General features: G+C 37.1%; 1 protein-coding gene across 4 annotated transcripts; it reads left to right on the top strand.

The window, feature by feature from the left end:
- Window positions 1-92,630: 92,630 nt before the first annotated feature.
- On the top strand, window positions 92,631-223,005 carry RFX7 (regulatory factor X7). Of its 4 annotated transcripts, none has more exons than XM_087427583.1 (10): window positions 92,631-93,206; window positions 93,359-93,521; window positions 146,311-146,344; window positions 180,355-180,437; window positions 181,867-181,989; window positions 209,953-210,073; window positions 211,404-211,484; window positions 212,145-212,352; window positions 215,373-215,668; window positions 216,874-223,005. In XM_087427583.1, the coding sequence occupies exons 2-10, from the start codon at window positions 93,361-93,363 to the stop codon at window positions 220,144-220,146; spliced, it is 4,380 nt and encodes a 1,459-aa protein (XP_087283709.1). In that variant the 5' UTR covers window positions 92,631-93,206; window positions 93,359-93,360; the 3' UTR covers window positions 220,147-223,005. The 4 variants fall into 4 exon arrangements, with proteins under 4 accessions (XP_087283709.1, XP_087283704.1, XP_087283713.1 ...); XM_087427578.1 differs by having other exon boundaries at window positions 93,356-93,521; XM_087427587.1 differs by lacking the exons at window positions 92,631-93,206; window positions 93,359-93,521 and adding an exon at window positions 93,648-93,741.
- The last annotated feature ends 65,353 nt before the right edge of the window (window positions 223,006-288,358 follow it).

Below are 288,358 nucleotides of genomic sequence, written 5' to 3'. Positions count from 1 at the left end.
AAGCAGTTCATTACTTATACAGCAATGCGTTGCTTAACGACAGGGATGCATTCTGAGAAATGTGTCTTTAGGTGATTTCGTCATTGTGCGAACATTATAGAGTGTACTCACACAAACCTAGATGGGATAGCCCAGGCTATATAGTACTAATTTTACGGGAACACTGTCATATATGCAGTCTGTCATTGACCAAAATGTCATTATGCAGTGCATGACTGTAATGCTAAGCATGACAGGAAGACTTGAGGGCATGTCTGCCATGCTAGGGAGCCTGGTCTTAGTTTTTATGTGAAGGTTGTGAAGCCAGAAAGTGACATAGTAAGATCTGTATTTATGTAGATCACTCAGGCTACTCAGTGAAAGATGAATTTGAAAGGGCAAGACTAGAGGCAGGAAACTCAAGCAATTGTGGTGATCCAAGAGAGATTTTAAGGAAAGTACATCAAGAGAACCTGATCTAGACAAGCAATAGAACAGAAGTTTGAGGAACATAGTTGAAAAATATCTTGGAAGTAAAATCTGTATGAATTAGAGCTTGTGAATGAAGTAGAAAAATTATCACTTGGAGCATTAAAAAAAAATGTGACGGGGCGCTGGCCTGGTGGGGCAAGCAGTTAAGTGCACACGCTCTGCTTCGGCTGCCCGGGGCTTGCAGGTTCGGATCCCGGGTGCACACCGATGCACCGCTTGTCAAGCCATGCTGTGGCGGCATCCCATATAAAGTAGAGGAAGATGGGCACGGATGTTAGCTCAGGGCCAATCTTCCTCAAGAAAAAAGGGGAGGATTGGCATCAGATGTTAGCTCAGGGCTAGTCCTCCTCACACACACACACAAAAAAATGTGAGGGAGTTCTCTCTCAGTATAGACCAATTTACCTCCTAAATTTATGGTAACATTGTACTGGGCACTAATTCATGTTGCCTGTCTCATTCATAGCTCCTACTTATGGCTCAGAGCTCCTGTTTAATACCAGGTGTTTATGCTCCCTCATCCCCTTGACAACAGCTTTTTTTTTTTTTCTCATTTTAATCACTTTTTTTTTTAGGATTATCCATTGTTTTTTATTTTTATTTTGATATCATACTAGTGTATAACATTGTGAGATTCCAGTTGTACATTATTATTTGTCAGTCACCACATAAATGCACCCCTTCACCTCTTGTGCCCACCCCCACCTCCCTTCCCCCTGGTAACCACCAAACTCTTCTCTCTGTCCGTGTGTTAGTTCATATTCCACATATGAGTGAAGTCATACAGTGTTTGTCTTTCTCTGTCGGGCTTATTTCACTTAACATAATATCCTCCAGGTCCATCCATGTTGTTGCAAATGGGATGATTTTGTCTTTTTTTATGGCTGAGCAGTACTCCACTGTATATATATACCACATCTTCTTTATCCAGTCATCTGTCGATGGACATTTGGGTTGGTTCCACTTCTTGGCTATAGTGAATAATGCTGCAATGAACATACGGGTGCATAAGCCTCTTTGGATTGTTGATTTCAAGTTCTTTGGATAAATACCTAGAAGTGGGATGGATAGCTGGATCATAAGGTATTTCTATTTTTAATTTTTTTAGGTATCTCCATACTGTTTTCCATAGAGGCTGCACCAGTTTGCATTCCCACCAGCAGTGACTGAGGGTTCCCTTTTCTCCACATCCTCTCCAACATTTGTCATTTTTTGTCTTGGTCATTATAGCCATTCTAACGGGTGTAAGGTGATATCTTAGTGTACTTTTGATTTGCATTTACCTGATGATTAGTGATGTTGAACATATTTTCATATGCCTATTGGCCATCTGTATATCTTCCTTGGAAAAAGGTCTGCTCATACCCTCTGCCCATTTTTTGATCGGGTTATTTGTTTTTTTGTTGTTCAGTTGTGTGAGTTCTTTATATATTATGGAGATTAACCCCTTGTCGGATATATGATTTGCAAATATTTTCTCCCAGCTGGTGGGTTGTCTTTTCATGTTGATCCTAGTTTCCGGCAACAGCTATTTTGACTAGGCTACATGGTAAGAAGAGGGATTGGACAGTCAACACGTAAACCTACCAAGATCCTATGATGTAGACAGTACCAAAAGATAACTGAGCCAATCAGATTTTCTCTCTCAGGAATTGGAACTGAGAAATCTCAAAAGAATAATAGGTTATTTAATAGTGGAAGCCAACGCTGAAACTTCATGTCAAAGAGAGAGGCTAGAGGTCTTGTGAAAGTCCAAGACGTGAAGAAGAAACGTGAAAAGAAACAGAGACAGTAGCTCCAGAGAGAGGCAAAATGAATAAACTGAATATGCCAGAGCTCCATTGGTTTCTGTGCCTGGCATGTACTAGGGACTCAATAAACATTGCCTTGTTGGATGGAGGAATAAATAAATGAACAAATTAACAAATGAGGATGATTTTCCAGTGCCAGTTTCTGTAAAGCAAAGTTTCTTACAGCCTTGTTTTCTACTTCCTAAGAAATCCCTATGCTCCTTATTGTCCCATTTCCATTCACGTATTACACTCAACTCCACTGCATCACATTTCATGAAATCCCTTGAACGTCTGTATTCCTCTCAAACAAAAAAGCTGAGCTAAATGATTGCCAACTTTGTTGCAATGTTTTTCAGTATCTCCAGTCTCCAAAAAGTCAGAAACTCTCAGTATGTACCCATACCAGTGATGGATACATTTTTGGAATCTGAAAATCAAACAGCCTCTACAAGTATTAATAGCGTTGTAGCTTGAGGACCTCACACAGTTTTGATTACTCAAATTTTGGAGGCTATACCCTTTCCAGAATTACTCTTTTCCTGCTGAAAGCATCTGTGTTCTCTGTAGGAATCTAGTCATCGAAGGCTTCTTTGGGTAGCTATCCAGGCTGCTACTTTTTCATACTTTTCCTAGACCAGGTGCTTTGCTTGGATCATAGCCAAGGTGGAGTGAGTAATGATGATAGTAACCAATCATCATTACAGAGAGACTTCCTGTACTCCAGATCTGACAATTTGCCACATTTATTTCAGAATAACCCAGCAAAGCGTCTGAGCCAGTAGCATAGACCTCTAGCACAGAGACTCCAAAGTATAGTGGAAAAGTATTCTCCTTTTGCACCATTGAGTTGGATGGAGATATAAAAGTCTTTTCTTTAAAAAACTTTTAAAAACTTTAAAAAAGAAGTGAGATGTATTCTCACTTTTCCTACTTCAAATTTCATACTGCTGCTTGAAGAAGGAAATTAGATAGATGAAGAAGGAAACAGAGGTTATTAACCTGTCACTGGAAAGGTGTATTAAAGGATGGGAAAACAGAACAAATTTGTCAGTTCCTTAAATAACCAGATGAAATAATTATATCTAATTGTTTCTGAATTATCTAGCTATGACACACACTCAAATCCTGTATTTCTGAATTTTTCTTTCTTCCTTTTGGTTTTATGAGGCACAGGATCTGAATTTCATATCCCCCTTCAACAAACATTATCTCCACTACCATGCCACCAAGCTATGTTGAACAGACTGTAAATAAATTATACAATTAGCACTTGCTTAAGTGCCAGAAAATGAAAGTAAATATAGCAATGGACTAAAGAAAACTACTCATCTAAAGAAAATCTACTAAATTCTATTTATATGCTTTTACACAACTTGTCTACCAGGTGTTCCCAAGCCACTAACCTGGAAAAGAGCAATCAAAAAGAACAATCCACAGTGGGAATAAAATCAACTACTTCTCTCTCTGTCCCCAGCAGCTAGAATCCCAGTTCTTCTACCTCCTACTGTCCAGTAATTTCTGTCCCTAACAGACCGTTTGCAGGAGTACCTCACAAACTCTCCATGACATAAGAGATGCCTGCCCAAACTCGTAATCCCCTCCTTTTTTTTTTTCAAATTCTTTCATTTTGAGATAATTTTAGATTCACATGCAGTTGTAAGAAATGATACAGAACGATCCCACGTACACTTTACCCAGTTTACCCCAATGGCAATGTCTTGCAAAACTATAATACAATATCACAACCAGGATATTAACACTGATACAGTCAAGATATAGAACATTTCCATTACCACAAGGATCCCTCATGTTGCCCTTTTATAGGCACGCTTTCCTAGCACTCCAACCTCTCCTAAACCTCTGGCAACAACTAATCTATTCTCCGTTTCTATACTTTTCTCATTCCAAGAATGCTATATAAATGGAATCATATAAAATGTAACCTTTTGAGATTGGCCTTTTTTCACTCAACATAATTCTCTGGAGATTTATCCAGGCTGTTGCATGTTTCATTCCTTTTTATTACTGAGTAGTATTCCCAGTATGGGTGTATCATAGTTTGTTTAACCTTTTACTCATAGAAGGACATCAAGGTTGTTTTCAGTTTGGGACTATTACAAAAAAAGGCTGCTATAAATATTCTCATATAGGTTTTTATGTAAACATGAGCCTTCATTTCTCTGGGCTAAATGCCCAGGAGTGGAATTGCTGTGTTGCATGGTAGTTACATGTTCAGTTTATTAAGAAACTGCCAGACTGTTTTTCAGTGACTGTACTATTTTACTTTGCCACCAGCAATATATGACGGATCCAGATTCTCCAACATTTTCATCAACATTTGATGTTGTCACTATATTTATTTTAGCCATTCTGATAACTATATAGTGATATCTCATTATGGTATTAATTTACATTTCCCCAATGGCTAATGATGTTGAACATCTTTTCATGTGCTTATTTGCCACCTGTATATCTTCTTTGGTGATATGTCTCTTCAAGTTCTTTTGCCTACTTTTTAACTGAATTGTTTGCTTTATCTTCACCGTTGAGTTTTAGAAATTCATTACGTAGTCTAGACACTAGTCCTTTATCAAATATGTGGTTTACAAATATTTTCTACCACTTCGTCTTTTCCTTCTCTTGACAGGGTCTTTCATGAAGCAAAAGTTTTTAATTTTGAAGAAGTCTAGTTTATCAATTTTTCCTTTTATACATCATGTTTTTGCTGTCAAGTCTAACTCTTTGCCTAACCCTATATTCTGAAGATTTTGTCCTCTGTTTTTTCTAAAAGTTTTATACTTTTACACTGAAATTTGTGATCCATATTGAATTATTTTTGCATGTGGTGTGAAACTTAGGTCAAGGTTCATTTCTTTAACCTATGGATGTCCAACTGCTCCAGCACCATTTGTTGAAAAGGCTATCTTTCCTCCATCAAACTCCTTTTGCACCTTTGTCAAAAATCAGCTGGACATATTTTTGTGGGTTTCTTTCTGGGTCCTCTGTTCTGTTGCACTGATTGTCTGTCCCTCTAGCAATACCACACAATCTTGATTGCCGTAACTATATGTCTTGAAATCAAGTAGACTGATTCCTCTCATTTTATTCTTCTTTTAAAAATTGTTTTAGCTACCTTAGTTCTTTTGCCTTCCATGAAAATTTGTAGAATAATATTACCTTATATCTACAAAAACTGATGCTGGGATTGTGATAGGATTTGTGTTTAACCTGTATCACAATTTGGGAAGAATTAACATCATTACTATGTTGACTCTTCCAAACCATGATCATAGTATGCTTTTCCATTGTTTAGATCATCTTGGACTTCTTTCATCAGTTTTGTGTAGTTTTCAGCATACAAGTTCTATACATAGTTCATTAAATTTACATCTAAGTATTTTTTTAGAGATTGTAAATAGTATTGTATTTTTATTCTGTAGCCCACATGTTCATGGCTAGTATATAGAAATACAATTTACTTTGTATTTTTTCTTATATTGTGTGACCTTGATAATCTCACTTATTAGTTCTAGAATTTTTTTTGTAGAATCCTTAGAATTTTCTGGGTAGACAAACATATTATCTGGAAATAGGGAGAGTTTTATTTTTTCCTTTAAGATTTCTATGGCTTTTATTTCCTTTACTTGTCTTATTGAACTGTATAGAACTTCCAGTGTTATGGTGAAAAAGAGCTGTGACTGTGGACGTTCTCACCTTGTTCCCAATCTTAGTGGGGGAAACATTTAGTCTTTTACCATTAAGTATAATGTTAGCTGTAGGGTATTTGTAGATGCTCTTTATCAAGTTGAGGATGTTCTACTCTTTTCCTATTTTTCTGAGAGTTTGATCATGAATGTGTGTTAAATTCTGTCAAATGCTTTTTCTGTATCAATGGATATGATCATGTGACTTTTCTTCTTGAGCCTGTTAATATGGTAGATTACTACATTGATTTTCAAATACTGAACCAACCTTGCATCTCTGGAATAAATCTCACTTGTTCACAGTGTATCATTCTTTTAATATATTGTTGAATTCTATTTGCTAATATTTTGCTAAGGATTTTTGCATCTGTATTCATGAGGAATATTGGTCTGTAGTTTTCTTTTTTTGTATTGCCTTTATCTGGTTTTGGAGTCAGGGTAATATTGGCTTCATAAAGTGAACTGCAATGTGTTCCCCTCTCTTCTATTTTCTGGAAGAGATAGGGAGAATTAATGTTAATTCTTCTTTAAACATTTGGTAGATTTCTCCACTGAAATCTTCTTGCCCTGGGGATTTCTTTTTTGGGAGTTTTAAAATCATAAATTCTTTTTTTTTTTTTTTTTGTGAGGAAGATCAGCCCTGAGCTAACATCTGATGCCAATCCTCCTCTTTTTGCTGAGGAAGACTGGCCCTGGGCTAACATCTGTGCCTATCTTCCTCCACTTTATATGGGACACCGCCACAGCATAGCCTGACAAGCCGTGCATCGGTGCGCCCCCAGGATCTGAACCCGGGCTGCCAGCAGTGGAGCGTGAGCGCTTAACTGCTACGACACAGGGCCAGCCCCTATAAATTCATTTTTAAGAATAGTTATAGAGTTATTCAAATCATTTATTTAGTTTGTGTTTTGGGGGGAAAGTGGCCTATGTCACCTATGTTGTCAAATTCATCCATATAGAGTTGTTCATACTATTTCTTATTATCCTTTGATATTTGCAGGTTCTGTAGTGATCTCCCCTGTTTCACTCCTGATAATGGCAATTTGTGTCTTTCTCTCCTTTTTTCTTTGTAAGTCTTTCTAGAGGTCTCTCAATTTTATTGGTCTTTTCAAAGAATCAGCTTTTTGTTTAATTGATTTTTCTCTATTGTTTTTCCGTTTTCAATTTCATTAATTTATGCTCTTATCTCTATTATTTCTTTCCTCTGGTTTTATTTTGCTCTTTCTTTTCTAGGTTACTGAGGTGGGAGATTAGATAATTGATTTGAGACTTTTCCTTTTTTATGTATGCATTTAGTTGCTATAAATTTCCCTCTCAGCACTGCTTTAGTTTCATCCTATAAATTTTGACATGTATTTTCATTTTCATTCAGTTTAGTGTATTTTTTTAAATTCCCCTCAAGACTCTCTGTTTCACCTATGGATTATTTAGAAGTGTGTTGTTTAGTTCCCAAATGTTTGAAGATATTCCTGTTATCTTTTTATTATTGATTTCTAGGTTGAATCCATTTTGGTCAGTGGACACACTCTGTATGATTTCAGTTCTATTAAAATTTTTTTAAGTTTATTTCATGGCCCAAGATATGATCTATCTTGGTGAATGATACACGTGCACTTGAAAAGTATGTGTATTCTGATGTCATTGGGTGAAGTGTTCTAAAAATGTTTTTAGATCCTATTTGTTGATGGTATTTTTGAATTCTTCCATATCCTTGCTGATTTTCTGTCTAGTTGTTCTATCAGTTGTTGAGAGAGGGGTTTCAAGTCTCCAACTATAATTGTAGATTTGTCTATTTCTCCTATCAATTTTTGCTTCACATATTTTATAGCTCTGTTGTTTTGTGCTTGCACATTTGGGATTGCTATGCTTCCTAGTGGATTGACCCTTTTACCAACCTGCCTGTATTGTTATATTCAAAGTGACTTTCTTGTAGACAGCGTATAGCTGGGTCATGTTTTCAATGAAACCTACTAGTATCTGTCCTTTAATTGGCATATTTAGATCATTTTTATTTACTCTAATAACTGATTTATTAGGGATTACCTCTGCCATTTCATTTTTTTTCTGTTGGTTCTGTTTTTAAAATTTCTCTATTTTCTTTTCCCTATCTTCCTGTGGGTTACTTGAACATTTTTTTAGAATTCCATTTTGATTTTTCTATAGTGATTTTGAGTGTATCTCCTTAGCATTTTTTAGTGGTTGCTCTAGGTATTACATTACGTATACATAATCACACTCTACTAGTATCATCACTTACCAGTTCAAGTAGAGTATAGAAACCTTAGCTATCTTTACATCCTTTCCCCTCTCCTGCATAGAATACAATTGTCTTAATATCTCATTTGCATACATTGAGAACCACATCAGACAGTGTTACAATTTTTGCTTCAAGTGTCAAACATTTAAGAAAACTCAGGAGAAGAAGGAAGGCCTATTGTATTTACCCATCATTTTGCTTACCATGTTCTTCCTTCCTGCTGTTTCAAGGTTCCTTCTTTAATTGTTTCTTTATTGTTTAAAAAATTTCCTTTAGCTATTCTTTTATGATATGTCTCCTGGCAACAAATTCTGTTATGAAGGTTTTCTTCATTTGAGAATGTCTTGATTTCCCCTTAATTTTTGAAGGATATTTTTGCTGGAGATAAGATTCAAGTTGACAGATCTTTTTTTGCAGTACTGGAAAAATATTATGGCACTTCCTTCTGTCCTCCATGGTTTCTCATGAGAAATCTACTGTAATTCTAATTGTTTTTCTCCTAGAGATAAGATATTGTTTTTCTCTGGCTGCTTTCAAAATATTTTTTTCTTTTTAGTTTTCAGAAATTCAATTAATATGAGAGGATTTCTTTGTATTTGTTCTTTCTTGCTATGTTGCCCCTTTCCTGATCCTTTGGCTAAGAGAGGAGACTTTTTGTTGGGGTTTTCTTCTTCTGTTCTTGCTGGCATTTCAGATTTCTGGCTTCTTCAGCTCAAAGTCTGGAATATATGATACAAAAAAAAAAAAATTACAAAGAAAACAAAAAACAAGGAACTCACCATCATGTCATACCTAGCTGGTCTGCCTTCTTCTATCCACCTTTCAAAGTCTCCTTATGTTTGTTTTATATATAATTTCCAGAGGTTTTAGTTGCATTTAGTGGAAGGAATAGGGAAAAGTACATGTACTGCATCTACCTGTAAGTGGAAATCTATATCCTCTCCTTTTTAATGGAAAAATCAAGATAAAAATAAATCTTGATGGTCAGTGCTAAAAGCTTGGGTGCATGAGGGGTAGTCTCTCCTACCTCTATATGCATTGCAAACACCCTAGAGAAAAATGTATAGTTGGGTCATAAAACACATCCCAAATGAGTTATCAATCAATACGGTCAATATGAGGAATACTGGGACCAAAGTAGGAGAGAAATGGGTTGGAGAACCTGAGACCCTAGACAGCAAATCAGAGTAGCAAATAGAGAGTAGGATGGTTTCATTTTGGTGATGGAAGAGGGGCTTTTAGGAGCTTCAAGTGCTCCTTGCATGGATAGGCTAGATTCACTTAAAAGATTTGGAAAGGAATAAATACTAGTCTGGGCTCCAGGAAGCACCATTCACAATCCTGCCCTGGTGTGTCTCTGTCAAGAGCCAGACACACAACTTAGTCTAGTCGCTGTTCAATTCTGGCAAACTTATACAACTCACTTCCCTAAAGAATGAAGTCAGATTCCCTGAATCACACTTGAGCTGCATCTCCCTGCTCCTCTCACCTCTCCCAGGCATCTTCTTCCAACTTCAATTCAAAAGTTGACTTTCACTTGGACCCCTTCTTTTGAATTGAGCCCTCTCTACATTTGTTTTTCTAGAGAAACTTTGAGTATTTATTAGTATCTATTGGATCTCAAGATACAGAAAACTCTATGAGAGGGTAAGCAAGCAATGTTAATGTTAGGCACCCTTAAATTTGTATTTGGCACTGCCATGCATCCTGATTCACACTTATGGTGGGCACTCCACTCTGCCTAATTGACCAGTTGCCCCTGGGTTAACAAGGTTAACCAGGTTCACCCAGTGGCCTTTACATATTATGAATCAGAAAGACGAGGCCCAGAAGCCAGCCACAGACATCCAACGATGACTGCAACAACATGCTCTCCAGCTGAATGCCTTTAGAGCAGCACTTCTGCCTCCAAGTTGTTCCTTGCTCCAAAGCTATTACTGGCTTATCCATTCTCTTTTCTGGGTCTGATTCCTTCATAATATCACCATAATCTGGGTCACGTTATCTCAACCTTTGCCTCATCTTGGCAATTGCTTTGTTCAATTTTTACTACTACTCACAACCAAGCAGCTCTTGCTCTGGAAAACCTCCACTGAAAAAATGGGACTTGGCTGACACATATGCTGTCATTTCCTGCTTAACAAGCCAGGAAACATTTTCCCACTGAACCTAGGATGCAGGCTCAGAATCCTTCTCAACACAGTCCTCCAGGCACACATTACAAGTTGATTGGCATTGCAATTCCTGCCCTTTTACCCTGCCCTGTTATGGCTATAGCCTTCTACCCCCAATTGTGTCATAGAAAACTACCCTATCCATTGATGTCTATGCTTCTAAAATATCTACTCTTTTCACTATTCACTCCTTTCCCACACTCAACTTATATTTATTCGGTGGGGATCTCTTACTATGGGAGGAAATCCAAAAAGCTCTCCTAGGAGTATCTGCATTTACAAGATTACCACTGATGTGAGGAAGAAAGTAAAGAATTCAAATATAGAGATAAGTAACTAAGTAAATCAATAAACAAACAAATAAACAAGATGGAGATATTTTCTCTAAACCATACTAGGCTGCTCTCTACTCTACTTACTGAGTAGATTGAGTTGGAGTAATTGAAAATATCAGGTATTGTGGATGGGGTCAAGGTGTTATTTTGGACAGGAACAAATAGTTATGCTAATGAAGAATGATCTGTCTTTCCTCTATCTGCATTGCATGTTCCAAGTGTATTCTTAATTTAAAAAAAAAGAAACAAACAAAAATTTTCTTACTAGGCTTCGTATACACTATATGATAGGAACAAATGTTTACTTATTGTATTAGTCAGTTCAGGCTGAATAATAGTCCACTGTATGGATATACCACCATATGTTTATCCATTCATCAGCTAGTGGAAATTTGGATTGTTTCTAATTTGGGGCTATTATAAATGATGCCGCTATGACCATTCGTGTACAAGTTTTTGTGTGAACATATGTTTTCAACTCTCTTGAGTATATACCTACGAATGGAATTACTGCGTCATAAGGCAACTCTATGTTTAACCATCTGAAGAACTGTCCAAATGTTTTCCAAAGTGATTGCACCAGCTTACATTCCCACCAGCAATGTATGAGGGTTCCAGTTTCTCCACATCATCGCCAATATTTCTTATTATCTTTTTGTTTATAGCCATCCTAGTATGTGTGAAGTGGTATGTCAGTGTGGCTTTTTTTTTTTTCCTGAGGAAGATTCGCCCTGAGCTAACATCTGTTGCTAATATTCCTCTTTTTTTGTATGTGAGCCGCTGCCACAGCATGGCCACCAATGAGTGGTGTAAGTCTGTGCCCAGGAACTGAACGCAGGCTGCTGAAATGAAAAGTGCCAAACTTAACCACTAGGCCACCAGGGCAGTCCCTGTCAGTGTGGTTTTGATTTGCATTTCCCTGATGGCTAATGATGTTGAGCATCTTTTTATGTGCTTATTGGCTATTTGTATATTTTCTTTGGAGAAATATCTGTTCAGATCCTTTGCCCATTTTTAAAATTGGGTCATTTATCTTGAGTTGTAGGTGTTCTTTCTATGTTCTAGATACAAGTTCCTTATCAGATATATGATTTACAACAATTTTCTCCCATTCTGTGAGTTGTCTTTTCACTTTTTTGATGGTAAGATGTGTTTCTAAGGTAACTGTCCAGTTCATCCAAATTGTTATTTATTATTTAATACGTTGAAATCTATCAGCACAAAGTTTTTCATACTATCCTCTTATTATTTTTTAAATTAATATAGGATCCATAATGAAGTCTTCTCTTTCTGCCTCATGTTGGTAATTTTTACCATCTCTCTTTTTTTATTTGATTAGTCCTGCTAAGGGTTTATCAATTTTATTAATCTTTTCAAAGAATCAACTTTCAGTGTTTTTGATTTTTCTCTATAGTATATTTGTCTTTTATGGATTTCTGCTCTTCACTTTATTATTTCCTTTTTTATCTATTTTCTTTAGGTTTGACTTGATAGTTTCTTGGAAGCTTAGAAAATTGATATGTCGCCTTTGTTCTTTTCTGATATACGCATTTAAGGCTGTGAATTTCCTCTAGGCATTGCTTTAGCTGCATCCAACAATTTGATAACTCATAGATTCAATATCAGTTTAAATATTTTCTAATTTCTGTGACAGTTTCTTCTTTGATCCATGAATTATTTAAAATTAGTTTTATAAATCTCTTTGCTTTGTTTTTCTGATAACTCCTTTTCTCTCCTTTCTCCTGCTATGTTGGCATTCTATTTTCCTTGCTCCAATAGCCTCTTGGAAAGGCAAGTTGGAGCATTATATGTCATCTGGAACATTGCAAGGTAAATTTTTACCTTTAGAAAAAGCTTAAAATCATTTTTCTGGGGTACTGTGTTTAATTTGTCTCCTTCTATCTGGCTGATAATGTTTGGAGTTAGGTAACTTGGGAGTTTACTCCAGAAGGAATGCATGCATCCTACTAACTGTTGGGAAATAACAGCTGAGAGATTCCATTATTTTTCTCTTTTCAGGAGCTACCATTTTGGGTGCAGCTGCAGGAAGTTTCTTGACCAGTATCTGTAAGAAAGCCACATTTGTCCATGTGGATTGTATTTCAGTCCAGTGTAACTTCTTGCTTATTTTCCTGTATAGAGGCATTTTAAAAAGTATTATACTGTCTGTTTAGGAATTCATCTCACTGAGCCAGTGTTTAGGTGTGTTTATTTCTGCCACCCCCAACCACAATACCAACTTTTCTACTGCACACAGAGCTTCTCTTTTCCTTCTTTTTAATTAAATACTAAATTCTCTGAACCATATTTTCTTTTACTTCTTTTCTTGACCACAGATAGGTAGATAGAAGGTTGTTGTTGCAAGTAAAACAGATGACCATAGAAAGGGAAGTTCTTCTTAATTTTTGATTTTTTAAAACCAGCTATCATGAGATTTCATTTTCTAAAATGAACAGAGGTAGCCATGTGGCTCATTTGTTTACTGATAGTGTGACCTTTTCCACTTAATCTCTTTGAGCCTTATTTTTCTAAACTGAAAAATAGGGATAACAATACTTCCTATTTTGTAAGATTATTGTGAAATGTGAGAGCAATAATATGAAGCATTAGGAGAATTTGTTGCACATATTAGTTATTATTTTTATGGAACCACAAGAGAAGTGACAACCAATAATAGCATCAAGTGAAGAGGAAGTGGTGATATTTTGGTACTGGGTTGAAATTTCATGTTTGAACTTTCAAAATTCCAGACTCTGTGCTTCATCACTCAGATTAGCATAACATTGAATCTATGTCAATGTAATAGAAAATCTCACTTGTCAAAAAAAACCATGATTGATGAGAAAAGTTGGATGCAATAACGTATGATAAATTGGGAAGATCAATATGAACTCATAACTTTTTAAAAAAGAACTATCTTTTCCATCTCTATCTCTAAAATTATCAGCATTTTTGTCCACCACCAACTCTCATATACACCTAGAATTAACATTGAAGATCTCCTATTGAAGTCAATATTTTTGTATTTATAATTATCTTTTTTATACTTTATATTAATTTTTTTCTTTTGCATATTCTTATCCACTCATGACCTTTCACAGACTCATCTTTTCCATCAATTCTTTACACAATAAGAATTATTAATATTGTCATTTTGCTGCTCAAATATCGTAGTTTGACCAATGGGAATATTTAAGGAGCTACAGATTTTTTGTTTTAGTACTACTCTCCAATAAAATTAACCAGGAAATTTTGGAGGAAAGGAAACAGTAGGAAGGGTATGAGACCACTTATTTAAAAAAAGGTTTTCCAGATGTCTAGTCATTGCTTAAAGTACAAAAGGGACATCCCAGGTGCATGTGGTAGTGGTGGAGGTGCTAATAAATGACTGATACAGGAGTCTAAAAGCCTGGCCCCCTTGCCTCAAGTTGGGAAAACTCTCAGCGTGATTTATTTTCCAGAGGGCCCATTCACATTGTTCAGGCAAAAGTCACACTTAGGCTGAGACCACATCATTGCATGTTCTTTCCCTTTCCCTATCCTGCTTTCTTCTATGACTTTTAGTTTTTTTATGAAGTGCACTCCTTCAACACAATCACCTGCACCTGAATCCCTGTCTCAGATTCTGCTTCAAGAAAACCCTACCCACGACACATGGCTGTCAGGAATGGGATATGAGGCAGACTCTAAGGATGGTATTCAGGAATTGGATCACCTGCTGGCCAGCTGCCAATGAGGACCCCATCACTGTTGGTAGATGGAGTATTGATAGTTCCTGGTATGCTGAAGCAGTAAAATTATTAAGGCTTTCCAATTGTGGCTAACTGGAATGGGATCTCAAAGGGAATGCACTGCCTTGTGCAATATCTCTGGCATTTGAGAGGTATGGGGGAAGTGGTAATTATAAGGATTGCGGAATTGCATAGTTGTTGCTGACCATCAATGCTTTGAAGTGAAAAAAATAATATGCTAAAGACGATCACTCATCAATTCAAAGCAAAGTGTGAATACAAAAGATCCTACTAAGTAACACTTAAAGAAGTCCTCACTGGCTCAGGACCTAATCTTAAGAGTAGCAGAATTTTAGAACATATTGCATTCTCAACACTAGAAAATGTCCTATGCCGAAGTAAGGGCCCTGAGAGGGAAAGAATGAGACCCTGAGACTTGGGTGAAGGATTCTGGGTAGATCCAGCTCAGAACTTTGAACTCCTAGTATATCTGAACCCTCTGAACTTGCAGAAATGTCTTACTCATTTTTGTTAGAGGATACGTGCTGCTTTGCTTGAAAAATATGCAGACATTTAAAATAGGCAGATGGCTTACAAGACAATGCTTGCCCTTCTCAGGATCTGCCACCAGCTCCTGTCCTGGCAACGAGACCAGTAACTAGGGTCAAATCTCAGAATAATTGGGGAGTGTCAGGTCTGCTAAGGCAGGAGAGATATGAGCTACAAATAAGCTGTAGCATCTCAATAACATGCAGCAGCAAGAATCAAGAATAGGATCATATGCAAGGAAATAGATCCCAAAGATACTGAATATAAACCAGGATAAGGGAGAGTTTGTTGATATAGAGGCACTCTCCCACGACATTGGGTTTAATACCCTGGCAAGAATCTTGACATCCTGTTTTAATAAGTTGCTGGGGTGGCTCTTAGAAGCTTGGAAAAAGCAAATGCCTATGTTAAATGAGATGGAAAATTCAACAGCTAATTATATTCCTTGGTATGGCCCTGAGGGCATTCCATTTACCAAGGCAATAAGAAATGCAGTGGTGAGGAAGGGTAGCAGCAGCATAGAGATGCTCAGTACTAGCACCTGTCCTCTATAAGAAGGGGCTTACAGTAAGAAATTCTATAACAGAACTAGACTCCCAATGGCAATGGTATGATGCTGGAATAAGAGAGGCCAGGTGGCAGCACCTAACTGTCAGAAGCAAGGTGAGTGTAATTATTTTCTTGGGCAGCAAGGATAGAATGTCAGTCAAGGAAGCCTGACCCACAGTGATCTTGGAGATGGCTAATATAACATGATATGTCCAGGATCATGATAGATAGGGATCCAACAAGGATATTGCTTAATATATACAATCAATCAGTGATATGTATTACTAGATGAGCAAAATATTGAGGTCAGCTGCCCCAGTGGGAAGATATAATCCCTTGCCTAGTTTCCAGACCTGAGGCAGTTCTCAGACTCAGAACCTGTCAATTAAGAGAGATGCCAGGCCCCTTGACACTGTTATCCAATAGCAAATGTATACCAAGTGATTTCCCCAGTCCTTGCACAAAAAGACTTTTCTCAGGTAATTACAAACTGAAGAAAGGGAATACATAGAAGTTTTTGAGGGATGTTGGATACAAGGTCTGAGTGAACACTGAGTTGAATATCCAATGGCCCAAAGTGTCATCATGACACCTCTGTTAGAATAAGGAAGGAGGTCAGTAATGAATGGAGTCTTGGCCCAAGTCAAACTCATAGTGAATCCATTAGTTCCAAAAATAAAAGTATAAAATGACCTAGTAGCTATTTCCCTGATACCTTAATACATAATTGGAGTGGACATACTCAACCATGAGCAGAACCCTCACATTGGTTTCTTGACCTCTGAAAGAAGAGCTATTATAATAGAAAAGGCCAAGTTAAAAGACTTGAAATTGCCCTCTCCATCTTTAGAAGACTGTAAAATCAAAAATAATACTTCCTCTAGGGGGAATCGCAGAGATTAGTACCATCCTCAAAGCCCTGAGTATACAGGCTTGGTGGTACCCATCATATCCCTATGTAATTGTCCAGCCTGGCGTCTAAAATACAGGGTGGATAATATCTCAAACTTAACTAAGTAGTAAGCCTGTTTGTAGCTACTGTTTTATATCTTTTTTATAGCAGATTAACACAGCCCCTGATAAGAGGTATGGGGCTATTAGTCTGGCAAATGTGCTGTTTTCAATATCTAGCAGGCAAGAAGAACATAAGCAGTTTGCCTTTACATGGTAGGAACAACAGTACACATTAATGGTCTTGCCTTAGAGCTAAGTTTACTCTCCTACACTCTGTTATAATATAGTGGAAAATACCTGGGCCTCTAGACATCCCACAGAATATCAAATTATTCTATGACATTAGAGGTATCAAGTTAGTTGGGCTGAATGAGTAAGAAATGGGCAAGTACTCCATACACTTTGGTAAGACACATGCACTCCTGAATATAGGAGACAAACCCTATGAAAATTCAGACCTACCCCATGTCAGTGAAATTTTTAGGAGTCCAGTGACCTGGGGCTTGCTTAAGACATCCCCTCTAAATTAAATATTGACATCTATTTCAGGCGTGGGTTTAATTTTCCTGCCCAAAGTGCCTCAGCCAACACCACTATACAGGGGATCCCTGTCTCAGACTAAGTGAGTGATTTTACACATGAGGTATGGTGGTGGATCTGTGACCTAGGATTCGCTGGTCCTATCACATACTGCATCACACAAAACCTACAGGCCTGATAGAGAGGTAGAATGGACTTTTGAAAGCCCAGCATCATATGTGGATGGGCACTATCCTTCAGGATAGGGTTGACACCTTAAGTCAATAACCACTGTATGGTGATATTTTCTGAACAGGGGAACCCAAGATTGCGGAAGTAGGAGTAATTTTTCTCAATAGCACTCCAAGTGCTTCTTGTTGCTCCAACTTCATGTTCTGCAGGCCTACAGCCTCTAGTTTGCATAGGGGAAATGCTTCCAAAAAGAGACACAGTAATAAGAGCCTCAATAAACTTTAAGCTATGGCTACCATCTGGTCGTTTCAGATTCCTTATGCCAAGAGGCTAACAGGCAAGGAAGAGAGTCCTTTTACTGGCAGGGTAATTGATTTGGAGGAGGTAGGGCTGCTGCTACACAATCATGGAAAGGAAGACTATTTAACACTTAACTGATCCACTAGAATGTCTCTTTATAACTCCTCTAACAAGTTTTGATGGCAAATGGACAAATGTAGCACCCACAGCCTAAGACAGACATGGTAACTAGGGGCTCAGAGCCCTCAAACATGAGAGTCTGGATAGCCTCACCAGACAAGCCACCTAGCCCAGCAGAAGGGCTAGCTGAATGATAAGAAGATATACCATGTGTGGAAGAGGAGAGAGATGATGAGTATCAGGATCAAATGCAATGTCAGGATTTGAAATTTTTCCCAATAACTTTCTTGTAAATTTCTCCAGGAAAAAAGAGTAACCAGAATCCAGGATAAGCTCTCTCCAGAGGAGGTCAATTTATGCTTCTCAGAATGTTTCTGAGACTACTCCCCTTTAAACCTCTTGCATGCAAATCTCCATCTCAGTCTGTTTCCCTGGAAACCTAACCTAAGACAATATCGCACCCATTGAACAAGTTGAAATCACGTGGATATTATGCACAATTTAGCACTGCTATAAACTAACAAATGGCAAGTACTCTGAGGAGAAAAGAAAGTTCTCCAACTATACAACTGCACATGGGAGGCCATGATGACTCTGGAATGGTAGTGCTAAGATAAAATCTAAATCAATCTTCATAAACGTAAAGAAATGGTTCCTAAGTTGCGTGGTGTTAAATGAAACACATGAAGTTGAATCTCTGTAATGTAAATGGCTGTTTAGTATTTTGAATTCAAACTTATCTGTATTAAGTAATATTTCTAAATTGCAAAGCAAGTATGAATCATTGGCATTTGAATACACAGTACTCTTTCGCACACTGTTTATATCTTTTAAGCATTATGATAATAAACCTATAGTCAAGTGGCAACTGAACCAAGTATAGATTTATTGTTCAATGAGACTAGAATAAAGCATCTCCCTTAAGAATAGCAAAAATTATGGATAGATGATCCAGACAGAAAATCACTAAGAAAACATTGGCTTTAAATGACACATTAGACTAGATGGACTTAACAGATATATACAGAACATTCCATCCAAAAACTTCACAGTACACATTCAAGTGTACATGGAACATTCTCCAGGATATATCACATGTTAGGTCACAAAACAAGTCTCAATAAATTTAAGAAGATTTAAATCATATTAAGCATCTTTTCCAACTACAATGCTATGAAACTAGAAATAAACTACAAGAAAAAAGCTGAAAAATTCACAAATATGTGGAAGCTAAACAACATGCTACTGAACAACTATGGGATCAATGAAGAAATCAAAGGAGAAATCAAAAAATACCTGGAGACAAATGAAAATGAAAACACAACATACCAAGACCTATGGGATGCAGCAAAAGTGGTACTAAGAGCGAATTTTATAGCGATACAAGCCTACTTCAAGAAACAAGAAAAATTTCAAATAAACAATCTAACTCTACACCTAAAGGAACTAGAAAAAGAAGAACAAACAAAACCCAAAGTTAGGAGAAGGAAGGAAATAATAAAGATCAGAATGGAACTAAATAAAATAGAGACCAAAACAACAATAGAAAAGATCAATGAAACTAAGATCTGGTTCTTTGAAAAGAGAAATAAAATTAATAAACCTTCAGCCAGACTCATCAAGAAAAAGAGAGGACCTAAATAATAAAATCAGAAATGAAATGGGAGAAGTTAACAATGATACCACAGAAATACAAAGACTCATAAAAGACTACTATGAATAAAATTATATGCCAATAAATTGGACAACCTAGAAAAAATGGATAAATTCCTAAAAACATACAATCACCCAAGACTGAACCAGGAAGAAATAGAAAAGCCAACCAGATCAGTCACTAGTAATGAAATTGAATCAGTAATAAAAAAACAAAAACTCTCAACAAAGAAAAGTCCAGGACCAGACAACTTCACAGGTGAATTCTACCAACAGTTTAAATAAGAGTTAATACCTATTCTTCTTAAACTATTCCAAAAAATTGAAGAAGAAGGAATGCTTTGAAACTCATTCTATGAGGCTAGCATTACCCTGACACCAAAACCAGACAAAGACACTACAAAAAAAGAAAATTACAGGCCAATATCCCTGATGAATAGAGATGCAAAGGTCCGCAACAAAATATTAGCAAAGGGAATTCAACAATACGTTAAAAGGATCAGACACCATAATCAAGTGGGATTTATTCCAGGGATGCAAGGATGGTCCAACATCCACAAATCAATCAACATGATATACTACATTAACAAAACTAAGGATAAAAATAACACGATATTCTCAATAGATGCAGAAAAAGCATTTGACAAAATCCAACATCCATTTATGATAAAAATTTTCAACCAAGTGGGTATAGAAGCAACATACCTCAACATAACAAAAGCCATATATGACAAACCCACAACTATCATCTTACTCAATGGTGAAAAGCTGAAATCTTTTCCTCTAAGATCAGGAACAAGAAAAGGATGCCTATTCTTACTACTTTGATTCAGCATAATATTGGAAGTCCTAGCCTCAGCAATAAGACAAGAAAAAGAAATAAAAGGCATCCAAATTAAAAAGGAAGAAGTAAAACTGTCACTATTTGCAGATGAACTGATACTATATAAAGAAAACCCTAGAGACTCCACCAAAAAACTATTAGGACTACTAAATGAATTCAGTAAAGTTGCAGGATACAAAATTAATATACAAAAATCTGTTGCATTTCTATACAGTAATAATGAACTACCAGAGAGAGAAATTAAGAAAACAATCCCATTTATGATTGCATCAAAAAAATAAAATACCTAGGAATAAATTTAACAAAAGAAGTGAAAGACCTGTACTCTGAAAACTATAAAACACTGATGAAAGAAATTGAAGATAACACAAACAAATGGAAAGATATAATGTGCTCATAGATTAGAAGAAATAATATTATTAAAATGTCCATTCTACCCAAAGCAATTTACAGATTCAATGCAATCCCTATCAAAATACCTATGGCATTTTTTCACAGAACCATAACAAATAATCCTAAAATTTATATGAAACCACAAAAGACCCAAATGGCAAAAACAATCTTGAGAAAGAAGAACAAAGCTGGAGGTATCATGCTCCTTGATTTCAAACTATACTACAAGACTATGAGAATCAAAACAGTGTAATACTAGCACAAAAACAGACACATAGATCAATGAAACAGAATAGAGAGCCCAGAAATAAACTCACATATATATGGTCAGTTAATCTACAACAAACGAGTCAAGAATATACAATGGAGAAGAGACAGTCTCTTCAATAAATGGTGTTGGGAAAACTGGACAGCTACATGAAAAAGAATGAAACTAGACCACTTCCTTTCACCATATACAAAAATAAACTCAAAATGGATTAAAGACTTAAATGTAAGAACTGAAACATAAAACCCCCAGAAGAAAACATAGGCAGTAACTTCTTTGACATTGGTCTTAGCAATATTTTTTTGGATATGTCTCCTCAGACAAGGGGAACAAAAGCAAAAATAAACAAGTGGGACTACATCAAACTAAAAAGCTTTTGCATAGCAAAGGAAACCAGCAACAAAATGAAAAGGCAACCTACTAAATGAGAAAAGATATTTGCAAACAATATATCCTATAAGGGGTTGCTATCCAAAATATCTAAAGAGCTCGTACAACTCAATATCAAAAAAACAAACGATCTGATTAAAAAATGGACAGAGAATATGAAGAGACATTTTTCCAAAGAAGACATACAGATGGTCAACAGGCACGTGAAAAGATGCTCAACATCACTAATCATCAGGGAAATGCAAGTCAAAACCACGAGATATCATCTCACACCTTAAAATGACTATTATCAAAAATACAAGAAATAATAAGTATTGGTGAGGAGGTGGAGAAAAGGAAACACTTGTGCACTCTTGGTGGGAATGTAAATTGATACAGCTGCTATAAAAAACATTATGGATGTTCCTCAAAATGTTAAAAATAGAACTACCATATGATCCAGCAATTCCATTTCTGAGTATTTGTCCAAAGGAACTCTAATTCAAACTCTAATTCAAAAAGATATGCACTCCAATGTTCATTTCAGCATTATTTACAATAGCCAGGATATAGGAGCAACCTAAACTTTCATCAATGGATGAATGGATAAAGAAGATATAGTATGTATACAATGGAATATTAGTCATAAAAAAAGAATAAAACTTTGTCATTCGCAACAATAAGGATGGACCTAAAGGGTATTATGCTAAGTGAAATAACTCAGAGAAAGACAGAAAATGCCATACTATTTCACTTATATGTGGAATCTAAAAAACAAAACAAATGAGTAAACGTAACAAAACAGAAACAGACTCATAGATACAGAGAACAAACTAGCGGTTGCCAGAGGAGACGGAGGTGAGAGGATGGGCAAAATAGGTTAAGGGGATTAAGATGTTAAAAACTTCCAGTTATAGAAGAAATATGTCACAGGAATGCAATGTTACAGCTTAGGGAACATAGTCAATAATGTAATAATATTGTAGGGTGACAGAAGATAACCAGACAGCGTGGTGATCATTCCGTAATGTGTAAAAACATCAAAGCACTGTGTTGTACACCTGAAACTAATATAATATTGTATGTCGATTTTACTTCAATTAAAAAAATGAATAGCAAAAGCCTGGAACCAATCTAATTGTTCAACCAGGGAATTAATTAAATAAATTATGGTATACTATATCATCATTAGTGATGATCTGAGTAGATTCATATTTATTGACATAGAAAGATATAATATATGGTAGTACTGTCAAAGCAGGTTGCAAATTAATACTGTAGAACAACTTTATTTTTATGATAATTTATATTCAGGTAAATATACATACAGAAAAAATTCTGAATGGAAGTACATCAAAATGTTAATCATTAATAGTTATAATTATCATTATTTTGCTTATTGTCCCAGATGCTGTCAGTGTGCCACAAAGTACTCCAGCCAACATCTAATGGCTTCCTCTGTGCCTGAGAGCTTTTTATTCCAGAACTGTGGAAGACAGCTTGCCTGTGAGCAGGCTGAAAATGCTGAGGTAGTAGCTCACCCCTGAGTTGGCATAATTCTGAGACATTTATTTTGTAGAATTTTCCAGGGTTTCTCCATGAGATTTCTCTCTAGTTGCCCACTGTGATAGCTGGCTTAATAACACACCCTTCACTGGCTGGATTCTCTTCCTATTGTTACTATTACTATTATTACTTCCCCCTAAGATATTCTGCATTTCCCAAATTATATGCTTATACTCAAATCTCTGTTTTGTCTGTTTCTGGGCATACTCAAACTAAGATATTTATCTGTAATTGTCAAATAGCTCGATAAAAACTCAGTTTTTGTTAAAAGTTTAAAAAACATTTTATATCAGATGTTTTATAAGTCAGATGTGTAAAAACATTTATAATCAGAAGAAAAGTTGAGTTCATTGTGTTCTTCAATACAGATATTTGTCTATAAGTTTTTGTTTTAAAGCTGTGATGGGGGCATGATAACTACTTTCAAATATCTAAAGGGCTGACAAGCAAAAGAAAAATTGGACACATTCATCATGACACAAAAGAAACCATAGAAAAGGAGGCTAGTGTGTGGAAGTCACAAGGAGAGGTATTTCTACTCAAATAATAACTTTCTAGCAGTTAAAGTTGCCCAAAATTGGAATAAACTATCTCTTGGAAAAGACATTTCAGTCAGTGACAAGTGACAGTGCACAAGCAGAGGCTGAATGAGCCCTTGACAGGGACAGTTGGACTCAAGGATCTTTAACATCCCTTTCAACTTGGAGAATCTCTAATTCTTGAGTCTAATTCATCAAATTATGTGGCTATCAGAGAACCACTTATACTTTCTTACTAATGATACTTGGAGTGTTGTATTATTTGGGATATGTTTATTCCTGGACCTTCAGACCTGAGCGAAGGGATCATTGTAGCACCTTATGCAAATGGTAAGTGCATATTCACAAAACAGAGAGGTGGAAAAAATTTAGGACTCTGGATAATCACAAATTTGGGTCCAAAAAATGTCGATGTAAAAATTGCTATTATTAACACTGGCTATAATCAAACCATGAAATAGGTCTTTTTTTATACAATTTTCCAGCATTTGTAATATCTTATGGATAAGCCAGAGACCATCAAGAAGTGATGAGTCTGGACAAATAGGAAAATTCATTATACATCCTTAAAACAAAAAGAAACACACTTTTTCCTTGACCTACATTATGAAAGAGTGCAGAAATGGGAAGAGCCAATGTGTAAGACTGTTGGATCCCCCAATTTTGCTAATGAGTAACTTCCTAGTGTGATTAAAGGAGATTAGAAAATACTGAATCATAGAAGTGGGAAAATGGGTAAGTAGGGAGCTGTAAGAATGGCTGAAAGCAATGGAGGTGTTTTGCTAGCACGTTTGGAATCCTAAGTCTTCCGTCCTATCATCCCCATAAGTCATATTAGACTTTCTAGATCATGTATCTCACATGTTTTGGTTTGGAAAATATGGCTCCATTAATGTGGCAACGAGACTCCTGGGTCATAAGACCCACAACCCTGTCCCTCTTTCACCGCTAACTAGCTTGTGCATTAACCTTGAGAACGTAACTTGATCTTTCTGAGCCTTAATTTCTCCATATGTAACATGCAGAAGCAGACTATATGATTTTAAATTCCCTTTCAGCATTAACATTCTGTATTTCTACCAGGATGGTACTCAGTGCTACATTGAAGGAGAGAGCACATATTTATCTACCAAAGAACCAAAGGCCTTGGAAAGCAGGTTGTCTTACCTGATGTATTTCCAAATTGACTTAAGCCAGTTTAATTATTCCTGATTATTAGGCTCCATTGGAAGCTTCCAATAGTTAGAGGTAGGAGAGGGCTATCAGTCTCTTCCCCCACAATCTATTATGTGGATTTTATGATGCACTCAAGTTCTATGTCAAATTCTGCTACACTTACACATTTTTATTAGTAAGCAGGAATTAAAACAGTCACACAACCTGCAGTGCGAGCTAGCTAAAGCTCCAGCTTTCTTCTCTTTTAAGAACTTGAGCAAGGAACTTTCATGAAAGATTCCCTCAAGGCAGATGCGACATGATTGAGCTAATTATCTAGCCAAAGTCAGGCCACAAAATCCTTCTTATGTGGCTGTACACAGGATGAATTGGAAGTCTAAGCATAGAGTACCATTCCAAAGCATAGCGACTAATGGGTTCACCAGATTCTCATACTCTGTCCCTGTTCATGCAACTGGAGAAGGGCCAGTACAATATTCCCAGCCAATCCACATCTCCTCAATGCTGCTTATTTTACCGATGAAAAATAATCTCTAAGACTTATTATGCTAATTAACAAACGCTCTGTGTTGACTAAAGATATTAGGAATGCTGTCTGTGGAATGTAAGCTTTCTTTCTTTCTTTTTTTTTTTTGCACACGACTGATGCATGTATACCCAACCCAACTCAATGTTAATTAGCCTGCCTGGGGTGTAGATTAAAATTGCACACAGATATATCACACTGTCCATAATAAGCTATTCTAAAGTAAATTACAGTATATAACAATACGATGCAAAGATTTCCAGTAAGGACTACTCTCCAAAAAGACCTGAAGTTGTACCATTCATAATTTATTTTGGTTAGATAGTGCCCTGTGACATTGTTTTTTTTCCCATCCTTCTCCCCATCCTCTCTTTACCATTCTTCTTACTGTCTTCTTACCATCCTTCACACCCTCTTCTCCGTACCATGTGATATTCTTTTGTAATATGATTGTGTATTGGATTAAGATATCAACACTTTAGTGTGAATTAGGTCATATTATTTTGGCCCCTTTGTTCATCCCTCAGACACGTCTTGGCTGTAGATTAATTAAACCATCTGCCTTCTTCATTCATATACCTGGGTTTCTGAACATTGCTAGAGAAAATCATACAGTTGAGTGCTTTGGAGCCATGAAAAATTCTTAGTCTCCATCTTCAGCTAGGCTTCAAGTTTCCTGGCAGCATTTTTACATGTACTACAATGTCTATTTAAGGCCCAAAAGAATAAGGTATACTAAGATAATATTAAGTATATCATTGCAGCGATGAGCCAGAGATGGGGTTCTGGCCGGGCAACAGAATAAACCTTTCCCTCTCACCCACTTCTTCCACACTAAAACCCTTCCATGCTACCACCATTACTGCACAGCTGTAATGGCTTTCTTATTTCCATACTTGGACCTGAATGTCTATTCTCCATATAGCAATCAGAGTAAACTTTTAAAGATGAAAATCAGACCAGATAATTCCTCTGCTTACTCTCAATGGCTTCCTGCCATACTTAAACTAAAACTACTTCTTATTAAGGCCTATCAGACTCCACATGATCTGGCTGCTCCCCACCTCTTGCCTCCTCCTCTCTATCCATACTGGCACTCTTGCTGATCCCCAAAACTAAAGCATGTACCCACCCCTTTTGCACTTGTTGTTCCCTCTGAATAGAACACTCTTCCTTAGAGTTTGACATGGTTCACTCCCTCATTTCATTCAGGACTCTGTTCCTATGTCACCTTCCTCTACTTCCACATCTATGCTCTTTCTTACACCATTAGCCCAAACGTAGAGAAATATCAGTACTCAAGGTTCTATTTACTACTGTATAAGGGTATTTTCAATGCTGCAAATTACATACTTCCAAGTTCTATTCCTACTGTGTCACTGGACCTACAACACTCCTACACATCGAAAGATAGATATATCTTTGTATCCATCATAAAGATGTAAACTTGATAAAGCAACAGTCTAGAAAGGCAAGGGGGCATGAGAGAGAGACTGTTTATCTGGTTTTGCCCATTTAGGCACTGGATTATTTTACTTTTAAAATTTTAATTTATTTTAAAATTTACATACTGTAAAATTCACTTTTTGTGATGTACACTTCTACAAATTTTGACATATACGGCTAGAGTCATGTATCCACCCCAACAATCAAAATATAAAGCAGTTCTATCACTCCCCAAAATGCCCTCGTGCAGCTTTTTTGTGGTCAACCTCTTCTCCCACCCACCCCCAATGCCCACAACCACTTATCTATTCTCCATCCCTATAGTTTTTATGCCCTAGAATTTTGACTGCAATCATTATTCAAGGTCCAGCTAGTCCTGATATCTGCTGGAGTTATTCAGTACTTGATAGCAAAATAATTGGTTGATCATGACTGAAAGAGTCTGAACTTAACTATGGATGTATTTAATAAAGTATACATGAGCTTTTGTGGAAATGTGATATAGATTCTCAGGGCAAAACCTTAGCTAGGATGGTTAGAAGAATAATTTCTGTCCTGACCTGGCTTAGCTCAGACTCTTCCGCTCCTATTTTGTCAGGATTCTGCTAATTCCCTTCCTAACATCTGTTCCTGCCCCTCATACAGTTACTTCTCTATGTAGTGCTCTTAATCCCAGCTACAATATTTTTCTCTTTAAATTTACAAATGTCCAAAGTTTCTTTTAAGCATGGAATCACTGTCACTGAATTGCTGATGGTGACTCTCTGATGATTTCCACAAAATGCCAGCTACCTATTCAGTTCCTGCAGCTCCCTGTCTCTCACCATCTGAGTCCTGCACTCTGACTCTGTGCTTCCTGGCTCAGGCAGCAGTTACTTCTTCACTTGAATATACTATGCTCTGCCCTTGGCTCTCTGGTTTGCCACATCTGTGTTTTGAGTGTGCCCTGGGACAGGAGGACTTAAATGCTAATGTCCAACTTCCAGCCTGGTTACTGCAGCCCTGGTGTTCTTGTTTAACTGTTTCACACCCCGTAATCATTCACACCCACTGGGAACTCTGACCCATGAGTTACATAGTGGGATTGAGTTTCCCAGAAGTAGAAATAACAAGAAAGCTCACAGGTTAGTTCCTGTGCGTGCTGCAGCTGCAGCATCAACACCAGGGGTTAACATATCTGGTAGCCTATCACCACAAAGTAGCTTCAACAACCACTGATGAGTCACAAATCTGCTTAGGCTTTATCTCGAGCATATTAGACGGGCTACACTGGGTTCTAGCTCTGAATTCACCCTGGAGGCCTCTTCATTTCCTAGTTCCAGCTACTCCTTCTCACAAGACCACTGAGGGAGACATATGCCCAAGCAACAAGGGCGAAGGAAAACAAAGCAGCACTTTAGTCTTAGACTAGTGGGACCACATGGCCTGGTTTGCCAGGACAGTGCTGGATGTCCAGGTGTAATTATTGATAGCACTTTTTTACTCTCAATGTGTACCAATTTTGATTACAAATTATATAGCTATCCTAATTATACACAGCATATATACACAACATAAAACTTTCCCCATCCCCACAGCTCTGGAGAGAATATGGAGCCATTAGAAATTAGACAGACAAGGAAAGGCATGTAGGGTCAAAGAAAGAGACCAAAGTCATTCCCAGTATTCAAGTAAAATTGGCAGCCAAAATTTTGTAATGCCTCTCAGAGTGGAAACCACACACCTATAAAGGGAGTTCTTAGGGTAGAATCTGAGTTTTCACAAATACAGAGACTAACAACAAATATTAAGTTCCCTGAAGAGAAACTAGACAGTGGCATCCCAAAAAAGAAGTGTGGTCAAGCAGGAGGGAGATGCAGGAAAGCCATGCAGATTGGACCAAAACAGGGGCCAATGCCTTAGCCAAAAGTGGCTGAAGGAGGAACTGAAAGATAATATCAGAACTAATTATAGCCTTATCTTGGGCTCCATGGATGGACTTTGGGGTCTATGTCACGTGTGAATTATAACTAAAATTCCTTGAGTACACAAAATTTTCTGGAAGGTATAGCTATAATTTTCATCAGATTCTCAAAAAGGTCCAAAAAAGTTAAGAACCTTTGCTTTATGATGTTTTCAGTCCTGGTTTATATTAAAAGATACATTAAAAGGTTTGTGGGGGCTGGCCCAGTGGCACAAGCAGTTAAGCGTGAGCGCTCTGCTGCGGTGGCCCGGGGTTCACTGGTTCGGATACCGGGCACACACCGATGCACCACTTGTCAAGCCATGCTGTGGCGGCATCCCATATAAGGTGGAGGAAGATGGGCATGGATGTTAGCCCAGGGCCAGTCTTCCTCAGCAAAAAGAGGAGGATTAGCAGATGTTAGCTCAGGGCCAATCTTCCTTGCAAAAAAAAAAAAGGTTTGTGGTTAGTGCCATTGAGTCAATTCTGACTCAGAGCAACCCTGTGTGTGACCAGGGCTGGCATATTAAAAGATAGTTCTTATTCCAGTGTGTGGGTTTAGTCATTCTCAACACATCCACTACTAGTTTCACAAAATCTTGAGTTAAGTGAGCCTTAACTGGGCTAGGTGGGCCCTACTTGAGTTTTACAATAACGATTCCAATACCCAGAGTGGAGAAAATCAGATAAACAGCATTGTTAACAAAATGCACTCTTGACACAGCTTGTTTCTGTTGAGGCGTGCTGCACATTACAGAAGCCCTTGGTAATTCTGTACTTCTTAGGATAACATAGAGACAATTTTGCAGTTGCACCACCATGTAAGTAAAACACCATTTGGGATAAAGATGAGAGAGATGGGTCACATACAAGTAAATAAACTGGTTCTGCAATACCATTTGAGGACACTTTTGTTCCTTTTGACTTTTGGTTCAGTTTATTCTTTCTGCATATTGCGTTTATGTACCAGGTAAGCTAGGATGTCATTGGTTTATATGGTTCTTACGTGTAATAATATACCAAGCTGTAGTCAGCTCTACCTCTGTACAGTAAACCCCATACTTGTTCCTACCATTAAGTATCTGGATGCCCTTGTGAAAATCCTTTAACTTCTCTGGGCTTGAGGTTCCTTATCTCAAGACGTGAACGAGAGCATTGGATATCATTAGATGTTATCAAAGGTTCCTTCCAGCTGTGTGATTTTATGGCATTGTATTTCTAGGAAGGCATCTGTGTTTATCATTCTTAAGTTTATGCAACAAACTCCTGAGGAGGAGAGGCACTTTATGTCCATTCACGATAATACCTAAGACAAAAAGTAAATAAAAGATAAAACATTGATTGAGCACTTCAGGCAGCTGGGGAGAGGGCCTCTCAGGGAAGTTTTCCTTCTACCAACTCTTCTCCCTCCTCCTGGAAAAGACTGATTGGTCAGATTCCAGGAGTCTGTTTGGACCACCTGCCATAGTGGACAAGACCACTGTGTACTAAACAGGGGCAGCATGAATTCTTTCTTCCTTCTTATATCTACAGCGCTTGTCTTTTGTATCATCTTTCCCATCAAACAAAAACAAATGAAAAACTAAGCCGAGTTCTACTTCTCAGTGGGACGAGTCCTGGCCTTCCTGCCCTCTTCCCTCTCCTGGGCACTGAAATTCTTCTTGTAGGTCTCCTGTTCTTCTGGCCTTCCTCTTTCCGGAACATGAAAAGGTCCTAATATTAAGAAGTAGGACACATGCCTCTATCAAGAGTACCAGAACGTGGCATGTGGCAGGGGGAGGGTAATGCGAGTTTAGAGGCCTGAGTAGGGTTCCTGTATAATATCTGGCAACCTTACCCTAGTTATATACAACATGTTATATACGACATTCCCCTGAGCCAATAGAATCTCTTCCTGATTACAGTCTGAATTGAAAATGGGTCATCCTATTGGGCAAAATTATGAGGCTTTCATATCATCCCCAGCCCTAGGCCAGCAATAGCCATTTATAAACATTACTATTTAATCACATGTGAGCTGTTTTTATTTTGACAGTTGTGATGACCCAGAAGAATAACTACCCCCTTTACTTAATGTCTCTTGTAATATCTTAGGTGATGTCACTGGAAGTTCAAAATCCAATATATTTCACTCTGGAAATATAAAATCTGTTGTATTTCACTCCAGAAAAATGACTTTTGGTATATGTCACGCCACACAACATCCAGATCCTAATAAAACCATTGTTCTGCCTTCAATGCTATGACCTTTGTCTTTGTGAGTTAGTACAGAAGTCGAATTCTTCTTTCTAATGACTTAGGCTGGACTGCAGCAATTTTCTGTTCTTATGCAACACAGTAACTATTTAAATACTTAGACATATTGCTTACTATCTGAATTCTTATTGCTAAGGACCCAGAGCTTTGTACCAGCTCTTCTCTTGCTTCTATAAAAACTCTTATGAAGCCCATACCAATCAAGGCACCAACTACATTAAAAACTGCTACAGTTTTATGTGTGTTAGCTTGGGAATCTCCCCATCTACTCTGAAAGTCTGTCCAACATTAGCTTCCTTTGGGCTCCACCTCATTCAGTCTCAGGCCTTGCTGGCTTTCATTATCTAGCTCCACCGGACATGTAACCAGTTTCTAGCCATTTACCTTATCTCTTTTAAAACCTGGATACAGGTGATTGCCTTCAAAGCCAAAGGGCAAGGAAGCTCATTGATGCAGTCCATATAGGTCAGCATTCTGGGGGAAAAAACAGGGTAGAGAAGGGTGGAGAAGAGGGATAAAAAGAAGAAATTCAACACAACGGCAAACTGAATGTCAGGTATTTTGCTCTTCTCTGAGTTTTTCCTTCACTCCTTCCTAACTCTGAAGCATTGTTCTTTCACCAAGCAAACAGATCCCCAGCAACCTCATTCTATGGGTCCTTCAGCCATGTTCAGACAGGTTGAACTCCTAAGGTGAACACAGCTGAGGATGCCAAGATGGGACCCTACCTCACAAAACAGCAGTACCCAAACGTGTCTTTCTCTAAGCATAAGAATTCTTGGCTCTCATTGTGAATGAATTCTCTATTCCTTACACTCTTCACTGTGAAGAAAATAATCAATATATATCCAGATGCCAACAAATTGCCATGGTAGTTCCCAGTCTTCAGTCTTATGGGTTTTTTGAATGGCACATATTTTCAATGTGGTCTTTCTTTGGTTTATTCAAGGGCTATGTACAAGCCATCATGTTAAGTTTTAGAGGTTGTTATAGATTGAATTTTTGTGTGCTCCCAAAATATATTGAAGCCCTACCCCTCAGTGTAACTGTATTTGGAGATAGGGCCTATAAGAAGGTAATCAAGGTTAAATGAGTTCATACAGGTGGGGCCCAGATCTGATAGGATTAGTGTCCTTATAATAAGAAACACCAGAGAGCTTACTTCTCTCTGTGTGCACAGAAGAAAGGCCATATGAGAAGGTAGCCATCTGTAAGCCAGGAGGAGAGCTCTCACCAGAAACTGAATCAGCCAGAACCTTGATCTTGGGCCCCCCTGTTGATCGCAGCATTTTTCACAATGGCCAAGACATGGAAACAACCTAATTGCTCATCAACAGATGAGTGGATAAAGAAAATGTGATAAATATATGTGCAATGGAATACTATTCAGCCATAAAAAAGAAGGAAGTCATGCCATTTGTGACAACATGGATGAAGCTGGAGGACATTATGAAAATTGTCTCCAGTGAAATAAGCCAGACAGAAAAAGACAAATACTTTATGATCTCACTTACATGTGGAATATAAAAAAGTTGAACTCGTAGAACCAGAGAGTAGAACAGTAGTTGCTAAGGGCAACCACTGTTGTGTGGGAAATGGGGAGATGTTGGTAGAAACTTTCAGTTATAAGATAAATAAGTTCTGGGATCCATTGTACACCATGGTGACTATAATTAATAATACTGTATTGTATAACTGAAATCTGCTAAGAGAGTAGATATTAAGTGTTCTCACCACACACACACACACAGTACCTATGAGAAAAAACCAGCAGAGTACACAATCTTCTCAAGTGCATCTGGAATATCCTCAAGGAAAAATCATATGTTGGGCCATAAAACAAGCCTCAATAAATTTACAAGGATTGGAATCATATAAAATATGTTCTCCAACAACAATGGAATAAAATTAGAAATCAATAACAGAAGGAAATTTGGAAAATTCTCAGATAACTGGAAATTAAACAACACACTCCTAAATAACCAATTGGTTAAAAAATAAATCACAAGGGAAATTAGAAAACACTTTGAGATGAATGAAAATGAAAACACAACATACTAAAACTTATGTAACACAACTAAAATGTGCTTAGAGGGAAATTTTTAGCTGTAAGCACCTGTATTAAAAGAGAAGAAAGATGTCAAATCAATAGCCTAAACTTTTGTCTTAATAAACTAAAAACAGAAGAGTAAACTAAATCCAAAGCAAGCAGAAAGAAGAAAATAATAAAGACTAGCGTGGAAATAAATAAAGTGAAAAATAGAAAAACAATAGAGAAAATCAACAAAACTAGAAGTTAGTTCTTTGAAAAGATCAACAAAATTGACAATTCTTTAGCTAGACTGATAAAGGAAAAGAGAGAAGACTTAAATTATTAATATTAGGAATAAAGAGGGGCTATCTACTATCTTACAAAAATTAAAAGGACTATAAAAGAATGAACAATTGTTTGCCAACAAATATGATAGCCTAGATGAAATGAATGCATTCCTACAAAGACAAACTACCAAAACTGACTCAAGAAGAAATAGAACATCTGAATGAAACCATAATATGTAAAGATATTGAATTAGGAAAAAAAAAAAAACCACTCAGGCCCAGGTGCTCACCAATGAATTCTACTCAATTTTTTTTACCACAGTTTTTATGTATTCATTTATTTATTTATTTACTTTTATTGAGGTAACATTAGTTTATAACATTATATAAATTTCAGGTGTATATCATTATATTTTGATTTCTGTGAAGACTACATCATGTACACCACCCAAAGACTAATTACCATCCATCACCATAATTAATAATTAATCAGAGATTAGATTAATAATCTAATCTCTATATGTGTTTGTTGTTGTTATTGTTGTTGTTTTTTATCTTCCACATATAAGTGAAATCATACTGTACTTGGCTTTCTCCTTGGCTTTCTCCACCTGACTTATTTCTCTTAGCTTAATACCCTCAAGGTCCATCCATGTTGTCAAAAATGGCAAGATTTCATCTTTTTTAATGGTTGAGTAGTATTCCATTGTATGTATATACCATATCTACTTTATCCATTCATCTGTTGATGGGCATTTAGGTCGTTTTCAAGTCTTGGCTATTGTGAAAAATGCTGCAATGAATATAGGGGTGCATATATATTTTCAAATTAGTGCTTTCATGTTGTTTGGATAAATACCCAGAAGTGGAATAGCTGGATCATATGGTAGTTCTATTCTTAATTTTTTGAGGAATCTTCATAGTGGTTTCCACAGTGGCTGCACCAGTTTACATTCCCCAGCAGTGCACGAGGGTTCCCTTTTCTCCACATCCTCTCCAACACTTATTTCTTGTCTTTTTAACAATAGCCATTCTGATGAGTTGATATCTCATTGTAGTTTTGATTTTCATTTCCCTAATAATTAGTGATGCTGAATATCTTTTCATGTGCTTGTTGGACATCTGTATATCTTCTTTGGAAAAATGTCTGCTCATATCCTCCGCCCATTTTCTAATTGGGTTGTTTGTTTGTTGTTGAGTTGTATGAGTTCTCTATATATTTTGGATATTAACCCCTTATCAGATACACAATTTGCAAATATCATCCTCCAATTATTCTTTGTCTTTTTGATGGTTTCCTTTGTTGTGCAGAAGCTTTTTAATCTGATGTAGTCCCATTTGTTTATTTTTTCTTTTGTTTCCTTGCCTGGAGAACATGATATTCAAAAAGATACTGCTAAGACTGATGTCAAAGAGTGTACTGCCTATGTTTTCTTCTAGGATTTTGTGGTTTCAGGTCTTACATTCAAGTCTTTAACCCATTTTGAGTTAACGGCCTTCTTTCATTCTTTTGCACGTCGCTGTCCCGTTTTCCCAACACCGTTTACTGAAGAAACTATCCTTTCCCCATTGAGTATTCTTGACTCCCTTGTCAAATATTAGTTGACTGTATGTGCATTGGTTTATTTCTGGGCTCTCAATTCTGTTCCATTGATTTCTGTGTCTGTTTTTGTGCCAGTACTATGCTGCTTTTTTTTTTTTAATTTTTATTTATTTATTTATTTATTTTTCCCCCAAAGCCCCGGTAGATAGTTGTATGTCATAGCTGCACATCCTTCTAGTTGCTGCATATGGGATGCAGCCCCAGCATGGCCGGAGAATCGGTACGTCAGTGCGCGCCTGGGATCTGAACCCCGGGCCGCCAGCAGCAGAGCACGTGCACTCAACTGCTAAGCCACGGAGCCAGCCCTATGCTGCTTTGATTACTATAGCTTTATAGTATATTTTGAAATCAGGGAGTGTGATACCTCCAGCTTTGTTCTTTTTTCTCAGGATTCCTTTGGCTATTTGGGGTCTTTTGTTGTTCCCTACAAATTTTAGGATTCTTTGTTATATTTCTGTGAAAAATGTCATTGGAACTTTGATAGGGATTGCACTGAATCTGTAGATTGCTTTAGGAAGTATGGACATTTTAATTATGTTAATTTTTCCAAACCATGTGCACAGAATATCTTTCCATTTCTTTGCATCTTCTTCAATTTGTTTCAACAATGTTTTATAGTTTTCAGTGTATAGGTCTTTCACCTCTTTGGTTAAATTTATCCCTAGGTATTTATTATTTTTCTTGTGATTGTAAGTGGGATTGTATTTTTGATTTCTCCTTCTGCTATTTAATTGCTAGCGTATAGAAACACAACTGATTTTTATATGTTGATTTTGTATCCTACAACTTTACTGTATTTGTTTATTATTTCTAATAGTTTTTTGGTGGATTCTTTAGGGCTTTCTATATATAAAATCAAGTCATCAGCAAATAGTGAGAGCTTTACTTCTTCCTTTCTAATTTGGATCCCTTTTATTTCTTTTTCTTGCCTGATTGCTCTGGCTAGGACTTCCAATACTATGTTAAATAAGAGTGGCAAAAGTGGACATCCTTGTGTTCCTCATTGTTAATGTGGTGTATCACATTGATTGCTTTGTGGATGTTGAACCATCCTTGCATCCCTGGAATAAATTCCACTTGATAATGGTGTATGATCCTCTACTCAACTTTTGAAGAAGAATTAATACCAATCCTTTTCAAATTCTTTCATAAAAATAGAAGAGGAGAGAACACTTCCCAACTCATTCTGAGACCAGGGTTATTTATATCAAAATCAGACAAAGACACAAGAGAAGAAAACTATTGACCAATATTCTTTATGAATATAGATGTTAAAACCCTCAACAAAATACTAGCAAACCAAATTCATCAATATGTTAAAAGGATTATTCACCACGACCAAGTGGGATTTGTCCTAGGAATGCAAAGTCAGATTCACATCTGAAAATTAACTAATGTAATATCAACAGAACAAAAAACAAAAACCACATGGTCATCTCAATAGACATAGAAAAAAATTTGACAAATTCCAACACCCTTTCTTAATAAAAACACCTGATAAATTTGGAATAGAAAGAAATTTCTTCAACCTGATAAAGGCCATCCATTAAAAACCCACAGCTAACATCATACTTAATGGTGAAAGACTGAATGCTTTTCTCCTAACAGAAATGAGAATATGATGTCTGCTCTGACCACTTTACTTCGACATTGTACTGGACGTTCTAGCCAGGGCAAGTAGTCAAGAGAAAGAAATAAAAGGCATTCAAATTGGAAAAGAAGAAATAAAACTGTCTCTATTTTCAGATGACATGATCTTATACATAGAAAATCCTAAGGAATACACACAATATACTATTTGAACTAAGAAAAGAATTCAGCAAAGTTGCAGAACACAAGATCAACATATAAAAATAAATTATATATATTTCTATACACTAGCAATGAACAATCTGAAATTGGAATTAAGAAAGCAATTCCTTTTACAATAGCATCAAAAAGAATAAAATACTTAGGAATAAATTTAACAAAAGAGCAAGACTTGTACAATGAAAACTACAAAACATTATTGAAAGAAATTAAAGAAGACCTAAATAAATGGAGAGACATCCCACATTCGTGGATCAGAAGACTTAATATTGTTAAGATGGAAATACTCCCCAAAATAATCTACAAATTCAACACAATTGCTATCAATATCCCAGCTAGTTTTTTCACAGAAATTGACAAGCTGATCCTAAAATTCATATGGAAATACAAGGAATCCTGAATAGCCAAAACAATCTTGAGAAAGAATAAAGTTGAAGAACTCATACTTCCCAATTTCAAAACTTACTACAAAGCTACACTAATGAAGACAATATAGTAGTGGCATAAAGATAGACATATAGATCCATGGCATATAATTAAGAGTCCAGAAAAACAACGCCCTTCTATTTATGATCAATTGATTTTTGACAAGGGTGCAATATAATTCAATGGGAAAAGGATAATCATTTCAACAAATTGTGCCAGGACCACTGGATATCCACGTGCAAAAGAATAAGTTGGATCCCTCCCTCACACAATATACCAAAACTAATTCAAAATGGATTATAGACTTAAATATAAGAGTTAAAACTATTAAAAGAAAGCTTAGAAGTAAGTCTGCATGACCTTGGACTAGGCAATGATTTCTTAGTTAAGATACCAAAAGCATAAGCAACAACAACAAAAATAGATAAACTGGACATGATCAAAATTAAAAACTTTTGTGCTTCAAAGGATACCATTAAGAAAGTGAAAAAACAACTCACAGAATGGGAGAAAATATTTGCAGATCATGAATTTGATAAATCCTAGTATCCAGACTATATAAAGAACTCTTACAACTCAAGAATAAAAAGACAAATAAGTTAATTAAAGAATGGGCAAAGGATTTGAAAGGACATTTCTCCAAAGACAAATGGTCAATGAGAACATGAAAAGATGCTTAACACCATTAGTCGTCAGCAAATGCAAATCAAAACCACAATAAGATACCATTTCACACCCACTAGAATGGCTATAAACAAAAAGATGAACAATAACAAGTACTGGCAAGGATATGAAGAAATTGGAACCCTCATACACTGCTGGTAAAATATAAAATGGCACAGCCACTTTGGAAAAGAGTTTCGCAATTCCTCAAAAGTTAAACACAGAGTTATCGTATGGTCCAGTATTTTCATTCCTAGATATATACTGAAGAGAACTGAAAACTTATGTCCATGGAAAAACTTGTACACAAATGTTCATGGTAGCATTATTCATAATAGCTAAATAGTGGAAACAACCCAATTGCCCATCAACTAATGAATCGATAAACAGAATGTGATATATTCCTACAATCTATTATTTCTAGGTTATAAAAATAAATGAAGTACTGATACACACTGCAATGTGGATGAACACTGGAAACTTTAGGCTAAGTTAAACAAGCCAGACACAAAAGGCTACATATTATTGCATTTATATAAAATGTCTAGAATAGGCAAATCCATAGAGACAGAAAGTAGATGAGTGGCTTCCCAGGGGCTGGGGGAGGGGAGAATGGGGAGTGTATGCTATTGAGTATGAAGTTTCTTTTTGATGTGATGAAAATGTTTTAAAATTAGATAATGATGATGATGGCACAACTCTACAAATACAGTAAAAACCACTGAATAGTACATTTAAAAGCATGAATTTTATGGTATGTCATTTATATCTCAATAAAGCTGTTATTTTTTAAATGTCTGGAATACAGTAGGCATTTAATAAATGTTGGTTTATTCCCATCAGCCTAAATTCAGAAAATAGAGCTGAGGCTATTTCCTGCCCAGGGTTTAACAACTTTTCTTCCCTTCAGCCCTGGCAGCAGTCAGGCAGGATGGCCTGAGGGTTGCCAGTGAGGGAAATTGGAAACATCTGTCCAGATTGTTGGGCCAGGGAGAAGAGCTATGGTAAAGAATGGGGAATCCAACATTAGGGAACAGATGCAGATTCTCTCACTAGAAGCCATTCCAGACAATAAACTTGGGAGAAGGGTGGAGAATAAAAGTAGAGACAAGAGATCAATGCCTTGTGATCTGGAGGCACCTTAATCTAATTACCACTCTTTACATCCCCCTCTCTCAGTTTCTTTTGGCTGCCAGCTTGATTTCTTGTAGAGCTAGGGCAGGTATCCCACTGCTTATACTCATGGCTGATCTAGTAATTTTTCTGCCAAGAAACTATATATTTTTTCCTGTTTTATTGACATATAACATTGTATTAGTTTTAGGTGTTCAACCCAATGATTTGATATATGTATATTGCTAAATGATCACCACAATAAGTTTAGTTAACATCCATCACCTCACACAGTTACAATTTTTTCTCTTGTGATGAGAACCTACCACCTCTGGGTATCTCAAATCCATCTCTATTCCAACTAGTCATTTGTGATTTCTTCCACACCCTAAGGTATCTGGGGGTCCACTTTTGGCCTCCTTCTACTGAGGCTTCCTCTTGGGCAGGAACTAAGACAATCCTAGGCTGACTTTCTCCTGCATTATCCACCCAAATCTGGTCCTTGTGTAACATCAAAACTCTTTGGCTGTAACAGACTCTGAAAGCACAGCTACTTCCCAAACCACAGCCATTGGCCACTTCCTCTAAGCTCTCATCTTTTAGATATTTCAGGCATAATTCTGACACCAGTTTTCTGCATCCTCCAAGCTGCAGGGAACCCATATGAAGCTCTTTAAAGTTTCCCTAAGTTCCTCTCTCTTGCCTTGAGGTGAAGGGGAAGCACCAATACCCACATGCCCTTCTCGCCATGTATGGTATAATCATACTCATAAATTTACATAAACTTATATGTGCATATATTTAAATTTTTAGATAAAAAAATAAATAAGATAAGGCATTTAAAGACCCAAGCACAATGCCAGGTAGTTAGTAAGTACTAAATGAATGTTAGCTGTTATTGCTAAATATTACTTTTCCTGTGAGGCCATCTATATGATTGTTAAGAAATGGAGAAAAAGAAACAGAGTCATCTTTTAAAAGCCTAGCTAGCTACACACCAGTAAATCAATCCACTTTATGGAAATAAATATAGTTAGAACTATTAAGGACTATCTCTTGTGTCGTACTTTTACAACAAAGATGGTATGACTTAGTTAAGTGAGATCAATGTATCTGCAGAAGCAAAGAAACTTACCAAAACATGAACCACCATGAAAGAAAAACTAAACATACGTGGTCCAGCCTGATAAAAATGGTTAGGATTAAAAAACAAAAAACAGAGTGGCACAATCCATAGAGCAATTTTGGTGCCATCTGTAAATACTTTTTCGTAAACGTGGTGGAATATAAATGGAATAAATTACGATAGCATTAATTGTTCCTTGCAGATCACACAATCAACATGGCAGAGGCAATTTGGTGGGGCATTAAAAGGGCTGCAAAGATCAGAATTGCTGTGTTCTTGTTACTTGGGGCATCCAGATCTAACCAGAGATATTCATGCACTCAGTATTCATGCCTTCATTCATTTAAAAAATATGCACCTCCTATGTGTAAAGTGTTCTCCTAGAGCCTGTGATGGATATAAAGAACTATGACACAGTAATTGGCCTTAAGACATGTACAGTCTAGTGAGAGAAGGTAAACAAAGCATGCTCTTTCGATTTAGAAATTTTGTGGAAAACTAAGGTAGCTAGGTAGAGTGTTAGCTACTTATCATTAGGAAAAACATTTGCTGTTACTGTCAAATTCTATATGTTTTCAATTTCAGGGTGTCTATTTTCAAGTTTGTTGCTCTTGGATAATAGATCAAAGACGCATATGGTAAAAAATTATTCAAATGATACAAAAGAGTATTTGTTTTTAAATATGTATATATGTATTTCTTACATAGCAGGACTCAAGAAATGCACTAATTTTCAAAGACACTAGTTTTTCCTTCATCAACTTATTATTTCATTTCCCTCTCCAATTTACCTCTAACCCCATGGCATGCAATATGCAGAATTTAATAGGTGTCTTCTAAGCCAGCATAATGCTTGGCCAGATGTCATTCCTGTGCTCTTTACAGAATTTCTGCAGTATTTTCTCTAAATGTTTTTTTTATGATATAATCTGTCTTCCTGTTTTGTTTTCTCCATTTCTTTCTATTATTTTTTTAAACTTAATCAGATAACCCAATAGGGATCTAAAAATCCTTATTTCAGCAGCTTCTAATCTGCTGCTGAATTCTTCCCAGACCCACGGTTTAACATCTGTCTTCAATATTCTAAGCTACCAAAGAGGAATGGAGCTCAGCTTAACTTGCTTCTTTTAATCTGTGAAGGCAACTGAAAAAAAAAAAAAAAAAAGTAGAATAATTGAACTCATCAGCTTCCTGACTTGAGACCTTATAATATAGCTTCATTATTTTGACATGAATTCACTAGATATCAGATTCGCTCATATTCAAATTTAAGGGCAAAAGCATCCCAAAGACAAAGATAAATTACTTTTGGATTACTCAGCCTCTGCTTCTCCATACACACAATTGAGCTGACATTATATTTTACACAGTGAAAAGTGATACCTTTGGCTAGCAATTACCTTTTTATATAACTTGTAGATATTGTAGCCCAAAGAGATAGAGTACGGACTTGTTAATAATTCTTTTTAATGTTACATTTAAACTAACTTTAAAACTGGGTCATAATGAGTGATTCTTGAAAAATCCCCAGCTAATTTTAATGCCCTAGCTTTAAATAATGCTGAAACAATGGTTTCACCTTGAAAATTTGACAATCAAATTGATACTAATTAAAGCAACGTGTGCAATTTTCCTAGGGCTCTAAAACAAAATGGAGTTTGCAACTTAGTAACAAACTAGAATGACTGTCACAAAATTAGATAATTAGAAGATTTTAAAAGAAGCGCACATGTAATACAGTGGAGACCAGGTAGCTCTACAAGGTATTATGTGGAATGTAATTTATGTAAAGTTTTAAAAAGATAATAATACCTGAGTGCATTTAGCAGTGCTGACGCTGTGTGAGCTTGACCCTGAGGTATACTGGGGCCTGAAACCCGGATGCGATAGGAGGAGGAACACATCTAGGTACAGGGTTGAGTCATGGAGCAGCAAGCTAGTGTTCAAATGGCAAATTCACCAGTATTCAGACTGGCATTAAAATTTGGTCCACTCCAGTGGGCAAGAGTATGGAGAGTAGAAAATAATGAAGGCTGGAGAGGCAGCAGTTTGGCACTTCAGGAGAAGTCTAACAAAGCCTTGGGTTTATGGAGCATAGGATTCAGCCCCTCAAGAGCAGGCTGTTAGGGTCCTGTTCACTTGGATTTGGTTCAGGCTCTTGTTCCAAAGGGGAGCTTGGATTCTGAGCAGTTAGCTGAGGCAGAAATTCAGTCAAATGGCCTGGGATAACATAGAGGAATGAGCAGAGGCTCTGGTGTTGGGGCAAAGGAGAAGCCAGGGCTCTCCACAGGCACACAAAAGAAAAACACAAAACTGCTTAAAGCAGTAAGACTAACTCCATACTCCAATGGCTCTGGTTTGAATCTGATAAAATATTGCCTGTTAGGCACAAAGATAAAAGCAAGGGCTGAAAGATGGCCAGGAAGCTGGAGATGCTGAATGTCAGGTTGAGGGGACCAGTGCCTTTAAAGGAGCAAGGCCAGCAAAGGCAGAAACTGATCAAAACCCAGTCCTCAAGAAGTTATTTATGATGTAGAAAGAATGGAACACCCAAAAATGAATGATTTGTACCTGGATACATTCAACAAAGGGTGCTGCTGAACTGGTACATCCAGTTAGGACACCAGAGTGGTGCCTCCTTAAATATACTTGGTGAGTTAATTTTTTTAAAGCCCAAGTGTTACGGGAGCTAATAGTAATAGCTACATTTACAGAGCGCCTCTGTTGGGCCTTGGCTTTTCGTAAATGGCTGCCATACTACATCTATTCACAAAGAAGTTTCATTATAAAGGAACATTTATAATTAACATCTAACATAAATTAGAAACTCAATTTCCAGAGACAAAAATAGTATAGGAATTGTAATATGTAAATATGTGCATCAGATAAAGAAGGCTGCACCACTAAGAAACCACTGATTTCCAAGCAAAATAATATCAGCTGTGTCGATAAACAAAAAGCATACCTTGGGCATCTGAAGGGAGAAGGAAGGTAAAGGTTAGAAATGAGAGGGGAGTGTCTCTCCTTGATGCAGGAAAGGGAAGAAAGGAAAAGAAGTAGCATCAGCAATAATCTGAAGGGAGAAGCAGACTTTTGTCAGGACAGGGAAGAATCCAGGTCCTAGAAAATGCTGGTGAAAATTAAACATCTTCTTTTTGTCAGTCTATCTCACCAACTCGCCTCCCTCCCAACTCCAGTCAAATGTACTGGCAGGCTGCACTCTACTCACCTGGCCCTAGTGATGGTTCCAGAGGCGGAGATGAGACCCGAGCCATGCATGAGAGTTTAGCCAACTGTACAGTTAGGAGGAGCAGTGTCCACACAAGACTGCCTTCACTTACAACACCAACTGTAAATTCAGGGGGAGGGGGTCCAAAACCACGCTCAGTTTTGATAATTTGCTAGAAGGACTCAGAAAACACTGAAAGCTGCTGTGCCTACAGTTATTGGTTATTAAAGGGATTAAAATCAGCCAAGGGAAGAGACGTATAGGGCAGAGTCCAAGAGGGTTCCAATTGCAGAGCTCCTGGTTGTCCTCTCTGCATGGAGTCATGGACAGTGTTAACTCCTTCTGGCCATGATGTATGACATTATGCATGGACAGCCAGCGAATGGTGTGTAGAGTTTTTATTGGGGCTTCATTACATACTACCTCTATGGCTGACCTTTAGTCTCCAGCCCCTCTTGGAGGTTGGGCTGATATCTTCAGTCTCCAGTCCCTTCTGGAGGCAAAACTGATACTGTGTGGGTCAAAGTCCCCAGGCAAAGATACTCCAATCAGGCAGGACATTCCAAGTGCCTAGAGATCACCTCTGGGTAGTTGAGGGCAAAGGCCAGACCCATCGTTGGGTAAGGTTCTTTACTATATATCAGGCCAATCAGAATTCTTCCCCAGGAATTTTCTTTTTGGAAATAGAGAAGAGACTGTCTTAGTTGGGACCCCTAGAAGCAGAGCTTGAGATAGGATTCTTATGTAAGTGATATACTGAAGGACTCTTCTCAGGAGAAAGCTATCAGGATGTGAAGGAAGCATAATAATACAGGGGAGGATGCTAAGCAAAGAAATGGTTTCAGCTGAAGTCTAGCCATCCCCTGATCCCACAGGAAGCTTTTGAGCATGATTGATTGCACCTCAGAATTGACCTATCTTGAGAAGGGGCTTTGTACTCCCATATCAGTCAGCCATTGGCTGTGGCCCACCACTGGGGCAGGGGGTTGGGATGACATTATTTCCTAGGCATTTCTGGATGAGGCAGCAACTAGTGGCCCAAGGCAATTCTCCAGAGTTGGGTGCAGCTGTGAGCCAATATCAGCCACAGTGGCAGCAGCTCAAGGATGGATACACTGATCTGGAAAAGGGGATATGGGTGGGCTATCAATAGCATTTACTATGGTCCACACCTTGCACTGCTCAGATCAGCTTGCCTGTCACAGTGAGTTCACTCCACCAAGTCACAGCTTCTCCAGGATTCTGGTTGCTCACAATTTTTGGAGAAAGTTACACAAAGAGGTGTAATGGGAAAGACTTCAGACCCCTGCTGCTGCATTTGATACAAGGCCAGAGACTCATCATCTCCCTCCTCTACCACTCATTCTAGATTTCTTGCCTCACTGGCAAGCATTTCCACTAGTCTAGGTTTCCTGGTGGAGGAACTGAGACTCTCATTGAGAACAGAGCTGAGGCCTTTCTCAGGCTGTGTTTGCTATTTTTGCCTATTTACAATTAAAATCAGGCAGGGGAATACTAAGAGATGCCACAGTGGATCACCTGAATACCAAACTCATTTCTCCCTGCTCCTTTATATAGCAACAGTCTTACATCTTCATAATGATGAAGGTCAATTACTCCTGCCAGTGTGGTAATTACTTTTCTTTGTCTACCAGCTCCTGTAAAGGGAGAAGGAGCCCAAATTGACCAGGAAGCAGCTATAGCTTTAAGTTTAGAGGTACTCTATGTTCTTTGGTGGAAGGACCCCACCCCCCTGGAAATACAGACCTCTCAACCCACAGATCCTAACGCTGCAAAGACAGGAAGACAAATTCTCCAAGGGGGTCATTGGGAGTGATGCCTTGTGGGGATACTTCTATTTCTACCCCTTAGTTCCTGAACCTATGTATTCTAACTACTGGAGACATCGCACCATAAAATAATCATCAGTTTAAGATGGATACAGCCTTTTGAAGAATAGTGCCACTTTCTCACAGAGGAGTCATCACCAAGCTAGCACCTCAGCTGAAGCTTCAAGGAGCCATTCCACCACATTATCAGGCTGACAGCCTCTGAGTTGCACTGTATGTGGTGGGACCAGCGGATTCCACAGTCATAAGCAAATTGCCTCATCTCCTTTGCCATAAAGTGAGTCATTTGTTCTAAGGAGATATTATGCAGGATCTCAAGTTAGTAAATCACACACTCTGTGAGACCTCAAAAAGTGGAGTTAGATTAGGCTCTGTGAACAAAAAAGACATACCCATACCCAGAGCAATCACAGTTAGAATGAATCTTTGCTCTTTCAAAGGTGGACATTATCTCATGTAACCAACTTGCCACCAAAAGCTTACAAGAAGACCAAATGGTCTCCTCAAGGAAGTGTAAATGCTCCTTATAACCATCCCAAGCAAAAACAAGCATCGTTGGCCCTTCAGCCCCGTACCACACATACGGTCATGACCGAGGCCAATAATATCCCTCTTCTCCTGCGCAGATTTCAACATTTCTGACCCAGAAGATCTTTCATATATGTATTTAGAAAAGTGTCTCAATCTACCTTACTATCTGTATAAATGAAGAATTCTAAACTTATCTAAAGCATCTAGGTGCATTAAGACCATTTCTTTACCTATCAGAGGCTTCTATTCTCTTTCTACTTTGTTAGTTCTACCTTTGAATGCTGTTTGCCAGATAAAATGGAAGGAAAATAGGAGTCACAGAGTCCTGTCTTTTCTAGTAAACATTGCTAAACCTGTCTAAAACAGCTGAAGTGCACCTTTTCAGTTCTTTTAGTCCAAGAACTGAAATGTCTTAAAAGAAAGGGGGAAAGGGGCATTTTTCTTATCTTTAGCATTTCTTATCCATTGGAACTCCAGCCTTACAGTCTTAAGGATTCATGCCATATTTTGCTGTTTGTCTTTTAATTATGTTCTACTCCCTCTATTTTTTTTAGATCATTTAAAAGCCTGAGCTTATCACAAAGCTCCCTAAATAGCTAATTTTGTTTATTTATATGCTGGTTATCTCACTTTCCCAATGAAATAATTAATGATTGCATAGTGATAATTTCATATTTATAAGAATTTCTTTTATATTTGGAACCATATTCCTTTATAGATATTCTAGCCCTAGTACCATAACTCATTTTTCTGTATTTAAAGTAAAATGAATTTCTGACTGACAATTCCATTTTCAGTTCCAAAGCCAGAAGAACCAGAGAGGATATGGTCTCTTTCTTCAGAGATTCCAATCTCACATTATCCTCAGCTCTTTGTTAGTCAGGTATAAGTTCATAGTTGTATTTCCCACACTTGTATTATCCACCTTATTAGAGAAGAATCTCTCCTCAGGGCTGGCGTGTATCTTCAGAAATCTCTTTCTTTTCATTAGATTCCACAAAAAAGTCCAAACTCAAGTTATTTTAACCACTATTATTAATTTGATTTGGTGGGTTTTTTAATACTTTTCACATAAAATCATTTCAGAAATCTTGTCCTCTTTAAAATTGAATAATATTTTCTAAGGATAGGTTCTTTGTTCCAGGAGTTTTGCAACATTCTCTAATCAAATGCTAAAAAATTCCAGCCCGATCTAAATGCCCTGGAAGTTCAGAGGAGGGACAAAGTGGGAAGAGCAACAGCTTTGTAATTAAATAATGGATAGATGATGGCCTATCCATGCTTGAGATGGAATGAGGAGATGTATTTCAAAAAAACAACAACTGGAAAAACTCAACATGTGTTCAGAGGATGAGTGAACTAGTTTATCTGGAGGGTTTGGAGAATGAGACACTAGAGTTAAATCTGGAATGGAAATGTGGAGGATTTGCGTGCCAAGCTAAGAATTAGGACACTATTCTGGAGTTCAACAGAAGTCCTAGATGGTGTTTAGGAAGTGAATTGATATTATCAAAATTTATTTTAGGAAGATGTGTGATGGCATTAAGCAGAACTATTAGGAGAACTAATGACAGTAAAGAAATTTTGAAGTAATTCAAGTATGAGAGTATAAGGCCTCATACTGATGGTAGCAAAAATGGAAATAGTAGATAGATGGGAAACCCATTTCAAAACATAGGGCTTGTTTGGTTGTTCCTAAAAAATTAACCATAGAATTAGCATATGACCCAGCAATTCTATTCCGAGGTATATACTCAAAAGAATTGAAAGCAATTGTTCAAACAAAAACTTGTACACACATGTTCATAGTAGCATTACTCATAATGACCAAAAAGCAGAACCAAGTTAATGTTCAGATGATGAATGGATAAACAAAATGTGATACATTTATATGATGGAATATTATCTGGAAAATGAAAGTAATGAAGTACTGATACATGCTACAACATGGATGAACCTTGAAGACATTATGCTAAGTAAAATAAGCCATAAACTAAAGGACCAGTATTGTATAATTCAATTTATTTGAAATATCCAGATTAGGCAAATCCATAGAGACAGAAAGCAAATCAGTGGTTACCAGGGACTGGTAATAAATAATAATTTATTATTTATTGGTAATACTGGTAATTGGTAATACCAATAAATATTTGTTATTTATTGGTAAAACTGGTAATAAATAATAAATAGTCACTAATGGGTACAGGGTTTCTTTTCAGGATGATGAAAATGTTCTGGAACTAGATAGTGATAAGGGTTGCACACTACTGTGAATGTACTTATTGCCACTGAATTGTGCATTTTAAAATGTGAAAATGGTAAATTTTACGTTATGTGTATTTTACCACACACACACACAAAACCCAAAAAACAAAAAAACACATGGCTTGCTAACTGATTGGAAATGTTAGGTAGAAGGGGTGAGCCAGGCTATTATCATTTAAATTAAGGTTAATTGGGATACTGATGGCATCATTAATTTAAAGGAGGAAATTAATTAGGGAGCCTATTTAGGGGGAAACTATGTGGCAGGCCCCACCCTATATGGCAAGAGGGGACGTCGTGAGGGCCAACATTAGGTTTTCTTTAGCTGGCTTATTTAATGTGGGTGGTTAATCCTTGTACCCAATAGTATAAAATGAAGTGGAGCTGATGCCTATTGGTAATCATGAAGGTGGAGACTTTCACTTAAGTGCTTTAGATACTGCCTCACCCACTGTGAAGGACATACTGTCCAGATCCCCTTTCAAGGAAGGAGTTTTTGCTCCAGCTGCCAGAAGTGCTGTCAGCAGGCAGCCTTTAGCTGTCAGCACTTATGGGTTCTGTCTCAGCTACAGACAGTGCCTAGCCTAAGGTCATACCCTTCCTGGGCAGCACATAGCCAATGACTCATTAACAGGGGGGTATCAAGGTCCTGCCATTTAGACCCAACACAGGAAAACTATGACGGGCTATTTTAGCTGCAGAGCTCCTCCGTGGGTTCCGGCAAGGCTGTCGTTTCGTCCTGCACAATAGCTCAACTTCTCCATCTGCCAAATCCCACTTCTTTCCTCTCCCTTCCATGGGTATTGATCACAGTGGCACTCCCTAATAAACATCCTGCACCCTAAACTCCAATTCAGTGTGATCTCCAGAAAGTCCAACCTGCAACAGTTGGTGCCAGGAGTGGTCTCAGAAAACAGATAAGATGGGGATTCAGAGCCAGTTCATTCATTACCCTCCTGGTAAAGAAGATGCCATCACTGATGGTAAATGAAGCACAGACAGCCTCTGGCTGCAGGGAGCTGTGTGACTGTTCAAATTTCCACTAGAGGTGAACTAGGATGGCATATCAGTGAAAAGAAATACCCTCACTGGTTTGATGTATTATTTGAGAAATATGGATACAACGGTATCTACAAGGAGAATGGACTGCCATAGCTGATGCTAAACTGGATTGATGCTCTAGAAAAAGATAAGGAAAGGCTGAGAGCAATTAATAGGCAATTGAAAGTCAAGTGGAAAACCAGGGGGCCCCTTAGCAGCATATAAAGTGGCTCTTTCCTGCAGCAGGAGGGCAGAGAAAACTTAGGACCAGACCCAGAACTTAACTGTCAGTGTAGATACTTTCAAAAAAAGTGCAACTTTCAAACAAGACAGGTCTGCTATACTAAGGTTAAGACCCTGTTTGAGAAAGAATTGGACCTTAACACTTGGAGTTGGGACATTTGAGCTGATACCTTTGAAAATCTTGAATTCTCAGATTTCCCTGAAAGCTCTGAGCATGCAGAAGCAGCCCAACCCTCCCTATTCAGAGCTGCCATTCCCCTCTTGCTTTAAGAAAGTGCAGATTTCTCTCCCCTGCAAGGCAATATGTGCCCCTCTAAGACTCTGTGAGGTAGGTAGTTGAGGGATGATTCTGATGGGGGTCTTGGCATAACCCAGCTGGGGACATGTTGAGCCTAATAAGGACAGAAAGGAGAGGAAAGACCCAGCCAGCATATGCTGGAAAGAGCTGGGGAAGTATGCCTGGGACTATATTCTAGAGTGCTTGATCAAGGGGATTAAAACAAAAGATTGGAAAAGGGGTTATTTATTAAATCCCAAGATACAGGATTTAACGCCTATAGCTAGGATCTCAAGAGAGAGTGCGAACTTACTAATTGGATAGCACCTAGAAGCATGGAAAAAATGATGGCCCATAATAAAAGTCAACATGCCAGAATTCCTGTGGCAGATGGAAAACAGGATTGAAAGGCACAAGAAAATGAGCATGCTAGAGTAGATATACTGTATCAAACAAACAAAATCTCTCTAAATGGTTATGTTCCATGTGAAGACCTGAAGGATATACAGTTTACCAAGACCATAAGGGATGTGCTGGTGACAGGAAGACAAGCATCACTGAAAACTTCAGTGTTAGTTCTCTTTAGTGTGCCAGGGCAGATGATAGAAGAGATGATGTAGTACCAGGCTCACTCATGGCAATAGGGATGATAAGACACTAAAAAGATGGAGGCCAGGACTTAATTATCAGAATCCTGGTTGATGTAGTTATTGTAATGAGCGGCAAGTCAGACTGGCAACCAAGAGGAGCTGACCCACAGAGAGTTATGGAAATGGTTAGTAGAATGCAGCACCCCTAGGAGCAAAACAGATGGACAAAACCAAAATCACTACTCAACTCGTACCATCAGAAGAAATTAAGGATGGCTAATTAGGTGGCTGCCAGCAGTTGTCCCAACAAAACTTCATGATCTTATGCCCAGTTTTCAAAATTGAACCAGTTTTTTGGACCCGTAGGATGCCAGCTTCTCAGAAGGAAAAGTCTTGTAACAGCAGAGCAAATGTACATGGTAAAATTTTTCCCCAGTGGGACCTATGGTCATGTACTCAGATACGTATGTACTGGGAAGAGGGGACTGTCCAAATATGTCAGAGACTGTTGGATATCACTTTAAGACAAATACAGCACCCTGAAGAATTGTGCCCCTTTCTCACATGGGAGTCATGTCAAAAAACAGCAGAGGTGCCAGCTAAGGATGACAGATATCTAGACTGAGACAAGCTGCCATTGCAGGGACTGTAGTTCATCTTATCAAGATTCTAAGATTCCTCTTCTAAGTTTTCTCCAATAAGAGAGGCTGACCAGAATCCTAGAGGGCTTCTTTCTGAACACATTTTAAGATGTAGATTTGAGCAGTGCAGAGGGTATACAGTGATGGACATGAAATTGTGATGCGCAGTTCAAAGAAGGACTTGCTGCCCAATCACTAGCTTTTTTGGACCCAGCTCTTAGCTCTTTCCAAGATTGCCTCAGCTGCAGAGGTCCCTCACCCAAGGTCACACCCCTTCCTAATGGCATGCATCCAATGACTGATTGACTCTCAGATAAAAGGCCCCACCATTTCCACCCAAAATAAGACAACTCTGACAAGTCAATTTAGCTCCAGAGCACTCCCTGGCATTGGCAAAAGCTGTCATCAGGCCTGCATTGCAGCTTGACTTTTCCCTCTGCACCAACCTGCTTCCTTTCTTTCTCCTACAGGTATTGATCCCAAGGGTATTCTGTAATAAGTATCTTATACTCTAAACTCTAACTTGGAGTCTCCTGCCTGGAAGAACCCAACCTGCAGCACCTACTTTCCACAAATCAAATAGAAGAGTATAGGTATTTTACTGAGATGGTGGTAAAGTGATTGGTAGTGGTAGGAAATGGGGCATTAGATCCTCGGTCTTTGAAATTTGCTTTCTTTTCCATATGGGGCTTTCCTCTCTAGACCTCCAGATGGTAGTTTGAAGCTCCCATTCTCTCCCTCACTTTGAAAAGTTCCCTATCTTTAACTGACTCTATTTCCATCTGTACATTCTGCAGTGTCTGCTGCCCCATTTCCTTGAGGTCTGCCACCTGTCCCTACAGAACTCACCAACTCCTAACCCCTTCTTGGAACCTGATGCACATCTACTGCATGTACAAAATCTACCTGATCCCACCTCTGCATCACCCTCATGGGACTTGGGGGACAAAGGGAACCAATGGAAACATAAAGTTCATGCTGTCCATTGTGCCATGAGTAACAAGTCCTTTGTCTCTAACCCGGGAGTCTTGTGTCTTCTGCCAGCACCCTGAAACCATGTCAAGCTAACTTTTAGCTTACAAGTAGGGTTCAATCTCATATCTTTCATTGCTCTTGACAGTTTTGTCCCCTCTGAAGTGGAGAAAAGAATAGGAGTGGGAAGTTTCCACTCTAGCTGTGGCCAAGATTCTTCTAAGTAATCATTATCAAGCCTCCACACCTTGAAGTTTAATTTTCTTTAACACAATCTCTCTACGCAAAAGATTCATATCTCTCCTGTTGGCATAATTTTGGTTTTATTTACTGCAAACCTAGGCCTTGTGTTAGAAGAATATAATAACCTCCTTGACCTCGCTAAATTACAAAGCATTCTGACATTAAGTTACAATAAAGGACACTCTGCTCAAAACTCTGCTTTTCTCTAACTCTGGGTTTCTCCCCTGACTATAGCAAGGAGGGTGTAGAGGTAATTATCTCAGCTGGCTCTGCCTCAATGGAAATGTTAGTGGTATGGTAATAAATACACCGAAGTTGAGGTAATAGTGCAATACCCAACTGGAAATTTCCAGTAGGCACTTGAATGGAACTTGGGAAAAATGTCAGAACTAGAGATAAAGATGTAGTAATTTGAATGTCAGTCACAAGCTTGGCTAAAATATACCACTTATTTTCTTTTTCTCCATTTCAACTTACTTTCTGATCCTGACTTACTGTCTGACTCCATTCCACTGGGCTGACGCGAAAATTGATCTCAGCCATTCTTGGGGATGCCCTTCCCCCCAAGTTGTACTGTAATTTCAGGGTCTTATACAGTTACCACTGGGAATCCATCATCCTACCTCCAATTCTAGAAGCTCTCTGCTGCTTTTGTGCCAAATTAGTGCCTGGGAATCTTTTTTAGATCACCTATGTTCCATCTGACTGCCATTTCTCTCTGGCTGCTTTCTTTCTCTCTGCTGTCTCCCTGGTGGCACTAGCTGAAAGCAGTACCCCAATGTCTAAGCTCTGGACCCCTCAGACTACCTTTTCAACTCCTACCCTCAGTCCAAGAGAATATTATTTTATTCTCAGGTAGATCATTGTTCTTTCATGTTTCTTCTGAGACATGCCATTTATGCCTGGGAGTTTTACTCTTTCTTCCTTTTAACTTTTCCTGAGAGCTTACACTTTTGGAATGCAAAAGCCAAGGAGACTTGTGGGCTATTTCTGCTTTTCATTCTGCTGCATACCTCCTTTGAGGCAATGATCACAGAGCTACATGCTTGAATCGGAGGTACGCAGAGGGAAAATACAGAGATGAAAACTGCATAGATTCATATCTCAAAATAGCTTCCAGCCACACAGATATGATCATGAGCTGACTAAGGGTGAAGCCATGAAAATTAATGAAATATTTTTTATTCTATTACATCAAAATCCATTGGTCTATCTTGCACTTTAAATCACACTTCTGCCATTAAATTTGTCAAATGGTTTCAAACTGTGGTGAATTCATTTTCTTCTGAACTCACAGAAATAATTGTCACTATATTCATTTTTTGGTAATTATCATGTACTGTCCTGTGACTTACCTTGCTCTTCAAATAGCCTGAGGTTTTGCCCATCATTTTTTTAAATTGCAAAACTAATACATGTTCATTATAAAGAATTTGTTTGGGGACTTAATTTTGTGTCATGGCAGGTAAGTATTTGAACTAATGTTCTTACTGAAAACACAAAAAATGCTGACTAAAATGTACATGTTTTAATTTAGAACACTGAAGAACTGACAAGATCATAAAGAACTATCAGGCCAAAATCCAAGGGAAAGCTGAAATCCGGAGAGAGAAGTCACAACGCCAAAGCCACTTTTAGCCTGAGGGTTTTTGTCATTCCTGGAAAACTTGAATTTGGCTTTGGTAGACTTGCAGGGTAGTGGGGACAGATGTCAAATCCCAAGCTGGTGGTGAGTCTAGGACAAGATTTACCCAAATTAAACTGAGGCCCTATACTCTCAGGGTACAGATAAAATAAGTAAATCTGCTCTAATTCCCACTTCCAGGGGACTACAAAGAACATTGCTTTGGTGCTAAAAAGAAAAAGAAAAGAAGAATAAAGGATTAAAACCTTCTCTGAGAATTTGTGGCTCTACAGTGTTGCCTTCCACAGATGTGTAGCCTGGATTTATATCACCTAGTAGTCCAGAAAACCTCAAGCCATGAACTTGTTTTGAGGTAATTATGGACTGGGGCCTGGCAGAAGCAAACACATATACTCTCTGGAGAAGGTACTGTGGTGGGCTGAATAATGCCCCCTCCCCCCAAAACAAAAGGTGTCCATATTCTAATCCCTGGCCTCTGTGAATATGTTACCTTACTTGGCAAAAGGGACATTACAGATGTGCTTAAGTTAAGAATCTTGAGATGGGACATTATCCTGGATTATTCCAGATGGGCCCAATGTAATCACAAAGGTCCTTATAAATAGGAGGCAGGAGGATCAGAGTCAGAAGTAGGAGATGTGATGATAGAAGCAGAGGCTGAAGTGATTCAAAGAAAGGGCCATGAGCCAAAGAACGCAGGTGGGCTCTAGAAGCTAAAAAAGGCAAGGAAATGGATTCTTCCCTAGAGTCCCCAGAAGGAATGCAGCCCTGCTGACACCTGAGTTTAGACTTCAGAACTGTAAGAGAATAAGATGTATAGTTTAAGCCATTAAATTTGTGGTTATTTGTTACAGCAGCAATAGGAAATTTATATAGGTGCCTTCATTATAGGCCTCAAAGAATCCCCACCAATAATTTTCAAGAACAATGAGCCACACACAGTCAAAATACCAAGCATAGAAAATGCAAAGTACAATGAATGAGAACCAGCAGAAACAACTGGATAGATGCACAAAGTATTCAAATATAAGAATTATTGGACATAAAAACCTTTTATGCCTACTATGTTCAAAGAAATGAAAGATAATTTGAAATTTTCTATAGAGAATAGGTATAAAACTGACCCAAAATGACCAATTAGAAACCTCCATGAACAAAAAATAAAATATATAATAACCACAATTAGAAATGTAATGGATGTGTTTATCAACAGATTATAGTCAGCTGAAGAAAGAAGAAATGACTCAAAAAATAAGTCAGAAGAAATTATCCAGAATACAGCATATAAAGTACAAAAGAAATGTTAAAAACATGAGGATAGAGTGACAGGGTCTAATACACATTAATCAGAATTCCAGAAGGAAAGGAAAGAGAGAATGGACAAAGGCAATATTTTAAAAGATCATGGCTAAGAATTTTCCAGAACCGATGAAAGACAACAATCCACAGATTCAAATAAAATAAATAAGATAAGTAAAAAGAAATCACAGTCTAGGTACATCATAGTGAAAATGCAAAACACCAAAGATAGAGTCTTAAAGGAAGCCAGATGTAAAAGATCACCTTCAAAAGAGGAACTATTACACTTATGACTTATTTTTCAATAGTAACAGTGGGAGCCAGAAGACAGTAGAATATTTTCAACTGTTCTTAAAGGAAATAATTGTCAACCTAGAATTCTATATACCAAGAGAAAAAAAATTGTTTTTTTGGCTTCCCAACTCTTTTTTTTTTTTTTGCCTTGAGGAAGATTAGCCCTGAGCTAACATCTGTGCCAATCCTCCTCCACTTTATGTGTGGGTCACCGCCACATCATGGCTGATGAGTGGTGTAGGTCTGTGCCGGGGATCTGAACCTGCAAACCTGGGCTGCCAAAGCAGAGTGCATGGAACTCAACCACTGCTCTATGGGGCCAGCCGCACCAACTTTTTATATATATGTATATGTATTTTTCAATTATTCTGAGGTTACACTGACTTATAACATTGTGTAAATTTTAGGCATACGTTATTGAATCTCAGTTTCTGTGTAGACTGCATCATTTGACCACCAATAGTCTAGTTTTTATCTGTCACCATATATATGTGTCCCTTTACTCCTTTCACTCTCCCCCCACCCCATTCCCCTCTGGTAACCACCAATCTCTTCTCCTTATCTATGTGTTTGTTTGTTTATCTTCCACATATGAGTGAAATAATACAGTATTTGTCTTTCTCAAAAAAACATTTTTGAGACTGAAGGCAAATTCTAAAGGACGCACTTCAGGCAAAAGGAAAGTAATCTCAAATAGAAGATCTGAAATACAAGAAGAAATAAAGAACTAAAAAGGTGTACATACATGGGTAAATCTAGATGACAAATGACTTCATAAAAAAAGAAATGTCTTGTGAGATAAAAGAAAATTACAACATAGAATTTTTAAAGTCACAACATATAAATGGATATGGGGAAATGAAGTTACTGTGTTCTAAGAAACTTGCATTGTGCTGGAGGAGAGTAAAAGTATGGATTAACTTTACACTTTGATAAGTTAGGTAGAAATTTTAAAATTTCTAGTGTCACCATTAAGAGAAGAGAAGCCTAACATATAACTTCCAAACTGGAAAAGATGTAATATAAAAAGCTATTTTTAAGCAGTCAAAAAGAAGGTAAGAAAGGATAGAAAAAGAAACAGAAAAGGTGAGAAGTAGAAATCACAGGATGAGATGAACAATTTAAACCCAAATATGTCAGGAATTTCCGGACATAGACTTAATGCTCTAAGAAAAAGACATAGCTTCAGGCTGGGTAAACACAATATAACTATATGATGTTTGTAGGAAACACATCTAAAACAATAAGATTCAAATAAAAGAATGGAAAAAGATATACCATTCAAATACTACATTCCTCCCTAAAAAACTAGTGTAGCTGTTGCTATATTAATATCAAACAAATAAATGCAAATACAGAAAGCATTATTAGATATAAAGAAGATCATTTTATAATGAAAAAGGTATAGTTGGCCAGGAAGATATAAGTATTTTAAATTTGTATAATCCTAATAATATAGTCTCAAAATGTTTAAAGCAAAATTTGGCCAAATTCACAAACATAGTGGGACATATCACCTCTCTGAATGATTTATAGAACAGGCAGACGAAAAATCAGCATACAGAAGACTTGAATAAAATTAACAAAATTGACCTAAATAAAAGATTACTGTAAAACACACACATTTTTTTCATGCACACATGAAACATTATAAAAAATTGGGCTATAAAGCAAGTCTCAACAAATCTAACATGATCAAAATCATGTAAAGAATTTTTTAAATTAATAGACTTTATTCTTTTGAGCAGTTCTAGGTTTACAGAAAAATCGAGCGTAAAGTACAGAAACTTCCCATATGTCCCCTCAACCTCCTCTCTCCCCACCCAGTTTCTGCTATTATTAACACTTTTTTTTTTTTGAGTTAACACATCCATCACTTCACACAGTTGCCTTTTTTTCTTTTTTTGATGGTGAGAATATTTAAGATCTACTTCCTTAGCAACTTTCAAGAATACAATACAGTATTTTGAACTATAGTAACCATACTATATATTAGATTCCTAGAACTTATTCATCTTATAACTGAAAGTTTGTACCGTTTAACTAACATCTCCCTCTTTCCCCCATCCCCCAGCCCCTGGTAACCACCAATCTGCTCTCCTTTTCTAGAAATTCAACTTTTTTAGATTCTACGTATAAGTGAGATCCTACAGTATTTATCTTTCTCTGTCCAACTTACTTCACTTAGCATAATCCACTCAATATTGTCACAAATGGCAGGATTTACTACTTTTTTATGGCTGAATAATAATCCATTGTATATGTGCGTATATACATACATACATATATACATACATACATATATACATATATATATATAAAACGTTTTCTTTATCCATTCCTCTGTCAACAGACACTTAGGTTGTTTCTATGTCTTGACTATTGTGAATAATGCTGAAATGAACACGGGAGTGAAGACATCTCTGAAATAGTGATTTCGTTTGCTTTGGATGAACACCCAGAAGTCAGATTATTGGATCATATGGTAGTTATGTTTTTAATGTTTTGAGGAATCTTCATGGCTCTACCAATTTACATTCCCATCAACAGTGCACAAGGGTTCCCTTTTCTCCATATCCTTCCCAGAACTTGTTCTCTCTTGGGGGTTTTGGATAATGGCCATCCTAGCAGATGTGAGGTGGTTTTGATTTGCATTTCCCTGATGATTACTGATGCTGAGCACCTTTAGCCATTTGTATGTCTATTCAGGTCCTTTGCCCATTTTTTAAATGGGATTATTTGGTTTTTTGCTTTTGAGTTATATGGGTTCCTTATATATTTTGGATATATGGTTTGCAAATGTTTTCTCCCATTCTATAGGTTTCCTTTTCATTTTGTTGATTGTTTCTTTTGCTGTACATAAGCTTTTTAGTTTAGTGTAGTCCCACTTGTTTATTTTTTATTTTGTGGCCTATGCTTTTGGTGTCATATCCAAAAAATCATTGCCAAGACCAACATCAAGGAGCTTTTTCACTATTTTTTCCCCAAGTGTTTTATGGTTTCAGATCTTACATTAAAGTCTTTAGTCCATTTTGAGTTAATTTTTGTGAGTGGTGTAAGATTGGGGTCCAATTTCATTCCTCTGCATGTGAATGTCCTGTTTTCCAAAACCATTTATTGAAAAGGCTAACCATTTCCCATTGAATATTCTTGGCTCCCTTGTCAAATATTAGTTGACCGTATATGCATGAGTCTGTTTCTGGGCTCTTGATTCTGTTCCATTGGTCTGTGTGTCTGTTTTTACACCAGTACCATACTGTTTAGATTACTATAGCTTTGTAATATAGTTTGAAATCAGGACATGTGATGCCTCCAACTTTGCTCTTCTTTCTCAAGATTGCTTTGGCTATTTGGGGTCTTTTGTGGTTTCATATGAATTTTAGGATTGTGTTTTTCTATTTCTGTGAAAATATGCCATTGGAATTTTGATAGGGATTGTATTGAATCTGTAGATTTCTCTGAGTAATAGAGACATTTTTAACAGTATTAATTCTTCCAATTTATGTACACTGGATGTCTTTCCATTTATGTATATCTTCAATTTCTTTCATCAATGTCTTATATCTATCTGTGTTCAAATCTTCCACCTTCTTAGTTAAATTTATTCCTAAGTATTTTATTGTTTTTGATGCTATTGTAAATGGGATTATTGTCTTTATTGCTTTTTCAAATAGTTTGTTGTTGGTGTATAGAAACACAATTGATTTTTGTATGTTGATTTTTTTTTATCCTCAACTTTACTGAATTTGTTGATTAGATCTGACAGTTTTTTGATGGCATCGTTAGGGTTTTCTATATGCAAGATTATATCATCTGCAAACAGAGACAATTTCACTTCTTCCTTTCTGAATTGGATGCTTTATTTCTTTTTCTTGTCTAATTGCTCTATGACTTCCAGTACTATGTCGAATAGGAGTGGTGACAGTGAGCATCCTTGTCTTGTTCCTGATCTTAGAGGAAAAGCCTTCAAACTTTCCCCATTGAGTATGAAGTTAGCTGTGGGCTTGCCAGATACGGCATTTATTATGTAAAGGTTTATTCATTCTATACCCAATTTATTAAGAGTTTTTTCATGAAAGGATGTTGAATTCTGTCAAATTCTTCTTCTGTATCTATTGAGATGATCATATGATTTTTATCCTTCATTTTATTACTGTGATATATCACATTTATTGATTTGTGTATGTTGAACCATTCTTGCATCACAGGGAAAAATCCCACTTGATCATGGTGTGTGATCCTTTTAATGTGCTGCTGAATTCAGTTTGCTAGTATTTTTTTTAGAATTTATGCATCTATATTCATCAGGTATATTGGCCTGTAATTTTCTTTTCTTGTAGTGTCCTTATCTGGCTTTGGTATCAGGGTAATGCTGGCCTTGTAAAATAAGGTAGGGAATGTTCCCTCCTCTTCAATATTTTGGAAGAGTTTAAGGACTGGCATTAATTCTTCTTTAACTGTTTCATAGAACTCACCAGTGAAGCCGTCTGCTCCTGGATTTTCTTTGTTGAAAGACTTTTTATTACTGATTTAGTCTCCTTACTCATTATTGATCTGTTCAGATTTTCTATTTCATCATGATTCAGTCTTGGTAGGTTGTGTTTCTAAGAATTTATCTATTTCTTCTAGGTTAATTTTTTTGATGTATATTGTTCATGATAGTCTCTTATGATCCTTTATATTTCTGTGGTATCAGTTGTTACATCTCTTTCATTTCTTTTTTTTTTTTTAAAGATTTTATTTATTTATTTTTCCCCCCAAAGCCCCAGTAGATAGTTGTGTGTCATAGCTGCACATCCTTCTAGTTGCTGTATGTGGGACGCGGCCTCAGCATGGCCGGAGAAGCGGCGCGTCGGTGGGAGCCCGGGATCCGAACCCGGGTCGCCAGCAGTGGAGCGCGCTCACTTAACCACTAAGCCACGGGGCCGGCCCGCTTTCATTTCTGATTTTTATTTATTTGAGTTCTTTCTCTTTTTTTCCTTAGTCAGTCTAGTTAAAGGTTTGTCAATTCTGTTTATCCTTTCCAAAAACCAACTCTTAGTTTTATTGATCTTTTCTGTTGTTTTTCTGTTCTCTGTGTCATTTATTTCTGCTCTAATCTTTATTATTTCCTTCTTTCTGCTAATTTTGGGCTTAGTTTGTTCTTCTTTTTCTAGTTCCTTGGGGTTTAATGTTAGGTTGTTTATGTGAGATTTTTCTTTTTTCTTAATTATGAATATAGGCATTAATAGTTATAAACTTCCACCATAGAACTGCTTTTGCTGCATCCCACAGTTTTGCTATGCTGTGTTTCCATTTTTATTTGTCTCAGATTTTTGATTTCCCTTTTTATTCTTGGAGAATGTTCTCTTGTCACAAAAAAATTAAGCCAGAAGTTGATAACAAAAATTAGTTAGAGCAGGGAGGCCAAATGGGGGTGTTGCTTAAGACCTGTGAAAGAAGATCAGAACTTGAAAAAATCAAGCCAGTAGCAGTGAGGATGGAGGAAAAAAATGGAAATATGTAATCAGAAAGTGAAATAACTATAAGAATGTTGACTTAGGATATATAGTGTACGGTGGGACCATCAAGTAGGACTGGCATATTGGTAGAGAAGTATGTTTAGGGAGAAAATGGGTTTGATTTACCTGCAGGACCAATCAACAATTGTCCATAAGTCAGTTGGAAATATGTATCTTGAATTCAGAGGAGATGTAAGGCCTAGAGTTATTAGAGTCATTAATGTATGAAGTCATGGATGTGACTTCCTGGATGTATAAAGTCATGGATATAAAAAGCAAGAAAGAGGCCAAGGACTGAACTCTGGAACCCCCCAAAATTTTTCCATGTTTTTATCATTCTTTTCTATTTTTAATATTTCTTAATAGGAAAGAAATATACCAATTAAATAAAATTTTATTTTAAATTAAATTATTTTAAATTAAAATAAAATTTAGGAAAAAAGATAAGTAGAACTTTGTGGGGAGTATGAGCATTTAAATTTTTTATTTTGTTATATTTTTTCATTTAAAAAGGAAAACATTATCTTTAGAGAAAATTAGACAAACAAAACATCACCCACAGTCTCTCACTCAAACATAGCCATTATTATACTCCATTGTATTTTCTTCCCATCTTTTTTCCATATATTTTTATTTAATACAATAATAATCATCCAATAAATATAATTTTATCTTCCTTCTTTCTACTTAATATTGTAGTACATAGGCATTTTTACATTCTATCCACATACACTAGAATATAGTATTCCGTCTACATGATGCCATAACTTAGCCATTCTTTTATTGCTGGACACCATTTTAAATAATATTTAGAAGAAATTTTTATGCATAAAGTTTTTTTTCATACTTAGGATTATTTCCTCAGGATAGATTCAAGAAGTATAATTACTAGGACAAAAAGATAAACATTTTTAGGCCTTTAACACATATTGTCAAAATGCTTTCTAAAATATTTGTACCAATTTACGTTTCCATTAGCAATTAATGTATATACCTTACTAATATTAGAAATTGTACTATCAATCTTTAAAAATTTGTTAAACTTACGGGTGCAAAATGTAATTTTAATTTGTATTTTTCTGATTACTAGTAAGGTTGAATATTCCCCATGTTTACTGAAGACATATTTCCTCTTTTATGAATTCATTTTCTTTGTATATCAATTGAAGTATTAGTATTTTACCAAATTTGTACCAGCATTATCAAATTAATTGTGATTTTTTCTCCAGGTTTATGTTTGTCTCTTAATTTTAGTTGTGGCTTTCCTTTGGGGATAAATAGAAATTTTAAATGTTCACATAGTTAAATATTTCCTTATTTTTTTCAATTGCTTTTTAACTGTCTTCTTTCAAAAGTCTGATAAACAGTCACTTCTATTTTTTTCCTGTTTTGATGTGTTTTTATATATTTAACTCAAACCGTCTGGAATTTATTCTGATGTTTGATGTGAGGTGAGAATCTACGTGAATTTTTTTTTCCAAATTGCTAAACAATTGCTCCAACGTAATTTATCAAATAACTCTTTTTCCCATTGATTAGCGATATATCCTTTATCTATATTGATTTCATATTACATTCAACTTTATTTCTGGGATATCTTGTGTTGCTGATGGCCTCTTCTTGCTCCAGTATTTAAAGGTGTTTATAATTGTATGTTATAATATGCTTTAATACTAGTAGGACCAATACTTATCAGATGGTTTTCAAAGATATTTTTGTTGTTTTCTTCCAGAAATATTTTCAGTAAGGATTATTTGCTGATTGTCTGTTTTTTAAATACTGATATTAAGAACTTTAAAAAATTATAACAGTATAACATGGTCATAGAAATAATGCAAATGATATTGAAGGGTATAAAACCCCCCTTGTCCCCTTCAAACTCTCATTTCTGATCCTTGGGGTCCACTGTTAACATTTTTTTGTATTGTTCCAGAAATTGTCCATGTATATATTTATAAGAACACACATAAAGGGACAGCCCTGTGGCGTACTGGTTAAGTTTGTCACACTCTGCTTCAGTGGCCCAGGTTCACAGGTTCAGATCCTGGGCACGGACCTACACCACTCATCAGCCATGCTGTGGCAGTGATCCACATATAAAGTGGAGGAAGATTGGCACAGATGTTAACTCAGGGCTAATATTCCTCAAGCAAAAAAAAAAAAAATTTTAAACAAAGAACATTTATAATGTCTATTCCCCCACCCCCAATTTTTACATAAACTGGTTCACACTACACATTCAGTTCTCAAACTTGTTTTTTCCCTTCACTTTTCATAATAGTAGTACATTTCTTATCCAGAAAGAACTTTAAAATAACTTGTGAAGTTCCAAAATATTCCATTGAAGTTTTTGTCTGGAATTGCATCAAATCCTACACACACTAACAGACATATTGAACTTCCCTCACTTCTTCAGCCATCAAGTGCTTCCTCTTGCCCCTAAGTCTTGCTTAGGAATTTCCCTTAGATAGGAACAATACCCTCATCTGCTTCAGTCCCTTTTTCCCCTCTTCATCTCGGTAACTCGTAACCACTCTTCATGTGTTAGCTTGTGATATTTTCTCCCGCAAACCTTCCTCTATGCATTTTTCTTGTATCCAGTGCTTTTATAAAATCACATTAATTCTAATGGTTTTTGGAAATTCTAATGAAATTTCTTGATGTCTAATAATAAAATTTGTAAGTAATGAGAGTTTATATATTTCTGGTTCATCTTTATTGCACTAACCAGAACTTCCAATGTGATATTAAGTAACAATAGTGATGGTGGACACCCTAATATTGTGTCTACTTTTAACAGATATGCCTTTTCTGTTTTAGTTTAAAATATGCTATCTACTAGTGGTTTGTAATATGTATTCTCTACCATGTTAAGGAAGTGACTATCTAGTCCTATTATTTTAAAGAATATGAATGATTTTTATTTTATTAAACGCCCTTTTGGCATCTGTTGAGATGATTGTGATTTTTTGTATGACTTATTTATATAATATATACAGAAAAAGCTTCCTAATGTTGAATCTTGATTGCTTTCCTAGGATAAAATCCCTTTGGTTCCAGTCAATTAAAAATACACATTGTTGCTTTCTCTTTCTCACATTTTGTTTAGCATTGTTTGCACCTATATTAATAAGAAGGGTTAGTAGTATCTTCTTATGATTTGAGAGAAGTATCTTAGAGTGAGAGAAAAATCAACGTTTAAAGGTAGGTAGTCTCTACTTAGAAATGAAAAACAATTGATATTCTGATATATAAAAACAGTATCCTGTGATTTTGATTAGCATGACCCCATATCATCTCATAATTCCTGGATGAATCAAATTCCTCAACCCATAGTTCTTAGGAGTGGATACTGTTTTGGGGCAGAGGTATAAAGTATAATACCCATCAGAACTAACTGTAAGCAGTCAGCCACACCAATTCTCATTACAAGTTCCTAGGTCAAAGACCTTATTTTCAAAGTGCAAAAATATTACAAAATTACTTCATTATATGGATACCATAGATTTCTTTTGCTTTTCAGTTATTTGGACTGTCTGAGGGTTTCAACCTATATGCTAACGTCTGTTAACCAATATCTTTTTGGGAATTTTCTTTTCACTTGCCTTAAAAGGATTCTATTTTTCCCTTTCGCATTCTGTGACACAAATATCTTTTAAGGCATACGAAGCACTTATGAGCTCTTATATTCAGAAATACCAGCACCTTTATAACGCTGAAGGTAATACGCAAGTAACTCATGTCATTCAACCTCTTCAATGCAAGGTTTCTATCACACGCACAATAACTTTCTTACCAATCATTGAAAAAAAAATCCCTGGAGTACCTCTGAATTTGAAAGAAAGAATCTTGAACTCATTAACTCCCTCTGAAGCTATAAAGGCCAACTTTGCTTTGGCTTCTGGTTTAATTCATTTACTGATACCCCAACACAAATCTTTGGTTGAAATTACTTTAGCAGATCTATACCAGGGATTAGTTATTCATTTGGCTTTGCAATAACATTGGTTTTTCTAATTAATGCTCACTCTTAGGCATAAAATCTGGGTTGAGAACTTAAATGATTCAGCGAGGGACTGACAGATGTAGAAATCATTCCCAGCTCCAATGATTCTGTTATGTCCCTCTTCAGATAACTTTCTTCAGGACATCAATTCTCTGAAAATTAAAATTATCCTGATGGAGTTACATTCTTGTGTATCTTTCTTGTAGATGAAATTTCTTTTTCTTATAAATCTGTTGGAAAATGGCTAGAATAGGCATAACCTTGCCTTTATTTGTAGCAACCACATTCATACATTATTTAACTTAGCTTGTGTAATTTATTCCTTATGCACAGAAATTACATCTATCATTACCCCTCCAAACTTTGCCTTTGGGTGGAATGTTCAGAAGAGAGGAGGAGGGTTATCCCCCTGGTAAAATTATTCCTGCATAGGAACATATATATTTTTCAACAAGAAAATATTTTAACAAGTTTAACAATAAACTAAATAGTGAGAGTGTAACAATAAAATAAATAACATCCTTCCTTTCCCTAATTCCAAAGGCACTTCCCACAAGGCCAGCTAAAGTGGTTAGCAAGGATCCTAGAGGAAAAAATGTCTCCAAATTATCTCTCTGTCCTTACAGTCATACCACATCTTTTGCTTTTCTGTACACAAACTTAACATTTCTGAGAATTTTGCTTCATGTTAATATAATTCTGTTAAGAAAAATGATCTGATATTTGGAAATAAGGCAAAAGGATGAGTGCATACCTTTTTTTTAATTTTAATTTTTATTCATTTATTTTTTTAATTGTGGTAACATTGGTTTATAACGTAGAAATTTTAAGTGTACATCATTATACTTCTATTTCTGCATAGATTACATCATGTTCTGATGTTCACCACCCAAATACTAATTACAATCCATTGCCACACGCATGTGCCTAATCATCCCTTTCGCCCTCGTCCCTCCCCCTTTCCCCTCTAGTAACCACCAATCCAATCTCTGTCTCTATGTGTTTGTTTGTTGTTTTTATCTTCTACTTATGAGTGAGAGCATACTGTATTTGACCTTCTCCCTCTGACTTATTTCGCTTAGCATAATACCCTCAATGTCCATCCATGTTGTCACAAATGGCTGGATTTCATCGTTTATTATGGCTGAGGAGTATTCTATTGTGTATATATACCACGTCTTCTTCATCCATTCATCCCTTGATAGGCACTTAGGTTGCTTCCAAGTCTTGGCTATGCGTAAAGATACATGCACCCCTGTGTTCACTGCAGCATTATTCACAATAGCCAAGACTTGGAAGTGCATACCTTTTTAGTGTCACCCAAAGCGCTAATGGCTCTGTCCAAGGATTATTTAACTAAGTAGGGAATTTTACTTTTGCTTGACTTACTTTTTACTCTTTTTTTTTTTTTAATTTTTATTTATTTATTTTTCCCCCAAAGCCCCAGTAGACAGTATGTCATAGCTGCACATCCCTCCAGTTGCTGTATGTGGGACACGGCCTCAGCATGGCCGGAGAAGTGGTGCGTCAGCGCGCGCCCAGGATCCCAACCAGGCCGCCAGCAGCGGAGCGCGCGCACTTAACTGCTAAGCCATGGGGCTGGCCCCGACTTACTTTTTACTCTTGATTAGGGACTAGATTTTGTAAAATTAGGTTTTAATTTTAGATTTCTCTGTGGAAGTAAAGGTAACCCCAACTGTTATGTTTCTCTTGCCCTGTAGGATATTAACTAGTTTGTATCTGTTAGCAAATTCATTTCAGCTTCCCTTTCACTGGATAACAATATATCTTGAGTTCCTCAAATTCTCCCTTGCTTCAGCTTTACCATTGCATGGTTCCCCTCAAGAATGAGTTAAAAAATCCTTGACGCATGGTCACTATAATATTTGCATAAGAAACAAGTCTTAATTTTTTAAAAATTATACATTGACAATTCTTATGTTTAACACATGGTTCACTTTTGAGGCCACAGCCTCCTATGTGTTATTCTCCTCTCAAGCTCTTCTCAACAAAATATGAAGGCAGGTGGTTATAAATACTGTAAAACATGAGAAAACTATAAACCCCTGAGGCATATTTCTGAATGCAAACATCAATTAAGGCATTTTTTAAAAGTTCCTTTCACTGATAAGTACATGCATAGAGATTTTTCCTTAAATTAAAAAAAAATTATACAAGTTATGGGTAGAACTTAATAGCTTTCACTAGGCCAATATTCCAAGTGCAACAATTAGGAAAAAATGGATAAATGACAAAAGTCGCACTTTTAAAGACATCAGAATGAAGTGGAAGCAAAAAACACTGCATAATATTCCAGAGAGGGGAGAAACCTCTCTAATAAACTTATGCTGGCAAGTAATTTTCTTCCCTGGAGGAATTGGCTAATTCTGTGCTTGGATTAAGTATTGGACTTGGGGCAGGTAGAGGAACTAAAGTGGGTGAAAGAAAAACCAGTGGATCTTTTGGTGGTAGCAGCTGGTGGCATGACAGATTAGAAATTTGAGGAGCCCATACAAATACTAGTCAAGATGTCCATACTTCCTAAAGCCATCTATAGATTCAATGCAATTCCTATCAAAGTTCCAACAACATTTTTCACAGAAATAGAACAAAGAATCCTAAAACTTATTTGGAAAAACAAAAGACCCCGAATAAGTAAAGGAATCCTGAGAAAAAAGAACAAAGCTGGAGGTATCACACTCCCTGATTTCAAAATATACTACAAAGATATGGTAACCAAAACAGCATGGTACTGGCACAAAAACAGACACACAGATCAATGGAATAGAATCGAAAGCCCAGAAATAAACCCACACATCTATGGACAGCTAATCTTTGACAAAGGAGCCAAGAACATACAATGGAGAAAAGAAAGTCTCTTCAACAAATGGTGTTGGGAAAACTGGACAGCCACATGCAAAAAAATGAAAGTAGACCCTTACCTTACACCATACACAAAAATTAACTCCAAATGGATTAAAGACTTGAATGTAAGACCGGAAACTATGAAACTTCTAGAAGAAAACATAGGCAGTACGTTCTTCGACATCCGTCTTAGCAACATATTTTCAAGCACCATGTCTGACCGGGCAAGAGAAACAATAGAAAAAATAAACAAATGGGACTACATCAAACTAAAAAGCTTCTGCACAGCAAAGGAAACCATCAACAAAACGAAAAGACAACCTAACAATTGGAAGAAGATATTTGCAAACCATACATCTGATAAGGGCTTAATTTCCAAAATATACAAAGAACTGATGCATCTCAACAACAAAAAAACTAACAACCCAATTAAAAAATGGGCAAAAGACCTGAACAGACATTTCTCCAAAGAAGATATACAGATGGCCAACAGGCACATGAAAAGATGTTCAAAATCATTAAGTATCAGGGAAATGCAAATCAAAACTACAATGAGATATCACCTCACGCCCGTCAGAATGGCTATAATTAAAAAGACAGGAAACAGCATGTGTGGGAGAGGATGTGGAGAGAAGGACACTCTCATACACTGCTGGTGGGAGTGCAAACTGGTGTAGCCACTATGGAAAACAGTATGGAGATTCCTCAAAAAATTAAGGATAGAACTACCATATGATCCAGCTATTCCACTGCTGGGTATTTATCCAAAGAACTTGAAAACACCAATGCATAAAGATACATGCACCCCTGTGTTCATTGCAGCGTTATTCACAATAGCCAAGACTTGGAAGCAACCTAAGTGCCCATCAAGGGACGAATGGATAAAGAAGATGTCGTATATATACACAATGGAATACTACTCAGCCATAAGAAACGATGAAATCCAGCCATTTGTGACAACATGGATGGACATTGAGGGTGTTATGCAGAGTGAAATAGGTCAGAGGGAGAAGGTCAAATACCGTATGATTTCCTTCATTAAGTAGTAGATAACAACAACAATAAACAAACACATAGAGACAGAGATTGGATTGGTGGTTACCAGAGGGGAAGCGGGGAGGGAGGAGGGTGAAAGGGATAATTCGGCACAAGGTGTGTGGTGATGGGTTGTAATTGGTATTTGAGTGGTGAACATGATGTAATCTATGCAGAAATAGAAGTATAATGATGTACACCTGAAATTTATACAATGTTATAAACCAATGTTACTGCAATAAACAAAAAATAAAAAAATAAAAAAATAATTAAAAAAATAAAATAAAATAAGAAAAAACAAATACTAGTCAAAAGAAAGCTGGAGTGGCAATATTAACACCAGAAAACTGGACTTCAGAACAGGAATATTTCTTGGGATAAAAAGGAAAATTATATAATAAAGGGATCAATTCACCAAGAATGCACAAAAAATGCTAAGTGCACATGCACCTAACAAAAGATCTTCAGAATACAGGAAGCAAAACCTGGCAGAACTGAAAAAATATAGACAAATCCAAAATTATGGTTGGCGATTTCAACATTTTTCTCCCTATAATCAATAAAACAATAAGACCAAAAATCAATAAGAACAACTGAACAACATTATAAATCAACTTGACAATTAATATTCATAGAACGTTCCACCCACCACAGCAGATTAGTCATCCTTTTCAAGAAAATATGAAACATTAACCAAGATAGATGATATCCTGGGCCATAAAACAAACAACAACACATTTAAAAGAATTAAAGTCATACAAAGTATGTTTTCTGGTCATAACAGAATTAAAGTACAAAGAAAGATTTCTGAAAAATCTTCTATTTGGAAGTTTAAGAAAAAACTTCTAAGTAACCAATGAGTCGAAGAAGATCTTGCAAAGAAAATTAGAAAATATTTGGAATTGAATAAAAATGAAAATATAACATATCAAAACTACTGAGATGCAGATAAAGCTGCCCTTAGAGGGAAATTTTTAGTATTAATGCTTTTACAGATCTTCCTTGACTTACAATGGGGTTATGCACTGATAAACCCATCGTAAGTTGAAAATATCATAAGTCAAAAATGCATTTAATACACCTAACCTACCAAACATCATGGCTTAGCCTAGCCTACCTTAAATGTGCTCAGAACACTTATACTAGCCTACAGTTGGGCAAAACCATCTAACACAAAAACCTACTTTATAATAAATTGTTGAATATCTCATGTAATTTATTGAATACTATACTGAAAGTGAAAGACAGAAATGTTGTATGGGTATAGAATGGTTATAAGTGTATCAGTTGTTTACCCTTGTGATCACATGGCTGACAGGGAGCGGTGGCTTGCTGCCGCTGCCCAGCATTATCAGAGAGTATCATACTACATATCACTATCCTGGGAAAAGATCAAAATTCAAAATTCAAAGTATGATTTCTACTAACTGCATATCACTTTTGCACCATGGTAAAGTTGAAAAATTGTTAAGTCGAACCATTGTTAAGTCGGGGACCATCTGTACTAGAAAATTGGAAAAGTCTCAAATCAATGATCTAAGCTTTTATCTTAAGAAAGAAAATTTATATGAAAAAGCAAAGGAGCTAGTAAAACAAAAACAAAATTGGAAAGAAGAACAAAGTTGGAGAACTCTTCTTACATAATTTCAAGATTTACTACAAATAATCAAATAATGAAGACTGTATGATATTGGTGAAAGGTAGACACTTAGATCAATGGAACCATGTAGTCCAAAAATAGACCCTCATATACACAGCCAATTTGTTTTCCACAAAATTGCAAAAGCAATTCAATAAAGAAAGGATCAGTCATCTTTTCAACAAATAATATGAAAAAGTTAGATATCCACTTGAAAAACAAAACAAAACCTCAACCCATAACACAGACTGTACACAAAAAAATTAAGTCGAATTATAGAGATATAAAAAATCTAAAGCTATACAACTATTACAATAAAATACAGGATAAAGTCTCTGTGTCCTTAGGTCATGCAAATATGGGAGATTTCTTAGTGAATACTTACATGAACCATAAAAGAATTAATTAAAAATTTTTTCCATCAAAACTAAAAACTACAGCTCTTCAAAAGACCATGATAAGAAAATAAAAAGATAAGTACAAACTGGGAGAAAATATTTGAAAAACACATATCAGTTAAAGGTCTCATGTCCCGAATATATAAAGAATTCCAGAAACTCATTAAGAAGATAACAAACAATACAGGAAAAAGAAGTTGGTGAAAGATTTGATTGAGCAGATATTTTATCAAAAAAGACATATGGAGCGCCAGCCCCGTGGCTTAGCGGTTAAGTGCGCACACTCCGCTACTGGCGGCCCGGGTTCGGATCCCGGGTGCTCACCTATGCACCCCTTCTCCGGCCATGCTGTGGCCGCATCCCACATACAGCAACTAGAAGGATGTGCAACTATGACATACAACTATCTACTGGGGCTTTGGGGAAAAAAAAGGAGGAGGATTGGCAATAGAAGTTAGCTCAGAGCCAGTCTTCCTCAGCAAAAAGAGGAGGATTAGCATGGATGTTAGCTCAGGGCTGATCTTCCTCACAAAATAAAAAAAAGACATATGGATGACAAATAAGCACATAAAAAGATGTTTTACATCAGTAATCATTAGGAAAATTCAAATTAAAACCTCATCAAGATTCCACTACATACCTATTAGAATGGCAAACAAAACCTCGACAATACCAAGGGCTGATGAAGATGTGGAATCTTATTCATTATTGGTAGGAATTTAAAAAATGTATGACTACTTTGGAAATGAGTTTTCAGTTTTTAACTTGTCAATTTAAACGTGTACTTATCATATGACACAGCAATCCAGCTCCTAGAAATTTACCAAGTAAAAGAAAACATGTTCATACAAAAACCTGCACATGAATGTTCACAGCAACTCTATTCAAAATCGCCAAAAACTGGTAACAAGTTAAATGCATTATTCATAATAGTCAAAAAGTGGAAAAAATCAAATGTCTTTCAATTGGTAAATGGATAAACAAACTGGCATATTCATGCAATGAAACACTACTCACCAATAAAAAAGAACAAAGAACTTATACAACAACATAAATGAATCTGAAAGGCATAATGCTAAATAATAGAAGCCAAACTCAAAATGCTATACACTATATGATTCCACTTATATGACATTCTATAACAGGCAAAACTATAGGGACAGAAAAGAAGTCAGTGGTTGCCAGGGTCTAAGGGTATGGCGAAGGGTTGGCTGCAAAGGGGCACAAGCAAATTTTTGGGAATGATGGATCTGCAACATATCTTGATTGTGATGGTGGTTACAAAACTTTATTCATTTGTCAAAACCCATAGAACTACATAGTCAAAATGGTGAATTTTACTATACAGAAATTATACCTCAATAAACCTGAAATTAAGAAAAACTAATAAAGGAAGTAATACAGAATAATAAAATAATCCTAAAAAAAGTAAGAAAGAAGGAGAAAAGAAAGAACAGAGGAGAGAAATAAAAATAACGTTAAGCAAGATGGTAACCTTACAGTCAATTATATAGGAAGTAATTATATGAGGTGCAAATGGACTAACATTCCAATTAAAAGGCAAACATTTTCAGACTGGATTTAAAAAACAACTCAACTGTGTGCTGTTATGCTTTAAACATAAGTAAACAGATTGAAAGCAAAAGAATGGAAAGATATATCATGAAAATAGTAGCCTAAAGAAAGCTTGTGTAGTTATATCAATATCAGTCAAGGTAAAAGTTAAGGCAAGAAGTGTACTAGAGATAAAGCGTGGCATTTCCTAAAGATAAAAGGGTCAATTCACAGGAAGACAGCAATCCTAAATGTTTACGTCCATCATAACGCAGTTTCAAGTGGTGTCTGCAAATATTATTAGAAGTAATGGAGAAATAAACAAACCCCAATCATAGTTTAATCTCCCATCTCTGGTGTGTTAGACTACAAAAAACAACTAGATAACAAAAATCATAAATTACACAGAATATTTGAATCAAATTATTAACAAATTTGACCTACTGGATATGTGTATATAGGACACTACGCCAAGCAATTGAGAATACACATTCTTTTCACATACACATAAAATATTTACCAAAATATACTATGCATAAAACATGTCTGAACAAACTTCAAAAAATTCAAAATCACATAGGGCATGTTCTCAGGCCATGGTGGAATGCAACCAGAAATCAAATAATAGAAAGATAACTAGAAAACCTGAAAATGTTTGGAAATTAACTAACGCTCTTCTAAATAACCCCGTAGTCAAGAAAGCACAGTGAAAATTAGTTATTGAAAATGCAACACACCAAAATTTATAGGATGTAGCTAAAGCAGTGTGTGCTGGTTATTATTCCCTTTGAGTTCCAAATTCTGCCTATTTGCTCGTTTTGTGAAAATAGGTTTGGGCCCTGTAAATATTTTTCCTTGCCAGCTGGGACTCTGTCATTAGAGGGCACTGGAAATATGTTGCAGGAGGAAAAAGTTTTTGCTTCCTGGCTCTCGTGTGCTTGCTGGGCAAGCTTCTCCAGGACGCATTGCTTTCCCCAGCACTAGGCACCCAGTGGCCAGCAGCTTCCCCTGCCACCTCCCTCAGGCCATTTTGTAGCAAAGAATCTCCAGTGAGGCATCTCCCTGTGAAGGGTTTTCCCTCGAACCTCAGAGGGTCGATTTCCAGCAGGTTGCAGAGGGTGGATTTCCAGCACATTTTAGCAGGATAGACCCACTGCAACTTCTCTGCCCTCCATTGAGCCACAGCGGTGCCTTCTACAGCAAAGTCTGGATCTCAGGCCTGGGCGGGCCTCTTTCTTGGGTGTGCTATCTCAGCTCTGGGAGTACCGGCTAACGCTTAGAGCTACTATTCCTATATTCTCTAGAATCCTCTTTACTTCTTGCTAACCAATCCCTTATTACTGCAATCCCTTGGTATGGTTAATAATTCTTTATGTAAAACTTTTTCTGTCCATGTTACTGTGTGATTTCTCTGTCCTGATTAGATCTTATTGATTCACAGCGCTTAAAGGAAATTGGCTTTAAACACGTATATAAGAAAAGACAAAAATTAAAAATCAATTTCTAAGTTACCATCTCAAGAAGTTTGAAAAGAATAGAAAATAGAAGAAAATTAATAAAAATGAAAATAGAAATTGATAAAAGAGAAAGCTGACATAAAATGGAAAAAAATCAACAGAGTCAAAGTTTGTTCTTTTAGAATATCAATAAATTTGATAAACTCTTAGCAAAACCAACCAAGAAAAAGAGAGAAAGTGTAAATTACTAATATCAGAAAGAAAGGGGGAAATCACTGCAGATCCTACAGACATGAAAAGATAACACAGGGTTATTATGAACAGGTTTATACAAATAAATTTAACAAACTAAACAAAATGGATAATTTTCTTTAAAATCACAAGTTATCTAAATTGACACAGGAAAAATAGAAAAATCTGAATAGTTGTTAAATATGTTAAATCTATAATTAAAAGCCTATCCCCAAAGAAAATTTCAAATCTAGATGTCTTTACTGGTGAACTCTCCCAAACATTTAAGAAAGAAATAATACCAATCTTACACAACCTCGTTTAAGGAATAAAGAGAGAACATTGCTTCCTAACTCATTTTATGAGGCCAGCATAAACCCGATACAAAAATATGACAAGGAAATTACAAGAGGAGAAAATTTACAGAACAATACTTCTTATTAACAGATACCCAAATTAGAACACAAGATTAGAAAATCAAATCCAGAGAATATATAAAAAGGATACTATGTCATGACCAAATTGGCTTATTCTATGAATAAAAATGGTTTAAATTTTGAAAGTTAATCAATATAATTCACCTTATTAACATAATGAAAGTGAAAGTCATATGATTACCTCAACAGATGCAAAAAGGCATCCAATTAAATTAACCACTAGTTCATGATAAAAACTCTCAGTAAACTAGGAATAGAAGAGAACTTCTTTAATATGATTAAGATTATACACAAAACGCCTACTGCTAGCATATTTAATGGTGAAATGTTGAGTGCTTCCTCCCTGAGTTCAGCAAAAACTCAAATGCATTTGTCTTCATTACTTCTATTAATCACTGCACTGTTGGTCCTGATTAGTGCAACAAGGCACGAAATAAGAATTATGAGGTGTAAATATTGGAAAAGAATAAGTAAAACTGTTATTCCAAGTGACATGGTTGTAAATATAGAAAAACTCAAAAGAATACACACACTATTAGAATTAATAGGTGAATTTAGCTAGGCCACTAGATACAAAGTCAATTTATAAAAACCTGTTGTACTTCTATGTATTTGCAAAATCAATTAGTAAATAAAATTTTAGAAACAATACTATTAACAATAGCTTTGGAAACCTCAGATATCTAGGAATAAGTCTGATGAAAGAATGCAAGATCACTAAACTGAAAACTATAAAACATTGCAGAGAAAAATTAAAGACGACCAAACCAAGCCAGCCCTGATGGCCTTGTGGTTAAAGTTCAGCGCTTCAGCGGCCCGGGTTCATTTCCTGGTTGCAGAACCAAACCACCCATCTGTCAGTAGCCATGCTGTGGCGGCAGCTCACATAGAAGAACTAGAAGGACGTACAACTAGGATGTACAACCATGCAATGGGGTTTTGGGGAGGGAAAAAAAAAGAGGATGATGGGCAACAGATGTTAGCTCAGGGCAAATCTTTCAAGAAAAATAAAGAAAACCTAAACAAATAGATATACTTAAGCCATGCATGTACCATGTTCATGGATTTGGAGACTCAAATTGTAAGGATGTCAATTCTTCCAAAATTAATTTATTGATTCAATGCAATATCAATCAAGATCCCAACAGGTTTTTCTGTGGAAAGCTACTAGGGAATTCTAAAATGTATATGGAAATGCAAAAAAATTATAATAACCAAGAAAACAGGAAGAAGAAATGGTTGGAGGACTTACAATTTCAGATAATCAAGAATGAGTAAAAAGCTGCAATATTTAAGACAGTGTGGTATTCATGCAATGATAGATAAATAGATTAGTGGAACAGGAGAGTCCAGAAATAGGCCCACACATGCCTACTGTAACCTGATGTACAACAAAGGTGTTACTGCAACTTTGTGGTAAATATTTTTTTTCAATAAATGATGCAATTGGATAATTCATATGGAACAAACAGGCTTTAGCCCTATTTTACACCATTTACAAAAATTAATTCCAATGGGTTATAGACCTAATATAAAAGGAAATCAGCAATTTTCTAGAACAGGGGTTGGTAAATTTTTTCCAGATAGTCAATGTTTTCAAATTTGTGGGCCACATGGACTCTGTTGCAACTACTCAGCTGTTGTAGCACAAAAGCAGCCATAGACAATACATAAATGAATGCGAATGGCTGTGTGCCAATAAAAATTTATTTACAGAAACAGGTGGCAGACCACATAGGCCATAGTTCGCTGACCCCTGTTGTAGAAGATAACATACAATAATTTCATGACCTTGGGGTAGGCAATGATTTCTTAAATAAGATCCCTAAAAACAAACCATAAAAAAAAATAAAGTTCTGAAATTCTATTTATCAAAAAACCTGATTAAGAGAGTGAAACAGCAAGACACAGCCTAATCAAAAAACCTGATTAAGAGAGTGAAACAGCAAGACAGAGCCTAAGAGAAGATGTTTGCAATATATATACATATGTATCTATGTATGTATATATACACATATCATACATATAGCATATATATCCAACAAATAACTCATCCACAATATCTAAAGAATGCCAACAAATTAATAAGAAAAAGATAATAAACAGCTCAAACAAAATGAGCAAAATACTTGAGTAGGCATTTTACAAAAGAGAACATAGATATGAACATAAGTATATGAAAAGATGTTCCACATGATCAGTTATCAGGGAAATGCAAATAAAAATAAAACCATAACGATATGTTGGTACACACACGTCAGAATGGCTAAACTGAAAAAGACTGACAATAGAAAGTGGTAGCCAGGATACGGAGCAACTAGAACAGGCACTTTCATACATTACTAAGGAGAGTATAAATCAGCACAACCACTTTGAATCAGTGGGGTCTACTAAAGCCTCTCCTATGACCCAGCAGTTCCAATACTGGGTATACAAGAGAAACACTTGAATATGTCACACAAAAGGCATGTACAAGGCTGTTCGTAGCAGTTTTCTTCATAATAGCCGCAAACTGGAAATAACACAAATGTCTATCAAAGCAGAATGGATAAACAAATTGTGGTATATTCATACAGTGGAATACTACAAGCAATAAAAAAGAACTGATAACATGGATGAGTATAGCAGACATGATACTAAACAAAAAAAAGCCAGATGCAAAACTAGAACAAGCTGTATGATTCTATTTCTGTGAATTACATGGACAGACAAAATAATCTATGGTGATTAAAGTAAAGATAGTTATTACTTCTGGTGGTGGGTACAGGGGAGGAGCACAGTGGAGAATCCTAGGGAGCAGAAATGTTTTACATCTTGATCTGGGTAGTGATTACAGGAGTAACACATACGTAAAAATTCACTGGGAAGTATACTTATAATTTGTGCATGTTAATCTCAGTATGTTAAAACTCAAAAAATGTTTTAAAAATCATAGTTTACATGAATATATTTTCACTGAAAGATTCAAACAACGCTGAAATATATAGAGTAAAACATTAATCCTGCCTTCATTTCTTGCCTCCCATTTCTGCTGCCCTCTCTAGAGAAGACCGTTGTGAGCTTACTTTCAAATTGTTTTTTATACATCTTGCAGCTCTATGTCTAAGGCAGATTGGCCTCACATTTTTTTTTTTTTATAATTTTATTTATTTTTTTCCCCCAAAGCCCCAGTAGATAGTTGTACATCATAGCTGCACATCCTTCTAGTTTCTGTATGTGGGACGCGGCCTCAGCATGGCCAGAGAAGCAGTGCGTCGGTGCGCGCCTGGGATCCGAACCCTGGCTGCCAGCAGCGGAGCGCGCACACTTAACCGCCAAGCCACGGGGCCGGCCCACATTTTTTTTTTTTGGAGGTATAATTGACATACAACATTATATTAGTTTCAGGTGTAAAACATAATTACTCTATATTTGTATATATTGTGAAATGATCACCACAATAAGTCTAGTTAACATCTGTCACCATACATAGTTACAGAATTTTTTCTTCTTGTGATGAGAACTTTTAAGATCTACTCTCTTAGGGCTTTCCAATACACAATACAGTATTTTTTTTTTTTGAGGAAGATTGGCCCTGAGCTAATATCTGCTGCCAATCTTCCTCTCTTTCTTTTTTCTCCCCAAAGCCCCAGTATATAGTTGTATATCCTAGTTGTAGGTCCTTCTAGTTCTTCTATGTGGGACACCGCCTCAGCATGGCTTGATGAGCCATGAGTAGGTCTGCACCCAGGATCCAAAGCGGCAAACCCCGAGTTGCAGAAGTGGAACGTGCGAACTTAAGGACTGCGCCACTGGGCTGGCCCCCAGAACTATTAATTATAGTCGCCATGCTCTACATTACATCCCTATAACTTATTTTATAACCAGAAGTTTGTACCTTTTGACTCCCTTCACCCATTTTGCCCTCCCCCTAACCCCAGTCTGTGGCAACCGCCAATCTGTTCTCTGTATCTGTGAACTTAATTTTGCTTTTTTTTAGATTCCACATAAGTGAGACCATATAGTATTTATCTTTCTCTGTCTTATTTCATTTAGCATAATGCCCTCAAGTTCCCTCCATGTTGTTGCAAATGGCAAGATTTCGTTCTTTTTTATGAATGAATGATATTCCATTGCATAGGTATACTACATTTTCTTTATCTGTTCATCCATCAATGGACACTTAGGTTGTTTCCATGTCTTGGCTATTGTAAATTATGCTGCAATGAACACGATGGGGGCACATATCTTTTCGAGTTAGTGTTTTTGTTTTCTTTGGATAAATACCCAGAAGTGGAATTGCTAGATCATGTGGCAGTTCTATTTTTAATTTTTCAAGGAGCCTCCATACTGTTTCCCATAGTGGCTACACCAATTTACATTCCCACCAACAGTGCACAAGGGTTCCCTTTTCTCCATATCCTTGCCAACACTTGTTCTTTCTTGTCTTTTTGATAATAGCCATTCTAACAGGTGTGAGGTGAGTGGCCTCATTTTTAACAGCTTCGTAATGTTCCATAGTATCAATGTAACATAATTAATTCAATTATTTCCCTACTAGTGGATATTTAGATTATTCCTAATTTTTCACTATTTGAAATAACGCTGCAACAAATATCCTTGAATTTTCTTTGTGCACACAAACAAATATTCTGTTGTGCATTATGAACAATTAATTTCTTTGGGCTAAAATTGTAGAAACAAAATTGCTGAGTAAAGAAAACTGTAGAGTAAAAATGTTGGTAAATTTTGCCAAATTACTGTCTAAGAAAGCCTTTCAAATTACATTCTGGCCAACTGTATGTGAAAACATCTGATTCCTAATTTTATAAACACTAGATACTATCAATCTTTTAAAATTGTGCCAGTTATAAGGGCAAAAAAATGCAATTCACTGTTATTTTAAGTTATATTTCTATTCATCATTTGTATTTCTTCTTATTGAAGTGATTATTTATATCCTTTGCACATCTTTCTATTAGGTTGTTTATATTTTTCTTGTTGATTTTTTGGTCTTTATTACATATAATAAAATGTAACATATTTTAAAATATATGTTGAAAATATTTTCTCTTGGCTTGCCACCTTTAAATTTGTTTTTCTTATCACATGACATTGGGTAGGACTCTGAAAACAATATTGAAAAAACTTCAATGGGAGAGCCTCTAATACTTCATCATTAGATATGATGCTTGTGTATACAGATATCTTTCATTAATTTAGAGAAGTTTCTTTCACTGGCTTGCTAAAGTGGTTTTCTTTCTAATCAAAAATGGTGCCAAATTGTATTAAATGCTTTTTTTGCATCTCTTAAGATAATTATATAATTTTTATTTAATTTGAATATAATGATTCACATTACTATATTCTGAATTTTGAATCAGCCTTGAATACATTGGATAAATCCTACTTAGTTATAACATTTTTAAAAATACACTTCTGGATTCGTTTTGCTAATACTTAACTTAGGATTTCTGTACCTGTGTTCATAAACAAGTGTATGCTTTCCTTGTGCATTTTTAACATCCAGGCCATGTCAGCCCAAATGTAAATGAATTAGAAAATTTCGTATTTTTCCCATACTTTGGGCTAATTAATTAATAGAACATGCGCATTATTTGTTCCTTACTTGTAGAACCATCTGTGTTTGGTGACTTTTTATAAGAAAGAGAGCTGTCAGTGGCTGGTCCGGTGGCATAGTGGTTAAGTTCACATGCTCCCCTTTGGCAGCCCAGGGTTCACAGCTTCAGATCCCAGGCGCTGACCTACATACTGCTCATCAAGCCAGGCTGTGGTGGCATCCCATATACAAAATAGAGGAAGATGGGCACAGATGCTAGCTCAGGGCTGATCTTCCTCAGCAAAAAGTGGAAGATGATTGGCAATGGATGTTAGCTCAGGGCCAATCTTTCTCACCAAAAAAAAACAAAAAAAGGAAAGAGAGCTTTGACTATCTTTTCAATGACCTCAGTGTTCTTTGTTGTTGTTTGTTCTTTTAAGGTGAGTACCTTGTCTTAGATAATTTGGTGATTTATATTTTCTAGAAATCATTTTAATCTAAATTTTTCTAATTTATCAGCTTAAATTTAGTATTTATCTCAGACTTTTTAGAATCTACTCCATGCCTATTGTTATGTCCTCTCCTCATTTCTAATGTTGATAATTCTCTCTCTCTCTTTTTTTTTTTCACTTTGATCAGACATTCTAGACTTTTGACATTTTTGGTTCTTTTCAAAGAATCAGCTTTCAGTTTTATTCAAATTTACTCTCTATTTCATTCATTTCTGTTTTTTCCTTTAGTAATACTTTCCTTATATATTTTTTATTTTTCTTCCACTAGCTCCTTGAGCTGCATGCATGCTTTACTTCTAGTCAATCTTCTTGTTTTCTAATGTACGCATTCAAGGCTATACATTTTCTCATCTCATTGTCCTTCTTGCTGTAGCAGTTAAATATCCTGACTCTGCACCATATTATCTAGGTTCAAATCCCAACTCTGTCATTTATGGACTGTGTGCCCTTGGGCAGGTTATTTAACAGAGCCTTGTGTTTCAGTTGCTCATCTGTGAAATGAGATGATAATGGAATCAACCTCTTAGGATTATCATGATAACAAACGAGACAATCCATATAGGCCACTTAGCACAATGCTGGTTGTATAGTAATGTTTAATAAGTTTTAGGTATTGTTATTTCTAAATAATTGATAACTTCATTTTAAATTTCTTTTTACTAAAGTTATTCAAAGTTAAAGTTATTTGCAGCAGTGGTATTTTTATTTCCAAGTTTATAAAAAGTATACCCCTTTGTTTATTAATTTCAAATTTAATTGAAGTGTGATCAAAGAATGTGACTTGAAGGATTTCTTATCTGGGAATTTATTAACATTTTCTTTGTGTTTTAGCAGCTAGTTAATGTTGCATGTGTGTTTGAAGACATTGTGTGTTCATCATTTACTGCATACAAAGCCCTTTATACCTATTCAATCAAGTTTCTTTACTGTGTTATTCAAATCCTCTCTATCCTTACTTTTTCTCTCCTTGATCTGTCAATTTCTGAGATATGTGTTGAAGTCTTCCAAAATGGAATACACAGACTGTGTATTTTTTATTCCTACTTGTATTTCTATCAGTTTTTACTTTAAGCATTATATTATAAACATGACTTTTGATATTATATTGTTAGGTTTGTAAAGTCTCATTATTAATACAGCTTCCTATGGAATTGTATCTTTTGTTAACATGAATGTTCTTTATCTTGTCAAAGCTTCACATTAAATTCTTTTTCGTCTAACATTAATGTTACCACACTTATCTATTTTTAGTATTTGCCTGATATATCTTTGTAGACGCTGTATTTTCAATCTTCTTTTTAGATGTATTTCTTCTAAATAGCTTATAACTAGATATGTTGCCGTCGTCGTAGTTTTACCAAATTTGAGATTCTCTGTCTTTGTTGAAGAAATTGTATCCATCTGTCATGTATTGTGACTATCGATGGTTTGGCTTTTTTCCTGCCATCTGATTGTGTGTGTATGTGTGTTTTATCATGCTTTTAGAACTTCCCTCTTATCTCTCCATCATGCCTTTTCTCTGACATCTTTATGTTGCAATCATCTAGAACAGGGTTTGGCCTTCAGGCCAAATCTGTCCTGCTGCCTGTTTTGTAAGTAAAGCTTTATTGGAACACAGTCACGCCCATTCGATTACATATTATCTATGGCTGCTTTTACGTCACAGCAGCAGAGCTGAGTAGTTGCCATAGAGACTGTATGGATCACAAAGCCAAAAAAGTCTACTCTCTGGCCTTTTACAGAAAAAGTTTGCCAACTTCTAATCTAGATTTTAATTTTATGTTATTAATTTTTAAACATATGCCATATTTATATAGCTACAAGTTAACTAGTTTCTTTCCACTGTTTCTTGAAATCTTCGTCTTTCTTGGATTCATTATTTATTTTGTTAAAGTTCATCCTATAGTCATCCTTTAAAGGATATTCTATTGGTGATTCACATCTGTAGAGTTTTTTTATTTTGAAAATCATGTTTTTAATCTAAGATCAGTTTGCTTCATTTTCATGGATGTAATAACATCCTCAATCTCTTTGAGGATAATTGTTATATTCATAATACTTATAATAATTATATTTACTTTTACTTATAATTTACTTAAATTATATTTTTCTTAAAATTATAAGATAAAATTTATAAAATAAATTTATACTTATCTTTTGATTTTATTTATTAACTCTCTTTCCGCAGGTATTATTTCAGAATTTACTGTGTTTGGTGCCTCTACAAACTTGTATTACTCTAGTACTTTATAAATAAGAATCCCGGTTAGTGTTCTACTTCTGCTTAACGTGGGTTCGCTCTGGTGATTATAGGGGAAGGGAAGGACATATGTTCATGCTGAGCAGAGTGTTTATTTTCAGAATGAGTCTCCCTATCACTCCTGGAGTCCACTGCCACTGTTCTGTTCCTTGGCTCCCAGGACCCACGGGCTCACTGCTTTAATCTGTGGACAATTATAAGCAGGAAAAGGGAAGGGGATCAGTAGTCCAGCTGCTCCAAATGCAGCATCTCCATTCATCACTCTGGTCATTACCTTAGCACCCTATTCACTGAATCTGTTCTCTCTGAGCTGGGAGCTCCCCCGATATTGCTTCTACACCCTTAGCAGTCTTGAGCTTAGAGGTATTTAAGGTTCAGTTGCTCTAGTTTGTCTTTCCAAAGTCTGATACCATCTCCTAAAAATTTCTGATACATTGGTGGCATCTTTTTGTCCCCAGTCCTGTTACCAATTATTCCCCTCCCTCTTCCCCTCCCCCTCATCTCTCAACCTTTTCTGTCATTTCGTAAGATTTGGTAGAGGTAAGTTTCCTTCAGGTTGACAGCTTGATTTAATCTTCATACACAGGATTTTTAAATTAACTCTTTCAAAACACCATTAAATGTAATTTATTATTTGTAGGTGGTAATTTATGGTCTTACCATGTTTATTTCAAAACATTTAAAAAGATACTCAGAGTATCTGTGACAGAAAGAAAATTGAAGCCCTACTCCAACAGCATCTCTGAGGGGATTCGAAATGATAAAATGACTTTCACCAACGATAGTGGAAAGGAGTTTCTAGCCTTGAGTCACCTGCCTTTAAAAATAGATGGGCTAGGGGCCGCCCCCATGGCTTAGTGGTTAAATGCGTGCGCTCCGCTACTGGCGGCCCATGCTCGCATCCCGGGCGCACACCAATGCACCGCTTCTCTGGCCATGCTGAGGCCACGTCCCACATACAGCAACTGGAAGGATGTGCAACTATGACATATAACTATCCACTGGGGCTTTGGGGGGAAAAAAAAAGGAGGAGGATTGGCAATAGATATTAGCTCAGAGCTGGTCTTTCTCAGCAAAAAAAAAAAAAAAAAAAATAGATGGGCTAGTCTATTCAACTAACAAGAGCTCTTTCGTGGGGGTAGGAGACACTGGTTGCTGCAGAGCTGTAATCATTTAGCAACTTCTTCTACCTGATAACAAACTTGACACATTAGTCAGCAATCAGTGACGTTTGTGACATTTTTGGTCAGAAAAATTTGGCTAACAAGGTCATCCTGTTTGGAGATTCTACCCACATCCTGCCACACCTCAATCCCTGCCTGCCAAGTAGCCTGTTCAGAGTGCATCATGAGCTAACTTCAATAGTTTTTAATACTGATTTAAGGGAACTCTTCCTAGAGTAGCTAGAAAGCATAAACCCTGACACCCCCCCCCCCCCCATATTACCTGGGCTTTTAAGTCCCAGAAAAGAATAGCTGGCCTCATTGGGCTTTCTTAGGAACCTCAGAAGGAATGGATATGTGTGAAATTCCAATGAATACTCTGAGATTTCTCAACTGATTATTATCACCTCCCCCTCTTTCTCTCTTTTCAGTCCTGGGGTTTGCTGTCAGACACCTCTGTACACTCCCAGAATTCTCTGAGACAGCATTTGAGGAATCTCTAAATTTTCTTTGCTTGGTGTAGGCAAAAACTTTCTTCCTGGCCATCAATGGTAACTATCTCACTATCTGCTGTGCCCCCATTTCAGCCTGGCAGGGTTTGAATGTCCTTCCATGCTCTGATCCAGGAGTCTCCTGCAGCAGCTGCCTCACGTGCAGCGTGGTTTGGGGTGACTACAACCTGGCCTTTATCAGATTTTAAAGTAGCGGCACATGGTCCTGAGGCTGCTGGCACTTTTGATTTTCAGGGCTCCTGTCACTGTCAGGGCCCTTATCCTCTACCATCATCCTATTCCTTCCCTTCCCGTCTCCACCTCCTCAGGAATAAAAAGGAAAGGAAATTCACATTATTTGGCTCTTACTACATGTAAAGCATTGTGCTGGGTATTTTCATAAATATTTTTCATCAACCCCTTAGCATAACTGTGTGAGGGAGTTGTTATTATCCCCATTTTTACCAGTTAGGAAACTGAGGCTCAGAGAGGTGAAGGACTTACCTGAGATGACAAAAGGGCAAGTGGTAGGGCTGGGATTTGGATCTTGAACTCGAAGCTCTGAAGCCCAGGGGCTCTCCCAGAGAGTGAGCCTAAAGCCTGGCCCGCCCAAGACTGTGGATCTGAATTCAGATGAGAAACTGGAGGCTGAAGGCAGAACATAGCTGACTCTCCTACCTAAAAGGAACAGGGCTGGCCAAAGTACCTTTAAAACTGGAGAATCATAGCACCAGATGTCAAGCTGAACAGACAAAATTTGCTGCTTGGGAAATTTTTGTGGAGTCACGGAGATATGAATTTTAAGTATGAAATAACCAAGTTCTCAGCTCCTGCACGATTATTATGGATAAGCTATTGGGTTTTCTTATTTGCTCATTCTGCCTTTTCTGGCATTCTGCTTTTTTTTTTCTTGGCCTAAACAAAAGGAGCTCTCTCTAATTCAATAACTCAATTCAACTAACATTTACATTTTGTTTGGCTATTTTATGGTAGGGACTATGCTATATGTTGGAGATATAGAGAAGAATAAAAACCTGATATAGCTCACAGTACTAGGAGCCAGGGGTGGTGAAAGTAGATACAAGAAATCGACAAGTGAACCTACAATTACCATATAATGAGATAGTGTCTCTGACATAAGGCTGTGCAAGGGACTATGGGACCGCAGAAAAGAGACAGCTAACTCAACCAGGATGGGAGTGGGATGGGGAATGGATAAGGGAAGACTTCCGAGAGGATGCAATTCTTGACATGTGATTGAGCCCATCAGATGCTCAGGACCATAACTATATGTGTAAGACTCTTTTGGAGGAAGAGAGGTTCACACCAAAGTAAGGGAGCAATGGAAACTTTCTCCTGGGGGTCTGAGGAAATAAATCAGTTGCTAGAATTGCACTGGAACCTAAAGGAACTTTTAGTTTCCCAGCTCTCTTCAAGTCTCTGTGAGGTCACTTGTATGTCTGTTCCTGGGTTTCTGGGTGGTTATTCTGGATTTCCCAAGGCCTGGACAATAATCTGTTCTTCCTCATTTGTGCCGCCTACTCTGGAGCTCCATCAGAAAATCTACTCAGTTCCTATCAACCCCTGGGCTGATTGTTGCTACTATCTCTAAGCAACTATTTTATCTTCTGGAAGCCTTTCAGCTTGTCTTCTCAGTTTCTGCTTACTTATTGCCTCTACTGATTACTGTTGAATAATGGTTTCTGAAGTCAGCCTTCTTTTGTGTGTCTTTCAGCTACTGTTTTGCTGCCACTGCCGAACCTTCTCTCCTTATTACATTCATATTTTCCAAGAAAGGAATCAATTTGTTAATGAATTAATTACTAACCTCTTTCTTAGGCAAGTCTCTTCTACTCAGCCAAACCATGAGTCCCTATCTAGCCAGGGGAGCGATTGCCCTTGTGTTGGATGCTGAGTCCTGTTCCAACAAGAGGCCCAGGGTTACAAATGACAAGGATGGAGGCTTACATCAATAGATCCCTTTATAAGGCAGCTAGAGAAGGCAGCCTTCGAAGGGGGCCATGGATATGGCAGACAACCTGAGGTTTGGCTGACTGAGGAGAATGATGCTACAGACACAATAGAGACACTCTAAATGGAAAAAAACAAAAACATAAAAACCATACTAACATCAAACACAATACTCCCTTGGCATAACTTCAGGTGATGGTAGGAGAAAAAAAAGGATGAAGAAAAATAGAAAGTTCCTGGGAATAAGTATATTTATATACAAGAAAGAGCACAGAAAATAAATATATCCAAGGAAAGGAGACAGGGTGATCTACTTCATAGGAAATGATCTTCCCTGAGGTCCATAAGAAAAAGTCCAAAGATTTCTTTCTCTTCTCAATACAGGAGCGATGACACAAAGAATGTAGTGAATGTTATGGTTAGTTTTATGTGTTAACTTGGCTAGGCTAATGTACCCAGTTATTCAATTAAACACTAATCTAGGTATTGCTGTAAAGGTATTCTGTAAATGTGGTTAACTTCTGCCATCAGTTGACTTTAAGTAAAGGAGATTATCCTCGATAATCTGTTCCTCTGACTGGTCTCCACTCGTTCTTCCACCTTTATAAACTCCTTCCCTTTCCTTACTCGCTAGCTCTGTCCCGAATCCTCCATGAAGCCACTACTACTTTAGCTCCTTGTGCTCTTTTCTTTCTCTAAACTCCCTCAGTAATTGTTAGTTATGCCATTCGCTGTGATTCCTAATCTTACATACCTCACGTAACACTGTTATGTACACAGTATCCACCACCAGTAGGTATAAATTTGAGTATGCAAGAAATGTCACATTTCTTTATTTTGTTTAAATCAAATTTAATTCACCCCAGACTTAAGTGATCCCAGCCTTAATTCTGCTGGAGTAGAAGGAAATCCAATCCTAGTTATTACTAGGTCTCCCTCCCTAGGAGTGCACTAGACTGGAAGATTTATGTTGAGCCTAGAAAATAGTGGAAGAGGAGCTTTGACATCCTCATTTTTCAAGGGTATATGGTCCCTAGAAGCCAGGCAACTCCTCTGCTCATGGAGCAAGAGTGGCAGGGGGATCAGCCTCCCTAGGGTCATCATGCATCCATCCGAGGTTTGGATATCTCTAGGGCTGCTTCTAGGAAGCAAAGCTCGTGTCCCCACTACCAGAACCCTGACCTTTGACTCCTTTCCAGTTTGGGGGAATTTTTTCTTTTTCTACAATTCCACCTGCTCACAACCCCTCCTTCCTTCTCTCTCTTTCTTTCCCTTGCTGTCCAGATGCCCTCACCTTTGTAAGCCCCTAGCAAAATCTCCTCAAGGAGCAGGAACCTAGAAGGCAGATTCCTGGGCACAACTCCAGGGATAACATTGACAGTGCATTCTAAGGAGTTGTGGTCCAGCAGGCTTCATTTACAATGTCAATGCTGCCCCCTGAATTTGTCTAACAGAGAATTCGTGTCAGACAACTTTCTGCCTAGGAATACACAACTCCCTTGAAGCCTGTTTGGAATGGAGGGGAGGGAAAATATAAGAAGAACATAAACCAAATTAATAGCTTAATAAATTATCCTGTCACACACTTATTTTTTTGTTTGTCCTCTGTCTTTTTACTTCACTTTTAAAAATATGTGTGGGCTGACACATCTAGTGTTTCAATTAGATTATGAACTTGAAGATTAGAACAATACTGTATTTACCACTTATTTTTAAATCTTTCTGAGATTCCAGCATAATGATTTGTACATAATAGGTACTTAAAGGTGCCTTGAAATGAACTGAGAAATGATAGAGTTTGTGGGTTACTGATGAGGCTTCACCAGTTCAGACTGCACCAGCGCTGACTTCCTCATTGTAGGATTGGCTCTAGTATCTTTTTGTTGTCACTTTTAGGGTTAGGTAAATATGCTTTTTCTTTACCGGCTTCTGTTCACAACTGCTGCTGGCCTGAGTTTCCAAGATATCAAATTTCTACTTGGGATCTTTCCGGCCCCATGTAAGAGTAAACACTCCCTTTAAAATTCAGACAGATATTAACTTGAACCTTCTTTAATACAAAGAGAATTGCAGGTTACAACATAAACATGCATATGGTAACAACAGTGGAAAATTTCTAAGTGAAATCAAAGCAGTACCTGGCATTCATTTTCATAATACCTTCACTTGAAGAGCCAAGTACATTATGAGAACTTTATCCCATTAATCCTTAGAGATAAGTAAAGGGACTTGAAAGAATGGCTTGTATAGATAGAGTCACATAGCCAGGTAGTGACAGTGTTGGTAACAGCCTGCTGCCTTGCCCAATATTTGAATACTTAGGTTATTTTGCCTTAACAAACCATTGTTTCAATGACATAACGGAATATTCGTGCTCTAATGGGAGAATTCACATGTTCACACCATACGTTAGTAAGTATGGCATTGAGAAGATATATACAGATTTGCCAATATGTACTTGGTTTTGAACCCTCCAACCTCCCTCTTCTGTAATCTTGCTTCTTCTTTATTGCCCCCCTCCCCACGCCCCCCACCTCCTTCCCTCTAATGCTGTGAAAAGACTGAACACTCAATTATCTTGCAGCATTGGAACTTAATATGTCAGCTCCTCTAGGACTACATGCATTTTGAAAGACAACAGCTTAGCCCAAAGAAATTAACCATCACTTTCTGATATGGAGAAAGATTTTTTGGAAATGGAAAGCCTTCCTTCCCTGTTCTGTTAAATAATAACATGTAGGTGATTACTTACTCTACTTTCAGCTCCTAGAGGGCAAAGTTTGCAACGGAAGAAGGCAGAGAAAGTAATGATGAAAGGAAAAGAGGATGAGGGAATACTTTGTTTTTATTTTTAAGGGGGGAAAAAAGGAGAATAGGATAGAACCTTATCTTTTCCATATCTGTAAACCACCGTAATTTGTGGAAATAAAACGTACCCTCTAAGCACTTAACCAATATTTACCACTGATGAAACCTATTTTAGGCCTCATCTTTTGTCCAAACAGTCATAACTAATAACATAGAGTAACATTTTGTAAAACGGGCTTGTGTCTCCCTCCCCTTCCTTTCCCTTCGCTATATACTCCATTAAGGATCTGAGCACAGAGCTAACACTGGGCTATGCATTCTTCTCTCACCCTATGTGCCCTTTCATGGCCTCACACCAATGCTCATGCTGTTCCTTAACCTAAAATCCTCTTCCCTCACTGCTCTGCCTACTGAAATTCTATTCATTCAATGAAACTCAATTTAAATGCTAGCCAAGAGGCTTTCTCCAAACAGCTCTTTTACCCTGAGCAGAACCAATCCCTCCCTCCACTATGTCTCCATAGCATTAGTAGACATGATTCTATTTTAGAACTCATCATCTTGTATAATTAATATACATTAATATGTGTCTCTGCTCCCCAGAATGTAAACTACTTCAAGCTGGGACCAGGTCTTTCTTTCTTCCTTCCTTCCGTCCTTCCTTTATTTATTTATTTATATTTTCTGTGCCCAATACTATTATGTATCAGGCATGATAAATATATGATAAATGTATATGCTACAGTCTGGACAGCATAAAAAGTTTACAGTTTTGTAAAGGAGACAAGGTTTACAGACATAAGAAAGCAAGATGGTATAATGTACTGGGCTAAGAAATTTAAGGTTAGGTAACTACTGAATTCAAAAAATATTTACTAAACACCTAGGAGTAAGGAATTGTGTCCCAGGACCATCGGATAAATAAAACATAGTCACTACCTTAGACGTGCTCATGATCCGCCTTGTAGATTGTCTTTAAATGCGTATAGCACTTCCATGGTTTAGATATCACTTTACCTGTTGTTCCTTCAACAACTCTGTGAGGTAGCTCATTATCTTCATTTTTATAGAGATGGAAACAGAGGGTTGGAATTCCCAGGTCTTCCGGTTCCAAGACCAGTCTTTCTTCCCCACTACATCAGTGTTTCTCAAAATTTTCTACTGGAGTACACTTTCACGGGGAGAATAGACTTATACTCCTCAGGTTTGGGAAATATCAGCTCAAAATCTAGTGTGTTTTATCTTAAAAATTCATGTTTAGTTTAATGTTTTCCACTACTTCTCACTAAATTAAACTGAAGTTCTGAGAAAATGAGCCACATTGATTCTGGGTTCTTAGTACCAGGTTTCATAACAGAGGGTACACATGCAATTTGGGAAGCACATGGCTACACTGCAGCCTTTACTCAGGGTGTCCGGGTTTGACTTGAGTCCCCACCCAAGATTTTGGGTAAGTTCATCAGGTTTCTTTTAGGTTTCTAGTGACATAATTTTATTCACAGCCCTCTCTGACGACTGTAATAAAAGACACACTCTACTCCCAGATGTTCAGTGAGCAGTGGTGGCTGATCCTTTCTTCCTTGCAAGGATGTCTCATTCCGGCAATAAGGTCTCTTCAGTCTGAGACTATCTGCCACCGCTCTCACTGCTGGTTGAACCTACGAGTTCCAGATGTCTCCTCCAATCGCCTGTTGGTCTTCGAAGGCCCCAAAGGCTCAACAATGCCCTCTCTCAGCACCGCCTCTAGAGGGCAGCTCAGGGTTGCAGCTCTGCTGAGCCCTCTAGTGGCTACTGGGGTAACATGGCTGCTCTTGTATGGAACCTATAAAAAACTCCGAAAAGTTGCACTCGGGAAGCCAGGCTGTGTGACACCCGGTAGCGAAATTTTTAAGAAACGTCTTGGTTCTCAGCTTCCTTTTCTTAAGGACTTTGGCAGGTCTCTGATACATTACCTTTCTTGGATGAATCTCCACTCCCTAGGATCTCCCCTTCCCAGGGTGTGACACGTGGAGCTATCATTCTTTCTTGGCAAGGTAAAAAATTAGAACCTGGAGGACTTGGCAACTTTCCCCAATGCCTTTACTTCCTCCATCTTCCCCATGGATAAAGAGCTTATACATACATTCAAGATTTTTTAGTATTTCCTCATTTTCAGCATGGCTTGCAGGCTCTGAAATTAGACTTCCAGGATTCAAATCCTGGCTCCCTCATGTACTAATTGGGTAACTTTAGGAATGTTATTTAACCTCTCTAAGCTTCTGTTTCATCTGTAAAATAGGGAGAATAATAGTACCTACATTATACAATTTGGGGAGGAACAACTATGATAATGTATGGAAAGTGCTATGGAAAGTGTTCAACAAACATTAGCTCTTTTTATTCTTCAAAGCTTCTATTTAGTGCACACCATGTCTATTAATTTGGTACAGAAAAATACTGTCTATACATAGGACAGACACAAGGGTAAATATGCAAAATGAATTCATAAACAACCTATATTTTCCTAAAGTGGCTAAGCTAATAGTGACCTTAGATTCTAGAAAAGGGGGCTAGTTTGTGTGATACAATCAGTGCAATGGGTGTTCAGAGCACAAAGGAATGCACGAGGCCGGGCATCCTCATGGAGGAGCTTCTGTTTTGCACACAGGTGCCCTTCCTCCCGCCCTCGCCCCCTCCCCCCACCATGTGCAAGCGTTCAGGGTGACTCTGGGAGTGGATTCTGTGGGCCAAGCCTGAGGGCACAGTGGTCAAAACCAAGCGAGTTCCTGGCCAAGGCAGGGAACTGAGCACTCCAAAGGCCAGCAAGCCCAAGCCAATCAGATTCCCCACTCACGAGGAGTCTGAAAGGTGGCAGAGCCTCACGGCCCAAAGTCCAAGTACAGCAGGCAAGTGGCCAGGGAGTCGGACAGGTAGAAACCTGATAGAAACTGTCAGAAAAGTTAAAGCCGAAGAGCTCCTAACACCCACAGGCCCAGAGAAAGGTCAGTGTGAGCTGAGCAGCTGTTCCATCTGGTGCCAGAGGCCTTGGCTGTTGTCTTCTACACCCAGGCAACTTAGGCCTCCCTGATCAGCCCCACCTAGAAAAGCCAATTCTTCTGCTCTTAAAGGGGACTTGCTTGTTTGTGGCAGGGAGTCTTACTTTTAGTGAGCAAAGCTATGTCTTAAGTAAGCATGGGGGGAGGGGGCAAAGAGTGCGTCCTGGGCTTCAACTGGCTCCAAAGGAAGGAGCTTGTGGCTGGAGCCTGAGCCTCCACGTTGAGAGAACCACACGCGTTTCTTTCAGAGGCAGGCAGGGGCCTTGGCTGCCAGGGACCCTGACAAGCCGCGACTTGAGCTGTGCCTTAGAGCCTGGGTTGGCTTGAGAGCGGTATAGAAGAGGGAGGGCATTCCTGGAAAGGGGGTGGGGTGGGGAGGTGAGGGGAACAGCATGAGCAAATGCACGAAGGAAGAATGAATCTGCTGCGCGTTGAGAATGGCATGGAGACTTCACTGATTGGAGCCGGGAGTTCTTGCAGGGGATGGAGGCAGCTATGATTGGATAGCTAAAGTGGGGCCAGATTTGGAGGGCTTTGAATGCCCGACTGAGGAGCACTCAACCCAGCTCCTGACTTGCAATTTCCGTTCAAGACTGAATTACCTAAAGGGTGGTTAATTCCAACGGGTGTTCTTCTTTGGGGGCTTCTGAAAAGTCTGCTTATCCTCTTACCTGCTTCAGTTCTCTTCATTTACCCAGGGAGAAAGTAATCCTCACTTGTCGAGGGGAGGGGGAATAATGTTGATTAATCTCACTTTCCTTGCATTGAAGATGCAAAAAAAAAAAAATCCCATTTCCACGCCAGATATTAAATTTGGTTTCTCCTCCTCCTCCTCCTCCTCACGCAAGTTCTCTTTCTCTCGCCAGCACCTCCCCCACGTTTTCCTGCTCTGCTCCACCAGCTGGGCCAGTCCCCTGCTCAGCCCTGGCGGCGCGCGTTCCGCGTCCGGCTGGCCCGCGCCCGCCCTCCGCACCCGTGCGCCCCCCTCCCGGCCCCCCGCGCCCGCGCCGGTAACCCTCACACACGGGTCCACGCCCCCCCCCCCCGGCCGAGCGGTAGGTGTTTTGCCGTCTGCGCCGGGCCGCAGTGCGGCTGCGCGCACTGGGCTGCCTCCGGGGCTGGCAGGGCAGCGGTGGCCGCGGCGGCGGCGGCGGCGGCGTGGGGAGTGGCGTGGAGCCGAGCCTGGGGCTGCAGCAGCGCGGGGGCCCCCGGAGTAGAAAGCCCCGGGGGCAAGAAAGGAAGGCCGGGCCGCGAAGTCCCTGAGCAACCGTACTCCCTGGATTTGGGGGGGAGCCTTCCCCTCGCACCTCGTCTTCAGACGCCCCCTCCTCACCCCCCAGCCCCGGCCGCTGACGGGAGGAGGCGGCGACGGCGGCGGGGGGCTGAGGGGCGCCGCCATGCCTCTCCCGCGGTGAAGCGCCCCGGCCGTGAGGAGCCGCTCGGTTTCCCCGGTGATGTCCCCCAGGCGGCAGGCGAAAGCGACTCACTCGAGCCCTGGGGTAAAGGCCTAGCTTATCCAGCTTCCTTCCTCCTCCTCCTCCTCCTCTTCCCCTCCCCCCCTCCTCTCCCCCTTCGTCCTCCCCTCCCCGGCTCTTCCCTCACCCTTCCCCGCGCCCCCATCTTCCCTCCCTCCCTCCCACCCCTCCAGCAGCGATGGCAGAGGAACAACAACAGCCGCCACCACAGCAGCCTGATGCCCATCAGCAGCTTCCCCCCAGCGCCCCCAACTCGGGGGTGGCTCTGCCAGCCCTTGTGCCTGGGCTGCCAGGGACAGAGGCCAGCGCGCTGCAACACGAGATCAAGAACTCCATCTGGTAAGAGGATCCTCCATCGCTGGGGTAAAAAAGCCCAGGCACATTTCTGCTGCAAAGGGGGTGGGGGCGGCGGGCGGGGGAGCGGAGGAGGAGGCTGATGCATTCATTGAATGTGGGTATCGAGAGTCGGGCGCATATTTGTAGGACCTCTGGAGGTGCGCGGAATTCGCATCAGCCCCTGGTCTCCATGCTAAAACATGCTTTTACCCCCTCCTCAACTGTGAGTGCAGATAAACAAGATATTTGTGTTTTTCACTTATGTGCAAGAGGAATACGGGTCGAAATTAAGTCATATTGCATGATGGTGGCATGAATTTGGGACTGAGGAATGTGAAATGTGTTTACTCCTTTTTGCAGTCATACAGGGAGGAAGAAGTGTATTGTGAATTTTCACCAAACAGACACTGTGCGTAAGAATATTAATATGCAGCACAAAACCTAATGTGTCTCTTCCTTTCACTTGGTTTAGCTGCTGTTTCTGGATGTTTTTGCCTTTATTCTGAGATCGAATTTCTCTTCCGGGGAGTTTATTCTTTGCATTGATTGTGAAGAAAGGGTTTCTTTAGTATAAGATATTTTATTTTAAGGTGATAGTTTACACTGTAAAATGACTTTTTAATTTAAAAAGATATCTTTAATTTAAAGTAAATGTCTTGCCATTTCGTGTGTCTTTTTTTTAGAAACCATAGATGAAATATCTTTTGCTATTCCTGTACTTTCTTGTATGAGAATTTCCAATATTTCAGCATTAGATTAAACTCTGAAAGACTGGTGGCAGTCTTTTAATAATTAAATACACTGAGTTAAGTCTATCCTCTGTTAGAACCGTTCCAAATATTCTTTGAACATGAACTTGCATTATTTTTGTAGGAGTCTTCATTAAGTGACATTTTTAAAAAAGTGTAGTGCTCTTTTAAAAATGGAAAGCAATATTTGGAATTTGGTCTAAGAGACTGCTTTTAATAGAAGTTTAAAAATAGAATTAAATGTGGTGTAAAAAAAGCTCTGATTTTAAAAATGAAATCTTTTATGTCTGTCATTGAATATGACTACTAGAATAGCAAAACACCTTACTTTTATATTACAATTTAAAAATAAATGTATCGAGGGGCCGGCCCTGTGGCTTGGTGGTTAAGTGCGCGCGCTGCGATGCTGGTGGCCCGGGTTCGGATCCCGGGTGCGCATTGAGGCACCACTTCTCCGTTCATCCTGAGGCCGAGTCCCGCATACAGCAACTAGAAGGATGTGCAGCTACGACATACAACTATCCACTAGGGCTTTGGGGGGAAAAAAATAAAATAAATAAAATCTTTAAAAAAAAAAAAAAAAAAAAAAAAATAAATGTATCGTAAAACAACTGGCATTGCAGTATAATATTTACACATTTAAAAACAGTGACAATTTTTAAATACAAAATTAAGGTTTGTTATATAGTAATTTTCATTATTTTCTTGGCGTACATCCATATTGTCATGATGCTAATATGAAGTAGGGCAGTGCAGGCTTTAATAGTTTCTTACTACATAGTAGTTGGCAGCTGAGTGTTTTAATTTTAAAATGAAGTTTAAATATTTTAAAGGAGAATTTTTTTGGCTTTGACAGTGGTTATGTTGTGGCAGCTTGACTAGGTCAGATAAATAGGATTGTCCTGTGTGTGTGGGGGGGGGAGGGAGGGAGGGAGGGAGAGCGTGAGGGAGAGAGAGAAAGAGAAGGCTTTATTTTTTGATGGATACCCTCACCCCTTTTGTAAAGCTGTAATTTAAAGGAAGAGATGGTTCATCTCCAGCTTGCCATCAAGGTTTCCAGAAACCCGGAGTGGGTTTTTTCCCCTATTAACTTGATGTAACTTAGTGTCTCTGAAACCATCATTAAATTGAATTAAGCACCTTGGTTTTTACATTCAGGTAAGGTTCATTCCAAGTTAAAGGGCTAAAATCTTTTAAGAAAGGCAAATTGAGAAAGTTGAATTAGTGATGTATTTATTACGAATTTATTATGAGAACAGTAGGGGAAAGGAACCTTCACTTTGTATGTTAAAAATAAGAGTAAGTTGTATAGCCAACTGTCTCAAGTGTTTGAATAATAATGGTTGTGGAGTGTTTTTTTTGGTAAATCATGTGATTTAATTATTCTTTCATTGATAATTTATATTTACACATCCATTACAACTTAACTGCGCTGACTTGAATGTGAGAAAAACTTATCCTGAAGTAGAGTGCACTTCAGTTTTTGGTACTTGCTCTAAAAAATAATGGGCAACAAACACCTTAATCCCCAAATGTACAATTTTATATCTTTATTTTAAAATTGTAATGGCACACTTACTAGCATTTAATTTTCAACCTTAGAAATCCTATTTGCAGAAATGATTTCTTCATATTATATTTAAAACTTTAGAATAAACAACACTAGTGGGGATATTTAATATATAGTTTCATATCCCCTGCTCCACAAGACTGGATTTATATTATTCATCAAGTGACTGTATGAAATAAAGACATTAAAAAATGAAAGCTCCTTCACTACCATCTCCTCCTAAGAAGTAACGTGTATATATATGTTAAAATCATTTTTAATACAAAAAATTGCAATTCTTTAGATATCTCATTTCACATTTTTTGAGGCAGCAATATCTTTTTACCAATTATTTTATCACCTGATAATGTTCTGAGAGATTATCAGTTTTGTACTACTTCCTATATCAACCTTTGGTATCATTACTAATGAGAATTAAAATTATATTAAACAGAAGTGTGGCATTTAAAAATTATCAAATGGGTTTTGCATTTAGGTTGACCATAGTGTCTAAATTATTGGACTTGCAGATCTCAAACAAGTTTGTACTTGTCCTTCTATTCTACAAATGTAAATACAGTATGTGATGTAGGCCTTTAGCTGAACAATGAGTTATTTATTATCTCAGTTCATAATTTATTCTGTTTATTAAGCTAAAATGCTGTTTGATAAAAGTATGTTCATGGTAATTTCAAGCATTAAATTAGTCTTTGAAAAAAGATTTAAATGTTCAAAGTTGAAATCATGGTACTTAATGAGATCAGAAACTATATTTCTTAAGAATTGGAAATATAATGTATTTTTAAGATAGTTCTAGAAAATAAAGATACTGCTAACTTGATAGCGTTGTAATATTTGTGTAATATATTTATGAGTGTCTTCACCTTAAGTTCAAGTTAACAAGCCTGCACCTTTCTTGACCTTCCTCATTCCCACTCCATAGACACATGTCTGAATCACTTCACACTACTCACTTGAAAGGAGATTTATTTGCAGAGATGTGTTTTAATACTGAATATGCTGTAAGAATGTTATTTATATTGTCTAAAAAATAGACCTCTAATATAAACTTTGCATCAAAAAAAAGCAAACTAGTAACCTATGTCTTTTTTCTAAATGGAGTCTCATACTCAAACCTGAAAAAAAAGCCACAACCTAACCTCACTGCAAACTCCTTTAACTTACATTGCACCCCTCTTTGGTTACCTAAAAAAAGAATACCAAAGCAAGTTTTTCCTTCCTCTTACCTCCCAGTGTCTTCATAGTTTAAAAAAACAAAAATGAAAATTTGTATGTAACTTAGACAAAAAATTTACATGCTTTTCTTTTCCTTTGTAAAGCAGTTTTACCTGAAACCCTGATAGAATAAAATTGCTCTGGAAAAAATAGGATAGAAAAATTACATTTAAGATTTCTTTGGCCTGTTTGTGATTAGTTATGTTTAAGAATAATCATGCCTACGTGGGTGGGAGTGATTAACAATTAGGCTGTCACATAGACAACAAACCTTTACCTGGAAATTCAAAAGAAACTCTGTTTTATTGTAGAAGATGTTCTAATACTGTATTTACTCAATAAATTCAGGGATTCTTAAAAGAATTAATCAATTGTTATTTTTATTTATGTAACTTTTTATTGGCAAGTAAGATCTTATAAATCATTTCTTACAACAGTCCTATAAGACATGTCCTTGTTGTACCCACTTTATGGAAACAGATAAATTGAATGACAGGGAAACTATCAGATTCCTCTGATTCATTATCAGACCCTGGGAGCAGTGCTGGAGCCACAGTTCCTTGACTTGATATAATCCTGTAAGTCATACAGACTTCTGAATCTGGTACATTTTAGACTTAGAATTATAATCAAGTAGAATTAGATACGTGGGCCATTTTGGATGTTTTCTCAATTCTTATTTAAACCCAAGTTGAGCAATTATTTTAACTTTCTTATTTCTTAGTTACAATGAGCAAAGTATGGTGATCCATAACATTTACGTAGTGATGTCGTATTAGTCCTGATTTCTGTCCCCTATCCTAGAACTCAGTAGTTCAGTTTTGTCCTTGGTTCCGGGTCAGGCAGTTTATTAGCTCTGTCTGAGAAATAGTTATTGGTCTTTCAACTGTAGTGGGAAACATTTACTATAAAGCTCATAACTTTGGAGTTTACTTTAACCATAAGCCCATGATCTTCATTTTGCTTTAATGTTAGAGAGTGACTAGTACATTAGCTGGCTTTTGTACATTTTTGGTTGCTTGGTTGATGTGCTACCTGCCCTAAGTTCAGTCTGTCTTCTGTACCAAACACCCCGAAGACTTAGGGTGCTATTTGCTTGTGTATATTGAGGCCAGCTGTGATGGTTGCATCGCAACACTAACTTCTGATTCTGGAAAGAAGGCAATTCCTTGCTCTCTATAATTAGAAACTGATGAAATCGTCTTCTCTATTGACTAGAGAGGCAAGTTAAGCAATTTCAAGCCCCTCGACTTTCCCGCCTTGTGTAGCCTAGGTAATGGATATGTGTGTATAAATAATTGACCAATTTGCTCTCTCCGTTGAGAGGTGTCTTGGATGGTGTTATGTGCAGAACTGATTTGGTTTCTATGTTACTATAAGTTTTTGGTATTATTGGGGGAAATGAGCTTCACAGTGCTAGAAAAGACAGAAGTGACTTATTTTTTATGAAAGATGTGCTTTGAATAAAAACATATCAAATCAAATCACCTTTTATATTAGAAAAATGTTACACGCTAAAATTGTACAAATGAACATAATTAAAATGAGCATTGTCATTTACTCAAATTTGAACACTTTAAGCAAGAACAGTGTGTAAGTTGTCACCTGGGTACCTGTTATATACAAAGTACTAAGGTAGAGACTGGCATTTGAGGAATGCCCATTCACTTGTAATATTAACCTAAGCAAAAATGTGCAATAAAACTTCTCTTTTATTTAGTTAGGGAACCAGGGAAAGAGGTGACAAGTGCCAAGGTGTTAATTATGGGAAAAGTAGACCTTAGTTTGCTTGTCTATAAGATGAAAAGTTTATACTAGATGACCTTGCAACTTCCTTTAGGTTAAATTTCTATGACTCTATTACTAAATTAATATTGGCAGCAATAATAAAGCATACCTTGATCACAGTGAAAGACTAACAGAATTAACTAATCACAGGCAATTACAACATTTTCAGTGGACGATTATTAGAATTTGTCAATGTTCCTTTGGGTGTTACCCCAGGAGGGCTATCTGAAGGTGTTATTCACTTACTGTTACCTTGTGCAAGAGTTCTGTTATGTGAGTGAGATTCCATCTGCAAATATTTATTGAGCATATATTACATTTAAAATATTCTAAGAGCTGTTGATTATGCAAAATATGTAAGGCTATGCAGTAATCCCTGCTATTGGAGAGTTTACTAGTTGAGAGATTGCAGTAGGGGGGCTATTTGTGTGCTTGTTTATAAATAGGTGCTCAATACTTGTAAGCACTTCATATAGAAACTTTTTCCTGTAGTAATAGTGTTTTAAGGCAGTAGTGAATGTTATATTGTAAATTTGGTTATGTAATTAAGAAAGGTGTGTATTCTTTTCAGAATAATTTAGTGTAGTGTTGCACTTCACAACTTTTTGTCTTCATCTAGGCTAGACATTTTAATGCGTAATTGTGACAGGGTGTTAAGAACAAGACAGTAAGATGGTTACTCCATATCGCTGACCAAACCAGACCACTGCTATCCAGACCACTCTGCCTCCTTTTCCACCAGTCTCCCTATATTTAGTTGCTTTCTCTTCTGCTGTCTTGAGGGTTCTTTGCATTCAGGTTCAAGATGAGTAGCATGGACCAATAGGAAGAAGAATCTTCCTGCCCTGGGCAGGATAATGAATAAGAAACAGTAAGCTCTGAGGCTTTAATGTACTTGACTTGAGATTAAGACAGTTAACACTTAACCTTAATCCACAAGAATAAATACTTTAAAACATGATTTAATTTTTCTTTCTTGAGACTTTTTTTTTTTCCATTTCATTGACTCTATACCTCCTATTTGCAAGAGGAAATAGAAAACAATGAGGTTTGGTTAATTATGCACAATACCTCTATCAGGCATCTATTACAGTAGCTCCTATATATATTACAAAAAAAAAATTGTGTGAGAGGAGAGGTTTTATATACCTCATATCTTAGAACAAACTGAAAACATACAGATGTTCCTTGCTATTTGAATTTCTATTTGGTTTTTGAATTCAGAGAGTGAGAGGTCAGAGTGACAGATTCCAATCTGTTATGTCTTGGAATTTCACACACATATGGTGTGAAATACCATCTCCTCTAAATAGCCTTATCTAAAAAAAATTTACGTGAACCCATTTGTAGTCTGAGTTGGAATAGCAAGGGTTCAGATAGCAAAGGGTACACTCATTCCAGCACAGGATTAGCAAATTGATTTGAACTTGCTTGCTAAGTCTGATTGATTAGTGATGCCTACCAAGGACATGGGGATAGGAAGTGATGGTACATATGCCCCATAATTACCTCCCCTTTTCTTTCTGAAATCTGTAAGTTTTAGAATTTGAGCTCTATTGTCGGTAAAGCATCAGAACTATTGGTTATCTTGGAGGGTATGAGTCCATAGGGCTATGGTATTGCCATTTATGATGCCTACTTTTAAGATACAGATCAAGCATGGAGAGCACTTGGGTTTGTGTTTTTCTTTCTCTACTTGTATTCTTGTTATTTTTCTGTGGCTTTCCTACTTTGATCACCTTGTACCAAGTAGCTACAAGATGAGAACAGGAGATTACTGTATTGAGTGGCTGCTTCAGTTTGCACTATCCGTAACCCTTTTTCTTTGCTTTCATTATCTTGTTTCTCTGCTTATGCCTGTGCTGGTCACTTTACCTGCTACCTTAAAAACCTTTCTCTTTTCTTTTTTTGCTGATGTAAGTGTCTAGCGTTAAGATCCAACTCATGTGCCTTTGCTTCCATGAAACTCTTCCCAACTCCCAGGGAACAATGATCTGAGTTGTGTAAATTAGTTTTTTTCAGTAATTTAGACTGGCCTTACCTGAGATGAGTTTGTTTTAGTGAATTTTTACTGAATTTAAAGGAAGCATTCTCATTTTCTAATATGTAAAGTTCTTAGGAATTCAGAGGCTGAATATACCTGAAACAAAGGAATCACTGCATAATAAGTAAGTTACAATATGACGATAAAATATCATTTGTATATGGGGTATTCAAGAAGTTGCCATTGTTTTTGCAGTATATATGAAATTTAAAAAATTTAATTGGATAAGAGTGTCATTTCTTTGACATATTGCTTGGAGTAAAGTTGGTGCTTCTGGGAGCCTGGGAACGTGTATTTGAACAAGATGCTTCAGTTAATGTCACTGAATCACTTCCCTGCTTTGATTGCAGTCATTAGATCTATTCATTGTCTGTGTATATAAGCAATCTGTGATCTAAAATTTATCTGTCAGGTTATTAAATGCATGAACCCTTTTTCTGAAGCAGGAGACGCTAGCAAGCAATGTTTGGCCAAATTCTGTATATACAAGTTTCAAAGAAGTGAGGAGGTCAAAGACTAATTCTGATTTTACAGAATCAAGTGGTCAAGGAAAATCGAATTCGGTACACATTTATTTTAATGTCTACTACATACAGGCATAGGAGGATTAAAAAGTAATAAGACACTATGTCTACCTTTAAAACATTCATTCACTGCTTGTGTGGTAGTTGTATGCATCGTCAATTGAATTTAACAAAACTAAGATTTTGTTAAGTGCAGTGATGGTGTAATCAATGGTGTAAACAAATATAGAATTAGATGAGAGAGGGGTTCAGTGAGGACATACTGTTTTTGTTGGCACAATTCAGGATGGTGGCCTTAAAAAAATCAAGGGTTGGGCTGTTGATCCAAATATGTTTAACAGTACACTTACTAGGAAATCTTTATTCCCACTAGCAGGGAATTCAGAGTTGTTGATGACAGAAAGCCTTGCCAGTAATGAGAATAATTAAAGGAAAATAGCTTAGAACAAAATTTGCCTGACTGAGGAGTTGGGTTTCCACCAATCACAATTCTCTCATCTAAATTTTAATGTACAAAGGTAGAAGAAATAATATAAAGTAATAATAGAGAAGAAAAGGATCTGGGGCTGCTGGGGCAGAGGACCAGGAACTGCACCAATAGCAGTCTTGAAAGAGGACTGTGTACCCTGAATTGACTCTCAGTGAATGTGGGGTCCCTCATATACCCAATTCAGCCCATGTCTCGGATCTTGTATCTTGGCACCTGTTTCTATGCACTTTTCCATTATTGGAGGCAGTTTGTTTTTCCCTTTGGATTCATCCCTTTCCATATATTTAGGGAATTTGTTCTAACACACACCCCGTTTCTGTCAACATTATCACACTGTTTTTTCTACAGGCTGCTTTTCCCGTGACTTTATACATGCTTATGACTTCCTTAAAGCAGCAGCCAACAACCTTGGAGAAAAAGCTTGCAGTAAAACAGAGTTGATCTCTCAATGACCTAAAGAGCTCATTCATAACCATAAGAAAAAAGTCATTAGATAAGTGAATGAAGAATATAAATACTCATTTTGTAAGAGTAACAATCTTAATAATATAAACAGTTAACAAGTATGTAAAAATCTTTACTCTCAATGATAAAAAATAATTAAAACAGAAAAGTACTTTTTTTGACCACTAATAAAGGATTTAAGAATATACATTGCTAGCTAATCTCACTACTGGTTTTGCTATTTTCCTTATCCCTTTCTCTCTCCTCCAGTCCCTCAGTTATTTTCCTGTTGTATGACATGTAAGCCCACTCATATTTTTGGTGGGATAAATTTGAACATACATTTTAAAAGGGTTACCTGTGTTTGCACTTAAGTGGTGGAACAGTGTGCTTTTCCCCCCTACTTTATTAATAATCTCCAAATTTTCTTGAATGAGCAGGTATTATTTTTTGTTGGAAAAATACCCACACAAATAAAATAATGCCTTTTGTCTACCCTGCTGCTTTTCCTTTTAACTGCTGCCTGTCCATCAGCTTACCATCCCCACTGGGCTAGCTCTTCTCTCTGCTCTTGTCTTCTTTAACTCTTGCAGTCCAGCTTCCTGCTCTTCTTGCCGACTCTGTGGCCTTTTTTCAGTCTTCATCTTTCATTATGTCTGTAACTTTTCTTCTTGTTATTATGATCCCTTCCCACCTTGGAAATTCTCATTCATTCCTTTTTGAGAGCCATCTTTGTGTCAGCTACTTTGCCACACATTGGGGATTCCGTGAGCAAGGATGCAAGATCCCTGTTTTCATGGACCTTACCTCTGTTTAACGTTTTATTTTTCCTGCTCCCTTCCTCTACATGCTCTTTGATTGTGACTATACAGACATTTATGTCTTAGCCATCCATTCTTTTTCTCTTTTCACTTCTTTGCTAAAGTCAAGAAATAGATAGGCTGAACAGACAACTCTGGCCACATCTGCTCCTTCATTTGCGAGAGTACAGGTAGCTACCACTGTCACCTTAGACTTGGCATTTTCACAGTAACCTGTCTTCTATGCCATGGTGCCTTGCTACTTCAATTTGCTTTCATTTCCTATTATTCTTCTTTTGGTAGTAGATACCAGCATTCCTTCATTCTGTCAGGCTAACAGTATTGGTTTCATATTTGATCTTTCTCTTATCCTCATGACCAATATTTTAACAAGTTGCCAAGTTTGGGGTGTCACTTAAGCTTCTCCCTTTCTTCCTGTTTCCACTGCGAGAACCATAGTTCAGTGCTTTACCATCTCATTCCTGGATTATTATAGCAGCAACATAGCTTTCTGCCCCCAACCTTTCTCCCCACTGAACTAGGCTGTATATTGCTGCCAAAATAAGTCTTCTAAAACATCCTTTTTCATGCAGTCCCCTTCTAAAAACCTACAGTAATTTCATCTTGCCCACCATATCATGTCTAAAGCTTTTTGTCAGGTTTCCACAGCCTGTGTAGCCCCATACAATCAATCCAAACCTATTTCTTGCTGTTCATCAGTATTCAACTCCACTTAAGTCCAGCAGGCCTTAATTCTCTTCTTAATTCACTGTCTGCCTTATATTTTGTGGTCCTGCTTTCATTCCTGCTTTGTATCTCTTCTGGAATCTCCACTCCCCCGTCTCCAAATCCTATTTAATCACATTTTAAGCTTTTTTGAAGTCATAGCTAAAATCATTGTGCTATGAAACATTCTTTAGCTACTCTAGTCCCCATTGACCTTTTCTTGACCTCATATTGTGTAGTGGGTTCTGTGCAATTAAGCACTTAATCACTCAATTTTTTTCCTATGCCGTTTTAATAAGCAAGTTCATTAAATCTAGGGGCAGCACCTTTTGTGTCTTCTTTTTCTCATCTAGCAGTAGGTACTAGTGAATACCATTTTTGTCTACTACATTCTTAGAGGCACTGTGATTTTAAGAAATAAATTTGGTTTTCATCCATCCACAGTTCCTGGCTCATACCTCCCAAAACCCTTGGAATTTTTTGTTATGCCAATGAAGATGACCTCTGGACCCCACCCAAAGATGGGGGCTGGTTGCCTTGCTGGGAGAACCAGCCATCTGATCAGAGGATTGAATTCAGTCCCTTCTTCTGATTTCCAGGGAGAGGAGGGTGGCTTGAGGTTGAATCAGTTGCCAGTGGCCAGTGACTTAGTCAGTCGTGCCTATATAATGAAATCTCCAGAAAAACTCAAGAGGACAGCTCCTCAGCCCTTTTTCTGAGCTTCCAGGTTGTTGAACACATGGAGGTGCAGGCAGAGTGGCGTGCTCAGAGAGGGCGTGAAAGCTCTGTGCCCCTTCCCTCATACCTTGCCCTACTCATCTCTTCCATCTGGGTGTTCATCTGTATCCTTTATCATATTCTTTAATAAACTGGTAAATGTAAGTAAGTGTTCCCCTGAGTTCTGTGAGCCGTTCTGACAAATTAATTGAACCTGAAGAATGGGTTGTGGGAGCCTCTGATTTATAGCCAATCAGTGAGAAGTACAGGTAACAACCTTTGCATGCAGCTGGCATCTAAAGTGGAGGGTGGTCTTGTGGGACTGAGCCCTTTACCTGTGGAATCTGATTCTATCTCCAGGTAGACAGTGTCAAGATTGAGTTGAATTCTCGGACACCACTAGGGTGTCTGAGAACTGCTTGTTGGTGTTAGGAAGCCTCCACACACGCGAGTTGGAATTGGGTCCAGAAACCCTTTGCAGGCACTTTATTTTTTTTCTACGTATTAATGTTTTTGTATTTGATATATTTAATACAGTAATTTCCTCCCCAAACAAGTTGTTAAACTTATGCTGCATTTTATAGAATAGAGGACTTATAGCAATTGATTTTTTTTAAAAATAGCATTGTTGAAACTGAAGAAATCATTTATTTAGAGGTTCAGTTCTAATTATTTTATTAGTTTATATAATTTATATTAACCAGTTACTGGTTAAATATCTTTCACTATATATCTAGATTTAAAAATAATGTGTGTCCCAAGTGAGAGCCGTTGTGTCCTTCATTTATAAATACTGAGCAAATGACTACTACATAGTTCAGTAACCATTCATGAATGACTATACAGTAGTATTTAGTTAGGGTTTTGTGATCTGAGCAGCAATCTGTGTCCCAGCCTAGTTCCCAAGAGATATTGAAATTTTGAAGACCCCCTTAACATTGAATTGGAGATAGCTTCTGGCAAGTTTGGTCCTGATGGAGGGTTTGATCTTCTTATTTTAGGAGCTTAAGACCCAAGGCTAAGGTAACTTGTTAAGTCCTGGCCAAAGCCTGGAGATGGCAAAGGAAACCTGTGAGTTAGGGCAAATAACTGAGGGAGGTGGATTTATTTGGGAAGTGAGGAGGGAATGACTAAAATAGGTAAACAATTCTGAGGTCCTGAAGTGTTTCAGATTCATATAACAGGCTAGTCTGCTCTCCCTGACATAGGGCCTTTTTTGCTTGTTTGTTTTTCTGGTCTGATATTCTTTCTTTCAGAAAGGTACAACAACTAGATTATCTTTAAAAGACCTATTCAGCTTTAAAATTGTATTTATATGATGGTACTTGGTTTATCAGAACAGTGGTTCTCAAATTGTGGTCATGTTAGCATCACCTGGGAACTTGTTAGAAACGTGAATTTGGGGGCTCCACCTCAGATTTACTGTAACAGAAACTCTGGGGTTGTGACCAGCAGTCTTTGTTTTACTAGCTCTCCAAGTGGTTCTGATGGATGCTGAAGTTTGAGAACCACTGGCTTGGAGGATATATCTTCTAATAAACAAATATTAAGCCAAAGTCCTCTGTGGCAAAATTTTAGTATTGTCAAGTACCCCAGGTAGAGTTAATAACTCTTTTATTTTAATTTTCATAGTAGTTGAATATAATTCTGTTACAGCATCATTTACACTGTTGTAAAAGATTTCCACTAAACTTTTCAGTAATTGTATATTAAATGAATTGATGGGTAAATTGATGAGTAAAAATTAAACAGTACCTAGTCATCATTATACTCAGCCCTGGTCAACAATTAAAAGACAGACACACACACACACACAAAGTACCAGTGATCACATGTGCAAGAAAGTATGGGATATATAACCCAGGAGTAAGCAAGCTCTTTCTTCAAAGGGCCAGATAGTAAGTATTTTTGGTTTTGTAAGACATAGGATCTCTATTGCAACTACTTTATTCTGTCATTGTATCAGGAAAGTAGCCACAGACCACATATAAATGAATGGGTATGGCCAGATTTGTTTCATTGCTGGCAGAATTTGGCCCTTGGGCAGCAGTTTGTGGACTCCTGTATCCCACTGCCATGCTGGAAAAACTACTCAAAGAATAGAGATCTCAGTCTTCACTTCAATACACTTCTCAATCTTCATTCCCTTTTATTGACAAACAATGGATGACAGTCACCTGCTTGATATTGTCTTGTAGTTCTCCCTTGGGTAAACCCAGGATTATGTCTAAAGCATATTAGAATGCAACCAAGTGAGAGTTATATTTCAGGGATAGTCTTAACTCAGCTCCAAATGATAATAAAGTATATTGACTTCTGGTTTCTGGTTGGACACGTAAAGAGCTTGGAAGTCTTCACTCCTGTCATCACAACAAGAAAAAAAAGCTGAACAAACTGAAAGTTAGCTCTTCTTGGATCCGTCAGAGAATTGAGATCCCAGGGCAAATTGCTGCCTGGAAAACTGGAGACAGGTGGATACAGAGAGTCACAGCTTACAGGTTGCAGAACCCCAGGAGTAGATTCCCATAGCTGAAGCCACTATAGGTAGGAGCACTTTAAACTATAATTGATAAATTGCTGGAGGCTCAGTGTGGGATAGCTTGAGAGTTAAAAACTGAGGAGGCCCAGTCTTGAAGGGGGATCCCCACACTTCCCTGAGTTTTACCTCCAGGAGCCGTACTGGGTCTCCCTGTGAAGATCAGAGAAAAATCTCCTTTTACTTCCTGTATGGGTGTAGGGAGAGGTGAGCAGAGGAGGAGGAGAAAAATAACCATTCTGAAATATGCCCAGAGCTCTCTGTTCTCTTTAACAAGGCCTGCCTCACGGGAAACTATTTTATCAGAGCTCAACCACTGGGGCTTGACCAAAGCCTAATTGATCAGTGGGAAAGGAAATACCCAACTCCAGCCCCATGTCTTCCATGTGGGAGAAGGGAAGTACCCAACTCATGTTCACTAAAAGATTGAGATCTAATCATAGGACAATAGAATGCCCCCCCCCCGCCTCCTTTTACCACCGCATCAACAGGACTCCTGTATAATAACAGGATTACAGCTAAAATAACTGTAAGCCTCAGACCTTATTTAAGGAGTCTCTAGAGACTCCTGAAGACAACATGGGAGACAAAAACAAGGACATTAGAGACAATTTTAGCCTCAGACATCATAGCTATGGCCTACAGTAAACACAGCCTAACTCCTAGCCAGATAAACGTAAAACTTGACACTAAAGACCTGTCTACCTCAGTTCCTTTTACCCAACATTATGTCTGGCTTTCAACAAAAAATTACAAGGCATGCTAAAAGGCAAAAACACAATCGGAAGAAGTAAACCAAGCATCAGAACCAGACCCAGATATGACACCGATTTTGGAATTATCAGACTGTGAATTTAAAATCACTGTGATTAATATGCTAATGGCTCTAATGGAAAAAATTGACAACATGCAAGAACAGGTGGATAATATAAGCAGAGAGATGGAAACTCTTAAGAATCCAAAGGAAATGCTAGAAATCAAAAACACTAACAGAAATGAAGAATGCCTTTTATGGGCCCATCAGTAGACTGGACATTACTGAGGGAAGGAATCAGTGAACGTGAAGATATATCAATAGAAACGTGTAAAACTAAAATGCAAAGAGTGAAAAAGGTGGAACAGAATATCCAAGAAGTATGGGACAATTAAAAAAGGTGTAACATGTTTAATTGGAATACCAGAACAAGAGAAAGGAACAAAAGAAGTGTTTGAAGTATATTGGCTGAGAATGTTTCAAAATTAATGACAGACATCAAACCACAGATCCAGGAAGCTTGGAAAATACCAAGCAGGATAAATAACAACAACAACAAAACATCTACACCTAGGCATATTATGTTCAAACTGCAGAAAATTAAAAACAAAGAAGAATCTTGAAAGAAGCCAGAGGAAAATAAGTGCCTTACCTATAGAGGAACAAGGATAAGAATTACATCAGACTTCTCTTCAGAAACCAAGCAAACAAGGAGAGAATAGAGTGAAATATTTTAGCATTGAAAGAAGAAAACCACTAACCCAGAATTCTATATGTGGCGAAATTATCCTTCAAAAGTGAAGGAGAGATAAAGACTTTTTCAAACAAAAATTGAGGGAATTTGTTACTAGTAGACCTATTTTGCAAGAAACATTAGCAGAAATTCTTCAAAGAGAAGGAAAATGATATAGGTTGCAAGCTCAGATCTACATAAAGGAAGAAAGAATGAGAAGGAATAAATGAAGATAAAATCTTTTATTTTTCTTATATTTAATTGATCTAACAGATAATAGTTTGTTCAAAATAATGTATTTGATGATTGTAGCTTATGGAGAAGTGAATGAATGATGGCAATGTTAAAAGGGATGGGAGGGAGGAAATGATAATACTCTTAAAAGGTACCTGCACTAACTGAAGTGGTATAGTGTCATTTGAAAGTGGACTTGGATTAGTCATAGAAGTATATTGCAAACCCTAGGGTAACCACTAAAAAGATTTTAAAAGAAAGTATAATTGATATGCTACGGGAATAGAGAAAATGGAATCATATAAAATGCTCAAATAAAACCAGAAAAGGCAGAAATAGGGTAGAAGACAAAAAAATAGAAATGAAGAAAAAGGGCAATGAATAGTAAACAGTTACAAATATGGTACATATTAATCCAACTATATCAGTAATTACTTTAAATGTGAATGTTCTAAATACCCGAATTAAAAGACAGAGATTGTCAGTAGGTTAAAAAAACAAGACCTAACTATACGTTGTCTACAAGCATATCATTCACAGGCTTTGGTACTGTATCATTCAGTAACCAATTACTTATAACATACTTCATGAATGTATTATAACACTGAATTTGAGAACCTTGGCTATAAAAGTTGGAAGCAAATGGTGAGGTACTTAAATTATAAAGAACTCAAGAGAAAACTCATATTTTGTGCCCAGTTTTGTGTATAAACTATTTCATTTCCTCCATTTAGAATTAATTTTACAAATAATTATTGAGCATTTGTTATGTAGATTCTGATTTACATAACAGGTGAAAAACAGGTAAAAAAACAGGTTTGTTTTTTAATAGCTTTGAGGTAGTTTACATACCATTAAATTCACCTGTTTTAAGTATACAATTCAGTCGTTTTTAGTATATTTACAAAGTTGTGCAGTCATCACTAGGATCTAATTTTAGAATGTTTTGATTTTTTTTTTCTTTTTTTTTTTTTGGTGAGGAAGATTAGCCATGAGCTAACATCTGTGCCCATCTTCCTCTATTTTGTATGTGGGACGCCGCCACAGCATGGCTTGATGAGCCGTGCATAGGTCCTCACCCGGGATCTGAACCCGTGAACCCTGGGCTGCCAAAGTGGAGAGTGCGAACTTAACCACTACTCCACTGGGCCTGCCCCCAGAATGTTTTGATTTTTTTAAAAAAGCAGTTAAAAAGTGAATTATATTGTCTGGATTGACTAGAAGTAGAAAGGTTATTTATCTAATTATAATTCTGGAGGTTCAAAGTCATTGGGAACATTTGGGGTAGTGTTTTGTTGTTGTTTTTTTTTTTACATGTTAATGAGACTTAACAAGAGGACATGAGTTTCTAGAAACGCAAAAGATGAAGTTGCACTTGCCTCTGTTTTGTTTCTCTGCCGTCTTTATCCTCTGTGGACCAGTCTTTCATTACTTTAGATATGCTAAAAAGCTTTCTTCTATTTACATGCTTACTGCTAAAAAAATTAATTGTGTAAGTGTTGCCTTGAGCTTCATAACTGGTCAAACACTCGTGTGAGTTTTCCTATGGCACAAGTTATTTTCAGCCATTTCTGCTTTATGTATTTGTAACTATAGCGTAATATATCAGCTCTCCCTTTTTTCTGTAACATGTTTTGAACCAATGAGGTAATTGTACTTTCCTAAATTAATTTTCTCTTTAAGATGGTTAGAAAATTTCTCTGCCAAGCATAAAAACTTCCAAAATAGAGTAACTTTTATTTTTAAGATCTTACATATTTAACAGTTTTAAAGGAAAAAAATCAGAATCACAAAGAGGCAGTCCAGTGTAGTAGTATAAATCATTATAATGGATTCTGAAATTAGTTGTCTGAGTTTGCCACCCATCAGATAACATTTTGAAGTTGTTTCCTTTATCAGTAAAACGGAAATAGTAGTAGTGCTTGCCTCATAAGGTTGTAGTGCAGGTTAAATGAGATAATTCATATAAAACAGTATAGAATCTGGCACATGGTAAGTGATGAATGTTGGCTGTTATTTTTTAACTGCAATAAAATCCAAAGAACTTTTCCACTTGAACACACCATCTGTTTACAAGATTATATGATTACTTCTGATTCTTATTACTGTATTATTGTATTGTGATAGAGGGAACCATGATGTTTGAAGGAAGAGTCTTCCAGGCAGAGGGAACAGCAAATGCAAAGGTCGTGAGAAGGCTGCCCCGAGGAGGCCAAGTGGCGAGAGTGCCATGATTGCAGTGCAGTGTAGCAGTGAGGTCAGAGGTAAGGGAAGGGCAGATTTGTGTAGGGCCTTGCAGGTTTAGTAAGCACTAAGACTTTTAGGCTTTCATTCGAGTGAGATGGGAGCCATTAGAAGGCTCTGAGCAGAGGAGTGACATGACCCAACTGGTGTTTTAAAAAGCTTACTGGACTGCTGTGTTGAGAAGAGACTGTAGACGGGCAAGGGCAGAAACAGGGAGATCAGGCTGTGCTGGGTGACTGATGTTTTACATGAGGGGTGTGTGTATAAAAGATAAAGTAAAGACTTCTAACTATTAATAAGTGGGGGTCTCAGGGTGTTGCAGTTAGCTATGAGTGATTTCATTTTCTTTATACTTTTCTCTATTTTCCAAAAGTTTTAAAGAAGAGTATTTTTGTAATCATAAATAACTGTTATCATTTTCTTTAAATAGAGCGGTGATAACAAAATTATGCAACATATTAGGCTCTTTGATTAGAGGGACATACTTGTATATTAAGTACAGTATCATAGATGCTATTACTAAATATGAAAGATTTGCCATCAAAAAGACTAAATGTTCACAATCTGTCCGTTGGAGTGTAATGAAACATCAGCAATTTGGAAAAATGACCTAAGTTAATTAGTAAAAAGTGAGAATTACAGTATAAAGCATTTTACATATATTTTAATTATTTAAAATAACTAGAATGAAACTGTATTAACAATAGAGGTACTATTTTAAAGAACATGCAAATGATTATCATTATAACAATCCAGTAGCCTCACTACTCTTAGTTTCCTCTTGCAGGGGAGTTTTGTAAATTACTATTTTTGAAGTCTCAAACTTTTGTTTAAGTAATTGCATTTAGGTAGTGGTTTTAATAGACTAGAAGCCATTCTGTGATCTCTGCTTGGTCTTGTTCCTGCCTTCCTTTACCTGCTGTCCTTTGGCTGGACTGCGCTTTCCTAACCCTAACTAACCCCCCGCTTAGCAAATCTCTATTTATCCTTCAGAGCTCAACTCAGTTAACTAAAAAAGGAGTCTTTCCTGAATCTTTATGGTAAGTTAGGTCCTTAATCACTCTCGCCCTGGGTTCTAATTCTTGTTACCACATGTTACAATTGTAATAAAATAATTGTTTGTATAATTTAATAGACTCCTCTCCTAGAATATCAGTACCATAGAGACAGGGCTTATATCTCTCTCACTTACAGATATTTCCCCAGTGCAGAATGAATGCAAGCATCAATGCACGAGCTAACTCAGTAACTACCAAACTTCTTTTAGACTTGAATTGGGAGTTGGGTGCAGTTTTCCTGCCATTCCTCCTCCCACCTTCCACCCCCTCATGCAGTGGTTTAAGTTATGTGACTAAGTGTAGTAGAAGTTATAAATAAAAATAGCAAACTTTAATATTTTTACCAGTAAAAATCTTAAGTTTTCTTGATACACCATTTTCAACAGTATAAAAGTATAGCTTATTGTAAGTTTCTGTTACAGGTGACCTTTTTGAGTGTTTATTGTTAATATAAACAGCACTATCAAAAAGAAATCATTTTATCAGTATTCAAATTAGTATGTATAATCTCAAGTTGTTTTTTTAGCTTGACGTGTGAAACATTTTTCTGAAACTCACCTATATATTCCCTTTTCCCCCAGTGTGGTGGATTTTACTGGTATATGTTGTATACTACCTTATAATACAATGTTTTATTGTAAAGAAGTGTTCAGTGCTCTTACTAGAGATTTGTTAAATTTCTTTTTAATTTCTCATTGGGGATGTAGGGGATGAGAAAAACAGCTTTGTGCTGTCATTGCCACACTTCTTTATTTTTAACCTTTGGAAGTTATGACATATCAGATTAGTATAGCCTGACTTGTTGAAAACAAAGTATGAGGGAAGTCTAGCATATTGACAACCTGTGCACTTAGCTGTGATCCTTAAGGCTTACTTTTGGGGTGATGTGACTTCTTTCTTGAAGGCCATTTCCAGAGAATTCAAAAATAACTAAACACATGTTTTTTGTCTATCTCAATTCTCTAAAACATCTTTCTGATCACTTTGTTTTCTTGGAGAGTAATAAAGTTTTTATTCACTATCTTTTGCTCCTAGGGGATTTTTAGAGTTTTTTAAAAACAAAACACAGGGAAGTCCAAAAAGCTTCTGCTATGTAAAACACATCTGAGGAGCCTCCAAACAGAAGGAAAGCTCCCTTTTGGCCACTAGTGGGTGGTTTACCACTCTTACTCCCGTCCCTGTGTTGGGTGCCACTTTTCTTTGAGGCTACACTTTTGTTCTTATGCTCTTCCTCTCTGGAGAGTTTCATACAGTTTATGCACAACTATTTATAACATTCTATATGTCATATATATCATGACGATAAGGAAATCTTTGGATAGAGACTTGAATACTAGTGGATAGTTCACATCAGGGTCACACTTCTGTTGTGTTAAATATGTTAAATGGCAGATCTTAGCACAGTGCTTAAGTATTTACAGTTTTCTCTCTATATGACTTTTCTTGTTCCATCTTTGCTTCTAGCCCATTTAAGTCCGGGTTTTCTTTCTCAGTTCTTTTCCTCACTTTCTGTCTTTTTTCCTCCAGGTCTGTCTCTGCAGTTGGCACGTAGCATCTGTTTGTCACCCTTCCCAAAGCTGTTGCTTGCTTTCTATTTTCTAGGTAACTTCCCTCTGGATAACTAATATTGGATGCCTATACCTGTACTTCCTCTTAATCTTTATTGTTAATCACCAGTTCCTCACCTTTCCTTCTAGTTGTTAGTTTAGGCAGACTCTCTGTGGCCCCAGAATATCTGCTTTGGTCTTTTACATCTACTTCTTTAAACTTGTGTTTTATAAATGTGGATCATCCAGTATAAAACAAGACACGCAATAATTTCAGTAAATTGTGAAGAGAAGTATTTCCTCACAGCACTCATGTTGATATAGTACAAGATGTTTATAGCGGATAATTCAGAACCTCCTGGTTTGTCTCCCTGAATTTTTTCTCTATCCCTTTTTCGTTCTGTTGTCTTGTCCTCTCTTATTCTTATCCTTTCCCCCTTCTTTTACCTTTTTTTCTGTCTCCTACCTTCCTCTCCCCATCATAAAAGAAAAAACAACTATATAATTTATTAAAATTTTATGTCTGCTTTTCTTACATTTAGAATCTGAGATGTTGACAGCTTTATATTTCTTTATCAGGTTGTTTTGAAGGTTAATCAGGTTGTTTAAGAAAAGATATGATGACCCTTTGATTTGAAAAAGATTATGCAAAATCATTTGATAATGTACTGTAGAAGTGTGAGTCAGCAGGCAAGTTTAACAGAAGGAAAGGGTATGCTAGGCTGATTGCTTGCTTGCTTTAGTCTCCAGATATAAGACTACCAAATTCTAACCAGTTGAAAGCAGAGAGGAATCAAGCTTAAAAGGACACTTTGGGATTCCTAACACCTGAAGTGAGATGTGAAATGTTGTGAATTCTCTAAAGTTTCAAACCTGTTTGAATAGAAGTACAACTTATGTCTTGCTTTATTTAAATAATAAATTCTCTGTAGTTGTTTATAATCAGTTTTTTTTTAAAGTAAGTTGGAATGTATATTCTAGCATTGACAGTACAGTGTGAAGAATTTAGAGGTTACTCAGACAATTGCTGTCCTGGATAAAGACAATGAACGATAAGGGTCTGTAACTGAAACCCAGCCAGAGAAATTCAGTTTTATAGGAAATTGTTCTGGGATGTCAGTGCTACATTGTGTTTGCTTCTTGATTATATAGCTGAGGTTACATGTGTTTAATCATTGTGATGACTTGAAGAGTGGGGCTCTGGAATAATTGTGGCATATTAAAAAACAAAACTTTATATTTTGGACCTGCATGTGTTGGGTGTTTTGGATTGCACTTGTTCCTCCCTTGAGTTCCAAATATAAAACTGTTCAATTCAGCAGTATTTAATGATGAAATCTTGTTACTGTTATTCATGTTGTTTTTTAAAATTTAGAATCATACTCAAGTTGTATTTCAATTATGATACAAATATATGATAAAAGGGGCATCACAAATCAGCAGAATTATTTAAGAAATGGTATTAATGCAATTGGTAGCTCTTTGGAGGACAGAAGGAATAAATTTAGAGCCTCGACTCACAGGAGTCATCAACACAATTCCAATAAATAAATGGTTAAATGAAAACAAAGTGGGGTGATTGAAAAGAAAACTAGAACAAAATAGAAAAGAACTGCTGGTGGAGTGAAACATTTCTATTAGAAGTAGTAGAATACATCTCTGAACAAACCAAAGAAAAAAGAATTTTACTGCTTAATGAAAAACAAAGAAACTTAGGTATTAAATTTTTTCACCTATACTTAGTCCAAATTAAAAGACAAATCAGAACAGAATAAAATTTGGATGTTATGCTGCCATTGAAAATATTTAAGGGCCAGCCCCGTGGCTTAGCGGTTAAGTGCGTGCGCTCTGCTGCTGGCGGCCCGGGTTCGGATCCCAGGTGCCCACCGATGCACCGCTTCTCTGGCCATGCTGAGGCTGCGTCCCATGTACAGCAACTAGAAGGATGTGCAGCTATGACATACAAGTATCTACAGGGGCTTTGGGGGGAAAAAATAAATAAAATTAAAAAAAAAAAGAAAATATTTAAGGAGAAACCCTCTGCCAGTGGGCAGAGACATGTGATGGGTTGGGCATATAAAAAAAATATATATATATATTTATATTTAAGGAGAGTATGTCACACATGAATAAATTGTTTTTTTTTTTTTTTTTTGAGGAAGATTAGCCCTGAGCTAACATCTGTTGCCAATCCTCCTCTTTTTGCTGAGGAAGATTGGCCCTGGGCTAACATCCATGCCCATCTTCCTCTACTTTATATGTGGAACTCCTGCCACAGCATGGCTTGATAAGCGGTGTGTAGGTCTGCGCCTGGGATCCAAACCTGCAAACCCCAGGCCGCTGAAGCGCAGCGCGTGAAGTTAACCACTATGCCACCAGGCTGGCCCCTTGATAAATTCTTGTGATAGAATATTAGTGGGATAAAAAAATGCACTATAGTTACACAATTTTATGCATACAATCAAACATACACACGCATGCGCATACGCACACACACATACACAACCCTAATCTTAGAAAAAGAATGGAAGAAGAACACACCAAAATATTGCCCTTCAATAATGTTGGAAATGGTGATAGGGATGATTTTCAAAATAACTTTTTAATTTATTTTTGAGCCTTTCTGAAATAGGCAATTTACTTTAAAAAATATTTCTTTTAAAATCGTAGGATGAATTCCAAACACTTCCTAATTTGTTTCCAGTTTGACTTTCCAGCTTATCTTCTCTGTCCTCCTTTATCTTACATACTATGTCTCTACCAGAGACTAGCACAGTGCTTTTTACAAAATTTTACAAAAATTTTAATGTGAACACCTTCAATGTGTTCCATTTCACTACACGGCCCACTAAATCTTATTTGTGTTAGGTCCAGGTTATTTGCCCATCCCTGAAGGATAGCTTGCCTTGCACCTCTTGCTTGATAGGTTTTTTGGAGTATTTGCTGTTCTCTTAAAGTTCTGTCATATAGTCCTCCATCTCTTTTCCTTGGCTTTGGCTTTGCCCTTTAGCAGTAATGCTTCCCTTTTCTCTCTGCATATTCAGAGACAGCTTTCAAGACCATAATTAGGCCACCCCAGTTTACTGTATTCTTTCCAGGTTTTTTTTCCCCATTTTACCTTGTACTTGCAGTACAGCCTTTATCACAGTTTGCACGTACTGTATTTTTTACTGTGTATATCTTCCTTTGCCAGTAGATGTTGAGCTCCTGATAGGCAGCACCCATATCTTATTCATCTTTGTATCTCCCAGAGTGCTATGTTGGCAAATATTTATGGTCTTAAGTTGATTCAAAAAATGATTTGTCACAGTTTGAATCACTAGTCAGAAAGATGTTTTAGTCCATTTTTACCTATATGCATTTCTTTGATATGTAATCTCAATGCACAGTCATTTTTAAAAGACCATACTTTTTACTTCTTAAGAGCAAAGCATATTAATTATAGAAAACTTAAAAAACAAAAAAGAATTTATTTCCACTATTTATATAAAACATGTGTTTCTTTTTTCCTATAAATAATTTTTTGCTTTGGCCTAGTTTAAATCATGTTGTATAGTGCATCCTACCTTAATATTCATGTAATCATTCGTTCAGCAAACATTAACTAAGTAACTGCTATTAGGCAGATATTCTTTTAGAACTCTGGGGCTATAGCAGTAAACAAAATAGTCAAAAATATCTGCTTTCATCAAGTTTGAATTGTAGTGGAGGGAGACATAATAATAAAAAATATATATGTTATGTGATATGATGATAAATTCTCTGAAGAAAAGCAAAACAGGAAAAGAGGGAGTATGTATGTCAGGGAGAGAACTACAGTTTTAAATAAGTTGGTCAGGGAACCCTCACCAGGGTAGCATGTGAATAAAGACCTGAATTAAGGAGCAAGCCATGTGGGGATCTGAAGACAAACATTTATTTATAATGGTGGGACCTAAATGTCCAACAAAAAGAGAATGCTTATAATTATTTTAAAATTACTATCAAGATTTTATTGTATAGCCATAAAAAGATCCTGTTGTCAGTTAATGTATAATGACTTGGGAAAAAGCCCACCATGCAGTGTTAAATGAGAAAGGCAAAATATAAAACTAATTTTACTCTAATTTTTAAAAAGATTTTATACACATGTATGTATACAGATATATGAATATAAGAAGAAGAAGAAAATACACCAGAATTTAGCAAAAGTTCTTTGTGGAATGTGGTCTTGGTTTAAAAAAATTTTTTTTTTCATTTTTATATTTCTCAGTTTTCTTAATGAGTATATATTAAGATAATCTTAAAAAAGTACTTAAAAATTAATTTTGATACATCTTAACTTCCAGGTCCTGCCATAATGGAGTAACGGGTATTGAACTTATCCTCTCTCCATAGTCAACTATAAAACTGAATAAAATATATGAAGCAACTGGGAGTTTTCTTAGCATTAGATGGCAAAGCATAGAGCTGTGATCCTTAAAAGAAGGAAAACCCAAGCGATAAGCTTACTCAGCTTTCCAAACTGCAGCTCAGGGAAGTAGAGCCCAAACAGAGACCTAGAGATTTAGTAGGATGGAAGAAACAGTGATAGTACTGCATGGCTGCTAAGCAGCTGGAATTTGTGAGGTTGGGTACTGGAAAGGAGGGAGCTGCGTGGAGAAGGAGCTTCAGAAATCTCCACAGGGGTCCTTGGATTCTTTGGCTGAATACTGAACTCCACATATGCAGGGCAGGTCACTTTTCAGAGAACAACTCCTGGGGCCTGTTAGTCAAGAGGAGATTCTAGAGGTCACACAGTGCCGAGATAAAATTTCAACCTGCCAGGTTGGAAAGAGTTTGCTGAGCACCTTGCGCATTAGTTGAGACCCCAGAAAGTCTTATATTTTAGGACTAATGCTACTCTACCTATAGAGATAGAGCTATTCCAGACCCATTCTAACAAAGCCTAAAACCAACCTTCAAAAGTATCAGGTTGAGCTGCTGGTAAATTAACTTCATGCCAGAACAAAACACACTTTAGAGGAACTCCAGACACTCAACAGCATAGTACCCATAATATCCAGCTAATAAAAAATTACTAGACATATGAAGAAACAAGAAAATGCTACTCATCTCTGGAGGGGGAAAAAAAACAATAGGAACAGACCCAGAGATGATAAAGGTGTAAAATTAGTAAGTAGATATTTTAAACAGTCTCTGTTAAATATGTTCAAGGATTTAAAGGAAAAAATGAGCATGGTCTGTGCACAAAAAAGGAATCTCAACAGAAGTCGAAATCTAAATAAGAATCGAATGGAAAATGTAGAACAGAAAAATTCATTATCTGAAATGAAAAATTCACTGGGTGTGTTTAATGGCAAATTGGAAACTGCAGAAGAAAACTTCAGTGAACTGAACCACAAAGAGAAAAAGGAGAGGAGAAAAAAAAAAAAATGAACAAGCCTCATTGTGACCCATGGGTCAGTACTGAGTGGTAGAACCTATGTGTAAATGGAGTTCCAGAAAGAGAAGAGAGATTGGAGCAGAAAAACAGTGGAAGATGTAGTTGAAAGATTTCCGAATTTGATGAAAACACACAGACATGTGGAGGTCAACAAACTCCAAGCACAGTAAACACAAAGAAAACCATACTAACACATCGAGTCAAATTGCTGAAAACCAAACATAAAGAGAACATCTTAAAAGCAGCCAGAGCAGGGGGAAAACAGACACATTGCACTATACATAGGGGAAAGGTAGTAGGAATGGACGCTGACTTCTCATCGGAAATTATAATAGAGACTAGAAGACAATGGAATATCTTCTTTAAAGTGCTGAAAGAAAAAAAATATCAACCTGAAATTATAAATCCGGTGAAAATATCTTTCAGCAATGTGGACAAAAATAAAAGCATTTTCAGATGAGGAAAAGCTAACAGAATTCATCACCATCAGACTTCATTACAAATAATATTAAAGTAAGTCCTTCAGGCTAAAGGAAACGTACCAGTCAGTAACTCAGCTCAAAATGAAGGAATGAAGAGGGCCAGAATTGGTCTTTATGTACGTAAATATAAATGACATTTTTTCTTGTTTCTTATTTTCTATAAAAACTCTATAAAAAGTTGCCCTTTAAAACAAAAATATTAACAATATATTTTGGGTTTATAACACATACAACTAAAAATTATGGCACAATAGCATAGAGGATAGTAGGAAGGTAGATTGAATTGCATTGGTATAAGATGATGAAATGATATTAATTGAAGATAAACTGTGATAGGTTAGGATATACATTGCAAATCCCTAAAGCAATCACTAAACAAAGTGGTATGGGCAAAAAGCCAATAGAGGCAATAAAATGGAGTAGTAGAAAATACCAGATGAAGCAAAGCCAACCATATTAATATTTATCTTAAATGTAGATGGACTAAAACTACAAGTTACAAGGCAGAGATTTTCAGACTGGATAAAAATCCAAGACCCAACTATATGCTGTCCGCAGGAGATGCACTTTAAAGTTACAGACTAGATGTAAAAGGAAGGAAAAAAGACTTACTACCAAACACTAATCATGAGAAAGCTGGAGTGGCTCTATTAGTATCAGACAAAATAGTCTTCAAGACAAAGTATTACCCATGATAAAGAGGGACATTTCATGATGATAAAAGAGCCAATTCGTCAAAAAGACATAAAATTCTAAATATGTATTTGTGCCATATAATGGAGCTTCAATATACATGACACAAGAACTGATTAAAGAAAGAAATAAAAGTAAATATTATAATTTTTCCAGTTAATAACTGAGGAATTATTACACTTTAGCTTTTTATAATAAACTTCAGAAGGGTATTAATGCTAGTGTATGTTGTCAACCTCTTTTTCTCCCAGTGTCATCCTGCTCACTAATTTTTTATCTGAACTGAGGTCCTGTGCTCATTTATATTTACTTATTCACTGTTTTAATATACATTAACTCTCTAATGGTGCAATTAGGTCTTGCTGTTATCTGGTACCAGTAAACAGAATATAGATTTGTAATAAGACAGACCTAGATTTGAATTCTGGTTCCTCTTATCTTCTAGATTTGTATTTCTTTATCCCTCATTTTATAAGTAACGTATATAAAATACTATTAATTGACACTCAATACATGATAGCATTATTATCTGGGAGAGTTTTTTTTTTATTTTGTTTTAGTATTTTTTTGGTTTGTTTGTTTTGTATGGAAGTGATTAGAGCTTTCTTGTTGCTCACTGCACATGCTATAAAGTTAGGTCTCTACTTCCTTCCCAAATAGAGAATAACTGTACTTTATGTTGTCATCCCGCCTTGCCCCTTTAGAGGCCCAGATGCTATAGATCCATAAACCAGGCTCACTCTGTTTTCTTCAGTCTCCCAGGTCATCAGCCTGGCAGTGCATTGCTCCAGCTGTGGTTTTCCAAATGAGCTATTCACAGCCTAGGGACACTATGTTTCTTCTGTTTTGAATTTAAGGCGGAAGAGACTAATGATGTGGAATAGTCAGTAGTCAGTGAATTGTTGAAGGACTCCTTAAGACTCCTCTTTAGGGAAGGTAAGGGAAAGATTAGCTTAAGTCTCAGTCATAACTACAAGGGAGGAAGGCAGGAACAAGGGGTATTGAATCTCTTTTAATATGTGAGTAACTGAATCTGCAGATTAAACTATGCTTTGTTTGTATGTAATAGATGTTGGTGCTGCCTCGTTACTGGGGAAATAATAAAAATAAAAGAATAACTGTGACTGATTTCATTGAGTAAAAGAATATTGATTACTATCATTTACATAAGCTATTTAGCATTCGTGCCTGAATACTTTGCTGCAAAAAAACAATTATGCATATCGTTAAATTTGTGTCAAATTAAAGCTATAATCAAATCTTACATATCGTGCAGTTCGGTTAATGTGTACTCAGACATCCTAACTGGTGCTCAAGTTATATGGACATTAACTCATAACTTAAAATGTTTAGTGGAAGAGATAAAGTATTTGCTTTAGAAGGGTCCATACATTCACTTATGCCATCAAGAGGAAGCAATCACACAAATCCAGAGTATGTGACATTCTGAAGTGAACTCTCCTGGACTCTTCAAAAAGTGAATATCATAGAGAATAAAGGTGGAAGGACTGTTCTAGACGAAAGATACAAGAGCCACTTACAATGTGTGAACCTGGATTTGATCTGGTTCTGGGGTAAAAGCTCTATAAGACATTCTTAAGATAATGAGGGAAAATATGAATGTGGGCTATATGCTATATTGTGGAATTATTAATTTTTTCAGGTGACATAATGGAATTGTGGTTATTTAGGAGATTTTGCTTATTCTTAGGAGACGCCAAACTATTTAGGGATCAAGTGTCTTAACTTCTACAACTTACTTTTAAATGGTACAGCAAAATACATATGTTATATACACTATATATGTGTGTGTGTAGAAAGAGGAAATAAATTTGGCAAATAATTATTATTGAATCTAGATGAAGTGTATACAATTGTTTATTGTACTGTTCTTTCAAATTTTCTTTGCTTTAAAAACTATTTTTGTAATAAAAAGTTGGAGAACACATCCACACATTTGGCAATTTAAAAAATACCTTCAAAAAAGAAATCATGATGAAAATTAGGCAATACTGAGAATTAGATGATAATGAAAAGATTCCCTATCAGAACTTGTATATGTATTTAACTGGTACTTAATAGAGAAGTCTGTAGCTTTACTGGCTTATACTAGGAAAAAAGAAAAATTGAAAATCAACAATCTAAGCTTTCAACTTAAGATGAAAAATTAACAACAGAATTAACCCAAAGAAAATAGAAGGAAGTAGTAAAAGTAAGAATAGAAATTGATTGAATAAAAAACTAAGATATGCTAAGATCAACCACATCTGAGTTGGTTTCTTTGCAAAATCCCGTTAAATAGTCAAGACTTAGGAATGAGGGATCAAGAAAAAAGTAGATGCAAATAATATTCGGAATGAAAAATGAGACATAACTATGATGCAGCAGAGATTAAAATAAGGGAATTGGTAAGCAACCTTGATGTGAGTAAATTTTTAAAGTTGAATGCAATGGATAAATTCCAAGAGAACTGCCTGAATAATAGAAAACATTGATTGCCCTTTAACTGTTAAGGAAGTTGAATCAGTTCTTTAAAAACTGCCTACTAAGCAAATACCAAGTCCCAATAGTTTTGTAAGTGAAATCTACCAAATATTCAAGTAAAGATAATTTCCATCTTAGACAAATTCAGAAATTAGAAAAAGAGAGAATACTTCATGGTCATTAAAAAATATGTTAAACTCTTTTGATACTCTTCCTTTCAAGAAGTGGAAGCCTAATTCACCCCTTGAGTGTGGGCTGGACCTAATGATGCAATTCTAAGAGGAAGGAAAAACAGAAGTGACAGTGTGGGATTTTAGAGAATAGTAGAGAATAGTTCATAAAAGGCACTGCAGCTTCTTCTCACACTCTCTGTTGGATTACTCATTCTTGGAGAAGCCAGCTACTTAAATTAAGGACACTCAAGCCTATGGAGAGACCTGTGTGGTGAGGAACTAAGGCCGCCTGCCAACAGCATGTGAGTGGGCTATCCTGGAAGTGAATACTGCAGCCCTTGCTGACATCCTGAGTGAAACCTCACAAGAAACCCTTTGAGAGAACCCACCCAGCTAAGCCACTCCCATGTTCCTGAAACTCAGAAACTGTTAGATAACAAGTGTTTATTGGTTTAAACCCCTAAGTTTTGGGGTAATTTATTACACAGCAGTAACTAATATACACTCCTATTTGTTTTGTGAAGCTAGTATCATCTTGGCACCCAAACAAGATAGAATATAAAAATGGCCTTTAGTTTTACTATCCCACTCAGACATAGGAACAGAAAGTCCAAAACAGAAATTAGAAAATTGAAGCCAAAAATTATAAAAGAGGTAATTCATCTTAGCCAGCTTGAGTTTATTACAGTGCAAAGTCCATTAGAAAATCTATTCATGTAATTTATCACTTTAACAGATGAAGACAAAATATTTGATTATCTGAATTGATGCAGGAAAATAATAACATTCCATATCTGTTTATGATAAAACTCTTAGCAAACTAAGAGTAGAAGAGAACTTAACTTGATAAAGGGTATTCACAAAGACACTACAAAAAACATACCTACTAGTGAAAAAGATTTGGAACACCCTTTTTAACATTAGAACCAATATGGGGGTGCTTATTATCACCCTTATCTACGTTGTACAGAGTTCTTAGCACATTCAGAAATAAAAAAATAAATTGAATAAAAGGAATAATTAGAAGGAAGAAACAAACTTATAGGTCAATCTATATAGAAAACTCAATCTACATAAAAATTATTGAAATTATTAAGATAGTCTAGCAAGTCATTTGCATTTGTATATACAATAAAAATTTATATAAAAATATAAAATTTAAAAGCACATTCAATAACAAAAATAAATAGGTTCTTATAAATCTAACTGGAAATATGCAAGCCTTTATGTTAGAAGATTTAAAAACCTTATTGAAAGATTTTAAATAATTTAGACCTAAATAAGCAGAGAAACATATCATGTTCGCTGAAATAAAGACTACCATAAAGATTTTTACCAGATAGGTCAACAGATTCAGTTCAATTTTAATCAAAATAGTGTTTTTCAAAAAACCACACAATCTAATTTTAAAGTTTGTGTGGAAGAGAAAATGACCTACAATAGCCAAGATGCTCCTAAAGGAGAAAGACAAAGTTAGCAATGGTGAATTCCAAGACTAATTATGACTACAGTATTTATGGCACAAGGATTCCAATTTCTCCATATCCTTGCCAATATTTGTTATTTTGTTTTTGTTTTGATTTTTATGGCTATGAGGTGATATCTCCTTTTTTTTTAACCTGTGGATGTCCAGTTGCTTCAGAATCATCTGTTGAAAATATGTCTTTCCTCTGAATTGCTTTTGCACCTTTGTCAAGAGTCAATTGAGCATATTTGAATGGGTCTGCTTCTAGGTGGTCTCTTCTGTTTCATTATCTGTGTGTCTCTCACTGTCATTATGGTGGTAATATCAGCTTCATAAAATGAATTGGAAAGTTTTCCCTTCTATTTTCTGGAAAAGATTATGTAGAATTGGCGTTCTTAAACATTTAGGAGAATTCTCTAGCATTTTTGAGCATTTATATTTAATTCTAAAGTTTTGTTGGTCAGTCTGGTGTCAACCTAATACAAGTGAAAGCATGAATCACAAACTGAGAGAAGATAGTTGCAATACCACTGAAAGAAGATTAGTATTTGAAATATATAAAGAAGTCCTACAGATTACTAAGAAAGAGAAACAAGCAAATAGAAATTTGGGCAAAAAGAGTAATCAGGCATTTCATAAAAGGGAAACATTTAAAAAAAAAAACCATCACTAAAACGTGCTCAGACTTGTTAGTTCTCAGAGAAAGGCAGATCAAGACAACCTTTTTTTACCCACCAGATTGGCCAAAATTAAATGCCTCCTGCTACTGCCTGTTATAACTATCTACCCTGAATACTTTGTCACCTTAATTTTATGTTTTCTCTCCTTTGATCCTGTAAGAGGAGCATTTAATCCAGATTAGGGTTTTGGAGAGATCACAACTATTTTTTGAAGTGTGTTCTTTGTTTTACCAATTACACCCTCCACAAGCCGTGGAAAAATCTCCCTCCTTAGAGGAAATAACTCTCTTTTTGCTTTTATTGTCTTAATTGGCACCCATGTATGTTTTTAGATCCCTTTTGGTTCTAGACAGTGTGGTTATTTTAGATGTTTCTATGTACAGTAATTATTCTAGTTGCTTGGTTACTTCTTTCAACTTGGTGCTGTGAAGTTCACCAAGTTCTTCAACATGCTTAGTTTCTTTTTTTTTTGAATCAAAGGTAATTTATTTATTTATTTATTTATTTTTTTAATTTTTTGTTTATTGCGGTAACGTTGGTTTATAACATTGTAAAAATTTCAGGTGTACATCATTGTACTTCTATTTCTGCATGGACTACATCATGTTCACCACCAAAATACTAATTACAACCCATCACCACACACATGTACCGAATTATCCCTTTAACATGCTTAGTTTCAACTGCAGCAGCTTTAGAATCAGATGAGTTTTTTCCCCTCACTCCCATTTGATTTCATTAAAGTTTCTTTTTTGGTCTACAGGAGCATAAGACCAAAATAAGATGTTTTTTGTAGGATTTTAATTAAATCTTGTATTTCATAGCTATTATTACTTGAATGTGGGAATAGAGAGGTATTATAGCTCTACAGACAGGCCAGTGCCTTTTATACTTGACCAAATCAAAATAGTGTTCCTGATAATTTAGCCCTTAGAGTTTATGTTAGAATTACTTTTAGGAACTAGACCTTCAAGGCCTAGCCCAGCAATATACTCTTTTCTTAAAGCCCTTACCAGTACTTTAGCATTGATTTTCCCTGGGGTTGTGGAAGTAGTCTCACCTGTGCATCTAGATGATCATTTTCCAACTTGGGATCCTAGTTCCTCAAGATAATCCATGAAAATAAAGTTTCTCATTACATTAGTTGGTGCTGCATACTATAGCCCTCTTTCTAACCCTCTCAAGTGGACGCAGTGCACATTAGCATATTAAGGTCCATGAACAGCCCTGTATTATAGGGATGGAGGAACCTAGAATATGTTTAATTTTATTTAACTCAGGAATTCCTAAATTTACTTGAATATTGGCCACTTTTTCCATGGCATACTTATTTATATTGGGAGGAACATTCCTCACAAAATGCAACTCTAGAATGTTAGCAGTATGTCACTAATGAGTACTGACCTTGCAGTTCTCTGTTCCAGATGGTCGTATGGGTGGCCTCTAACATATTCATACTTCTTTATGCTTGACAACTATCTTCTGCCTATGTTATGTTACAATCTCTTAGTGACTACAACACATAAATGCTTTATCTTCTGTTCCTGCGATTCTTGGTTTTAAGTGAAAGACAATGGGATATTAGCTTAGTGACTTCTTTTTGGAGGACAGATATTGGGATACTGATTACTATCCTAGTAAAATCTAGAAAGGAATTATTCTGCATGTATCATGATTGAAGGCAGTCTACTCAAGAGATTTGCAGTTTTATATACTTTTAAAGGAGTGAATCCTACAATTAAAGTGTAACAGATGACTATTTTGTTTCTGCCTGTTCACCTCTGAAGCAATCATCAAACTTTCTTATATTCTTTTATATATAGCGCGTGAGATGTACTGTGCCATAGAGCTACACTGTCCAGTATACTAGTCACTAGCTACATGTGGCTATTGAGCACTTGAAATGTGGCTAAATCATATTGAGATGTATTGTTAAGTATAAAATACATACTGGATTTCAAAGACAGTATGAAAAAAAGGATCTAAAATATTTCATTAATTTTTACACTGATTACATATTGAAGTAATATTTTTGATGTTAGTAAAATATTTAAAGTTAATTTCATCTATTTTTTAGTACTTAATGTGACTACTAGATAATTTAAGATTACTTATGTAGCTTGTATTATTATATTTCTATTGGACAATGAGACTATAGACACTTTTCCCATGAACCAACAAGTCTCGGAGACTCAACCTCATTATTTAGGTTTTTATAAAGCTTTCTGGCCCGGGGAGGAATTCTGGGGTTTTTTTCTGTGTGTGTGGAAAACTTTTGGCCTAAGATCAAATGATCCTTCACCCATAAGTCTCTTTGAAATATCCCAAGAAGAGATTACTACTACACCTTCCTAAATGGAATCATGCTTCAGGCACAGGGAGAAAGATGAAAAAATCTAGACCTTTCTAACTATATCATTAATAAATTATTTTACCTATTTTCATTGATAACTATTCTACCTTTAAAATATATCAGTCTTGGTATCTTCCTCTCTAAAGCAGCATTTGAACATTGAGTATTCATTGGTCTGCTTAGGTAGATAGCCTTCTACTGTATAGATTGGAATGTTTTTAGGTCAGGCTCCCTACTTTTGGTTCTTTTATTGCTTTTTTGGGAGAGTGTTTTAGTATTAACTATCAAATTGGCTTTCATGTTTTTTGCCTTTCGTTATGACAAAAGTTCTATGATTTGTGGGAGTTAAAAATGGTGGATGATAGGATAATGAACTTGATGGCTTCATTTTTTGAATCCGATATTGGAACACTGAACCTTTTGCTGCCCTAATAAAAGCTAGAAAAGAGTAGTAAGTCATGTCTCAAGAGTGAAGGCAGTATATACGAGAGTCATTTCAACTACAGTTTTAAGAAGTATTCTTGTAGCAGTTTATATGAGACATTAACATAGTTTCTGATCTGCACATCAAACATCATTGCCTGAGTCTGCTATCTTAGAGGAAATCTTATTTTAACTTTGGTCTTCCACAGCCCTTCCCCTTTGGTATCCTTCTTTTAGAATCTCAGTTAAGCATCTAATAATGAATACCATAGGTTGGTTTAATGCTTTTTAGTTTAAAAATACTTACACATATGTCACCTATTGGTGACACCTAAGGTACATCCAAATAAAATGAGGTCACTTACCTTTATCTTCATGTTTTTTTCAATTTAAAAATCTGCCTTATCTCTGATCCGGCATTCTTATAATGTAACATAAGAAGATACTAAGCTGCATGGCTGTATAACTCTTTTTCTGAAGCTATTCAGTATGGGAAGAAGAGTAATATTCTCCACTGGGCTATCCACATGGTTCTGTGCTGCCCCATGTTTTATTTTGTTTTTTAAAGTTTATATGTTTCTTATAAAAATTCAAACAAGAATAAAAAGTGTAAAGAGCTTTTTTAAACTTTGAAAAGAAAGTAAAACTTCTCTAAATCTCATTTCTCAAAGAAAACAGAGTCATTCTTATAGATGGGCCTTTGTGTGCATGCACCGGCCTCATGTTTCATTTCATTATTTTTATGAGCATCGTTACCTGTTCTGTAGACCAGGTTAATTTGCCTGTATTCAGAACCTGAGGCTGCCTCTGCAAGTCAGCACTAGAGGGCATTGAAGCCCAGCAAAGAGTGTATGACTTGGGAACTAGCCAAAACCTTCATCCAGCTCACTTACTGGCAATGCCTAATGTTTTTTGGAGAAGGAAGTTCCAAAATGATGCGACTAGGGCACAATTGTTCTTCTTAATTAAAATCCTAGTGTAAAATAGAGGCATGATTATCAGGTATAATATTAATATTTTTACTGGATAATGTGGCCAAATAAAAATCAATGTGTAACCTTTGCACAAGTCATTTAACCTTTTTGATCCCTTAGTTTCTTTACTGTAAATGAAAAGGTTAGGCTAGATTTAGTTTCATTTAACATTTACTAAGAATCTATTACTTGCTTGTTATTGCCATATGGCTTTTATATAAATCATTTTGTTTAATCTTCACAAAAAATTTTGGTGGACGTGTTATATACCTCAAGAAAAAAATAGTTCATCTAAGTAAAAGTAGATAGCCAGTAGCGGCAGAATTGGAATTCTTTCTTTCAAACACCATGGTTTTTCCTGCTACATATACCATACTGTTTCTTTACTAGATAAATTTATTTGAAGGGTTCTTTTAACTTTAAAAAGTATATTCTATGAGCAATTGCTTTCCTATTATTTGACTGCACATTTGAATCCTGTCGACTCTTTTAACTTTTATTATCAACCTGAAAATCTGTATGCATGGAAAAAAATTGAGCAAGTAAGTAGATTGAGACTAAAGAGAACAGCAAAATTTGTTCAGTACCCTGCGTTCCCAAAGTATTTTCACAGTCCATTTAGAGTAAATTTTAATGATAAAATTCAATATTTGGAGCAACCAGCAATCATATAATGAAAAATGCCTATATGTGGAAGAACAGCAAAAAAAGGAAAATAACTCATTAGAAAGTTTTTATAAAAATGAGTCGCTATAGGCTAAACTTTCGAATACCACTAGCATACTCTTTCGTATTGCTCAATGGCTGTTTAGTAAACTGATTAACAGTAACTCGGTAGACATTGGTTATAGTGGATGAATCTGTGATTCCTAGTTTTCTGTATAGCCTTCTCTTACAGAGTTTAAGTCCTTCATAGTTTTAGTCAACATCAGAAGGTTTTTAGGTCTCAAAGTAGTCTCTTAGCGTAGGACCTGCATGGTTGATATGCTTTTCTTTTGAAAAGGATCTGCTAGGCACTGCACCTTTCCAAACGTTTTATGTTGAAAAATTTCAATTGTATACAAAAGGAGAGAAAATACAGTGAACCCTCATGTCCTTATTATTCAGCTTCAACAACTAGTCTCATAGCTAATCTTATTTCTATATAACCCCCTCCATAGATTATTTGAAGGAAATCCCAGACATCCTATGATTTCATCTATAAATAAATACAGCTATGTGATTAACCCACACACACACAAAAATAGAAATTCCTTAATATCTGCAAGCATAGAGTCAGTGTTCGAATTTCGATGTCTCATTTTTTTTCCTTTGCAGTTTGTTTGAGTCAGTATCCATACATTGCTATTGGTCGATGTCTCTTAATCTGCAAGTCTTCTTTTAAAATTTTTATTGTAATTTTTTTTTTCTGAGGAAGATTCGCCCTGAGCTAACATCTATGCCAGTCTTCCTCTGTTTTGTTTGTGGGTCACTGCCACAGCATGGCCACCAATGGGTGGTGTAGGTCGGTGCCCGGGAACCAAAAGTGGGCCGCCAAAGTAGAGCACATTGAAATTAAATGATAGGCCACAGGGCCAGCCACTCTTGTAGTTTTTTATTTGTTGAAGAAACTGAATTATTTGTCCTCTGGAGTTTCCCACAGTTTGGGTTTTGCTGATTTCATTCCTGTGCTGCTATTTAGCGTATTTCTCTTCCCCTCTATTTCTTATATATTGAAAGTTAGATGTAGATATGGTTCAATATGTAGGCATGGTTCAATATTTTGGCAAGAATACTTCATAGGTGGTTGTCATGTACCTCCATTAGGAGGCTAAGCTCCTTTTTACTCTTGCGGAACATACTTCCTCGACTATTTCTTTTTTTTTTTTTTTTTAAGATTTTTATTTTATTTATTTTTCCCCCAAAGCCCCAGTAGATAGTTGTCTGTCATAGCTGCACATCCTTCTAGTTGCTGTATGTGGGACGCGGCCTCAGCATGGCCAGAGGAGTGGTGCATCGGTGCGCGCCCAGGATCCGAACCCGGGCCGCCGGCAGCAGAGTGCACGCACCCAACCGCTAAGCCACGGGGCCGGCCCTTCCTTGACTATTTCTGAGCTAGACATCATAATGTTGCTCTAGGAAGTTATTTTTCTGTTGAGGGCCACTGAGGCAAAAGTCATTCTAGGTCCCATTCTTCTCTTCCTTTGTTTTCAATTGTGCCCTGTGTCCCGTTCCCCCACCCCCACCATTAGACCTTCAGGTTAGGGATTGTTGGGAAGAGACTATCCACCCACCTATTGTATATGTTCCGGGATTATTTAGTTAAGGATATAGAAGCCAAATGACTATTCTTAATAGTAGTAAATACAGAGTACCTTTAAATAGCTTTTCCGATCTCTCTGGGTTTCCTATGGTGCATATAGACAGCTTTCCTGAAGGAAAAATTCATATAAAGTTCCTATTTCAAATTCTTGGTATGTCTTTGTCCTTTATACTCAGGCTTTCAGGAACATTCTGCAAAGACTTATAATAATCAAGTGATATTTACAAAACATCCCAGTTTTCTGGATTTCGAACAAATTCAGTACCAGCAAGGCCATATTCTTATTTTGGGAGAGAGAAGGCAGAGTCTGTACCCAGTTACACATGAGCAATATCTGCCTCCAGCATTCCAGAGTTCTGGAAAGCCCATCTTCTTGCAGTCCACCCCTGAATCTGTTTTAATACCCTTTGACTTGTATGGTTCTGATACTTAGTTTGCACCAAGGACCATGATCCAAGTACTTTTTCCCGCAATCCCATCTCTTCCTCACTTCCCTTTCTCTCTCTTCATCCCTCCTTTTATCAGTCACACAGTTATAATTGCCTAATGTGTACAGGAAAAGTGCTAGACTTAGGAAACAGATTAACAAGACATAGGGCTTGTCTACAAGGGAAAGGATGGACCACTGGGACCTTTAGTTATCTACATGAAAAAAATAAAACCCTCAGATAACACAGAATCCAGGGAAACTCAACCCCTAAATGTGACAAGCAAACATTTAGAAGAAAATAAGGGGCTGGCCCGGTGGCGCAAGCAGTTAAGTGCGCGCGCACCGCTCCGGTGTCCCGGGGTTCGCCGGTTCAGATCCCGGGCGCGCACCAACGCACAGCTTGGCAAGCCATGCTGTGGCGGCGTCCCTTATAAAGTGGAGGAAGATGGGCACAGATGTTAGCCCAGGGCCAGTCTTCCTCAGCAAAAAAAAAGAGCAGGATTTTTGCAGATGTTAGCACAGGGCTGATCTCACAAAAAAAAAAAAAAAAAAAAATAGAAGAAAATAAATCTCTTTGTGACACATGATAAGGAAGAATTTTTAAAAACAAGACACGAAAAGCACTTGCATGAAGAAAAATATTAATTTGACTATATTAAAATAAAAGCTTTCTGTAAAACAGTGAACACCATAAAAAAAACAAGCTGCAGGTGGGGAGGAGATATTTGTAATTCAAATAATTGGCAAAGGATTAATATCCAAAGTATAAAGAGGACTCCTATAAGAAAATAATAATAATAAAGGCAAACAACCAAGTATAAAAATGGGTAAAGGATATGAGTAGGCAGTTAACAGAAGAAAGCTTAGTGGTCAATAAACATGTAAATATATTCAACTTCACTAATAGAGGAATGCATATTAAAACAAAATATTTCACATACAGCAGATTGGCAAAAGTCTTTCCTTACCAGATTCTGGAGAGTATAGAAAGAAATTCTCATGCACAGCTGATGGAATATACTTTGAAAGGCAGTTTAGCAATCATTAGAAAGTTGAAGATCAGCATACGAGAAGTCCCCTGCAAGGGAGAAGTCCCCTGCAAGGTTTGTGTATGTCTTTCTGTCTGAGAAAAAGTCTTACAATGTGTTTAGCAAGATCTATGTGAGAAATGTTTGTTGCAATATTGTGGGTTACAGTATAGCACTGGAAACACCTTACCTTGAGAGTCCTTTGGTGAAAGAATGTATAAAGAAAAAATGGTGTGTTCAAATAATGGGATACTATGTGTATTAGTTTGCTTCTGTAACAAAGTACCATAGAGTAGGTGACATAAACAACAGAAATTTATTTTCTCACAGTTCTGGAGGTAAGGTGTATGAAGGAAGGATCTCTTCAGGTCGTTCTCCTAGACTTGTAGATGTCCTTCTCCCTGACTCTCTTCACAACGTCTTCCCTCTATGTCTGTCTCTGTGTCCACATTTCTCCTTTTTATAAGCACGTCAGTCATATGGATTAAAGCCCACCCAAATGACTGGTTCATTCATTTTAACTTGATTGCCTCTGTAAAGACCCTGTCCCCAAACAAGGTCACATTCTGAAGTACTGAGGATTAGGACCTCACCATGTGAATTTTGGGGTGGGCGGGACACAATTCAACCCATAACACTGTGTAACAGTTAAAATGTATAAACTAGAATGAATCAAAGTAGATAAACAACTTCTAAGCCTGTTAAGTAAAAGAAAAGAAAAGGTAGAATGGTATATGCATCATAACTCCATGTCTATAAAATAAACAAAACTGCTTTATATTGTTTATGGATATACTCAGCTATTGTAGTAAAAATATAAACATTCCTGGGAATGGTAAACAGCAAATTCTGGTAGTGGTCACCACTGAGAAAAGAATGGTGAAATGAGATTGGAAAAGAGCCCATAGGGGCTTCAGTTTTATCTGTAAAGTTTTCTGAAGGGAAAAAAAAGAAAAATGTTCAGATTTGTTCAAATTGGCAGGCTAGCACACGAGTGTTATATTATTCTTTATAACTTTCCTGTATACTTGCAACTTGGTAATTTAAAAAATAATAAGAGAAAAAATATTAACTCAGTGAATGGAATAATGTCACTAAGAAGTTGAAAGTTTAATTTTAATAACATGATCAATAATTTAGTAGTAGGCAAAAGTTACCTTGTGATAGAGTTAATTCTTCTGGTTGAAATTAGGTTTAATGTTTAGAACAACAAAAATGAGTTTTCTGATAAAATTAACAAACTCTTATAATATCCTGTGTGAAAAACAAGAAATTCCTTTTTTGTACCTAAAGAAGTTTGAACTTTTGAAATGACTCATTTATGGAGCATTGTGTTGGGTATATTAGGGAACTTCTCATGTGTGACTCAACACATAACACATGAATGACTTTGTTCTCTACAGTCCAGAGCAGTGGCTCTCAACTAGGGACATTTGGTATTGGGGGGGCATTTTGGTTGTCAGAATGTCTGCTGACATTTAGAGGGCAGCATCTGGTAATGCCAAACATCCTGTAATGCATAGGACAAACTTGTGCAGTAAAGGAGGATGCCCGTGAATGTCAGTGCCTCATCCAGAAACATTGGTCTACAGGCTAATTTCCTTTCAAAGCAGATTCCCCACAGGTGCATAAGATCAGGCAAGAACTGTGAACAATGACTATTTTAAAAGCATTTGGGGTTATAAAAAGAAACAGGATTGGTATTTTGTTGATTAGGTGCTGGTAGTATCAAAATGAATTTTTCTTAGTTTTATGATCACAATTCTTTGTTTTTCGTTGAGGTAAAATTTACATAACATAAAAATAACCACTTAAAGTGTACAATTCAGTGGCGTTTAGCACATTCACAATGTTGTATAACCATTACCTCTATCTAGTTCCAGAACATTTTCATCATCCCAAAATGAAACGCCATATGCATTAAGCAGTCATTCCTCAATCTCTTGTACCCTCAGCTTCTGGTAACCACCAATCTGCTTTCTATCTCCATGGATATAGATATTCTGGATATTTCATATAAATGGAATCATATAATACATGATCTTTTGTGTCTGCCTTCTCTTAGCATAAAATTTTGAGATTCACCCATGTTTTAGCATGTATCAGTACTTCATTCCTTTTTGTGGCTGAATAATATTCCCTTGTGTGGCTATACCACGTTATCGATTCATCCATTGATGAAATATCTATTTTCATTTCTTTGGGTGTATACCTAGGAGTAGAATTGCTGGGTCATATGGCAATTCACATTTAACTTTTTAAGGAAATGCAAAACTGTTTTCCACAGCAGCTATACCATCTTATATTCCTACCAGCAGGGTACAGTGGTTTCAATTTCTCCACATCCTCACCAACAGATCCCAGTTATTTTTAAGAAGACGTATTAAGTAAATGAATCAACATGTCTGGATAGTGGGATTCAGGGTAGTTTCTGTTTCGTTTTTTGTTTTTCTAGCTATACCTTCCAACCTTTATAGAATTAGCCACTACTACTATGGTAATTTTTTTAAAATGTAAAATTTTGTTTGTTCTCACTTAAGCAAACTAAAAATAAATGCTTCACATTCATTATGGACAAGTGTAAGGTAAAAATGTTTTACTATTATGGACTGTGAACTGAGTCATAATCCACAAAAAGAATCTGAAGTCAGTCTTTTTCTTTTTTTTTTTTTGGTGAGAAAGATTAGCCCTGAGCTAACATCTGTTGCCAGTCCTCCTCTTTTTTTGCTGAGGAAGATTGGCCCTGGGGTAACATCCATGTCCATCTTCCTCTACTTTATATGTGGAATGCCTGCCACAGCACAACACTTGATTAGCAGTGTGTAGGTCCACGCCCGGAATTTGAACCCGGGAACCCTGGGCGGCTGACCCAGAGTGCGCGAACTTCACCACTACGCCACCAGGCCAGCCCCTATTCCATTTTTAACAGAATTAATTATTTTACAGGTGAGGAAGCTAAGAGTTAGATTTGTCTTGGCAAGGCTAGAATGCAAGAGCTTCTTGCAGTTGATATATTACACTGTGTACCTCGCCTACCTCAGATTTTCTGTGGGTGAAGTCTAGTATCTAGTATTCACAGATCTCTATTTCTGCAGCTCGAGAATTTTGAATCAAGTATATAGGAATTGTGAGTCATTCTGAATTCAGACTTGGAGACTCCAAATAAATGCAGAAACAGTACTGAACTTTTGGATGGAGGCCAAACCTGGTGTTGGAAGGGCTGAGTAGGAGTCTTTTAGAATGTTATCTGTGATAAACAAATAGTGTGTAAACATTTGTGGAAACTGGGGAAACAGAGGTTCTGAAATGTTTCTAGCAAGCGAAGTCTCTAGATGTTCTTTCAGGCATACTCTTACTTAGAATATGTTATATTCTGTGCATGTTTGGCCCATGATTGCTAATTTATTTATTGTATCATATTTAAGTCTGAAGAAAGAGAAGTATTGCATGGTATTTTTGTGAAGTGTTTCTGTGAGGTAAAGTAGGCTTAGACTAAGTTTTTTGTTTTAAACACATGCTTCCTAAATTTACTGTGTCTCTTTTGTGTAGCCTCACTAGGTAAGAAAGCTTCCCCAGCTTTACTCTGTAATTTGACTTAGGGAAAACAAAATACATTTTCTCAGACTGTCTCTCTCTCCCTTAAATTTGCATATCTCTCCTTGCTGGTGTGTTTTCCCCCTTTCCCCTACTCCACTGGTCTAGGATTAAGGTTTGCTTTATAATATTTTGGTGTTCTGACTTGACATGCAAAGCTTGAACTGAAAGATTTAGGAGGTGAATGATTGGCATGTTCATAAACTTAGTAGTTATAATACCACAGCAAAATTATGATATTGATATTTTGTTATTTTTATCTAGTACCAAAATACCAGATTGATACTATTTAATTAAAATTTTTACAAAAGTAATAATTTTTTTAAAAACCAGTGAGACCAGAATTTTAATGTATATGAAATATAATCAATTATCAGCAATTTAGAAAATGTCAAAAAACAAAAATATTAATGTTAAGTATACATTATCATTTGAACATAAGTTATTTGCAGATAAAATTAACAAAATAGTTTTATTCAAAAATATCAAACATTTAAACATTGACATATTAGAAAGTCAGATATTATCTACCTTTTTAAAAGTGCAGGCTCAATTATGCATGAGTGGTTCATTATTGAGTGCTGAGTGTATTTTTGTGTATATTTTTCCTGTTGCTGAAAAAGTTTTGTTAAACTTAACTAGTTGGAGAAATGGTGAAAAAATAATTATACGTTAATTCCAAATATATCCATAGATAATCCCATTTCTTGTTTCATAACTTTGAGATTTTTTAATTTAAATTATTTAATTTAATTTTCATTTTTGATCGAAGTTTTAGATGCTCATAGTTTAATGAGTCAAAAAAGATCTTACAAAACTTGCTAAGAAGAACCACAGTTTCCCAACCACTAACTCATTGCCTGTTAGAGAGAAAGCCAAGTGGAATAAATACCTACTCTCTCTCCTTTTGCTCTCTTTATCTCTTTCCAGTGACTAATATCGGCCCACTGGAAACCAGAGGGAAAGGGAGCCATATAGATGGAATGCATAAAGCCAGCCTCTTAGGTTATTGCAAAGGTTGGGAAATGGATCTGGAAGGGCAAACAGAAAATATCCAGCCCAATAGTTTTAATTTCTAAGATATTACTTTTTAGCTGTCTGAATGTTTTTAAAAATATGTATAGTATCCAATTTTTGTTTTTTCCCTTTGTGAGGATTTAAATTTTTTTTTCTTCTTCTTGCATGGTCTTATTTCTTCCACGTAGGGTTTCATGCCCCTTTTTTAAGGGGAATGTTCTATCTTTGACATTAGAGATATATACCCCATCTGAGTATATTTGAGAGTGACACACAAAAACCTGTTAGGAAGCTCTTTGCAGGTGGATAGTGCTTCTGCTTTCTGACTGAGTAGGTCTGGGGTGGGGCCCACAAATTTGCGTTTTTAACTAGTTCCAGGTTATACTAGGTCAGGAATCATATTTTAAGAACCACTTTTTTGGGGAATGCTCTTGTGATTCACATCTATGGAAGGAATGGACAGAAAGGAAGCAGAGGGAAAGTTAAGCTACAATGCTGGAGAGTTCTGAAGCTGGAATAACCCATCAGAATTGTCCCAAGTTGAGGCAAGGACCTGGGCCTTTGTACTCCTGTGTTGATCAGCCTCTGGATGTGGACTGTCCTGGAAAGATGTGACCTTGGGGAGTGAAGTTTTCATCAGCATAGGCAGTCCCCACAAGGGGCTGACAACTGAGGGCTTTCTGCTGGAAGCCCTCCCAGCAGCTGGGGGATAAAGTCCTTCTTTCCTGAAAAGGGGAAGTGGGGCAGTGTATTATGGAGTCCATACATGCTCCTTCTCAGTCAACTCCCCACCCCCATCCTAAGACAACCACTTTTTCTAATTTTTCTTTCATCATAGATTAATTTTGCCTATTGTAGAACTTCATGTAAATGGAATCATAAAGAAAGAACTTTTCTGGATGGTGTCTTTGGCTCAGTATAGTGACCGTTAGGTTCATCCGTGTTCCTTTATTTATCAGAAGTTTATTGTTGTTGTTTTTATTGCTGAGTACTATTCCATTCTGTGAATAGATCACGTTTTTATCCATTTTTATATTGACTGCCATTTGGGTTGTTTCCTGTTTGGGGCTATTGTGACTAAAGATTCTGTGAACATTCTTATACATACTTGTTTTGTGGACCCACAGTTTCATTTCTTCTGGATAAATACCTGGGAGTAGAATTGCTGTGTTATAGGATAGGTTTATATTTAACTACTGAATTTTTCCAAAGTGGTTTTACGTTTTATATTTCTACCAGAAATGTATGCCAGTTGTGGTTGCTCCAAATGCTTGCCAACTTTTGGTGTTTTCGGTGTTTTTAATTTTAGCCATTCCTAGTGAGTATATAATAGGATATTGTTGTGATTTTGATTTACATATCTTTGATGACTAATGATGTTAAACGTATTTTCATGTGCTTATTGGACATTTGTTTATCCTTTCTTTGTCAACTATCTATTCCACTTGTTTGCTCATTTATTAAATGGGTTACCTGTCTTTATTACTGAGTTGTAGGAATTCATTATATATTCTGGGCATAAATCTTTTGTCAGATATATGTTTTGCAAATATTTTCTTTTGGTTGGTGGCTTGTTTATTTTCTTAATTGATGTCTTCTGATGAACAGAAGTTGATTTCTATTTTGATGGAATCTAATTTATTTATTTTTTTAAAAATGATCATTGCTTCTGTACCCTAAGACATCTTTGTGTAGTCTCAGGTCATGATATTCTCCCATGATTTCTTCTAGGCACTTTATAGTTTAAGCTTTTATGATTAATTTTATGATCCAACTCAAATTTTGCCATAGAATGGGGTATGTTCATTTGCTAGTAGATATATCCGGTGATTCCATCAGCCTTTGTTTAAAGGATCTTCCTTTATCCCTTGAATTGCTTTGGTACCTCGGTTGCAAATCAATTGCCTATATAGAAGTAAGCTATCATTCATAGCACTTTTTTACTGCATATAAAGTTATGTTACTCTGGCTGCCTTCAAGATTTTGCTTTTCATCTTAATGTTTTCATCCCTTTGACTGTGATACATCTACTATGTGTGACTTTCCTTAAAACTGTCCTGATTGGAGTTGGTTGAGCTTCTTGGATATGTAAGTTTGTGTTTTTCACAAAATCTGGGGAAATTTTGGCCATTTGTCAGATATTTTTCTTTCGTTTTTTCCTCTTCAATTGTGCATAGACTGCTTGATATTATACTACAAATCTCTGAAGCTCTGTTTATTATTTTGAAAATCTTTTTATTTCTCCTTTAGATTCAGTAAGATGTATTGACTTATTTTCCATTTTAGTGACCTTTTTCTGCTATATCTGGTCTCCTGTTAAAGTAATCCAATGAATTTTTCATTTCAGATATTGTACTTTTCAATTCAAGAATTCCCATTTGGTTCTTTTTCATAGCTTCCATTTCTCAAATTAGATTCCCTCCATGTGTATGTTTATTATGACCATATTTACCTTTAAATACTTGAACATATTTATAATACTTACTTTAAAGTCCTTGTCTGCTGATTCTGACATCTAGATCATTCAGGATTTGGTTTATATAAGCTGCTTTTTTTTCTTGATTCTGAGTATCTTTTTCCTGTTTCTTCATTATGGTGAATTTTGCTTGTGTAATGGGCATTGTGGGTGATATGTTGTAGACGTTGGATTCTGTTATTTTTCTCTGATGAGTGTTGATTTTTTTTTTTGTCCTGGTAGACAGTTAACGTGGCTAGATTCAAACTCCAACATTCTCTCTCCTGTAATAGGCAGCAGCAGAAGTCTCAACTCAGATCTTTCCATTTTCCAGCTGTTGCTTTTTGCTGGAAACCTTGGAGTCTTCCCCTAACAAAGGTCATCCAAATATTTGGGCATGGTTTGTACAGAAATTTTGCAGCACCTTCCTCTCTGGGATTTCATCTTCACTTTACAGTGACTCTGGCAGCCTAGACTTTGTCCTCTTGCTCCTCAGCTGGCAAGATGGCAGATTTCTGCCTCAGTCCTGAGTGATCGTTGCTGCGTGGGGAGATAGTGCACTCAGGCAACAGCCTTATAAGTACAGATCCTACTCAGCACCATTCCATTTTAAGGATGACTTCCCTCCAGTTGCTACCTGCTTTTAGTCACTGTCTTTTACCTTAATGTTTGTTTTTATGTTTTGTCCACAGTTTATAATTGTTGTGTGTGGAAGGATTACTCTAAAATTAAAGTTACCTTGTCATTATTGGAAACAGAACATTACAATATTGAAGCATTATTTTATTTTAATTGAGTCAATCAAAACATCCAATATTCAAGGAATATTTTAGGAAATTATAAAACACCCACTAAATGGAATATTATAATACATCATATTAAAATTTTGAAACAAAACTTGGAAACGGAACCAGGATGTCTGCTATCACTGCTAAACTTTTCACCATTAGACTAGAGATTTTGGCTAAAGTAATTAGATAAGAAAGGGGTATGGGAGGCATAAAGATTGGATAGGAAGAAAAAATATTTTCATTAATCGTAAGTGAAATTATTATCTACAAGAGAATCTACATGCTATTAGAACTAATAAGAGTTCAGGAAGGCTGCTGGATATAAGGTCAGCTTAGAAAACCAATAGTTTTTCTGCACATTTGCGAAAACAATTAGAAAACAATAAGAAAAAAAGATAGGATTAATAATACCATCCATGAGCTACCTAGGACTCTTTCTAACAAAAGATAGAGAGAAAATTTTAAGACATTTTTAAGAACAGACAAAAATAAATCCAAATTATTGGTCAGCTCCCTCAGTTCAATCTGTAACATCAGTACAGTTCAATATAAATCTTAGCAGGACTTTCGTGGAATTGAAAAAACTGAAAAATTCACCTGGAAAATTAAAGGTCCAAGAGTTATCAAGACTGTTCTGAAATGGTCAAGGAAGGTCATGCAATCAAATAACCAGACCTAATTTTTAAAGCACTAATAAATTCGAAGTGTGGTCTTGGCTCAGGGATAGATAAGTTGATTAATAATAAAACAGCAAAAAAGCTGGAAACAGACTCAAGCATATATGGAAACATGGCATAATAAAATAAGGAACTGTTTGCTTACCAGATAGAAAAAATATATATATTACGCCATAGCCATACACACGAATAAATTCTAATTAGAATAAAGATCAAAATTGTAAAAGCTAACTTCAAAAATTTTAGAATGAAATATAGAATGTCTTTAAAACCTTAGCTAGATAGGATTTCTTAAGACAAAAAACACAAGTCATAAAGGAAAAAAAGTTAATAAATTTTAACTAAATCAAAAATTTAAACTTTAGTAAGCTATCATTAAAATACATCATTAACAAAGTTAAGTATATGTAACAAAGAATTAGTATCCAGAATATATAAAGAACAAATTACAGCAATTTAGTAAAAAGTAGTCAACTCCACTTAAAAATAGGTAAAGAATGTGAACCAGCAGTTTACAGAGGAGAAAACCCATATGGCCAATAAGAAGGTGAAAAGGTACACAACATTGCTAGTAACTGGGAAAAAGACAAATTAAAAACAACATTTTATATCCATTAGAATGACAAGTTTTTAATATACGTATTGGGCCAGCACCAGTGGCCTAGTGGTTAAGTTCAGCATGCTTAGCTTCGGCGGCCTGGGTTTGTTTCCACTCCACCACTTGTCTTTCAGTGGCCACGCTGTGGTGGCGGCTCACATACAAAAAGAGGAAGATTGGCAACAGATGTTAGCTCAGGTCGAATCTTCCTCAGCAAAAAAAAAAAGCATATATATATATATGTATTATATATATCATGTATAAAAGGCATATATATATATATTTGTTCAAGGTAATTGGAAAATAGGAACTATCATATACTGCTGATGGGAGTGTAAATGGATACAAGTGCTTGGAAGAGGAATTTGGTAATATATAATAAAATTGAAAAGATACCTTTATGAGCCCCAGAAAATGGACTTCTAGATTTATAACAGAAATTTTTGCATGTGTATATCAGGAGACATGTACAAAGACATTTACTGCAACATTGTTTAAAAACTGGAAAGTACATAATTAACTTTTGGTAGAGGAATAGATGAGTAAATTTGATATATTCATCCAATGGAATACTTTTCAGCAGTTAAAATGAATAAACTTTATCTAAGTGTATCAACATGGATAGATCTCAAAAACAATGTTGAGTGAGAAAAGACAATTTCAGAAATAAACAGTGTAATGGCATTTATATAAACATTTAAAAGCTTCACCAAACAGTTAGGTTGCGTATAGATGCTTGTATATCTAATACAAGTATTGGAATATCAACTGGGAAGGTTATACAACAGATTAATGATGGTTGTCTTTGGGAAGGTAGGGCGGGGAATGAGACTGGACAGAAGAGCGAAAGGGACTTAAACTTCATTTATATCCTTCTATTATGTTTGTGTTAAGTATGAAGTAAAAAAATCAAAGGGTTAGATTAAGTGATTGCCAAGGTTCATATCTAACTCAGAAGTGCTTTCATTTTACTTTTATTCTTTAAAAGGCTGTCTTTTACATATGCTTTTTAAAGATTTACCAAGTTGTTTATAATAGGAAGACATAGTCATCCTCTTTAGATATCCCATAGAGCAGTCAGTTTCTGGTAGAAGGGGAATATTTTTAGGTCTATGGTTTAAAAAGTAATCATATTTTTCAATTTCATATTAATTTCTCTAAACTCTTTCTTAAGTGGTCCCAGTGTTTCCAAAAAGTTTTTCTTCCTATGGGGGACTAAATGTGTTTTTTGTCATTTATTCATTCAACAGATTTTATTAAACACCTAACATGTGCCAAATGATAATACAGCAATGAGCAAAAGAGACAAAGCCTGCTCTCATGGAGTTTAAATTTTAGTCAAGGAAGATAGCTGGTAAACAAATAAATTAATAAAAATATAAAATGACTGGTGGTAAGCGAAATAATGAAAAGTAAAGCAGGGTAAGAAGGATAGAGAGTGATGGAGAGTGTTTTATATGGGGAAGTCAAGGAAGAATTGTCTGTGAAAGGCAAGCAAAGTCACTAAGAAAGTCAACAGGTAAGTTATATGGGAGAAGAGTCTTAGGTGCTGACAGAAAAAGCCAGTGTGCCAGGAGCTGAATGAATGGGGAGTAGACTAGTAGGAGATGAGATTAGAAAGATAGCAGAGGGCTGGATCATGCCGGGTTTTGTTGACCATGATAAAGACTATGGAGCAAAGGATTAATGTGGTTTGGACCAAGACTCTGGCCACTTTGTTGAGAATAGTCCACAGGGTTTGTGGTGGTCCGGGAAAGACAGAAGCAGGGAGACCAGTTAGAAAGTTATTATAACACTTTAGACAAGAAATGAAGGTGGTTTAGACCGAGGTGGTGAGAAATGGTTGGCTTCTTGATATATTACTTTTTAGCAGCAATCTTAATTTATAGATTACTTTTTTATCTCAGGGAAACTGTGGGAGTTATTAAGAAGAGAGAAAAATAGCACGCTTCAGCTGTTTGTGAGTGATAAGCTGTACAAACAATCCCTAAAAGATTTAAAAACCTCAAAAAAATCTTATGTGGAATTGTGGGAAGGGAATTTCAGTTCCTCTTACCTAGAGGTATCATTTACTTTTGTTGTTCCTTTTAGTCATTCCGAACTTTGCAATTGAATTAACACTTTAATTTAACTAACACTTGAATGTGTTATAACAAAATCCAAATGACAATTCAATTATTTTATACTGGCTTCATTTGTATCATATATTAATAGTTCACTTATATTCAGTAGTTCAGTTAAATTGATATATAGTGGCTTTATTTGTGTTATTTCTAAATATATTCCTCCCCTCCAATTTATTACCATATTAGTTCATCTTTATTGTTAATTTTATGTCTAGGGATTCCTTTCCTGGGGAGGGGGTGCATATGTGTACATGAGAGAGAGGGAAGGAGAGAGAGGAGGGGAAGAGAATCTACTTTATAACAAGCCTTTAAAACTACAGATAACATTACACCATTATGGCTTTTAAATGCTAAACAAATTGTTGTTCAGAGTTGTAGGCATACAGTAAAAATTATAATTTATTGTAAACTCTGTATCCTCTTTCTAAGTATAATAATACATCTGCACTTTTATATAGTATCTTTAAAAACTTGTTTATTCAAAAGATCTGTGATACAGTGTAACAATAGGTTTATGGTAGCAGTGAACTCAGAAAATATTCTAATCATGCTTTGGGATTGAATTTAGTACAGTGAATGGGAAATAAATTTTTGTTTTGCTTTGTGAAAAGTGCAGTTTTAGGATATGATGCCTAACCTTTTTAATGTTAAATAATTTTTTTAAATTATTTTATTGAGGTCATACAGATTTATAATGTTGTGTGATTTCAGGTGTACCTTATTATATATCAGTTTCTGTATAGGCTGCATCATGCTCACCACCAATAGTCTAGTTTTTATCTGTCACCATACATATGTGCCCCTTTACCCCTTTCACCCACCCCTCCACCCCCCTCCCGCCTGGTAACTACTAATCTATTCTCTTTATCCATGTGTGTGTTTATCTTCCACATATGAGTGAAGTGATACGGTGTTTGTCTTTCTCTCTCTGGCTTGTTTCGCTTAACATAATACCATCCAGGTCCATCCATGTTGTTGCAGATAGGGCAATTTTGTCTTTTTTATGGCTGAGTACTATTCCATTATATATATACACCACATATGATGCCTAATCTTTTTTTTTTTTTTTTTTTTTAAATTTTTTGTTTATTGCAGTAACATTGGTTTATAACATTGTAAAAATTTCAGGTGTACATCATTGTACTTCTATTTCTGCATAGATTACATCATGTTCACCACCAAAATACTAATTACAACCCATCACCACACACATGTACCCAATTACCCCTTTCACCCTCCTCCCTCCCCACTTCCCCTCTGGTAACCACCAATCCAATCTCTGTCCCTATGTGTTTGTTTATTGTTGTTATTATCTACTACTTAATGAAGGAAATCATACGGTATTTGACCTTCTCCCTCTGACTTATTTCACTTTGCATCATGCCCTCAATGTCCATCCATGTTGTCACAAATGGCTGGATTTCGTTTCTTATGGCTGAGTAGTATTCCATTGTGTATATATACCACAGCTTTTTTATCCATTCGTCCCTTGATGGGCACTTAGGTTGCTTCCAAGTCTTGGCTATCGTGAATAAGGCTGCAATGAACACAGGGGTGCATGTACCTTTGCAAATTGGTGTTTTCAAGTTCTTTGGATAAATACCCAACAGTGGAATAGCTGGATCATATGGTAGTTCTATCCTTGATTTTTTGAGGAATCTCCATACTGTTTTCCATAGTGGCTGCACCAGTTTGCACTCCCACCAGCAGTGTATGAGAGTTCCCTTCTCTCCACAACCTCTCCAACACATGTTGTTTCCTGTCTTGTTAATTATAGCCATTCTGACGGGCGTGAGGTGATATCTCATTGTAGTTTTGATTTGCATTTCCCTGATAGTTAGTGATTTTGAACATCTTTTTGTGTGTCTGTTGGCCATCTGTATATCTTCTTTGGAGAAATGTCTGTTCAGGTCTTTTGCCCATTTTTAATTGGGTTGGTAGTTTTTTTGTTGTTGAGATGCATGAGTTCTTTATATATTTTGGAGATTAAGCCCTTATCAGATGTATGGTTTGCAAATATCTTCTCCCAATTGTTAGGTTGTCTTTTCGTTTTGTTGATGGTTTCCTTTGCTGTGCAGAAGCTTTTTAGTTTGATGTAGTCCCATTTGTTTATTTTTTCTATTGTTTCTCTTGCCCGGTCAGATGTGGTGTTTGAAAAGATGTTGCTAAGACTGATGTCGAAGAGCATACTGCCTATGTTTTCTTCTAGAACTTTCACAGTTTCAGGTCTTACATTCAAGTCTTTAATCCATTTGGAGTTAATTTTTGTGTATGGTGTAAGGTAAGGATCTACTTTCATTTTTTTGCATGTGGCTATCCAGTTTTTTAATAAGGAGTTTTACTTATTTTTTTCATAGTAGGGAAGACTAATTACCATATCTGTTTGAGAATACTTCAAATATTTAATAAATTTATCACTCTTATTAACCTAATTTTCTTTTTCTTTTAGCAAAACTATACAATCTAAAGTGGACTACATTTTGGTAAGTAAAATTATCAATCTTAAAGTTCTTTTGCAATAAGGCTTTTACCACAATGTAACATATATTATTCTTGAGTAAATATTTATTTTAAACATAACTCAATTTTAGTGAATAAAACTTGACATTTAATTACAACCCTAGGGGTGAACTGGCTATAAGCTGTCTAGATACTTTCCTATATCTCATCAATAATAAAATCACAATCTGAGGTAATGGTTTGTTTTTGAAACTTAACTGGGTTTTACTAAAGATGACTTGAACATTTAATAAAGTGGATTTTTTGTGTGTGTTCTAATAATACTAAAACAATTTGTTTAAAGAAAAGATTTAAGATGTTTGGCTTATTATTTTTATTATTATTGTGTTGCGATAGCATATTTTTCATATTTGGGTTGCTAGACATTAGGAATTAAAGCCACAATAATAGTTTAAATTTAGATAGTTCTTATAGAACTCTAAGAATTGGTTTAAATGAAAGCTTTTTAAAATGCTTCATGGGTTAGTTTCTGTTGCTATAATATACTTTTCATGTTTGGGTTGCTGGCCTTCAGGAATTAAAGCCACAACAATAGTTTAAATTTAAATTGTATTTGTAGTTCCTTAGGTCTTCTATTAAACATTTGAGGGAAGAAGCATGCAGCTCTGGGGCTACTAGAATAGTACTGACTTCTTTCATGAAATCTCTGCTGATAGAGTACTCCCTAGGCTCTAGAACATTCAGTGGCTCTGCACTGTTAGATTCCCTTAAGTGTCATTATAGTTAGTCCTCTTTCTCTACTTGCGACATCAGAACTTTCTTATTCAGGTTTGGGTCTTCCTTATAAGCTAACTTTTGGGGGCGGGGGAGGGAGGGTCCTTAGTGTCTAGTGCTGAAATAGTATGTGATATGTTATTAGCTTATCATATTATTATTAACTTATTACCTTATTAGCTTATTAGCTTCTAGGTGGGTGAATAAATAGGAGTAGTTCATAGGAGAAGGGATAATTTGATCAGTTCTCTTATGCTTTTCTAAACTAATAGTTGAGAAAGAGAATTTTGGAGCGGTGATTTCCTCTTTTCCTTTCACTTACTCTTTATCTTTTTTTTTTTTTTTTTTTTTTTTTTTTGCCTTACACAATAACCCTGTGAAGTAGGTAATTTTGATACCTCCCTTTTACAAATGAAGAAACTGATGGTTTTGCGTTTACTGCAAAAAACTAATTATTGAACACCTTCTGTCTGCCAGTGCTAAATATAAGGGATACAAAATAAAAAGGACATACTTCTTGCCCTGAAGAAATTCAATCTGTTGTCAAAATATATTCAAGAGTGCTCTTAGTCCTAGGAAGGTGGTGATTGGGAATGGAGGGGTGACCTTGCCCCCAACCCCCAGAGCTTTTCCTATCTCTCCCAACTCTCAAGAGTCTCATTGTCACTCAGTAATTATTGCATAATTACTATGTGCTAGACTCTGTTCTGAGTATCAGAATACAGTGGTAAACAAAACAGATACAATTCCTATCTGAGACCACCTGTTTTCTTTTCAGTACCTGAGATAATGTTGGATTATTCAATTTTTTCTTTTCATTGAGAAAATTGAAGCAGAAGACTGGTATAATTTATAAAAGATAGCTTTTATAAAATACTAAATAAGAACAAAAAGGTTTTTAAAAAACCTCTCAAGAGTTCAGAAGTGTTTATATATTAGCATAAGGCTTAAAGTTATGTATATTTGCTAAACAACATAGTAAGATGTCTATCCTCGTGAACCCTACGTTTTATTGAGTGAAGTAGACGTTAAATGAATGGTCAAATAAATAAGCATTATAACTTCAGATAATGATAAATGCTATTCAAAATTTTGAAGAGGCAAAAGACAGCAAGTGATGGCAGGTAGCATAACCTAGATTGGGTGATCAGGAAAAGCCTCTTTGAGGAGATAACATTTGAGGGGAGACCTGAATAATAAGCCAGCCTTGTGCGATGTTCTGCCTGCGACATATACTAGGCAGAGGGAACAGTAGGTACAAAAATTCTGAAGCAGGTATGAGTTTGGGATGTTTGAAGAGTGCAAAGAACTCAGTGTGCTGGAACTTATGGAGGGAGGAGAGAATGATAGGAGAAAAGTTCAGGTAGGGCATATTTAGCCATGGCAAATAGTATGAATTTCATTGTAAGTGCATGGAAAGCTAATTAAAGGGTTTTAAGTAGGAGAATAGTATGATCTAGTTTTTAAAAAATACCCTGGCTGTTGTTGGAAAATGGGGTAGGCGGCAAGAGTAGAAGCAGGAAAACCAGTTATGCTAGTGCAGAAATCCAAATGAGAGAGTTCAGGGCTCTCGCTCAGATGATGGCAGTGGCAGATGGAAAAAAGATGGATTTAAGGCATATTTTGGATATAAAGCCAGTAGGCTTTGCTTGCTGATGTATTGAATAGAGAGGGAGAAACAAAGAGGGATCAAGGATAATTCCTTTTGGTCTAAAGGATTTCCTTAATATTTCTTTTTTTTTTTATTTTTTTTTATTTTTTGTTGTTGTGAGGAAGATCGACCCTGAGCTAACACCTGCCAATCCTCCTCTTTTTGCTGAGGAAGACTGGCCCTGGGCTAACATCCATGCCCATCTTCCTGCACTTTATATGGGACGCTGCCATAGCATGGCTTGACAAGCAGTGCACTGGTGCACGCCTGGGATCCGCACTGGCGAACTCCGGGCCGCCACAGCAGAGCATGCGCACTTAACCGCTTGCGCCACAGGGCCAGCCCCTCCTTAATATTTCTTATAAGGCAGGTTTTCTTGTAATGAATTCCATCTGTATTTGTCTGTGAATGTCTTTATTTTGCCTTCAGTTTTGAAGGATAGTTTTGCTGGATATAGAATTCTTAGTTAACAGGTTTTTTTTCTTTCATTGCTTCAAATATGTTATTCCACTGCCTTCAGCCTTCATTGTTTCTGATGAGAAGTCAGTTGTTAATCATGTTGTTTTCCTGCACATGATGAGTTTGTTGTTTTTCTCTTGTTGCTATCAAGATTCATTTATAAATTCATTCACTTGCTTGTTCATTCACTTTTTACTCTTGCTTTCAGCAGTTTGACTATTATATGTGTAGGTATGGATCACTTGGGATTTGCTGAGCTTACATCTGTAGATTTATCCTATTGGGGAAGTTTTCAGCCGTTATTTCTTCAAATACTTTTTCTGTCCCTTGGATTTCCCTCTCCTTCTAAAGCTTCCATTATACATATGTTGAAATGATTGATGTTATTCCTCTAGTCTATGAGGCTTTGTTCATTTGTCTCTGATTATCTTTCCCTGTGTTCTAATTTCTCTATCTTTAAGATTCCCTATTATTTGATTCATTATCATTATGTTTTCCTTTGTGTCTTTAAACACAGGCAGCCTCATCCTGGCAGCAGTACTGTCCAAACCATGTGAGCAGCCCCAGGCAAGAGTGACACAGACTCTCACAGTTATTACCTAAAGTTTAGCAATTTTTAATGACCAAACACCTCTCAAAATTTTGTTTGCCTTTAGTCAGTTTCCAAAGCCCTAAAATTGTTCTTTTTGACCATTTTGCATCATTTTCTGGTTATTTTGAGGGGAGAATTTGCTAACCTATACGCTCCACCTGTTCTAGATATCTTGACCTTCTCACAAAGATTTTATCATATGGTTTCTTCCAGAAGTTTTATAGTTTAGTTTTTTCTATTAGGTCTGTGAACCATTTTGGTTTAAATTTGTGTTTGGTATAAGGTGAACCACAGTGTTTATTTCTTACCGTATGAATGGTTCAATCATTTTATTGATCTTTCCATATAAATCAAGTTTTGGCTTCATTAATTTTCTCTCATTTGTCAGTTTTCCAGTTTGTTTTTTTCTCCCCTAGTATGTATTATTTCTTTGCTTCTGCTTACCTTGATTTTAATTTACTCTTATTTATCTGGCTCCTTTAAACTTTTTTTTTTCTTTTCTATTGTAAGCATTTAATGCTATAAATTTTCCTCTAAGCACTGGTTTAGCTGGATCCCATAAATTTTATGTTGTGTTTTCATTATCATTTGATTTAATTTTTTTTAATTTTCCACTCTGATTTATTCCTGTACCCATCAAACACTTAGATATATATTGAGCAATTTCCAAATAGTTGAGTATTGAAACTTGTTTATGGTATATCTTAGTGAATGTTTCATATGTACTTGGAAAAAAATATATATTCTACTGTCATTGGATGGAATATTTTTTATGTATCATTTAGGTCCAATTGGTTATTACTTTTCAAGACATATTTATCCTTACCGATTTCCTTTTTACTTGTTATTTCCGTTACTGAGAGGGGTGCTAAAATCTTGTGGTTGTGAATTTTTTTTTCTTTCTAATCTTGTCAGCTTTTGCTTCATGTATTGAAGATATTATTAGGAGCATAAATATTTAGGATCATTATGTCTTCTTCATCAATAGATTCTTTTATTATTATATTTCCATTTTTGTCTCTGGTCATATTCCTTGCTTTGAAGTTTCCTTTGTCTGATACTATCATAGCCCCTCCATCTTTCTTATAATTAGTGTTTTTTTGCATGGTATCTCTTTTTTCATTCTTCTGCTTTTAAGCAGTCTGCTTCTTTATAGTTAAAGTGTTTTATTGTTGTTGTTGATGACATCATATACTGTGTCTTATCCATGCTGACAAGCTTTTTCTTGTGATTACCTGTATAAGATTGAGTGTATGTGTACCATTTTGCTATTTATCTTCTTGTAGTGTACGTCTACTATTGATTAATTCTCCCAGTTTTAGTGTATCTGAAAATGATCTTGAATTTCCCTTCATTTACAAAGGGTGTTTTCACTGGGTATAAAATCTAGATAGTTTTTCTTTCAGCATTTTAGCAACGGTGATCCATTTTCTTCTGGTTTGGGTAGTCACCATTGAGAAGTTTGTAGTCGTTCTTATCTTGTTTGCCTCTATGCAATGCGTTCTTTTTTCTCCTCTGGCTTCTTTTAAGATTATTTATTGGTGGTTTTCAACAATTTTACTATAATAGCCTTAGTATGATTTTCTTTGTTTTTGTCCTGCTTGTGATTCATTGAACTTCCTCAGGCCTGTGGGTTTATATTTTTTCATCAATTTTCAAAAATTTCTAGCCATTCAAATACTCTTCTTCACCTCTCTCCATCCTAGGACTCAAACTACGCATATGTTACACTCCTCAGTGTTTTCTCCCAGGTCACTAAGGCTATGTTATTTTTTCCTGTTTTTGCTTCATTTTGGATAGTTATATTGCTTTATTATGTTTTTTAGTCTTTTCCACTAAAGTGTCTAATCTGTTATAAATCTCATTCAGTGAATTATCCATTTTAGATCTTGTATTTTTTTAGTTCTAGAAATTCTACTTGATTCTTTTTTATATTCTCCATTTTTTTTTCTTGTTAAATCCTTGGGCATGTTTATGATACCTGTTTTAAAGTACTTGTTTGCTAATTATATTATCTCTGAGTCTGTTTTATTTACTGATTTTTTGTTGCAATTATGGGTCATATTTTTCTGCTTCTTTGCATATCTAGTAATTTTTAATTTAGTATTGATTTATTTGTTTATTTACTTACTTAAGCTTACTTAACTTACTATGTCTAGATTTTGTTCTCTTCCTTGAAAGAGTATTAAAGTTTTCTTTGGCCAGCAGCTAAATTACTTGTAGATTAGTTTGATTTTTTTGAGGCTGTATTTAGTCTTTGTTGGGGCAAGTCTAGAATGGCATTTCTCTAGAGTTAGTTTAGCTTTTTACTAAAATATTACCTCTCTGGTGTCCATACTGCATTCCTTGGGTGTTTGCTGAGATCTCTTAATTCTGTCTGATTAGAACCTGAATGTATCAAAGCCAGTTATAGTTCCCTGGTTGTTCTTTGTCTGGCCTCATGGAGTTTTCCTCTGTCCACACACAGTTTAATATTCAGCGATAGATTTCAAATGTACATCGGGATTTGCGTGGATTTTGAAGATATTTCTTTATCTTCCTTCCTTTTGTTACTTTGCCTTCTCAAACACTGAACTCTGTCTCTTTAGCTCATCAATACTGCCATGCTCTGCTTGAGTTCCCCCACCCTGTACCATAGTTCAGAAGTTGCCTTCAGATGGAACCATCTCATTTGTTTCTTTTCTCTAAGATATAAGAGTTCTGTGCTCTCTGTTGTCCAATTTCTGAAAAGAGTTATTGCATGTATTTTGTTTGAGTGTTTAATTGGTGAAGCTGGGAGAGTTGCTTAGTATTAGGTACTCTAATGTGGCCACATGCAAAGGTTCATTAATAGCTTTTTTAAGGATTCAGTAAAATGTATAGGCCCTTTCAACCTTCTTTGTTTCTTGGTGAGTTATTTTCCACTATTCTCTACCAAAACTGTTTAAAATTTCTTTAACTAAAGCTTCTAAACCCACTTCTTCTTCTCCCACTATCTGCAGAGGTTCTCACCTCCTACTTCTCTGAGAAAATAGGAAGATACAGTGTATTCCACAAAATTAACACCACTTCTTATCCCCAACTCAGTAGTTTCTCACTTCTGTACCATTCTTGTCTTCCTTCTCTTTTCTCCTAACAGAAGAAATATCTTTCTGCCTGTCTGAAGGTTGATCTCTCTCTTTATAGGCTCTGGATCTCATCTCTTCTTATCTCAGAATTCACCTCATTTATTCTCTTTTCTCTTGTTTTTTTAATTCTGTTATTTTCTACTGGCCTTTTCCCATTAATAGTTAAATGCTTAATTTTTTCTCCTCTATAAAAAAAAAATCCTTCTTAAAACCCACAACCCTTCTCTAGCTACCACCCTGTCTTCCTTCTTTCTTTTGAAAGAAGAAAGTCAAAGTTTAGTCAAAGTGTTGATTTAACTCAGTCTCATGCCTTACCTTCCATTCAATCTTCAACCCCAGTAACAAGTCTTCTCCTAATAATCACTCCTCTGAAACTTGTATTTATCAAGGGCACCATGACCTCTTATTGCTAAGTATAATAGACAGTCTCAGTCCCTAGCTTGACAACCCTTTTTCAATTAATTGTATTGATCAACCCCTTCTCCCCTTGTTTAGTACATTCTCATTCTTTTACTCCCTTAGATGCCACACTATCCTGGGTTTTCTGTTACATCTTAGGCTGTTCCTTACCAGTTTCCTTCAAGGGCTTCTGTTCCTCTACCTAAGGTCTCTGCATTCTGTCTGTGTTTGCCCATGGTGATCTCATTTACTTTGATGGTTTCAATTAATTTCAGTATATGACCCCTAATTATACATCCCCAACTCAAGCTCCAGACCCATATATCCAACTGTTTATGAATTGACTAATTTTACCAGGATGTCCCATAGGCACTTCAAACTCAGCTTTTCCAGAACCAATCTCATTGTATCAGACCCCAAATTCTAAATTGTAAATTCTATCTGTATTAGTTTCTTATTGCTGCTATAACAAATTACCGTAAACTTAGTGGCTTAAAACAACACAAATTTATTATCTTATAGTTCTGTACGTCAGCAGTCTGACACAGGTCTCATTAGGATAAAATGAAAGCTTCAGCAGGGCTGTGTTTCTTTTTGGAGGCTCTAGGAGAGAATCTCTTTCTCTGGCTTTTCTAGCTTTTAGTGGCTGCACCTTCAAAGCCAGCAGTGACTACTTGAGTCTTTCTTACACCAAATCACCCTGACACTTCTCTTTTTTTGGAGTCATATCTCCTTCAGCCTTTCTATTATCAGGACACTTGTGATTACATCTGGCCTACTAGATAATCCTGGATAATCTCCCCATCTCAAGGTCCTTAATTTAATCACATCTTCGCACTCTCTTTTGCCATATAAGGTAACAGATTCACAGGTTCTGGGGATTAGAGGATTAGGACACAAACATCTTGGAGGGCCATAATTCTTTCTACCATTCTATCTTAATGAATGCATTCACTCATCCAACCTAAAAACCTGTAATCATTCTTGACTTCATCCTCTTCCTCAACCTACCTCACATCTAGTCAATTACCAAGTCCTATCAGTTCTGCCTCCTCAATTGCTCCATTTTTGTCCATCCCTACTGCTACTGCATTAATCCAGATCACCATACTTGTTGGAAATGCTGCAACTGTTTTTCTGCTTCTAGTCTGTCCACTTTCATTCCATTCTCCACAACACCATCACAGTCATCTTTATAAAATATAAACCTGTTTATTTTACACCCTTGCTTAAAACCTTTCACTGGCTCCCCATTATTCTATTTTAAGGCATTGAAGAGCCTTCATACTCAGGTCTTACTTTTCTTGTTTAACCTCATCTTTCTCCACTCCCTCCACAGGCTATCATCAAGCTGTAATGAACAGTTGTGGGGTGAGAGAAGAGAATACATACTCTCTCAGTCTAGAACAGCATTGTCCATTAGAACATTCTGTGGTGGTAGCAGTGTTCTGCATATGCACTCTTCAGTGTGGTACCCACTAGCCACATGTAGCTATTGAGCACTTGAAATGTGGCTAGTGTGACTGAGGAACTGAACTTTTAATTTTATTTAATTTTAATTAATTTCAAGTTAGATAGCCACATGTGGCTAGTGGAAACCATTTTGGATAGTGCAGGTCTAGAACATTGGTTCTCAACCGGAGGCAGTTTTGCCCCCAGGGGACATTTGACATTATCTGGAGGCATTTTTGGTTTCCACACTCAGCATATGTTACCAGCATCAAGTGGATAGAGGACGAGGATGCTATTTAAACATCCTACAAGATGCAGGACATTACCCCATAACAAACTCATCTACCCAAAGTTGTCAATAGTGTTGAAGTTGAGAAACTCTGGTCTAGACTATCCCTTTTATTGTTGTTTGTTTTTTGCTATACCTGCTTATATTTAAAGATTCGTCTTAGATATCACCCCTTCTGGAAAGTCATCTATATGATTTCTCAGGTCTGTGTTTGATCTTCTTCTGTCCCATAATATCCTGTGCTTACCTTATTTGTATTATGTAGTCACCTCTGTGATAATTATAATTAACATTTTTATTTGTTCTTGGCTTCTTGAGTCTAGGAACATATTCATTGGAATCTGCCCAGAGGCACATGAGGATGATCAATAAATATTTGTTAAATGTATGAATGAGTATAAACTAATGAATCAGTAATTAAACATTGCAAGTTAAAATATAAAGAAGTGTTGCCACCTTCAGTTTAGGTATTTTAGAGACCATACACTTGTTAAAATATTTAAATTTAGTTTTTGGAATTATTTCACAGTTGCCAGTAAGAATAAAAACTTGTCTCATTCCTTTAGAGGGAAAGAACATTTTTTCTTTTGCTGACATTCTCCCCCTTTCCCCTATTCTACTCAGCTTAGGTATGCCTCTTCCTTCCGTACTTTCCTGTTAAAAGATAACCAGCTTGAACCACCCCAACTCACATCCCCGGAATACAGATGGGGAACTAAAACTTTATTGCATTCAGGAAGGATTTAATCAAGTAAAGTGGAACAAACAGGCCAGAAACTAAGGGAAACCAATTAGCAGTATAGCAGAATGGCTCAGAGCTGAGGCTGAAAGATGAGACAGACCAGAGTTTGATTCTTTGCCTCTGCCATTATTGCCATCATTGTCATTTTGATAATTTTAACCTAATTTAGTTCTGTAAAAAAGGAGATAATAATAGTACCTAACCCACTGAGTTGCTGTGAATATTAAATGAGATAATTAGTGTAAATACAGTACCTAGCACATAGTAAGCACAACATGGCAGCTTCAGTTAAAGGTGTTAGATGTGTAGACTGATAATGTGGATCTAATTGATCTAATTGCCATAAATTTTTGTTTCTAAAAGTCTTAATATTAGTCAAGGATCACATTTTTTATGCTCATCATCACAGAACTTACCATTTAAGAATGAATGCTCACCATATGGAATCACTGAGGGGAGAGGATTGAATCCTTCAAATACAGGGAGTGGAGGATGGTGGAGGTTGGGAATCACCTGGCTAAAGCCATTTAAGAAGCCAGAAGGTACATATTGTAGAACAGATGCCTGTATCAACACTCCATGCCCCCTCCCCCTCCAGGCCTTTGTAGATGCTGGTTCCTCTGCCAGCTGTGCCCTTCTCAGATTTCTTCACTTGGATAACTCCTACTCCTTCTTTTGTACTCAACTCAGAAACACTTTCAGAAAGCTTCATTTATCTACTAGGAATGCATTCAGCTGCAGATAACAGAAAACCTCAACTATTGGTGGGTTAAAGAAATAAGAGTTTGTGTCATCTAAGAAGTCCAAAGTTAGGCATTCAAGAGTGGCACAGTAACTCAGCAATGCCACCAGTCTTGTGCTCTTTCTTTTTTGGTGTGTCATCTTTTGTCCTGTCACATCATTATGGCTGCTGCACTTCCATGCCTTGTCCAAATGCTAAGGCAGGAAGAAGGGAGGAAACGCAAAAGGGCTTTATTTTAGGGAAGCTCTGTCTTTATTTTCAGGACACCTACTTTCATTCTGAAAACCTACTTCAGAAACTTTGCCCTCCAGAGTCATGTCACTTGGGTACTCCTAGCTGCAGTGGAAGCTAGGACATAGAGTGTGTTGTTTTCTAGCCTCTACACCAGAGGAAGACAAAGAAGGTGGTTATCAATATATATGTGTATACACAAGTTCAACCTATCTGTCATACCTTCTCATCTTAACGTCCCCTGCTCTCGTGTACCCTGTAAAAAGCTCTTTACCCTTATTAAAGCTTTTACCATATAGTATGCTAATCACCAGATTAATTTGTTTTCTTCTCCAAAAATAAGCTTTTGGAAGTAAGGACTGTGTCTTATGGGCTTTGTATCCCCAGTGCTTAGCACAGTGTCTAGCACATGGAAGACACTCAGTATTTGCTGAATGATTATTCACAAGCAGTAATTATCAGAAAGAATGTAGAATATGCACATTATATCCCCTAAACAGAGAGCTTTTTGTATCTGTTGTTATTCATTATTAGCATTTAGTGAGTATTTATTACCATGTGCCAGACAAGTGTTTTACATATTTTATCATTCAGTCCTCGTAATTTGCCTATGAGGTTAATCTGTTATCATCCTCATTTTACAGATGAAAAAACAGGCTAAGACAGGTTAAGTAACTTACCCAAAGTCATAAAACTTGCTAATTGGTAGAATTAGGCTTCCAGTCCAGATAGTCTGACTCTAGAGCCCAGGCTTTTAAAAGCTATGATATACTATATCATTTCTTTAAAAGTGTCTGAAATATGACCTTATATATGAATTTTTTGAAATTCTACTCTTCTTCTTCTTCTAATCAAGAAAATGTTCCTGAAAGTAATTTTCCACCTTGAAAATAAATGTGAAAAGAAAGAAATTAAAAGCTGGCCTCATCGTACTGAATTTTAGTAGTCAGTAATTCTAAATGCCTGTTTTTTTGCAGTTTGTTTGAATGCCATTTAAAAAACTCATAATATGCTCGCTAAAACAAAATAACTAAAATGATTTTAGTTATTTAAATTGATTACAATTGTAAAGACTATGGCACTATGAAATATACTAGAAGTGAAAAATATAAAATTTGTATCTATGCTGTTTTTAAAGCGTAGCATTTTGCTTGCTTATTGGTAAAGACAAATGAAAATATTTGTAGTAGCATAATTGTGAATAAAGTTTTTTATTAATGTTTTAATGCTTTTGCGGTAGAAACAGTTGATTTTTTAACTTAATTTTAATAATAACCAACGTCTTAAACTAAATTTCTCATGAGTTGTAACAATTTTAGATCTATAATGTTATTATACATTTATAAAGCTGATCCAATTATATGTTTCATAACCAATTTACTAGTCAAGGCAAATCTTACCCTCGATATATCTAGCACCAGAGGATTAGCTAGATCGCAGAGTTTGAAAGCTGCTCAGTCCGTATTACCTAGTTCACTTACCTTCGTTCAGTTAAATTGGACTGCCTGACAGCTATAGCAAGGCCTAAAATGTGAGAGAAATAATCCTGAATGTTTGGTGCAGAAGAGGAAGGCCTGGTGTGGTAAGTCAACCACAGGAGGGTGGGAAGTAATAGTTCATGTTTCCCAAAATATGATCCTTGGAAGAGTAATTCCATAGGATGTCAATATGTTATGCAAAAAGGTTCCAGAAGTCAAATATGTTTTATGAACTCTGGATTAAGAGGTGTCTTAAGAGCTGTTGTTAATATGCTGCTATATTTCATGAATCTTAACAAGTATTCAGTGTGTTTGAAACCTTTTTCCCCTCATAAAACTTCTCATGAAACTGGTATTCTGGGTCACACTATTTGGGAAATTGATTGGTAAAATCTATAGGACAATCTTCTAGAATAGAGACAGAAATTATTTCACACATGTTACTATTCAGAACTATCAGATCTTGAGAACTTCCTTTTTATATTACTGTGTTTTAAGTGTGTATACCACCAGGAAGCAGTATTCCCACCAGTTCTAATGTTCAGGTCCCTTAAATTGATTAATTCTGCTTTGGAGTTACTAGAACTAATAACAGTTAAAAAAGGGGAGGAAAAGACCATATATTTTGGTTCCCGTTAGGAAAGGCTAATGTAAATATTAAAACAAATAACATTCAGCTTGTCAGGAAATCAACTGAAAGCAAGAAAGAACATATTTCTGTCTCATGGGCTAGGCAATTCAACAGCAGTCATAATAAGATTATGGAGGTAAGAGTAGACAGTCTTTGTTTACTTTTTTCCCATCAGCTGGAGAGATAAAAGGCTTAAAACCAGGAATAAGGGAGGCTGAGTATTATAGGTCTATATTAAACCTCCCAGGAAATGTATACTGCCTTACATCTGGGGCTGTCTAACTGACCAGTGTTCTAAGAGAGCACTCTTATCTATTACCAGCTACTTCTAAGGTTTTAAAATGTTTCTTCTAGGTTTAAAAAATGTAGTATTAGCCTTTTTTGGTGACTTAGCATAGCCTAATAAAGCACCTGCTTTAGAGAGCATGCTGTGCTTTGTACCTAGAAGGCCAAGTAAACTCACCTGGACAAAAATTGAACATGCCTAGTGAGTTCCTTGTCACAGATGAGTCTATAGGCTTTCTGACCTACATCAGCTCTACTGGGATAGGGTTTATTCATGAGAGTTGACCAAAGGAGAGCTTTCTACGATTACCATTGGGAGAGAGAAGTTCTAAGTGCTATGAGGTTGCCAGAATGCCTATTCCTTCTGGAGGACTAGAGAAACCTAGGTGACAGATGCCATCATTCAGATTATTTAGTAGTGAGGCAACTTCCCTCCAGGAGAGAACTCTTGGTAGCGTCTTCTTGTAAGGGAATACAGTATAAAACTTGAAAGGGTGAAATTGTGTTCAATCTGTAGTCAGCGTATCTTAGGTTGTGACTACTGATTAAGTAACCCTTTGGAGACTGCTCACTCCCCCCACATTCCACTCCCCACTGGAATAGAGAATCACAACAGAAGCACTAACTGCCCATTTGAAAAATCCTATTCAGCATACTAATAAGTTGGTTAGAAACACGCAAGGGGAAAGCAGGGCAAGCAGTCTGTCTGTAGGAAGTCTGTTTATTTATCATGGATATCTATGTGGAAGTTCAACAGTACCTGGATTCTCACCAGGGCCGTATCTGGAACACTGCAATAGAGAATATTTTCCTGGGTGTAACCTTTCTAGTATCATTTCATTTTGGCTTATGACATCTTATTCATATGGCTTGCTCTGAATCTTAAGTACTGTACGTTCCAGAGATCCTAGATTCTAAAACATATGATTGCTCAGATATGGACTGCATGGTAATAACAAGCAGACCTGGTCCAGCAAATCAAGCATCCCGTGCTTTTATGGCCCCGGAAGGAATCAGCCCATGACCCTGTAGACCAGAAGAGCTAAACTGGAGACCCACAGGAGTTCCAAAGAGGTGTTTTGTTTGGCCCATACTGACATTTTTAAAATTTCAAATTGGTTGCCATGTTTCAAAATTGAAATTTCAAAATTGGGAGAGTTCACAGAACAAATTAGCTGTCTAGTTTCTCTTGAAAACTAAGGACATTGAGTCCTTACTTCCACATAACTGTTGGTTGGACCTAGGTGACAGTTATCCCTTTCAAACCTGACATGTGCTCTCCAATCTTCTGAGTCCCTGCCATGTGTTTAGCTCCTCAACATAGATATTTTTCCTACCTATAGTCTACTTTAATCATTTGTATTACCTGCCTGGCATTTGAGTTTCTGACCTCTGTGTTAGATTCTTTTCGGGCAAGGTTCTTCCGAGAGCCATTCTTTACAGGGTTAGGGGAGCCATAATAGTATGTATGAGGACAGATAGTGAGAAGACAGCCTCTATTTTTGTCTCTTAGTAACACAGACTCTCTTTACTGTCAGTTCTTGCCCTGGCTGGCCATTGCAACAGCCAGTCTAAAGAAAGCAACAGTAGGATATAACTCTTTTGAGAATATTTCTTATTGGTAGCTACTGTGCAAAACATTTTATCTTCTTACTTCCCAGTGAAACCTTCCCTGACCATTCTAGTTTAAATTGTACCCCCTCCCAACACTTTTTCTTCCTAGCATTTATCATCATCATGTAACATATGTTTTACTTTTAAATTTTGTTTAGTATCTGTCTCCCTGGTACTAAAATGTAAGATCATGCCTAAAGCATAGTAGGCACTCAATGCTGGATGAATGAATGAATGATCTCATTTAATTTTTAAACTTTTCAAGTCTATCCCATGGTTAGTGTTTTCAGTTAGAGGCCAATTCTTTTAACGTGCCTAGTGCTGAAGTGATTGGATGAGAACTAAAAGATATGTGTGATATTAGGGTATAGGATACCTGCTTCCTGAGAATCAGACTAATATTATTAAGTGGGACTTTCTAAGATAGATGACACACTCCTAGATATAAATTCGAGTAACTTGGTCAAGGAATAATTCTTAACAAAAGGCACATCTCCTCTCCTGCTCTTCAGTGATACATAGTATGTCATTGAGGGGCATGTACAAGGTATATCCAATTTGAAAAGACTTCCTTCCTCCCTTTCCTCATTTATGGGAGAAAGCATGCTTTCTCACCTCAAATCCTTGCTGTAATGAATGCTAAATGATGATCAAGGTCAACTTACTGACCCAGACTTGATTGAAACTAAAAATTTTGTTTGGAATGTCTAATTAAAATGCATTGTGGCTTGAAAAAGGCTCATTGTTAGAATAGAAGATAGGGTTTATCTTGTGACGTGGCACTGGGGTTACTGTTAGTTTAGGCATATCTTAGAATTGGACTTTTTCCTTTCAGTCACTCAGTGGAGAAGAATTGGGTAACTTTCAAAAGAAAGAGCATTTTTATGTAGAATTTACTTGGTGGAAAAAAATCTTGACAAAAGGGCCTGATTTAGATAGCTGATTTTGTTTTGTTTTTTTGAGTATCACAAAAAGAAATAATCTGTATAAGGCCATGCTGTTTAGAGGATTTTGAGCCTTTCATTTTTTATTATTTTTTTTTTTTTACATTAAGTACATAAGTTATTTTATCCTCTCTTAATATGGGAGGACAATGTAGTTATAACGTTTTTTGGTTTTTTTCTCCTGTTAGGGACTCAAGTGGACTAAATTGCCAGTAAGGTTCAACTCATGAGTTCTGGCAACTTTTCTCTTTCATAATCATAAAGAATGCCCCAACCATTGTCAGCTAGCTTTCAAATTCATTTTATTGTCACAAAGAGGAATAGGAAAGAATATGATGGCAGTCTCTCACCATTACCTGAAATTAATTCAATTTTTATTAATATATTCAAAGAATGACATAAAACAGAAAAATGTGCTCAGGTACAAAACAAATGAGTTCTGTTAGCATTCTAGTTTTTCTATCTTCACATTTTAAGTCATTTCAAACTTACAGAAAAGTAAACTAAGGAAGAAAGAAGCAACAATTACTAGGAGCAGAGACAGGAATTAAAGAAGTAACTTTTTCTCTCCATGGCCTACACTTTTGTTGAGGCTGTAGCTTTGTAATCTTGAAGAATCAATTAGAAATCTAGTTTTTTGGAAACATAATAGTAGCTGGGCTCTCAGGGACCATCCTTTCTTTCTATGCTAGAAAAAGTAAAAAACACAGTGACTAGAAAGATCTATACCTTATCCTTTTTGCTAGTGCCCCCACCGCTGATAGAACCCTAGGGTCTTTTCAAACAGCATATAGAAACATTAATGATAACCTTTGCCCCACCTGAGTGATCCAGAGAACTATTACATGATCATCCCATGATGGTCACTTTTTGTAGAATTCAACTATATAAATTAACTCGAGAGTGCTCCCTAGAGATGGCTGTCATTTGAATCCTATTTCAAAGGGAGTCAAGTCTATCAGATTATGTACCCTCTGCCTATTTGAACCCTACTACCTGCTACATGAGTATTTTAGCAACATGCTCTGTCTCAGCATTTCATTTGGTCTTTAGACATTTGGGCACTTTTGTAGCCTTGATGCTTGCTACCATGTTATTCATTATTTGAGTTTCAGAGATTCACCTTCCTTTTATTAAGCCGTAAAAAAAAAATCAAAGAATATATTTTAGAGCACATTCATAAAAATGACCTCTGTTGAGATACAATTAATGTCCTTGGCAATCTCTCTAACTTTTTCTTTCATAATTTAATCTATTCCCGGTTTTATGCACATTACCTTCCTAATATATGCAGAATCTGCTCAGAAATATCTTACATATCTGCCTTGGAGTGTGAATTTTCCAGTGCTTACATTGCAGCCCCTCAGGCCTCTTGATGTTAGAATTTCTTTAGGCTTGATTGTAGTTCAGGCAAATTGAAAGGGGTTTTTTATTAGTTTGTTTTCAGATGGTCATGAATTCTCTAGGTCACTCAGCAGAATTAGTAAGAAGAAAGTGAGACACACATTTTGGGGTTTGCTGAAGTTTGCTTGTCAGCCTTGCTTCACTTTCCTTAGCTGTCCCCTAGTAACTGATGTTTTTCAAATGAACTCAGATCACATTCCTTATCTCAGAGCAGAACATTTTGAACAGAAAATTAAACCATTTTCATTTTACATCTAACTCAGTAGGTTTATAGATAGAGTAAATCCTCACAATAATACAAGTACAATAAAAATTACTCTCCCCATTTGATTTAGATTTTCTAGAACTAAAAATAGAAAAACAATTTCCTCTGAGATTGTTTATAGTAGATAGCTCTCAAAAGAAAATCACACATACCCCCACCAATGTTCTCATAGCAACTTAGGAAACTGAAAATTGCTGAAAAATTAAGAATTCTAAGCAACAAGCATTGAAAAATAGAGTCCTCATACCTTCACCTTTTTTCTATCTTCCTTATTCCATCCTTTGGAAGGACAGCTTTCACAACTGCTGGGTCCTGAGAGAATATAGGATCAGGTGTGTTGATTGTTTCCATAAATTAAAGGCTGTGTAATAAGGGTCTGCTTTTCCCCTTTTGGTCCTTCTGTGATGCAGTGAAGAAAGAGGTCTTTTAGTAACTATACTGCTAGATCAGTGTCACCTGACAGGAAAAAAATTAGAATTTTTTTCACGTTTTGTTTTTTGTTTTGCTTTTGTATTTTACAAAATCAAGGGCAGACAAATTCAAGTATGATTGTTGTATCAGTATATATATTTTCTCTCTATACATGGTAACTTAACTGAGGAAACTGTCAAACTGGAGAATTTATGTTTCTGGATTTTAAGCTGACTGTTCTAAATACAAATATAAATTAAAACTTTTCAAAAAGCCTTTTTCTGGTACCAGTTTGAAAAGTAAAGTTTAAAGAACTAATTATGGACATGATACCCTGATTGGTCATCTTCCGTCAGAATTCAGTCATTATCAGCCTGGCCAGTTCTTTGAAAGGTGTTTATACATTTCAACAGGAGAGTTTCTGCTTTTTCTGGAAATAACGGTAATGATCCTCAGATGCAATTTCACCATCAAGGATTTGCATCAAAGCTCCTTAATTAAGTCTTTAATTGTTATGGTCTTTATAAGCATCAGCCCTTCCCCAGTTTTGTAACCTTGTGAAAAAAACCTGAATAATACCTGAAAGGGAAGTCTCATAACAGGAAAAACATGTCACTGCAGAGAAATTTATTTCAAACAGGAGAAATCCTTTTTTATTAACCTTTGAGAAATTGTAGAGTAAACCCGATTCAAGATGGCCCCTAAAAACAGGAGCACATCTCATTACTCAGACCACCTTATACCTGTATTCTATGCCAATAAATAGTAGGAACATATTTCCTTACCATCTGCTTGAAGGTCTTCAAGTTCTAGTAATAAGACATTCAAAATTCTACGTGGTTCTCTGCATTCCATCTGGTGTGTATTGACAGTTCAGAGGCAGATGTCCTGAGCAGACAAGCAGATACATTAAAAATTACCTCTTTGAAATATAGAATATTGTTTCAGGTATTTTTTTAAGACAGAAGGTAAGTGGAAAGTTACACATTTTGTTCCAAGTCCAACCTGGGAAAAGCTTTTATTTCTGACCTATTCTACTTAGATTGATTCCTTTCTCTCTGGTAGCACAATTGTCAGAAATATTTTCTAACTTTGATTTCATCGTGATGGCCCGGAAGGGAGTAGTATCTGCCCTTTTCTGCACTCACCCTGAGGAAGGTCAGTGCCACTGGAGCATTATCTTCAGTACCTTATGGCCAAGTCTAATGCTCACAGGTAAAATCTAGGAGCCTTGCTCTCACAGTGTACCGCCAAAGTTAGCAGAAGTCACCAGGCTAAGTATTTCCTGAATTTCTTAAGATAAAGATTCCTTACTTTTTCAATTAAAATATTTCCTAAATTTCTTAAGATACCTTGCTTTTTTCATATAAAAGATCCTATATTTAGTGATAAAATTTGAATTATAAAATTTCTGCCAAAATCTGATTTTTGGCAATTATAAATTTCAGAATGATATTTATGTAATAATACCTATCATAAATATATTTTATAAATTGCTTTTAATCCTCACAAAAATTTTATGAGCATTTTATCACTGTTTTACAGATCTGAAAATTAATACTCAACTTGAACGGCTTGCCTGATATCACAAAGCAAATGAGTGGCAAATCTGGAGCTCAGATCTAGGCCTTCTGATTCTATATCCTAGACCTTACCGCTATATCCTACTGCTGTAGATAGATTAGATTTGAAGAGTCAGTCAATCAAACTCAAATAGCAGCTGCTTCATTCATCGATAATATATAATATAGGTCCTATATCCTTATTAGGTATTAATTTATCAATAGGAGATCTGCCTGCTGACCTCAGATTTATAAAAGCTTCTATACTAATCAGTTATTGGGTGATATATGAAAAGTCTCTATAACACAAATTCAAGAAGGTTCAGTGAATCATACATTTTGCTATATGGTATATGACCCTCTCAAGGATAAATTGTTGACTTTTTTCTTATTAAATTCTAACTCAGAGAAAGATGTTTTTAAATACTGAAAGGAAAAATGAGATTTTTTTTTTTTTTTGATGAGGAAGATTAGCCCTGAGCTGACATCCAATGCCAATCTTCCTCTTTTTGCTGAGGATGATTGGCCCTGGGCTAACATCCGTGCCCATCTTCCTCTACTTTATATGGGACACCGCCACAGCATGGCTTGACAAGCGATGCGTTGGTGTGTGCCTGGGATACAAACCCGTGAACCCTGGGCTGCCCAAGCGGAACGTGTGAACTTAACCGCTGTGCCACCGGGCCAGCCCCCAAAATGAAATTTTTTTAACCTGTAATAAACAAGAATCCCGTAATAGATGTGACGTGAAAAATTAGAAGGGAATTGGTAAATTATTCAATAAATTATACTGGGACAAGTAGCTAACCTTGTGGAAACTTTTTAATTAGATCCCTACTTTATATCTTATAGAAAAATAAATTCCAGGGGAATTAAAGACCTAAAGACTTAAATGTGAAAAAAAAACTTTAAAAAGAAAACATAGGATATCTTTATGACATTGAGATAGGGAAGCATTTCAAAGTAAGACACAAAAGGCACAGATTATAAACGAAAAGATTGGTATATTTGACTGCCTGGAAATTAAAATCTGCGTTACAAGACTTTTAAAAACAAAATGAAAAGACTGGCTACAACTAGGAGAAGATATTAGCAGCACTTATAATGAGTAGAGGATTAGTTTATGGGACTGCATGATAAATATCCCCATTTTTAAATGGACAGTTCCTTGAGCAGTGGTTCTTCAGATGTGATCCTCTGAGTAGCAGTGTCAGCATCACTGGGAACTTCTTAGAAATCCAGATTCTCAGGCCCTCATTCCAGACCTACTGAATCAGAAAGTGGGTCCTGCAGTCTTTAACAAGCTTTCTAGGTGATTCTGATGCATGCTAAAATTTGATAGCCATTGTATTAGAGTAAACTCAAATAAATAATATGAAAAGATAGTCTCATCACCAATCAAAAAATGTAAAATAAAACAAGATACTTTTTCATACCCATAGGATTAGCTAAAATTTAAATCATAAGTTTTAACAAAGATGTGGAGAAGCTATAGCATTGCTGTTGGAAATATAAATTGATATAACAGTTTGGGGGAGCAATTTGGAAATACTCAATAAAGTTGAAGATGTGCATCTTTTATGACCAGGTACTCCTACTTTTAGGTACATACCATAGAAAAAACTCACACAAGGACACAGCAGTCACAAATCAGGATTTTCATAGCAGCAATAATGAAATTTTATAATAACTTATTATCTTCCAGTAGAGAAATGGATAAACTGGTTTTAATCCTACAGCACTATTGTATAAGCTGTTTAAAAGTCAAAGAATTCTGAAGCAAATATGCCAAAAAGTTAGTACATTTTAAATATGGGTAGTGATACGTATGTACCTATTTTCTATACTTTATTTGAAATACTTTATGATTTTAAATTTAAAAAATTTTATGGGGTATTAAAATATTAGAGGGATTCCCATTTGACTCTGTCTTATCTTTCAGGATTCTACCTCAAAGGGTGAGTGAGTTTGGACAAACCAGGATCTTCAGTCTAGTTGAGGGGGGAAGATATAACCAGACATTGAGAAACATTTTTTAAAACAATCAGTAAATGCAAAGTAATTGAGTATAAATTCCTGAGTAATTGCTGTGGCCCAAAGTAGAAGAACAGACAGGCATATTATAGGATCATGTGTACAAAACTTATTAGAGTTTGACTAGGTTTTTTTCCTAAAAAGTAAAAGTTAAGTGGAAGAGAGCATGGCTGTATATTCTAACCTGGTGCTTCTCAACCTTTTTTTAGCCCATGCTCCCTTTTGATAAACATAAGTAAATATCTTATATTCTTGGTTAAGATAGTTTGGAATTTTGAAATAAGTTAAATACTAGTCTAAAAATGAGTGAATGGAAGCTTTTGTAATTATAGAGAAGGATCCCTTTTCCTCTCCCCACATTTTTATCAACATAAATAAAAGGGATCTTCCGTTCTCTCAGAAGTGCTAGAAGGAAAAGTCTAACTTTCTGTATTAATCAGGATGGGCAAGGCTATGCTGCCATAACAAAGTACACCTGAAATATCAGTGGTCTAACCACAAGAATTTATTTTCATTCGCATTGCAGTCACGCGTCGCTTAATGACAGGGATACGTTCTGAGAAATGTGTTGATAGACAATTTCATCATTATGCCAACATCATAGAGTGTACTTACACAAACCTAGATGGTATAGCCTACTACACATCTAGGCTATATGGTACTAATCTTATGGGACCACTGTCATATAGGCGGTTTGTCACTGACTGAAACGTCATTATGCAGCGCATGACTGTGTACGTACAGCACAAATCATTCGAGGCCCCTGCTCCACATAGTTCCTCCAGAACCCACATTGACAGGCACTGCCATGTTCTAACCTCACCAGTGAAACAGATGGCTTCCAAGGTGCCACAAAGGAAGAAAAGGATAGAGGTGATACACTGATTCTTAACTACATCAGCTGAGAAATGAAATACATCACTTGTGCTCAGTTCATGGTCCTAAGCTAACTGCAGAGGAGGCGGAGAAATGTAGGTGAGCAGATGAAATGTTTGATGAGCTGTCTCTGTCCCATGTTCTCTTCACCACTTTACTTGCACCTCATAGAAGGAATTAGATAGCTCCATGCTATCAGTTCCTTGTGTAAATATTCTTTTTCAACCAAAGCTTAAGAAGGAAAGAGAATGATTAGTGAGATTGAAACACCAAACTCCACCTTGAACCTCCAAAAGTAACTTGATTTTGCATATCTTGAATTACACCTTTATTTCCCCTGGATCACATGATATCAAAGTGAATGTTGAATCCTTATTTGCTACAAGGTTTTCTGTCCAGGATGTGAAAGATCAAAGTACCATCCAGGTTATTTACAGCATTGTCTGTAGCATTGCTTTGTTTTCATAGCCAAAGGTTAGAAAAAACCGGCTTCATAAATGCATGCTTATGTAAATGGGATGATGGTACACAAGGTCTGCTCACTTAATTGGGAGTAAACAGAGATTTTTACCAAAATTTCTCCAAAGTGGGTTCCTGGAATGCCTTTGACATCTAAATCAAACTTTAGTTCAAAGATTCCTTTTGGATATCTTCTTGGAAAGATTGAAATGTGTGAGAGTGGTCCTCGTAAGCTTTAAGGCAGGATCTTCAACAACAATACTAGGAAATTGTCACCTTAGTTCATTCAACAGACTAGGTAATATTTGAGGTTCCCTCTAAACTTGAAACCATTTTCAGTAACTTTGCTTTGAGAACTTAACTTCTTCAGCTCATGATAAGCCTAATGAATAGGGATGATGATGTTTGTCATTTAAAGTTTCAAGTCAGGTATTCAGATATGTCTGCCAAATAAGCCAAGCTGTATTAAAAATTGAAATTTTTTATTGTTGTAAAATACATAGCTTAAAATTTACTGTTAGTGATATTTACTATATTCACAATGTTGTGTAACCACCACCTCTTTCTACTTCCAAAACATTTCCATCACCCCGAAAGGAAACCCTTTAGGCAACCTCATACTCCCCTCCCCCCCAGTCCTTGGCAACCACTTATCTTTCTCTATTTCTGAAATTTGCCTATTCTAGATATTTCTTAGAAATGGAATCACACAGCGTGTGGCCTTTTGTGTCTGGCTTCTTTCACTTAGTGTAGTGTTTTCAGGGTTCATCCATGTTGTAGCATGTATCAGTACTTGATTCCTTTTTATGGCTGAATTTAAAAATTATAATTTTTAAAAGTTTATGCAGTTGATCTTTTTTCTAATGCTCTAAAAATAGAGCAACTTTGTCCTTCATTTCATAAATCCAGCCAAACATATTTTTTTTAACAACCAATGAATCTCAACATGGAACAAAAAACTTTTATTCTTGACATTTAAATCTTTACAAAGCATATCAAATAATCTGATGTTTAACATATGTGCCACATGATATTCTTGCCTTGATAATCAAGCGAAGTTAAGGTCTTCTCCTACACCACTGATTATTGTTTTGGAAGCCAATTATTAGCCATAAATGACATGATATATCCAAAACCAGAAATCTTCATGGTGAACTCAGCCTTGCTGGACTAGAATGCCATTACTACACGCTTGAGTCATTTTGTTCCTATTTGCTCCAGAGAATTTTGATATTACCAGTTTTAGTAAACTCTCCAAATCTTTTCTTCTATGTGTTAAGTCCCACATAACAAATGAAATAGTAATTAACAGTAGTAGGTTTTCATTGTTTGAAAGACGAAAAACAAAAATAAAACCGGACTACAAGTTTGATCTTTTTCAAAATTACTCTTTTGACATCATCTTTAAATCATCTCTGTCTCTTTATACTAATTTGGATTATCTTCTGAATTCCTTCTGGAATTTCTTCTCTGTTGTAGAATTTCTCTATCCTTGTCTCTAGTGTATGTAAAATTTGAAAACTATATACAATCCAAGGTTTCTCCAACCCTATGAAGTTTTTTAAATTCTTAATCATCAAAAATGATGTTTTATATTGCATTTTCTCACACTTTGTCCATAATGGTACTTGTGGAGGTTTTTGGTTACATAACCTACTTTGGATTTAATATGATAGACACTGTTGGGATTAAGTGGGTGATGCTAATAACATTCAACAGAAAGTATTTTAGGAACTATATTTACTATATTTAAGAGAGATTAAAATGGGGAGAGGTTGGACGCAGGGAAACCTGCTAGTTAGACATTTCAGTAATTTAGGAACCATTATAAGTTCCTTAAGGACTATTGTGTTGTTCATCTGTGTATTTCCAGTCTTTGTATAGGTTGTAACACACAGTATATAAATTCATAGTTACCATAAATCATGTGTGGAACATGGCAGAAAATAAAATTACTGAATGAATAAATGAGTAAATGAATTCTCCTTTATTGTTAAAAGAAAAACAGCTAAAGACCTAGACTAGTATGGTGGCAGGGAAAATAAAGACACTGGAAGAATACGTGGGGAAGAGTTAAGAGGGCTAAATAAAGGATTCAAGTGGAATGCACCAAGAGGAACAAAATTAAGCAGAATCCAAAACTGAATACGGGGGAACTGGAGAAAAGAAGGTGTTAAGTAACAATTGAGAAAGGAAATGTCTGTGTGTTTTGTTGTTGTTTTTCTTTGAGAGTAGAGTTATATAGGATATTGCTGGTAAATCTATTAGACATTAGAGTGAGAGCTAATTGGAAAATACCCACATAGACAGTGGAATGAAAAAAATGTGGATTGGGGAGTTATTTGCATGTAATTGATAGATTAAATCATTCTATGGTTGAATTTTAAGGTTAAACTGTTTTGTGGATTAATTCTGGTGAGAATAAGCATAAGCTAAGTTATATCACTTTAAGCTTTTTTAAAAAATTGGATCTGTTTAAGCTGTGCTTTATTATGTAAGAATAAATTCTGCCACCAAGAATGCCAGTAACCTGTCCGCATTTTCAACTGCAATGGAGTTTTGCTTGGATTAGGCTACCAAAATTTTACTCTGATATTTTTATTGTAATAGGATTTGTGGCCTTTTTAAAACTATTCTGTGGCAAACTCAGCTGGAAAGAAAGCTATATATCTCTGTATAGCAGAAATTATTTTATTTTTCTCATTTAGTTCAAAATTAAGTTGCTCATATTATATCCCTTTACCCCCAAATATTTCAGTTTGTACTTCCTAAGAATAAGAACGTTTTCTTAGATAACAACCCAGTATAGGTATCAAACTCAGAAAATTTTAACACTGATACGATGTTATTATCTAATTATCTATAGTCTATATTCCAGTTTTGCCAATTGTCCCATTAATGTGCTTTAGAGGAAAATTTTTCCTTCCAGGATTCAATTAAAGTTCAGCATTGCATTTAGTTGGCATGCCTCTTTAGTCTCCTTTAATCTGGAACAATTCCTCTGCTCCTTTGTGTTTTATGACATTGACATTTGTTCTTAAATTTTTATTCAATTTATTTAAACTAAAAAAAACCCCAAAAAGCAGTTCACCCATTACTCTCAGCCCCAAGACCCTGCCTCTTGCAAGCACCAATCTGTTCTCTGTATCTATGAGCTTGTTTTTATTTGTTTTAGATTCCACATGTAAATGAGATCATATGATGTTTGTCTTACTTTATGTGTCTTATTCCATTTATCATAATGCCCTTGAGGTCCATCCATGTTGTTGCAATGGTAAGATTTCATTCTTTTTTTTAATTTTTTTTGTGGCTGAATATCCCATTGTTGTTATTTTTTTAATCCATTCATCCATCAATGGACGCTTAGGTTGTTTCCATATCTTAACTATTGTAAATAACACTGCAGTGAACATAGTAGTGGAGATATCTTTTTGAATTAGTGTTTTCATTTTCTTTAGATAAATACCCAGAAGTGGAATTGCTAGATCATGTGGTGGTTCTATTTTTAATTTTTTGAGGAACCTCTATCCTGTGTTCCATAATGGTTGTACCAGTTTACATTCCCACAAACAGTGCACCAAGGGTTCCCCTTTCTCCACATTCTCGCCAACACTTGTTATTTCTTGTCTTTTTGATAATGGCCATTTTATTAGGTGTGAGGTAATATCTCATTGCAGTTGTTGATTTGCATTTCCCTGATGATTAAGGATGTTGAGCATCTTTTCATATACCTGTTGGCCATCTGTATGTCTTCTTTGGAAAAATGTCTATTCAGATTCCCTGCCCATTTTTTAATCAGATTATTTGGTTTTTTGAGTTGTATGAGTTCTTTATATATTTTGGATATTAGCTGCTTATCAGATATATGATTCACAATTATTTTCTCCCATTCAGTATGTTGCCTTTTCATCTTGTTGATGATTTCCTATGCTGTGCAGAAGCTTTTTAGTTTGATGTAGTCCCACTTGTTTATTTTAATCATCTCCAAGACCTACGTTGAGGAGCTTGCCACCTATGTTTTCTTCTAAGAGTTTTGTGGTTTCAGGTCTTACATTCATGTCTTAATCCATTTTGAGTTAATTTTTGTGTGTGGTGTAATATAGTGGTCATTTCATTCTTTTGCATGTGGCTGCTCAGTTTTCCGAGCAATATTTATTGAAGAGACCGTCCTTTCCTCAGTGTGTATTCTTGGCTGCTTTGTCATAAATTAATTGACCATATATGTATGGGTTTGTTTCTAAGCTCTCTATTCTGTTCCATTGATCTATGTGTCTGTTTTTATGCCAATACCATACTATTTTGATTATTATAGCTTTGTAATATAGTTTGAAGTCAGGGAGCGTGATGCTCCCAGCTTTGTTCTTCTTTCTCAGGATTACTTTGGCTATGCAGGGTCTTTTATGGTTCCATACAAATTTTAGGATTGTTTGTTCTATTTCTGTGAAAAATACCATTGGAATTTTTATAGGGATTGCTTTGAATTCATATATTGCTTTGGGTAGTATGGACATTTTATCAGTATTAATCCTTCCAACTCATGAACATGAAATATATTTCTGTTTGTGTCTTCCTTGATTTCTTTCATTAATGTCTTGTAGTTTTCGATATACAGCTCTTTCACTCCTTGGTTACATTTATTCCTAGGTATTTTATTCTTTTTGATGCAATTGTAAGTGGGATTGTTTTCTTAATTTCTCTTTCTGATAGTTCATTATTAATGTAAAGAAATGCAACAGATTTTTGTGTATTGCTTTTGTATCCTGTGGCTTTACTTAATTCATTTATTAATTCTAACAGTTTTTTGGTGGAGTCTTTAGGGTTGCTATATATAGTATTATGTCATTTGCAAATAGTGACGGTTTTACTTCTTCCTTTCCAATATGGATGCCTTTTATTTCTTTTTCTTGCCTAATTGCTCTGTCTAGGACTTCCAATACTATGTTTAATAAAAATAGTGAGAGTGGACATCCTTGTCATGTTCCTGATCTTAGAGGAAAAGCTTGCAGCTTTTCACCATTGAGTGTGATGTTAGCTGTTGGCTTGTCATATATGGCCTTTATTATGTTGAGGTACATTCCCTCTGTAACTGCTTTGTTGAGAGTTTTTATCATAAATGGATGTTGAATTTTGTCAAATGCTTTTTCTGCATCTATTGAAATGATCATATGATTTTTATCCTTCATTTTGTTAATATGTGTTGTATCACATTGATTTGCAAATGTTGAACATAGGTGCAAAAAATTCTCAACAAATATTAGGAAACCAAACTTTAACACTACGTTAAAAGGATCATACACCATGATCAAGTGGGATTTATTCCAGGGATGCAAGAATGGTTCATCAGGGATACTGGCCTATAATTTTCATTTTGGTGGCATCCTTGTCTGATTTTAGTATTAGGGTAATGCTGGCCTCATAAAATGTGTTTGGAAGAAATCTCCCCTCTTCTGTTTTTTGGAAGAATTTTAGAAGGAGTGGCATTAATTATTCTTTGAATGTTTGGTAGAATTCACCAGTGAAGCCATCTGGTCCTGGACTTTTGTTTGTTGGAAAGTTTTTGATTACTGTGATTCAGTCTCCTTACTAGTAATCAGTCTGTTGAGATTTTCTATTTCATCATGATTCAGTCTTGGTAAGTTGTATGTTTCTAGGAATTTATCCATTTTTCTATATTGTCTGGTTTGTTGACGTGTAATTGTTCATAATAGTCTCTTAAGATCCTTTGTGTTTCTGTGCATCGGTTGTAACATCTCTTTCATTCATGATTTTTTTATTTGAGTTCTTTCTCTCCTTTTCTTGGTGAGTCTAGCTAAAGGTTTCTCAGTTTTGTTTATCTTTTCAAAGAACCAGCTTTTAATTTCATTGATCTTTTTGATTGTCTTTGTAATCTCTATTTTATTTATTTCTGCTTTCATCTTTATTTTATTCCTTCTACCAACTTTGGGCTTCATATGTTCTTTTTTTTCTGGTTCCTTGAGTTGTAAAGTTAGGTTGTTTATTTGAGACTTTTCTTGTTTCTCGAGGTAAGCATTTATCACTTGGAACTCCCCTCTTAGAACTGCTTTTGCTGCATCCTATGTTTTGATATGTTATATTTCCTTTTTTTTTTTTTTTGATGAGGAAGATTGGCCCTGAGCTAACGTCTATTGCCAGTCTTTCGTCTTTTTGCTAAGGAAGATTGGCCCTGAGCTAACATCCGTGCCCATCCTCCTCTATTTTATATGTGGGATGCTGCCACAGCATGGCTTGATGAGCGGTGCGTAGGTCCACATCTGGGATCTGAACCTGCTAACCCCAGGCCACCGAAGCAGAGTGCGCGAATTTAACCACTGTGCCACTGGGCCAGTCCCTACATTTCCATTTTGGTTTGTCTCAAGATATTTTTGGATTTCTCTTTTGATATTTTCTTTGACCCATTGGTTCAGTAGCATGTTGTTTAATCTCCACATATTTGTGAATTTTTCAGTGTTATTGGATAATTAATTTTTAGTTTCATACCACTGTGGTTGGAAAAGATACTTGATATGAGTCAGTCCTCTTAAATTTATTAAGACTTGTTTAGTGGCCTAACATAAGATCTATCTTGGGAAATGTTCCATGTGCAGAATGTATATTCTGTTGCTTTTAGATGGAATGTTCTGTAAATATTTATTAAGTCCCTCTGGTCTAGCATGTCATTTAAGGCCACTGTTTTCTTATTGATTTTCTGTCTGGATGATCTATCCATTGATGTAAGTGGGTTATTAAAGTCTTCTACTATTATTGTGTTGTTGTCTATTTCTCCCTTTGGGTCTGTTAATATAGCTTTTTATATTTATATATATTTATTTTTATATATTTAATTTATAAATATTTATTTATATATTTATATTTATAGCTTTCTTTTGGTTTCCATGTACATGGAATATCTTTTTCCATCCCTTCACTTTCAGTCTATTTGTCTCCTTACACCTGAAGTGTGCCTCTTGTAGGCAGCACATAGACGGGTCGTGTTTTTTTATCCTTTCAGCCTCTGTGTGTCTTTTGATTGGAGAATTTAGTTCATTTACATTTAATGTTATTATTGATAGGTATGTGCTTGTTGTCATTTTTTTAAGTGTTTTCTAGCTGTTTTTGTAGTCTTCTCTTGTTCCTTTCTTTTTCTCTTGCTCTCTTCCTTTGTTTGATGACTTTCTTTAGTTGTATGCATATATTCCTTTCTCTTTGTCTTTTGTTTATTTACTATAGGTTTTTGCTTTGTGGTTACCATGAGTCTTACATATAACAACTTATATCTGTAGCAGTCTATTTTAAGTTGATAATAAGTTTGATCCTATTTTAAAGCTCAACATTTTTACTCTCCCCTCCACATTTTATAGTTTTGATGTCACATTTTACATTTTTTTCTTATGTATCCCTTAACTAATTGTTGTAATCATAGTTATTTCTAATACTTTTGTCTTTTAACCTTTATACTATCTTTATAAGTAACTAATCCCCTATGTTTACTATATATTTACTTTTCCAGTGAGATGTATTCTTTCATATGTGTTCTTATTAATAATTAGCACCCTTTTCAGCTTAAAGTCCCTTTAACATTTCTTGTAAGACAGGTTTAGTAGTGATGAGCTCCTTTAGCTTTTGCTTATCTGAAAAACCCTTTATCTCTCCTGCAGTTGTGAATAACTTTGCCAGGTAGAGTTGAAAGTTTTTTTCTTTTAGCACTTTGAATATATTTTTCCACTCCTTTCTGGCCTGCAAGGTTTGTGCTAAAAAATCTGCTGATGGTCTCATGAGGATTCCCTTGTATGTAACAAGTTGTTTTTATCTTGCTGCTTTTAAGATTCTCTCCTTGTCTTTAACTTTTGACATTTTAATTATGATGTGTCTTGGCTTGAGTCTCTTTGGATTCATGTTTTTTGGATTCTCTGGGCTTCCTGGATCTAGGTGTCTGTTTCCTTCCCCAGGTTAGGGAAGTTTCAGCCATTACTTCTTCAAATAAGATTTCTTCCCCTTTCTCTCTCTCTTCTCCTTCTGGGAGCCTTATGATTGGAATGTTAGTCCGTTTGATGTTGTCCCATAGAATTCCCTTAAGGTATTTTCACTTGTTTCCGCACTTTTTCTTTTTGCTGCTCTGATTGGTTGAGTTCCTCTGCCTTGTCTTCGAGTTCACCGATCCTTTCTTCTGCTTCACCTTGTCTGCTGTTGAACCCCTGTAGTGTATTTTTCAGTTCAGTTATTGTATTCTTCAACTGTCTGACTTCTATTTGGTATTTTCTTATGTTTTCCATCTCTTTGTTGAAGTTCTCATTGTGTTCATCCAGTCTTCTCCCCTGTTTGGTGAACATCTTTATGATCATTACTTTGAACTCTTTATCAGGTAAATTACTTATCTCCATTTCATTAAAGATTTTTTCCTGAAGTTTTATCTTATTCTTTCATTTGGAACATATTCCTTTCTTTATTTTGCTTGGCTCTCTTTGTTGGTTTCTACACAATAGATGAAACAACCACCTCTCCCAGTCTTGGAGGAGTGGCCTCGTGTAGGAGATGAACCTTTTCGTTCAGCCCTGCCCCAGTACTTGGTCATCTCTCAAACTTCTGTCCTTGTCCAATCAGCCATATATATATAAATATATATATATATATTTTTTTGGTGAAGAAAATTGGCCCTGAGCTAACTTCTGCCAATCTTCCTCTTTTTGCTTGAGGGAGGTTGTCCCTGAACTAACATCTGTGCCAGTCTTCCTCTATTTTGTATATGGGCTGTTGCCAAAGCATGGCTTGACAGGCAGTCCATAGGTCTGTGCCTGGGATCCAAACCAGCGAACCCCAGGACGCTGAAGCAGAGCACACGAACTTAGCCACTACACCACCGGGCCGGCCCCTAATATATTTTTTAATAGCTCCCAGTAGTTGAGGATGTGCTGAGACCTCTCAGTGTCCCAAAGAGGAGGATTTCAGCACCTTCATTCAGGCTTACTTCCTGGAAGCCAGACCCTCAGGAAATGTTTTTTAAAAGTATACAGGATATATACAGTCCTGAGGCACTGAAAGTGTACACCGCGCTGGCCACCAGAGCCAGGTGATCTGGAGGTGTCCCCTGCTTGGCAGTTGCAAAAGTCAGGCTCCAGACAAATGTATAAACTCTTTTCTGGGAGATGCTGGTGAGCTGGAGCAAGGCAGAGGGGTAGTCCCATGATGGCATCCACAGCCTACATTCCTTTAGAGCAACTCCATGGGCCACTAAATGTGTGCCAGATCTGAACCCTGCCCCTCAGTTTGAAGTTTCAGGACAAGCAAAGTGGCCTCCTTCACAGAAAGACTGAGGGGTGGTGTGCCTCAGTCTGCTGTCTGTGCAGTGCCCTGAGGGTGGTAGCCTGCCAAGAACTGTCCCTCAAATTGCCACAGTCCTGTGGGGCTCAGGAATGCAAGCCTCTCTGGCCACTAGAGCCAGACAATCAAGAGGCATCCCCTGGGCAACAACTGCAAAAACTGGCCACTAGACGACAAAGCTCCCCTCCAGGAGACGCTCTGGAGCATGGCAGAGGGTGAGTGCAAAGATAGCACTTGCCCTCCAAGGTCTCTGGAAAAGACTACAATCAGCCTCTAGATGTGTGTTTAATTAGAAGCCTGCCTCTCAGGCCACAGTCATGGTGATTAGCTAAAAAGGCCTCCTTCACAAAAAGACCAAGCTCCTGGATCTATTGCTTCTTGCCTTGCCCTGGGGATGGTAGCTGTTTAAGAACTCTTTCTTCATTGGTTACAATCCTGTGGGACCCATGAACATAAGCCCCACTTGCCACCAGAGTCAGATGATACAGAGGTGTCCCCTGGCAGCACTCACAAAAATCGAGGGCCAGATGGGGGTGAGCTTTCTTGGTGACACTGGTTATTACAGTCTCATGTGACCAGGAACACAAGCTCCCCTGGCCTCCAGTCCCAGGCAATCAAGAGGCATCCTCTGGGCAGCAGCCACAAAAATCAGGGCACCAAACCTGTGTAAGGACTTCCTTCCAGGAGATAATGGTGCTCGGGAGCATGGCAAAGGAAGAATGCAAAGATGGCACCCACCAGTCTCCCTCCCTGGAGAGTGTTCTGGTGGGCTTCTAGATGGGTGTGTTAAATTAGATGCCCTCCCCTCAGGCTGAAGTTTTAATATAAACAGGTGAGGCTTCTTCACTTTAAGTCTGGGCTTGATTGGCTGCCTCTGAGCTGGGCCCTGGGGCGGGTGAGTCTGAGTACACTGGCCCTTTAAGAGGTGTCTCCCAGATCTCGACCTCTTGTGGGTCTTGGGACTCCATTGGTTTTTAAAATTAGATGTTTTGGGGGATGTCTCTCAGGTGCATATCTTAAAAGTTGGGGTTCCAAACGTGGGGTTTGAACCTTTGCTCCTCAGCGAGAAGCTCTAGGGTTTTTTTTGTTTTTTTTTTTTAAAAAGCTTTTTTTTTTTTTTTTTTTTTAAGATTTTATTTATTTTATTTTTTTCCCCCCAAAGCCCCAGTAGATAGTTGCATGTCATAGCTGCACATCCTTCTAGTTGCTGTATGTGGGATTCGGCCTCAGGATGGACGGAGAAGTGGTGCCTCGATGCGCACCCAGGATCCGAACCCAGGCCACCAGCACTGCAGCGCACGCACTTAACCACCAAGCCACAGGGCCGGCCCAGCTCTAGGTTTTGAATTCCCTTCTGGTTGTAGGTCACTCACACTGGGGGTGGAGTTTATGGCGAATTTGTGTCCCAGACTCTCCGATCTGTTTTGATATGGTTTTCTCCTCGTTTACTGGATGTGTAGTCATCACTCAGCCAGACTTTAGGTTTTTTTAAGAGAAAATTGTTCCATATATAGCTGTAGACTCAGTGTGGGTCTGTGGGAGGAGGAGAGTTCAGGATCTTCCTGTGTTGTCGTTGGTATCCTAAACTGGAACCTCCAACCAGCAGAAATTATTTTAAAGGGTGCATTTATAGACAAAATGACATAGTTGCAGAAAAATAGCAATAGAGCATGTTAGAAGTAGGTTCTCCAAATAGCAGCCACTGTTGCAAGTTAAAGAATAATTACATCTGTATGGTGCAGAAAGAGATGTTGGTTGGTTGTACTTCAGTTTTTTAAACCTCAGTTCCATCCACAGGTGATAGCATCATCAGTCTCATGTTCTGGGTTTTTGAGCATTAGAAAAGGATCTTAGAAATCACCTCATCCATTTTACAGTTGTAAGGAAAATTTGCCAGAGCACCAAAGCCTCATAGCCAGTTAAGTGGTTAGGCTAAGACTAAGTAATAAATATTCTCTTGACTCCCGGTCTAGTACTTTTCCTGTAATACTGTACATCCCCTCTTCTTTAAATGTCATTAAAAATGAGAAACTTTTGTCTAAGCATTGATCTATGATTTTATTTATACCTAGAATATAAGAATTAATAGGAAAGTACTATTTTTGCTTGTTAAGTTTTTATATATAACAAATTTATCAAACAATTTCACTGTATTATTTCAGTAATGAGAAAAAAGCCTAGATTTTGTTTTCTTTGGCAGGTGATTCATTCCATGTGGTTTAAATTTAGGCAGTCAATATTTTTTAGGGTGTAAATTTTGTTGAGGGAGAAACTAGTGTTTTTAAGATGATCTTTCTTTTTATTCCTTTGTAACCAGCAAGAAGTTGAGAAGTTTACAGACCTAGAGAAACTCTACCTCTACCTTCAGCTGCCTTCTGGTCTCAGCAATGGAGAGAAAAGGTATATGTCTTCTTGGTTTTGCCTTAATTACGGTGTTTATAGGACACCCTGAGGATGTATGTGTGGTGTGTGTGTTGTGGTGGTTAGTTGTTTTATACTTTTCCTAAAATCAGCAGAAAACAGAATGGCAAAACAGTAGATCTTTTTAGTCTTCGATCATATTTGGTTAAGTGTTCATCTACAGTTTGGCTAGTTCATTTTGTGCACCTGGGTAAATGCTATGAAATGTGATTTGGGTTATGTTTTATAAACAAATCAATATGTTTATGCTGTGAGGGGGATTGTGAAAATGACAGAAAACCCAAAAATAAACAGATGAGTATTGTGAGCGATAAAGTACAAAAGAGTTTTTCTAGGTACTGTCAGGTGAACAGATCACAGAATATTAAAAAGAAAAAAAAGTGAAATTGCCTGTATGGAACATGAATTTATGATAAATGTAACATGTTTTAGGTGCTCGGGTATTACTATATTTTTATTATTAATAATATAGAGGGAAGTTCTTAGTTTATATATTCTATTCTTAAAGATGTTTCTTCACCCTTTTAGGTATTTCTCAGAATTCATTTCATTCATATAAGTTATACTTCACATTCCATTGCTTTAAAATTGTGTATAAAAAGAAATGGAATGAAAATTGTGTTGCTTTTACCTTTTCTCTCTCAGACCAAATTTTGTAACTATTTTAATCATTTTCTGTCCTAGAAACTTGCTCGGTATCTTCTTTGGAATTAAATAAGTTGTTATTATAGTTAGCTGAGATGAATGTCAGAATCAATAGAGGATTTCCCTCATGCTATCTAGGGTGTCCATTTCATGGAATTAGTTTATAAATGACACTACTATATAATAAAAACTTATGATCTTTTTGGCCTGGGGAGAGGACTCAGTTACAGGAAGGACTGTAGGGGGAGATGTGTCCTCTCAAGATCTTTCTAGTGTGAATTCCATTCTGGAGCATAGATTGCTTTGGTAAGGTTTCAGGGTAGTTACTTGAGGGTGCTAAGGAAATAGAAAATAAACAAATTTTTTGATAACTTTTATTTTAAATGTTTGATGATTTGCTAAGTTCAGGCAAATAAACAAGCAAGTGAGTGAGCAAATATCCACTTAGAGGTAATTTCTGCTAAAACAAATACCTTATGTTTTCAGTGCTCCATCGCCTGTGCCACTTTAGTGACCATGGGGAGGGATAGAACGGGGGAGGGATATAACTTCAGTCGGACACTAGCTGTAGAAAATGGCTCACAACCACAGTTAGACAATTTGTATGGAGATAACTGGGCATCTGCTATATGTACTAAGTTTAGTTTAGTCATTTATAGTGTGTTCACATACAGTTCTTTAGTGGAACATTTAGGCCTGGCTCAAAAATTATCAATGAATTGCTGTCTAGTTCTGCTAAAACATGTTTTTATTTTATGATTAGTGATCAGAATGCCATGTCATCTAGTCGGGCACAGCAAATGCATGCCTTTTCCTGGATTCGAAATACCCTAGAGGAACATCCTGAGACTTCACTGCCCAAACAGGAAGTCTATGATGAGTACAAGTAAGTATTATGTGTATACATCAAGCATGCTGATGTATTAAACAGGTTAAGTACTATACTTGGCTATACTTGTTTTATCATTGGTGAGCATCACACTGGTCTATGGAAGTTTAACTTGGAAATGTCTAAGATTCCTTCCATCTCTAAACTTCTCTGGTAGCATATGTAGTAAAGGACAGGATTACTGAATAAAAGAATTTCTCTAAGGATCTCCTGGATGACAGGAGGGATCTCTGAGGGTGGAGAGACAGTGGCATAGGATTGCTAAATAAAAGGATTTCGGTGGAGTTCTTAAAGATGATAGGAAGGGTGTGTCTGGGGTTAGGACAGTGAAAGGCAATAAATAAGTCAATGCATAAGGAAAAACTAAAACATGTTTTTTATTTATACTTCTTAAAGGCCTTTTTCATGAATCCAAAACTTTTCTAATCCTTCTCCGTACCAACCAAAGAAAAAGATAAGTTTCTGGAATGTTGTGAATTACTCATGAGGGAGTTCACTGGCTTGCACATATTAGACACTGAAATAATTTTGATTATACAGATAATTTATTTAAACACAGGAAGTGAAAGTGTAGAGGCTAATGAACCTTTCTGGATAGAGAAAATTTAATAGGTGCTAAATCTAGTCTTGCTTAACATTTTTTAATTGATATGGAAGAGGGATTTTATTCTGGCAGAGTAAATAAAACCAAAATTTTCTGGGTATTGAAATGTCAGTCCAACAAACATTAATATGTGGTACTTATACAATTTGGAAGAAAAGTATCAAATAAGTGCTGTTGTTAACCAGAATAAGATGATACAAACGAACTACACTTACTGAGAAGATTATTGGTATCTAGAAAGAAAACTTTCTACCCTCATTCAAAATTCTGATTTCCTCATCTTAAGGAAACATAATGGATCTGAAGAAAGTCTAGAGAAAAATGATCAAGGGAACAAAGTTGAACTGAAGAGCTTTAGGTTTTGTCTCTTTAGGAAAATTGAAGCCTAAGAGTACATGGGAGCCACGTCTATAAAGTTCATTCTCTCAGTCTACAACAGTCTGTTGAATACCTGCTATAGGCCAGACCCTGTAAATAAATTCTGAGGATTCAGTGAATAAAACACAGCTCCTGCCCCTGTCAAGAATATATATATTTACAGTAAGCATGAATTCTTCACTAAATTCAAGTTAATTAAAATAGAGATAACCCTATTGAAACGGCGAAGAAGCAAATTTGAATTCATTCAGAGGTTATTAATAGCAGGCAGATATGTGATATATTGAAGAAACCCTGGATTGAGGATCAAGAGAATAGATTCTGTCAACTTGTGTGATCTGAAGAAGTGTTTTAACCACTCTTTTTATCAGTTGTGTCATCTATAAAATGAGGCAATTAAAGTGGTGTGAGGTTGCTTTTAGCCCTAAAATTCTAAAAGTTGTCTGAAGTAGGAAATGTTGAGGAACTAGTTATCCAAAGATGTCTCGCTAGTTTCCCAAAAGGCAAATAGGACAAATTAATGTATGATATTTCCATAATAAATTAATAAGGTAACTCAGGATATTCATATATTTTTGAAGTGGTGTCCTTCCACTGCACAACTCTTTGTAGCACCATTAGAGACCACACCCTCTGTTTGCGGAAGTGTGACTCTGGCCCATTAAAGCAGTCCTTATGTTTTTAAAAGTTTTTTGCCTTGGGCAAGACAAGGTTATATTTTTCTATAATATTTTTCTGAATTTTTTATTAAATCATTTTCTAAGGTTCGCATAGTCCTTATAATTTTTTTCACTAAGAAAAGTTAAAGGTTTTTCCTGAACAAAAGAGAACCAAAATATAACATTGTTTTGGGACTAGGAGTGAGTGGGAGCTCCAGATTTGAACAATTAATTTGCGGTTCATCGGAGAGCAACAAACACAAAAGGAAGTGACTTAGACTAGAATTTAAAAAGGAAGTAGTAGGTAAGGGAAATGTTTGATAACATGGCTAGGAAAGAAATATCAGTTCTGTTCATGGAATTTGAAAGAATTATGCTAATAATTATGTCTGTTTATAATCAGTATAGTACTACAGTATAAGTATACCTAAGTCTGGGTATTTTGCTTCAAAAAACATTTCACTAAGAATATACTTTATTTACTATTGTATTCCCCACAGTGTTTCCACAAGTAAGCACTAATTTAATATTGAGAGATTAGAATGGATCATGATCCGTGGCATTGATAATAAAATTTCCGTGTTGTAAAAGACTTTTGTAGTCTTCTAGTACAGTTCCGTCCCCATTTTATAGAGGAAAACATTGAAACCCAGAGAAGTTAGGTGACTCTTCCAGTGTTACAAAACTAGTTAGGGGTGTATATAAGGCTAGAACTCAGGTGCCATGAGTGGTTCATAACAGGTGAGAAGGCAAACTTGTTAAATTTGAGTGATGTCAAACTGATTGGGTGGAAAAGGTTGGACAAGTAGTTAGAAATAAAGTTGGCTAGGACTTCCACTTAGTGTGAATAAATAAGCTGCTCAAAGTATAAATTAGTTTATATACGATTAGTATACATGCATACAAATAATATGAGTGTGGTAAGAGACACAGCACGGTGACATGTATTAGCAGTACAACATGCTAAGAAGAAAGTATCTTTGTGTTTCTACAGAATTATACATGTGGGAGCCCTAAGCTATTCTCTCATTTGATTGTACATTGCCTAAAACCTTAATTTGCCATGTGGGTTTAAATAACTTGAGAGATAAGAAAAATGTTAAAAAACTACAGACAAGTAGATCAAAGTATTAGGAAATAGCTAGTTAATAGTTTTTAAATTATGTCGTCTAAAGAAAGCAAAACATGAGAGATCACAGGAGAGATTTCAGTTAGACACAAAATAATGCTTCCTGTCAGTAAAGATTTTTAAAGAATTTTTTGATTTTTATAAAGGCCTTTTAGACTAGTCATCTTCCTATTTGGAGTGCCTTAAAGAGGTTTCCTGAATAAAAACTTAATATAGAATGACCAATCTTAAATTGATTCTGTTCTAAATATTCACTGAAAAAAATGTTAGTAATATGAAATAAACCTTTATTTTAAGCTGTTCTATTGCATATCTACCCTTTTATAATTCATTGCAGTGATGTTTAGGTGTATTTGTGTGAAACTCAATCCCTTTAATAGTCATTAAAATCAAAATCCCTTTGAGAGAGAAAATGAAAATGTAATCTAAGACAATATGGCTTCTTTTAACTGTATTTTCATGCTAAATTAAGATTAATAGAACCAGAAAGGTTTAAGAGGCTTTCAGCATGCAAAGATAGTTTAATTTACAAATGATTGTGAACTTTTACATTTGTTGAAACTTTTGAATTCTGATAATCACGTGTTTATGAAAATGATCATTAATGTGTTTTTTTATATTTTTCTAATTATTAAAGTAATATGTACTCGTCATGAGTATATGACGAATTGACAGATGGAAATGTATAAAAAAGAAAAACAGCACCAGTAATCTTGCTACCTAAAAATAACCACTTTAGTTTATTTCTTTTTATTTCCTCTATTGCCTTTTTTTCCCGTGTATATTCTTGTTATTGTTTATCAAATTTGGCCCCACTGTTTACACAGTTCTTGAATGGGGGAACAGTTGCAAATAACACTGCAGTGAACGTTCTTGGCTGTATAATTTAGTGTAGATTATCAGAATTGGGATTGCTGGTTTATGAACTTTTATATATAATGGATATTAACTCTATTAAAATGTAAAATTTTTTTCAGGATTGCTATTATTTAATTTTAGTTAATTTTTTTATAAGTAGTCTGATCTATCCACTTTCTTTGCAGCTTGTAACATTTCTATTATGCTTAGAAAGAACTTTCCCATGCCACTAGCAGCTAAATACTCACGTGTATTTTTTCTAGATATTTCTTGGTTTTTTTTTCACATATAACCCTTTAGTCCATCCAGTATTTCTTTGGTAAATGCCTTAATATAAGGCACTGATTTTAATTTTTTCTGAATGGTTAACTAATTATTCCTGCCTTCTTTATTCAATAGTTTTTTTCTCTTAACACTAATCTATAATGTAACTTTTGTCTTACTAAAGCCTTTTGGACTCAATTTTCTTCCTTTGTATTTTCTGTTCTTATTCTAGTACCATACCATTTTTAAGTATTTAAGCTGTCAAATGTTTTAAAAGCTAGTAGGACCAGTCTTCCCTTGTTATTCCTCTTTTTCAAAATTTCCCTTGGTTTTATTTTCAGACCAATTAATTTTTTTCATATGAATTTTGGAATCACTTTTCTAACTTTAAAAAAGGAAACCTCAAAGGAATTTTGATTCAGAATGCATTAAATGTGACAATTTATTTTATTTATAAATTTATTGCACATTTTATATTTACTGAATTTTGTTTAATCCAATTTTCCAGTTGTTACTTTTGACTCTTCTGGGTAAAGTTTATCCTGTATATCTTCCTCATTCTCTTTATTTTATTACATTTAATAGATTTTCCTTCAGATTTTAAATAATAGCAATGATAAGTATCATTTCTTCTTATAGTTTTTTGATGTTAAGGGTGTATTGTTTATAGTTGACCAAGACTGTATTTGATGTTTTATGAGAAATGGATATTGAAATTCATCACATGCTTTTTGGGCATCTATTGAGATTATTATGCAGTGCTTCTTCTTTGAGCTATTGATGTGAAAATAAAGATATTATCTAATATAAACCCTTCTTTTATTCCTAGAATGAATGTCCTCTTCATGTCAAGATGTGTAATTCTGTTGATTTCTATTTTCAAGTATATTATTTAGGATCTTTACATCTATATTCATAAGTGAATTTGGTCTGTAATTTTCTTTTTTTGTGCTATTTTTGTCAGGTTTTGATATCAGGGTTAGGCCAGCTTCGTAAATGAATTGGAACTCTTTCCCTAATTTTCTGTGCTCTGGAACAGTTTATATAGCATGGGACTTATTTGTTCTTGAAAGTTTTAAAGAACTCAACTATAAAACCATCTAGGCCTGGAGCCTTTGTTGGAGGTAATTCTTTGACAATTTTTTGTAATTTTTTTCTGGTTAGGTTTTTATTTCATTAGTCACTTTTGGTAATTTGTTTTTCCTGGAATTCATTCAGTTTTTCAAATGTATGAGCATAGCATTACATAGACTATTCTCTCATAAATTGAATGTCTTCTCTATTTGTTATAGCCTTTTTCATATTTCTAGTTTTATACATTTGAATAGTCCTCTTTTTTTCAAATTATACTTAGCCGTAGTTTATTTTTATTGGTTTTCTTTTAAAAAAAACTGAGACTGATTTTTTTTTTATCTGTTTTCTCATTTATTAGGTACCTTTATTTTTGTTCTCTTGATTTCCTTGGGGTTTTTTTCTCTTTAAATGGAATGCCTCCTTTGTTTTCATTCTTTTCATATTTAAGATATGAATATTTATGTCTGTGAATTTGCCTTATTATAGTTGTGGCTATGTCCCTTAGGTATGGATATAATTTGTTGCAATTACCATTATTTTCTAATAGTATGGAATTATAGCTTTGATTTCTTCTTTGACCCAAAATAGTTAGAAGTGTTTTGTGTTTTTAATTTTCAAGTGCTGGAGGGAGGTTTTTTTTTTCATTTTGTTTTGTTTTGCACTTTATTAATTTCTAGTTTTATTGTATTGTGGTCAAAGAATGTGGCTCATTCAATCTCTGATTTTTTATATTTGTTGAGGTTTACTTTCAGCCTAACAAATGGTCAGTTTTTATAAATATTTATGGATATTCTGTTTATATCGCACTGTATATTCACTGTATGTTGCTATGCACTAAATCCACTTTCTTATATTTTTTAAATCCTTCAAATTCTGCAAAAAATCCTTACTTTCTTTTTGTTTGTTTAATCAGTTAAAGATGGGTGGTGGTAATCTCTTACAAAAGTGATGTTTCTCACAATTCCTCGTAGTATTTTTAATGGGTTTTGTTTTACATGTCTTGGGGACGTTTGACACGAAAACGGTTCATGATTATATAGCTTTATTATAGTTTTTCCTATTGTCAATAAAAAGTGATCCTGTGTCATATTTAATGTATTTTGTCTTAAATTCCTCTTTGATATCAATATTTGCAACACATTCTAGATATCTGTCTAATATATGTATACACATACACACACACACACACACACACACACACATACACATATTTGTCCACCCTTTTATTTTTACCATTTATGTCATTTTGTTTTGAGTGGTTTACATATTTTTAATCTAAAATTGTCCCTGGTCTTAAAATCTAGCCAATAGAGAAGCTGGTGAAATAAACCAATCCAGAAATTCTTCTGTATGCAAACACTTAGCAACAGAGGCAGTAGCAACCACAGCTCCTGCTGCTTTTTCCTCCTGCATGATGGAGAAACACAAGCATTAATCTTGAATGAATTTCTTGCTAAATAATATATAGTCTGTTTTAGCATTCCTGAAAATCTGTTTCCTTTCATTCTACGTAGAGTCACAAATATTCAGATTTGTAAACTTGACAACCTTTGACTGCTGTGTTTCCTGGTACACGAATGTTCTCTCCAAATCCTTTTTTTCCCTTCTTAAAGCTGTTTACTATTTTAAAGAATATGATTGTTTTAATTTTTTAGTTGGTATATAATCATTAAATTTGTACGTGTGATACTTTCGTGCTTACCACCTAAGCTTGGAATTTTGGTTGTATTAATCAGTGTAAATTAAACTCTTAGGACAACCTTGAGGGTAGAAGTAGAGTCTAGTAACATATTTGTGCTAAGAGCTTTAAAATAGTCAACATTTCATGACTTAAATAACATATAAATGTTTTACACCTATCTAAAATCTAGGTCAGGCCTAAGCATATGTGCATAATTTATAAGTTCCTTTAAAGTATAATATATTGTTTAATGTTATATAGCATCTGTATGAAATAAATGGAAGCAGATATTATCCCTGCTTTATGGATGAGGTCCTTATGACTCAGAGAAGGGAATTGCCCTCAACAAATCTGAACCCAGGTTTTCTGACTTCAAGGCTGGGCTCTTTTTGAATTAATCTCTATTACCACTAGAAACTCGTTCCAAATGCTATTCTTTTTAAAGTTAAAATTTTAATTTTTTTGTCTGTGTGAGAGGAAGATTAGCCCTGAGCAAACAGCTGTTGCCAGTCCTCCTCTTTTTGCTGAGGAAGATTGGCTCTGGGCTAACATCTTTGCCCATCTTCCTCTACTTTATATGGGATGCCTGCTACAGCATGGCTTGATAAGTGGTTTGTAGATCCGCGCCCAGGATCCAAACCTGCGAACCCCAGGCTGCCGAAGCAGAACGAGCAAACTTAACCGCTACGCCACCATGCCAGCCCATAAATTAAAATTTTTGAAGTAGCATTTGCCAGGCCTTGTTCATATTTTAAATATTTTTAACTGATTGGAAATAGTAAACTAAAGCATAAAAGTGATCAATTTCAGCATTACAGACTTTTTGTTCATATTTGACAGGTAAGTGTAGATATTAAATATGCTGTAAGATATAAATTGGTTTAAGATTTTTATTTAAGTTTATATTAATAGTTGTAATGTCTGAGTTGTTACCCTAAATACATTATCTAGCATGTTTGTTATTACTTTTCAAGTGAGATTTTTTTTCACACTTCTTTGATGTGGCCTGTCTTGTAGAAGTTCTTACCCCAGTTTTCTCTTTTCCTTGTGTTTCCAAAGACTTGACTCTGAAGGACATAGTTGATAATCTATCTTTCCCTCACCTTCTATATGTTTCTGATGACTTGTACTTTCACAGATTCCTCATTTACTCTCATCTTTCCCTCCTCAGCTCTTTAAAAAACAGTAGAAAGAGCAGTAGAGTAGTGGCAGAATAGAGCTAGAATAGTGAATATTACATCAGGAAAGGAACTAATTCTCTAATTTGACACATTTGTAGAGAGGGTTGACTGACTTGTTCAAAATCATGCTAACTGTACTAAACACGTGTGATAGTCATAATTGGAACTACAAACCAAGTCTCATAATTTAAAATCCAAGTCCTTTCCAGTACCCCACACATGTAAACTTCATGTCCATGAGCCCAGTTATTCCATATCATGACTCTTTCAGTTATCAGTTCATCACTGCTCTTAGTACCTTGACTTTTTTATCTGCCCCTGACATGGTATGTGGCACTTGATAGGCACTGCGTACTTTTCTTCTAACTAAGGCAATTAAGACTTTAACATTACCACTCCTAAGGACAAAGGTGAGGGCAGAATTAGTAGTTGCTTTATTGCAATCAACAAATTAAAATATATTATTTTAAAATAAATTAATTTGAATGCATTAATTTATCAGGCATTATATATACTCATTCCCTACTCTCAAGAAGGAGAAACAGATCCGTAAATAAATGGGACGCAAAGAGAGAATTAGCAGCTCAATTTGGTGGAGTGAGGGCAGGCATCACAGAAGAGGCGATGTGTGTAAAACTGTAAAACCTGAGAGGTTTACCAAGCAAACTAGGGATTCAGAAGGGCATTCTAGGTAGAAGGTGCAATACTAAATGCATGGGAGCTTATAATCAGAGTTCAGGAGATGTCAGAGACCAGGCCAGACCAGAGACCGTGTGTAGGTCATGGAGAGTCACTGAAAACTTAAGCAATAGAACAATATCTCAGAAAGTGAGAAGTGATAATGTTAAGGAGAGAATTAGTACTTAAGGGTTAGGCAGAGGAACAAGAGCACTCCAAAAATGAGGAGGAGTTTAAAAGAGAAACAAGAAAGCATGATATGTTATAATCTGAGAAAAGAGATTATTTTGAGAGGGGAGTTCACTCCAGTCTCCTGTGCCTCAGATAGCTCAAGTAAAAGGAAAATAAAAACGTCCATGTTATTTGTCAGTTAATAGGCCACTGGGATCTATTGCCAGAGCAGTTTCCATATTGTATTGGGGAATGAAGCCTGATTGCAATACCCTGAAAGGTAAATAGGTGGTAAGTAAAGATCTTGAGTAGAGTTTTTAAAGGGATAGAGAAAGAAAAAGTCATTAGAAGTAGAGGGATGAGGTAGTGAGAACAGATTTTTTTTTTAGCCTCATCCAATAGGGATCAAGTCTATTTGCATATAACAGAATATCCAATGAGCAGTAGTTTAAACAAGAAAAATTCAGTTTTCCTTTCAGCAGCTCTGTGATATCAGCAGGGACCCAGGCTCCTTCTAAATACCCATTTCACCACCCATAATCCTTAGCCTGGTTTAACTTGTTGCCTTCTGAAATGAGCTACTGTGGCTGATGGGAGAAGTGACTTGGAATTCAGGTGCATTAAGGGAGGGAGAAGAAGGTTGAAAATCACTGATTTATGTTACTTATTTAAAATTAATCATCCTGTTGTCTTCCACTGTTTTTCTAAGTTGTCATTTAAAGATAATATTTATTTCGCCTTCCCAGGTAGATAAGATGCTTTTTTTAAAACCTTGCACTAAGACTTGCATATAATAAAACTACAATATTTCTATTATTTTTTTTATTTATTGTAAAATACACACATAAAATTTACCATCTTAACCATTTTTAAGTGTATGGTTCAGTAGGATTAAGTACATTCACATTGTTGTGCTGTCATACCACCATGTATCCACAGAACTGTGTTCTTCTTGCACAACTGAAACTTGGTACCCATTAAACAATAACTTCTTGTACCCTCCTCTTCCATCCGCTAGCAACCACCATTCTACTTTTCTGTCTCTATGAATTTTGACTGCTCTAGGTACCCCGTATAAGCGGAATCATACAATGTGTGTCCTTTTGTGACTAGCTTATTTCACTCAGCATGATGTCCTCAGTGTTCATCCACATTGTAGCATGTGTCAGAATATTCCATTGTGTGTATATAACACATTTTGTTTATCAGTTCTTCCACTGACGGATACTTAGGTTGCTTCTACCTTTTGCCTGTTGTGAATAATGCTGTTATAAACATGGGTGTACACATATCTCTTCAAGACCTTGCTTTCAATTATTTTGAGTATATGCCCAGAAGTGGAATTGCTGAATCATATGGTAATTCTATTTTTAATTTTTTGAGGAACCACCATACTGTTTTTCATAACAGAAACACTATTTTACGTCCTCAGCAGCAGTGCACAAGGTTCTCCATATCCTCATTATCACTTGTTATTTTCTGGTTTTTTTGATAGTTGCCATTTTAATGGGTGTGAAGTGGTATCTCATTGTGGTTTTGATTTGCATTTCCTGAATGGTTAGTAGTGTTGAGCATGTCATCATATGTTTATTAGCCATTTGTATATCTTCTTTGAAGAAACATATTCAGGTTCTTTTGCCCATTTATTCCTTGGGTGGTTTTTATATTGTTGAGTTGTAGGAGTTGTTTATATATCCTGGATATTAACCCCTTATCAGATATTCAAATTAATTTGTTTTTAATTCTATAAATACTATAGAAATGTATGTTCCTTATAACAAATTAAAACTTTATAAAAGTATGGCATCAAATTAAAATCATTCTTGACTCTCCCCTTCATCCCACTACCCTCCCGAGACTTAAATATTCCTAACAGCTTTATGTTTCTATACTTTTTTCTATGCATATGACTTATGTCATTCATAAATTTCATTTTATTATAATTCAAATGAAACTATACTGTACATATTGTTCTGACTTATATCACTAAGCAGTATGAACTAGGCAGTTTTTTTGGTCCATATATGTAGAGTTATTGCATTCTTTTTTTACTACTCACAGTATTTCTTAATAAATCTTCTGTACTGTGGGTGTTTTTTTTAAGCCCTCTACTCACATTTAGGTAGTTCCTTATTTTTCTACTATTAAAATAATACTGTACTCAACAACCTTAAATTATATATCTTCGTGCTCGTATGAAGGTAACACTGAAGTATAAAGTACTTAGAAGTAGAATTGTTCCATCAAAAACTACAGTTTTATCAATTTTAATTTAATTTTTGAATGACTACATTCATGTGATTGTAAATTAAAAAGTATAAAAGATACACAGGGAAGAAATTTCACCTCACCTTTACTTTTCAGCCACCCATATTCCGTCCCCATAGGTAACCACTCCTATTAGGTTGTTTCATATCATTCCAGCAATATTTTTTAATAGTTTACAAGTAAGCACTATTAGATATTTTTGTTCCCCCTTTCTTTATACAAATGGTAGCACACTGTCTACATGGATTTGTACTTTGTATTTGTTCACCCAACAGCATATCCTGAGATCTTTCCGTAACAACATAAATTATTACTTTAATATATAATTATTATAACTAAATAATTATAATTAATCATAATTATTATTAATTATGAATGGCTGCATCTCATTTTATCATGAATCATAATGTATTTAGACATCTAAGTTGTTTCTAGTCTTTTGGTAATGCTAACAATGCTGCTATGAATAAACTTGCATGTATTATCAGTAAGATAAATTCAATAGTACGTGAAATTACTAAGGATTTGTGCATTTGTAATTTGGGTAGAAGTTTCCCAACACATAGAGATGTGAATTTTTTTGCCTTTATTTCATTTCCTGCATTATCTCTGCTGCTTCTGAGTTTTTATTGTTGTCGTTAGTTTATTTTTTTTTTTTTATCTTCCTTCGTGTTGGAGATTTTCTTCAACATGTCTGGTGATCTTTTTGTTATCTGTTCATATTTTTAAATGGCCAACAAAAAAAAAAAACCTTAGGAAGTTCCATGTATAGCCAGAGCTTGTTTGCTGTTGGACTTCACTCTTAGGCGATCAAGCTTTATATTCAGAGATTTCGAATGTCTGTATGTTCTCCAGGGGTCATTCAGTTCTTCAGAAGGATTCCTCTAAAATTCTGTTTGGGGAGCACATACTGGCTGCTGGTAGCAGTTCTAGACCCTGGACTCTGGGCAGGGAAGTGAGAAATGAACTGTTCTGTTAGCAGACTCTTATCAAATCTGCACACCTACTGCGTCCCCCTTGCCTCTCCCGACTACCACCCAAACTGGCTTTAGTTCTCACCTCACCTTTTGCTGTCTCTGACTCCCACTCACTTCTTTTAAATTTTTCCAAAGGGTTAAGTTATCCTGCCTGGGGAGATGATTCCTGACTGCTATTGCTTATTCTGTGCCTTGGGAATAAGGGATGGTATTTATTCCTTATATTAACTTTGTTTTTTTTTTAAAGCATGTGATCTGTCCATCACATTTAACCAAAATCCTTCTTCATTTATTTTGGCATTTGGCAGTGTAACAGAGCATACGATTACATAACTATCTTAAGTTTTCAGGTCTTCCAGACTAATCTCAAGTCCTTATAGGAACCTAGCACCTAGTAGACTCTTAAACAGTTTAAATGAATATCCTGACAGCGTAAGGCAGAGTAACTTTTAGATCTCTGAACCATTTCTGTCAACAGAGGCAAGCCGCGTGCTGAAGCTCTGTTAACTTCCTCACCTCTCATTCACTCTGCAACTAACCATACTATGTCTTCACTAAAATTTTTTAGGCAGAGGTCATTACGTTTTCTAGTAATTCAAGTCAGTGAATTTGATGGCATAATATAGTAAAAATATTTAAAATGTATGCTTAAGAATCTTAAATTAACTTTATTAATTGTATTGTTTGTGTGCATTTCAGTCTCTCCCACAACTCTCTGGAAGAAAGTCATCAACCAGTCAAGATATAAAATCCCTACATGTCTTTGGGAACACACACCTTATTGAATTTACTTCCACGCCCCACCCCCCCTTCTCCTCTCCTCCATGGCAGTCTGCCACCTATCAGCAGCAATATCATTGAATTTCTAAATACTTGGTTAAAAATTGAGTTAGGTGTGTTGGTTTAAAATTTGTTTACTGAAAGTAAATGAGTTTTTAACAAGTCTCTTCATACTCAGCTCTTAGAAGCTATTCCCTGAGTGTACTGCTTCATCTAGTAGGCAGATTAGAGATGACCAAGGTATACCTAAAATGTACGTGTCCTCTCTTTCTGAGGGTTCATAGATATCCTGGAAAGGAGAGAGAAATTGTATAAATAAACTTGTCAGTTTACAGTAGTTGGTCTCAACCTTGGCTAAAAATTGGAATTACCTAGGGAGCTTTTAGACCAAGTGTGATTCCCATCCCTCTCCGCCCAGATATTCTAATTTAATTCGTGTAGCATGCAGCTAGGCATTGGGAATTTTAAAAGCTCACCTAGTTTTTCTGCTGTGAGGCCAAGGTTGATGTCTACTGCCTTAGAGTACTGGTTCTCAACTGAAGGTGGTTTTGCCCCCCAAGGAACATTTGGCAATGTCTGGAGACATTTTTGATTGTCACAACTGGAGTGTATTACAGGCACCTATTACAGAGTGGAGGCTAGGTGTGCTACATAACATCCTCCAAAGCACAGGCCAGCCCTACACAGCAAAGAATTATCCAGCCCAAAATGTCAGTAGTGTTGCTGTTGAGAAACCCTGCTTTATAGAATGTTGTAGCTAATTACCATTTCATTGGATCTCTTACTGCATCTCTGAAATTTTTTGATCTTTCAAACAGATATTCTGTATTCTCTAGTACCTCTAGCCTAGCCTCTTGGAGACATTTTTTTTTAGCATAGAAGATATATATATCAATAATGGCAATATCATTGATATTTTAAGTCTCTTTAAAACCTTAAATGTCCTTAGTTTTTCTTTGTTATTTATTAGTTGTGTGACTGATAGACTAGCAGCAAAGAAGTACTTAATGTACTAATACACTAGATCCTTTTTTATAAAGCCATTTAACTAAATTAGCCATGTGATTGTAACAAAATGCTAACAATCAAGACCCTTCATATTTATTTCATTACATGTTAGATGGCCTCTTTTATCAAATATCTGTTTTGATGGTTGGAAATGAAGTAGTTTGAAAAAATATACAAAATTATTCAAAATTTAATTAATGTGTTAAAGTGTCTATGAATTTTTATTTATTGCTGCCTAACTTCAGAAAATGTGGTGAGAAGGAATGCTGATAGTAAATTATAACAGTTTGAAGAATGTGCCCTCTATTGTTTTTACTGTGTTTAATTAAGCTCTGTAATTATACTTGTGGATAAGAGGAAGAAAGATACCTATAAGGTCCAACTCATTTAACTGGACAGCTCTAACTTGGGCTATCCTGACTTGGAGTTTCTCTTCCCTGCCCTACTATATGCTATATCCCTAGTGTGTTTTTGCAGTTAAAATAAAATTACTCTAAGAAATTACATAGGAGCTACTTAAGCATTATAATTTTATTCTGTTAGTTTTGCCTTTATGTTTAGGTTGTGTTATTATGTTTAGATTGAAGAGTACAGGATACTTCAGCTTTTCAAAAGCCTGTAACAAGGTAGTGTGCCTGGATGTTTTTGTTTTTATTTTTTACTGGATCACTTTGCTAAAGGATAGTGAGGTAAAAATGAGGATAAACAAATACACCTTTAAAGGAGAAGTGCAAACAGCAGAGTAATCCTCAGTGGGCCATGTAAGAGGAGAAGCAGTTTACACTGAGCTCTATCAAGTCAAGAACGCCAACAGTGAATTAAGTCTAGGAACAGTCCTAAGCCACTTAGGTTGGCAGAAAAATCCATATAAGCATTTTTAATCAGGAAACTTCATCGTGGGCAAATATAAGTGTATTTAAGAAAATAAGCATATTACAGGATAAAGGGTTTCCAGCTACCATTTATAAATGGCTCAGGAAGATCTTTATAAATTATGACCTGGGAAGAGCAGCCCAATGTTGTTCCATGGCGAAAAAGATCAACCATAATGGGCACCATCAGAAAAAGAACAAAACTAGAAAACAAACATTTCACCCTTTTACAAAACCATGATGCTGCCAGATAATGCACCCTGGACTTTGCCAAGTAGACACTGCAAGACCTTCATGAATTCCTAGTTTTGGAAATACCATTCCTCTTAGATCTCTTCACTTTCTATTCATTGCCATCATCATCTACCCTGAAGAATCACTTTGTCTTGAGGGCAGTTTCTGCTCCAATTTCCTATTATAAAAATTTTCAAACCTAACACATGTTGAAAGAATAATATAAGATATATTCTTCACCTAGATTTAACAGTTTTTTTCCCATACCTTATGAAAGTAAGTTGTGGATATGATAGTTCTAAGAATAAGGACAGTCACTTTTTTACCCATAATACCTTTATCACATCTAAGAAAATTAAGAATTCTGTAATCCATCTATTATCTGATTTGGAGCTGCTTTTAACATAGAAAAAACATTTTTATCATTTTTAGAGACTGCATAAGTCTTAATGACATAAGAACACTGAAGCCTTACTGAGATGCAAATGGGATTGGCTAGCTCACGTCCCAGCAAATGCGTAACTTCCACTCCCCAGTCTTAGAGCATATAATTCAGATTCATGCAGCAGTAAAAAATCTCAATTCACTGCATGTCAGAGGGTTAAGACAATATCTAAGACAATATCATATATCAGTACTCCATTCCTTTTTATCGCCAAGTAATATTCTGTTTTATGAATATACTACATGTTGTTTATCCATTTTTCAGTTGATGAACATTTGAGTTGTTTCCACTTTTTGGTATTATAAATAATGCTGCTCTGAACATTTGTCTCTAAGTTTTTGTATGGGCACATGTTTTCAGCTTTCTTGGGCATATTCCAAGGAGTAGAATTGCTGGATCATACGGTAATTCTATGTTTAACTTGTTGAGGAATTACCAAACTGTTTTCCAAAATGGCTGCACCATTTTACATTCCCACCAACAATGTATGAGGGTTGGCATTTCTCCACATCGTCAACACCACTTGTCCATCTTTTTTATTGTAGCCATTCTAGTACATGTGAAGTAGTAGCTCATGGTTTTGATTTGCATTTCCCTAGTGAGTGGTGATGCTGAGCATCCTTTCATGTGCTTATTGGACATTTGTATATTTTCTTTGGAGAAATATTCAAATTCTTTTCCCATTTTTAATTATTTGTCTTTTTATTGTTTAGTTATAAATGTTCTATATATATTCGGGACACTAGATCCTTACTAGCTATATTACAGTTTGCAAATATTTCCCCCACTCTGGGCTGTCTTTATTTTTTGGATTGTGTCCTCTGATAAACAAAAGTTTTTAATTTTGATGAAATTTAATTTATTTTTTCTTTGGTTGCTTGTGCTTTTAGGTATCATATTTAAGAAACTGTTGCCTAATCAAAGGTCATGTAGATTTAGACTATGTTTCCTTCTAAGAGTTTTATAGTTTTAGCTCATACATTTAGATCTTTGCATTTTGAGTTAATTTTTATGCATGGTGTGAGGTAGGTACCCAGATTTATTCTTTTGTGTATGGATATCCAATTGTCCCAGCATCATTTGTTGAAGAGACTTTATTTCTTCCCCACTGAATGGTCATGGCACCCTTGTGGAAAATTAATTGACCATAGATGTATGGGCTCACTTCTGGACTCTAAATTCTGTTCCGTTGCTCTATACATCTTTCTTTATGCCAGTATTAAACTGTCTTGTTTACGTTAGCCTTGTAGTAAGTTTTGAAATTGGGAAGTGTGAGTCTTCTAAATTCATTCTTTTTCAAGATTAGTTTGACTCTTCTGGGTCCCTTGAATTTCCATATGCATTTTAGCATCAGCTTGTCAATGTCTGAAAGGAAAGCAGTTGAAATTTTCATAAAGATTGCATTTAATCTATAGATCAATTCAGGAGTATTGCCATCTTAACAATATTACTTCTTCCAATCCATGAACATGGGACATATTTCCATTTACATAGATCTTTAATTTTTTTCAAGGATGTTTTATAGTCTTCATGTATACATCTTGTACTTCTTTTGTTAAGTTTATTCCTAGGTTTTTTTGGTTTCTGGTTTGTTTGGGGGTTTTTTTTTTTTTTTTTTGATATTGTAAGTGGAATTACTTTCTTAATTTTACTTTTGTTGTTAGTGTATAAAAATAAGACTGATTTTTATATATTGATCTTGTATCCTGCAACATTGCTGAACTAGTTTTTGCTCTAATGATAGTTTTTTAGTACATTCCTTAGGATTTTCTATATATAGTATCTTGTCATCTGAAAATAGAAGTACTTTTACCTCTCCTCTTTAATCTGGCTTTTATTTTGTTTTCTTGCCTAATTGCCCTGGTTGGAATCTCCTGTACCATGTTGCATAGAAAAGGTGAAAGCAGACATCTTTGTCTTTTGCCTGATTTGAAGGGAGAAGCTTTCATTGTTTCACTGTTAAGTGTGATGTTAGCTGTGGGTTTTCCATAGATTACCTTAATCAGGTTGAGGAACTTGCATTCTGTTACCAGATTGTTGGATGTTGAAGTTTGTCAAATGCCTTTTCTGCATCTATTGAAATGATCATATCAGATTTTTTCCTTATGCAGTTATTGTGGTATATTACATTATTGATTAATTTTTGTATATTGAACCCATCTTGTATTGCTGGAGTAAATGACACTTGGTCATGATGTATAATCCTTGATATATGCTGATAGATTCAGTTTGCTAGTACTTTGTAAGGATTTTTACACCTATATTCATAAGGGATAGTGAGCTGTATTTTTCTTTCTTGTGATATCTTTGTCTGGTTTTGGAATCAGGGTAATGTGGGCCTTACAGAATGAGTTTAGAAATATTCCCTCTTCTATTTTTATGAAAGAGTTTATAACTGTTTGATAGAATTCACCATTGAAGCCATCTAGGCGTGAGCTTTTCTTTGTGGGTACTTTTTAAATTATTAAATCAATCTCTTTTTAGAGGTCAGATTATCTTAATGTTTTAGTCCATTTCGGGGTTTGTGTCTTTCTAGGAATTTGTCTATTTCATGTAGGTTATCCAATTTGTTGGTATACAGCTTTTCATAGTATTCTTTTATAGTCCTTTTTATTTCTAAAAGGTTGGTAGTAATATTCCCTCTTTCATTCCTGATTTTAGTCATTTGAGTCTTCTCTTTTTTTATCTTGGTCAGTTTAGCTAAAGGTTTATTGGTTTTGTTGATCTTTTCAAAGAATCAACTTTTGGGTTTGTTAAATTTTTTCTATTTTTCTATTTCCTGTTTTATTTATTTCCACTCTAATTCTTATTATTTCCTCTCTTCTGCCTGTTTTGGGTTTGGTTTTCTCTTACTTTTGTAGTTTCTTCACATGGAAAATTAGGTTATTCATTTGAGAACTTTCTTCCTTTTTTTCTTTTCTTTTTTTTTTTCCTGAGGAATATTAACCCTGAGCTAACATCTATTGCCAATCTTCCTCTTTTTGTTTGAGAAAGATTCACCCTGAGCTAACATCCGTGCCAGTCTTCCTCTAGTTTGTATGTGTGTCACGGCCACAGCATGGCCACTGATGAGTCGTGTAGGTCCATGCCCAGGAACTGAACCTGGGCCACCAAAGTGGAGCATGCAGAATTCAACCACCAGGCCACAGGGCTGGCCCTCTTTCTTTTTAATATAGGTATATGCAGCCATTAATTTCCCTTTAAGCACATAAGTTTTGGTATGTTGTGCTTTCATTTTTATTCATCTCAAAGTATTTTCTAATTTCTCTTGTGAATTCTTCTTTGTCCCATTTATAATTTCCACATATTGTTGAATTTCTCATTTCCTTCAGTTACTGATTTCTAATTCCATTCCATTATAGTTGGAGAAAATACTTTGTATTATTTCATTCCTTTTAAATGTATTGAGACTTGTTTTATAACCCAGTATATGATCTACCATCATATGTTCTATGAGTGTATGTTCTATGAGGTATGAGTGTTCTGTAGGTGTCTTTTAGGTCAAGTTGGTTTATACTGTTGTTTATGTCTTCTGTTTCCTTGTTTACTGTATGCTTAGTTCTATCCATTATTGAAAGTGGAGTATTGAAATCTCCAATTATTATTGTTGAATTATCTATTTCTCCTTTCAATTATGTCCATTTTTATTTTATGTATTTTGGAGCTCTGTTGTTAGGTGCAATATAGGTTATTATATCTTCTTGATGGATTGACCCTTTTTTCATGAAATAATGTCTGTCTTTGTCACTAGTAACAATTTTTATCTTAAAGTGTTTTTCTCTGATGTTAGTATAGGCACTCCAGTTCTCTTCCTGTTGCTTTTGGCATGCTATATCTTTTTCCCAACTTTTACTTTCAACCTATTTGTGTCTTTGAATCTAAAATATATATGTAGTATATAGATGACATATAGTTTGATCATATTTTATTCTAAATCCATTCTGCCTATTCCTGCCTTTTAATTGGGGAGTTTTATCCATTTACATTTAATGTAATTACTGATAAGATAGAATTAACATTTGCCATTTCGCTGTTTTTTCCTGTATGTCTTATGTCTGTTTTTGTTTCTCAATTCCCCTATTACTGACTTCTTTTTTGTTAAATAGGTATTTTCTAGCAAACCATTTCAATTCCCTTGTTCTTTCTTTTAATATGTAGATATTTTTTAATTATTTTCTTCTGTGGTTGTCCTGGAGATTACAGTTAACACTTTAATTTATAAAAATAAACTATTTTGGATTAATACCAATTGAATTTCAAAAGTATGCAAAAACTTTTGTTCCTATATATATATCTCTGTTCTCTCCCAACCCCCATTCATCTTTATGCATTGTATACCCATTGACACAGATTTATATTTGGTACTTTATATAGTTGTCTTTTAGATCAGATAGGAGAATAAAGGAGTTACAAGCGAAAAATACAGTTAGACTATATTTTATATTTACTTATGTAATGTTACCTTTAGTGGTGCTCTTTATTTCTTCGTGTGAATTTGAGTTACTCTTTTCATTTAAGCCTGAATGATTCCCTTTGATATTTCTTGTAGGACCAGTGTGCTAGTGATGAACATTGAAGTTTCCACTCAGTTAGCTCAGTGGTCAGCTATTGCTTGGACAGAGATTTCCTTAAACACCTTGAATCAATAAATTTCCCAGTCTTTGCCAAAGGGCTGTGTGTGTGTTGGGATATATCATAAACACTCAGTCAAGCAATTGACAGCCCTTGCGTAGCCTTCACTAGGGCCTTAACTTTAGCCAGAGGTGAGAGCTTAAGGCCTTCTCAGGTCTTGAAATGCACACAGCTCTTTGCCATGTGCATGGCCTTGTCAATAACCAGGAATATGTCAGAGCTTTTCAAAGCTTCTGTGGACATCTTATTTCCCAGCTTTTCCTTTTAAGCTTTTTGGTTAGTCTATCGTTGGTCATTATCCACTGTCTCAGGCAGCCACAAAATTAAGAGACTTGCCTATAATTCTTTTTAACAACTTCCCTTTCCCACCCTTCCACTCCTGCAAGAGAGAAAGCTTTTCACAAGTGGGCAAGCTTCAAGACAGGTCAGATACAGCCTGCAGGTGGGGTCCTCCATAGAATATACCGCACAAGACAAATAATAACAGTTCTTTGGGATGAGGCTTTGAGAGAGCTCCAGCTGTGTTATGTTTATTCTGGTGACCACCAAGCTGAATTGGAAATGTGGGCTGTTACTTTTCAATGCTACTGATGGAGAATTGGAGATTAGACTAGGGCAAGTTAAAATGGTACAAAGCTGTTCTTACTGAAAATCAGTTGTTTTTCTTGGATAAATGATCTCCAGTTTGCTGCAAGCCTTGAGTTAATTTCCAGGGTTCTGAAAAGTTGATATTGACCAGCTTTGCCAGTTTTTCCATTGTTTTATGGAGAAATGAATTTCATTGGTCCTTACTATGCAGTTTTCATTGATGTCACCAAAACTGTAAAATTGAAATCCATAAATAGTGAAAGACCAGAAATGTTATGTGCAGTTCTAACTGCCACACTTCATTGAGAAGTTCACTGAAAGGATACAGCAAATGGAATAGCCATTTTAATCATAAGAAATAACTGTTCAGCCTGGAAGATTAAAACTCCTTTAAGAATTTCTTTAAAAGTTATGAAAAAGACTCCTTCCAAATTGTATTTGCTATTTCCCATTTCCCATCTGGTACTTCCCAGAATGAAGTACAAAACCTTTTATTTGTCAGAGGAAGGCAGAATTATACGGTAGAGAAAGATTGGACTTGGGAACTAGCCGTATCTAAGTTTGAGTCCTAATTTAATATGTACTGGAGTTTGTAGCCCTGGGCAAGTCCTTAACATTTAGTGTCAGTTTGTTTTCTGTCCCTTTGTAAAATGTAAAAATACCACACTATTTTTATTAAGGTTTAAAACTAAATACGAAAAATGTCTATCACAATGCCTGGTATGTAGTGATCTCTCAATATGTGGCAGCAATTGTTATTATTCAGACTCTTCCACAGTCCAACATTTTGGCCTTACCTGGTATAAACCTTATTTTGTATAAACCTTTCTTCTCCCTCCTTCCTTGTTCCCACCATTCATGCTATACCTTAGCTATTTGGAACTTCTTGAGATTTCAGAAACACAACCTGCTCTTCTCAGTTTTTGTTCACACTCTTTCCTCCAGATGAAATAGATCTGCCTCAGCCCCCTCCACAGCACCCATATGATTAAATCTACTTGTTTTCTAAGGCCCAGTTTAAATATACTTTCTCCATATACCATTGTGCCCTTAATGATCTAAGTTAAAATTACTCCCTTCTCTATGATCATATGGCACCTCATTTGTATCTCTGTCATAGCATTTTATTTATGGTACTTTATGTAACTTTTTTTGAGGTGTAACATACACACAGAAAAGTGCACAAATTTTAAGTGTACAACTTGGTAAATTTTCACAAAGTGAGTACACTTATATTACTAGCATCCAGATCAAGAAACTGAGCATCACCATCATCCCAGAAGGCCCCTTGTGTCCTTTTCTAGTCACTACCCTTCCCACCACCATCACCCCACCCCTGCCAAGAGGAACTGCTATCCTGGATTCTAACGCCACACCTTGGCTTTGCTTGTTTTTGAACATTATATGAATGAAATTATAAAATAATTTTGTATCTAGGTTCTTTTTTGCTCAACATGTGTTTGAAAGATTCATGCATTTTGTGTAGTTTTGGTTCATTCATTCTAATTGCTGTTTAGTATTCTGTTTACAAATATATACCATGATTTCTTTGTCCAATCTGCTATGTATGGACATTAGGTTATTTTCCATTTGAGTTTTAATTTCCATTTCCTTGATAACTAATAAAATTGAGTGCCTTTTTATATGTTCTCTTGGCCAATTGGATATCCTCTTTTGTGAAGAACCTATTTAGGTCTTTGTCCATTTTTCTCTCCTCTTCTATATAATTATTAAAGGCAGGTAAATATATCTCACTTGTGATTTTTCTGCTGACATAGTTTCTAGAAGAATGCCATCCTGTATGTTATTTATTGATTTGAGATTTTATGCATCAAATCAAATTGGGGACTGATCAGTGTTCTTCAGAAGGAAACTTTTTTCTTTTCTTTCTTTTTTTTTTTCTTTTTGGTGGTAAAAATTGGCCATAAGCTCACGTCTGTTGCCAGTCTTCCTCTTTTTGCTGAGAAAGATTGGCCCGGAGCTAACATCTCTGCCCATCTTCCTCTATTTGGTGTGTGGCTTGCCGCCATAGCATGGCTTGATGAGAGGTGCATACGTCCGTGCCTGGGATCCAAACCTGCAAACCTTGGGCTGCCAAAGTGGAGCATGCAAACTTAACCACTACGCCACTGGGCTGGCCCCCCAGAAGGAGCCTTTTGAAAATGTTGCAGTGCCACCAGTCAGCAAATATGTACTGAATACCCATTGTACAAAACTCTGCTTGGCTCATCAATAATATAAAGAACCACTCACTAGTTAACTACCCTTGCAAATCATCTTTACCCCTCTGTTCCTTAGTTTCCTCATCTATAAAATGGTATGATTACACAAGATGATGGTGGAGTTTGTTGGGGTTTTTTTTTAATGTAGAGAACCTTGTTCCTATCCGAATTTATCCTTATACTAACATGATTTCAGAAGTGTTTGAAACTATTGAAGAACCATTAGTGTAGTAAAATTGGATTTGGGTGGAAATTCAGAAAAGAGATGGTTAATCAGGAATTCATTGGGTGAAGACCCACTGCTTCATTGTTGTTATTCATTCTTAATTTATAGGCAGTTACTATATATATTCATATAATCTGAACATTTTATGTGAGGTTAATTTAAAACAAAGAACTGAGACAGTCCACAAATGAAAGTAAGTGTACCAATAAAGCTTGCACTACAGAGTGTGATATATATATATATATATATATATATATATATAGTCTGTGTATATAGTCTTTATTTTAAAGAATAATACAATCCAAACTGACCAAAGGAATAGCCATCTTAAATGGCTTTTTCTTAGGTGATAGTGAGAAATCAAGACTTCCTTAAGAAATAATAAAAGCACAAATATATACTTTTTACTATGTTTAAATAAAGACACAGATTTCTTTTTAAAATATTGAGGATTTATCAGATGACCACCCCTAAAGTTTGTTCTTTTATTAGTAGTTTATGAACTTCAGGATAAGATCCTTGACATGTTAATCATGATTCACCATGACTGAATCTTTTTCCTGGAATTATTAATTAAAATCACTTTAGTTAATAATCCCATGAAAAAAGAAAGGCAAGCTGGAAAGGGAAGACCTGGTTAATAAGGTCATACATGATCATTTGTTTATATATACGTGATAATTTAACTCTTCTTTAATTTTGTTGACTTCAAGCAAAGTAATCTTGCAGATATATTATTATGTAGTTACTTCCTACAAAAAATTTATCACCTGAATTTCAAAGGTGATATTTGACCTTAGTCTAAGCTGGGCTTAATAGTACTTACTGCTAACAACTCTAAATTTCTCTCTAGGGCCTAGGCTAGAAGACACAATAACCCACAGACTAATGCAGTGCTTTTCCTCTGGGACACCAAGCCATCATGTACATACATTACACTGTCACTTCTGCAGTGTTCTCTGAGTGTTCCTGCCAAATGCTAGAGCCCAGTAGACTTAGCCCTGTGCTTCAGAGTCAGCTGTGTATCATTGTTCTGCCCAAAACATGGAACGATAGGAAAAATCAAATCTGTTATGATCAAAGTCAGGCACTTTCAAAGAATTTTCTCTCCAGAGTCTCAGGATCTAATGTGCAATTAGATCTTAAAAATATTGGAGGATTTCAACAACTGTTTCACTTTCAAAGCTCAAGCAGATTAACTAATTTGACCATATTACTTTTACCTTGTTTGTCTTCCAGATTATCTAGCAAATATATTGTGTGATTAATACTTTTAAGGGAATGTAATTCTACCGTGTCTTTGAGACCTCCCTGAGTTCCCATATTTTTTATTGTCATCTGAGATACTTGAATGTTAAGACTCTCCAAAATAATAGTGTGAGTCTTGGTAAGAAAAGGGCTTTTAATAGAAAATGAATAATTCTTAATAAATTCGTCTCTTTATAAATATTAGAAAATATTTTAGTAATATAATTTTGGTTGCCTTCCAAGCATTCAGTTGGCTTACAGTCACTAATTAGCAATAAAAGTTGCTCATCTGCAAGATGAGTGGGTTAGGTTGGATGACCAAATCATTTCTAGATTCACCTCTCTGTGCAAGTTCCTCATCTATAAAATGTGTATAATATAAATACCTGCCTCAAGGTGTTGGGAGGATTAAATGATGTAACGCATACAAAGCACTCAAAAAATGTACAGGTATGGTTAGGTATCCTATAACTATATTTTGCCACTAGTTTTATGATTTTTTTGTTTATATTTTTGTACCTTTAAACAATGTTTACCTTTAACTTATATAGTTAATTTGTAAATGGTATGAATAAACATTCAAGATTGACTTGCTACCAAGGATTTTGAACAATGTGTTGATGGTCATATTGAACGTTAGGCTTAATTTCAAAGTCTTAAAAGCATACTTTTAAAAAAAGAGTGAGACAAAAAAAAAAAAGATCTCATTTTAAGAATGACATTAGAATGTTAGTTATCCTGTGAACAGAACATTGTCTATTTCTTCCCCTTTTTGTGTCTTGCATAAATATAATCTGATGCTGAGTTAGGTGTTAATTGCCACCACATCTTGCTTGATCAACCTGCACTTAAAGTTGTGAAGCAGGAAAATGAGATGTAAACTAACCAAGATCTCCACATGACCGGGACTGACCTGTGGCTTGTTGTATAGCACTGGTTTCAAAATTATGAATAGATAGCCTATAAATATTTACTTAATTAGATTAAAACAGAATCATTAAATATTTAGATCTTCCCAATGGGGAAAGGACTCTAATAATGAAATTCTTTTTCTTTGAAAATGAAAACTGCTGGAAATTGGATGGACCACCTCACAATATAGAGCCCTCGCCATCAGGGGAAGTGTTCACATTGAGGTAACCCATCATTTAAGAGTATGGCCATTTCCACATTTGGCAGGAAGTTGAACTATAAAACTTCTAAACTCATTTCTAGTTCTAAGATTTCACAGAATTAAGGACCCGTTCTGTTACTGTTATTGTTGCTTTTAAATTGAGGCTCTCTTTGTTTTCTCTTTGACATGTAAGATGTCAAAGTATAGAATTTTGAATCATAAGCAGTTTTATTCTTAACATTGCCTACTGTTTGAGGAGGAATAATTTAGCTGTTTATATGTGTACAAGGTACTATTTATATTTATCCACTGAAGAGTATTTTAAAGATAAGGGCATTGTAAAAAAAAAATTAATTGTTCCAAAAGGTGAATTCCTTTTTTATAGTAGAATAAGTAACAATTAAAAACCAGATGAAATCAGATAGTCACATTCTGAAATCACACTCCAAGTAGTTCTATTTCACAAGCAAATTTTGCATTGATCATCTTGATACTTAACTTGGCCAATCTTTGACATACCCCTTCTGCCAGAGTAAAAAATTTTGGTATACTAATATACTGAAAAAACACCAAAACCTAAATCACAGAGGGAGAATAGAATGGATATTATATCTCTCGTTAGACTCATTGCCCTGCTTTTCTTATTTGGTTTCAGTTTTTTTAGGCCCATCTGCCAGTGCTGTCATAGGAGCCAGTGGGCAGTGTTTTCTTTTTTACTTTTTTTTTTTTTTGTCTTTTTATGTGTTTCTTTAACGTTTTTTGTCATTTGAAATATGACATACTTAATGTCATATTAAGGCTTAATGTGACAGGTGAGCTTAACGTAACTCTTAAATCTTGTTCCTGGTGCTGAGAATACATTGGTGAACCAGTTAGATATGGTCACTGCCCTGGTTGAACTTACAGTCTTTTGGAGGAGATAGCACGTAAATTGGCTGTTACATAACTGAGTCATGAGAAGAAAAGAAACGGAGTACACTGATAGGGAATATGGTGAGGGTGTGGCAGGAGGGCACTGCTTTAGACAGGGTATTCAGAAGAGACCCTTTCAAAATCGTAACATTCAAGCTAGGACTTGAAGGATAAGAAAAGTAACGTTCCATGTAGAAGAAACGTGTGTCAAGTCCCTGAGGTGCAAAAGAGCTTCATTCACATTTTTTTTCTGTGCTGGTTTAAACTGTAAAGATGACTGATTTAACCTGTTACTGAAATGGTTATGATTTGATGCAATTCATTTAAATTGTCAGCACCCAGAAAGTCACCCCTTCACTTTGTACCTTAAACCTTGAGCCCTGAACCACTCAGAGTATCACATTTAGTCTCAATTTAAATATGATGTATCTAATCTAATACTTCCTCTAGAGGGAATTCTCAATACACATGTTAGCTCCTTTGCCTTTAACCTACTCTCCAGCATTGTTGGGAATGTGTTTGCTGGGCAACTCCTCTCTTCCCCCACACCCCACCAGAGGTATGTGGGATTTGGTGTGGGGTAGGGAGGACCACAATCAAGAAAAAATCATTATCTCCAAACTTACCCCTGTTCTCTCTATTAAGGTTCACAGGGATCCCTGCCTCCTCTTGAGTCTCTCCCCGTTTGACTTCTTGAGTTCAGGTCTCTTTGGGAATGTTGCCGGGATATTCAGCAGAGTACAGGAACTCAAGTCCTGGTTACCATTATACCCTGCCCACCATGCCATTCTGTTGTTTTCTTTTCTTTCTTCATCCTAAATCTCTTACTTTAGCTCTCTGCCGCATCACTTCTTCATCAAGAAGCTGTTCTGGTTGATGCAGAAATGGGGGATGAGGTGGGGAGATTTGATTGAATTACTTTGGAATTCCTCTGACTTCCTCTTTGCTATTTCTCAGCTAGTGGTTCTCCCAAAGGCCAAAAGTTATGAGGAAGGCCTTGGCAGCCAGAATAAGATGTAGCCTTGGGCTGCTGTGTCTGGTAGAGGAAGGATTGGCCTTTTACCTACAACTGGCAGCTCTAGAGAAAAACAGAACACCTGACTCTAGTAGTTGTTAAGATTTGGCTTGTTTCCCTGGTCCCACTTGAAGTTACTGCCTTACAGAGTACTTTACTCCTAGCAATAATAGGGATGAGGGGGTTGAGGAGAGAACGCTGGACCTTCCGGACCTCTCTCTGTGCCTTCATTTTTTCCCTTATTGGTAAAATGAGAGCGTTGGCATTGATGATCCCTAAGATCCCTTTTAGTTCTAATATATCATGTTTCTATTTTAAACCATGTAGTGGTTTTGTCACTAATGTATGACATACGTAATGTTTATATTGGAAATTATGCCAGTATGTGAGCTTGATACATATGTGGAAACTTAGAACCCTACGGATGGAGCTGGATATACTCATTTCAGAGTGCAGGGTTGGATTGTATTTGGAAAACTTTGTGCCACCAATAACTCTTAACTGCAAGTTTCTTGAATGCTGTCTAAAGCAGCGGTACGGTATACCTTGAGGATGAAACAAGGTAACTAAACCTGAGTTAGTCCCCAAAGAATGATGATCATGTAACAATGAGAATTGTGGTGAATGACTTGAAGATGTGTTTTTTCATTTTGTCAAAGGGATCAAATTTTATTGAAATAGCGCTGTGCTGTGTAATTCTAAGTTCTGTTGCTCTCTAAATTGGTCCCTCCTTCTTTTGCAGGAGCTATTGTGACAATCTTGGTTACCATCCATTAAGTGCTGCTGACTTTGGAAAGATCATGAAAAATGTCTTTCCAAACATGAAGGCACGTCGTCTGGGCACGAGAGGCAAATCTAAATATCCTTTACCAAAATGGTTTTTAGTAATCTCTTTATATTCACTTATTATAGAACATTTGCTATTATAGTTCAGCTAGCAATTGTAGTTCAATTAAATTTACTTAGAAATAAATTTAAATCAACAAATATAAACAACTCAAAAGTACTTAGTAGAATAATTGTAAAAGTTATTTTCCCAGCTACTTATCAAACTGCAAGAGAAATAATAAATAGTAGTTATTATAAGGATTGTGATAGATTTCACATTACTCTGTCTCTGTAATGTGTTCTTAGTGTTCTGATCTCCTTTTCTTATTCAATAAGAATTATTGAGGCATGCCACAGTATAGCAATTGTAAGTTATATCAATAAAAGTGGAAAAAGATGTTAGCTTTTCTTTTCTTCCTCTTAGAAACATAGGGATCTCCTTGGCAAAAGATAGAACATTCAAAAAAATTTCTTGTGGAACTTGTACTGGAAGATAAGTGTTCTCTTTAAGGTATTTTTCAGCCAACCATTTAAAGCCTGTATTAAAATTAAAGCCATGGCATAGAAATGGTCCCTTTTGTGATGGAGCAATGCTTAGGAGCAGACAGAGTAAAAAAAAAAAAATGAAAATTAAGAATTTATTAAGGTTCTTCCTACTCTTGGTAGAAGATTGTAAAATAGAGGATCTCTGTATCATATTAGAAATACATCATTTCTCTGTGCTTAGCTCTTGGCATTTTTCAAAGCGTAAAAATTCGCTACTATGGAGGAAATGAGAGGAAGGGGAAGGGGAAGGGGGAAGGCTGCTTTTCTAAAATGGTTCCAGGTGATTTTTAACCACTTGTTGCATGACCTAGCCTTGTTTCCTGAGTACAAAAAGAAATGTCTTGATGTGTCTTTGGCATGTTATAGGTGATAATCCTGTGTGTTTCAATGGAAAAAGAGAAGTGAAAAGGTTAAAACCCTTGTGATACTCTTAAGAGTTGTTTTTGTCCCAGTGCCCTGGGCTAAAGTTTCCCTTCTCTGTGCCAGGTTTCCATCTGAATATTCCTTTCCTTCTGACCTGTTTGTTACTGGTGGCTGGCACAGCTTATTAGGAACATTTATTTGTAAAATTTATAACAGATGAAAATCATTTTGGTTCATTTAAGACACTAACATTGTACAAGGACTGTTCCAGTTTCAAAGAGGAAAAGTGTCCTGAGTTTATAATGTTAAGGTTTTTCTTACTGAAGAACTCAGAAAGTAGATGTTATCTCATGCAGATTTTATTCTCGTTTCATATGTGGTTACTTCTCAAGTGCTAACTATGTAAGCAGTTTATTTAATTTAGAGTACTTTAGACCTTAACCATTTATTACATATTGCTATAGTGGACTAAGAAAAAAAGCTTTTGTTCATATGCCAACACTGCCCAATCTTGACTTTCACAAAACTGGAGATGGGGTAAGAATTTTGCCTTTTCTTTTTAATATGTAGAATTGTACCTTAATATCAACATTGAAATGCATACTGCATATTCTCATTTGGATGAAACCAGGGACCAAGAACTGTGTCTTTTTACAAAATAAATGAGCCAAAAATTTCAACAGTGGCTGAAAAATGTTAGCGTATATGACTTATACCAACATGGCTCATGAAATTACAGAGAACAAAGATGTATCTAAAGTTACTGATCTGTAGACATATCCATTATATATTGACAATATTTATATTGTCAAGAGGAAATTTTAAGTTGTAGAGTAATATGTTTAGTATGAATGTTTTCAGAAGAGAAAATATAGCTAGTGGCATAGTTTGTTTTTTTTGATGTTAGAAAAGGCTTTTAGAAGGATTCAAAAGATCTGTTAGTCTTCATATATGTTTAACAACCATTTAAATGTTACATTCACCGTGCTGCTGATGGCTGGCACCAGTGGATATAGGCAAAGGCATCTTATTTGTAAGGCTCTTCTTATATGCATGCCAACCGGTCACTTCATACTACTTTGACCCAGCAGATTTAGATTATATCTTCTAATTAAGAGTATGTATCTTGAATGTGTCTCTACTTAATTTCTCTGAACTTTCTTTTAAAAGTTAACTTTTCCTTTTTCCTTTGTTTAGTTGGAAGGAGCTGAACCTTCTGGGCAGCTTCAAAATATTGATGAGGAAGTTATCTCTTCTGCTTGCCGTCTTGTGTGTGAGTGGGCCCAGAAAGTGTTAAGCCAGCCATTTGACACAGTCTTGGAATTAGCCCGCTTCCTCGTAAAAAGTCACTATATAGGCACCAAGTCGATGGCAGCTCTAACTGTAATGGCAGCAGCACCACCAGGTACAAAATTACTAACAAACTAAAACTGACAGGGTGTTACTATACTTAGAGTTGGTAGCAAAAGAAGAGTTTAGCCAAAGAACTTCTTTGTCTTTTTAGTATTTGTATGAATTCACTCTTACTTCATTTAACACTGAATTCAGATGGATTTTTTGAGCCAACAAAAATAATAATAGTAGTCCTTTCATTATAAAGCTTAAAGCTGTAGTTTTGTATGTTGCTCTGCTAAAATATCAAACTTTAAAGATTTCCCAGTTGATATAATTTTTTTGTTGCTATTTTAAAATTTAAAGAATACGTGTATATGTACTTTTAAGTATACATATGTATCTAAATTAATAAACTAAATATTAGAGGTAAAAGTAAGATTGTCTTTTAAAATTACTTGCTAGACTCCTATCCCAGAAACTAATGCTTACAAATAAAATGACCTTTGGACAATGTAAAAGATACCTTAGTCTCACAAAAAATAAACTATATGAAGCATTACTATAAAATAGCAAGAGTGATTTTTTGTATGCATATTATGCATTCAATTGAGTATTTTCATTCAAATAGGAATTTTAGAGTTGACAGTTTTAGGAATTGACAGAATTGTTGGAATAAATGACTCCTTTCTAAATTAGTAGCTGTCAAGTATCTGTTCTGATGAAATTTTTGAGATGTCTTATTTCAGTCATACCTTATAAACCTAAAATAGAGTAAATAAGTTATGTTATTACTGTAGGAAATTATAATTTCTATGAAAAATGTATTAACATGAAACGTGTTTTCTAGAGATGATTCTTCTGATTGTTAAATGTAAATATTTTAAAATCGACAATACATTTACCACAGCCAGAATTATAGTCTCTTAAATAACTTCACTTTTTTTTATCTTAACTTCATCATTTTAGTAAGGAATCCTTTTTCTTTCAGTTTGTATTCACCACAAGCTTTAAGTATTTGTGGTGTGTGTGTGAGATTGTTCTGTCCTCTCATTTTATGGTGAGTTGAGGACCCACTTCAGAAAAATAATCTCTTACAAGAGCCTCATCATAAGTTTTCCTGTCTAGATGTAAACTGTATGACCTAAATCTGTTCACTTACACTTAGACGGGAGCAGGAGAGTGCTTGAGCAGCCTTCTCTAGTTGGATAGGTCACATTTATTACCTCATCTACTCCCCCAGCAGTCCTGTAAGATAGATGACATTTATTCCCATTTTACAGATCAGGAAACAGACTCTCAGGGAGGTTAAGTATTTGTCACGGGCGGGTAAATAGTGAGGCCAGAATTTGAATCCTGATTTGTCTGTCTCCAAAGCCCAAGTTAACTCCATTATAATATACTGTCTTTTATCTTCCGGCAAAATGAGGTTTTAAAAGATACAGGCCCTTCAACTTTCTGTGTTCTCTTTCTCCCACTCTTGCTGACACCTAGAAGAGTACTTTAACAAGTTGAGGACATAGGAGGTATCATGGGGAAAAGAAACTTCTCTTTCTTCCTTATTCACAAAGTCTGACTGAAAAAAATGCTGAATGAATCAATTTTTAAGGCATAAGTGTAAAGAAAGGTGTGTTTTTGAAACAAAAATACTAAAAATTACATGTATAAACAGGTATTTTCCCTTTTTGAAAGTAGTCAGCTTGGGAGGCTGTTACTGTAACAGTTGTATCATTATTCAAAACATTTTTAGAATCTCTTGAAATTTTGTTCTCAGCCATTGCCACATTTTTTTGAATACCTTTGTTAGTGATTAATCTTCATCCTTTGAAGGTGAATTCGGTTTTTCATAAATATAGTCTCCATATTAAGAACAGGTTGTGTTACAAATGTTCTTTTGTAAGTCAGCTGCTTGGAACTCATTCCTGTCCAGAATCCCTGGCAGGAGGGGTAAGACAGCCAGGCTTTGAGCCGTTGGCAGAGGCTCTCAGGGGTGCAGGTGCTGAGAAGCCAGAGCAGAGGCTAGGGGCCAGGAGGGAGCAGTGCAATTCGAGCTGCATTTGAAAAGAAGAAAATAGTACTTTGGTGATAAATAGAGGATCAGAAGATGGGGGATTATTGAGGAGTGAGGGTGTGAAAGAGAATTTACAGTCACTTCCTTTTCTCCTTCCCATCTCCCCCTCCCAAAAGTTGTTACTGTTAACAGAACCATGAAAAGTAGAAATTGGGCTGGGGAAAGGAGGGGCGAGGTGTACCAGCAGGATGGTGATGTCCTCCCCTTTCCTCTCTCCACTGTTTTTACCCACCACGGCTTATTTTCTGATGATCTTAATGCTACACCCTAAATGTGAAATGAGCTTGTTAAAAAATTAGTTGTATTATATAATCAATTTTTCTTAAATTAAACTTTATCTCCTGCCTCTTTTATTCCTTTTTCTCAGTGTTGATCTTCCTACTGCTTTAAAAAGTTGTCTCAGTGAGACTTTTTCAAAATATCTTAACCTCAGTGTTATTAAGAAACTGCTTAATTTCTCCTAGATGATACTGGAATAATTGTATAGTAGCAGTTAAAATAGTTGTATCTATTTTCATGAATTTCTGGTAGGATTAAAGACTTGTTTTCCCCATACAAATTTTTTCTAATATATGGATGGTTTCAGCAAGTATTTATTGAGTGCACCTTGTGGACTGAATATTAAAATCATGAAAATGCTTGAATTTCTAATTAGAGAAGGGGGGGATTTCTGACATCTACTGGTAAAATGTAAAACATGCTCTCTGCATTTATTTATCTTAGCTTCTGCATATTTATGACGTAGCTACTACTCTTTTCAAAATCTTCATCTGTTATTGTTGATTTAACTGAAACTGTCACCTGAGTTGAGCCATATTTTAAGGTGTCAATTAAAACCATATTGACAAATGTTTATAAATTGGAAGTCTAATACTTAAACTTTATAAAGAAATTGTGTGTTAAAATTTGCTGGATTTGGTTGCCTTGTGCAGTAGATAGCTACATATTCAAAGAAATTGAGTTGTAACTGCCTTCTGTAAAGGAGAGTATTTATTTTAGCTTTCCATTCTGTTTATTTTCAGGAATTAAAGGAATTACCCAGCCTTCTGCTTTTATACCTACAGCTGAAAGTAATTCGTTTCAGCCTCAAGTGAAGACTTTGCCATCTCCTATTGATGCTAAACAGCAATTGCAACGGAAAATTCAGAAGAAGCAGCAAGAACAGAAACTACAATCCCCTTTGCCAGGAGAATCCTCAGCAAAAAAATCAGAAGGCGCTACAACCAATGGAGTGGCTAATCTTTCTAATGGAAATCCAGCAATCCTTTCTCCTCAGCCTATTGGTATCGTTGTGGCAGCTGTCCCTAGTCCCATTCCGGTAACATCATCAAATAGTGTTTGGCTTTACTGGGGTGGTGGGAAATCAATCATTTAATTAAAAGTGGCACATGAGAAGGAGACAAGTATAGGTGTAGATTCAGTAGATTTTGATTTTGTGACCACAGATAGATTCAGCTTCAGTCGGTTGTCTTTTATTCAGGATATATGTTATTGATTACAAAGTGAGCTATAAAATGAACATAAGTAAAAATACAGAGATCCAAGACATACAAAGTATGCACATAACCAGTTGGAGCTTTATGTAAGAGATGAGTCGTTCTCAGAGTTGTTTCATCTCTAGCTAAGCCAAGATGACACAATTTAAACATTTTTTTGGTTTAAACTCTTTTTAACATTCAGATGGAACAAAATCGTAGTGTGTATTGATAATGCTTTAACGTAGGCCTGTCTCTGTGGCTTGTTGGCCATAGGACCTTGGGCAAGTCCCTTAGCTCCTCTGAGTCGGTTTCCTTATCATCAAATAGAGGTGATGTTCTTCTCCTTGCCTGTCCTACACAACTGAGGTTGTGATGAAGGGGCTTCTGAAATGAAAGTGCGTCATGCTAAAACAAGGCGATGTTTTATGTTGTTATTGATGATATTATTAAGGAGATAAAAATTTTATCTTGTTTTTCATGTTTTTATCATCATCATGTCATGAAAACATGGAATACCTGGTGACCACACTCTTATACTGTTCACATTAGGGCAAACTTGGGGAGACAGTTGTTTTATCTGAGACCCTTATCCACAGTGGTTTAGTTACTAATGTTCAAGTTAGAACCATTTATAAAACAGTCTCCGCTGTGAGTAAGTTATCTTCTTGGCACAGACTCCAGTAGATACCTTTGTAGTGGCATGTTTCTTCAAGATTTTTCCTCCTCTTCCTATAACCTCCTTAAAAATCATTATTTTGGCAAGTATGAAGTTTTAGTCTTGTTAATTGAAAAGCATCTTAATGTTCTTCTTATATATTATTGTATTTTGCAACTATACTGCACTATTTGCACTTATTTTAATATTTATGTGTCTGAGTGTATAGAACCTATTTAGAAGAACTCTCGTCTAACATAGGGACTGTTTTTTTTTTTCTCTTTTTAGCATTACATTTATTAAATGCCTTGTTACTGTACAGATGTATGAATTACTATTTGTATCCTAGACTTGTTAAATCTGATTTTTTTGTTTTCCACCTTTTAACAGGTCCAGCGGACCAGGCAGTTGGTAACTTCACCAAGTCCAATGAGTTCTTCTGATGGCAAAGTTCTTCCCCTCAATGTACAGGTGGTCACTCAGCACATGCAGTCTGTGAAACAGGCACCAAAGACTCCTCAGAACGTTCCAGCCAGTCCTGGTGGGGATCGTTCTGCCCGGCACCGCTACCCTCAGATCTTACCCAAACCACCCAACACCAGTGCGCTCACCATCCGCTCTCCAACTACTGTCCTCTTTACTAGCAGTCCCATCAAAACTGCTGTTGTACCCACTTCACACATGAGTTCTCTAAATGTGGTGAAAATGACAGCAATATCCCTCACACCCAGCAACAGCAGTGCCCCTCTTAAACATTCTGCCTCAGTAAACAGTGCTACAGGAACAACAGAGGAATCAAGGACCTTTCCACAAATCAAGAATGGTTCTGTTGTTTCACTTCAGTCTCCTGGATCCAGGACCAGCAGCACCGGGGGAACATCTGCTGTGGAAGTCAAAATAGAACCTGAAACGCCATCAGATGAGCATCCTGTACAGTGCCAAGAGAACTCGGATGGGACGAAAGCTCCCAAAACAACACCTAGTGCCCTTTTGGGGCAGAAAAGTAATACAGATGGAGTAATGCAAAAACCTTCTAATGAAGGTGTCATTGAAATAAAAGCAGCTAAAGTCTGTGACCAGAGGACCAAATGTAAAAATCGCTGTAATGAAGTTCTGCCGGTCACTTCAACAGGCAATAATCAAAGCACTATCACTCTCTCAGTTGCCACTCAGAACTTAACTTTCACCAGCACCAGCTCACCATCTAATGGTGACTCAATAAATAAAGACCCTAAATTATGCACTAAAAGTCCAAGAAAGCGACTGTCTTCTACATTGCAAGAGTCCCAGGTGCCTCCTGTAAAGAAGCCAATAGTGGAACAGCTTTCTGCAGTTAACGTAGAAGGTCAGAAACTGGGCAGTGTTAAGAAGGACCAAAAGGTTCCACATTCAGGGAAAACAGAAAGTTCAACAGCAGGTGCTCCGATTCCTAGCAAGGTATCAATAAATGTCAGTTCACACACAGTGGCAAATCGACCCTTGAATTCTGCTCTTATTACCAGTGATTCAGCTTCAGAACAGCAAACACCATCATCATCTCCAGATATAAAAGTAAAACTTGAAGGGAGTGTCTTTCTCTTAGAGAGTGATTCAAAACCAGATGGCAGCTTTAATCCAAATGAATGGCAGCAAGTCACTAAGAATTCTGAGTTTGTATCTGCCGGCTGTGAACAACAGCAAGATATCAGTGTTATGACAATTCCTGAGCACTCTGATATCAATGACTTAGAGAAATCTGTTTGGGAATTAGAAAGAATGCCCCAGGACACATATACCCAGCAGCTACATAGCCAGATACAAGAATCTTCTTTGAATCAAATACAAGCACAGTCTTCAGATCAGTTACCTCTACAGTCTGAACTAAAGGAGTTTGAGCCTTCTGTTTCCCAAACAAATGAAAGCTACTTTCCTTTTGATGATGAACTTACACAAGATAGTATTGTGGAAGAGCTGGTGCTTATGGAGCAGCAAATGTCAATGAACAATTCTCATTCTTACGGTAACTGTTTAGGAATGACCCTTCAGAGTCAGTCAGTAACTCCAGGAGCTCCAATGTCATCTCACACCTCCAGCACCCACTTCTATCATCCAATCCATAGCAATGGCACTCCAATCCACACACCCACACCCACCCCAACCCCAACCCCAACCCCAACCCCAACCCCAACTCCAACATCTGAAATGATTGCTGGGTCTCAGAGTCTGTCACGGGAGAGCCCTTGCTCCAGGCTAGCCCAGACCACACCTGTGGATAGTGCTTTAGGAAGTAGCCGACATACACCCATTGGTACTCCACATTCTAACTGCAGCAGTAGTGTCCCTCCCAGCCCTGTTGAATGCAGGAATCCATTTGCATTTACCCCAATAAGCTCCAGTATGGCATATCATGATGCCAGCATTGTCTCAAGTAGTCCTGTGAAACCGATGCAAAGACCCATGGCCACACACCCTGACAAAACCAAGCTAGAATGGATGAATAATGGGTACAGTGGGGTTGGTAATTCATCAGTTTCTGGCCATGGCATTCTCCCAAGCTATCAGGAACTAGTGGAAGACCGCTTCAGGAAACCTCATGCTTTTGCTGTGCCTGGACAGTCTTACCAGTCTCAATCCAGACATCATGACACTCATTTTGGTCGTTTGACTCCTGTCTCTCCTGTGCAGCATCAAGGTGCCAGTGTAAATAACACCAACAAACAGGAGGGTTTTGCAGTCCCTGCCCCTCTTGATAATAAAGGAACTAATTCGTCTGCCAGCAGCAATTTCAGATGCCGGAGTGTGAGCCCTGCTGTTCATCGCCAACGTAACCTTAGTGGAAGCACCCTCTATCCAGTATCTAACATCCCCCGATCTAATGTGACCCCCTTTGGAAGTCCAGTAACCCCAGACGTTCATGTTTTCACAAACGTTCACTCAGACGTATGTGCCAACAACATAGCTCAACGAAGTCAGTCAGTTCCGTTGACAGTCATGATGCAGACAGCCTTCCCGAATGCTCTTCAGAAGCAAACAAACAGTAAAAAAATAACCAATGTTTTGTTGAGTAAACTTGATTCTGACAATGATGATGCAGTGAGAGGTTTGGGCATGAACAACTTGCCCTCCAATTACACAGCCCGGATGAATCTCACTCAGATTTTGGAAACTTCCACTGTTTTCCCTAGTGCCAATCCACAGAATATGATCGATTCCAGCACTTCTGTTTATGAATTCCCAACACCATCTTACCTCACCAAAAGTAATAGCACCGATCAGATCAGTTTTTCTCCTGGAGATAATCAAGCACAATCAGAAATTGGAGAGCAGCAATTAGATTTCAATAGCACTGTTAAAGACCTGTTGAGTGGAGACAGCTTGCAAACCAACCAGCAGCTAGTAGGTCAGGTAGCCTCTGATCTCACTAATACTGCGTCTGATTTCTCTAGCGATATCAGGTTGTCTTCTGAGCTCTCAGGCAGCATCAATGATTTGAACACTTTAGACCCAAATCTACTGTTTGATCCAGGTCGTCAGCAGGGACAAGATGATGAAGCTACACTGGAAGAATTAAAGAATGACCCATTATTTCAACAAATTTGCAGTGAATCCATGAGCTCTATGACTTCATCAGGTTTTGAATGGATAGAAAGCAAGGACCATGCTACTGTTGAAATGTTGGGTTAAATTGTGTTTTATAATATGTAGCACACTGTATCTAAAGACATATGTATTGTATTTGTCTTAATGGAAGTGCCTCCCGCAGCAGAAACACTTACTATTAATTGTGACATTTTAAAAGAGTTTGCTGCAGAAGTGGTTTCTTCTTCAGTAGGAAATGGTTAGACTCGCCTCAGTTCTTAACAAGTTTCTGATGACAGTAGGCTGTAGAAGAACAAGTATTAGGTTTTAAATTTTATAATGTTGCCCATTTAATCACATTGTTTGCTAGTAAACAATCGACTAACCAGCTTTTACAAGAGCAGTCTAGATCTTTATTTTGTGTAAGTTCATTTTAATTCATTGGTTGATCTGCACAGAATTTAGTGGAAACCATTGATTTTAGGTATAGGCTATTTTTTGTTGTTGGCATTATCTTTTAGATATGAAATCATAGCTAAGGTGAACTGTAGACAAGAAGGTCTTCCTTGAAACAGGGATAATATTCAGGTTATTATAACTATTTAGGCTTGAAGCATAGAGCTACTGTAGAATGAAAAATCTCTGTAGGACTTTCTGGGACTTCAGTACCATTTGCACCTGCAATGAAGGGCTTAAATAGGAGAAAATAATGGAAAATTAAATATTAATTTAAGGAAAGCAAAAGCTGCACTAAAATTTTTAAAAGGAAAACCTAGTAGCCATTTATATTTGTGACCTTGCATTAGCCTTATTTTAAAATATTGGTTTTAATATGGGGCTAACACACACACACAGACATGCACACACACACACAAAACAAGTAAATAACTCCAAACATTGTAATCTAATAGAGTAAATACAAGCATGTTAGAAAAATATTTTGTGTTTTATTATTTGGTAGTTGAGATACAGGAATTTAGAAGAAAAATAAAAACATTTTCTTAGTTTCATCACAATGGCTACATGCACATATTAAAATTCTATTGAAGATTTATTTTGAAGTTTTTTAATTATAATAATCTTAAGTTCTCAATTTAGTGACTGACTCCTTTGCTCCTCCTGAATATAGTAATAGAATGTGATCATGAGATCCCTTTGAAAAACAAGCGGGAAGGAGATAAGATAAAAAACTGAGCAAAAAACATTTCACCACCTAAGGTCTGAAGCCACAAATCTTTATATCTCTGATAAAACAGAGGGGATATCAATAGTACTTGAAGAAGAGGAGCATTTTATTACATGCTTTATTTATTTATTGTGATAACCACAATTGCAAAAGAAGCACTCAGGATTTGTTTTAAAATGTTTCTCTCTATGGCTCCCATTTTGTTTTATGAATAATTATTTATGAATTTCCTGTTGACAAATCTGCTCACTAGTTGACAGCTCCATTTAAGTGAGTTTCCAGATGACTTTCGAATAGATTTAAAAATTGCTATTAAGTTTTTAAAGCTAACGTTAAACCATTGCTATGCTACCTTGAACCTAGATAAACTTTCCTTTATTAATTAGTAAGCCAATCATAAGACTACAATCAATGAATATTTAACAAATGTGATGAAGGGTTTAATTTAATAAGGCTTCATTGTTCCATAAATTTGCAAGGTAGGGTATTAACGTATTTTGATAAATAAATGGTGCTAGGGTTGGCTCAGAGGTTTATATATTGATATGTCCTAGTTATTGGCATTTGCGTGTGTTTGCTGTTATCTTGATTTAATGATCTGTTAGATGTTTTTTCTTGATGCTAGTTATTTCTTCACTGTACATTGAGACACAGCACTACTGCACACCAAAGTATGCAATACCCAAAGGAAACTGTGTGATTTCTTTTAACAAATGATGGGAGCCTTTCTATATGAGATACTCTGAAAAGGAGATTTTGAGGCCATTCTAATCCCTTGTTTACATTATTAGCTTCCTACTAATATAAAAATAATGGAAATCTTTTTTGATAAATATATTAAGACTGGAGGATTTTTAACCCCCTGTACAGTATTGCAGCAAACACTTTAAATTTGGTTGAATTCGTCCAGCAAACTTTCTGGGGTTCATATATTGCACTAAATTTGTTGAACCTGTGGTAGGCACATCTCTTAGGATAAATGCAACCAATACAGTCCACAGATTAAACTTTTTAAATGTGTTTCATTATGAAAAGACAAAATGTCATCAAAGTGACAGATAAAATTGTCTTATGTAGCAATGTGCATTGATCTCAATGAGATATTTCTATTTCTTATTCTCTTACATGAGAATATTACAGCAGGAAGAATTAAGTTTAGTTTGCTTCACCATGTTAATACATGATCACAAAATGTGCATGAGTGTTATTGACTTATCTTGTACAGTACTAGGTATTCCTGTAACCACTTTTTTTTTTTCTCGGCTGTATTGAGACTGGTTCAGTGTTAACCAGGCAAGCATAGTTATTCACAAGTTATTTACTTTTTTATGTTTACTAATTCTGCTTAGTTATTGTTGAATATGTTCTTTTCTCGAATTATTTTCATTGTTTTGATGTTTAAAACATTTTGCATACTGTTTATCATGATAAGACTTCATGAAGTAAATAATTTTGCATATAATTGCAATAAGCACTGACTTTTGAACTGAAAAGAAGGAAAGTGTTTTTTGTGCAGTGCATCTGAGGTTCATATAATAGTCTTGTACTATATAATGTGCTTTACTACACCATAAATGACAAAAACAAGCCCTGTTTCATGTTTTCATTTAGTGCAAAAAGTCAGATTTCCCCAGTGTTTTGTTGTCTGTTGTACCTGCTGAAACTACAGTAGTTGAATATTGCAGTAGCATTTCAGTTCTCTTTTTTTATTGAAAGTGCTCAAAAATTGTTTTTTAAATGTTTTCAAAAACAATTAAAAACATTTTATATTAAACTGACTGGATCTTAAGGTGATTTATGGGATCTATTTTATATAGGCAGCATGCCATTTTGTAAACAGATCTTATTTCATTTGTCAGAACTCTGCTATTCACGTAGGATTTACTACCAATGAATGGTACATGGCATAGAGCTTTATGTTGCCCAAAATAACATCTTTTATTTTGCTCATTCACATAATGTTTGCTTTAGAATGTTAGCCTATGGAGTACCTAGATATGTATATTTTTGGATCTTTGAATAGAAGAATAAATGGAGAAAATTTTAAAGCACAGCTGTGTCCAAAAGCAACATAGGTATTTTGGTGAACCAGAAATACAAAGCGATAAGTGTGCTGAACTTGTAAACCAGAACCTGAGCTAGGAACAGGAAAGAGAGCCAGAAATTTCAACTCCTACAGAGGAATGAAACCATGGTCTGAGATGGAGTTTCCTCACTCTTGAGAGGAAACTGAGATGCAGCAACAGCCAGTGCCTGAGAGTATAATTTGTCTTGTAGCCAGGCCTGAGCCAAATAGGCTACTCTTCTGTGTATACAGATCTGTGCAGATCTATGATAGCCCCACTTTCACCACAGGACTGAGCCCTGAGTGTGAGCAGGTGGTGGAAGCAATTATAGAAGGAAAAAAGAGTCAAGTTTGGGAAGTGGGGAGATGAAGAGAAGGAAGACTCCCACACAAGGTGAGCCTGCAAACCAAACCTGATGATGAGCCTGTAAACCAAAATTCTAAAGTAGTTGAAGAAAATGAAACTAACCCTAAGAAGGACAATCAGCAATCTCTCAAGATAAAATAAAAGTAATGAACTACCTGGATGATATGTAAAATAAGGACATCAGGATTCTCAATGATAGAAGAAAAAGTAAATAATGAAGAGCAGGCAAACAAAGCGAGAGACCAGTGGATATAATGAACCAGTAAGAAAATCGGGGGGAAAAAATACCGTGTAGTACCTGAGGTGCTTTTTGTTGCAAGTAAGAGAAAACCTAACACTGGCATAAGCTGTAAGGATTTGATTTTTAGCTTAATAATTTTGGAGACAGGAGGTTCAAGAGTTCATTGAATGGCTCAATCTTACTAAGAACCAGATTCTGTCTTTCTGTTCCGTCTTCAGCTTTGCTTTTCTGTGTCTGTTGCCTCATGGTCACAAGATGGCTGCTACAGCTCCAAATATTATATCTTCATACATCTCAAACAAGGTGATAAGGGCAGTTCTCAGCCTTTTATCAGAAAGGAAAAAAGCTTCCCCAGAATCTCCCACTAGGCACTCACTTCCCACCTTCCACCCCCCATTTAGTCTCATTGGATAAAACAAGGTCAAAGGCCCACCCTAAAGGCAATTACCTTAAATTCTTGATTTATCCTTTACAGCTAGGGGAAGGGTCCATTTCCTGGAGCATGTGGTTATCCACCTAAAATGAGTTCCACAACCTAGAGAAGATGCAAGGGACTTAAGATCTTGTGCCCACCTTTGAGGGGCTTACAGTCTTATAAAGAACTAATTACATGTGCTTTGAGAAGTGCCAATTAGAGATATATATAATAAGCTATATAGAAGAAAAGAGGTGAGAATTCACACTGAGGAGCCAAGAACAGGGCAAAAGAAGGTTCTTAGTAAGGATTACATTTAGAACTAGACTGTTTACTGGTGTAAACTGTTGACTGGTATCCTGCCTTCCCTTTCTGAGTTGAAAAATCAGATATTATTGAGTATCATAAATGCAGATTGCCTCAGCACCTATTACCATAATAGAAGACCAAAATTTTGATAAGTCTATAGAGATTGATTTTGATGTACATTGCTATAAATGAATTTTTAAATAATTAGAATTACAAATGTGTGGATTATATAATCGGAAATAAAATATATATATATACACACATATATATATGACCAGTACTGGAGCTATAATCTGCTTATAAGGGTGGAAAGGGAAAAACAAAAAGACTACAGCTTTCAAGATAGATTTTATTTCTAGGAAGTACTTAATTTTGGAGAGGATAAAATTTTATAATTAAAATGTATCATGAGAGTGGTATTACTACCATACATAGAATATTTCCTTGCACTAAACCCTGTATGAAATAACTTTGTATATATTCTCATTTCCTCATTGTAACAATTCTGAAAAAATATTTTTCAAGTGAGAAAATTCTAGCTCAGAGATTAACTGGTAGGGGTAACAGCTAATGACAGGAAGGGCCAGAATTAACTTGGTCCCAAAGCCTAGTTCTTAACCGTTAGGCTACACTTAAGATACCTGTTCAGGCTACCTACTGAAGGAGTTTGATTTGGTGGCTGCTTTGAAATTTCATTCTGGCTTAAAATTTAGAATTAAGTTTGATTTTTGTGAGGATTTTATTTCCCTTTAACCTCCAATCCTTATATCTCTTACACTTTCTTTTCATTTTTGTTGCTTTTGAATTTTACTTGTATTTTGTAACTTTCCTCTAAATTATTTGAGTCCCTTTCTCTCTCCTTCCCCCATGGAAATACATGCCCTAATATATTGGAGACAAGGGAGAAATAAGATTTAAATACAAAATTTTGTTTTACTCACAGCTGTTCAGGCACATTTCTTAGAGGTGTACCTAATCATATTTATTTTTAAACCACTTTAAAAGTCTCATCAGGAAATAAAAAATAGGCTGTTTGTTGAACAAATGATGAAGTACCTAGAATATGTCAGTCTCTGTGCCAGGTGCTAGAGCAGACACCTGCCATTTAGAAATTTTACAATATAATGAGGAAGACGCACAGGGAGCAGGATTGCAGGATGCGATGAGGTCACTGGAGCAGAGACTGCTGTTTGCCACTAATAGGATTCTCCTAGCCACCTGCATGACAGACTACATTTGCCAGCTTCCCTTGTAGTTAAGTAGAGCCACTTACCAAGTGCTCAACCAAAAGGATATAATCGAAAGGTTTGTGTGCAACTTGGTGTTCTTGCCCTTCTTCCTCCCTGCTGGTTGGAATGCACATGTGATGACTAGAACTCGAGTAGCTCCCTTGTTCTTTGAGGTAAAGCCATGTGCTGAGGATGATGGAGTAAGAATATGGAAGGAGCTTGAGGACCTGGTGACTGAGGGAAGCTGCCCTACTAGTCCTGATTGCTTGCTTCTGAATGTATTTTACATGAGAGAAATTTCTGGTTTAGGTCATAGTTATTTTGAGTTTTCTGTCACTCAGCGCAAATCCAAATTCTAACCCATTGTGGCTACCAAAAGGTTTTAAGTGGGAGTAGGGAGTGTTAGATTAGCCTGAGGATCACTAAACCCCTCACAGATTCCCCTGAAGAAGGACAAATTGCCTCTCTTTTTCAGTGGAATTGATAAATCAATAGAGAATCTTAGAAAGAATACCCTGATTTTAGCACAGCATTTGAAAACTGTTCCATAGCTGTCCAAAAGAAGAAAGATAAAATTAGGTGGATTATAAGCTGCTTAAGCAACTAAAGAGAATTAATGAATCAAATTGAAGGGCAATATAGCATTCTGGTCACTGGTGTCAGACCTGGGCTTAAATCTCAGTGTTGCCAATTATAACCATGACCCTGGGCAAGTTATTTGAATACTAGTAATGATAACCATCTGGAGAACATTTTCTAGTGGTGGGCCACAATGGTTCTGGCCTGTTCATAGTTTGTGCCAAAATCTTGAATGAAGATACAAAAAGTTTGCTGTGGCAAATATTGTGGATTGGCTTGCTCAATTTCTGTTCCAGCCTCTTCCTGGTATGCAGATCCTGGGAAGTCAAAAACTGCATTTTCTAGACTTCTTCACTGCTTGGGTTCTGGATATGAATTGCATTCCATTTATTAGATGCATTCTTGAAATATTTGGAGGATGAAAATAAAGCAGAAGCTATCCTCCTACCCCCTTTTGGTGACTTTTTCTTGCAAGCAAGCTCATAGTGACAAAGTTTTTCAGTAGCAGTGTTCTAGAGTGCATTCTTGAGATTCTTAGGTATCAAAGGTCCATGTTGCAGTGCCAAGTCATCAGGCCTGTGCATGTCAAGATGCAGTCAAGTAGTGGCAGTGATGGTAGCAGCAGCAGTATCAGCAACTTCCTGCTCTGGCTTCCTGATCTCTGGAGTGATTCCAGATATGGACTCACTCCCCTGATGGTCAACTACAGTGCTGTTCTGGGAGTCATTTCTGGAGGCACAGTCTAAAGCTTGCTCTTCCGTTTCTGTGCATATAAGCCCTTAATTACCCGCGTGAAGTCCTTTTCTGCTTAAAATACCTAGAATAAGCATTTCCTACACTTAACTCTATTATTAACTCCTATAGGCTAGGAGTCAAGAACATCTGAGAGCTAGAACTCGTTTTGTCATTCCTTTCCCCTTTCTGCACTTTATTAAGAATAATGATTCCTGTCCTGGTTACTTCCCAGAATCTTTTGTGAAGTTCAGTGAGATATGACAATATTTTGTAAGCCCTAAGTATAAGCTATTATGATTGTTATAAATGCCTACATAAAAGGACAGACGTTTATCTAGGAGTGGGAAAAAATCTTGTCCTTTTTAGCACTTAAATGTGTTTTACTTGAAGCCAGACACACACACACACCCTCTGTCAGGAGGTAAAGTAAGAATGTAGATTCAGGCAAAGGGCTGAACTTTGCATTTGAGTTATGTGGCCATAAACAAGAAATAACTGTTAATAAAATTTAATTTAGGCCAAGCTATTGTCATCTAAGCATGTTTGTTTAAGTGATACCTACATAGATTATACCTATATGGTCAATAGCATCTCTTTACTTAATCTTTCACAATCTTACTTCACCCTCATAGCGGTTCTGAAATGGCTGTCTTGAAAATTACTGGTGACTTCATAATTGGTAAACCCAGTGACATTGTTCCTTTGGTTTCTGTGACTTCATATTCTGATTCACTTCCTACCTCAGACCCCTCATTCTTGGTATCTTTCAGGGATCAGCTTCCTCTGCCTATTATTTAAATATAGAAATCCTTTGACATTTTACATTTGGCTTTTCTCTTCTTATTGTACTTTTTCTCCATAGTTGTTTCAAACACTCCTACAGCTCTACTTGATGGCTTCCAAATCTAAATTTTCAGAATTGTCTTCTTTCTGACTTTCAGTCTCAAAATCTGAATGCCCTAAATTGAAATTCCTTCTCTCTTCCCCCAGCCTTCTCCTCTTCCTATTATCTGATAACAACATTATCATCATTGCAGTCACCCAGTTGAAAGCTCATCTGCCCTTTCCTTCATCCTCTCTTCAACATCAGATTAGTTTCCAAGTCCTTTACCTTTGAGGTACATATCTCCCTCCTGATTCTGCCTTGGTACATGTATTTATTTCTCGCTTGAAATACTGAATTATCTCTTACTTCTCTAATAATTTCCATACGGTGTCACCATAGAAACCCTTAAAAGCCTTTGATATTCAGAAGTCAATATTCTTCATACATATAAACAATAACCAGCTAGAAGATATAACGCAAGAGAAGACCCTTTTTATGCTAGCAACAGAAAATAAAATATCCAGGCATGAACTTAATGAGAAACATGCAAAACTTATATAAGGAAAACTTTTCAAACACTTTTAATGAAAGACACGTGGTAGACCAGAGCAAATGGAATGAGAAACCATTTCTTAGATGACAAGACTCAACATCATGAAGATATCAATTCTACCTAAGTTAATGGATAAATTTAACACGATCCCAACGAAAATGTCAATGATTTTTTTCTAGAGCCAGACAAGTTGAATACACATTTAAAATGAGAACATAAACAATTATAACCCCCCAAAAACCTGAAAAACAGTGTTTGAGGGGCTAACCCTGCAAGATATTAGACATATATCTTGTCATATACCAAAATCTCTATAAGTCAAGTGAAGCAACAAATAACAAAGTAGGGAGAAATATTTGTAACCCATATCACATATGAAGGGGTGATAACCCTAATAGGGAAAGAGCTCCTAAAGATGGGGGTAGGGGGGAAGCCAACAACCCAGTAGAAAAACGGACAAAAGATATGAACAGATGGTTCAAAGAAAAAGGAATGATCCTTAAACATGAAAAAAAATGCTCAACCTGACTCATAATAAGAGAAATACAAATTAAAACTATACCAAGTTAACCACTTCTCACCTATCAGGTTGGCAAAAAATCTAAGTTTGACAGCATCCTCTGTTGGAAACATTGTGGGGGCACAGGCATTCGATATTGTATCCTTGCACATATCCTAAAGAATCTATTAGAGAACAAACTTCACACGTCCAATTGACTAGAGAGACATCGACCTAAGGACTGGTGGGGAGCATTAAATACCTACTTACTTGTAAAACCAAGACTACATGAGGGTTAAAGAGGAGAGAGTATACTATGTATTGAATATATGCTCTGAAAATATAGATAAATACAACTATAGAAAATGAAGAGAGTATATGCAAAAACTTTTTAACTTTTTCAATAATATTGGCAGCGGTAGAATGGGTGATTTTGCTGAGACTGTTGTGTGTGTAATGCAAGACAATGCAAATGGTAACTGTGTGGTACTCTATCGTTCTCTGGTCCCTGAGAACCTGGCTACTCAGAAGAAAGTGGATACTGATGAAAGATATATGTTAAGTAAAAACAATGCAGTCCCAACTTTGAATTGGAAGTATCAGTATGAACTCATGGAATATCTTGCCATAGAATAGCAAGGAAGCTATCAAACACTGCTGAGGTCATGTCAAAAGGACTCAGGAGCCAACTTGAAGAAGCTGCCACTGGCCAAAGATGGGAAAATTTAAGTTCAATAAGGGTGATAACTTCAGTGGATTGAAATACTTAAAATATGTTTAAATCCATGAGTTTTAATGATCTTAAAAAATTAATTGGTCACCTTTTGAGGATTCTGTAGAGGAATAATCTATGTAGGTATCAGTTAAACATGCTCGGATGAAAATAGCTTGGCTTAAATTAAGGCAACCAATCACAATTTTTAAAATTGGGTCAAGGGAAAGAATCAAATATTTGTCCTGTGTTTCCTTTATGAGCTGTACCACTGGATAACCAATAATAGATGAAGGGGAGCTGCTCTGCATAGAAATGTTCTAGCTAAAAAATGAGGAAGGAGTGATAAAATTGGAATATCATTTTGCAACCCCTGATGAATTGATCCAGACAATAGGCATCGATTGCTACTAACATCACTAAAAGAGAGGCAAACAGACATTATGTGCCTCATAACAGAACACAACCCACCATGAAGTCTTGCCTCTAAAATTGTAACTGAAATTTAATCAAGTCTCTATATCCAATTACCAATTTACAGGAAGTACATAGATTATGAAACACTGTATCATGGGGATGCAATCAGTAAAATCCAGAGTCTGGGAAACTCTACAGATCAAACAGTCAAGTTTCTTTAACAAATTTCAAGGAAAAAAAAAGCAATGGAATGGGAAACTGTAGATTAAAAGAGACTTTTTAAAAAAGTCATATTAAAGTTCATACTAGATAAAAAACAAATTAAACTAAAGTTAGTCTTTAGGGATGCATACTTGTGTGATAAAATGTAAAGAAAATCAAGGAAATGATTACCATAAAAATCAGAATAGGGCCGGCCCCGTGGCTTAGCAGTTAAGTGCGCACGCTCTGCTACTGGCGGCCTGGGTTTGGATCCTGGGCGCGCACCAACCCACCACTTGTCGGGCCATGCTGAGGCAGCGTCCCACATACAGCAACTAGAAGGATGTGCAATTATAACATACAGCTATTCTACTGGGGCTTTGGGGAGACAAAGGGAGGAAAAAAAAAAAAGGAGAAGGATTGGCAATAGATGTTAGCTCAGGGCCGGTCTTCCTCAGCAAAAAGAGGATTGGCGTGGATGTTAGCTCAGGGCTGATCTTCCTCACCAAAAAAATAAAATAAAATAATCAGAATAAGTGGACACACAGAGGGCTTCTGGGATGGCTGCCAAAGTTCTATTTCCTCCCCTAGATGGTGGTTACAAGGGTGTTTGCTTACAGTAATTTATTAAGGTATTAATTTAGTTCAGGTGGCTTTCTGTATCTGTTATATTTTACAGTTTTAAAGGTAATTTTTTAAAGTAGTATGTTGAAAATTGACAATTCTGAGGAAATTTGTCTTTCTTATATCAACCGTATTTAGGATAACCAAATAGCCCTACTTGATACAGAAGTAATTTTTCTTTAGTAAAAAGTTCCAGGTAATAAGTATAGAAGAGTGATAAAATTAGAAAATCGCCCACTTTGCAACTCCTAATGAAATAGAAGTTTCAGGCAAAGATCATCAAAGGATGAAACCAATAGGTAGTAGATGGATAAGAAATTTTATAATGGAAGGAACAGGCTGTCACTACCTGAACTCAGTGATCAGTCTTAGCATTACTACTAATAAATGTGGGACAAGCAAACATTGGGTAATTTCCATTTATAAGAAATACAGGAGATAGAGGAACAAGTTAACACCACAGGGAAGCAACCAGATCAATCCAGAAGAGGGAGCATTCTAGGGGACAATGATATGGTTTCCTCAACAAGTCAATGGCATAAAGAAAAAAAAATGAGGTGAGGAGATTAAAATAGACTGAAGAGCTATAAAAACCACTTGCCATGTATGGACCTCGTTTAGAACATGATTCAAACAAATTAGCTTAAAAAGACATTTTTGAGATAATCAGGGGAATTTGAATACGGACTAGGTATTAGTCCATCCCAAGGAATCATTAGGTGTGATAATGGCATTTTGTTTTTAAGAAAATTTCCATACTTTTTAGAGATGCATACTAAGATATGTAGAAGTAAAAACACAGGATATCCAGGATTTACTTAGAAATACTTTGGTAAAAGACAGAGAGAAGAGGATAGAGGAAGAATGATAAAATCTTGATATGTTTAGCCTGGGTGTGGGTTTATAGAGATTCATGGTTTTGTTTTTTTACTTCTGTATATGTTTGAACATTTTTCATTTAAAATGGTTTTTATGATTCTCCATTCTATTAAATAAGAGATTTTATAGCTCAAAGTCCAAGCTCCTTCGGCATTGCACAATCAGCTCCTTCAAGTCGCATGAGCTAAAAAGAGGAAGGCGTAGTTTCTCTAAAGGAAAATCAGGGTGCCGTTTCCAGAAGAAGGGGAATCAAAGCCAGGCAAAAAACGTAAGAGATGCCCACTATTGTTCTCACACAACTTTTTGAGCTTTGTCTTACAAAATGTATCTAGCCAAACAGAACCTCTAGCCAAACAGAACCACTTGCTATTTCTTGAATCGAGCACACACCCCTATGCCTCTAAGTCTTGCTCAGGCTGTTCTCTGTGTTTTTTTTTTTTTTTTATAAGGGTCATACTTTCCTTCAAAATCCACCTCAACTGCCATCTGAGGGGAGGCCTTTGCCACCTTGCCTGTAAAATAAGCAGACTCCTGTGGCATTGAATTCAGGCCTCTGTGATGGTATTCTGCCTTGTACAGGCAAACATGTATGTAGCCATAGCCCCTACTAAGTTGGAAGCTCATTAAAGGCCCCTTTCGTTGTACGCCTCAAAGCACAGAGCCCAGCGACTACAGCAGGGGCACTATTCTTGTTTGCTGAATTGAATTGCCACTAACGATTTTCAGATAGAGTTTCTCAAGAAGGCACAAAGTATTAAGCTAAGAAATTGTCATCCTTCATAATAGCAAATAAATAGAACATTGATAATCTAATATCTCTTGCCTATTTAAAGACATTGGATATCATTTTAGTTGAAGTACTAAATATTAGAGCCAAATTGTCTATAGCCAAGATGCCTGCTTTGAGATCTGTAGGGAGAGACTGAGATGTGTTTGCATTTTGAAATATGTTAATTTCTTTGCCAACCACAGCAGATGGTCACCCTTACTGCTTGTAACAGAAATTTAACTGATTTGACAATAGCCTTATGGTCTTTCTGGTAGGATGCCAAATATTTGCATTAAACAAATCTTTGATTAAGCTACTATTTTATTGTGTGAGTCTGTAAATGGGAACATCCTCAAATCCAACTGAAATAAGATTTTTATTTTGGTGACTGGAGTCTACTGTAGTCTGTGAAATTATGCTGTGCAAATATATATTTTAAAATTTTTAATTGGCTCTTTTTTAAAGGAATTCTTGATGTAGGCCTGTGTTACATTTGAAAATCAGAAGTGCTTCTCTCTCTTGTCTGGGGGAGGTGGTCATATGTAGGGAAGGTGGGCTTTACCTATAGGAAGGGAGCAGGAGAGTATCATTCATTGAGCACTGTGGTAGTACCTTAATTTAACTTATTCCAAAAAGCCAAGGTCCATTTGGGGCTTTGAACATAATCACAAAGTAAAGAACTATTTCCTCCCACTTCTCAAAGATCCGCTACCACCCACAGGAAGCCCCGTCCTCCAGTGGCCCTAACGACAGACCCCTCCTAAGTTTGCCCCTCTCCAGTAGTCTATAAGTTTTTATCTCATCACTTGTTTATTGATTTCTAGGCCTTTAGAACCCAATATCTCAGAGAAGTTAGACCACCTTCCTCCTTGTTCAGATGGGAAAATGAAGTTTAGAAAGGTGAGGAAAAGGATGAGTCCAGACCAGTACTCAGGCCATGCGGGCCCTGGCCCAGTGCCCTTTTCACTACATATTCAGGGCCTCCTGGAGACTAGATAAAGCAACCACACAGACAGTTCACTGTTACTTGCAGCTGAAAGCACACTAAACTGATATGCCAGGTGTCTGCCCTCGACACACCTCCATTTCTGTGTCTTGGCCTTTCTCCAACCAGCTTTGTAATGGGACAGCAATATATGAAGGGTGTCTGTGAGTTGTGGGTGAGGACAAATCCCAGCAAAGAGACTTCCATTAAAACAAATTCCCATTTGGTTCCTTATCTCTATTCCAGGGGCAGGGATGCCCAGCAGAATAGTCTTCCTGAATGGATTTGCCTGGTTATAAATCTGGGGGTCTTAGGAATGGAAGCACAGCATCCTGCTCTGGAAACCAGCCAGCTGGTCTTCTACCCACACAACTGCATCATCAATTCCATTGCTCACTCACGAGTAAGCTTTGTCACTGGATGATTTTGGCCTCAGTGTCCTGATTCCTTAAATGAATGGCCAGGATATGGCGGCCCTCAACCTTATAGTAGTTTGCTTCTAGTTCTGGGTGGAAAATATCTGATGCTTTAAGGTTGGACTTGTTCCTGAGCTCTTTAAGTCTTCACGCTCCTTGATACCAGGGACAAAGCCATATTTCTTTTATATTCTCCCAAATTAAGACTCATATGGAAGATATATAATAATTAAAAGTCCCTTGTTAATTGAATTCTGCCAACAGATGAGCAACTCCCTAGACTGATATCAGAGCCAGGCAAAGTGGCTGTCAGCTTGAGGATGGCATCTGTTGGAGCAAACTCCTGCTCTCCCTGGCTTCTTCTTGATCCAGGAAGAGAACATAAAAATTTGTTGCATCAGATACCTGCTTTGAGCCCCAGATCAAGGCAAAATGCCAGTGCTTACATGAGCTTCTGCACTTCCCATCTCCTGCCTTGAGCTATAATTAGCAGACAGGGAAATCAACAGGAGGTATGAGAGCATGTCTTCAAAACTGAATGGAAATCAATGGGGAAATGATTTGCTTTACAGAAATCTGTTCTGCGTGCCAAGTTACAGGAATATCTTAAAATGAGGTCTATTGAAGATTAAATGCAACATATAAATAAGCCTCAGATCATCTAGCCCATGATGTTTCTAGATGATCTTTAAAAGTGCCTCTCTTCCATCACATGAAGATAGAAATCTCTTTCTAAAAGAAGTAGGAAAAGTAGGAATATTAATAAATTAGTTCATAGATGTGAAAATTTTTCACAATCTTTCTAATGCTCTTCAGTCCCTTAATAATCTACATAGAATTTTTAAACCTTTTCTTATGGAAATTTCAAACAACTGCATAAAAGAACAGTATAATGAACCTTCATGTACCCTTAACCCAACTTAAATAAGTATCAATTCACAGTCAGTCTCATTTCATCTGTACCCCAGCCCATTTCCCTGTGTTCTCCAGATTATTTTGAAGCAAATCCCAAATATATCATTTCTTTTAAATATTTCAGCAAGCTATAACGAATGTTAAGTCCAGTTCTCAAAAAAAATTTTTTTGGATCACTCCTGGTTTTTAGTAGACAACACTTAGTTGAAACTTTGATAGAGTTTCTGTAAAAATAAATATATTTATTTAGAAATTGCTTTACACTAAGATTTAGTTACTTCATTCATCTAGCTATTCGTTCATTTATCATGCATTCAGAAACATGTATTAAGTACTTACAATGTGCTGGGCCTATTTAGAGTGCTGGGAATACAGCTGTGAACAAAGTGATCTTATATTTTGGTAGAGAGAGGAAAAAAATAAACATTAGAAAATTCATAAACCAGATAATTTCAGATGGCAAGAAAGACAGGAACAAGGTAATGTGATAGTAACTGGGAGTTGGAGAGCAGGTGTGACATTTCAGCTGATACTAGAGGAATATAAAGAAACCAGCAATTTGAAGATTAGAGATGGAGCGATCCAGGTAGAGAACATCAAAAACAGACACTGAGGCAAGGAAGAGATTTCTGTGTAAGGGAACAGCAAGAACACGGTGTAAGTTCAGCATAGTGAACAAGGGAGAAACTGCTAGGTCAAAGTTGGAGAATGTGGTAGACAGTGACCCCCAATAAATCATGCCTTCCAGTATCCATGCCCTTGGTACCCTCTCTCACATTGACTCTGGACTTTATCCTGTGACTTGCTTTGGCCAATGGGACATTAGCAAGCGTGATGGAAGGAGACTTGATAAGCACTTGTGCATTGGGCTTTATCCTCTTGGAATGCTCTCTCTGGAAGCTAGGCACCATGCTGAAAGGTGACTTAGGCTAGACTACTGAGTGATGAGAGGCCACATGGAGACACACTCTGGAGGATGAGAGTCCATCTTGGACAGTCCAGTCCAAGCAAGCCCCTAGATGAAGGTATCATATCACTGCAGTCAACCCACACAATCATGAGAAATGATAAATCATTGTTTTTAGCCATTATATTTTGGGGTGGTTTATTCCATGGCAATAGATAACTGAGACAGAAAGTAGTACCTGGAAGTGGGGTGCTGCAGTAACAGAAACCTAAAAGAGGTGATTATGAGCTTAAGCCATGGAGGGAGGCTAGAAGGGTGGCAAAGGCAGTGAGGAAATTTTTATTGGAGGCTGGAAAGAGGGTCATCTGTGTTTTGTGGTAGGAGAACAATTAGTGAAGTTGATGACTGCGGTAACATGCAAGATAGAAAGTGTACTTTACGAACTTGTGGATCTAGCCAAAGGAAATTTCCAAGTAGAATGCTGACGAGGCTAATTTGCTCTTTTAGCTGCCTATGATAAAATATGGGAAGGGACATGAACCAAAGAAGGAGCAGTTCAGTTTCCAAGCAGAATTTAGAGAATATATTTGCAAGCTCGGGCTTGCTGGGTTGGAAAATATAACGTTTTCTCTTTCCCAGACCGTCCTGCCGCCAAGGGTTCTCAAAGTGAGAAATGGCCTCAGGATATTGCCAGCAAAATGTGACCTTAGTCAAGATCTAATTGTGGGTGTGGGTGTAAGACCTGTCTTAAGACCTCACAGCCCAAAGTAGGGGGCCTGTCTCCAGGAGATGTGTGGATGGGGTGTGATTTTTGTCTAATGGAGTAGATTATAATTTAATATATAGAAAATCCACAATATTTTTAAAAGACTTGTACATGCTTAGACTAAAGAAACAAAGACAATTCAAAATGAAAAGAGACCTCTAGGCCCCCAACTTTCCATGAGGAAGAAGCAGACTGAGAAATGACTCAGCTTCAAACATGAATCATTTCTCATGGAAAAGGAAAAAGATGTCAGAGGACAGAGCCAACAGCCAAGAACAGTGGATTAAGGAATCATTTTCAGGGAGCTGAAACAGGCCCTACCTAATCACATAACAGTCCCTTCCTCTGGATCAGGCAGCATGTGCATGGCTGGATTTCAGAATTGTTAAGGACCTCCGCCTGCAATGTGCCTGCAGTTTCCTCTCCCTGGGAATGGGGGCATCCGTTGTCATTGTCTTGTCCCTCTCTCACCATTGTATGTGGGGTTGTCAGGGGAGAGTGGTGATGGAGGCAGATAACTTGAACTTTTAGTTCACAGGTTTCCAGATTGAGAAAAGCCGCACCCGAGCAACGTCATCCACGTGCATTCTTGATCCAGATGATGAAATTCTCAACACTGAGCTGCCATATTGTATGAGACTTGGGGAGGTCTTGGGAAGAGATTAATGTATTTTTCATGTGGGAGAAATGCAAATAATTTATGGCCAGAGGATGGACTGTAATAGATTAAAGATGGCCACAAAATCTTTTCTGTCCTCGCCTGGAGTCTATTTTCCCTCCCCCTGGATCTCAGCTGGCTTTGTGACTTGTTTTGACAAATAGAATACAGCAGAAGAGACATTGTGCCAGGCCTTACGAGACTGTGCTGCTTCCACTTTTGCCCTCTTGGAGCTCTGAACCACATGGAAAGGGGTTCAGCAACCTAGATAGAGAGATGGAATCTATCTGGCTAAAGGAAAGCTGTTTCTCTACTCACAGCACTTCTGATACCAAATGTGTAGGTTTTCCACACTAAGCCATTCTCCAATTCTCTGTGGACACCAACCAGATGTCCCACAATTTAATTCAATTCTGACACTAGGTACCCAGAGTTAGCACAGACCCAGCAGGGGTTAAGGGCTCAGTTCCTGGAGTTTGGGGGGTGGAGCTGCAAGTTCCAACCCTTTAATCACATGGTTGGTTCCTCTGGTGACTAGCCCCTATTCTAAACTCATCTAGGAGAGTTTGGCCACCAGTCGTCTCATTAACATAAACTCAGGTGTGGTTGAAAGGGGCTTATTATGAATAATAGACGATGTTCCTTTCACCCCAACACTCAGGGAAATCATGAGAGTTTTAGGGGCTCCATGACAGGAACTGGAAATGAAGACCAAATATACACGTCTTATTATATTACAGTGTCACACTGGCCAAGACCCAGATGATCCAGCCATCACAGTGAGACACTAGACATGTGAGGAAACCTATCTTGAATTCCCAGCCACAGGCAAAGAACTGTCCTGGTAAGTCTAGCAAACCCAAATTGCAGAATTGTGCGTAAATACATGCGAGTTGTTTTAAACCACTAAGTTACTAAGTTTTGGCATAGCTAGTTACAAACCAATAGATAAATGAAACAGAAATACTGTGATGGACAAAAGATAGCTGCAAGTTCTTTGGGGTTCAACCTATCAGAAGGTAGAGACAATTTCCCCTTCCCCTGAATCTGGGCTGGCCTTGTAATTTGCTTTGACAAATGTGCTACTTCCCAGGCTCTGTGGACTCGCCGGACAGTTCCTCTGCTGCTTTTGCCGGGGCCCACTCATAGGGCTGCGTTCAGTGGAGGGTTAGCTGGGCTGGAAGGTCCAAGATGGCCTCACTTACAGGGCTGGCAGTTGGCACTAGCTGTCGGCTGGGGCATCTTGGTTCTTCTCTACATGTCCTCTCATCTTCAGTAGGCTAGACCAGTTTCCTCACATAGTGGTCTTGGGGCAGTGTTCACAGAAGGAAAAGGCAGGAGTTGCAAGATTCCTTGAAGCTGAGTCTCTGGAACTTGTGTAGTATCACTTCCACCACATTCTGCTGGTCAAAGCAAGTCAGACAGCTTGGATTCAAGAGATGGGAAACTAGCAGGGAACTGAATAGTTTCTCTTCTCATCTTATTGATGAGAAAAGCTGCAAAATATTGTGGCCATGTTTTTCAATCTGTCACTGTACCACAAAAATTGTAGTCAAATGCCAGACATTTTTGCTTAGGAATATAAGTGATAAATAGAGGAGAACTAGAATGACTGTCTACATAATAAAATATATGGCATTTAAAAATTAATCTCATGAGGGCATTATATGATCACTTTACTTTAGCCTTAATGTCAAAACTATCTTCACTTTCTTTTTTCTTTATTTTTAGAAAGCCAATTTTAAAAGAAAGATACAAAATGCTAAAGCAGGGTCTCCAAACCATCTTATGAGTTACCAAACTTTCCCTCAGGTCTTGAGATCAGCCCATGTGGATGCCATTGCTGATGAGAGCTATTCCCCCATGAAATCCTGTTAAATCTGGGGAAAGAGGAAGAAGAAAGTGACATATGACAGCAGTAAGTGGCTTGAAACTGTAAGGTAAGAAAGACCTCAGGTAGATTATTGGGTAGATCCCAACCTACTAGAAATCCTGCTCTAAAAACTTCTGTAAAAACCTACATTTCAGAGTGTTAGCCTTAACTTTTCCAGACTTATTTGTATCATCTTTTACCATCTAGAGAAATCTCTTGGACAAAGTGTTTTGACAAAAACTGTTATAAGAGATATTTCCATCTGCCTGCAAAGTAACACAGTGCATTCCTCAACATAGATTAAGGTTGAAGCAATACGTAGTATCAGTGAGGCACTCTTTATTTTCATATCATAATTGTGTTCAAGGCAAAAGTTGCATGCAGTTTTCAGTTTTACCACTAGATGGAGAAATCATCTTCTCACCAATACAAGACAGACCGGACGTCTCGAGAGCCTACTTTGTGCAAAGCTTAATGCTAGGCCCTGCAAATGATCAATAATAAGATGCAGGTGATGCCCTAAATGTTCTTGTAGTCTAGTGGGGATAAGATAAGAACTCAAGAATCTGTGTTTCAAAGCAGAATATAAATGTCAAAATGCATACAAGAAGTTCTATGGAAACTCAAAAGAAAGAATAACTCCAAAAAGTTAGCAGAAGATTTTTAGATGGGTAGCATTTGTGCTTTGAAGTTCAGGTAGCATTTCAACAGGCTGAGGTGGAGAGTGCTGCATAAACAAACACAGAGGCAGAAAAGCATGATAATGTGTTCATGGAACATCACGTAGTACAGTTTTCTTGGCAGAGATAAGACTTGAGATGAAGTGCAGGGCTATATTGTTTTAAATGCAGAGATGAAGAGATTATAACTACTTTGATTAGTGATGGTGGGAGGGCTGGTTTCTTTGAGGCTCCAATCAATGAACCAGGCTCTGTTCCTCCACATTCCCTTTTCCAGGCAGAGTTAGGACTCCTTCCTCCCCACAGCCACAGCCCTCGTACCTACTAGAATGTGTAGAATGTAAAATTCTTGAGGGCAGAAATTTTTTCCAGTTTATCTTTGAGTTCCCAGCATTGTGCTAGGTCTATGTTAGCTGCTCCATATTAAGGTGCAGAAAAAGAATAGACCACGTTATGGAGGTAACTCGAAAACATCCATAAATGTTATGAGTTGAGGCAGCATTATTCGAACACATAATGTATATTGCTCCAATGTATAATGTCCAATTCGAACAGAGATTGCAAACTGATGATTTGGAGTCCTGTACAGCTTGAGACATATTTTGTTAAATTTGCACGTTTTTAAATTTTTTGAGTTAGTTGATGTTACTTTACAAATCATGAGATTTTTGCATGCAATCTAGATTTCTGGCTTCTCTTCAAATATTGTAAAATTGCTTATGCCCCATTCTCACACGGCATAATCAGCTGGAGATGGGTAAAGACTGCCTCCCCATTCAATAACACACCTCTTCTCTAGTTTCCACGGTCCCACTGCTCCCTTTTGTAATACACAGGATCTACTTTCCCCTTTACGATACCTGTCTTGCCCCACAGATATTTGATTTGTGTGATCTCTGTGTCCACTCATTTGGATCTGCGGATTTTAGTGTCTTTGTTGGACTCGTCATGACTCATCATTACACACTGATGTTCTGAAACTGTTTCTTGCATCCACATTTTGGTCAGTGTGTAAAATTGATTTTGTTACAACTGAGCATTTATGCCATTACTTCATTAAGGTGAGTGGGTTGTGTGACTTGCTATCAAATGGGATATAATCTTCTATAAGTAAGAAGAAAGAGACATAGTGTAGGACCCAAGAAAGATCATATGATTACTCGAATACATGAAAACTTTGCCCCATGAGTATATAGGGAGCACAGTCACGGCAGCAAAAAAGTCTATTCAAGTAACTGTGGATGCTTTGGTAGTGAGATATTTTGAAATATATTAATGTGTTTTTTATTTTGGTGCTTCTCTGACTATGACTTTCCCCCTAATTTAGCCTCATTACCTTAGGAAGGAATTAGGACTTTTACAGCAGGAATGCAAAGAGTCGTTGTTTAACTCTTGAAGCCCATTTCAGAAGCAAGAGTCTTGAAAGCCAGCTGTGCAGTCAGGGTTGAATCAGGAAGACAGAAACTACTTTAAGAACTTACAGCAGAGGAAAATTAATGTAGGTGATTGGGTTCACAGGAGATGGAGGAGATGAGAAAACAAAGAGTAGATGGTGAGTTCACCCAGAGATGAACATCAACAAGACTAGAGAGACAAATGGAATAAGGCATCTTCTGCCCGAGATTCCGCTGAGGCAGAGAGAAATACACCGACTTCTCCCTTGCCTGCTAGTGTGGCCCAGTGGCTGAACCCGGCCAGAGCCAGCTGCCATGGGACCCTGCAGGCATTGGGCCCCCAGACCGGAGAACTGGATAAGGGCAAGACAGGAAAGGGCTGGAGGGCAAACAGGCCAGGATCTGCACACCAATTACAAAGGCCAGCCATTTGAGAGAGAACAGGGTTTTGTTCTGTTTTGTTTTGTTTCAACTTCTAAAGCATTCTCTTTAAATCTCTAGATCCAAAGCATGAGGGCTAAGTTTAGAGTTTTTAATATAAACCATGGGATATAGGACATGAGGTCATGGCAATTTCCTGTCACACAAAAAGGCAATAAAAACCCTTCCTGGCTCGGGAGGAGGAGCTTGGAGAAAAGGCTGAGGAGGGCAGGGTTCTCGAGTTCAGTGCCTGGGGACAGGTGGAGATAAAGAACCTCACACTTCAGATTCCTAGAGCAGGGGAGCTCATGCGCCATTTTCTGTGTGAAAATCTGGAAGGACACGGCCTTAAAGAACGCCCCACGCCAACACGGGAATGACAGTAGACAATAAAATGACAATAGCAGTGGTGGGGTGGGGTGTTTAGAAACAGTCTGTGATTGTGGTTTTCCATGGGTTTTCTGGGGTTATGTGTACCTGGGACAAGATCCAGAGGTCACATGCTTCCCTGCAGGCTGCACAACTGCCGAGAGGATGTTACTGGGGAATGACTGGATTCCGGCTGAGGAGAGCATGCACCTCGAACAGGGAGGCCAATGCAATCACCATAGGCTTCCAAGGGTGGATGGCAGGATCACACCGCAGATGATCCTAGCAAGTGATGGCCAGTGGTGCACACAACAGAGAGTAAGACACCTTAGCTGAGCAAAGTGTCGCCTTCGGCCAGCAAGGTGCAGAGGTCGCAGATCCGCAGATGGGCAAGACACTCCTCACCGCCGCGCAACGCTGGCTGCGTGCCACCCGCCGCCTGCACTCAGCACAGCCCTGGGAGCAAAGGGTAGGGAGATTTAGAAAAGCCTAAACATGGAGTTTGACTTTGAAATAACTCAATTTGAATCCTGAATTGGCTATATAGGGGAGGAAAAAGTACTTTTCCTTCCGCCCTTCTCAGTTCTCAGCTGGGGCCCTTGTAACACAAAACAGGTTATCAACAGAAAACCAATAGAAGTTTATTAACGTGTCTCAGGCATGTAACACATGGGAGACCCCAGAGATGAGTAACTCAAAGGTTTGGTTAGAACTTGAGTTCATATAGTATCTTAACAAAGGAACAATAAATTTTACAGAAGTGACAAGACAAAGGAAAAGGACCTTGAGTCTCCAGGGGCAGCGAATTGTGGGAAGGCAAATATATAGGAAACAAAAGGTAGAGAAAGGCTAGGCAAGAAAATTTGTTATGTAGATTCCTCTGGTGCCATCTCCAAGCTGATAGGGTCTAAAGTCTCCCGTGTTAACTTTTGTCCTTCCTGGTAGAGACAGGAGGAGGGACACCTTTGTAAATATATGTCCTGCTTTTAGGCAAATGGAGGGAGGGCAGGGAGCTTTTCTTGAATCTGCTTCTTTTCAATTGCCTTCAGCTCAAAATAATCCTTATGCCAAAGCGGCATATTTGGAGTGCTAGATTCTGCCACCCTTCAGTTAAAAGAGATGAGGTTTTAAACTGGAGACATCTGCGTTACCTTAAAGGGGCAGGATGAAATGTTTCCCACCATTCCCACCAAAGGAGCTTTTTCTATTTCTATTGACAAAGAGACTTACATTTCTTTGCATCTGAGTCATTATGACCGTAAACCTCAAACCTATTGCATGTGCAGGGTTTCAGGCAATTTTGGCTGCTCTGAGTTTAAACACAAAGACTCCACACAGACACAAACACACACCACATACGCACATGCACACACACTACTTTTCAACCCTTCAATGGCCTGCTTTGTTCTAGGCTGAACTGGCCTTTCCCTAAAGCAATGAGTGCCATTCTAATGGGCAAAGAATCATTGGGCAAGCATCATTTTTGGAAAGAAAACAAATCTTCGTTTAAAATTTCCAAATATCACCCCAAATTCCAAATTCATTTTTTCTCCTAGTGAATTATCCGGAGTCGCCACAAAGACATTTACTCTCATCTAAATGTTCCCACTTCCAAAAGGTGTCTGCGTAGAATCTGTTTTGTATTGCAAACCCTCTAGGTTTACCTAGGTGGCCTTGGTCTTAAGTAAAATCCTCACATCTCTTCATCAATGGTTTTCCTTCATTCTCCCACTGACCCCACCTCTTAGGAAGCTTCAGCCATGATGCAGACAGAGCTTCCCTTGATGGGGGATAAGCTTCAGGCAGGTGTTAGACAGGGCCCCCAGGTAGAGGAGGGCAGGATGTGCGTTGCACAGCTCTGGGACACCATTTTTATCCTAGTCTGTACGTATCACACCACAGCCACCCCCCACCCCCTGTAGGGTTATACGTGGTGACCCCTCGCTTCACATCAACAAGGTAAGCTGCTGTCTTTCCTTAAGAGCAACAGAAAGTGTGGGCTGATTCCTCAACTCAAATCTCCTCTTTCTCCCTGCTAGAGGCAGTATCCTCCTTGGCTTGTGGCTAAGAAAGGACTGTGGGCACCTCCTGAGCCGAGGCTCTCTCCAGACCAGCGTGGCCCTCCTCTTGTTTCCTCTCTGCCTCCCCATCTCCTCCCAGGTCTGCTCGGCTTCTGCATCACTTGAGCAATGGGCTCTCTTTCAAGCCTAGCTATAAAATCTTGTCTCTTTCTCTGGAGACTAATCTTTCCAAATATTCCCTAAACCTCTACACTTAGGGCCTGAGTTTCTTTATGATTTTGCTTGATGCTTCATGTCTTTATCTGTCTGAAAAGAGGTTCAGTTCTTTGAACTATTCAGAGTCCAAGAAAGAAGCTTTATCTGTAGCATCCGATGTTCTTTCATTTCTTCTTCCACCAGCTGTCCTGTGTCTACCTCCACTTAGTGCACCTGGTCTGTGCACCCTGGGCTCCAATCGCACCTGACTCAGGAACTCAGGATCTTGTCCAGGTCAGGGGGAACCAATGGGGCACCGACTCAGGCTCCCTTCATCTACCAAACACATCATGGTACCATTTCTACTCTACTGAGGCTGCCCATGGGAGCATGAGGCACTCTGCAGAGGTGTCCTCCCAGCGCCCCATGTGGGAAGTGGGGCATAGGCTCCTTCTGCTCTGATTACTGAACCAAGCTCCATCAACCTGTCCCCCACTGCTGGTCCAACTGCTCCTAGAAGGGGGCTGGGAGCAGTCCCCATTCAGGCACTTCAGCTGTCTTGCTCTCCTCTCCCTCTTTCTCTGATTCCTCTCCCAGCCCTGGAAAAGTTTCTTTGATTTTCCTGCCTCGAGGGTGGGGAACTGCCCATGAGTCATAGAATGTATTGTTCCCTACTCTACGGTGACTTTCTGTAAAGCCTCAACTCTGATCCTCCAATCTGGTTCAGACTTTGGAACCAAGCCCTCTTTTAATTCAAAACAAAACCATTTCTCTCAAAGGCTTGACTCATACAAATCCAGAATGTTGTGATTTCAGACTCTTTTGCCAGGTGTGAATTTAAAAATCCATTCAGCCCATCAATTAAATTATTTGCATTATTTCTTTGTAAGCAGTGTCTGCCCTCATCAAACAGTGAATGCTGTTATCCAGCTGGTGGAGAACTGCAGAATAATTTCAGGAGACAAAAATTCCAAGGTTAAAATTTCCAAATACTATCTCAGTACACCTTTAGAAATTACACTTTTTCAGAAGTTACACTTTGAAATTATTGTTGATTGTAGAGTTTTGTTTTGACTCTATTTCTTCTATTTTATCAAAATTTCTGGACTTAGAGATTTCCTCATCACATTTGGTTATCTCTTCTGACTTATTTAAGATCTCTTTATAGTCTGGTACTCAGTGGAGAGAATCCGTACTTAAAGTGGGAGATCATTTGTATAGGGAAAGACATCAATTGGTTAGTTATTGAATTAAAACTTGTTTTGGTAAATTTATGAGGAAATGGAATCAATTTAAGACAATTTATTTAGCAGCCTGTTTCTTTGGATCTCCACTTTGGTCATAATATTTAGTCACTCCTTGAGAAGAAGATTAGAAAGAACTGTCAGTTTTTCTTCAAAGGGATCTTTAAATAATCCATATGACCATTGGTACTGAATAATCAGATAACTTAGCCCTGACCTATGTTTCCTGACCTTGTAGATTTTCTTCATTTAGCAACTGCGACTGGTCTTGACTTCCACCTGGGGCATAACCTAATATTGATAAAGAGATATGTGTTTTTAAAATACTTTTTAAAGAATCTTTTCATTTTCTACAATTAATGAAGAAATGATGTATTTATCAAAGGTTGCAAATATTTTTTTGTTTGCACAGTATTCCACAGCTTTCAAGTTATCTCCTCAGACTGAGCTCAACAACATTCTTAAATAATGAAGCATTTGAATTTCCAGGTAGGTAGTAGTCTGCAAAACTATCCAGGCTAATTTAGAAAGAATGATGCATCTACTCCCCACCTCCCTTCTCCAGGTTCTAATGTCTTCATGGAATTACCTTACTGGGAAAATCTCTTTGTCTTTCATTAAAGAGTTAGGTCCTGTATGGGAAGTACCCTTAAAAAGGGAAATCTAGTTCCTTCTGGAAGGAAACAGGGTATTTTTGTTTTTGATTTTACTTATAACGTGTTTAGTTAAATTAAGGTATCGACTCTCAAAATTATTCATTGAAAAGAAAAATCTAATTTACTACTAACTGTATATTATATCTCTTTCATCAAAGTAATATTAGTCCATAGTTTTAAAATATCGTATAATTATTGAAGGCATGTAACAAAACACAGCAATCCCCTGCCCTCTTCATCTTCTTGTTCTGCTCCTTAGATATAACTACTTAATTCTTTTATGTTTCTTCTAGCATTTACTTTCATATTTCTAAATAATATGCAAACTCTGCTATTGATCTATTCATCAATTTTAGAGATTATCTAAATTATGTATTATTATAGTAGAAGAGGAATTACACTCCTTCAACCTCTCCTAATCCATCCTTCCAATACAGTTTTTTCACAAATTTTGGTTAAATCCATTTTCAGTGTTTTCCATTACTGTGAATGTGACACTGTTATACACACACATGCATGCACACACATTTTTTTCACATCTAATTCAAGTAGTATGAATGACTAGTGCCTGTTGGTTGGTAGTCTTTACTTTAGGGCAGCCAAGAGGCCAGCTGCCTTTTTCCTCGTGTAACCCCAAAGGTTAGCATCCATAGACACTTTTTTCCAAGGTTGTCCATCTTTCCATCTCCTGTCAGTTTTTTTAAGATTGGTTATTTTTATTCTGAAACTCAGTAGGGGGAAGAGAAAGAGGTTTTACCTTTCAATATGCAGAATATCAGTTACCTCGTTTTATCCTCACTCTCCTCTATTTCTGGCATCCTCAGGTCCAGAGCCTGTGGTCCAATTTCTCCAAAGCATCCACTCTGCTGCCAGTGTTGGGGAGGGGTGGGAGCCTGACTACTGCTTGCAGTGCAGATGGCAACTTGGGAATCTGATTGTTGTTTATATAAACTTTCAAACAATCCCCCTGCTTTTTTGCTCCTTATACACACACACACACACACACACACACACACACACACACTCACACACCTCACCCTCTGTCTTCGGAAGTACTCGGCACTTCAATTCCTGAGCATTTCCAGGGTTCTGTGGAGCAAATCAGCTCACTTCCCATCAGTATCCCCCTCTGCAGGCCCTCCCCCATCTTAAAATCGTAAGTCTCCTGACTACATTTAACATGTCACAGGGTGAGGAGAGGGGGGAGGGATAGGAATTGGTCTTCAAATAAGCAATAATCAAAGTATCAGTTGTGTTGGGTTCTTTGTATATATGTCTTTATAAATCATACTTGTCATTTAATTAGAATTTATATTCTAATAGAAGAGTTCTGTCTATCCTCCGTTAGTGAGGTATGACATGTTTCCTTTTAAACTGAGGTAAGTCTTGATGGATAAGAAAGGAACCTTGAAGTAGCACTTGCCAGAGGCCCTAACAAGACAGTGACCCTGCACTATAGGTGAGGTCAAAGAACCTTGACTTTAACCTTTGAAACATTCTAGTAACTCCAGAACCACATGAAAGCAAGAGTCGAACTCTGTCTCAAGAGTAAACTGAGGTAGTAAAAGAGCCTCAGGCCGGGATTAACTCTGAATGTCTTATTCCATCCCTGGCTAGGAGGTGTTAGAGATGCCTGTCCTGGGCACCTAGGTAGTAAGTTTGGGCAATCAATCTATACTTGCTCTGCACTTCTTGCCTTCCTAGCAAATTGCCAGTAGGCATATGTAGTTTGGATTGGTGTAGCCACCAAGTGGAACTGTTATACCAAAATATCCAAAGCTGAATGGAATCCATCATTAATGTGGCCTCCAGGATTACTACATGTTTACAGTTTCGTCTATTCCTACATGATGATAAGACATGAAGGACATATGGATTTTTAATTGTGTGGCCGCTGAGAATAATCATCAAACCAACATATTCCTTGCCTGTTTTTTTTTCCTGATCTCTTATTTATATAAATATTGGTATTAAATCCAGAACAAGAAGCTATAAAAGATTATTTAAGACTTGATCATTTGCTTTTATCTGAAAATATTCTTAAAACCCCAAATAAATAAGTAAATAAATCTCACGCTTTAAATCTAAAAAGGTAAGGAGAGATCTTAGGTGGTGACCCTTTTCTGGTAAAACATTATAGACAATCTTAAAATACCAAGAGCAATCTGAAGCAATTGTAGAAGAGTAAAATCCTAATATAATTAAAAGAAAGCTCTGATTTTGAGGTTAAAAGTGGATGACCAGAGCACTGAGTTTACCGAGGTGGCAACGTCCTCTGTGTCACAGCTCACAGTGGGCATGGTCTTTCCAAGAGTGGGGTTTGCTGGAGAACTTAGACACAATCTGAGCACTGAAGGCAAAGATGCCCAGATGTAAGTCTTAAAGATAAGAGTCTTATATTTTCTTTTGCGTGACCTAAAGCAATTACATAGGATTCTTGCATCTCAGCTGCCTTATCTGTAAAATGGGATGCCCACCTCACAGATGTGTTGTGAAGGTTAAAAGTGTGCAATGTTTAGATGAGTGTCTGGCACAGTGTAATGTTAGCAATTATCACCTCATACATAAGAAGGAAACAGACAAATGTTAAAACGTGGGGGTAGGATGGGGGGCGGTGGGCAGAAGTAGCTAAAGGCCAAACAGCCCAGGGCCTCTCCCTCTGGTTCTAAATTGTATTTCTGTTCAGGAAATTCCAGGATTGCATCAGCCCAATGAAATAACCGGCCTGTCAGCTCACACTGTCTGCCAGCGCGTGATGCTCTTAGCGTATTCGTCCACTGTTCCAGCGCGAGTCACGCGTGTGAGCTACAGCTACTTTGGCAGATGGGATGAAGTGTTTCATCAAGCGGCAGGAGCTACCCTCTCTCCTTTTTTCTCACCTTGAACATGAAAATCATGTGGGATTTATCTCCTAAGTATTAACTCTACAGTTAACTCCAAATTATCCATGCTAGTAAAGGGAAAGAAAGATACAGATGGTTATGAAGAATGACTGCTTCAAAAATCCCTTATAATTTACGACTTTTGTATTTAGAATTTTATATTTGAGAACTGGTGTCTAAATGTTCTGGAAACAAAACTTGAAGCAAAATAACTCTTGTTGGAAGACCGACCTCAGAGAAGCCAGAAAATTTATTCCATTCTCCATCCCATAATCTATGCTGTTTTCCTCCTCTGAGCTAGAATGCACCGCAGTATCTGAATGGGGGAAACCACCGGCCTAATTTTGCACAATTGTTCTCTGTTTGGTGTACACCCTTCCTGGGCATAAGGAAGGTGTTTAATCATTCCTGACAGCCGAACCTAACTGTGAATAGAGCCTCAATCTCTTTATCATTCTAGGAGATTATACATGATAGAAAGAACTAACAAAGAAAATAAGGATACCACCTGGGAGTTTAAATTGTTTCTTTTTTTTTTTAATGCACAGTATAATTAATGCTATATGTAGAAATCAGCTCTTTGGCAAACTAGCCCTATGCAAACTGCCTGATGAGTTTAAAAAAAAAAAAAGGGAAATGGAAGCAACCTAAACATTCATCAATGGATAAATGGATAAATAATGGATATATACATATACACACAATGGAACATTATTCAGCCATAAAAAGAAGGAAATCTTGCCATTTGCAGTAACATGGATGGAACTCGAGATCATTATGCTAAGTGAAATAAGTGAGAGAAAGACAAATACCATATGATCTCACTTATATGTGTAATCTAAAAAACAAACAAACGTAAAAACCTAACTCGGGGCCAGCCTGGTGGCGTAGCAGTTAAGTTTGCTCACTCCGCTTTGCTGGCTGGGCGTTCACAGGTTTGGATCCCGGGCATGTACCTACGCACTGCTTATCAAGCCATGCTGTGGCAGCGTCCCATATAAAGTAGAGGAAGATGGGCGCAGATGTTAGCCCGGGGCCAATCTTCCTCACTTCCTCAGCAAAAAGAGGAGGATTGGCATTGGATGTTAGCTCAGGGCTGACCTTCCTCACAAAAAAAAAAAAAAAAAAAAAAATAGGGATGTAATGTACAATGGTGACTGTAGTTAATAATACTGTACTGTATATTTGAAAGTTGCTAAGACAGTAGATCTTAAAAGTTCTCATCACAAGGAAATAAATTGTATCTATGTATTGTGATGGATGTTAACTAGACATTGTGGTGATCATTTTGCAATATATACAAATATTGAATCATTATTTTGTACACCTGAAACTAGTACAGTGTTATGTGTCAATTATGTCTTAATTTAAAAAAAAAGAAAAAAGGGAGGGAGGAAGGAAGGAAGGAAGAAAGAATTATAAACAAACAAACACATAGATACAGAGAACAGATTGGTGGTTACCAGAGGAAAAGAGGGGGTGGGAGGACGACAAAAGGGGTAAAGGGGCCCATGTGTACAGTGACAGATAAAAACTAGACTACAGGTGGTGAACACAATGTAGTCTATACAGAAATTGAAATATAATGATGCACACCTGAAATTTATATAGTGTTATAAACCAATGAAATCTCAATAAAAAAAGATAAGCTATTCTTAATCAAGTTAAAGAAAAGAATAAAACTTTAAATCAATGGTATTAAAAAATATTGATTAGGGGGCCAGCCCAGTGGCATAGTGGCTAAGTTTGCACGCTCCACTTTGGCGGCCCGGGGTTCGCAGGTTCGGATCCCATGCACAGACCGACACACCGCTTGTCAAGCCATGCTGTGGCAGCATCCCATGTAAAGTGGAGGAAGATGGGCACGGATGTTAGACCAGGGCCAATCTTTCTCAGCAAAAAAAGTGGAGGATTGGCATTGGATGTTAGCTCAGGGCTAATGTTCCTCACACAAACACACTCACATACATACTATATATATACATTATATATATATGTAAACATACAGTTTTATATATATTATACAATATATAATATTTCAGTAATGTTTTTTAATGATCTCTACTGTGTGGTAAAACCCTGAATCATGATTTTCAGTAAATTTCACCACCAGTTCTCATAGAAGTTCTACATGTGAGCTATAACAAAGTTTGACTCTCCAGTCTCAAGTGTGAACTTTTTTTAATGTATGAATTTATAAATGCTTGCCTGAACATGTGGTTTCTAAAATAGAAGATGATATATCCTTCCTTCTATAAAATAGAAGATATGATATATCTGCGATGTATCACGGGCACCTGTCCTGGTAGGGTTGATTCAGAAACTTCAAATGATTGTAAGAGTTAAGTGGTTCTCAAACCTGCCTGCACATTAGAATTACCTGGGACACTTTTAAAAATACAAATGCTGAGCCTCACTCCACACCAAACAGTCAGAACCTCTTGGGGTGGTCCTGGAATCATGTTTTTTCTCAAAGCGCTTCTGGTGACTCAAATGTGCAGCCAGGGTTGAGAATCACTGGTCAATCTTATTAAAAACAAAAACCAAAAGAAATCTGCATAGTATTATACATACAACATATTAACCCTCTCCTATTGATGGACACTTAGGTGGTTTTGAATGTTTTTCTACTATATGCAGTGCTGCAACTAACATTATTTTATTTACATCTTTGCTTATTTGTCCTTAGGATAAATTCCTAAATGTGGACTATGCACATTTAAAGTATTAAAACATGTTACCAGAATCTTTTCCAGAAAGATTTACCAAAGTACTATCCCACCAATTTTGTCTACCTTGGGATTTATTGGTATTTTTAATCTTGGTCAGTTTGATCGAATGAAAACAATCTTTGAGACTGATACTCACGTTCTCAGATAGAGGAGGTACAAGACAGCAGACCACAGTTACTAAAAAAAAAATGGAATCCAACTGATACCGCTAGGTTTGGGCTGACAGTTTTTGGTGGGTATGTATTTGAGGCCAGAGAGAGACGTTGACCTCACGGCTCCTCAAGTTGATTCCCAAGGAGGCCTGGCATAGCCTGACTTGTTTTTGTTTTTTTTTTTTAAGATTATCATATCTGGGTGGTGAGAGTTCTAGAGTTTGGTGGGTGTTTGAAGCTGCTCGTTTCAGCTTCATATGCTAGATAGGGACTCCTTCCTCTGGAACTTTGATAATAGAGACACTCTTGTAACAACTTTGAGTTGATCATATGCTGAGCCTAATGTTCTTGCTCTTTGACCACTGACAGAGAAGTGAGTGCTTTTCTCACTTTGTCAGAGATCATCAATCTTTGAAAAGACTGTTGTTTTAGGGTGCGAGGACAGAGCTATAAAACCACAGTTCTTCAATGAGATGGCTAATGGCCCAGGGGGCATAGTTCTTCTAGATTTTATTTGCTTCACCCAATCATAGGGAAACCAGCAGTGTTGAGAATGGGGCTACGCCCCAACAGCCTGGTGGTCCTGGGTGAGAGGTAAGGGGATGGTGTCTTCCGTGCTGGCCTCTGATAGGTGGGCAGACACTGCAGCTCACCTCTCAGCCCTGCTGTAAGCCTTGCCTGGTGAGGCAGGAGCCAGAGATAAGGGCATCTGTAGGGAACACAACACGGTTTAGGTCTTGACAAAAGTTTACATCATGCCGCTTTGTGCACTATCCTGGGAGTGGCCTTGAAGACTGTTGATGCTAAATCATGAGTTGCAGAGAGTTGTCAATGCTGTCCAGCTAAAGACCATCAGGAACACCCCTGCAGTCAAACAATGGGTTTCTTGCTCCTAGCAATGGGGGAGGCAGCATACTATGGCGTGCATCTCAGTAACCGTGTGTGTTTCAAAAGACTTACTGTAGGATTTGGGCTTTTGTTAGGTAATTTTAGGGAGAGTTTAAGGAAGCAGGAGTTTGCTCTGGATTAGAGTCTGTCTGTCTGGAAGCAGGGTAATTCTGTGACTGGGTATCTCATTGACCCTTATCTAGAAGGAGGAAAGACTGGAGGAAAGCTAAAGCTGTCATGAATAAAGCAGCAGCTGTCACTCCCATTAGCCAGGAGACGGCGTGTTTGCTTGGTCCTTTTTGTGATTTAGACAATGTTCACGTTTTTGTCTGTGTTCAGACAGGATTGCAGAGTGGCCTTGTCTGGTCGTGGTGTTCTGTGAAATTACCTATGTTCAACAGGAGAACGCCAAGCCTAGCTGTGAGTGCCAGGCCAGCTCCTGGGGGGTCAGGGGCTTCTTGTTTCCTTCTCACAGTCAGTCTGCAGCGAGGAGGAGAGTTCTCAGAGATCACGTGGGGCAATATAGGAATGGAACAGTGGCTGGAAGGAGTGTGAGAGTGCTGTGCAGTGGGAGGGGATGGCAGGAAGCCACCGAGAGGCAGGAGCCCACCCTGAGGAGTCAGATGAGCCGGTGGGGAACACGCAGGAGGCATAGTTCCATAAGCAAGCTTGAGCCAGCATGGAGATCTCAAGCTAGCCAGGCGGGCACAGGTAAGGAAGATTCTGAGAGAGCTGGGAGGAAATGGAGAAGGAATGAATTCCTAGGCAGGTATACTGAGGATCAGGCTTCTTAGTACAGCGGAACGGGAGCAATCAGTTCAGCAGGATTGTACCACTGATGTGAAGATGGGGACCCGTGCCTTCTGGCCTGATCTTTTAGACCCTAGAAAGTGTGAACTGCAAGCCACTGAATGCTCCGAAGATGTAGTTTTTATTACTTGACCAGTCTCAAAAGGTTCATTTCCACTAACCAGCACATTAATTGTGAAGTAGGTATATCACTCAGACTGGAAAATAAAACTAGTTGGTAATATCTAGAGTAGGGGGTAGGATTGCCAGATTTAGGAAAATATTAGGAAAAAATATATATACACACACACACATTATGTATATCTATCCAGTTAAAATTTGTATTTCAGATAAACAATGAAATGTACAATGCTTGGGAATACTTATACTAAAATAAAATATTTGTTTATCTGAAATGCAAATTTAACTGTCCTATATTTTTATCTGGCAACCCCAACCTAGGGAGGTTTGAAGCACAAACAGCTTAGCTTAGAGGAGAATTGGCTAGTCCTCATGGAACAAGTCGTACAGTGCACGGAGACACCTGAGTGAGAGACCAGGGCTGCCACGGTGCCAGTCACTGGACTGACAGAATGTGTCACCTTAGGATGCAGGAATTTTTAATTCAGTAAAGCTAATTAAATATGTTAGCATTATTATTCAGACTCTTTTGATGTTTAAAACTTTCCATCACTATGTTATTCTGATTTTTTCCTTAGTTTATTATCAAACTTCTTTTTGAACAATCTAGTATATGTTAGCCATGTTAAAGTGCTAAGGCATTTATAGAATTAACCTAACAAGGTCCCAGCTAGAACTAATAAAATAGCGTGGATCTAATCCAAAAGATCTAATAAAAAAGTCAATTTGAATAGAAGCAGCAATGTGTTACATTCAGGGTTAAAAATAATTAATATAGTAAGGAACACAATATCCTTCCAAATTTAGTCATAGATTTAATGTGGTACAATTTAAATATCGATGGAAACCTCTATAGAAAATAGCAAACATTTATAGAAAAATAAATAGTAAGAATTCCAGAATGTATTTTTAGTGGAAAAGCAGTAGCCTTTTAAAATATAAAACAATAATATATTTAAGAGAAATGTCATACACAGAAATAGAGGTTAATGATAGAAATAATGTAAAAATAGAACCAAACATTTCAAACTTTTAAATGAGTGGCTGGATTTGACTTTCTTTCTTCCTTTCTTTCTTCTTTATATTCCCATTCCCATTTCACCCTCCCTCCCCACCCCAAATGGAAAGAAATCCTTGGTAAGACTTTGCACCAAAGATTGGCAATGAGAAGTGGTCACCATCTGAAAGGAAAGCTTCATCTCATAGAAGCTTCACTCCCAAAGACCTGGAAGAATGAAAACTCCTCCTGAGATGCAAAAGCCCTACAGCGGCCACTGCTGCTCTAGGCGACACGCAGGACTTTAGGGATTCAACTCCAGCCCTCCAGGACAGAGCCTGGACCTGAGAAGCAGGAAGGAGGAAAAGAGCAGGGACTCTGGGTAGAGGAGAAGGAGGCCAGAGGGAGAAGAAGGAAAGTCCTACATGTCCATCTGAGGTAGACTCTGGACTAAAAGATGACTAGTATGAAAAGCAAAGAAGTGTTTTGCACGATCCTTTGCACCACAGACTTGTACCTCACACACAGGTAGCATATTAACACACACTGTTAACATAATAAAAGCAAATCACAGAAGTGTGTATGAGGTGTGCAATGACTTTGTGTGTAAAAAAGGAAGGCAGAGAATATACATTCATTCTTACTTGTATCTGCACTGAAAGGATACACAAGAAACTAATAAAAGTGATTACTTGTAGAGGACGGGGCAATGAGGTGGACGGGGCAAGGGTGCGAGAAAGACTTCACTGCACACTTCTTTAGCATTTTGTTATGGAAAAATTTCAAATATATATCAAAGTCAAAAGAATAGTATAATCCACCTGCAGGGACTCATTTTGTAGCTTCAACAATTATCAATATTTTGTCAATCTTATTTCACTATTTCCTACCTATTTTGAAATTTTAATTATTTATTATTTTAATTTTTGTTCCATAGTATATATAACATTTGAAATAAATTCATAACTTTAGTTTTTGTTTTTGTTTTTGTGAGGAAGATCAGCCCTGTGCTAACATCTGCCAATCTTCCTCTTTTTTTGCTGAGGAAGACTGGCCCTGGGCTAACATCCGTGCCTATCTTCCTCCAATTTATGTGGGACACCGCCACAGCATGGCCTGCCAAGCAGTGCGTCTGTGCGCACCCGGGATCCGAACCAGTGAACCCCGGGCCACCGCAGCAGAGTGTGCGCACTTAACCACTTGCGCCACCGGGCTGGCCCCTAAATTCATAACTTTAAAAAGAGATTTGGAAAAAAAGAAGATGAGAGGAGATATGTTTAGACAACTTTTTTTTAGTTTACTGTAAAGGGAAAGTGAGAATTCAGGAGACTGAAACGTGATCAAGAGCGTTTTGTTCTTGTGTTTTTTTAAAGATAGGAGAGGTTAATGGAATTTTGTATGCTGATGGGGAAAAATCCAGTAGAGAGGGAAATTGAAGAATGCAGGAGAGAGAGGTGAGATTAGCTGAAACAATATTCTAGAGAAGGTGAGAGGGGATGGGATCTAAATATTGATGGAGAGGTTGCCCTTAGCTAAGAAAATATTTACAAAAGACATATCTGATAACAAACTGTTATCCAAAATATACAAAGAACTCTTTAAAAACTCAGCAATAAGAAAACATATAACCTAACCAAAAAGTAGGCCAAAGACCTTAACCAACACCTCACCAAAAAGATATACAGATGGCGTATAAGCATATGAAAACATACTCCACATCATATGCCATCAGGGAAAGCAGATTAAAACAACAATGAGATACTACTACACACCTATTAGAATGCCCAAAATCCAGAACACTGACAACAGCTAATGCTGAGGAGGATGTGGAGCAACAGGAACTCTCATTCATTGCTGGTGGGAATGCAAAATGGTACAGCCACTTTGGAAGACAGTTTGGCGGTTTCTTACAAAACTATTGGATCCAGCAATCATGTTCCTCGGTAACTACCCAAAGGAGCTAAGAACTCATGTCCACAGAAAAACCTATACACAGATGTTTATGGCAACTTTATTCACAATTGCCGAAACTTAGAAGCAACCAAGATGTCTTTCAGAAGGTGAATTGATAAATAAACTGTGGTACGGGCAGACAATGGAATATTATTCATTGCTAAAAAGAAATGAGCCATCATGCCATGAAAGGACATGGAGGAACCTTAAATGCATATTCCTAAGTGAAAGAAGCCAATCTAGAAAGGCTGCATACTGTATGATTCCAACTATATGACATTCTGGAAAAGGCAAAACTATAGAGACAGTAAAAAGATCAGTGCTTGTCAGGGCTTAGGGAGGAGGGAGAGATGAAAAGGCAGAGCACAGAGGATTTTTAGGGCAATAAAACTATCCTGTATGATACCATAATGGTGGATATATGTCACTATACATTTGTCAACACTCACTGAATGTACAACACCAAAAATGAACCCTATTGTAAACTAGGGACTTTGCCTGATACTGATGCATCACTGTGGGTTCATCAATTGTAACAAATATACCGCTCTTGTGGGGGAATATTGATAATGGGAGAGGCTATGCATGTGTGGGGGCAGGAGGTAGTGGGAAATCTCTGTATCTTCTGCTTAATTTTGCTGTGAACCTAAAACTGCTCAAAAACATAAAGTCTATTAAAAATAAATAGAGAAAGAAGGAATTTAGTATAAATCCATGGGCTAAATCCAGCCTCTTCAGGTCCAGGGATGATCATAGTAACAACAAAAAGAATAAAATATTTTAACAACAATAATAAGAAGAACAAGTAACATTTATTTAGAACTTACTATATGCCAGGTTCTAGTCAAAGCATTCTTCATGTATTAACTCATTTTTAAGGTTATTAACTATCAGCTCGTTACAAAGACAAACAAAAAGAGTAAACCAAGAAAATATTCACATTTTTAGTAAGTACATAATGTAAATTAAAACAACATTGTGTATTTCTTTACACTTAATAATTTATCAAAAGTAAATAAAATACTAAAACTCTATTTTGAAGGAGATATGGGGAAATAGGCATTGATAACAGTAAATGGTGCAGCCTTTCTGGAACTATGTAAAAAGCAAGGCAGCCCTATTGGAGGACTCCAGGGAGCACCATCCTTATTACATCCTTGGGAATGGTGCCTCCTGGAATTGGGCATCAAAGCAGTCCCCAGAAAACTCATATAACCATTCAGACCTCTTATTCTGGCAGTCTTCCTTTCAGGAATATGTTCAAGGGAAATAATTCAATAGAGGACAAATAGTTAACCGTGCAAAGAAATTTATTCATAATGGAGGAAACATAGAAACAATACAAGGATAAAAAAATCTGAGAAATACCAAATGAACTATTGTAAATTAATACTAGGGTGATCAATAGATGAATTATGTTACTAAGCGGAAAAGTATATGTGAATTAATACTAATTTTCATTGTTAATCTAGGTTGTTGGTTTTAGGCATTTTGTCATTTTGCTCTAAAAATATTAAAGTAAGTAATGTTTCAAAAATCACGAACTTAGATATTTAAATGTATCCCACAAAAATTAAGCATCTGATGCTGCTAAGCTGTTTAGAATTTTTAAAAATATTTACATGCTTAACACAACTTATATCAATACTAATAAACTAAGAAAACAAGATATATTGGTTTCATGTTTTATTAAAAATGCAGACAATAAAGAATATTTTGAATGCTGGCAAAAGTTGCAGAGAATATTACTTATAGAGGCAGTGAGGAGTAAGAAGTAATGAAGAAAGAAAAACAATTCAAGATGATCAAATCTGCTTTCGATAATTCTTACTGACAGGACAAAAGCAAGGAGTAAAAGAAGTTAGCAACACATACTACATATTTTTAGGAGTAACAAGGGAGCCCCTTGACCAGGTAAATAACTATTCTATTTAAATTTCCCCATTTGTGATATATTGATATCTTCTTTTCTTTTATGTTGAAATGTAATTGCTTCCAGGTAGTGTAACACTCAAAATCTTATTGGTTATTGTGACTAAGTTAATAAGATCCTTTCATGACAGTAGGTATTGATAGACAGTAGATATTAATAGGAAAGAGTATAAAGGTATTAAAATCAGAATGTATAGGTTCAGATAAAACTCTGCCCAGGTGGAGAAATTATGCAAGAAGCAGAAAGGAGAGGAGGAGCCAAGGACTGTGTCCACTTCATAATTTTTCTAGAACATACCATGGATGTAAGCTACATTGACAACCTGTAAGGTGGAACCCAAATTACTAGCAACCAGAACATGTGAGTTGAGAAAGTCTGATCAGGGTCCTTGTATTATACCGGAGGAGGGTAGATATACTGTTATTTTCATGGTTTAAGTATATAATGCTTGTTAGCATTTTAACATTAATTATTAAGAAAATAAAAATAGGATATATAACTTCCTAAAAAGTTGACGGGGGAAAAAGGAACAAAGAAAGTACAATCAATCCAATAGATTGTAAGCCAGTGACATTATGAAACATGGCTCCCCAAATCCTAAATAAAATATTAATAAACTGAATACAAAAATGAAGGGAGATGGAGGCAGATTTTGAGGCAAACAATGAGTAAAACAATAGTTCATTCATTTAATATTTGCTGAGTGACTGGTGTCTGCCAGGCACTGTTATAAGCACTGGGGATATAACAGGGAACAAAACAGGCAAACATCTCTGCCATCGTGAGGCTAATGTTCTAATGGGGGAGAAACAAATAAGCAAATACACAGAATGTCAGATCGCAATCGCTGCTGTAGAGAAAAATAAAGCAGGGACCGAGGTAAAGGAACAGAGGCATATGACTGCAGTTTTCCATAGTGCTATCAGAAACATCACACTCCGAAGGTGTCATTTGGGCAAACACCTGCGAGCTGAGGGATATATGTAGACATGTATATAGGTAGGCCCATACATAGACATATATATACATAGACATCTATGTATATATGTAGACAAACATGTGTATCTAGACATAGGGATATACGTGCACATCTGTGGGAGAGAATTACCCAGGCAGAGGCAGAGGAATCAGCAAGTGCCCGGGCCCTGAGGTGGGAGCGCACCTGGTGTGCTCAAGGAATAGCAAGGAGGCCAGTGGGGCTAATCAGAGTGGACAGGAGCAGGAGAGAGCAGCAGGAGATGTGGGCCATTGAAAGGACAGTAGTGTTCACTCTGAGGAAGATGGGAAGTCTTCTGAAGTGTCGGGCAGAGGAGAGGCATAATCTGACTTACATTTTAAAAGGATCGTTACAGTTGCAATTTGAGAATCAACTATAGAGAGGCAAGTGTGGAGGCAGAGAGATAAGGAATGCATCAATGATTCAATCCAGGCAATAGATAATGCTGACTTGAATTCAGATGGCAGAGGTAGTAAGAAGTGGTCAGATTCAGGGTATATTTTGAAGGAGGGGCCAAGTGGGTCCACTAATGGATTTTATATATTAGATGTGAGTTAAGAAAGAAAGTGTGGTTAAGGATGACTACAAGTTACTCTAGATCAAATAGAATTTGTCCTAGAAATGCAAGGAAAACATATTAATGTTATTCACCAAATTCGTAGATTAAAGGAGAAAAACAATATGATCCTCTTATAGGTGCAGGAAAAAAGGAGTTTTTCTCCAAGTGAGATATGATGTAGTACTGTGGTCATCAGCCATCCAAACAGTCTGTGATTTGGTTGGTAGCACAGGGGAGGAAGAATATTCCTCTACCCTCCTGGTTCTTCTGGCTGGTCTAGGAATTAAATTGACAAGACACAGAATAACAGGAGAAAATCAAACAAATTAAATAACATGTATACATGGGAGAAACCCAGGAAAACTGAACAACTTGCCTAAATGGCCAAAGCCACCACCTTAAATACCATCTTCAGCTAAAGACAAAGGAGGATGTTGGTTGTAGTGGTTTGGGACTTCAAAGGGGAGGAAGGCAATTCACATGGAAAAGCAAATGTTTGGTAAACAAATGTTTACCAAGGCATGCAAAGACACTGAGAGATGGAAAGGACTTTGATCAAATGGGCTTTGCTAGGTTCCTCCCTGTTTATCACACTTAGTTTCTATTATACTATAATTATCTCATGGTATTAGCTCCTTCCTGGAACAGACCTTCTATCTTAAATTCTTTTAGGCAGTTGGGGGAAGGTCAAAGTTTCTTTCTGAGTTCTTTGTTCTTAAAAATAATCATGCCAAACAGACACATTTTGGGGTGGCAAATTCTGATCCCCTACTATAGAAAATAAGCAAATGGTGAGGCAAAAATCTCAAGGGTATTTAAAAAATATATTTTTAAATTCAATTATTAAATTAAAAAATGGTAAGTTAGGTAAAATTTTAAAAAACCTCATTAGGCAGACTTGGACTAGGAAACTTACCTTTATAAAATATAGCTATAAAAAATGTACAGAAGACACTATATTTCATGCTAAAATATTATAAATAATATTTTCAAAGTCAATAAAAAGACTGATGCCCCATCACTGCTCCTATTCAAAATTATCTTGACAAACTCAGCCAATGTAGTAAGAAGACAAGAAAAAATAGATAGGAGGATTAGAAGGAAAGAGCAAGGTAATTATTCATAGATGATATGATTATCTATTCTGAAAATTAAAGATACATACACACTATTGTAACTAATGAGAGAGTACATCAAGGTTGATTTAAGCTCATCATACAAAATCCATTGCATTCCTATACAGCAGCAACAAACAATCTGAAAATGTTATCAAAGAGAAGTGACGCCATTCACCGAATCAACCAAATTGGTTAGATAGCTATAAATAAATCCAACAAAAGATGTTCAAGACCTTTGTTCATACAATTTTTTTTATATAATTTTATTTATTTATTTTTCCCCCAAAGCCCCAGTAGATAGTTGTATGTCACAGTTGCACATCCTTATAGCTGCTGTACGTGGGACGCGGCTTCAGCATGGCCGGAGAAGCGGTGCATGGGTGCACGCCCAGGATCCGAACCCGGGCCTCCAGCAGCGGAGCGCGCGCACTTAACCACCAAGCCACGGGGCCGGCCCTGTTCCTACAATTTAAAAACTTCATTGAAGTTTAGAGAAGTTCTAAGTGAATGCAAAGGTTTGCCATGTTCCTAAGTAGGAATACTTAACCCTCTCAAGATGTCAGTTCATCACAGATTAACCTATACATTCAATACAATTCCAATCAAAATCAAACACATGGCTGGGTTTGTGAAGTAATCTGAGAAGGCAATCCTGAGAGTCACATGGAAGCATTAAGGCCTACAAACAGTACAGATATTCTGAGGGGGACTTGCACTATATCCAGTAGTCAAGATATACTATAAAATTATAGTAATTAAAAAAGTAGATTAATAAAAACTGGCAGAATCATTCTAACCCTCCCTTGGGAGAGGAATGGCTAAACTCTCATTTATCCCTACAACAGAATAATAAACAACAGATGAAATGAATAAACCTGATTTACATGTATCAACTTGTATACTTTTAAAAAAAAGCATAATGTTGAGTTAAAAAGCAAGTTGCAAAAGAATTTGTAAACTATGCTATTATGTATATGATATATATTATATATGTATATTATGTATATGCATATCATATATGTATATGATACTATTTATGTGTAATTTAGAAATACATAGAATAATTGATATATTCTTTATGGATACATGCATATGTAGTAAAAGCAGAAAACATCCACAGGTAGTGGTTGCTTCTGGAAGGGGAGAAGGGAAAGAAATGGGGCCAGAGCAGAGCAATGTGCTTTAGCTTTATTTATAACATTTTTAAGAGAGTGCTCTCAAGTAAAAGTGGCAAAATATCAAGAAATCCTTGATCTGGATGCATGGCTGTCTCTGTATTATTTTCTGACTTTTACTAGAGAGATGGCATGGCATGGTGGATGAGACTGCCTAGGTTTGAATCTTGGCTTCACCACTTACTAGTCACATAGCCTTGGGAATGCTTCAGTTCACCTTTCTGTGCCTCAGTTTCCTCCTATATAAAATGGAATGATAATAAGACCTACCTCATGGGTTAATAATGGAGTGCTTGGAACACTACCTGCCTCATGTGAAGCATGTGCACACTTGTCAAGTGGTGTGCCAAGTGACTATATCTACTATTATTATTTTTTAATTATACTTTTTTTTCTTTTTTTGGTGAGGAAGAGTAGTCCTGAGCTAACATCTGTTGCCAATCTTCCTCTTTTTTGCTGAGGAAGATTGGCCCTGGGCTAACATCCGTGCCCATCTTCCTCTACTTTATATGTGGGACACTTGCCACAGCATGGCTTGATAAGCAGTGCATAGATCTGCGCCGGGATGCAAACCTTGGAACCCTGGGCCACCGAAGTGGGACGCACAAACCTAACCACTACGCTACCAGGCTGGCCCATAATTATACATTTTAAGCCTGTCCACATGGGTCAAGTAGGACTGACACACTCCCTCCTGCCAGAGAGGGGAGAGGAGGGTGCAAGAAGGGCCAATCAGGTCTTCTCTTAGATTAAACACACAGAGCTTGTGAGATAAAGGGTTTTTTTTCCTTTTGGATTTGTGGGTAAACTAAGAATACGTCGACTTGGGACTACTAGCAGCTGTTGTCCTGACGGGTGGAGAGAGCCTTTTCAAGAATGAAGCCAAGAAAAGGCATGAGATGGTTGGAGAAAGAAAGCCAGAGACCTGGAACTCATAGATCCAGTCATGCCTGGCATCAGATCGACCTTCTTGGACTTCCCAGGTGTATGAAACAATATACGGTTGATCCTCATTATTCACAGATTCTGTATTTGCAAATTTGCCTATTTGCTAAAATTTATTTGTAACACGAAATCAATACTTGTGGTACTTTTGCAGTCGTTGGGTCATTCACAGACACATACATGTACAGAATGGTGAAAATTTTGAGTTACCTGATGTGCTTCTTCCCAGCTGAGGTGGAACAAGGCCACACTCTGCCTTCTCATTTCAGCTCTCAGACTGTAAACACGTATCCTTTTTGTGGTCTATTTAGTGCCACATTTTTCTAATTTTTCTGCTTTTTTGGGTGATCTTGCTGTTTTTAATGGCTCCCAAGGGGAATGCTGAAGTGCTGTCTAGTGTCCCTAAGTGCCACAAGGTGTGATGTGCCTTAAGGAGAAAATACGTGTGTTAGGTAAGCTTAGTTCAGGCGTGAGTTATAGTGCTGTTGGCTGTGAGCTCCGTGTTAATGAATCAGCAATATATATTAAGTCAAGTGTCTTTAAACAGAAATATACATAAAACAAGTTTGGTTGATAAAAATGTGACCAGAGACTCCCTGGAAGCTAAATCTGTACATCCCCCAGGAGCAGGTTCAGTATTCACTAACGCAGCATTTGTGGCAACTTAACAGAACAGAACTACTGCAAATCATGAGAACCAACTGTATTCTCTTTTTGCTTAAGTTAGTTTGAGTTGGAAGAAGCATGTGAGCCAGTGTGGCGCTGAGGGAAGGCTTTACCAAAGGAGTGACTTTTAAGTGGAACGCAGACAGGTGAGTAGCATTTAACCAGGAAAGGGGGCGGGAGAAGAGAATTCTAGGCTAAGGGAATACCCTGAGCAAAGACCTTAGAGTGAGAAAGAGCAAACCAAGTTGAAGATTTGCTAGATTTTAGCAAATAGACAAATTTGCAAATACAGAATCTGTGGGATTACAAAAGGCAAGGGGAAGAGTGGTGCAAGAATTTGAGGAAGGCAGAAAACGTAGACAGTGGATTTTCTTAGTGCCTACCGATGATCCATCTGCCAAACCTCCTTTCTCATTGATCTCCAGTTTGGTTTGGGTACCAGTCTTTATCACACATAGCCTTTGTGACTCAGGGCAAGCTAACTCCATCCTTGGCTCACAAAGTGAGGACTGGTTAAGGTAAGCTAATCATGGTAATCCTGCCCCTGGCCAGCAAATGGTTTAGGAATGAGAATGTGCCCTGCTACTGGCAAATAAAATTTGAGTTATTGAAAGCTTTCAGGGGAGTTCTTCCTTTTATTTAAGTGATAGTGATGGAAAGTCAATCTCACTTATCCATATTGAATGTGGGTAAAGAAACCTGTTGCCTCCTTTGCTGCTGGCAGCCATTTTGTGACCTTGAGGGAAGTTGGCCTGAGAAAAAATCCTACACATGAAGGAGAATGGAGATAACAGAACTGCAAGAAAATAGGGCAAGAGCCTTGATCATATTGTACCTGAAGCCTGCATATGTCTAGATTTCTGGTTATGTGAGCCAGCTTCATTGTTTAAATCTTGGATTGCTGAGAGTGCCTTGAACCCATTATTCTAGGCTCTGCAGGAATACAAACATTCCAATGCACTCAGTTAGGCTTCTAGCATTTATAAGAAGAATTTTTTTTGCCTCTTTACCTATAAGGTACTTGTCTTTTTTTTTTTTTTTGTGAGGAAGATTAGCCCTGAGCTAACATCTGTTGCCAATCCTCCTCTTTTTGCTGAGGAAGATTGGCCCTGGGCTAACATCCATGCCCATCTTCCTCTATTTTATATGGGTCATGGCCACAGTATGGCTTGACAAGCAGTGTGTTGGTGTGCGTCCGGGATCCGAACCTGCAAACCCTGGGCCGCCGAAGTGGAATGCGTGCACTTAACTGCTACGCCACCAGACCAGCCCCATTTTTTTTTTTAACATTACTATTTACCTCAAGAATAATACCAACATTTCTCCTGGAAACTCAAGTTGGGCCCTAGCAAGAAACCAACTCTTACTGTGTTAGGGGAAGAAGGGAAAGGAATTTATTGTAGAGATCCAGAGAATCAAAAAAATAATTTCTTTTTTTTGGTGAGGAAGATTGGCCCTGAGCATTAGTAACATCTGTGCCAATCTTCCTCCATTTTGTATGTGGGTTGCCACCACAGCATGGCTTGATGAATGGTGTAGGTCTGCGCCTGGGATCTGAACCTGCGAACCTCAGGCTGCTGAAGTGTAGCACGCTGAACCTAACTACTACACTACCGGGCCAGCCTCTCAAAAAAGTAATTTAACAACCATTTCTTGGGAAGCAGAGAAACTAGAACAACTTTGGAGCTCTGGGGACCTCAGAGGTGGGAACTCATGAACAATCTTTTAGAGACCAGCTTTGGGATAATTTGGCTCTGCCTTGCATCTCTACTGTGTGTCTCTGCTAGAGATTTTATTTTGTAAACATTTTAAATTGAAGTATAACATATATAAAGTGCACAGATCTTAAGTGTATAGCTCAGTGAATTTTTACCAATTGAACACTCACGTTAACTAGCACACAGGTCAAGATACAGGACATTATCAGTGCCCTAGAAATCTCCCTCATGCCCTATCCTAGTCATTACCTCTCAAAGTTATCCACCATTCTGACTTCTGTATCACTTAAATTTGTTTCGCCTATCTTTGAACTTTATTTAAATGGAATCATACAGTATGCTTTAATGTCTGGCTTCTTTTGCTCAAGATTATGCCTATGAGATGTACCCTTACTGTTGCACGTAACAGTAGCTTGTTCTGATTGCTATGTAGTATTCCACTCTGTGAATACTGTGCTCTAGAAGGACATTTGGGTTGTTTCCTATTTGGTGATACTGTAAACAAAGCCACAAATGAATGTTTTTGCACGTGTCTTTTGGTTCACAGAAGTTTTCATTCTGAGTGGAACTGCGGGGTGATAAAGTAAGCACATATTCAGATTTAGTAGATATTGCCAAATAGCTTTCCAAAGAGGTTGTGCCAATTTGCATTCTCAGCAGCAGAGGATCAGAGTTCCAGTTGCTCCACATTCTTGCCAACACTTGGTAGTGTCATTTAAGAACTTTTACCCTTTCTGGTGAGTGAGCAGTGTTATCTCATTGTGTGCGTTTCCTTGATGACTAATGATGTGGAGCACCTTTTCATATGCTCGTTGAATAATTAGATATCTTCCTTTATGAAGTGCCTCTTTAAGTATTTTAAATATGTACTTTGCGAAGTAGTTAGGTATTTTATTGAGTTGTCTGTCTTTTTCTTATTGAATCCTTTGTTGGATTCCACACCTAAAACTTAAATTTCCAGGAGAGGGTTTGATTGGCCCAGTTTGGACCACATTCTCATCCCTGTGGTCAGGGGTGTGGGAGCTTGTGACTGGCATTCTTTCAGAATCGTATGAAGTGGAGTAATGGAAGTTTTCCAAAGGAAGATCCACTGGGCAGTCAGAGGCAAATAGTACAGATTTTACAATAGTTTCCATTTAAATAATCTCTTGCTCCTCCTTTTTAAGTGACAGTGTCCTGGAGCCATCATGAACCAGTATTTGGTTCCTCATTTGAATAGAAATCTTAAGCTCTCCTAGAAAGGGTTCTGGTTCTTAGTAATTCTAAAATTATTTCATTGCAATGTTACCACCAAATAAGAATCAGGAGTAATTTTGGTTAAATGCTTTACCTTTTTCTCTTTAAACCAAATCTTATCTAATATTTTTGTATTTCTTATTAAAACCTTGTATTAATGTAGCACTGTATAGTTAATATTATTTTTCATTTATGGACTCAATCATGTTTTAACTAATTCTTTTTAAAAAATTTCTTTTTAAATTTTTTTTTGTGAGGAAGATCAGCCCTGAGCTAACATCCGTGCTAATCCTCCTCCTTTTGCTGAGGAAGACCAGCTCTGAGCTAACATCTATTGCCAATCCTCCTCCTTTTTTTCCCCCAAAGCCCCAGTAGATAGTTGTATGTCATAGTTGCACATCCTGCTAGTTGCTGTATGTGGGACTCGGCCTCAGCATGGCCGGAGAAGTGGTGCGTTGGTGTGGGCCCTGGATCCGAACCCGGGCCGCCAGCAGTGGAGCGCGTGCACTTAACCGCTAAGCCACAGGGCTGGCCCTTAAAATTCTTAATAATATAAAAAGTAGATTAAAAATTCTTTTTCAAAAAAATTAATACATTATAGATAAGGCTAAAGTCCCCCTTTTGACCAAATCCCCAAATCCCGATACCCTCCCCTTGTGCACAGTTCCACTTGGATAGTAAACAGTATACACTGTTCTGCAACTTTTTTTTCCTTCAACACTTTGTCTTGTAATCTAAAGTGTTATACACTCCTTTAATTTATACATTTATATTTATGGAAATATAGAGTATCAATATACCACAATTTATTTAAGCTACTCCTCTAGTAATATTAATTTCGTTGTTTAGATTTCACATTGTTTCCTATGAATTTTTCACATAATAGGGAAAATATTGTGGAACACAGAGAAAAAAAGAACATTACTTTTGCAGTCAGTATTTTTGTATTTATTCTGCGATAAGCATGTTTTTGGCCTTCAGCATCAGCTGGCACATACAACGAGGGACGCACCCTCCTGTCTTAAGTTCTGCAATTCTGTAAGTATTCCCAGTAAGAGATGCCAAGTTATTTTTTGTACTTTCACTGCACACTAGACAGGTATAATTTTTAAACTCAAAAACACTTCCTTAGAAGAAATGACTTTATTTTTGGCTCAAAAATGAGTCAAGAGAAGGAGGAAGAATGCAAATGCAACAAATTTATTTAATAAATTGCCTGCATATTATTTATCTGCGCTTGAGTTTTTAATCGAAAGTTAAACAAGTTTGTGCAGGTAGATAAGACCTTTAGCTTAATTTACAAGTGGTTTCCTACAAAACCCTCAAGCCATTTATCTCTCATCATCTCTTAATAACAAAACTGGAATGGTAATCTCTATTTGGTAAGAAAACTTGAAGACAGTTTTCTCAATGGTTTAGATATTTGAGGCCATGTGTAGTTTAGAAATGACTTTGCCTCAGCAATGTGGCATGTAGGAAAAAAGACAAAATTACACACACACAGGCACACACACACAAACCTCACATGCCATATTACCTATAGGATAATTTTCTCTTTTTAAATAAAATATTGAGCTTCTAATTGCTTGCCAACTAGTCGTCTTAGTCTTATATGGAGGTAATGTTATTTTTATTCACATATTTGAGTCATTTCAAATAATAGTATAGAAATCTTCATTTATAATACTTTTATTCTACATATTACAATAAAACAGAAGCAATTTCTTCAATGTTTAACTCAAAATCACTTTAATGGATATATTCTCTAATTCAGACTTAGGAATAGTCAGGGTAAAAGAACCACAAACAGGGGGCAGTCCTGGCGGCATAGCAGTTAAGTTCACGCCCTCTGCTTCAGTGGCCTGGGGTTCACGGGTTCGGATCCTCGGCACAGACCTACACACTGCTCATCAAGCCGTGCTGTGGTGGTGTCCCATATACAAAATGGAGTAAGATGGGCATGGATGTTAGCTCAGGGCTAATCTCCCTCAGCAAAAAGAGGAAGATTGGCAATGGATGTTAGCTTAGGGCCAATCTTCCTCACCCAAAAAAAAAAAAAAGAACCATAAACACAGTGTCTTTTTTTTCTTCCAGGGAACAATATAAAACATTTTGCAATTCAAATTGTTACCTTTCTATCCTTTTAGTAATTCAGGCAAATATTTAAAATCCTTAATGCTACTCATTTTTGTGTGTGTGTGTGTGAGGAAGATTAGCCCTGAGATAACATCTGTTGCCAATTCTCCTCTTTTTGCTGAGGAAGGTTGGCCCTGGGCTAACATCCATGCCCATCTTTCTTTGCTTTACATGTGGGACGCCTGCTACAACATGGCTTAATAAGTGGTGTGTAGGCCCGCACCCGGGATCCGAACCTGCAAACCCCAGGCCGCCAAAGCGGAGCACACGAACTTAACCACTGCACCACCGGCTGGCCCCATAAATGCTACTCATTTTAAGGAAAATCTCAACAAGACATTGTAGAAAGACCATACTTTTAGAGTAATTATTGATATTTTTTCTAACCCCCCTTTTTCATTTTATCACTCAAAAAATGGTTAATAACTAAAATTGAATGTTCTTTGTCAGTTTATTTTATATTTGAGAGTGAAAACAAACAACAGCATTTGCTCCAAGGTTTTGAGCTACAGAATATTAATAGTATAGATATGGCTTATCTCTTGTAGAATTGAGTCACATGCAGTAAGAAAACAACATAAATCATAAAAGTAAAAATTTAATGAGGTAAAAATATGAGTATTACATATGCATTTCCCCCCATTGCTGGGAAATATCATCTTTCGTTCATTTAATACATAACTGTTGACTGGCTACTGTGCGTCCAGTGGTAAGATAATACACACAATTCCTATATTCAGGGAACTCCCAGACTAATTCAGGGAGAGCTATAAGATAATTTATAAGACAGCGCGTTAGGTCCTGTAAAAGAGATATGAATAATTTTTTAAAAGAGTGAAAGCAGATTAAAGTAAAAAAAAAAAAAACAGATAAGAGTAGAGGGCTGTGATTACACACAAAACAGAGCAACTAAGTCTGCCTGGGGGAATTGTGAGAGCCTTCAGGGAGCAGATGACATTTGAGCTGGATCTTAAAAAATGAGTAACTGCCTTCCAGTTTAAGAAAGATGAGGCAGAAAGGCACTGCAGGCAGAAAGACAGCATGGGCAAAATTATAGAATAGTGAAAGTCAGAAATCTTCCATGGCAGCATTTAAAGAGATCTGTATCTTCTGTGTTCTAAGGCAGATTGTGATGAAAACAAGGCCCAAGATTTAGTGATAAGGGCAGCAAAGCTACACAAGAGACTGAATATGTGGCCTCAACAGGTTGGTCACATCAAAGTCCAGGCTCTGATGGGGAAAATACTGGGCCCATTGCTGTAAACCACAGATGGGGGCTTTGATTGAAAGAGCCTGAGAATCTTGAAACCCCACTGTATTAAACTGAATAATGGCCACCCAAACATATCAAGTCCTAATCCTCGGAACTTGTAAATATTACCTTATTTGGAAAAAGGATCTTTGCAGATGTGATTAAGTTAAGGATCTTGAGATAAGGAGATTGCTCTGGATTATCCACGGTGGCCCTAAATGCCATCACAGGTGTTTTTATAAGAGAGAGGCAGAGGGAGCTAACACAGATGAACAAAGGAGAAGGCAATATGAAGACAAGCGGAGAGAGATGCCGGCACAAGCCAAGGAATGCCAACAGCTGCCAGCAGCTGGAAGAGGCAAGGAACAGATTCTCCTCTAGAACCAGGGAGTGCAGCCCGTCAACACCTAGATTTTGGACTCTGGCCTCCAGAACTGTGAGAGAATAATTTTCTGTTGTTTAAGCCACCCAGTTTGTGGTAATTTGTTATGGCAGCCCTAGGAAACTAATACACCCAGATTTCCCAGAACTCTCTGGACTGGCAGAAGCAGTTCCCTTGCCCTTGCTAGAGCTGAGCAGCCTCCCTCACCTAGACACCCTGCAAAGACGTTACATGAGGCAGGTGCCCTCAAGATGATGCTTGTCTTCTTCAAGACCCTGTCCCATCAATTCCTCCAGATATATAATGGATGCATCTTTGGGTCAGGTCACAGCACAGCCAAAATAAGGAAATACAATCCCTGCTCTGGGGGGAAATACTATACACACCTAAGAATTACCATGAAAGAAACCAAGAGAGCATAAGCAAGAGTAGATCTTGAAGGTGTTGATACAAAGGGCAGACTATCCAGGCTGGATGAGGAGACTATTAACATGGGAACATTCTCCCTGACTCAGAGTTTAAAGTCCTGCCACGGATACCTGGGTCCAGTCTTAATATGCTGTTAGGATTGTTCCTTGAGGTTGGGACATGACTGGGGCATACAGAAATGAGGTAGAGGTACACAAACAGTCTTGGCAGAATCACTGGGGTAAAAATCAGAAGGCTCAGGGAGAGCGGAATATTAGAATTGATGTACAATGTGGGGCCAGAGAACTCACCACCGAACTCTGCTCCCTAAAAGGACGCAGAGGACACTTCACTGAGGCCATTAAGGAATGCACTAGTGAGGGGATGACTGACAACTCTGAGTTCATTGGCTATCCTCTGTAGGGCAGGGATGGCATTAGTAGATATTATCATGAAACTGTATTTGTAAGGATATGGTTCTGGAAGAGCAGAGGCCTGCAGACATTACTACAATGGACACTAAAGTAGCTGACATATGGTATCGTGTCTCTAATAGCTAGACCCTCAGATCTGTGACCCAAAGGGTGGAAGGAGACTAGACTCTTCTCACAATCATCTCAGTGACTCATTTGTGGAATTTCTGCTTCCTGCTCCCACAATCTAGGCTCTGCTGGATTAGAAGTCCTAGTGCCTGAGGTGGGGTAGAGCGATGCTTCTTCTAGGAGACACAGTAAGGGTCCCGCTATACCTGAAGCTTTGACTAGCACTTGGTCTGTTTGAGCTTCTCATGTTAGTGGACCCATAAACAAATAAAGGAGTTACCATATTGGTAGGGGGTAAAGGGATGGACTCCTTTTCACGAAGAGCTAGTTTTGGGTTACACAAGAAAGACATTAAAGAGTAAGTGTGGAACTCAGGGGATTCACTGGGGCACATCTTAGTACTTGCATGTCCAGTGATAACTGTAAATGGGCTACTACAGGGACCACGGCTCAATAAGGTTAACACAAGTGATGGTTCATAACCCGTGGGGATAAAAATCTGAGTCACCACGCAACAACTCAGACTTGCTGGAGTGCTGGCCAAGGGTGGGGGAAATCTCAACCGGGGTGGTTTAGGAGAGAGAAGATGAATATTAATTACTCCCCTGAGGCCAGTTACTGCAGTGGGTGCTGCAGCTTATCCTGTTAACCCTTGTATCAGATTCCTCTTGCACTCTGCCCCACATCCTCTCAACCAACCTTTATTTCAGTCCTTGCCGCAGCCAGCAGCTGTGTAGAGATGTAATCAGACAGAGACTCACTTCAGTTGTGTAGCATCTCTCTCACTTTCTGTGCCTGGGTGCCACTGCCACTGCTGCTTGAGATGCCTGCAGGAACCTACTCAGCCACTCTACACGCCAGCCCATGTGGAAATGTGCGAGAGTTAACACCCTGAGGCAACCCCTGTCCAATGTGGAATGGAAGCCAGTGGATAAATATTCCTTTCTTGGGAGGATAATTCTGAGGTGCATTCTACATGGCTCTTCAGGGGTCCTTAGTGAAACTAAACCCCAAATCAACTCAATAATATTGATCAAACACCATAACTCAAAAACCATTGTATTGGTCTTACCCCCTTTCCTGCTTTACTCTTCTCAGGCCATTACTCAGGTTCCCTAGGATCAGTAGTATGCTGGTAATTGCCAATTTCTGTGGTGTAAATACTCACCCTGTTAATTTTAAGCTACCAACATGACATCAGCAAATCTGCAGTTGGATAAAGATGTGCACAATTGGTCCTTGGGGGCCAGTAGGAGCTTAGTCCAGGACACTACTGCTTGGGAGCATGTCCCAAAATAAACTACCTGCAATCAAACCTTTGCCTAAGAAGATACAGGGTGGCTCAAGAAAGACAAAGAGTTATCTACCTCTCTGGGCCAACAACCAGAGAATGGTAGGTGCACTGACATTAGCCATAGGTATCAACAAGATGAAGAAAAAAAACATTATGAGGTTGGAGGGAGAGGAATTTCTATTGTATAAGAAATTGGCGATGGGAAAAGTGGTGGGGGTAAGAATTTGAGGATAATCAGAAGTTCCTAACCTTTGAGACTGGATAGATAGTAATGCCATTTGCAGAGACAGAGAATATGGGACAATGGTGAGTTCAGTTTTGGATCTATTACGCTTGAAGTTTCTTCATGATATTCAGGCAGAGTTAGCTAGTGAGAAATCCATGTGTGAAGCTTACAAAAGAGCTAAGGGTGTGGAAGCTGTGGCACCGTATTATTGTGAAATTTTATTGTTGATAACTGCCTATTATTTCTGGAATATCCTGCCTCTCTTCCTCTCCCCCCACCCAGGCAGCAGTGAGCACTTTCCATATATACTGCCCTCAGGGGAGGGCTGTTACTACAGAAATGAAAAGAGCAAGCTGAGTCAATGCTCAGTGTATAAGTTTCACAATAGAGCTTTGAATCTCCTAGTAGAGAAAATAGGTTAACAAAAAAGGTTTTTTGAGTTTCAAAAGCCTGGATTTTGAGTACTAAGAGCCAAAGTTGATGCTATTAGCACCAGATTTAGATAGAATGAATGATTATGAAAGAGGCAGTTTTCCTACCCTGAAGAGAGTGGAGGGTGAAAACAAGATACAGATGAGCGTTCCTGAGAAAGGACCCTACTCCCTGCCTACATCCTCACTGCTGAGCTATCAGTGGAAGGCAATTCTAGAATTCCCTAATAACGATGGAGATCTAAGAGAAAATGTGGTGTGTCCCACGTCCTGTCAGGAGCCCTGTGAGATGGTAAACCCCAGACAGTTCTCCCTCTGCTGGCATAGCCTAGCGGCAACAGCTGTAGTAAAAATGACAATATGGTGTGATTTGACAGTGTGCTGGAGCCCAGCCCCTAAGATTCCGTCTCCAAAGTCATAGCGAATAGCATGTGGAAGTGTCCACAATCCTAAAAGAGGGCGAAAAAGAGAGAGCCTGTGAACCAGAAGAGCTCTTAGAGATGGGACAACAACCAGAGAATGATGGGTAAACTGACAACAGCTGTGTATTCCAATACAGAGGGACAACAGGAAAAAACTAGACACCCTCCTCTGTTGCCAGGACCATACATAAGCTCCTGGTGCTCAGATTCACTCATGAGAGAATGGGAAGAAAAGAAAAATCATCATTCGATTAAGTTAAAACCTGAAAAGACTGGGAAAATCTGAAATGACATCATTACAACTAAAATTTACCATAACTTACCAAAATTTACCGCACTAAAAAGTTCAAAGAAAAAAGGTCATCTCGGGGCAAGCCCCATGGCATAGTGGTTAAGTTCCACGCGTGCCACTTTGGCGGCCCGGTTCGCGGGTTTGGATCCGGGGTGCGGACCTACACTACTTGTCAGCCACCGTCGTGGTGGCAACCCGTATATAAAGTAGAGGAAGAATGGCACAGATGTTACCTCAGGGCTAATCTTCCTCAGCAAAATAATAAATAAATAAATTCCTTAAAAAATAAGATCATCTCAAGAGACAGACACATTGTTAAATAAAATCCAACATCCATTTATGACCAATAATCTTAGTGAACTAGGAATAGAAATGAACTTCTTAACCAAACAAAGGATAGCAAAACAAACCAACCCCAAAAATGAAAACAAAACCCTACAGCAAATATCATTCCTTTAAAACCAGGAACATAACAATTATACCTGTTATCATCATGTCTATTCAAGTATTAGAGAGGACACTAAGATAAGAAAAAGAAATGCAAGTGGATTAGAACAGAAGAAACAAAATATCAACATAAATTATCATGTTAATGAATGTCTACATGAAAGGGAAAAGAAGTACTTTAGACATAATGAAGTTCAGGAAGTTTGTTGAATAACAAAATAAGTGTACAAAACTCAGTTGTATTTCTGTACATCGGCAATAAACTGTTACAATATGTATTTTAAAAAAAGGTACTACATCTACAATAGCAAGGAAAAATATAAAGTCTGTTGGAATAAATATAGCAAAATATATGCAAGACCACATTGGAGAAAACTGTAAAACTTTTTGAAAGATATTAAGATCTATTTATTTACTTATTCATATGTTTATTTTTTAAATAAAATACTTTTTAGAACAGTTTAGATTTACAGAAAAATTGTGAAGATAGTACAGAGAGTTCTTATATACCCCACACCTAGTTTCCCCTGTTATTTTTTTTTTTTTTATTTTTCCCCCCAAAGCCCCAGTAGATAGTTGTATGTTGTAGCTGCACATCCTTCTAGTTGCTGTATGTGGGACGCGGCCTCAGCACGGCCAGAGAAGCGGTGCGTCGGTGCGCACCCGGGATCCGAACCCGGGCCGCCAGCAGCGGAGCGCGCGCACTTAACCACTAAGCCACGGGGCCGGCCCTCCCCTGTTACTAATATCTTATGTTAGTAATGGTACGTTGGGCACAATTATTAAATGAATATTGATACATTATTATTAATTAAAATCCATACTTTATTCAGATTTTCTTAGTTTTGACCTAACGTCCTTCTTCTGTTCCAGGATCCCATTCAGGACATCACATAGTCCTCACATCTGTTTAGGCTCCCCATGGCTGTGACTTTCCTTGTTTTTGATGGACCTTGACAGTTTTGAGGAATACCAATCAGGTCTTTTGTAGACTGTCTCTCTGTTGGGATTTGTCTGATGGTTTTCTCATGTCTAGACTGGGGTTACAGGTTTTTGGTCTCACAGAGGTATAGTGCCATTCTCATCACATGATATTAAGGGTACATTCTATCAACATGGCTTATCACTGTTGATGTTGACATTGGTCACTGGCTGAGACAGGGCTTGTCAGGTTTCTCTACTGTCAAGTTTCTCTTTTCTCCCCCCTTCACGCTGTCTTCTTTGGGAGAAAGTCACTGCAGCAGTGGGGAGTAATGCTCCTCCTCCTTGAGGGCAGACAATCTACATAAATTATTTGGAATTCTACACAAAACTCATCTCTTCTCCCTCATTTATTTACTTAATCATTTATTTATATCAGTGCCGACTTATGTATATTTATTTTATACTTTGGGTTATATCCAATACTACTTTATTTTGTTGCTCAAATTGTTCCAGCTTTGGCCATTGGGACATCTTTCTTTTGAGCATTTCTTTACTTCCTGGCACTAAGAGATACTCCAGGCTCACCTTGTGCATTTCTTGCCCCAGTCCTAGAATCAGTCACTTCTTCAAGGAGCCCTGATTCGTTTTATTAGAGACCTTTATTTATTTTTAACCACCACAATTTCATTTTTCTTTAATTTGAAACAATCTCAGAAAACTATACTTTCAACTTACAGAAAAGTTGAAAGTATAGTTTAAAGAGATTTTTTTCTTGTACTATTTAAGAGTACTTCGCTGATTGCTGCCCCATCACCTCCTAATACTTTAGTATGTACATCTTACAAACAAGGTCATTCTCATCTACATACCCACAATACAATTACCAAAATCTGGCAACTAACATTCATATATTACAACCATCTAATCCCCAGATACATTCATCAGGTTTAAGATTTTGATTTGTCCCATTTCTGATCTTCATTTTGATCACTTGATTATGGTGGTGTCTTTCAGCCTTTCTCCCTATGAAATTAATAAGTATTTTGCAGAAAGATACATCAAACGCTATAAAAATCTCACTTGTCAAACTTTGAATTTACTCATTTAATATGATTTACATCAGCACGGATTCATAGTATCAGATTTATTCATTGGATTATAATCTGTTGCTATCATAATTTATTTTGGTGCCCAAGGTAGCCCATTGTTGGCCAGTGGGAGCCTCTTCCAGCTGGCTGCCTTGTCCTTTCAACATGTTCTCATCATTACTTTCATTACTTTCTGGAATACTAAGACATTTCATAAAAAGACTTTATATACAAGATGTTATAGCAGCATTATTTGTAATAGCAAAACAAGACAAAATAACAATAGAAAAAAATCATCCAAAGGAAAAAAAAGGAAGCATTGCCTTTCATTGCTGAAGCGTAAAGTCCAAACTTCTTGAAACGGCATGGAAGAAAAAGTTAAAACAAGAAGCACTGTGCTGTATTTGGGTTTCAGTAGGGGAAAACTTTTAGAATTTACTTCATAAAAAAGTATAATGGGATCAGTCTTTTGATCGATATATTTTTTTTTTTGGTGAGAAAGATCAGCCCTGAGCTAACATCTGCCAATCCTCCTCTTTTTTTTTTTTTTTTTTTGCTGAGGAAGACAGGCCCTGGGCTAACATCCATGCCCATCTTCCTCCACTTTATTTGGGATGCCCCACAGCATACAAATTGATATTTTTGTCTTTGAATATAATGTACCTTTGGGAAAAGCTTAGTAATCTCACTGATGCCTCATTTATCTTAACTGATACAAATTTTGAACCATCATTAAATTTCAGAGACACCATTGTAATTTATCTAAACAATGTGCTAAAAACATTGAAGCAGCTAAATCATATAATAAAAGGTACTTACAAATTAAAAACCAAATAAAACCCTGGAAACACCCCAATGTCCAACAACAGAGGAGTCATTCAATGGACTATTACACAGCAGTGAAAATAAATTAACTACTACAACCACATTAACATGAACTAATCTCACAAATAGAATGGCTAGTAAAAAAAATGCAAGTCATTTTATGATTCCATTTTATATAAAGTTCAAAGAAGAAAAATGAACAATGTACTACTTAGGAATATAGACACATCTGGTGAAACAATAAAAAAATCCAAGAAAATGGTAAACATAGAATTCAGAATAATAGTTATCTCTTGGTGGGAAGAGGAAAGGGGGTGGAATAGGAGGGCATAAAAGAGGCAAAAAAGTTGTTGGAAATATTCTTTTTCTTATAGTGGGTGATGGGTACATTAGTGTTCATTTCATTGTTATTCTTTATACCTTACATATTTTTATAATCTTTTGTGTGTACTCAAAATTTAATTTAAAAAAAAGTTTCTACAATTTGGGATATGTTAGACAGAGTCCCTGTGATGTCCAATGTGGCAGTCACTAACCATAGGTGACTATTTAAATTTAAATTTATTATAAAATTAAACCTTAGTTGCACTGGCCACATTTTAAGTGTTCAATAGCCACGTGACCTAGTGGCTATCATATTGGCAGTGTGGATGTAGAAGATTTCTTTCATGGCAGAAAGTTTCATTGGACAGTACTGGACATGGTGACTATCTCCGACAAGAGGCTTTGGAAATTCCCTTCCAGCACTTGGGTTTTTTCCCAAAAATGGGAGAACGACAGAACCCCCACTTAGATTTGTGGAATCCAAAAGCGGAGGTGACCTATGCCCTGGGTACAGTCTTACATGGAAAGCTTTGCAGAAGTGCCCACCATCCCCACCACATACCTTAGTGGAACAGCAGCAAATACTGTAGAAGTGACGCAAAGCTGCAGCACCCAGAGCAGCTGGAGACAGGCCTCAAGTCTCTGCAGTGACAGAATGATGCAGAAGGACCAGAAGCAGATGAGAGAGGTCAGAGGACCTGAAGGGGTTTCATATTTGAGCCTAAGATTCTATGGCCTAAAGACCAGAAACAGATGGGAGTGCTGATTTCTCCGTGGATATCTGTTCTCTCTTTCCTCCCTAGCACTAGAACCCCAACAAGGCTTCCCAGAAAAGAGTCAGTATTTGCCAGCCTACCCTGTATTCAGATACAGCCATGTGACTCAATTCTGTTCTATGAGTTTAAGTAGGAGGCTCTGTAGGCCTTTCTTAAAAGACAGCATGACACCTGAACTTTCTTCTTTATTCCCTCCTCTGTCTTGTTGCCTGGAACAGTGACATAATAGTTGCAGCTTGAGCCCCTCCTTGGACTATGAGGATAAGGGCCACACCTACAACTGGCAAAGCAGCCAGCTGTAAAGTGCCTGAATTTCTGATGTCTTTGTGGAGGCAAAGTAGCCAAATTTACCATGGATTACCTACCTCTGGACTTTTATGAGAGAGAACAATATAACATCTATCTTTAAATTCTATTAGTTGAGGTTACTAACCAGCCAAGTGTCATACCAACTGATACAGATGTCCACAACTAGAGACCAGTGGGAACAAGGATGCTTCTACTAGTGCCAGCATGGAGCGGATGAGGACCATGCCGTGCCCTCCATCCCTGAGATGATGCAGCACTATAACAGCCTGCTAGAACTTAGAATCAACCATAGCAAAAAGAGGGTTGAGAGAGAATAGTGAATTGATTAGGAATAAGTTTTCTACCACTGGGCAGACAGGAAGCTTGAGGGAGGAACTAAGTTCACTTACAGAAAATTAAATGGTAACATTTCTTGCACTACTGAGCTCTGAGACTGAGATGGGCTCTACAAAGATTGTAGCTGAAACCATGGCAATGGCAAGGGATGAGGTCCAGGGAGTTTAGAGTGGAAGAAGGAGAAGAAAAAATGAGCCTTAAAGATCTCAAACATCTAGTGTTAGAGGGAAGAGAGGCAGCCAGTAGATTTTAAGAGTGAGCGAGAATTAAAGGAGAACTTTCAACAAGACTTTTTGTATTCCTTAGAATTCAATTAATTCTCTCTAGAGAATTAATAACCAACAAAGTACCTTTCATATTGTTATCTTTGTTAGATCAGTTATTCAACTCCAAAATTTTTATCCCAAGAGCTTATATTTAAAAAATGAAAACAACTTCAACTTCTGCATGACAAGTAATACTATAGGCAGAGATAAAGAGGTTTAGGAACATAGACTACTAGAAGGCCATGGCCAGGTTTATTGATTTTCATTCTTTTACTGCTCCTTTATCAATCTGGAGCTGATATAAAGGGAGATTTGAAGGAGGATAAGTTCAAGAACAAGGGATAGCATGGTGATGCCACTGGAGGTTGCTAGAATTGCCTAGGATTTTACTTTGGGCAATCTCTAGTGGGGGTATGAGGCTTGGAACAAATTATTATGCACAATATCACATTCTTTATGCATGCCTTTTACATGGTTATACATAGTTATTCAAATCGAATCGACATGAACTTAATTGAAGGCAGCCTAGGTGGGCAAAAAACCTTCATGAGCTTACCATGCAGTTGAGTGATATGTCGAAGAGAAGAGGGGTTTCTCATTCCACACAGCTTTCTTGATGGTAGGCGTGGTTATTGGACCACCAGTGGATACCACCTTCTCTATCTGAACTTCCTCTTAATTCCAGATACAAGCTGCACAGGGACTCACCTAGCTTTCACCTGGGAAAGAATAGTTATTTTAGTTCATCATGTATCAGCAGCTGCCTGCTTAATTCTTCATTATGATTTCAGATCCAGACAGAAAGAATAAGAAATCACATGTTAAATCAGTGGTATTTGGAATTATCTTCAGTATTGCCTATCAGCTATATCAGCTGATGCTTTACTTTATAAACCACTGGGATTTCTGGCTGATGTTATTACCACTTTTAGGTTGTATGTACACTTCTTATCCATTCATTAAATTTTAGTAGGAGTATTGGAAGCCGTTTTCTACACCTATTTCTAACTATGCCCTGAAATGACATGAATATCCTACTTAAAATTAAATATAAAAATGTGTAGCAGAAGGAGATTAGGGAAAAGTATTATTTCCAAAATAAAAGGGCATACTGAATATTTTCAGATTATTTTACTCCTAACCCACTAAAAAACACAGGTATGTGACAGTTTATAAAACAAAGAAATTAAAGCTATTATGGCTTTTTAAATTTAGTTAAGCCAATAATTCTTGACCATTCTGGAATTTTGCACTCATATTTACTTAAATGCCACCTCTTTCCCTCTAATACAGATGATAAAATTTGGATTATATATTAATAGAATTCTGATACATAATATGAAGGAAATGGACCCTGCCAGATATAATTCAAGTACACCAAATCTTACATAACTAACCAATAATGTGGGCTATAGTCTTGTTCCCACCTTTCAGCACTTTATTTTTTTATTTTTATTTTTTTTGTGAGGAAGATTAGCCCTGAGCTAACATCTAATGCCAATCCTCCTCTTTTTGCTGAGGAAGACTGGCCCTGGGCTAACATCCGTGCCCATCTTCCTCTACTTTATATGGGACGCCGCCACAGCGTGGGTTGACAAGCGGTGCATAGGTCTGCACCTGGGATCCAAACCCACGAATGCAGGGCCACCGAAGCGGAGCGCATGAACTTAACTGCTATGCCACCAGGCAGCCCCATCTTTCAGCGCTTTAAACTGTTCTTTCTGGATTCCTTGAGGAAAATTTAAATTAGTTAGATTTTGAGATTCTAGAGTTATGCAAATTTCTGCAACTGTAGGAAAAAGGACAAGATATTAATTCTGACTTAGACAATGAGTGCTTATAATCTTCCTCATTCTCTTTTATAGATGCTTTATTTGGTGGGATCTTTCTGTGACTATGGAACTATAAAACCCATCAGACATGACTATAAAATATGCATGATTGGGACATTGCTCCGAGGCTGGACATTATTGGTAGGCTTTAAAGAAGGACAGACTATATAACTGGAAATAGCTTATGAAATGGCACGGTGTTTACAAATCACAGGGAGGAAATTTCAGATCCTCAGTCCAAGATAGATGAGATCCCTTCAGGATTCCCCATTTGCTGCCACCTATACGCTGGGCTCTTCCCAGAGGTCCCAAGGTCCAGCTTCTATTGGTATCAGCAACCTTAACCAACAAGAAAGCACTCTGATTTTTAGCTCGTTGTGAGGCTAGGATTAAGCTCTTCTGATCCAATGTCTAGTGTGAGGCCAAGTTCTGGGGCATGTGGAAATTAATAAACAGAAACCTCATTAATTTGAGGTTTGAGAGGGACCCCTCACACCCTACTGTGAAAGCAGATCCCAGCAGGAAGAAGAAAGACTTCCTCTTCTTGACTGGCAAGAAGCTCAGCCAATGAGAGACTGTCACAACTCAACCAATGAAAAGCCACTACACCTGAACTCTGTTTACAACAGCCCTCCCAACTTCCTCTTTCCCCTCTATAAAAGAGTTTCTCTTCTCTTGCTGCTGAGGGACTTGCATATGGCTCACCATGGCTGCAGATCCTGAATTGCAATTCTTTGCTGATCCAAATAAACCCATTTTTGCTGGAGAAATAACTGGCTATCTATTTGTTTAAGGTCAACACTTTGGTGGCCCATATGGGGATCCAGAGAAGGACACCTCCCCGCTACCAACAACTCTGAGGCTGGTGAGCAAATAGGTGTGGTACCCACAACAAAGTCCCTTGAGCTTGCTGCTTTTCTCACTGACCTGGAGTTTGAGGGTAAGTCTTCCTCCTGGATCTGAGCTTCCTTTCTCTTTGCATTTGAGGCTCTCCAGGCTCTATTCAGGATCTATTTTAAGGCTTCATCCTTTTCTAGTTAAGGCCTTGTTTGTCTGCAAGTACTGGTGGCACTTCAGCCTGACTCTTTGAATCAGGCTATTTCTTCGAACTGTGCTAGCCTTTGGTCTAATTCCTTTTGGACATGGACTGTTCTCATACTTTGAATTGGTTAGCCTTCAGTCCAACTTTTGGACTGTTCACTGGAACTGTGCCATCCAGCCTTCGGCCTGACTCCCTTGGGAGCAGACTGTCCCTTAGAACTGTGTTGATCAAACTTCGGTCCAATTCTGTTGAGAACTGAACTGTTCTTTGGAATTACATTGTTGCTTGGAATTGCACTGATTCAACCTTCGGTCCATCTTAATGGAATTGGACTGTTCTATTGGGACTGGCTGGTATTAAGCCTGCAGGCTGTTTGAGCTGTTCAGGCTGTTTGAGTTGCAAGCTGTCTGAGCTGTTTAGGGTGTTTAAGAATTATTCTTTTACTCTAGAAAAAAAGCTCTGAGAAATGGAATCTCAGTTAACTAAATATTTTGAGGATGCTCCCCACCCCATTACAGGGACCCCAGCTGATTTTATGTTTAAAAACCGTAGTCATTCTTCATGCACATTTTTAACTAAATGGAATGATTTAACCAAAATTAATTTAGAATATCAATGGCCATTATGGAGAACTTTTGAACTCCAAACTTACTTTTCTTAAAACTGAATTGGACAACCATAGCTCTGTAATTTCCAAAGCTGAATGGAACACCTATTTCGTTTGGTATTTTGAGGCTTCCAAACGTTATTAGGAGTCTAAAATTGCCTCTTTGCAAAATAAAATTTTAAGATTAACTGAGGCAAACAAACAAGTAAAGAAAGATAAAATGACTTCTGAAGCCTGATGTCCTTCTCCAGCGTCACCTTGTTCTTCTTCCCTGGCTTCTTTGTCTCAGGCCCACCTCTGATGCCATCTTCCTCCTTCCCTTCTACACAGTCTACACCTCTTCTATATCCTCAGTTACCCCATACTAACTCTTTTACTGGACTTCCCCTTTCCCCTGAACCTCTCACACTCCCTCTTCCTCTGAATCTATCAGAACCTGTCCCTTTAAAATTAAGCCTTCTGAGGATCCAAAGGCTAAACCCTTTATTTCTTATATTCCCTAGTTAAAGCTGAAGTGCGAGGCATAGTCAAAGATTTTCCCAAAGAAACTGAAGATCTTCACAGATTTGATGAGGAATTTAATACAGTATCAACCTGGTTTCTCTGGCTTATATCAGCTAGTTCATATGCTTGTCGGTGAAGGCCAGGCCCAGCATCAGATGAAAACGGCTAATTGGGAAAACCCTGAAAGGTCTCTGGAATTACAACCAGGAGACCAACCCACTGACCTGCTGTACGATCAGGATCAGGCAATCACTACACAACTTCATCAGGCAATTCCTAGGGCTTTCTCGAAGCCTGTTGATTGGAAGAAAATTCCGTCTTGTGCACAAAAACCTGATCAACCTGTTCATGACTATTACAATCAACTTCAGATAGTTTTTAAAGAAAATTCTGGTCTTTCTTCAGATGTTGATTCCACCTGGGTAGCTTTTAACTCTGTTTATTAATCAGCTAAACCAGGACCTTTCCCTTCTTGTAAAAAGGACCAGGGTGGAATGGGAGACTGTGTGCACTCCAGCTTTAGTTAATCTGGTGAACCAACTCTCTCACACTCTAGATGAGTCACCTAAAAGAAAGACCGCTAAAATTCTTAATCTTCAACTCCAGCAAATGAAGGCCCCTAAATGAAACCAAAACCCCCCTAGTTTCTGCTATTGTTGCAAAAAAACCAGGACATTGGAAAAGAGATTGTTACAAATTTAAGCACTTCAAGCTCCTGCAGCCCTCTAACCAGCCTTTCCAATGTCCTCCAAAGTCCCAGTGATGGGGCTCTGAGGAACTACAGGGGTTCTCCCCAATCTTCCCTCTTAATCTGCTTGGAGAAACATTTCTCAGGATTGGAGATGAATCTCTTTTTGTCCTGACAGTGGAGCCACACTCTCAGTGCTTAACTCCACTACTGTAAAGCAGCCTCTGCCTTGGGGTACTAAAACAGTTCAAATAGTGGGGATCTCTAATAAACCTCAATGGGCTCCTGTCTCTGATCCTAGTCCCTTTTCTTAGGCCCTTTAAGAGACACACACCATTTTATCCTTAGTTCCTCCACTCCTATTCATTTATTAGGCTGAGACTTCTTGGAAAAATATCATGCTGGAATTTCTTCCTCCCAAAAGGGAAAAATAATTCTAGAATTTGACAATAGTCATCAAAACAGCCAACCAGGTGAATTAAATGACACTTTGACATTTTTTATTTTCTCCGTCTCTGATGGTACTAGAGCCGATTCTGGAAACAGTGATCATTTATCCCTAGTAAATCAGCTACCACCATTCTTATGGGCAAAATCTTCAACTGACATTGGTAAAATTTATAGCACACCTCCCATCAAGATTCAAATAGATCCCTCAAAACCTCTCTCCAGAATTAATCAATACCCTATAAGTAAAGAAGCCCTTCAAGGTATAAAGCCCACAGCAGAGGACTGCAAGGCTCAAGGCCTCATTATCCCTTCACTAGTCCCTGTAATACTCCTATTTTACCTGTGAGAAAACCCAAGGGCCAATGGTGGAGGTTTGTCCAGGAACTCTGAGCAATAAACAACATTGTTATCCCTTGACACCCTGTTGCTCCTAACCCTCATATGCTACTAACATCCATTCCCACTGAGAGCATATTCTTTATGGTAATTGATTTACGTAGCGCATTCTTTAGCATTCCAGTTGATGAAGCTAGCCAGTACCTTTTTGCCTTCACTTTGGAGGGAAAACAATTCACCTGGACAGTAATGCCTCAGAGATTTACTGAGAGTCCTTCTTATTTCTCACAAATCCTGAAGGCTGATCTGGATGTTATCGAGTTCCCCAAGGGTTCTACTTTGTTGCAATATATGGACCATTTGCTTCTTTGCTCTCCTTCCCAAGCCTCCTCACAAGACAGCATCCACTTGCTAAAGCTTTTACTCTTAAAGGGACATAAAATCACCAAGGAGAAATGTGCCCAAACCCAGGTTTGATATTCAGGGCATCTTTTATCAGAATAAGAGCTACACCTAGATCCAGATAGGCTTCATGGTGTCCTAAGTTTCCCAAAACCAAAAACTAAGCACCAACTGTGAGGTTTTCTCAGGCTAGTTGGTTATTGCCAAAATCGGATTCCAAATTTCTCTCATTGCCAAACCTCTGTATGTTTTATTAATGAACAACTCCGACCCAATTTTATGGGAAGAATAGGATGACACAGCCTTTAAAGCCTTAAAGGAGAGTTTGATGAACTCACCTGCCCTTGGACATCCCAATAATCAGATTCCCTTTTTCCTTTTCCTATGAAATGGAAAAGAATGCCCTTGGGGTACTCACCATCACGGGCCACCAGCAACCTATAGGGTATTATATCAAGCAACTGGACCCTGTGGCATGGGGATAGCTTCCTTGCCTTATAGCCATTACTGCCACTGCCCTTTTGGTTAAGGCTACTTAGAAAATCATTGTTGGATCCCCTTTAACCATTTTTGTACCTCATGCTGTGTAAACCCTCCTGAATTCTCATCAAACAACATTTTTCAGTCAGCAGCCTCACCTCCTATGAAATCCTTTTGTTAACTCCTCCTCACATAACTCTTTTATGTTGTCATAACCTTAACCCTGCTACTCTTCTCCCCTCCATTACTGATGAAGTCCCTCCCCACAGCTAAATGCTGATGGATCACCTCCTGACTCCTCATGATGATCTGCAGGAAACTCCTTTGGGTAATGATGACTTCTCATGGTTTGCTGATGGTTCTTATTTAAAGGGTGACAATGGCAAATACTATGCTGGATGTGCTATTGCTACTCATTTTGGTATCATTGAGGCAGCACCTTTACCAATGGCTATATCAGTCCAACAGGCTGAATTATATGCCCTTAAGTGGGCTTGTACTTTAGCCAAGGGCAAAACTACCAACATTTATACTGACAGTAGATATGCTTTTGGAGTAGCCCATGATTTGGGGATGTTGTGGAAGCAATGTGGCTTCCTTACTTCCAGCAGAAATAAAATTTAAAATGGCCCCTATGTTCAGGAATTATCAGATGCTACCCTTTTACCTGCTGATTTAGCTATTATTAAGACACCAGGGCATTCTAAACTTGACTCTCTGGAAGCCAAAGGAAATCACCTTGCTAATATTTTCACAAGGAATGCAGCCTTTAAAGAACCAACAATAGCCAAGCATCTGTCATGGTCCAAAGGCATATTTCCCCAAATGATAACTTAGAAAAACTGGCTACAGAAGCCCGACAATTGGCCTCAGAAAAAGAAAAACAAGATCGAAAATTCAACAATTGCTGGTTTGATAAAAAGAGAAAGCTCTAGTTCCGACCAAATTAACAACCTAGTCCTACTGAAGACTCTAAAATTCCCACTCCTAACCACCGTACATGCATTAAATCATTGGTCTACTGACAAAATGGTAACATTCATGAATCAATATTAGTGGGGAAATATTAACAAGGCTGCAAAATTGCCTACCTCACTTGTCCCACGTGTCCAAAATACAACCCAGGGAAGTCTATTTGTACTGCTCTGGGACATTTTAAACTGCCTAATGGACCATTCGAGGTTTGGCAAATGGATTTCATACAACTTTCCCTGTCTCATGGATATAAATATGTTTTAGTCATAGTTTGCATATTTTCTCACTGGACTGAAGCCTTCCCTTGCAGACAGGCTACTGCCTCTTATGTGGCTAAAGTCCTTTTGGAAACGATTATCCCTACCTGGGGAACTCTACTCAAGTTTCATAGTGATCGAGGAACCCATTTTACTGGTCAGGTACTTCAACAAGTCTGCACTGTTTGGCTGGTTTTACAACACTTTCACTGCGCTTACCACCCCCAATCCTCTGGTTTAGTGGAACGAACTAACAGCATTATTAAAACTCAACTGGCAAAATTTATAGACCTTCCAAATACCTTGGCCGAAAGAATTGCCATTGGTCCTTTTAAATCTCAGACTCACCCCCTTTAGAACTCATAAACTCTCACCCTTTGAGATAGTCACAGGACATCAATGCATTTGGCTCCTGCTTCTTTTGACCCACAGCTGATAAAAGGAGATATACTCCAATATTGCAAAAGCCTAATTGCTTCTATTAAAAATAACCATGTTTTAGTAGAGGAATCTTTTCACAGTGTGCTCCTGAGATGAGGACCTTAGGCATCACACCTTGCAACCTGGAGATTTTGTCTATTGGAAAAGATGCCTCCAGAAGGACTCTCTTCATCTTTGTTGGAAAGGTCCCTATCAGGTACTGCTCACTAACCCTTGTAGCACAAAACTCCAGGGAATAGACTCTTGGATTTATGTGACACACCTAAAGAAAGCACCAAACCTTAACTAGACCTGCACATGCTCTGGTGACCTGAAAGTAAAGATTTCTCGAAGTGAAGCCAATGATGTCTGATGAGACAGCTTTCCCATGATGTCCAAGCCAAGCCTGTTGGAAGTTTGCCAAACCTTGTTGATGACATAATGCTTCAGATGATCTCCAATGCTTATGATCTTGATAACATATAGACCTTAGGGGGAAAAAAACGCCTGAGAGTTCTCTCTTCTACCCCTACTTGTTACTCAAATGTGGCCTCAATAGGTTTCCAATCCACACATTTTCCTTCCAACACGTGACACAACACCGAGGAAAAGTCCTTCCAGGCATCGAGAGGCAAAAAGCTGCTGAAACCAGAAAAAC

This window comes from Ceratotherium simum, chromosome 3 (assembly GCF_057802395.1).
Source record: "Ceratotherium simum simum isolate JZ-2026a chromosome 3, ASM5780239v1, whole genome shotgun sequence".
NCBI lineage: Eukaryota > Metazoa > Chordata > Mammalia > Perissodactyla > Rhinocerotidae > Ceratotherium > Ceratotherium simum.
Note: the sequence above shows the minus strand (reverse complement) of the source record. Positions and strands in the feature narration are given on the sequence as shown.

Coding starts and splice junctions, on each gene's coding strand:
- RFX7 (XM_087427583.1), top strand. CDS start 93,361: ATGGCAGAGGAACAACAACAGCCGCCACCACAGCAGCCTGATGCCCAT. Junction 210,074..211,403: donor CGAGAGGCAAATCTAAATAT/CCTTTACCAAAA, acceptor TTTATTACATAT/TGCTATAGTGGACTAAGAAA. Junction 215,669..216,873: donor CTGTCCCTAGTCCCATTCCG/GTAACATCATCA, acceptor ACCTTTTAACAG/GTCCAGCGGACCAGGCAGTT.